The sequence below is a fragment of the Camelus ferus genome, chromosome 6 (assembly GCF_009834535.1).
Source record: "Camelus ferus isolate YT-003-E chromosome 6, BCGSAC_Cfer_1.0, whole genome shotgun sequence".
NCBI lineage: Eukaryota > Metazoa > Chordata > Mammalia > Artiodactyla > Camelidae > Camelus > Camelus ferus.
In genome coordinates this window covers 14,738,778-15,027,135 of record NC_045701.1, presented here as the reverse complement: position 1 = coordinate 15,027,135, position 288,358 = coordinate 14,738,778, and the positions used below count along the sequence as shown (strand labels likewise).

Below are 288,358 nucleotides of genomic sequence, written 5' to 3'. Positions count from 1 at the left end.
ATCTTCTTTTTTTTCTGTTTTAGAATGTTGTTACTCACCCTTTATGCTGGGAGTGGTGTTTGTCACCGAGAAGCCAAGTTTGGCTCACATTTGTTAGGGTGTGAAATAGTGTTGAGGGATTCTACTGGGATTGGATGGCACTAGAAAGGAGCTGGTCACCTTCCCCACCTGTGTGGACCAGCTGCAAGTCCCTTGGGGAGCCTTTGCCCTACCCTGAAGGAGGGGCTGTTTGTGACCCCTCTCTGGCCCCCATTGCATGTGCTGTCCATCCCAGGCCTCAGGGAAGCCAAACAGGAAGTGAACACTATCACATGGGCAACGCCCTGGAATCGCCAGCCAGGGGACAGGGCTCAGCTCTGCACTTGATGGGTGTGCCTATGTGCATGTGTGTGTATATGTGCATGTGTGGGTGCATGTATGTGTTTTCTCACAGCTCCACAAGAACCTGTCAGGTGGAGGACAGGGAAGAAGTGGAGGAAGGATTTAGTCTAGGTCTGGGGAGCCAGGATACCTCTGTCCCGCCTCCTCATTCAACCACAAGGGATTAGCTGAATGACCTCTTCTACTTTGATTCTGTGATGCTCATGAGACCTGCTCTCAGCTAGCTTCCAGTCACTTCATCTGGGCACAGGGCTGTGGGTCTGCTTGGTGGCCTAGCTCCAGAGCCGAGGATGTCAGCCTGACAGTGATCTGCACAGGCAGCTGTCTCTGAGCACAAAGCCACAAGTGCACCAGAGGGGCAGAGGTTAGGGTAGAGAGCTATTAGGGGCAGCTGGGTGAGGTGCGCCAGACCTCACAACTGCCTGCAGGGAAACCCAGAGCAGGCCCAGCAGACCTCCAGGGAGGGCTGGTGGTTGCTCACTGCCTATCTTAGGCAGGCCATCTGGACTCAGCTACACCCTCTCTTTACACTCGTCCCTATAGCCATCACTCTAAGCATCAGCCCTCCTCCTCAGTCTCCCACAGGAACGTGTATGTCTTCTGTTCTTTTTGTCCATTTGTGAAAATGCAAGTACAGTGCTGCCTGAGAATGACATGTGAGTCCCCTCCAGGCCTCAGTGCAACCCCTGGGACCAGGAAGCTCTGCTGTGACACGAAACTGGGTAATAGTGGCTTTGCCTATTGTAACTAAGTTCATGTGCCCCATATTCATATGTCTACTTTGACGAAGTCTCCAGAAATGTCTGAATCCTGTAATTTAGGTTGCAGGAGCTCTGGTGCTGCGATTGGTGTTGGGGGGAAGGCCACTCCTTGGCTTTCACTGTGGAACTATAAGACCTGAACCACTCTCGGCTCCAGGATTGGCCATGGCCCATGCTCTGACTTCAGGAAGATGCTGGACTTCAGACGTATCCAGGGGATAGTCCTTGTGGATATTCCTGAAAATACTTTCCCCAACACTTTAGAGCTTAATTCTCTTACTTATGAATTTGTAACGCTAGTGTCTAGCAGAGTACCAGTAGTAGTAGGAGCGTCGTAAAAGAATGTTGAGTGAATGGGGTTTGGATACCTGGTAAATGTTATGTCATGTTTATCTTAATGTACAGGAGTGTTCAGTCTTTCCTAATGAATAAGCACAGTGGCAAGGCTGGACAGGGTAACTGAAGAGAGCTCGTGTCAGTTTGGAAGTTGGTCTGTACTAGGCTTTACTTGCTCCTCCAATTAAGGGATGGCAGTTTTATATGACTTACTTTCAGCCACCATCAGAAACCCAAACAAGGTGGTCCAGCCCTGAGAGTTCAGAGCAGAATTATGTCCTCAAACTGTTGGTGTCTTAGTCTCCCTGGGTTCTGTCTGAGGAGTCTGTACATAGACCAGGCATCACTTTCTGAGTGGCTGTCCCTCCTGTGAGCAGCCTTGGAAATGGAGTGGCTGCTGTCATTGGACTGTTGGAGCCTCATGGGAATCTGGAATGTCCTCAAGCTGAGAATATTGTTATTAGGAAACATAAGTGTCACCTGCAGAACCCCAAGAGTCAGAGGGAGAGAAGGAGAGCAAATAGGAGCTTGTCTCACTCTGCCCAGGGAATTTCTCTGTCTCTTCAAAAGAAGGAAGCAAAGGCTGACAGTCCCATTTGCCTCTGAAGACATGAGGAAAATCTGCATGGGCTGTACTGCTCAGCGTGAACTGGAAACTCAGCAAATGAGGCACTCAGACTCAGAAATCATCAGACCTTGAAGGGACCCTGGAGAGCATTTCTGTTGACCCCCTCATTTTAGAAGTGTGTTGCTTAATTTCCAAACAGTTGGGGATTTTCTTGTTACCTTTTTTGTTATTGATTCTAGCTTAACTCTGCTATCATCAGAGATTGTACCCTGTAGGGTTTCAGTCCTTTGAATTGTGTTGAGACTTGCTTTATGTTCCCAAGAATGATCAATTTTGTACATGTAAAATTTTGGCACACTTGTGTATCCTGCAGTTGTTGGGTACAACAGTCTTTATGAGTCAATTAGATCAAGTTTGTATATTTTGGTGTTCAAATCTTGGATATTTTTGTCATTTTTTTCCCCCTGCTTGTTCTATCAGTTACCGAGAGGCATGTTAAATCTTCCATTATGACTTCTGGAGTACATATTTCTCTTTAATTCTGTCAAGTTTTGCTTTGTATTTTTCAAGTTGTGCTGTAAGGTACAGTTGAATTTAGAATTGCTATGGCCTCTTGGGGGACTGAATTTTTAGCATTATGAGTTGCTCCTCTTCATCTTTAGTAATGATTTTTGCCTCAAAGTCTGCGTTATCTGGTATTAGTTCAGCTTCACTGTTTTCCTTAGGTTTTTGCTTATGTGATATATCTTTTTCCTTCCTTTACTTCACCTTCCTCTATCTTGATATTTGAAGTATCTTTTATAAGCAGTATAGTTGAGTTTTATGATAATTTCTGTCTTTTGATCGATATATTAGGACTATTTACATTTAATATGATTATTGATACATTGGGGTTAAATTTTATCATTTTACTTTTTAAATTTTCTTTTGTCTCACCTGTTCTATATTCCTTTCCCTCTTTTTCCCCTTTGCCTTCCTTTGGAAAATCAACTACTTTATACATTTTTGTAATTTTTACTGAAATTTAAAAATTTTTATTGAAGTGAAATTCATATAACATAAAATTAACAATTTAAAAATGAGCAATGCAGTGGCATGTAGTACATTCACAGTGTTGTGCAACCACCACATCTATCTAGTTCCAAAATATTCTCATCACCCCAAGAGGAAACCCCATGTCCACTAAGCAGTTCCTCCCCATTTCCCACTCCCCTTGTCCCTGGTAACCACAAATGTATATTTTGTCTCCATGGATTATAGATAAATGAAGTGTATTTATTGTTGAATTTCCTCCTCTACTAGCTTATAATTATACATCCTTTTACTCTTTGTTTAGAGGTTACCTCAGTGATGATAGCACACATCCATGACTTACTAGATTTTACTTTAAGTTAGAACTTTTATAGCTTCCAGGGCAAGGGAAATGTTTAGATACACTGCAGTTTTTGTTTCTTCAACCCTGTGCAGCTGCTGAGAGCAGAAGTTACCTTCCCAAACTCTTAGGTTATTCTTTCTGCTGGGGTTTTTATTCACTCACCCTGAACTACTTATGAATCAGCAAGAATATTGTGGGGAGAAGTGTTGGCAGATTGTTGAACTCACTTCACTTGATTCCCTTCTCTTGGAGATCCTGTCTCCTCAAGGATTGGTTGCCATGGTTTCTCTCCAACACTTTTAAACATGTTTTTCCTTTTGTATTTTGTCTAGCTTTTTGAGATGTTCTCAGTGGTAGGGTCGGTCTGCAACAAGCTACTCTGCCTTTATCAGGGGCAGCAATCTGGCTCTCTCATTGTGTAGCAAGGAAACAGGTCTGGAGGAAGTAAGTGGTTGTCTAGTTTCATAGTGCTGATTAAGGCAGAGCTGGAATTAGAGCTCTGGTCTCCTGATGCCCATTCCAGTGTTTCTACCACAGTACGCTGGGCAGCAAGGTGACCTGAGTCTATCAATCACTCACCCAAGCCATAATTCATTCATTCATCAAATATTCTTCAGGGGCCTGATGTGTGCCAAGCACTGGGAAAAATAAATGTCTCTTTTTTCCTAACTGCTTTTAAGATTTTCTCTTTGTCTTTGTTTTCAGCAGTTTTATGGCATGGCAGATGGGGCTTTCTTTGTATTTACTCTGTGTATAGATGTACATAATTCATACATCATCTTAAATCTGTGGATTGGGGTTTTTCATCAGTTTTGGAAAATTCTCAGCCATTATGTCTTCAAATATTCCTTCTGCTTCATGCTTTTCACCGCTTGTTCGGAGACTTCAATTATATGTGTGTAATACCTTCAAGAATTATACAGCCTTGGTGGAGGGGTCAGAGGTAGGCAAATATATTATTTAAGAAATAGATTTAGCTGCCTGTTGCAGAGACATGGAATAAGAGTTGCTTAAATAAAATGGTTTATTTCTCTGTTAGCTGATATGCTGGAGGTAGGCATTCCAGGTTTGGTGTGGTAGCTGTGCTTCATCAGGTGTTACCCTTATCTGCCAGCACCAAGAGGGCTTACAGTATAACTCGACTCCAGTCAGAAGGATGGAGGTAGTGGGAAAGACGACCATAACCCTTCTTTTCACAGTTTCTCTCTGGAAGTTGTCTACCTCATGTTCTTTCACATCACATTGCATAGAATTTTGTCACTTGGCCACAACTAACTGCAAGGGAGGCTGTGAAATGTCTTTGTTCTGGAAGTTCACTTCTTGGGCTAAAATTTAGGGAATCTACTCTTATGAGACCCTTGGAGACAATTATTGGCCTCTTCCACAACAAGTAATCATGATTCAAGGCAACAGATGCCAAGCTGAGGCCTCAGAGGAAGAAGTTAGAAAAGGTGTCACAAAACAAGTAACATTTGTCTGGGCATTGAAGGATGAATAGGAGTTCACTGAGTGGAAAATGATAAATGGGAACTCCAGATAGGGATACTAGCATAAGCACTGACTCCTGAGAGTAGAGCCCACATATTTTCATCTTTCTAACCCCAGTGCCTGGTACATAATAGGCTACTATATAGATGTTGTAAATAGAATCAATTGTGAGGGCAGAGAGAGAGAAGGAGATTTTTGCTCTAGAGGCTGGAGGCCTAGGGGAATTGAAAAGGCAGTAATAAGTGTCATAATAGGTGTCATATTGTGGAAGTGGGACAGGATTCATGCCATTATAGATATATTGAGATTTAAGGTGAAATTGAGCGTACCAAGTTGAAATTGCTTGATAGGCTGGTGGGAGACAGAAAGGACTGGAGATGTGGGTTTGAGAGCTGTCCTTGGCAGAGTGATAATTGAGATTGTTAGAAGGCTACTTTCTTCTAAGGAGAAAAGATATTGAGGGTTAAAAGTCTCAATTCTTTTAGTTTCCTTTGCTTAAGAAAAATCTCTTCCAACTTCCCAGACTGTCATCTTCCCTGACATCTGAGGGAAAAGAGGTCTGCATTCTAGTGAGTTTGGATCTGAGAAGGGACTACACTGGGGAAAGCAGAACTTGTTTTTAGGCTTCTTCCAAGTTAAGTTTATAGACATTTCAAAGTCTAGGCTGAGATATCATAAGAAGCAGCAGACTGTCTGTCCACCCAAAGACCCCCCAGAAGGGCATTGCCATAGTGGACTGTCCATCACCCAGGTTTAGACTCTGCCTTGTGGGCTTGCACAATGGTCCTCCCCACTGTCTCAACACTGATCAGTCCACTCAGGCTGACAGAGTTTTCAAGACACAGACTCCAAGTCTGAATGTCAATGTGCTGATTGAAAATAAGAAATTGTAACTGCCAGATGAACACCTGTTTAGGCACTCTCTGTCTACAGACGAGGTGCACAAAAGGCAAATGAGAATCACAGTGTCTCTTGATGAGGATGAGAAAGGGAAGAGAGGATTTAGTTACAGGATGTGGGTTTCCTTTAAGGGCACCAGTTTCCAGCAGCCCTACACATCCATCTCTCCAGGAAGGAAATGTCCTTCCAGGTGGAACAGAGCTTGTGAGACCCTGAAGAGTCTCCTTCTCCCAGCACAGAGCTTGGGTGAGCACTGCCAGTAACTACCTCTAGGGATTTCCAGGCTGAACAACTTCCTTCAGATTGAGACAGTCTTTCTTAAACTATCTTGATACCATCAGGTCTTGTTTGGGTGGGAACCAGGCTGCCTAGGGTATCTGCTGTAGGTCAGGTTCTCTGGAAAGCAGACTCTGAGACAGAGACTTATGTGCATTGGGGAGTGTTTTGGGGAAGAACAGGGATGGTGGAGTGAAGGAGGCAGGATTGGGAAGAGGGAGTTGACAAAGGTCAGCCAATCCCATGGGAGGCCTGGAGTGGTCCCTTAGAGTGGTTCTGTATCAAAGTAAGGGGCCCTGGCTTTGTTCCCTGCATCCATCACTGGATGTGGGTCATCTATGGAAGTGGGTCATGACTTTGGATGAGGCAGCTGTCTTCAGCTGAGCACAAGTCCTAGAGGAAAACTCATCTGAGCCATCAGATGCCAACACTCCTGCAGCTAGGGTAATCGATGCCTCAGTCCTACAACTTCAGTCCACACTGTCACTTGTGAATAGGAGCCTTATTCCCAGGGCCTGATTCACAGGGACTGTTGATCCCCATCCAAACCTAGCCATATCAGAGCAGCAGCATGTGAAAGAGAGCCAGACATGGCTGCATGGGATTTCACTCATTTAAAACCTTATTATTAGTTCTTATTGCCTCAGACATCCTCAGGGATGATAGGTCCACATGGTAAAGGGAACATATGGCCATCATATCCGATGATGCGGTCAGAATCTGGATCATTGCCACCCTAGGCGGGTGCCTCCTCTCCCGCCGTGCAGAGGGACTGCTGTCCCTGAGTCCTGAACCTTCCATTCATTCTTCTGTGCCTTTCCTCCTGCAGCTCCCTCTGTCTGGGGAGCTCTCTGTCTAGTCTTCCCTGATGTCTAGCTGATAAGTATCTATTCACCTTTGAGCATCCAGAGTGAATGTCATCTTTTCTTGGAAACCTCCCCAGGACAGATCTTCCCACTGCCGAACAGAATTTCTCTTGTCCTCTCTGGGCCCTCAGAACACCCGTTATCCCTGCCTTAGGCAGCTGTCTGCATAATTGTGGGTCTGCTGGTCTGTCTTCCTCCTGCTGAGCTAAGGCCGGGGACTGGATGTCACCCCATCTGTATCTCTGAGCAGAGAGCCGTACAGACTTGGGAGATGAGCTGAATGGATGAAGGACAGAGCTCTGAAAGTTTGTGAGTCAGGAATGAAGGAGAGCAGGCAGGCTGAAAGAGAAGGCGTGGTGGATCAAAATAGAAGGAGTTCATGTCAGGAAGTCCAGCAGGAAAACTCCTCACCCTTCTTGACCTGATCTGCACCGTTTCACCTGAAACATTCTATAAATAACACCCTCTCCCTGGTCCACAGGGGGTACTGCCCTCATCTGTCTACCCCGTGCCCAGTGAGGTGGCTGAATATAGCAGCAGTCGGTGCCCAGTCAAAATGTGTTGAGTAAATGAGCAAATCCAGAATTCAGGGCTAAAGGCCAGGATTGGGATTTGGCAGTAAGAGGCAAGATTGATTTAAAAATGTCTTGAAAGCTGAAATGATAGGCTTGGATGACAGGCTGTTGTAGCTGGAGAAGAAGGAGGGCACGTGTCCCAGGTGAAGACAGGTTTGAAGCCAGAAGAATCAAGTCAGGTTTTGACGTAAGAGTATGGTCAGCTCACATGGTCCATACAGTCAACTCAAGTCAACAAAGCAGCACTCTGGTTAACAGAAAATGTGGAAATCACGTTGGAGAGCAGAAGAGGGCACAGCACATAGATCAGGTCAGAGCTCCTGTTGTTTGTGGTGCTTCACTTCAGATACTGCAGGATTTTTAAAGATCTTTCAAATACGATGTGCTTCTGATCAGAAATGGCACATAATTTGGTGCTGGCCTGCCCCGAGTGCTCTGGCCTCGCAGTGGCTGTCACATGGCGCCTTCTCTTATTGTTTTCTGTTAAGAAATGTTCACTAGGTGGCAACAGAGACTCACTTGCCTCCCTGCAAAGTGGATGCTTTCTGATAAACTACAAAATTAGCCTCGTATATTCCAGCTCTATAAAAATAAATTCCTGTTTGTATAAAGCCACACAGAGCTTCATTATATAAAACAGTGGAAATTTTATCAAAGATATATATAAAGAGTGGAAAAACCATTCAAAATAGATACACAAACAAACTTAATGACCGTTTTTCTCTAATCAGGCACTATCTTGCCTGACTTTTCCTGAGAAACATGTCACTCAAGGAATTCTAGCAGGCTCTCCTTCAGAGTTCTGTCTGTCTGCCTCAGCTTCTGCTCTAGGATTTTGTGAAACTTATTTCTGCCTTTTCTGAGGTTTGAAAGAAACTGCACTGTTTTTCTCTTTCTTCCTACACAGATTTTCACACAAAACACAGACAGAGCCTTGTTGTAGGGGTTACTTGATTAAGCACTTGAAGGTGGACAGCGTAGGCTGTTTAAGCTTCTTGAACAGAAGTACTGATTTTGTGGAGCTCAGGTGAGCCAGCAAGTTTGCTGATTTCATCTTTCTCCCCCATAAAATGAGGACTATCGTAACATTTCCAATATAAGGTTGTTTGAAGATTGGATAAGAAGAGGACAGGAGACACTCTGAAAATTGCAAATCGGTGTACCAATGTTGTAGATCAATAGATCTCTTTAAAAAAGATGCTGCTCTCAAAGAGAAACTGTTCAGTTAATTTTAAAGAGCATGCTAGTTTTGAGGGTTTCTTTCACAAGTGTGACAATTGTGGCACAATCCACACATTTTCAGTGTGGAGGGCCTGCTCCACCCCTCCTCTGGAGTCTAGAACATGGACCTCAGCTGCCATTCTTTTAGAAGCCAACACGAAGTCCCATGTGCTATCTGCCAGGAAAATGGGCTGAACAGCTGTTTCATTGGGAAGAGGCGGTTATGAAGTTGGAAGTTTCCTGGAGCTGGTCATTGCCATAATTAGAGAACGTTAAATATCAGAAGTTATTTTTCCACTTCTATCTCTGGTGCAAAACAGGAGACATCCTGTCAAACGGGCGGTAACACTTGGTCTGGAGTGCAGAGATGGCCTGGGCTGGATTCCATGTAGCCTGTACTGAGTGCTATGGCAGCACACAGGGTACTCTTCACTGCTGAGGTCGCCACTCAGCTGGAAGTGCAGGAGTCAGGGTGAGATCAGGGAAGAGCTCACAGGGTTGGCCTGATGGCCTGGGTTATGTCTCTGGACTGCACAGGGCTTTTTTCATTTAAAAATTTGAGCTAGCATTTAACAACTAAGAACCTTCATACGTTAAATCTGGATTTCTGGCCTCTCTTAAAAATTGGATGATGAAGCAACATGGATCTTTTTTATTACTAAAGTATAGTTGATTTATAATACTGTGTTATTTTCAAGTGTACAGCAAAGTGATTCATTTATACACACACACATACATATATTCTTTTTTCAGATTCTTCTCCATTATAGGTTACTAGGAGATAATTGAATATAATTCCTTGCGCTATACAGTCAGTCCTTGTTTATCTGTTTTATATATAGTGATGTGTATCTGTTAATCCTAAACTAATTTATCCCCTCCCTTTCCCCTTTGATAACTGTAAATTCACTTTTCTATGTCTGAGTCTGTTATTGTTTTGTAAATATGTTCATTTGTATCATTTTAAAGATTTTCCCTATAAGTGGTATCATATAATATTTGTCTTTCTCTGACTGATTTACTTCATTTAGTGTGATAATCTCTAGATCCATCCATGCTGCTGCAAATGGCAGTATTTCATTCTTTTTTTTAATGACTGAGAAATGTTCCACTGTGTGTATACACACACACATACATACATACATACATACATACATACATACACATATGGACCTTTAGGTTACTTCCATACCTTGGCTATTGTAAATAGCGCTGCTGTGAACATTGGGGACCATGTATCTTTTTGAATTAGAGTTTTTGTCTTTTCTGGATTATGCCCAGACGTGGGATTGCTGGATCATATGCTAACTCTATTTTTAGTTTTTTAAGGTATCTCCATACTGTTCTCCATAGTGGTTGTTCCAATTTATATTTCCACCAACAGTGAAAGAGGATTCTCTTTTCTCCAAGCCCTCTCCAGCATTTATTATCCTCATTGTAGTTTTAATTTGCATTTCTCTAATAGTTAGCAATGTTGAGCATATTTCATGTGCCTGTTGGCCATCTGTATGTCTTCTATGGAGAAATGTCTATTCAGGTCTTCTGCCCAACTTATGATTGGGTTGTTTGTTTTTCTGATATTGAGCTGTATTAGCCGTTTGTATATTTTGGAAATTAAGCCCTTGTCAGTCGCATTGTTGGCCAATATTTTCTTCGAATCTGTAGGTTCCCTTTTTGTTTTATTGATGGTTTTCTTTGCTGTGCAGAAGCTTATAAGTGTGATTAAGTCCTATTTGTTTATTTTTTGCTTTTATTTCTTAGCAAAGTGGATCTTAATTATCACACAGAGGCCACTGATTGGTGCTGAGGGGCAGCTGTTCCTTTAGTGAGGCACAAGGTAGGCGGTTTGCCCCAGTCCCCACCTTTCCCTATTTTATTATCCCCAGGACTGTGCTTCACTCATTTCTGTCACCTTCCTGGCCCCCTTTGGCATGTGAGTTCGCAACCTCGAATATAGACTATGAAAAGGTCTGGGGATTACGCATAGCTGCATTAAATACAATTTTTTTTCCTTTTAAGGGCAATGTGGTGACTGCAGAGCCCAGACCCTAAGTGGATGTGTGGTTATGACTTTTGACAAGCACTGCAAAATCTTCTGTATTTTACCCTTCAGTCTCACTTTCATTCTCACTGTCTCTTCACTTGTATTAACTGGAGCTAATATAGTTAAGACAAGCTGAAGCAGCTTTTTTTTTTTTAAAGAAAGTATTTTATTTATATATTTGTATTTATATATTTATATATATTTGTTCCAAAAGTCAGTGTACTGAGTGTTTTATTTCATTCCATCAAGAGGGGGAAAAAAAAGAGAACTGCTTGAAGCTGCTTTTGGTGTGTGGCCCTAGACCCTAGATTCATTTCCTACCATTGAAAGTTGGTGATTGATAATAGAAAGAAAATCCTCTTCCTCCCACTAAGTAATAAAAGCTTAGAGAACTTATTAACTATTTGAGTATAAACATTTAACTGTATATAAGCAGCAAGCAGAATATATATATGATCAGAAAGAAGAAGTCATTTGCAATAGTGAAAAACAGATAAAATATACTCCAAATAAATTTAATCATATAAATAGATTTATATCAAAAACACATTTAAAATGCTTTATTAAGCCACAACAAAAAAGGAGGATACATGAGGCAGTGGGAAGATAGACTCAGTGGTAGAGCCTGTGCTTCACATGCACCTGGTCCTAGGTTCAATTCCAAGTACCTCTGAATAAATAGATACATAAATAATGTATGAAGTTGTCTGCCACAGTACTTGACAAAAATTAGTCAATAAATGATTTTTTTTAAAAAGAGAATACAAAAGAAGTCTTAAACATTGGAAAGTTCTGCTATGTTTGAGCTTCCATTTATTTGAGAAGACTCAGTATCAAAAGATGTCATCTCCCTAAATTAATTCAGAAGTGTATTATTTACCTGATAAAAATCATATTTTTAAGCATATAAATGGAACCTAATGTCACATGAGAAACAAATAAGCATATTTTTGGAGAGAAAAATTTTGGAAAAGAAAAAGAGTAGGAGAGATACTGGTCATACCAGACACTAAAACATTATAAATCTGTAATAATTAAAAACAATACAGTAAAAATGCATAACTAGATTATTATTACAGACTAGAAAGTCAGGCCAAATACATATGGGAATTTAGTATATGATAAAAAGATGCATCCAATTAGGGAAAAGGTAAATTATTCATATAATAGTGTTCAGTCAGTTAGATCGAAAGAAATTGGATCTCTAACTCGCTTCCTACAACAAGTAAAATTCCAGACGGATCAAATATATAAATGTAAAAAATGAAATAATATAAGTAGTATGTGAAAATGTGAGAAATTTGACTAATAACACCAGAATATCAAAGGGTCCTGTAATAAATCTCTCACACACACACACACACACAAATTGGTAAATTCTACTACATAGAAACAACAAAAAATATTGTGCATAAAAAAGGATGCTCAAACAAAAGTAAAAGACAAAGGGGCAAACACAAAATTGGGAAAATGATTGCAACTTGTGTAACTGATAAAGGGCTATCTTCCAAAACATATTTCTTTCTTTTTTTAAAATTGAAGTACTGTCAGTTATAATGTGTCAATTTCTGGTGTATAGCAGAATGTCCAGTCATGCATATACATATGTATATTTTCATATTTTTTCATTGAAGGTTATTATAAGATATTGAATATAGTTCCCTGTGCTATACAGAAGAAACTTTTTAAAAAATCTATTTTTATATATAGTGGCTAACATTTGTAAATCTCAAACCCCCAAATTTATCCCTTCCAACCCCATTTCCCCAGTAACCATAGATTGTTTACTATGTCTAAGAGTCTGTTTCTGTTTTATAGATGAGTTCAAAGTGTCCTTTTTTTTTTTTTTTCAGATTCCACATATGAGTGATATCATATGGTATTTTTCTTTCTCTTACTTCACTTAGAATGATGATCTCTAGGTCCATCCATGCTGTTGTAAATGGCATTATTTTATTTTTTTATGGCTGAGTAGTATTCCATTGTATAAATATACCATAACTTCTTATCCAGCTATCTGTTGATGGACATTTATGTTGCTTCCATGTTTTGGCTATTGTATGTAGTGCTGCTATGAACATTGGGTGTGTGTATCTTTTCAAATTAGAGTTCCCTCTGGATATATACCCAGAAGTGGGATTGCTGGATCATATAGTAGGTCTATTTTTAGTTTTTTGAGGAATCGCCATAGTGTTTTCCATAATGGCTGCACCAAAGTACATTCTCACCAGCAGTGTAGGAGGGTTCCCTTTTCTCCACACACTCTCCAGCATTTATCATTCATGGACTTTTGAATGATGGCCATTCTGACTGGTGTGAAGTGATACTTCATTATAGTTTTGATATGCATTTCTCTGATAATTATTGATATTGAGCATTTTTCCATGTATGGCCATTTGTATGTCTTAATTGGAGAATTGCTTGTTTAGGTCTTCTGCCCATTTTTGGATTGGGTTGTTTGGGTTTTTTTGTTATTATGTTGTATGAGCTGTTTATATATTCTGGAAATTAAGCCTTTGTCAGTCGCATCATTTGCAAATATTTTCTCCCATTCTGTAGGTTGTCATTTTGTTTTGCTTATGGTTTCCTTTTCTGTGCAAAAGCTTATAAATTTAATTAGGTCCCATTTGTTTATTTTTGCTCTTATTTTTATTGCCTGGGTAGACTGCCCTAGGAGAACATTGCTGAGATTTATGTCAGAGAATGTTTTGCTTATGTTTTCTTCTAGGAGGTTTATCATGTCTTGTCTTATATTTAAGTCTTTAAGCCATTTTGAATTTATTTTCGTATATGGAGTGAGGGAGTGTTCTGACTTCATTGGTTTACATGCTGCTATCTAGCAAAACATATTTCCTTATTCTGTAATTATTTCTTAGTATAAAAAAAACTCCTGTTAGTAGATGTGAAATGGACAAATCATAAAATTGAACACTTTTAAAAAGGAAATACAAATGCTTCAAACATGAAAATATATTCAATTTTAGTCCTTAATAACAGAAATGTGGTTAAAGTTATGATATTTTATTTTTTTAACCTATTGGGTTAGCAAAGATTGTTAAACTAGAAAAACAAGGGACTTTCAAAGATGAAGGCTTGTGAGCTAAGAAAATGGAGTCTATGCTTTTAAGAATTACTCTGTTTGGATTTTGGACTTCCTGAAGAAATGTAGATGTCCGTAAAGTAAGTTGACATGTTAGAGTGTGCAACAATATCACAATAATAATTGCTGTAAGCAAAAATCATCAGTAGATGCTAAAATTATTGCACAAAAGCATGATTGAGATCTAGAGCATTTATATAGTTTCAAAGTATCTCCCTATAAGCTACATATTAATTACAAAGTGTAAAGTAATAACTTTACAGTAGTGAACCCAGATATTCGCCATCCTTTAAGGGAGCCCAACTAGCCACATGTGGAAGATCTGAGGCTCCTCGTGACAGTATGTGATGTATGTGAGTAAAGAAGCCTGATTCAGATGATTCCAGCCTTTAGACTTTTAAGTTTTCCAGCTGAGATCCCCAACATCATAGGGCAGAGACAAGCCATCCCTGATGCTCCTTGTCCAAACTTCTAAACCCCAGAATCCACAAGCATAATTAATGTCTGTTTAATGAGGTTGTGTTTGGGATAATTTCTTATGTAGCCCTAGTACCTGGAACAGGTGGTGTCTGCCAGATTTCTCTACCATAAAGTTACCATTTCCCTCTTGGTAAGTAGTAAATAATTTATAGGGAAATACTTGAGACCATGTAAATATTCGATTCCTCGTCAGACTTTCACCCTCATCAAACTAGTCTTCATGTCCACTGATGATATTCTTTTTTTTTCTTTTTTTAATTGATGATTTTCTAATTCCATTATTCCTTCTATATTTATTAATTAGCATTTTTCTGAAAGTAAGAGCTTCATCTTTACCCCCACTTATGTATGTATGCATGTATCTGTTCTTAACAATGTGATCTCATGGATTCTTATTCAGTGGAATATAATGCATTATTATCATTAATGCTCAAATTGTCCCATATTTGGCCAGTGGAAGTTCATTTGAGCTGATTCTTTGTCATTTTCTCAACTACTCATTGAGCACCTCCTTAGTTTCTATACAGAAGATGTTCCAGTCTCATCTTGTGCTTGAAAAGCTTCAGTCTTGGAATATAAGACTTTTCTCCAAGGAGCCCTGATTTGTTTTTGTGAAGAATGGTATTAAGAAACCAAGACACAGGGAGAGGGTATAGCTCAGTGGTAGAAAGCATGCTTAGCATGTGCAAGGTCCTGGGTTCAATCCCCAAAACCTCCACTAAAAAATAAACAAACAAACCTAGTTACTGCCCCCCCCCCCAAAGAAATCAAGACATAAGTGCTAGGTTTGCTCATTGCTGTTGGGTTTCATTGCCTCTGAGTGCTCTTAGTGGACAGATCTAGAAAATATATTTATCTATTAAAAAACATTTATTTATATTAAAAAGCATGTCTATATATTAAAAACCCTACTTCCAATTCTAATCCATAGCCAGAGAGCTCTCTAATCTTCCCTCTTTCTATGTTTGTAACTATTTTCCCTGATAGTAAGAAAACTAGCTCCTAGTCTCCTTTATATATTTACTCATTTGCTCAAACCTAGGGTACAGAGAAACTATTTTCAGAATTGCTCTTGTGCCACTGAGAAAAGCAGTCTACTATCTGTAGTTCAGCATTTGTTTTCAGTCAGTTTTTAGTCAAAATTTATATAGGGTGAAATGCACATAAGTGTACAGTTTGATATATTTTTGACAAATGAACATATACACACTCCTATTGAGGCATAGAACATTTCCATCACTGCAGAAAGTCCCCTCATGCCCTTCTTTAGTCTATCCTCCCAGGAGTAACCACTCTTCTGATTTTTTTTCACTGTAGATAGCTTTGCCTTTTGTAGAACTTCATATAAATAGATTCATACATTGTTTACTCTTTTATGGCTGGCTTCTCCACTCAGCATAATGTCTATGAAATTCGTCCATCTTCTATCAGTAGTTCATTCCTGTTCATTGCTGAGTAGTATCCATCTTATACCACAGTTCATGTATCCCATTTCCTGGGGGTAGAAATTTGGATTGTGCCGTGTTTTTGATCCTTATGAATAAAACTGCTGAAAATATTCTTATACAATCCTTCTTGTGGGTGTACATTTTCATTTCCCTTGAGCAAACACTTAGGTGCAAAAGTGCAGTAGGTACATGCTTGACTGTGTAAGAAAATAACCTTTCCAAAGTTGGACCATTTTACACTCCCACCAGCAGTTTATGAGAGTTTTAGTTGCTTCACATCTTTGTCTACTTTTAGTATTTTCAATCCTTTTAATTTTAGTCATTCTAGTATTTTTAACTTTTATTTTTTTTTGATTGGCAATGACTTTGTGCATTCTTCTCCTACTTTTAAATCATGGGCATCCCCAAGGCTTGGGTTTTGGCTCACTCTCTGCTCTCCCTCTACTTTGGATTTAGTTCAGGGAGTGGGAGTAGTTGTATAGTTCTTAAGATTTTTGCAATTAAGCTTGAAGAAATGGATCAAAAAGTTCAAGGATGCTCTTTACATTCCTAATTCAGATTTACATAAGCTTTTGTTAATGAGACAAAAATTTTGTAATTACATGTGCATATAATTTACTTGGGTTTGTTCTGTTTTGTAAAGCTGATTTCAATTATAGATATTTATAAAGAAAATGAGTATCTGGCATTGTTTACATGCTAACACTTTCAGAGTTTTTATGAAAATTACACAAGTGGAAAAATGAATTCTCATGAAGATTTTTTAGCAGTCTTTTTATTTTTAGGAAGTAATGAAAACTATTCAAGGCTAGCATCAACATATTGCCAGACTGATAATTGTACTGGGTGTTTTCAAAATACTTTCCTTTGTGCATACTTTAAGTATGGCCACCACATCTCCATACGGTATTATCTGCACTTTATAGTTGGAGAAATGGGGGCCTTAGAGAGGTGAAGCAACTTGCTTAAGGTCTCACAGTTGGTAGCAGATCAGGAATTAAAACCAAGGAGTCTGTGTCATGGCCCATGCTGATTCCATTAGGAACTGCCAGGCCTCCTTGTGAGCCCCATGTGTTCCTTGGCCCTAAAAGCATCTTGTTTCTTTGTTTCAAACAGCACCATGAAATGGCTTGGGGCCAGATCCAGCCAGGGAGAGGGAATGTCTAAATTCAGTTGAGGGTGGGAGTGGTAGACCCCAGAACTTTCAGGAAGGGGCAGAATGTCTCCACTGGCTTCCCCTAGAGAGAGACGCAGCTTCAGCTGAGCATCTGTGGGGAAAGGCATTGTGAACAGGGGTCTCCGACCGACACTTGTTGCAGAAACAGTTGCATGATAGGGGGCTGAAGGAGGCCCTGTTGCATTCCTGGGACTCAGGAATCTCCGTCAGGATGGCCGGGATCTGGGTTGGAATGTTGAGGTGCGCTGAGCCCACCCTCACTCCTGGATGCAGTGACAAAATATCTTCACCTTCTCCTGTCTGCTTCTCTAGTCAGAGAATTTCAGTCATTTCAAGGCAGCCTCTATCCATATTTCAAGGCCTTTCACCTGGGTCCACAATTTCAGTGCCATTTCTCAATTTTCCATAGACCAATGTGTCTGGCAGTATGTTTTCAAGTACTACATTTTTCAGGGATATATCTGTCTTACAGTTGGGATTTGACTGTGCAAAGTAAGACTGCATTGCTAACATACTGATTTTTAAAAAGTTTTTTCATTTCTATCAATTTGTAGCCAAATTCTCATTTGACAACAACTTCTTACGCATCTTAACACAGTTACACTTAGGCCTCATACCTACAAGTCTGGGCAGAGTAGAGCAGAGTCTCTGGCCTGGGGTTTTGATGTGGAGAGAGAAAAAATAGAGATATTGTGGATAAGACTGACAGGCCTGGAGACAGCACAGTATGGGGACACTGGAGCTTAGCTGCCAGACAATGAAGCCAGGAATCAAGAGCTGGGACAGGGAGCAGAGGCAGGGTGCCTGAGGCCCCTTCCTGTCCACTCCTCTTTTGCTTCCTCCCCTGGAGCCAGGGAGATTTGCAGAGCCTGATGTGTTCTCCCTGCAAGGGCTGCGACTTACAGAAACTGCTCCATCACATGCAGCCTGCTTTCTTGCCACAGAACATAGCTTTGTACATTGCCTACTATGATTCACAAGACAGAGCTTTAAAAGGAACCCTATCTCAGTGTTTGTCCTTTCCTGGAAAGTGTTTGGGTTAGATTCATTTCTGTGACCCCAGAGTGGGTATTGGGGAATGTGTCATCCAGAATGAATGGATGTGATCTACTTAGCAGGATTATAATGAATTCATTTGGGATTATTTATTTTCCCCTTCTCTCCACCATAACTGACTGAGGGTTCAGCAGGGTAGGTTTACCAGAGGGTGAGAACCCTGGCAGGCATAACCAGTGGTTGTGATGGTGGACAGCTTTTGTCCTGATCAATTCAGAACACCTGTACCCCCAGCCATGGTCCTCCCTCCAATCATGCAGTACTCTTGGAGCACCAGTACAAGATCTGTGTCTCCTCTGTACCCCAGCTCCAAGAGATCTTGTCTAGAGTAGAGATGGAATATCTTCCCTGGGGTCAAACTTTAAAGGGCAAAGTCTTGCTAAAGCCAGAGGAGATTGCCTTGCTGCAAGTGTCTTCTCAACATGGCCCTGGCCAAGTGGTTTGAAGAATATTTAGCACATCATGTCGATAGTCAGAGATCTAATGGGGTTTACAAATTTTAATTTTCCTTTTCTCTAGTTTCTCAGCCAGGACTGATGCCTCAGGGATGTCAAATCTTGTTAAAATAAGAAAATAGATGGTAGAAAGGGAATTTTTAACTGCCTTAGAATAGCAAATTTTAGCAAAGTCTGGGAGTTAAACAGCAAGGGAAGGCCAAGTTTGGAATATAATGAGAGTCGTTATCCTCACCTGGCCTCAGAAGGCACAGGATTGGAGAATGTTAGTGGAGGCAGCAGCAGAGCAGAGGAGGGATTTAAGGAAAATGTGTGGAACATGGTTGACTTCCCTAAATTTCCCTTCCTTCCCTTCTTTCCTTAGGGAAAAAGGATTCAAAGTTGGCAGTAGAATGTATACATTCCTGTACTACTTGAGTACTTTATCACACATGGGTGCTGGTTTTCTCTAAATAAAAAATAATGCTGCAGCGGTAAGACTCAGAGTGAGTTTTTCTGAGATGGTTTTATTAAATACTGGTGGACAATGCTGGAAAGTCATTTGGCAACATGCTTCAAGAGCCTTGAAACATGCATGCCCCTTTACTCTGTTTTCATTTTTAGGAGTGTATCATAGGAAATAATAATTGCAGAATTTTTAATAGGGAAAATTGAACACATCTTCTTATATATCTAATGACAGGGAAATTCTAAAAAATCAAAATCAGATTAGATACCAAAATGTTAACGTTGGTCATCTCTGGGTGTGGTATAGGATCACAACCCCTAATTAGAGCCTTTAGTGTCAGATGCTCTCATGGACGGAATGTTTGTGTCCCCCCACAGTTCATATGTTGAAGCCTATATGGTATTTGGAGTTGGGGCCTTTGGGAGGTAATTAGGTTTCTGTGAGGTCAGGAGTGTGGAATCCCCATGGGGGTTGGTGCCCTTATAAGAAGAGGAAGAGATACTGGAGCTTCCTCTCTCCACCATACGACAGCACAGTGAGAAAGCAGCTGTCTGCAAACCAGGAAGAGGACTCTGGTCAGGAACAGAATCTGCGGCTCCCCAGCCTCCAGAACTGTGGAAAATGTCTGCTGTTTAAGCCTCTCAGTTCAGTTCCATTCAGTTCCCATCAGTTCAGGTCAAGTTTTCTCACCACATTTTTGGTTTTCAGAGCTCTTGCATTTGCCATTTCTGTGAGGAAAGCACATGCAGGGAAGGCTTCCCCCCAGAGGCAGGGCCTCTGGACTCCCCACTGCTTGTGGCCCAGGAAATAAGGGGGCTCTGAGTCTGTGCTGCAGGCCCTGATGTTTAGGTTTGGAGGAGCAGTGTGAGGGGGTAGGTGTGGAAAGCTTACTTTTGTTTCATGCTTAGAGTTTTCTCTTATATAGATAGTTCTTCTTGCAAAGAGTGTGGGCACCCATCCTAGACTCCCAGCAAACCCCGTAGTTAACATTGTATCAAGGTACATTCTGGGTATTTGCTCAATATAATTGGTTAGTTTTTCCATCAGATCACTATCTGAAAAAGCCAGGTCTCTTGTTTCTTCTATTTTTCTGCATACATGTTGGCACTGGCATCCCTGTTACAGTCTCTTTATTGTCTTTATTCACATTGCCTGATTCCGTTGCCTGGACCACTCCCCTGCTGCATGTATACGTTGTGTCTAAATCCAATTTAGTCTCACTTCCACATTTGTTTTAAGTATATAGATTCCCCAAGCTTCACCTTATTAACTCCTTCTCATTTTAACTTCTGTATTAGAATTATGTCCAGAATAGAGTTCACTTGCTTTCTCTATGGGAAGGTAACTTTGTTGAGCTTACTCATTATGGTTGCTTTGCTAATGCCCATAAAATTAGATGTTTGCTTTGTAGAAATCTGACAGAACTTAGATAACTTTTTTTCTGGTTGAGAAATGTTTCTGTTTCGTAGAAAAGGTATCCTCAAGAGTCATGGTTTTGTTGCTGTGTAGGGCGTTAAGGCTAATCTGTATCTAATTTAGCAGTCTCATTTCCCTGTTTCCTTTATCCCCGACTCTGTCTCATTTTATTGTATTCTCCCTTGAACCAGCTTTTTCATCTTGCCTTTCCTCGTTGATGAATTACGGAAATCTTTTTACACACTGTTCCTTACATATTTATATGAAAATTACATTTTTTGCATTTAAAAAATTAATTGGTACCCCCAAATATGACTGAGATTGAATTTCTCATCACTCTGAAGAGTCATCGAACCTAGATTTATTTGAGTTAGAAAAATGAAGTGAAATTCTTTCTCCTAAGTGTGGTGGTTTAAAGACCAGCTTTAAGGGTAGGAAATCACAGGGCTAGGGAGCAGCCCCTCAATATTGCTTGAGGACAGTGTTTTTAGCTTAAGAGAATAAAATAGACATTGATCTAAAAGTGGATAGGATAGTGTACTACTGTGCAGTACAAATTACAACATTCACTCACTTATTCAGTCATTTTTCTTACCCAGTACACATTTATTGAGCATCAATATTTACTTGACATTGTTCTAGAATCTAGATAAGTGCTGGGAATACTGAAATGACTTAGACAAAGCTCCTGTCCTAAGAAGCACCCAGAGTAATGGGGGAGAAAGAGACATATAGAATCAGTGATGTGAGACTGAAGGTGGATGCACAGAGTGTCATGGGAGCAGCATATAGTGGGTAGAAGCATGGGTATTATGGAGGTGTCCAGAATTACTCCCCACACACCTCAAGAGGTTGCTTAGATTGAGTCTTAAAGTGTGAGTAGGAGTTAAGAGATGAAGTTGAGAAAAGACCATTTTGGGCAGAGGAGCATGGCAAGTATGTATAGAGGTCCTTGTCCCAAGATCATTGGGTGTGAGGCAGGAAGTGGCATGTGCTTCCTAGCAAGCTTTTATTTATGTGACAGTTCATTTCATGCATCCACTTGAATATGTCATGGGATGCCCAGATACCTGGTTAAACATTATTTCTGGGTTTGTCCATGAGGGTGTTTGAGGAAGAGATTAACATTTGATTTTGGTGGACTGGGTAAAGCATTGTGCCCTCCCCAAAGTGGATGGGTATCATCTAATCTGTTTGAGGCCCTTCAGGGACAAAAAGGTGAAGGAATGTTAAATTCTCTTATGTCTGACTGATGAGTTAAGATGTCAGCCTTGCCCTTGAACTGGGACTTAGACCTCTGTGCTCCTGGTTCTTAGGGCTTTAAACTCAGACTAGAATTTCCTGGGTCTCCAGCTTGATGATGGCAGATCATGGGACTTCTCAGCCTTCATAGTTGTGTGAACCAATTCCTTATAATAAATTTCATCCCATTAGTTCTATTTTTCTGGAGAACCCTGATACACAGTTTATGTTCAGAATGTTAATTGATGTTCTCCCTCGCCCTATCCTGAACTCATAATTTTTTTTCACTTCCATCCTAAGAACTTTCTTTCTCTGTTCAAATGGCAATTAGAAAAGTTAGCTCCTTTGAAGGGACAGGGTCCCTTATAGAATCAGAATAGAAGCAGCAGCACATCCTGGTCTCACATTCAAGGTTTTCAGTGTAAGAATACTTCTCAAGCATTGTGTGAGCACATTTCCAACCCCTCAGATTGGCTATCACTTCTGTGGCTTTGGGGAGAACAGGCGGAGTAGAAACACCAGGAAGAGGCCTGAGGAGTTTGTCTTTTCCAGCTCTGTTTCTCTGTTCTGAGAGTCCTTAGGGAGCCAGTTTTACTGAGCAAGTCTAGTTGTCAGTTGAGGGTGGCCAGTGAGGAGGACCCACCAGAGATCGTTGCCTGTGGGACTCCTCTCTGTCCCCCCAAACTTGTCTCAGCTCCTTATTCACACTGGTAGCCCACTCTCCATGGCCCAGAATACTGGTGGACCCACTATATAATAGATAATGGGGCTGTAGATACCCAGGGAGTGAGGTGTTGTGGAAGTGAGAACTCCTGTACCTGGGCAAGATGAGAGGAGGAAGAGCTAGCAGACGTCACTCCTCAAGTGGAACAAAGTAGACTTGCTTCTTTGATGACTGCTATCAATTAATCAGTGTCTAATCCATAAGAGGGTGCTGAGTGTTTCACTTATGTTCAGGCAGTGGTGGCAGGAGGAGGACGGAAGCGGTGCCTCTGAGGATGGCAGTTTGACAGGCTGGAGAACCTGGATTATTCAGGTGTCAGATGTGGTCATGTCAAGTTGACCCCTTAGGTTTTTTATCAGTTAGGAACTGAGTGTGTTTATGTATTAGTTATCCATTACTGTGTAACAAATTTAATATCTTAAAACAAGAGCAAACATTTATTATCTCCCAGTTTATGTGGGTCAGAAGTTCAGGCACAGCTTACGTGATGGTTCTGGCTGGAGGTCTCTGTTGAGATTGCAGTCAGGAGTTCAATAGGGACTTCAGTCATCTGAAGGCTTGATGAGGTAGCGAATCTGATTCTAAGAGTTCATTCACATGGCTAGCAAGTTGATGCTGGCTGTTGGGGGGAGGGCTCAGTTCTTTGCCACATGTCCTTCTCCACAGGGCTGTTTGAATGTCCTCAACACACAGCTGTTGACTTCCCCCAGAGTGAGTGATCCAAGAGAAAGCAAGGCAGAATCCACCATGTCTTTTAGAACCTAGCCTCAGAGGTTACACACCATCATTTCCTCAATATCCTGTTGGTTACACAGATCAGCTCTATCCATTGTGGGAAAGGACTAGACAAGAACACAGATACCAAGAGGTGAGGGTCATTGGAAGCCAGTTCGGAAGCTGGCTGTCACACTATCATAGTAACAGAGGCCTGAAATAACAAGTGATATTTTTATATTTTATGTGGGGTTTTATTTTTCTTCACATAAAATAAATCTGTAGGTGGACATCATCATCCCAGACATCTTATATCTCTCTGCACTCTCATTCTCAGGGTTGCCTCATGGTCCCAAGAGGGCTTCTACAGCTCCTATCATCATGTCTGAGTTCCAGTTAGCAAGAAGGAAGGAGGAAATGCCAAAGGGCCTCCCAGTTGAGTCATTTGCTCTTTTAAGGAGCCTTCCCAAATGTCTCATTCAATAACTTATGCCTATATATCATTGGCCAGAATTTAGTTATGTAGCCATTCTTAACTGAAGGATAGGCTTGGAAACATAGTTTTTTATCTTGGCACATTGCCACCACCTCTCCCCAACCCCCCCCCCCCAATCAGTATAATACTGAAGAAGGAAGGTAGACCGGAAGTGAGGAAGGCTTCTTTTCTATTGTCATACCACTCCCGCCCCTTGTCTAGGGTTTATGACATCATGGGTCCCCTCCTGCTGCCTTTCCGCCCCATCCTTAGGGTCCCTGCTACAGACTTGGCATCCAGTATACTTATATAGCTCTCTAAGTTTATTAGGCTGACTATGGTTTGGTTCTGAGTTGGCAAGGAGGTTGCCTTCTAGAATCTTCCATGGCTTGGCTGCTAAACTGTAGAACCTGGGGACCAGAAGTTACCCCACTTAATTCTCATGACATATCCATGAGATGGTACCATTATCCTCATTCTCCAAAAAAGAAAGGGACCTACAGCTTGAGAGCAAGTCCATGGACTGGGAAGGTCATTTCAGGTGGAGTCCGTGGCAGTAACAAGGAGGTAAAACAAGCAGTTTGTTAAAGGATGTGGTTTGCTTGGCTGGAGTGGAGTAAATGTGTTAAGTAGATTTTACAATAGTCTTTTTTCCCCAGAGTATAATAGATTTATACTGAGCTGTTGTTAAAGATTTTCTCTTGTGCTTTCAGTAAGGGAAATCTGCTGGTCAGACCTGATTGTGCCATAGCCTCATAGAAAAAGGGAGAGACTCGTGAAATGGATTGAAAACTGGCCATGATGATACAGTCATGATGATGTGGTTAATGGATTGGTGAGGCAGCCTTGCTCTTGTTGGGCAGTGGCTTCTGGGCAGGGGCCAACACTGCTTTTTTTTATTAAGATGTGGAATTTGCTCTGTGTGTTGTGTACATGGGAAGTGGAGGAAAGGGCGTTAGGGTGGGAGAGAAACAAAGTTGTATTTCTAGAAGAAATGAATACAGAATTAATGTTTTTAAATTTTTTATTTAACTAAAATAAATGAATTATGTGTAATTGGAAGTGATTCCAGGCCTCAAGGCATTCATGGGGGCACCTTCCCCTCTCTTGGAGTTCTCTCTGGTAGACTAGGTCTCTCTCTCATTGCTTTCCAGGTCCTGGGGGTGTACATCAGAATATCTTTAGATGGGGGAGCTTTGTCAATTTTTTCCACCCCTCCTCCCAATATGATACTCTATGGAGGTCACTTGGAGGTTATTGCCACTGTGTTATGCAAAATTTCCTCAGGTAGGATTCTGACACCAATTCCAATGTCTGTGTTATGCAAAATTTCCTCAGGTAGGATTCTGACACCAATTCCAATGTGTGGGGTTTTTTCCCCCTCAAACCAAGCAATTCTTTGACCCCAGCTGGGTGTCCTATACTCTAACTCAATTCTGACACTGTCTACCTGGAGATAACATCGGATCCCACAGCTTAAAGGCTCAGTTCCACAAGACTGTCCCTTGCCCTCCAGATGCCAAATGTGAGTCCAAGTTGTCACCTGTGATTTGGACTAACCAGCCATAGATCTGAGGTTCTCATGATCCCACATCCTGTTTGATTTATTTGCTAGAGAGTCTTACAGAAATCAGAGTAACACTTTACTTATCAGATTACCAGTTTATTATAAAAGGATATAATTCAGGAATAGCCAGATGGAAGAGATGCATAGGGCAAGGTATGAGGAAGGGCCCAGAGCTTCCATGCTGAGTTTGCCACTCTCCTCAAATCTCCATGTGTTCACCAACAGGGAGGCTTTCTGAACCCCATCCTTTTGGGGTTTTTTGAAAGCTTCATTGCATAGGCATAATTGATTAAATCATTGGCCACTGGTGATTGAGCTCAATGTTCAACCACCTCTCCCCTCCCTGAAAGTCAGGAGTGGGACTGAAAGTTCTAATCCCCTTATCATATGGCTGATTCTCCTGGCAACCAGCCATCATCCTTAAGTGCCATCCAAAAGGCACCTTATTAACATAAACTCAGGTGTGGTTGAAAAGGTTTTATTATAAATATCTACACCTTTATTGTTCTTATCACTTAGGACATTCTAAGAACTTTAGGAACTCTGTGCCAGTTTAGTATAAATCACACCAGGGTATCACCCCAGGGTATTCCACTATGAACCTCTTCATGCATCATCTATAGCCCCACCAAAATCTATTTGACTTCTTTATTCAAAGAATCCACCCTCTTTGTTTCTGGAGTTTTCTCATTAAGGGACTATTGGCATTTTCCAGCCATGCATTGCCATCCAATATGTCTGAAATGGTGGAAAGGAAAGTGCTTGGTATTACTGAGTAAGATTCAGATTAATGCTTTAGAAACATGGGTTGCGGAGGAGGGCTTGGTTCCAGTCCCCAGGTGGCACTGCACCCTGCATCATGGCTGAGCTCAGGGAGGCCTGGCAAGGACACGCCTATGAAACAGATAGCTTCGCCTGTGGTCTTTAACCTCTCTTCTCCTTAGAGAGCCTCCATCTCTGTGAAATCTCTTTCTCATGACTTTGTGGTTAATGAAGCCTGTGTGTTTGGGTTCTGCTCTAGGGCTTATAGAGTTCTGTCTGTCAGAGCCTGCCTTTTCCTCTGGCTTGTGCATCCTTGTCAGGCTGAACGAGCTCTTCCCCTGGGAAGCCCTCCTGATGGCAGCTGGACCCTCTGGTAACTTTCCACACACTCTCCGTCTGTCCTTACCAACCACCCGGTGCCCAAATGCCATTCTTGCCTTAATGTGATTGATTTCTTAATGTGAAATCCCAATTGGGTTCTCTAATAGTCATTATTTCTCTAAGATCCACAGTTATAATCATGTTAGCAAACCTAAAAATTACAATTGTGGAAACAGCAGTTACTAGTTCATACTTGCTCACAGTGTTATAAACCACAGCCATATTCCCACAGTAGTAATAGGGGTTACCATTTATAGAGTGCTTATGATGTTAGGCACTAACATTTTATATTCTTTTGTCGAGTTAACTCTCTGAGGTAGGAGACACTATTTACAGATGGAGAGATGGAGGGTCAGGGAGGTTAAACAAATTACTGAGTGTCACACAGTTGATAAGTGGCAGGGGCAGGGACTGCCTGATTACATGACCAATAATCTCCCACTGCCAGGGCTGCCACACTACATAATGTCTGGTGATGTTGTCTGTGACTAGTTTCTCTCTTCTGAGAAGATGGGAGAATGCCCTAGACTCTTTACATCTGGCATGGTTGTCAGTGGTGGCTGGGAGTCCAGTTAAGATCAGTCTAGGGAAAATTAATGTTAAGACTCCTCCTTATGGGACCCTGAACACCATCGAGACTGGAGCACCTTTTCCCACTGCCATCCTTCTCCTCCTGTTGGCCATTGGGAGAAAGAAAGACAGGGAAGAAGCAATGACCAGGGCCTACTTGTGAATGCAGGTTGGCCATTCTGCCTCCTTTGGCATATTGCTGAAGTTTTTCAACCCCTTCTGGAGGCAAAATCGTGTTTTGTTTTGTGTTGGGGTGGGAGAGAGGGGGACAGCAGTTTGGTCCTTTGATTTCTTGAAGGCACAGGAGGTCATGTCTTTCTCAGCCTCAGAAGCAGCTACCATCTCTCTTGCTTTCCTGTCTGGCTTTGCAGCCACCCTGGGACTAAGGATGGTGCTTAGGCTTTTGAGAAGAAAGTCTGTCCAAATAAGATATGGGTCAACTGGAAGGCATTGTTCCAAGAAAAACTTGCCTGTTCTTTATAGTTTAATATGTATGATCATCCTGGCAACAGTTCTTCTGTCTTTACTGGAGGGAAGAAGAAGGAAGGTTTGTCAGACTTTCTCAAGAAGTAAATTACAGCATGGAATTCTGTTGACCTGTGTTCAGTTCTCTTTTGAAAATTCTAGGCTGTCAAGAGCAGGCAGCTTTTCCAACACAGCTGCATTATTCACAGCAGCAGGACAACAACTCCTCCTGCTGCCCTGCCTATATTGCTTATGGGATTTTGTGTATGTGCATGTTTTTTATTCTATTTTTCCATCTGGTGACTTTTGTTTTCTTCTAAATGGTGCTGTTTAAATGCTTTCCGCAAATGCAGTCTTGAAAATAAACACACTGAATGGATAAGAACAAAAGAAGATCCATTCTCAATGCTGATCACTGTTGAGAGGTTCCCTCAGCTGCAGGAAGATGGGGGCCGAGTGGATGAGTGGATTGTCAGAGTGAAATACCACCCAAAGGTGCTGCTGGGAGTGGAATCCAGTCAGAGCACATGAACAGTGTCCTGACACCTCTTTGTACTGAAGGTCTCACCACCTGGGCGCTCATGATCAACCATGGGCCTTGAAAAATTAGGAGGCTCACCTCCCAGTTGACAATTCTCAAAAGCCCTGGTTGCCTACAGAAACTCCCAATAGAAAGAAGAGTGTAGCTAGATTGTCATTTCATCCCTCGGGGACTTCCCTGTTCACCTCCTTTCCTACATTCCCCAACCACTCCACTATGATCACTGCCTTAGTTTGGGCTCCCCCAGAATCATGTGCTGAGACAAGATTTGAGCACAAGTAACTGATTTGGGAGGGGCCAAAAACCCCAGTAGGAAAATGATACAGGGAAGGAAAGCAGTCAACAAAGGGTACATTCATAGCTCGGCTATTAGAGCAGGCAAACAGAGCTCAGTCCTGAGGGGAGCTCTGGAAAACCGTGTCAGGCACATCCCTCAGAATGCTTCCACTGAGGGTGAGAGAGCTGGGGCATTGATACACCAAATTCAAGGAGCCTGGGTTGAGGGCTACTCCCTGGACTTGTTAATTTTCCACACTTCTGAAACTTCCTTGCATGTGAGTTGAGGATTTTTCCATAATTCTGGACAAAAGGCCCAGGCACATGCATACAGAGACGGGCAATTTGAGGTTGGCTGGAAAGAACTGATCTGAGGAATGTGTCTGGGGCACTGACAGTGTTCTCAACCCACATATGGCTCAAGGTAAGCAACTCCCTCTGAGTCGGAGTGATAGAGCCACATCTGAAGGGTTTCTTCCCATTCATGGTATTTTTTGTTTACCACCATCAAGCTACCCCACATCAGAGCTACGCTCCTTTTCCCCACCAGTGTACCTTCTTGATAATTGCAAATAATTGATTCCTTGCCTTTCCAGATGAAGGTGTCAAGCATTATGGCTTGAAGGCTATGGTAGAAATGGCCACAGGGCCCTGGGCCTCAGCTGCTCTGTGAGAAGCAGCTGTTGCTGACAGCAGGACCTCGGTTGTCATTGGTGGTGACTCCAGGCCTTGCTTCCTCCCCAGGAGTACGCAGCCCGCCAGAGATGTGGCAGACTATGGGACCTGTATCAGTGACACTGCCTTTAGCAGCAGTAACAGAAAACCTTAGTTCAAACTGGTTTAAACAAACAAAAACTTTATTCTATTTCATGAACAGAAAGTTTGAGGTAGAGAGCTCCAGGTTAAGTTCAGTGGTTTTGGTTCTTTTTGTCTCCCAGCTTTGTCATCTTCAGTGTGCTGATCTTGTTTTTGGGTATCTCCCTTCCTTGTAAGTAGGCTGCTGCAGGTCTAGGTCTTACGTACAAATGTACAAATGTACATGCCCCTTATAACCTGCCACCAGGATGTGGAAGCCCAAACCATACCACACAGACACACAGCTGGAAGAGGCCCTGTTTAGATGTTCTGGCCAACAGCGAGCTGATGTCCCAGCTATCAACCAGCACTAACAGCCAGAACGTGAGTGAGGATACCTCCAGATGATTCAGCCTCCCTAGTCATTGAGTTTTCCCATCTGAGGCTCTGGACGCAGTTGGACAGAGACAAGCCATCCCCATGTTATGCTGCCTGTTATTGATCCACAGAAACCAAGAGCATAATACTGTTTTATGTCACTAAGTTTTGGAGTGGTTTTCTGTGTAGCAGTAGGAACTGAAACATCGTTCCTGGTGGCATTTGCGTCAGTCATGAGAGAAATCTGAGGGAAATTAGAGGGGTTTGCACTGTTTGTTATCTGCTGCTGTCCACATCTCAGAGAAGGGCCCAGAATCCACAGGGGAAAGGAAAAGCTGACACCATGCCCTGACACTTGGCTAAGGCCAGGAAGGTTTCTTTCCAAGGATGATGGGTTCTATTATCCTGGAGACACCAAGAGAGGGTTTTCCAAGAAAGGTTTTTAAGATTGGGGCTCATTGGAAGGTCCTTAAAAGATGGTCTCAGAGGTTTCTGAAGACTCCCAGATCCCACTGGCTTTACCCTCAGAATGCGTCAGAATCTGACCACCTCTCACCATCTCCAGTGAGCACTCTGTTCCAATCATTTTTTGTCTGAACTACTGCAGTTGGCTCCTGAGTGATCTCCCTGCTTCTCCCCTGCCCCACTACATTTCATCATCCATGAAGTAGCCAGAGTGTTTTTTTCAAACATGTCAGGTTGTAATTAGTCTGCTCCCCATTTCCCTGAGCATAAAAGGCTTTACTTAATCTGTACCTCCTGCTACTCTTCAACTTGAACTTTGACATGCTTATCCTCTGTGCACTCTGGTCCAGCCAGATGGCCTCCTGTAGTTTCTCAAATATGCCAAGTACCCTTTTACCACAGGGCCTTTGCACTGCTCTTTCCTTCATCCAGAATTTTCTTCACCCCAGATAGTTGCATGGCTTACTATCTCACCTAACTTCAGGTTTTATACAAATGCCCTCTGAATGAGACCTTCTCTGACCACACTAAGTATATGTGCATTACCTTCCTTCCCTAGTTCTCCAAATCGTTTTTCCCTTCTTTGATTTACTCTATAAAATATTTTATCTCTATCTAACATTACTGTGTATTTCACCTATGTTTAGCATCTGACTGCCCCCACTGGAATTTCAGGTCTGTGAGGACAGGGAGTTTTGTCTCTTTCATTCAGCCTTTTAATAGATCCACAAGAAATATTTGTTGAATGCTTAAATTATCTGACCTCTCAGCATCAGTCCTATATTTTCAACTTCTGGCTGAACAGCACCACCTAGAGGTCCTGTTCACACTTCAGACCCACCATTCTATATACACACCCTCACAGCCTAGGTCTAGGATCAGGCCCTCCCTGGGTGCCCTGTGTACTGTGGGATTGGTTATCTTAGCTCAGATTTAAATCCCAGCTTCACGTCACTTCCCAGCAGAAAGAGGAGGTAACCCTGTCCCAACTCATGAAGTTGTCAGAAAGGTGGAAATGCTAAGCCCTCGGGATTATATCTGGCAGAGATCAAATGCTCAGTAAATGCCAGCCATTATTGTGACCACCCTGAGCTACTTTTTCCTCTTACAGGAATACCTTAATTCACCTTTGTGTATGTGGTTAAGAATTGTGAAATATTTACTTTTGCTTTTATAAATTAATGAGAACCTGACTTGTTTAGACTAGGTTATATCTCACCTAGTGCAGATTACAATGCCTCCTTTATGTCCAGGGAGAACAATAGTAATAAATAATGCTCCATTGATCAAAAAACTCAGAGTCATAGCATTTCCTCACTGCATCCTGCATGAGGATCTGCAGGGTCTTCCACTGACGGTAACAGTGAAATAGCTACTATTTATCACATCCTGAGGGCAGAGATGGTGCTAAGAGTTCAACATACATCACCTTACTTAATTTTCACATCCCTGTCCCAACCAGAAAGGTAGGTACCGTGGTCTTATCCACATTTTAAAGAAGCAGAAGTGAAACTTGGGAAATTAAAACTCATCCAGATAAATGGGCAGAGAAAGGAATTAAACCCCAGTCCTTCAAGATCTAGTGTTATGTCTCCAGCTTAGATTTTTTCTTTCTCTTTTGCAGGCCTCTGAGTCACTACGGCAGACTGAGAGGGTGCCCATAGCTCTGGCTTTGCAGAGTCCTGCCCTCCCCCACTGTTAATTGCTTTCAGGCTGGCCAGAGTTCCTTCCAAGGTCCAGCCAGCCTTCGCTCTCTTGCCAACCCTGGGCAGGAAGCAAAGCATAGGCCAAACCTGGAGCTCTGGCCTCACGCCTGCAGCCTGAGGAACACCTGGCCCCTTGCCGGCAGATTTTCAGTAGAGCAAAGACTAGACCCTCTTTAGGAAACCCCAGGGCCACAAATCTGAACCTGTTCTCTTCCTGTGTGTTAGAGGATTAAAAAAAAAAAAGTGAATCATGATTCGCATGCAAACATAAGATGAAAACATATCAAAGAATTTATCTAGAATGGGAGGGCATAGCTCAGTGGTAGAGTGCGTGCTTAGCTTGCCTGAGGTTCTGGATTCAGTCCTCAGTACTTCCACTTAAATAAGTAAATGAGTGAATAAGTGATTGAATGAATGCATAAATGAATGTATAAATAAACCTAATTACCACCCCCTGAAAAAACAAACAAAACAAAAATTTTTAAGGAAAATTTTATCTAACTCACTGATTGAGTGCAATAATAAGATGTTGTAACTGGTCAAAGGAGAAGTCAAAACAACCACAAGTTTCTATAGGGCAATGTTGAAGTAACTTTGTATATGGACTTGAAACTTGCTTTATTATTTTTTGAGGGGTTTCCAGAATTTATTTGCCTGTCTTTAGACAAGAATTCTCTGTAGCACTATCCTTTATTTACAATTTCCAGAGTTGTAAAATAACTCAAAAAGGCAATGAAAGGTACGGAGCCTTCATAGAATGGATAATTTGAGAAGACTCCAGCATCCCTTTGAAAGACTATCCAATAATCTCCTTTGCTTATTCCAAAGTCTTACATTTTTCCTTCCATTTGAATGATTTTTCCTTGGGTCATCTTTATTTCCTGGTTTCTGGGAGAGAGTTTTTCTCTCTGTTGGGAAGCCTTCGATTGTGGGTTTAGGGACTGGGAGGTCTGGGGTTCAGATCTCTAGTCTGCATTTACTAGGCATGTGGCCTCATTGAAATCACTTAACTCGTGAGTCCACCTCTTACAATGGGTGTGAGGATTCAAATGTCCAGGATGCAGATAGAACCAAACCCTTACTGGCTATACTCTGTGCCAGACATGGATCCAAATTCAATGTAGTCAATCTTATCACAACCCTATTTTGCAGATGTGGAAACTGAGGAACTGGAGTTGAAGGCACTGACCCTGGGTCATGCTGCCAGGTCATGTGGTAGAGCTGGGATTCAAACCCAGACAATCTGGCTCTGCTCCCACACTCAACAGCACTCAGGAGATGAAGGTGCCATGGCACTGCTTAGTTTCTCTAATCTGACCAAGTCTCACGTGATTGAGTTGACTGACTACCCTAAGAAGCCATCTATGGAGTTGGTGGTCACACCTGTACTCCCTGGCCACTTTCTACTTCTGTTTGGCCCTCAGGTGGGTGCCCCATGGACCACTGCTTTCCCTGGGACCCACTGCACCAAGCCCCCCCCCCCCAGGTCTGCTTGTGTTGTTGTTTTTGCTTGTATTGAAATCTAATGTAAAACTTGTAGAAAAATGCACAGCTCAATGAATTTTCACAAAGTGAACATTTATGCATAATGGCAGCAGATCAAGAAACAGAACATGACTGACACCCCAGAAACCAGTCTGTGCCCTGTGCTAGTCACTACCCAAAGGGTACCACCATCCTGATGGCTAACACCATAGTGCACCTGCCTCTGATCCTTATGTAGAGGCAACCATATAGTCTTCATTCTTTGGTGTCTGGCTTCTTTCAACATTCTATTCATGAGATTTATTATCCATATTGGATCTAGTTGTACTTTGTTCATTCTCACTGCTGTCTGTATGAAAACACCATTTATTTTCCATTCTATGAATGCTAGACATTTTGGTAGTTTCCAGTTTATGGTTCCATCATATACCTTTTGGCTCAGATTTTTGTGGGGTCTGCTTAGTTTTTCCAAGAAAGGTAGTGAGTTGTTTGGCCAAGACATTCTTAACAGCTGGGTCAGCCTGCTTCTCTGTTGCCACAGTCAGCAATTCTTCTTCTGTTCCTTTTCTTCCTTTAGGTCAAGTGCGCCAGCCCACCCTCAGCCCCTTCCATGTGTGCTGAGCCCTGCTGTATTTTAACACATGTGGTGACCAGCTCCTTGTGTCCATCACTTCCTCCCTTCTTTCCTTCTCTGCCTGCACTGGGAGATGCCCTGGGCAGAGCTTTTATTTCCACCTGTTTCTCTTGCTCCCACAGAGCACAGAGCCTGTCTTCTCAGAGCTATTTTGAGAGTTGCTGTCTCTGCTTCCTCCCCCTTCCCCTCAGGCCTCACTAGTCACTTCTTTACCTGTGAATATGTTTTTTTTTTTTTTTGGAGGGGGTGCTGCAGCTCTCCTTTCCCCAAAGTGCTCCAGTCTCTGACCAGTGCTTCCTGTCAGTAAGGCAGCAGCCCACAGCTCTAAAGGAGCAGGGCAGGTCAAAGACGCATCCAGTGGCTTAGTAAACCCTGACTATCAGTAGAATCTGAGAACCAAGCAAAAAGAACACAAATCTGCTGGCTATAAGGGAGAAAAGAGCAGCCAAGAGATTTGGTGCTGAGCTTCCTCATTACAAGGATGACAAAAGAAACCAGAGACTACAGAGTAACCGCTGTTAAGATAATAAAAGACAAAAACAGATAAAACATGAAAGACAATAATGGTGACATTTATGAAGAACTATCATATTCGTTATTCTGTCTCCTAAACATCTGGCTCAGTGCCTTATGCATAGTAAGTGCTCAATAAATACATACTTTCGGGATCCGTTAATAAAGTAAAATCACTATCAACTGCTGGCTAATACACTGAGTACATACTATGTGACAAGCAAATTCTAATCTGTGCCCCTCATCAACCCCACAGATCGGCTGTATGATTCCCTTCATTTTCAGATGTGGAAACCAAGTATCAGAATAACTTCCCCAAGGTCACAGCTCATCTACTGTCTGGTGATGACTTAAACTCAAGTGCTCTGTCTGGAGCCAGCCAGCTTCATTCAGCGCTAAGGAATCTGAAATGATACAGCAAATGAGCATCTGTAACTATTTTCATTTTACTAGACTGTAAAACCAATCATACTGGCTTTTTACTGCTGATCCCTGGCTGGAAACCAAGGCAGACTGCCCTCCCCTCTGCTAGCAGCTGCCAGACTGCACAGCTGATAAACCTCTTCCATATGTGTCCCCTACTGGCAGATGTGAGGACAACAGGGCTTCCTCCCAGCTTGTAGCAAGAGCATCTCCAGTGAGAGTGAGTGAGGCTTAGGCCCACTGCTTGGCTCTTCTGCTGATCCAGAGGGTGGTGTATTACCCAAACCTCAGACTGGGAGCTGTGTCTGACAAAAAGAAATGCCTAGATTGGTTGCTGTCCTGGCATATCTAGTCTGTGTGATCACTTGACATAGGGAGGAGGCAGCATGGAGGAACGAAAGACCTGTTTGAAAAGCATTGGAGTGAAATTCAGGAGACTTGGGTTTTAGTCCCAGGAGGGCCACCTACCAAAGCATCAGGTACCCACTCTGGATCTGTTTCCCCATTTGCAAAATGAGGCATTAGACCATATGACTCCAATGGCCCTTCAGTCCAAAACTTCACCTGTAAGTCCTTTAATACTTCCCCTCATCAGCTTTCCTTCTCAGACCTCAGGTTCTCATCTCAAATCTCCTCCCCAACCCCCATTCACTGTCTCTGAGCTGCTGACCTGCATCCCCCTGGGGCTGGACAACTTGTTCTGCACCAGGTGTCACCTGTTCTTCCTGATCCTGAGAACAGCCTCAGAACCTTTGCATGAGGTCTCCAGGCTCACAGGAACTGAGAATGGGAATCTTCAGAAAGTAAACTGGGCTGCACTGGTTGGCATTCAGGCCAGCTTGCCTCCCAGCCCCTGGGAGACCAAAATCAGGATGTAGAAAAAGAGAAGCAGCAGAAACCAACAGTTTATTTGGGGATTTGTTGGGTACTGGAGATGGAGTCTGATGTAATAACAAATCTTTGTACACTGTGGTAGTTTACCAAGCATTCTGTGTGTCATGGAAGAACCTTGCAGGGAAGGCGTTTTCTCACCCATGTCTGTATGAGGGAATTGAGGTCCAGAGATCTGCAGTCTCCAGTCACACAGCCCACAACAACAATACTTTGAATATACTTAGAAATAAGAATTTTAAAACCGAATGGCTGGGTGAAGACCCAGGGCCGGGTCACCCACACTTGGCTCAGAGCTCGCCTCATCAGACATCTGCAAGGCTTAAAGAGTCCCACACACTGGTAATTAATCCCAGAGGAAGGTGATCTCAGTGAGGATAGGCCCACTCACCCCTTCTTCCTGATGAGAGCACCCCCTCTCCTCTGGAATGATCGTGCACCTGGGTTTGTTACATAAGCGTAGGTGTCCCCTGGATTAATTACATATCCTAGACTCAGCTGGATCAGGCTTGTCCTGCTATTCTGACTGGCCTGTACTCATCTTCCCTGAACCTCAGTTTCCTCATCTATAAGATGGAGATGGTAATACCCACCATGCAGGCATAGGGAAGAATAAAAACAATGTGTGTGGGAAAATCATTTGACAATGCCCCGCCAAGTGTTAGAACTTGGTAGGGAGGAGGTAGAGGAACTTACTGGCCAGCCCCTTCCTGTCTCCTGTCTCACCTATGCATTTCTTTTTTTTTTCAGTTTTCAGTTTTATCAGGTAGAATTGTTACAATTTGACTGTACATATACAATATATTGCGTGTAAATACATATATACAGTTTATTGCACATATTTTAAAATTTACATGTATGTACTGTTCATTGTTTCTAAGAATATTTAGAGCTTTAGCTTTTTAAACTTACATAGTTATCAAAGGAATAAAGCCAACCACAAAATCGAATTAATTCAAAAGGATACATACACCCCACTATTAGCAGCAACATTATTTATAACTGCCAAGATACGGTAGCATCCTAAGAGCACATCAATAGATGAATGGATAAAGAAGATGCAGCATACATATGTAATGGAATACAACTAACCCATAAAAAAGGATATTTTGCCATTTGCAGCCCTTCATTCACTTTTTTTTTCACTTCAAAAACCAGAATTTTATAACTGGCATAAACATTTCCATTGCATCAAAAACAAAAGAATCACGGAAGTGATGATGGCAGATGCCAAACAGAGGATTTGTGTGTCTGTGTACGGGATCCTTTTTCTTAATTCATTGAGAGGCACAAAGGGACATACACAGTTTGACTTCTTTTAAGAGTTTGCTGTGAGCATCAGAAGGGTGGAGAAGGCGCATGTAACTGATCCCTGTATCAGGAAGAAAGTCCAGGATTCCCAGGAGGGTTATGTAGTGCATTCACTGAGCAGGGTGAGATCCCCTATGGTAGCTTCTGTGAGCATCAGAAGTGCTGTGCCTCTTTGGAATTATACAGCGTGGTATTCACAACCTTGGGGCAAGTGGCTGCTGGCTTTGGGTTTCAGGTGGTCTCTTTATGGAATAGAACTGAGTACAAGGAAGAACAGGGTGCATTTCTTTCCAGAGCCTTATCCTCAGGGTTCCACGGAAATTACAGCCACACAGGGAACTGAATACCTGACCAAACAGGGATGAAGACTACAAGTGCAGGTGCAGAGTATGGCGATAGGGGTCTTGGGTGTGAAGTAGGAGTGTAAAAACCTCATCTGAACAGTGCTTCTGGAATTTAACATGCAACCAAAGTCCTTGGGGAGTGTGTTACAGTACAGATTCGAGTTGGTCCTGAAAGTGCCCGATCTATTATGCTCCCAGGTGCTACTGCTGCTGCTCGGTGGGCTTCACCACCACATACTTTGCTCTCCTTAGATCACCTAGGTCTTCATCAGGAGGACCTGGGGGCCTGTTAAAGATGCAGAATCTCAGGCTCCACCCACATCTATTGAGTTAGGATCCCACACATACTTAGTAAGAAAATCCCCAGATGTTCATTTTGACTCAGATTCAAGTTTAGGAAGCAGTGCTCTAGAAAGTGAGAACTGGCAGTTGTGCCCCAGGGGGTGCAGTGGGTTGAATGATGGGCCCCAAATATGTCCACATCCAAATCTCTGAAACGTGTGAATGGACTTTATTTGGAAAATAAGATGTAATGTGATTAAAGATCTTGATATGAGATCATTCTGGATTACCTGGGTTGGCCCCAATCCAATGATGAGTGTGTTCAGGAGAGAAAGCCAGAGGGAGAAATTTGAGACAGACACAGAGGAGGAGGCAGCATGACTACAGAGGCTGAGATTAGAGTGATGTGGCCACAAGCTAAAGAGGCCAAGAAGACACTGGAGATGTGGGAAAGATTTTCCTATGGAGACTCCTGAGAGAGCAGCGCTGCCCATTCCCTGATGTCAGACTCTGGCCTTCAGAACCATGAAGGAATACATTTCTGATATTTTAAGCCTCCTAGTTTTTGGTAGTTTGTTAGGGTCTTCTTGGGAAGCTGATTCAGGAAGGAAAAGCCACACCTCAGCTACACAAGAGATTGTTGTGGTAAAAGATAGGTGGGTGCCTCAGGTTTACCAGCTGAAAATAAAAGGCCCATTAAACCAATGAATCAGTGATTTCTGCTGAGAGCAATTCAGGAAGGTGACTGGGGATGTAAGAGAAAGAGGAAGGAGAGAACAGAGGTTCAGGAAGAAGGAGGGAAATCTGGGAGGTGGGTTTGCAGAGCATGAAGAAAGAGAAGGACGAAAGCAAACAAACACACAACAGAATTTCTGGGAGAGGACAGCATGCCTGGGACCAGCAGCCAGGGCAGGGTTTCCCTGATCTGAGCCAGGCTGAGGGACACTGCAGAAGGAAAGGGCTAAAAAGAGTATTCCTATGGAAGGAGCCACAAAAGATCTACAGGTAGGAGGGCAGGCTACCAAGGGGAATAGAATGAGATCTAAGAAGGATAACCAAGAATAATTGCTTTGAAATATGACACCATATGCTCTTTTGATTGACTTGGAATCGAGTTAGACTTACATGCATGCATAGAGTTACCTCTGCTGGTAACCAGGGGGCCTCAGATGTGATCTTTAGGCACAAAATACCATATATTTGGGATCCTTGTGATATGGACTGATTATTAAGCTAAGAAGGTCTTGTGTAAGACAGCCCCTTAATACTGTGTGTTACACAAGATCAGCTTTTTGGCTTCCTTTAGAAAATGTTCAAGTGCTCAGCACTTGGCTGTGGAGCTGGTACCAACTCATAGATTTGTGGAATCTCAGTGGCTGAAGGGGGTCCTAAGGTTCATCTAGTGCAAATCCCTTATGAGCAGGAACCCCTTTTCTAGTGGCCATTACAGAGAAGTATCCAGCTCCTCCTGCTTGGCTATGATTCTCTTGTTCTAAATGTGTAGCCAGAGATTGTTCACTGTTTCAGGCTGGTTCAGTGGCATTTAGTGGACTGCAAAGGCCGCATTTTAGGGTATGTACATATGACACCGATTATTCTTTTGACTCTGATAGAACTTGCGTTCCTTATTGGCTCAAAGGTTCTTCCCTCATTCATCCACCAAAAATGTATTGAGTTCAGGCTGTTTGTCAGACATGAGGTGAGTAAAACATAAAGGACTAGAGAAAACATATTGATCAATTCCTTTTGACTCCATAATATAGACAAATCGGTATAACTGGTTTGACCCACCCTTGGCTGGTGGTTGGTCCCAAGTCATTGTTTTTGGGCTCATTCTCATGGTGGAGTGGCTGATCAGAGTAAAGACAGGAGAACAAATTTGTCACTGTTCTGCCACCTGAATTTCTGCCACCCCATTCCCCAATTTTAACACATACACCAATGAAAAATTATAGACACCTGTATTTATGTTTGTTTTTTCAAAGGACCAAATCCCACTTTTAGTTAGTATAGCATTCAGGGAAGATTATGGACTTTGGGATAACTCAGGAGTTTAATTTTCTGGATAAGAGAGCGTGGACAGGTTACTCTTTGAGAACACAGAAGGAAAAATCACCCTCACCTGCATAATTATGGGCAGGGATTTCTCTAAAGTGACAGTTGATTTCTCTTTGCCTGTTTTTGGTTGTTTCTAGAGCACTAAGAGTAGTAAAGTAGCGGGCTGCGTTTGGGGAAGGTGGTAAGCTTGCCAGAGGGGAATTGTTGGTGGCCAGGGAAGGTGTTCATTTCCACTGGGAAGGGAGATGCTAGTGAGCCCAGCCCAGCTCATGGATGACTTTGGTTTTGCTGGCACTGTGTTTTATGAACCTTGAACTTGAAGGCCTTGTAGGTGAGCAATGCTCCTTTTCTCCCACAAGCTCTGCTTAGAGCTGGCCTTTTTGACCTGCCTCATTCCTCTAGACTTTCTGATTGGAGAACCCTTACAACCTAGACACCACTGTATAGGTGGGACCAGCTTCATGTGTGGGTGAAGTAGGTGCTGTCATTTTAGGGGTATCTGGTAGGCAGCACCTCCTCTCCTTTCTCTCCTTCCACAAGCCCTGGTTGCAGATATAGTTCTTTTAGGCAAATCCTTAGAATACGAAAAATTTATGTTGACAGGAAGGAACATATTTTGAGTATTACCTATGCTTTATAACCTAAATAGATAAGCTTAGCAGTTTAAGAGAAAATTTGGGGGAGCAAGTTTTGATAAGAGAACCTGAGACACTGACCATATGTGTTGGGGTTTGTGTGAGGAGGTTTGAGAAACTTTACCAAGCAGGTATCAAAGGAAGACAAATGGATAGAAGGGCAGAATTTATCTGCAAAATGGAAATAATGCCAGCCTCATAGTATTGAGAATTAAATGAAATGATTACCTAAAGGGATTAATACAATGAGGAAGTTACTATTGTTTTCTTGGCTTGAAGGGTGAACACATTTCACAATAAACTGGAATGGGAAAGAGGCAGAAGAGGGAGGCATTCTCAGCTCCTCATCCATCCAAGCTTAACTAGGCTAGAAGAGGAAGCCTATGTGCTTATCCCTGGCTGAGTCTCCTCCATGCCAAACACCTGGCTATTTGGAAAGAATGAGACAAGAGACTGACAGTTTCCTTCATATCTGATATCCATGCCAAAAGAAGAAATTGCATAACAGCTGTCCACCATAATGGGCTTCTTAGCATTTGTCAATTTGGCCAAAATGGAGAGGATTTTATGGCCATCATGAGGTCTGTATTGCCCTCTGTCTGTTTATAGTAAATAACTCTTTTTTTTCCATTCTCAATTTTTTTCATGTAGTGTCACATCTGAAATGAACTGAAATAGGGCAAAATTAGAAATGTGCCTAGTGGTTAGGTAAGAGCTTAATGAAATCTGATAATTTCCTGTTGAGGCAGCTGATGGAATCAACACATCAATATTACCACCTTATGCTAAGTGAAGTTTTACAGCACTTTCCCATGCACTACTTCTCTTGAGAAAGATCCTCCAAACATATGTGGGAAGTGGTTAAGGCAGCTAGAATCATCCAGATTTTATGGATGAAGAAACTGAGATATTCCAGACTCAGATATCTTGGGTAATGAGGTAGGGAATGAACAAGACTTGAAAGTTTACCCAACATCACATGGTGGAGAGCCGGGAACCTGCGTCTAGACTCCTCAGCCTTCCAGCAGTGAGTCCTGCCACAAAGAGGTGAAATGCCAGAGGAGCCAAGACTTTGGGATGAGAAATGGACTAGAACCCAGATCCTTTACTGGCTGAGGGTTTTTTTTTTTCTTTTATGTTTCAGGATTTCCTTCTTTTTAAAGGCTAATATTTCATTACATGTATATACTACATTTTATATATACACTCATCTACTGGTGGACACTTGGGTTGCTTCCACATTTTGGCTATTGTGATTAATGCTGCTATAAACATGAGTATACAAGTATCTGTTCAAATCCCCTTTTTTTCAATTCTTTTGTGTTTATCCCCAGAAGTGGAATTGCTGGATCATATGGTAATTCTATGTTTAATTTTTTAAGCATCACTATACCATGTTCCACAGTTCATTCACTGTTTTTTGACCTGGAAATTAATATCACTTTCCAAAATGATTGCATTCTTTCTTTATTTTTTAATTTTTAATTGAAGTATAGTTGGTTTACAATGTTAATTTGTGGTATACAGCATAGTGATTCAGTTATACATATATATTTATATATATATATATTCCTTTTCATATTCTTTTTCATTATAGGCCATTACAAAGTACTGAATATAGTTCCCTGTGCTATGCAGTAGGACCTTATTTTTTATCTCTTTTATATATAGTAGTTAGTATCTGTAAATCTCGAACTCCCAGTTTAATCCTCCCCACTTTCTTTTCTCCCTTGTAACCATAAGTTTGTTTTCTATGTCTGTGGGTCTGCCTCTCTTTTGTAAATAAGTTCATTTGTGTCCTTTTTTTTTTTTTTAGATTCTACATATAAGTGATATCATATGGTATTTTTCTGTGTCTGACTTACTTCACTTCCATCCATGTTGCTGCAAATGGCACTATTTTATTCTTTTTTTTTGGCAGAGTAGTAGTCTATTGTATATATAGCACAATTTCTTTATCCAGTCATCCATCAATGGACATTTCATTTACTTCCTTGTGTTGGCTATTGTAAATAGTACTTCTATGAACATTGGGGTGCATGTATCTTTTCAAATTGGAGCCCCCTTTGGATATTTGCCCAGGAGCGGGATTGCTGGGTCATAGAGTAAGTCTATTTTCAATTTTTAAAGGAATCTCCATAATGTTTTCCATAATGGCTTCATCAAACTGCATTCCTACCAACAGTGTAGGCAGGTTCCCTTTTCTCCACACCCTCTCCAGCGTTAATTGTTTGTGGACTTTTAAATGATGACCATTCGACTGGTGTGAGGTGTTACATCGTTGTAGTTTGGATTTGCATTTCTCTGATAATTAATGACATTGAGAATTTTTTCATGTACCTATTGGCCATTTGTATGTCTTCATTGGATAAATGTTTAATTCTCCTACCTTTTTGGATTGGGTTGTTTGTTTTTTGTTACTGAGTTGTATGAGCTGTTTATATATTCTGGAAATTAAGCCTTTGTCAGTTGCATTGTTTGCAGATATTTTCTCTCATTCCATAGGTTGTCTTTTGTTTAATTTATGGTTTTCTTTGCTATTAAAAAGCTTGTAAGTTTAATTAGGTCCCATTTGTTTATTTTTGCTTTTATTTTTATTGCTTGAGTGAACTGCCCTAGGAGAACATTGCTATGATTTATATCAGAGAATGCTTTGCCAATGTTCTCTTCTAGGTGGTTTGTGGTGTCGTCTTATGTGTAAGTCTTTGCACCATTTTGAGTTTATTTTTGTGTATGGTGTGAGGGAGTGTTCTAACTTCATTGATTTACATACAGCTGTCCACCTTTCCAGACACTACTTGCCGAAGATACTGTATTTTCTCCATTGTATGTTCTTGCCTCCTTTGTCAATGATTATTTGACTGTAAGTGTGTGGGTTTATATCTGGATTCTATTCTGTCCCATTGATCCATATGTCTGGTTTTGTGCTAATGCCATGCTGTTTTGATTACTGTAGCTCTGTAGTATTGTCAGAAGTCTGAGAGGTTTGTTCCTCCAGCTTCATTCACTTTCTTTACCAGTTTTGGCAATTCTGGGTCTTTTGTGATTCCATATAAATTTTGGGATTATTTGTTCTAGTTCTGTGAAAAATGACCTGGGTAATTCGATAGATATCACATTAGGTCTGTAGATTGCTTTGTGTAGTATAGCCATTTTAACAATATTAATTCTTCCAATTTAAGAGCATGGGATCTCTTTCCATTTCCTTAAATCATCTTTAATTTCCTTACTGTTTTTTTTTTAACATTTTTTATTGATTTATAATCATTTTACAATGTTGTGTCAAATTCGTGTTCAGCACAATTTTTCAGTTATTCATGGACATATACACACTCATTGTCACATTTTTTTCTTTGTGAGTTATCGTAACATTTTGTGTATATTTCCCTGTGCTATACAGTGTAGTCTATTCTACAATTTTGAAATCCCAGTCTATCCCTTCCCACCCTCCACCCCCCTGGTAACCACAAGTCTGTATTCTCTGTCTGTGAGTCTATTTCTGTCCTTTATTTACACTTTGTTTTTGTTTGTTTGTTTGTTTGTTTTTGTTTTTGTTTTTTAGATTCCACATATGAGCGATCTCATATGGTATTTTTCTTTCTCTTTCTGGCTTACTTCACTTAGAATGACATTCTCCAGGAGCATCCACGTTGCTGCAAATGGCATTATGTTGTCGGGTTTTATGGCTGAGTAGTATTCCATTGTATAAATATACCACTTCTTCTTTATCCAGTCACCTGTTGATGGACATTTAGGCTGTTTCCATGTTTTGGCTATTGTAAATAGTGCTGCTATGAACATTGGGGTGCAGGTGTCATCCTGAAGTAGATTTCCTTTTGGATACAAGCCCAGGAATGGGATTCCTGGGTCATATGGTAAGTGTATTCCTAGTCTTTTGAGGAATCTCCACACTGTTTTCCATAGTGGCTGCACCAAACTGCATTCCCACCAGCAGTGTAGGAGGGTTCCCCTTTCTCCACAGCCTCTCCAGCATTTGTCATTTGTGGATTTTTGAATGACGGCCATTCTGACTGGTGTGAGGTGATACCTCATTGTAGTTTTGATTTGCATTTCTCTGATAATTAGTGATATTGAGCATTTTTTCATGTGCTTTTTGATCATTTGTATGTCTTCCTCGGAGAATTGTTTGTTTAGGTCTTCTGCCCATTTTTGGATTGGGTTGTTTATTTTTTTCTTATTGAGTCATATGAGCTGCTTATATATTCTGGAGATCAAGCCTTTGTCGGTTTCACTTGCAAAAATTTTCTCCCATTCCGTAGGTTTTCTTCTTGTTTTATTTCTGGTTTCCTTTGCTGTGCAGAAGCTTGTAAGTTTCATTAGGTCCCATTTGTTTATTCTTGCTTTTATTTCTTCTAGGAGAAAATTTTTTAAATTTATGTCAGATAATGTTTTGCCTATGTTTTCCTCTAGGAGGTTTATTGTATCTTGTCTTATGTTTAAGTCTTTAATCCATTTTGAGTTGATTTTTGTATATGGTGTAAGGGAGTGTTCTAGCTTCATTGTTTTACATGCTGCTGTCCAGTTTTCCCAACACCATTTGCTGAAGAGACTGTCTTTATTCCAATGTATATTCTTGCCTCCTTTGTCAAAGATGAGTTGACCAAAAGTTTGTGGGTTCATTTCTGGGCTCTCTATTCTGTTCCATTGGTCTATATGTCTGTTTTGGTACCAATACCATGCTGTCTTGATGACTGTAGCTCTATAGTATTGTCTGAAGTCTGGGAGAGTTATTCCTCCAGCCTCTTTCTTTCTCTTCAGTAATGCTTTGGCAATTCTAGGTCTTTGATGGTTCCATATGAATTTTATTATGATTTTTTCTAGTTCTGTGAAATACGTCCTGGGTAATTGGATAGGGATTGCATTAAATCTGTAGATTGCCTTGGGCAGTGTGACCATTTTAACAATATTGATTCTTCCAATCCAAGAGCATGGAATATCTTTCCATTTTTTAAAGTCTTCTTTAATTTCCTTCATCAATGGTTTATAGTTTTCTGTGTATAATTCTTTCACCTCCTTGGTTAGATTTATTCCCAGATATTTTATTACTTTGGGTGCTATTTTAAAGGGGATTGTTTCTTTACTTTCTTCTGTTGATTTATCGTTAGTGTAAAGAAATGCAACTGATTTTTGAACATTAATTTTGTAACCTGCTACCTTGCTGAATTCTTCAATCAGCTCTAGTAGCTTTTGTGTGGACCTTTTAGGGTTTTCTATATATAGTAACATGTCATCAGCATATAATGACACTTTTACCTCTTCTTTTCCAATTTGGATCCCTTTTATTTCTTTCTCTTGCCTGACTGCTGTGGCTAGGACTTCCAGGACTATGTTGAATAGGAGTGGTGATAGTGGGCATCCTTGTCTTGTCCCAGATTTTAGTGGGAAGCTTTTGAGTTTTTCACCGTTGAGTACTATGCTGGCTGTAGGTTTGTCATATATAGCTTTTATGATGTTGAGATATGTTCCCTCTATACCCACTTTGGCGAGAGTTTTTATCATAAATGGGTGTTGAATTTTATCAAATGCTTTTTCTGCATCGATTGAGATGATCATGTGGTTTTTGTCCTTTCTCTTGTTGATGTGATGTATTACACTGATTGATTTGTGTATGTTGAACCAGCCTTGTGTCCCTGGGATGAACCCCACTTGGTCATGATGTATAATCTTTTTTATGTGTTGTTGGATTCTATTTGCTAAAATTTTGGTGAGGATTTTGGCGTCTATGTTCATCAGTGATATTGGCCTATAATTCTCTTTTTTTGTAGTGTCTTTGCCTGGTTTTGGTATCAGGGTGATGGTGGCTTCATAGAATGAGTTTGGGAGTATTCCCTCCTTTTCAATCGTCTGGAAGAGTTTGAGAAGGACTGGTATGAGTTCTTCTTTGTATGTTTGGTAGAATTCCCCGGTGAAGCCGTCCGGTCCTGGACTTTTATTTGTAGGGAGGTTTTTAATTGCTATTTCTATTTCCTTTCTAGTGATCGGATTGTTCAAGTGTTCAGATTCTTCTTGATTCAGTTTTGGTGGACAGTATGTTTCCAGAAACTTGTCCGTCTCCTCTAGGTTATCCAGTTTGGTTCCATATAGTTTTTCATAATATTCTCGTATGATATTCTGTATTTCTATTTTGTTTGTTGTAATTTCTCCATTTTCCTTTCTTATTTTGCTAATTTGTGCTCTCTCTTTTTTCTTCTTTGTGAGTTTGGCCAGAGGTTTGTCGATTTTATTTACTTTTTCAAAAAACCAGCTTTTGGTTTGGTTGATTTTTTTCTATGGTCTTGTTAATCTCTATTGTATTTAATTCCTCTCTGATCTTTATTATTTCCTTCCTTCTGCTGCTTTTTGGGGCTTTTTGTTCTTCTTTTTCTAATTCATTCAGGTGGTGGGTTAAATTGTTTATTTGAGATTGTTCTTCTTTTTTGAGGAAGGCCTGTATCGCTATAAACTTCCCTCTTAGCACTGCCGTTGCTGTGTCCCATAGGTTTTGAGTGGTTGTGCTTTCATTATCATTTGTCTCAAGGTATTTTTTAATTTCAGCTTTGATTTCGTCATTGATCAATTGTTTTTTCAATAACATATTGTTTAATCTCCATGCTTTCCTTTTTTTCTCCTTTGTTTCTCTGTTGTTGATTTCCAGTTTCATGGCATTGTGGTCAGTAAAGAGATAATTTCTATCTTCTTAAAATTGTTGAGGTTTCTTTTGTGCCCAAGTACATGATCGATCCTGGAAAATGTTCCATGTGCACTTGAAAAGAATGTATATCCTATTTTTTGGGGGTGTAATGCTCTGAAAATATCCACCAAATCTAGTTTTTCTATTGTAGTATTTAATTTCTCTGTTGCCTTGTTTATTTTCTGTCTGGAAGATCTGTCTAGTGATGTTAATGCAGTGTTAAAATCTCCAACTATGATTGTATTCCCATCAATATCCCCCTTTATCTCTGTTAGTAATTCTTGTATGTACTTAGGTGCTCCTATATTGGGTGCATATATATTAACGAGTGTAATATCCTCATCTTGTATCACTCCTTTAATCATTATAAAATGTCCTTCTTTATCTTTCTTTATGGCCTTTGTTTTAAAGTCTATTTTGTCTGAAATCAGTACTGCAACACCTGCTTTTTTGGCTTTTCCATTTGCATGGAATATCCTTTTCCATCCTTTCACTCTCAATCTATATGTGTCCTTCTCCCTAAAGTGGGTCTCTTATATGCAGCATATTGAAGGTTCTTGCTTTATTATCCAGTCTGCCACTCTGTGTCTTTTGACTGGAGCATTTAGTCCATTAACATTTACAGTAATTAATGATAGATGTGTGTTTATTGCCATTTTGAACTTATCTTTGCAGTTGAATTGGTATATCCTCTTTGTTCCTTTCTTCTTCCTTTTGTGGTTTGGTAATTTTCCTTTGTATTATCATGGATTTTATTTAATTTTTGTGACTCCTTTGTAAATTTTTGGCTTGTGGTTACCCTTTTTTGTAAATCTATCAACCCATTACTATAACTGTTTTTATTAAACTGATAGTAACATGATCTCAAACCCATCCTACTGTTAAAAAAATTTAAAAAGAAAGAAAAAAATATTCTATATTTCCCTGCCTCCCTCTCCCACTCTCAGTGATTTGTATGTCTTCTTTTATAATTTCATGTTTACTTTATTTGTAATTCATGAGTTATCACCTTTCCAGTTGTGTGTTTCTCATTTCTGTAGCATCCTGCTGCTTTTCTATTTAGAATAGCCCTTTCAATATTTCTTTTAGCATGGGTTTAGTGTTGCTAAACTCCTGCAGCTTTTTTTTTGTCTGTGAAACTCTTTATTTCTCCTTCTATCCTCAAGGATAGCCTTGCTGGATAAAGGATCCTAGGCTTCATCTTTTTTTCATTCAGGGCTTTGAATATATCTTGCCACTCCCTTCTGGCCTGTAGTGTTTGTGTAGAGAAACCAGCTGAGAGCCTTATGGGGGTTCCCTTGTAACTTACTCTTTGCTTTTCTCTTGCTGCGTTTAGAATCATTTCTTTATCCTTGACTCTGGCCATCTTGATTATGATATGTCTTGGTGTGGGTCTATTTGGGTTCTTCGTGTTTGGGACCCTCTGAGCTTCCTGTACTTGGATATCTGATTCCTTCTTTAAGTTTGGGAAGTTTTCAGTCATGATTTCTTCAAAAACCTTTTCAATCCCCTTTGATCTTTCTTCTCCTTCTGGGACCCCTATTATGCGAAGATTGGGACGCTTTATATTATCCCATAGGTCCCTTATGCTATTTTCATTATTTTTATTTGCTTCTCTTGTAGTTCTTCTGAATGGGTGCTTTCTATTGCCCTGTCTTCTAGATCCCTAATTCGTTCCTCTGCATTATCTAGTCGGCTTTGCACAGCTATTAGATCATTCCTCATCTCTGTCAATGAGTTTCCCCATTCTACTTGGCTCTTCTTTATAGCTTCAATTTCATTTTTGACATATTTTATATCTCTAAACACTATCTCTTTTAATTCCTTCAGCAATTCGATCACTCCTTTTTTGAAATCTTGATCTAGTAGGCTATCGATGTCTATTTCGTTGATCTTTCTTTCAGGGGATTTCTCTTGTTCTTTTAATTGGGAAAGGTTTTTCTGCTTCTTCATCTTGCTCATACCTCTTTGGCACTGTGGTTTATGGAGAATCAGTTGTGTATTTTGGTCCTTAAGGATTTTATCTATCTGATGCCTATTTAGGAATAGAACTTAGGAAAAAAAGAAAAAAAAAATAAGAGAGGGAGAGAAAGAATTTTAAAAGAAGGGAGAAAGAGGGTTTGAAAACAGTGTATAATGAATAATAGAAGAGTGAGTTGAAGCAGAGTATTAATCGGGTTGAGACGTCCTTTAGAAACCTTTACAAAAAAAGGGGGGGGATGAATAGATGTATTTGAAACCTGTGTCTAATCAATAGCAGGACATCAAAACCCAAGAGAAATAGAAATGAATTAAGAAGTAAATATTAAGAGAGTAATAGAAAATAGGACAGGTAAAAACAGATTTAAAAAAAAAGGGGGGGGGGGTTTGTCAGTGTTCTCCTGGAGTCTGTGTGCTTTTAATGTGAAGTCTTTCTGTCTTCGTCCTGTTTTGGAAGCTCAGCTTGCAGTTTTCAGAGGCCCTCCGTTGGCGCCCTCTTCTGTGCTGCTCCCAGCACCTGTCGGCAAGCTGATCACGCCTCCTCCTAACACTGGGTCAGCTGCAGCTCTCCTCTGCTGTGGGCGGGCGGGTCGCTGCCCCTCCGGATGCCGCAGTCAGATGTTGCAGACTGGCCGGGTAGGAGGGCGGGTCGTGCCCCCTCCCAGCACCTCGGTCAGGGGCGCTGTGTTCCTGCCCGAAAGGTGGGGGGCCACTCTCGCTCTACCTGCACCGCCGGTAGCTCCGCTACTCTGTGCGGCTGCGCGCTCCGCCCTGGTCGGCGCTCCGCGGGTGGGCTCGGGGAAGACCTAGGGACAGCCCTGTCCCTGCTCCGAGCCAAAACCCAGCTCCTTGTTTGTCTTTGTGGAGCAAGTTCTCTGAGGGACCAGGATGGAAGGATCCTATCTGCCCCGGGCTGCAGGCCAGTCTCAGTCTGGCCTTTGAGGCTGCTAAGCCCTTCGGTGTGGATGCAGGTTTCGCCCCCGCCCCCGCCTGGGTGCTCAGCGCGGAGGATATGGCGGCTGTGCCTGAGCCCCGCCTCTCTTTCCCCGAAAACTTTCCGCGGGTTTTCAGAGATGGGGGTGTGCACCCTTCCCCCGAGAGCACATCAACCTTGCTGTTTTATGGAGGGCCCAGGTTGTTCTGCCCTGTGCACCCACAGCCACGGCGCGCAGCCCCTTGCGTTCCCCCGGGGCTGCCTCCGTGCAGCCACTTCCGTCCTCCGCCCTGCTTGTGCAGCCTGGCTGTGCCCGTTTAACTTAGTTCTGTTAGTCAAGGGCTGCTCTGTACAGATCCGAGCTTCGGAGGCTCCCCCTCCGTCCCGCTGGCCTCTCAGTTAGAGAGGGGAGACCCAGCGAGCGAGCGCCAGTCCTCCTTTGTCGCTCCCTCCCCGCGGGACCCGTCCCGCGCTGCTTTGCCTTTTGTTCTTTCTTTTTTCCTTTTCTCCTACCAGATTTTTGGCGTCTTTATCTTTTGAAGAGGGCGATGTTCTGTCGGAGTTCCACAGGTGCTCTGGTTGGCTGAGTGGGTCTGTAGATGTGGGTCTTGGTGTATTTGTGGGAGAGGGTGACCTGCGAGCTTCCTTCTATTCCGCCATCTTCTCCGTCTCTCCAATTTCCTTACTGTTTTATAGTTCTCTGTATATAAGTCTTTCACCTCCTTGGTCAGGTTTATTCCTATCTATTTTTTCTTTTTTGATGCAATTTTAATAGGGATTTTTTTTTTTTTTACTTTCCTTTTCTGATATTTCATTGTTGGTGTAAAGAAATGCAACAGATATCTGTATGTTAATCTTGTATATTGCTACCTCGCTGATTTTATTTACCAGCGGTAGTAGTCTTTGTGTGGAGTCTTTAGGGTTTTCTATATATAGTATCCTGTCATCTGCATATAGTGACAATTTTACCTCTTCTTTCCAATTTGGGTTGCTTTTATTTATTTTTCTTGTCTGATTTCTGTGCTAAGACTTACACTACTATGTTGAATAGAAGTGGGGAGAGTGGGCATCCTTATCTTGTTCCAGATTTTAGCAGGAAGGCTTTCAGCCTTTCACCGTTGAGTATTATGTTGGCCGTGGATTTGTCACATGTGGGTTTTATTATGTTGAGATATCTTTCCTCTGTACACATTTTGGTAAGCGTTTCTATCATGAATGGATGTTGAATTTCATCAGATGCTTTTTCTATATCTATTGAGATGATCATGTGATTTTTGTCCTTTTTGTTGATGTGGTGTATTCCATTGAGTGATTTACATATGTTGAGGGATCCTGATGTCCCTGGGATAAATCCAACTTGATATAATGTACAATCTTTTTACTGTGTTGTTGAATTCAGTTTGCTAGTATTTTATTGAGAATTTTTGCATATATAGTCATCAAAGGTACTGGCCTGTAATTTTCTTCTTTGGTTGTGTCTTTGTCTGGTTTTGGTATCAGGGTGATGATGGCTCCATAGAATGAGTTTGGGAGTGTTCCCTCCTCTTCAGTCCTTTGGAAGAACTTGAGAAAGACTAGTATATGTTCTTCTTTGTATGTTTGAGTTTGGTAGAATTTTCCAGTGAACCCATCTGGTCCTGGACATTTTTTTTTATTTTTTGGAAGGGAGGTTTTTTGTTTTGTTTTTTAAACTGATTCTATTTCACTTCTAGTGATCTGTCTGTTCAAATTATCTGTTTCTTCTTGATTCAATTTTGGTGGCCTGTATGTTTTCAGAAACTTGTCCATTTCTTCTAGGATGTCCAATTTGTTGCCATATAGCTATTCATAGTATTCTCTCATTATTTTTCATATTTCTGTGGTGATGTTGTAATTTCTCCTCTTTCATTTCTTATTCTATTTATTTATGTCCTCTCTCCTTTCTTCTTGGTGATCCTGGCCAGAGGTTTGTCAATTTTGTTTACTCTCTCAAAAGGCCAGCTCTGAGTTTGATTTTTTTCTTTTTTTTTAAAAAAAATCTTTATTTTATCTATTTTGTCCCTGATCATTTTCTTTCTTTCCTTCTGCTAACTTTAGGCTTTGTTTGTTCTTCTTTTCTAATTCTTTTAGGTGGTAGGTTAGGTTATTTATTTGAGATTTTTCTCATTTTTTGAGAAAGCTGGCTGAGTTCTTGAGAGCAAGCCTCCCAAACTCCCTGTTCATCATCTTCTCATTAATACAATGTGGGGCTTCCTGGGTCAGTCATACTGATTTAAGAGTTGACATGAAGCTTAAAATGAGATCACAGATGCTGAAGCATCTGGTACACCTTCTGCCCACTCCTCTGCATGAAGAGGTTTCAGGGTGTCATGATCACCCTATTTACTGAGCATCATTATCATCAGGCCCAAGGCTTATTGAAAGGTTGCCTTATACCAGACATTGTGCTGAGAGTGTCACATAAATTATCCTTTGTAATTTTCATAGCAACTTTATGAGGTAATTAGTATTCTAATTGAATTGATGAGAAAACTGGATATGGAAAGATTAAACAGCTTGAGCAAAGTGTATATTTAAGAAAATGCTGAGCCTAGAGTCAAGGCTTCCCAGCCTCCTTATTTAGAGATTCACAGAGCTGAAAAGAACTTTAAAAATCACCTGTGCCACAGGCTTAACTACAATGTCTCATAACTTAAGAACTTAAAGAGTCTACTAAGTCCAACTGAAAGTACACAAATTCAGTTCAACTTGTTACTTTGACACAGTTAATTTAGCAAGTCTTTCTGCAAGTGCAGGTGAGAGACCCAGTCCTAGAGACCAACAAATACAGGAGATTGAGGAAGGCCCAGCTTGGATTCTTTCTAGTAGGCTAGTGTCACACACTTACTTGAAATATTAGCATCATTAATGGTGAGGGATGCTGTTTAGAAATAAAAAGTGATAGTTTCCAACTGGCATTTCTCAGTGTGTAGGGCCTTTTTGAATGAAACAATTTTCCACTTGGGAGACAGAAAAGTAGAATGTCAATTGAAAGCAGAAAGGAGGTGTCTGGAACATCGAAAGATACGAGACTACAGTTGTCGTCACAATTTGAAAATGATGGAGCCCTCATATGCTTGCATTTCACTGATAATTTATACAGCCTAGTTCTTTGAGAGCTGGTGAAAACAGAATCCACTGCACATTCAGAGTGACAGTTAAGTACTTAACAATCAGGCAAAATTCTGAAGAGAAAACAGGATTTTCAAACATAAGTTCACCAGCCCACTGAAAAGTCACTGATGTTCCAGATTTCTTAGGCCAGGCCTGTACAAACATATGAGGTTTGTCAATACAGGACAAACAAGAGTTTCAAGCTGAATAACTACACAGACAATTTGAATCTGAGAGTGTTTGGTTAGAAAATGCAAGCCAGCAGTTCCCCTCTTCCCATTGTCCCCTTTCCCCCAGCCCACCCCAGTGTTCCCCCAGCATATTTTTCTATCCTCATTAGCTATGTTCAACTATATCCTCCTTCAACTTCACTTTGCTGTATAGATGATGGCCTTGGCTGCATATGTACATGTTAAAGTGCAGTAGATGTTCAAAAGAATTGGATGTGTGAAGTACACTAATCCAGAGTCTGTTTTTCTCCTCTGTGCAGCTCCAGCCAAAGACACAGTAAACTGTAATCATTTATAATCATTGAGTGAATTAATGTGGGTACATTAAGTTAAAAATCCAAGCTTTTCTTTTCACGAGTCTCAGTTATTAAGATGCTTGTCTAGACTTGGCAACAGACATATCCAGGTACACAGGACTATTTCCCCATATGTTTAGATCATATAGATGATCCAGATAATTCCAAGTTCAGATATTTCCTAATTTTTTGTTGAAGTATAGTTGATTTGCAATATTATTTCAGTTTACAGCAAAGTGCAAATATTTTTCTTCTTTACTAATGCCTACCCTTGAATTCTTAGGATACTTGCCTCGCCTTTACTTAGTTTCTGGGTCAGTTAGAAGATCTCTGATCAAGAGTGTTGGTTCATTACTGATCTTGGGAGTAAATACGGTGAATAAAAATGAGGGATGAGCATGGATTCTGAAAGAAAGAAAAGAGCTCCTTCTCTCAGGAGCTTACACTGTCATTCTATACTCACCTCTTGCCCTATTGCCAAACAGCCGGATGAAAAGAATATTCAGGCTGACTCAATGGCAAACATTAACATGTTTTTAAATGAGTTTAATTTTTCAGATTTTAAATGGCCTTCAGTAGACACATTCATATTGGCGCTATGACACACAAAAAAGTAGATTGTGGAAAATCACTCATCTATCTGACTCCCTCTGTAGATCTAATTCCAAGGTGTAAAACTTATCCATGGTTACAGATCTGTAATCAAGAAAGAGAGGGTCAAATGGGAGGGAGGGAGAAGGATAATGGAGTGGGAGCTGTCCTTAGAAGTTTGAATCCACTGGGTTATAGAATCAGATATAGATTCAGAGGACTTCCCCTCCCCCAAATCATTGGTGCTGTGGTAAGACTTAATAGATGCTATTACCTAAAGTAATCTCTTGGTTAGTGCACTCATGGAGCTAAGCAACAACACAAACATAAAAAAAGAATTTTATCTTTATTTGAAACACATCGTGTGACCTTTCTTTCCTACAGCAGATATATGGTCTGGCTGAGACATAAATTGAGCGATTGGTAAAGGAGAGTCTTTGATTTTATGTTTGCCACAAACAAATCACAATTAGATAAATAAGAGTTAATTGAATATAATTCATAGGCAAAATCAAACGCTGAATTTGTAAGTATTTCTCCAAGGGTATGAATGTTGCAGTCCCCAATGCCACTAAAAACCAAATCAAAACCCCTTTATTCACACTAGCATGTGTGTTTGGCTTTAGGTACTCATATGTTGGCCTGGCCTTTGTAATTTACATGAGCATTCCCCCCTGCCGCAGATAGTAAAAAGCTCCTATCTCAAGGTAGTTAGTGTGAAATCAGGCGTAAGTTTTGCGGACGACCTATCTTCCCCAATGCTTTGGATTTCGGTCTTTAAGACTGCAGCTTCTTGCACAAACACTTGGCCTCCATGTTTTCTCTTGCAGTCTGGTTTCTGGTGTAGATAAGCTCAGAAGAGTAGTATCTCCTGGCTTGCTAACAACTCATAGGAGATAAGCCTATAAAACGCTATGAAATGTTCATGTGAGGAGGACCTCTTGGTAAAGATGGTGGTTTCCATGTGGAATACTGTTCAGCAATATTCCAGGGCAGGCATTGATCAACATTCTTTAGTGCTCGAGGGACTTGTCTGAATTTCTTGGGATGAAAATCATTTCCAGTAGGTCCCTGGTCTTGCAGGTCTCATCTGGATGCAAGGATAAGTCATTATTCTTTTGTATCTTTTCAACACACTGGCCTTGCAATGTCTCCACACGGAAGCGTTTCAGAAGCGTGACCAGGGTGACCTTCATCATCACCATGGCGATGTACTTTCCCGCACAGGCCCGGGGCCCAAAGCCAAATGGCTGAAAGTACCTGTAAGGAACCTAGGAAAACAGTCAGACAGTTAGCCAGAGTAGTAAGGCTAGAGCCATGCCTCCCTGTCTGACTCACCCTGAAAACACAGTCAGAACGCTTGGTTTTGGCCTCTTGGCCATACGGCTCCTTCACGGAGAGGAGTGACTAACTCAGAGAAGCCCCTTTGTCCATCCAGTTTGATTCACTCCTTGATAGAGACACAGCCTCGGACAGGAAAATACTCAGCTAGCTCTGTGGGACGTCCACAGCGTCACTACTCTTCTGCCCGTCACGGAGACAAAGATCGTTTTTGTGCCAGGCCATAGAGCCTGGTGACAGGGACAAACGTAGGCAGAGGTGTAGATTCCCTGCCTATTAGTTCCAAGCATCTGCATATTTTTAGTTATACAAATATTTAATGGGATATATTAAATATCTCTGTCTTTCTCATCCCCATTTGGATTTACACAGTGCCTGGCACTTAATAGATCCTCAGTAAGTTTTTTTTTGACCAACTGCCAACGTGCTGCAGGTTGCTCATTTAGAAACAGGATGAATTAGAGAACTGGTTTAATTGAGATCATGTCTCTTCCCCATTGAAAACGGAAAAAGAGGCACAGGGGAACTATCTGGATAATTCAGGTTAAAAAACCTCATTGCCTAAACTTGACATAATGAAGGCAGAATCTCTAGCACACTTCAATTATAGAAAAAGCCCAAGCTGAGGCTCTCCCAGTTCCCAAGCTGGTTTAGAATGGGGCCTACTGCTTGTGGGGCCATTTGGGGAACCAAAGGCAGACTGCAAACACCGAATCTGTTCATCTCATCTGATTTGCAGCTGAAGCACATACGGATTTCGAAGGCTTGGGTGATGCTGCAGCTGAATCTACATGATTCTAAAGTGATCAGTTTAAATGGAAAAGCGGGTTGGTTAGATTAAACAAAATTTGCTGAATTTTAGGCAGATTTAAGGGCCTGAATTTTTCACATTTTGACCTATTGTGTGGCCTCCATGAAGACATTTCCCAGAACTGGAGACCCAGCCTCCTTGGCTTGAGGACAGACATGGTGGCCGTGTTCCAAACTAGGGGAAACATGCTGTCCTGGTGAGGTGGGAAGGGAATGAGTAAACAGAATGAAAAGCACATGGTACAAACACAGAACCAGAGCGGATTTAACAGCTGACATTTTCAAGTGTTTTAAGGAAGGGCTCTTACATTCTTGGCAAAGTTTTCCAGAGTAAATTCATTGGGCTTGGGGAAAAACTCGAGTCTATGCATTCTTCCAATATTCAGGATAATGTTGGTCCCCTTTTTCACCGGGTAGCCATCGATGACATCATCCTCTAAGGCTTTGCGCATGACCAGGTCCACAACAGGCTGGTACCTCATGCTCTCATAAATAAAGTTTTCAACCACTTTCAGTTTTTGCATATCATCAATCCTCATGTCTCTTTCACCTGTGGGAGCAGATAAAAAGGATAAAGGACGTCATGTTAGTTTCAACATGTGATGAGTATTAAAATTCCTGTACTTTCCGCAGAACAGTTTGCTCTTGGTTGAAAAAATTTATATCGTTGATTCTAATGTAAACCAGCAACCTGGGCCAAGTATGTTATGTTTGATCTACAGAATGTCTTACGAAAATTCAGATTTGAAGTCAATTATTTTAACACATGAGTTTTTCAGAGAAAAGTCTGAATTTGTAGAAAAATTTTAAAAACCGGGTAACGTTGGATCCACATTCCCGCCTGGCAACAATGGGCTGAAGTTGAGTGTCTGATGAACCTTTTAGAGGGGCGTCCTCTCTGCAGCATCACGTAGAGCTACCCAGTCTGCTTCAAACATTTATCTGCCTGGCCTCTGTGGTTTGTGAGTTTTGTCTCCTACTCTAAATTCTAGAAGACATTCATGCCTTCTCTAGTCAGAGTGAGACGGTGAGTTTAATCAGGTTCAAAGTAATTTTCTCTTCTGGTGTCCTATGCAGTCATCTGTCAGAACATATCACTGAGAGTCCCTCCTCCCCATCTCATCAAGGACGTGATTTGGTACAGTGGCAAATCCTCTTCTCCCCACTACAGTGAAAGGCATGCCTCTGGAGAATTAACGGACACCCCGGCTGTCTCAGATTGGCCTGACACTGGTCACAGATGCTCAGATGACTCCCAAAGTTGAAAAAGCTTCCAAGCATCCTCAAATGGGGTACCACTTTTGCAGAATCAAAATCAACCCAGGGTCCTGAGGCATCCCTGTCTCCTGTACAACTGTGATATTCAGGAAAGTCTCACTTGGTCAGAGAACTCTTACAGCCCAGCTCCTCACATACTGCTCTCTGTACACTTAAGAGTCTAATGGGCATGTTTATCTGGGATGGGGAGGTAGAGGGAAGATGATGGAGAAGATAACCAAAGGCATTCCTTAGGTTCAGGCTGCTTGAAAGCCAGAAACACTGCCATAAGGGGTAGCCATTTCCCTGGGTGGACCCTCAAAAGCCTTTTGCCTCTGATAGGTAGCAGATCCTTGTGGATGATCCCATTTTTTTTTAAATACAGATAAATTAAACCATATATACATGTTCATGTGGCCAATAAAAAAAGACCTTGAAGAATACACAGCAGAATATTAACAGTGGTTCCCCATGGTTATGGGATGAGACGGGGGAGCAGGGTGGAAGGAATCAGCTGATACTGTTTTCTACTTTACACATCTCTCTATTATTTGAAATTTTTCAACAAGCATTTTTTGATAATTAGGAAAACACAGAAAGACCTATCATTTTGACATATCTGGCATAGTGAAAATGCGACACAATGACTTGCTTTTTTGCTCTCTGGGTGGATTCTAATAAAGATTTTGACCTAAGATTCTTAGGACATAGAAACTGATATTCCGAAAGAATAGTTTTCTAAGCTGTATGATTTATTTGATAAATTTTTACCAACAACAGTCTGGATTTCCTTCATTACTGCCTCTTCAACCTGGGGATGCTTTGCAATGAGAAACAGCATGAAGAATACAGAGACAGACATGGTGTCCGGTGCTGCGATCAGCATTTCCAATATGCACTGGTTCACATTCTCTTTTGTCAGGTCACCACGTCTCTGAACAATTGCAAAGGGGGAGAAACATTGGTAAAGTGAATAAATGTTTCAGAACAGGAGGGGAGGTGGCACTCAAGGATCAACAACCTCAACAGAATGAAATCATAGAAATTACATCTCTAGGATTGAAATGAACATTTTTTGTAACAATCTTCAGCTGAAAGCTGAATAATTCAACCATTTTCTATATGTTTAGTGTTTTTGGACTTCCTGGTTTTTTTATATTTTGTATTGTGCAGACACAGAATAGTTTAAATCTTAAAGGTCAGACCTACCAGGATGTCTAATAGTGGGCTATTTGGGTTGGGCATTATAAAAATAGTAGACCAAGTATTTAAATGCAGAAATATGGAACAATAAACAGGATTGGATTTTTAGACACCTGTACATAGTCATACACATGTTGTTTGGGAATTATGGTTAGTCCAGGTGTGTACCTCGGCAAAAATCAATTCAGTGGCGAAATCCATGCAGTCTTCCAGTTTCTCTGTTGTGGAAATCCTGTGTCTTTTTTCTTCTATCAGAATTTCCATAGCATCTTTCAAATCCTTGCTGGAAATAAAAAGTGAAAATGTAATCTATCGGTAGTCAGTTAGGACATCTAGAAAAATGGATTCATTTGCATTTGTTTAAATAAAATGATCTAATTTAATCGAAGCAATTAGTGCCCATGAATAACTGAATTTATACTTAATTCTTTGCAAATATTCTTAAATTACATATATATTACACTTCAAGTTAAGAAACTAGAGTTAGCCAGGATATGTGAATATTGGTAGCAAAATCAAGGCTATAACATCTAGTTAAGAGTTAAAAACTGGTACCAAAAGGCTAAATCCAATATATTTTTTAAAGTATTGGTATGATAGAGAAAGAAAAATATTATATGATCTCACTTACTGATAGTATCGTAAAAAAAAACAAAAAAGCAAGCTCATAGATACATGGAACAGATTGTTGTTTACCAAGGCACGAAGTAGGGGTTGGGAGCAAAATGAGTGATGGAGAGCACCAAAAGGTACAAACCTGAGTTACAATGAGAAGTCGTGTGGATTTAATGTGCAGTGTGGTGACTACAGTTAATATACTATATTGCATATTTGAAGGTTGCTAAGAAAATAGATCTTAAAAGTTCTCATCAGAAGAAGAATGTTATAACTATACATAGTGACAGATGTTAACTAGACTTATAATAATCATTTTGCAATATATACCAATATCAAATCATTATGTTGTACAATGGAAACTAATGTAATGTTATATGTCTTTTATATCTTAATGAAAAACAAACACTGGCATTATTGCAAGGGTAAGGGGAGAAGAAGACTAAAAAAATCCTCTAGCTCTTTACTGCTCTAGAACATAGGAGATATAAACTAGTTTAGTAATCATTGGCAAATGTTGTATACATAGGGAGTGTTGATGAGCTAATTTTAATGAAATGGAACAGAACCATTATACAGTCTCATGCAAGAAGTTTCTGTGGGCCTGCTGACCATACCAAAGTTAAACTAATGACCAAGTTTAGCTGCTGACCAATAAGACTCTTCAAAACACCAAAAAATCAGACCATAGTGAACACAGGAACCCTTTACCATCTTGGTTCAAGTCACAATAAGCTCTGGTGGAAACTAAGTGAAATGTATAAAGAGCCAAGTGTCCGAATCATCCACCTGATATACATCAACTACTTGAGAAGATATAAATAACATCAAGTTGACATCCGCCCTGGAGGCTAATATTACTAATTTCAAAACATACAGGCAGGATGAAGTTGGGCCTTCAAACAAGTCTGGGAACTTTTAGAGATGGAGAGTTTAAGATGGTCACAAAGACCCGGGGAAGGTACGAACAGAGGGATGGAGAAAGCTAACATATTTAGTGCCTACTATGTGTTATGCTCAGTGCTAATGGCCCTACATATATGGATCTCATTCACCTATATCCCACCCTGGAAGGTAGGATATATTTTATTTTAAATCATTTCCCAAGGTCATTTGGTTACTAAGTAGAGATAGGATGCAAACCAGGTCTGTCTTCCTCTAGATCCCCTGGGCTTTCCACTGGTGGTTAGAGGTGGCAGTGTTTATTGGCTGGCAGCTACACTCTGAAAACACATAGATTATCCTGTAGACTATTGGGCATTTGTCCAGTCTTCTGCTAGACTAGTCTGAGACCACAGTATTTAAGCCATTTAATTACAATCACAGGATCCCTAAGATAAAATACACATAACTAAATATCTCCCACTTTTTATTGAAGTGCATTATGAAAACATTATTTTGTGACTACTGTCAATTCAGGTTGAATTAAGTGAAATTCATTTAGAGGCAACAAAACAATAAAATGATACCATGTTTCCATTTTTCCAGACATGCAAAGAGAATTTTGACAAATAATAATGACAGGTTCAGGTAACCCTTCTCTTCAACACAAACACTGCAGTGTCCCAGTCCCAGAGATGGAGCTCTCAGCCTCCTACGTGAAAAGCTGCCCCAGGACAAAGGCTTCCCTTACTCCGTGGTCTGGCCACATGCTGCCAAATTGCTGTAAGTGTTTCATCAGCAACTTAATCAACAGCTCCCTTGAGGTTCTGGAGAGGAGAAAGCTTGCCGAAGAGCCCAGCAATATCTAAGACACAGCACACACCCGTCCAGTCCCACCGAAAAGTTTTCCAAAGTGTGTTACTTACACAGACTTTTCATACTTCCTGTGTAACCAAGAAAACTTAAAGAAGATGTCTGGTTTGAGAAGGAGAGCTTGCCACGCATCAAAATAACCCTGGATTTTAGGCACGATGGCACTTTCTGGAAAAGACAGAAAAAGAGAAGAGCAGTTGAGCAAAAATGTGAGCCCAAGAAGGTTATGCTGGTCGGAGAAGATGCCGTAGACTCTCCTACCATCTGGGATTCTAAGCAGGGCACGGTTCCACTTTCAGTGGGCGTTTCAGCCACGTGAATGTCACTACACAAATCAACAGTGATTTATTCTGCTTGGCATCTAGATTGGCGAAGTTAACCAAGATTTGCCATTTTCAACTTTGTATTAAGAGATATGCTGGATTCTCACATGCTTCTCCTTGCCTGAGATTCCACCTCCCTCCTGTTTCCCTGACCATGGGAAATAAGAAGGGTCCTAGTAATTATGGCTGTTGTGGCCTTGATTCTGGCACATGAAAAGGAAAAAATCACACCACTGTGCTGTTTATATTTTGGTCCAGTGGGTAGAATTCATCTTGGACTCTTCAAGGCCTTGTTCTGAGTCTTGTGCACAGTCAGCTCTTAAAGGATGTTTTGAAATAAATTGAATACTAGAGAAAAGAAAACCTCTACTGTATTCAAATTATACAAAAGGAAAGGGTATAGACATTTATTTTCAACTGCTAAAGATCAGATATAAGGCAAGGTAATGTATAAATGAGACTTCTGTTAGTCCTGACAGTCTTGCTAGGGGAGTGATATGTCATCATTTTGCAGAGACAAAAACTGCAGTTCATAGAAATGAAGAAGCTTACCCAACACTGCACAGCCAGTGTGGCAGGTAAGCCCTGGGCTGGAGCCTGGTTCTATCTGACCTCAGAGCAATGTCCTTTCCTCTTTGTTGAACTGGGTCTCTCAGGCAAATTGAGAGTTTGACAAGGACCGGAGAGCAGCAGGAATATACACATACACAATCTGTATGAGCTAAGCAAGTTCTTAGCACCAGTGTCTGTGTCCATAAGTTAACAGAGCTGTACAATTCCCTTCATTTGATCCCTCCTAAGAATCAAGGCTAACAGGGAACCGAGGAGCAGGAACTTATATGTAGCTGTCAAGCCTTGGGAGAGATGTGTGTGGAACAGGCAAGCAGGACTTTCAGAGTCTCTGTCTTAAAGCAGATCAGGCAAGAGGCTGTGACTCAAGTCCTCAGAGTGGACAGGGCTCCCAACTTAATGTCAGTCAGATAAGAATTTTAAGACTCTTGTAAGGAATAATTAAACAGCGGGGGAGATGAGGCAAGGAGAGTGGAGAAAGAGGGAGGTCGTATCGCTTGTCTGCTTGTCCCAGTGTGGTCAGTCAGGGAACAGGTGTTAAAGCTCAGCTGGTTTGGACAAGTGAGAACACTGTGCCTGTTCTTAACGCCTATGATGTGCTTCCTCAGATCTGCACGTGGTGCGTGGTCACACTTCCTTTGGGGTAATGTTCAGATGTCCTCTCCACAGAGGCCTTCCTACCACCCTCTCCACAATAGCCTCAGCCTCCCCCAGACCTCCCCTTCACTTTCTAGCACTTTGCCCTGCTTTGTTTTCTCTTCAAGGCACCTGTTATTGCCTCATGTATTACTAGATGGTTACCTGTTTACTGTCCATAACCCCACTGGGATGTAAACTCTTTGAAGGCAAGAACTTTTTGTAGTTCACTGCTCTGTCCCCAGAACCTATGACTGACATAAAATAGACAATCAATAAATATTAGTTGAATGAATGTATGACTGAATGAACCCTGCTAGAAATCAAGTCAGGAGAAATTCCATTCAGCTGACAACAGCAGAATGGAATGAAGGCACACGAGTAATGTTTGTTCTTCTGTTAGCGGTAGAGTTGCATGTATGTATTATAGTATTTGTTTCTGTAATGTAGTGTGGAAAGCAGCTTTTTGATTGAGACATCCTGCCAGAGTTGTTCTAAACGCTAAATGACAAACTTTGTGTGAAGCAACTTTTTGTACTACTTGGCACATAGTAGATACTAAATTAATGGTTCTTATAATTATCATTTCCAGCAGCAGCTGACCTTTATTTTCAGTTAGATAGAGTCAAAGTTCTCACACTTGGTGGCTTCAAAAGAGAGGTGTCTATGTATATTTATGTCCACATGTGTTGCATGTGTTTGTGTGTATATATATGTATGTAGATATCACGCCCAAAAGGGTGGTTGGAAATGGTTAAATACATAGGTTTGGTGATAGGATATATTCATGACCAAAGAAATGATCATGTCTGTTAACTGTGGGTAGAATCGTATTTCCTAGAGCAATGAGGAGTGATAGAAAAGAAATAAGCCCCTAGTATGGATTTTATAATCTTATAACTGAGCAAGGCAGACACACCAGGAAGAAATTTTAGGAATGTTAGAAACAATTAAAGAAGAGCAGGGTACAAAACAGCCTGTGTTGACTTGGGTACATTACCCTTCTCATGCCCTGTTGAATAAAGGGCAGAATGTCAAGTCCCAGGAATGAAAATTTCAGTACCGTCCAGGGGGATCCCCAGGAAGAGCATGTTAGAGGTGTCTAGCATGATGCGCCGCATCAGGGTCAACACGTCCACGTAGCCCATCTCATCGCGGACCTCCTCCAACCTGTCGAGGTGCTTTGTGATGGAATCAGCACAGACTGTCACCATGCGCACCAGGCCAGGGCCGGACAAAGCTGAAGGGTACACATCAGAGACAGAGTGAGCTATCTCCCAACTCCAGGACACACAAAATCAGGCGATGTGGGCTTTTTCTGGTTGAAGATTAATTGCTCAGAAACTTTTATTCAATAATTGGGTGTAAATTGTTATCTTATTTTTTATTCTTCTACATTCTGCTAATTTTCTACTAGCATGTATCACCTTTATGATAAAAAATAAACGAATAAATGAGTAAATAAGTAAATATTTTAAAAACACACTTCAAAGTTACACTTTAGTTCTAACTATGACAAATCATTTGTGAGATTGCAAATAAAGCATTTAGTAATTGTGGTTATAAATCACAAAGCACGGATTTTCCATATTTATTGTATACATTTCCCTCTAAAGAAGGTTTGGATTTGGCCAGGGTGATATTGTACGTTTCAGTGGGTATCAGAATATTGCTACAGAACTATTTAAAGTGTATCTTATCTTTTTTATCTAAGGTACTTCCTGTTTAACTGTAGGTCATATGTGTAAAATGCTAGTCTTAAAAATTTACCAGTCATAACCTTCTCTTAATTTTGGTTTCTTCCCAAGCTATTCCCAGATTTATTGTACACAGTCAATGCTGTAACAGTGAAGCAATTTTTTGTTGGCTTAGCAGTCTTCCTCATAGGACTGGGAACGCTTTCAGGGCAGTGACAACCTATTATATTAGCATTGTACTTTAAGTCCACAGTATGTGGTGTCCCTCTCTTTGGTGTCAAAGAGAGGAATGAATGAATGAGTGAATGAATAGATGAATGAATGAATGAAACCAGGTAGAGGGAACTGGCTGTGATATATCCAGTTGCTCTGCTCATGACCATCTGAGCAACTAAGGGGTCGAGATGGTATGTGGTCTAATATGAGAGTTTAACTCTTGTTTTTAAATAGTTTGTTTATTTAAATTGATATTGTAAAAACATGTAAATCCAATATTTTGATAAGTGTATTTTGAAATGAATTTAGAAGTGATCCTAATGCTTATGTTTTTACTTCTATATTTTAGAATGTACAATAATTTAAGTTAAGAACTAATTCTTTATCCTTAAGAGAATAAAGTTTTATCGAAAATGGCAAAAGTTAAGAAAATGTAAATATTTATACAGAAGGAGGATTAAGTTATATTATGTATGTTAAATAGATTCCATTATTTGTATAATCATGAAGTTTCAAGAGAAAAGTATATGGTATATTTGCAGTACACACACAGACACAGACACACAAACACAACTTCTTCCTTCACATTATCCCCTTTATCTCCTAGGAGGTTATATACTGTTTATGTATCTTCCTTTGTTTCACTAAAACTTGGACTCTAGTAATTCTCTGGCTTTTTTCATCATAGAATTTTTTTTAATTTACCACACTTTTTATCTAGCTCCCTCATAATGATGATGTGCATTGATTTAAGTCCCTGGAATTACCCAGGCTCTTCTTTGTTGCTTCATGGCAGTGAAACTGAAAAAAACTGATCTCAGGCAGGAAATCAAACAAACTTGATGGCTATTTATGAGCTTCTAGGAAGATCTCAAGAGAGTTCAACTCTTAAAATCCTCCTTTTTCTCTTTGTTCAAAGTTTCTTTAAGCTGTTTTTAGGAGTAACCTCTCTTTTTTATATCTTTTTTATTCAGACTTGCTGTTAAAGTCAGAGTCTTTAAACAAAACAAATCAGCTGTGCTACAGAGGCCTCTGAAGGCAGACTTTGCAAAACAGGAAACCTGGTGAGTGGTCCTAGACTGTAACCATTTCTGTGCCTGTATAAAAAGGAAAGTTTTGTTGGCAGCATACTTCCTGATTTTAGGAGGGACTTGGCACATATGAAAGACCAGGATGCTATTTCCAGGTAACTGTCACATCCACAAGTGGGACAAACGGTTTCTTAATTGACTTTGTTAATTTGTTAAGCAGCAATAGGAAACCAAGACAATGGAGTCTATGACAGAATTGTGCTGAGTGTTGGTGATGGGCAGCTCTGCAGTGGGAAGATCACCTCTCTGCTGGGACAGGCATAGCTTTTCACTGTCTCAGCAGCCACATAGGAGGCATCTAGGTTCACTGCCGAGGCTGGCTGGAGAGAAGAGTATCCATGGTGCATGGTCAGACCTACAACCCATCTCGCAACCCAGACCTACAATTCCATCACTGAGACGGTTTCCAGACACTTGTTTGATCTTAATGTCAAAGATTCGTCATGCTTATTCACAAAGGCTTCAATTCCAGCAGCATGTAGTAAAGGAGGAAATCACTAGATAAAGAGGCTTGTGGTCTGGTCCCTGCTCATACATTCCTCGCTATGTTGCCTGGGGTTTAACCAGAAGTTCTCTACAAATATATTTCCTTAAATATAAAACTCAGAGGCTGAATAAGATGATATATACAGGCCTCCCTATTGTCTGTTAAAATATCTGGAATGCCAGCCACAGATACAGCAAACATTGGCTATGTTAAATCAAATAATATGGATGACACATTGAAGCGACCTTAAGTGTATAGTATATAGACTTTAAATATTAAGTATATAGTATGCCAATTCTCCTTCACATTCATCAAATTGTGCATCAAGAAGAACAGAATTTGTGGAGGTTAAATATTTAGGCTCTGGGGTTGTCTCTTAATGTGACCATCTGTGATTGGTGGAAAGTGTGCGAGATACTTAACCTCTGTTTGCCTCAGTTTTCTCATTTGTTAAACACAAGTGATAAGAGTATATACCACTTGGGGTTGTGGTGGGATTAAAGTGTGATCAAGTGCTTAAAACAGTGCCTACTATACAGATAGTACATGTATGATGAATATTAGCTCTTACTATTTCAAACTGAGGCAGCAGAAGTTAAAAATGATTTCAAAAAAGGATTATTCTAAGAGAAAGAGCAGGATGTAGCGAGATAGCTGAGTACCTTTCATAAAGTAGGTCCTAACAGCTTTCCACATGACTGGATTGTTGTTAAATATGATGCCTTTCTCATGCATGCCGATAAACTGCAATCCAAGTTTGCTGCCGAATCGGGAGACGTAGTGATTGTGCTTCATTACGTGGAACACACCTGAGGACCTGCAGAGAAGGCAAACCTCGAGTTTAATTCTTAAATGTCAGTTGAACTCACTGTGAAGTGTTTGTCTACCATGGGGCCTCTGTTAGCAAAAGCATGTTGATCTAAATGAAATGCATAATTTCTAGTATTCAGATTAAATAAGCACTTGTGTTAGCACAAGAACCTCCTTCTCCAGTTCACATATTTCTGCCTACCTGCTTTCTGAGCATCACTTAAGATAGAACACACACTCACACACACACACACGCACACACACACACACACAGTATTTGTTACTTCTTTTTCTTCTCTAACTCCAAGTCACTAAAATACTACCCTGCACTGTGGTCAGAGCTGCAAGGCTTTAAGAAATGAACCCTCTACGCCACCATATACCTGAGAGCATCCATCCCCCACGCAGCCCTTCTCCAGACAGTGTGGCCCCTGCAGAAGTGAGCCTCAGAACTGGGAGTTGCTGGTTAACTGAAGCCTTACCTCTTTAGTGTGGAAACAGCCCTTCTTCCTTGTGCCACCCACCCCCCAGTGTCCCCCAATCAGGCCTGGCCCTCCAATGGGGTATCATTCTGGGATGGAAGGATATCTCCTGGGCTCCTCTGATTTGGGCTTGACTGGGGTGGGCCTAGAAGACTCTCTGTGATGGTGACAGCAGCTCTCTTAGGGCTCTGCATCCATCACGACTCATGAAGGTCTCCAGGGTCACAGAGTTCTCCCAGGACACAGGGCGTGCTGAGCCACTAGATAGCCCTCGATGTGGCAACCCTGCAACCTGGCCTATAGCCCAGGCTTCCTTGAACTTCCTGGGTCCTCTTCCAGTGCCTCCTATCCCCACCCCAGGCCCAGCTTTTAAAGTCTGTGATGGATCTTCGAGGAACTAGGAAAGAGGAGGCAGCCCCTCCCCCCATCTCCTCTGCCAGGACTCTCTTCCTGCCCCCAATCTCCGTCCAATTTGGGCACGATAAGGCAATGAGAGTTACAAAATGTTGTAAAATCCTAGCTGAAGAAGTCATGGGGCCTGCACATGTGAGGAGAATATTATCTTCTTAGGATAGTGGTCCAGAAGTCTTCTGCAGAAGAGTCACTTTGTTCAGAAGATGGTTTATTAAGACTGCTTAGAAGTTAGGCTGTGACATTGGATGGGTAAATGGATCATTGAAATAATTTAATAATTGGGAGGATAAAGGATAAGTGGATAGTTACTGTCTTCAGGATAGAGGTGGGGTGGGTTTATTGGATGGTGGATACAAGCAGCACAGGAGAGGGTAGAGGAGAAAGAGCTGGGATGAACCTATGTGTGTGAGGGTTTAGGGAGGAGAGGACTCCTGGTTCTCTGCTCAGCAAAAGAGGGACTTCGGGAAAAAGAATGTCTGTTGGGAACTCACGAGGTTGAGAATTGGGAGTGGGTGGTATAAACCTTTTCTCATCTACCAAGTGAAAAATGAAGAAATGCTGCAGGTGACTGTATTTCCTGTGGAAAGGGGCTGAGGCTGGAAAAGTTTAGTGCGGGGCCCAGAGAGAAGCAGGCTACGTGGGTGAAGCCTAAGTGGTGTCTGTGACCATATGAGCTTCCTTCAGGAAACTGGAAGTCCAAGTGTCCTGAGTTAATAAGCTACACGGTTAGCCCTCTATGGTGTGTCACATGAAGGGGCCATGAATACTGATGGGATGGGGTTTATCTGAACATAGAGGAGGTAATAAGCAGGACATGTGGTGTTTGTATGTCGATTGTTTCCATAAGTGCCAATCCAGTATCTATATTGTCGGCAAAGAATGGACACAAACTCCACTTGGAGAAGTCAAACCAGATTATCTGAAGGTACAGAGGAAAGTCAGTGCAGTGAGGATACAAGTCAGACAGACCAGGGCAGAAGGAAGTGCAGGCTGCCGCCCCAAAACCCTTAGCCACAGGGTTGTCTGGTTATGATGAGTGAGGGAGGAAAGAAATGTCACCTCTCAGTACCTCCCTCCAAGGTCCAGCCTTTTTATCCATAACCCTCGTAACGTCACCTCTGAGGCATGGGGCCCTCGACCGACCCTGTGCTGTTGAGGAGAAAGGACCAGAGTTTGTGCTCAGGCACAGGCAAGTTCTCATATATCACCCTCTGCCTCTCTGTCCTAACAAAGGTCTAACAAACACATCTTCCAGACTCTTCTACAGGGGAAGATAACCAGCTTTTCAGATTACAGGGTTTAAGCCACAGTATTTTTACGTGGGGACATGGCCAATTGCAAATTCCCCTTAGTAACAGGTAAGCATGGGAGAGTGACTTCTCTCCATACGTGATTCTGCAGCTTCAAAAAATTAGAATAGTTAAAATAGATCCCCCAGAGCTTTCCCACATGGGGATTATCAATTATCCCATATCTCCAAGGCCAGGGTGGGGTTCAGAGACACAGATCACAACAGTAGAAAGCGGCAAAACATTTGAGCAGAGGAATAAAAAGAAAATATGCACTTTATTGCAGGACAGTAAAATAAATTTATAAACACTTTTTGATACTGCAAAGGAGGGAGAATCTGGCTATCTTCTGGCACGTAGGGGCTAGGAGATAGAAGGAATTGCACTGTGCTCGATTGTGCAAATTCCAGATGCATAATGTATTTCTGGGGTTAGCCTTATTTTAGATGCTATTTTTTCTTACTTTGGTGAACTTAATACTGTTGAACTTTTCATGTGTTGATTTTAATTTTGCTTCTTCTCCACTTCACTGAAAGTTTGTTTCTCAACTGCAAATTCTCCTACTGCTGGTGTTTCCAGAACATACAACCCTCTGAGATGGGGACTGGCTACCATAGGCTATGTAACTGGTGCTTACATGGCACGGAATGGACGTCTCCTTACTTGTTTGTCTCTGCAAGTTAACAGTTGGCTCCCAAAAGGAGGACTCTGCCTTCATGAGGTTGTTCAGTGACTGCCTGTGAAAATGCTTTCCCCTGGGAGACACTGGGCCAAAAGAGCTCACCTCTGGCTGAGTAGACTAGCCTGTGGGCTAAGTATTAGCCAAACCCTGACATTTGTGATGGATTCCAAAGTCCTATTTGAACATTAAAAGAGAGCCCCTAAAATGATGGCAGTGCTGAGTAAGGAAAACAGAATTACTATATTAATGAATCATTTATTTTATCTCTTTCAGGAAAAAAAAAACCACCTTATTTTCAAATAAAATGCTCTCTACTAAGTCAAATATACTCTTGATTTAATTCCAGATAATATTCATCAGATTATCTGAATTTTGCACAAATTTTTCCCTTCCTAGTAACTGTAAAAAAAAAAAAAAAAAAAAGTCCGTATTTTTCTATCTGTATTCCACGGTGTTAGTTTGACCAAAAGATAGCCCAAATTTTGTCCTGTATGGAGAAAGATCCTGCTATAGAAAGGACTGAAGTTCTTCATTAAGTTTTCAGGACTCTCACTTTCTTTCCTCCCCCTACCTCATTCTATAATTAACGCAGAAAGTAATTTGTATACTCTTTTATTCACAAAGTTGTATCTACACATTTTAAGCACTTAGGAAACTAGCAGAGTAGTATTTTTCTGTTCTGACCCTAGAGCTCTTGCATATTTCATAAAAGACATTGGCCTGCCCGTTTCTTTGGAGGAATTCCTCAATAATTTAAAAAAGGGAATAAGACACCCCAACTTCACCCAATTAAATGTTAGTTAATAAAGAGCTAATGATTAAAATCAGTGTGTCCTCTAGGGGGCACCACCCTCTCAGTTATTCTGAGGCAGAGGCTCTGGCTTGGCAGAGAACACAGCAGGAAAGCTACAAGGGATACACATGCAGAGGGAAGTGTGACTGGCTGAGGACAAGCAATTTAAAACCTCAAAAATAGGCTGGCCCTGTCTAACCGGAGTAAATCAGGAAAGTGGAGACGAGAAGGTTGGTGAAGAACTAGGGATGCCAGCCCAGAGTACTCTGGGGGCGGACAGCAGAGACCTCCTTCCCACAGTGTGGGCCGGCCTGTACCACCAGGTGAGGGGGATGTTGTATTGATTGACTGACTGGGACAGTGAGGATTTCTCACTGCTGAGCAGAGACCGAGTCCCCAAGCTCAAAGGGACAGTGGGTAGGTTAGATGTCTTGTCCCTGGGGTCATTATTCTTCTTTAAAGGTGACTAAAGTCAAAAGACAGCTCCCAAGATGGCATACTTACTGTCTCTTCAAAACGAAAAGTTGCCAGAAAGTAAGTTCTTGGGTGGTAAGGAGGAAGCCACCCTCCTGTTCTGAGTTTAAAGAACTCACACACTTGTGGCCAGATTCAAGTGTGATGAGTACTAGAAATATGGGGGAGACAATCAATGGAATAATTGGTAGCAAACATTTAAATACACTTGCCTTGCGTAGACCTGTCCTGTGCTCCATCAATCCTACGAACTATTCCCTGTCCTTTGCCCTCTAATATCCTCACTTACCCAGCTTCAATACTGGGGTCATTGCAAGAGAAAAAGAATCCTTATAACAGAGATCTGACGGTGACCACCCTAACCTGATCAAATTTCCTACCAGTTATATGGGACTGCCTTTCCTGGTCTCCTGTTGTGATGCAATAGGAAGTGCCCAGGACTAACAAGAAAGCTTTGTGACAAAACGTTTAACCTGAATCACACTGAGCCTTTTGAACTAGTGTTCAGCTTGTAAGCAATGCAGGGAATCAAGAGTATGTTAAATAACACAATAATGAGACAATGAGCAAAATTTGGAAAGTGGGACATCCTGTAAGACAACAGAGCTCATCTCTTCGGAAGGTCAAGGTCGTGGGGGCAAAACGTAGGAGGACTGCTCTTTCAATTTTCGTGTTCATTTCAACTGTTCTACAAGGGAGGTGGAAAAATATTTAACTGTGAATCATTAGAGTCTCTCCCTTCCACGCATCCTCAATTTCCTTGACCTTCCCCATGCTGTGTTCTAGTTGCCTGGTAAAACCTCAACTCTGGCTAAATCCAACTCTTAGCTCACTGTGTGCTGGCACCTGGCAGCTGAATGGGGCTGGGGAAAAATCCATACGTGCAGAGGTGCGCGCACATACACACAGGCAGGACTCAGTTAAGTTCAAGTGGGCCCTTGGTGCACAAGGCAGTTCTACTACATTTCCTAGTCCATCCAATCTCACCTTTTTGGATAACTATTTTATTCTTCGCCCTCTCTCCACTAAGCTCCATTCCCTCCCCACTCAGCCTCAGCTAAAGACTTTATTTCCTGTGTTACTAAAAAGCATAAGCAACTAGAATCTCTGCACCCTTCAACCACCAGGATCTGTGCCCATGTGTTCAACCTTCCCTCCTGTTACTGTGGATGAACTTCTGTGTCCCTTGTCAAGGCCAGCCCCACTTGTCACGTGGAGCCCCTTCACATCTTCCCTAACACACTCCTTTCTCCTGTATCATCAGTTTTCCTCTGTAATTCATCATTCCCATCAAAACACACGTTATAATATCCTGTATCTTAACAAACAAAAGCTCCTTGGACAGAACGTCCCTTTCAGCTCTGTTCCATTTCTCTGCCTTCCTTACGACAAACTCCTTGGAAGGGTTGTCTGTACCTGCTGCCTCTGATTCTTCTCCCTGGATTCTCCACTAGGGTCAGACTTTTGCCGCTGCCACTTTATTGAAACTGCTCTTGCCAAAGAGACTCATGACCTCCCTGGTGCTAAATACAATGCTCCTGTCTCTGTCCAGTCATGTGACACCATCCGGAAGGTTGACAATTCCATCCTCCCTGACCGCATTCCTCACCTGGCTTTCAGACCATCACACTCTCCTAGTTTTTCTGTTCTCTGTGTGGCTGCCCTTCTCAGCCTCCTTTGCTAGTTTCTGACTACAGTGGAGGGTCTGAAGGCTCAGACCTTCTTTCTTAACCTCCCATTCAACTGTGTCCTCTAGGTGAGTCAAGTCAAAATATCCGAAATAGGATCCTGTTACCTCACCCTCCCAGACTCGCTCCAGACATCTCATCTTCTATATAGCACTTCTCTACCTGCTTATAGTGTGACAACCACCCTGGTTTGTCCAGGAATGTCTCAGCTTTGGCGTTAAAAGTCCCACATCGTGGGACATCCACTAGTCCCAGGCAAAGCAAGACACTTGGTCACCTTACTGATAACATATGTTTTACCTTTTCACCGTTGGTGTGTTAGCAATGTAACAGTATATTTGTCCAGAAGGGTAGGGATTTGGGGCTGGTTTGTTCATGATTACTGATGTACACAAGAAGTTCTCAATAAATATTTGTTTAGTGAATGAATGGAGAGTGAATAATGACTATGATAGGTTAGCATCATCCAGTACTTGGCATATAGTCAGTTCTCAATAAATGCATATTTGCAGAATAACTAATGAATTCACTGTAAATTTATATATAATTAAAACAGACATATAAATAGTATAACCATAATGGTATATAAATTGCTAACAGACTCACAGATATGACCCTAGTTAGCATGTTAAATGCCAAGTCCCCTTGGAATGCATGCTACTTACATTCTTGTTTGATATTCATGACAAACACTAATATATACACACGACCTATAGTGTCTTGCATGACGTCTGTAGACCCTCATTCGTTTAGAGCATCCCTGCCCAGGGAATCGAGCATATTTTATCCACAGATGACCAGGTGGATCTTCCCCCAAAGCTCCCAGTTGCTTCAGCAGAATCCTTCCTGACGTCCCCCCACCTGAAGTTCTGCAGCCCCCACCACTTCAGGACTTAGCTAGTTTGAGAAGTTGGGCCATAATCTCAGCACAGTTGTAATGACTACAGATGTCATATTTTTCAGAAGAGGAAAAATCTGGCAAACTATCCAAAGAAAAAGAAAAAGCTTTGTGAGGTCCAGTGGGGTCTTTTCAAGAAGTACGGGTAGTTCTGGAAGGACCAGAAGAGCAGGCAGGGAAGGAGATGGGGACAAACATGTCCTATTCCTGAGGGGAGCTCAGCCCTTAACAACAAAATTGAGCGGCTCAGAGGCAATTAAGGAGAACACGGAGGCTCCGACCAGAGAAAAGCCTGTGAGGACAGGACAAGGAAGGAGCTGGGGGAGCGGGGAGAGGGGCGGAGTGGGTTGTTGTCCAGGTCCTCAGCGTGAATCAGCACCTGACTCTGTCAGGGTCGCTAAGGTCACGTTCCCGATGAGGACAACAGAGTGGTCAGAAGCCACGGGCACCGTAACGAGATTCCTATTTCAGGAATTGGCTTTGGGGTTCCTGGGAATTTATTTGGTGATCTAAGTATCTAGTGTGTACAAGCAGTTTCTGTTCTGGTCCTCCAGTCCTTCCTCACGTGCTTCCTTCTTCCCTCCAGGTCTGGACTTGCACTCCCACCCCCTGAGCTAGACTTAAGGGTAAGACAGTGAGACAAAACCATTCCAACCTGCTTAGCTATTTTCCCTAACCCCAGGGAAGGGCCCCACTGCCCTGGAAGCATCTTACTTTCTCTTCTCCCTCAAGCTTCGCACGCAGCACACTGGAATCACCTGGGGAGCTGTAGACACTACTGATGCCTGGGTCCCCCCACCCAGAGACTGTAAAAGTTGGGGTGAGGCCCGGGCAGTGGGTGACTTTAATGTGCAGCCAGGGTGAGAAGCACTGCTCTAGGTCCTGAGCTGCAGGCAGTAGCCTTTCGGAGAAATAGCCTGTGGGTCCCTTCACCTGTGTCTGAGGGCAGGGGGTGACAGGGAAGGCAGATACTGACTTGAGGAGGGCTAGAAGGCAGTTTGCGGTGCTGGGGAATGAAAGAGCAGGACCTGTGTCCCAGTCCCCCAAGCCCAGTTATCATCGGTTCTAGGACATTTTGAGACTAGTCAGTTGTAAAAGTGAGTCAAGTATTGATTTTGAAAATGAGAACATACCAAATGCACTCCAGTTTATCTGAGCAGCGCTCAGTAGACCAAGGGAAGTAAAATGAAGGACTAACTCTGCTCTTGTAATTAGAGCAGTGGATCTCCAACTGGAGTGTGCCTCAGAGTCACCTGGGGTGCTTGTGAAAAGAGATCTCTGGGCCTCACCCCCAGACCCTTATTTAGTGAGCCAGGGTGGGACCCAAGTATGGGCGTTTTTCACAAGTTCTCAGGTATGTGGATATTGCTGATGGAGGGACCCCGCTCTTAGAACCACAGCCTTGGACTGTTTCACTATGAACCCAATGAAACAACATTTCCACCTGAGGCTATTTATGTTTAATTGTATAAACGTGGTCTGCCTTAGCGATTCTTTGAAGTTTTACAACGCCCCACCGAGCGAAACAGAGAAAACCCAGGTGGCTATCTAGGCACCGGTTTGGTCGAAAATAGCATTCTGGTAGAGTAAGAAATATTTGGAAGGGTAGCAGATTTTTCTTCCCTGCTCCCCTTTTTCATGTATTTGGTTCAAAGAATTGGGCTTTGAGTTCATCATGGTGTTTTACAAAATGATGTTTGTCATCTTGGCCTGAAAAAAAAACCCAATGTAGTTTCCAGAAATGCTTCACTTACTTTTGGGCGATAGTGTGTATCTGATCAAATAATTCTAATATCAGTAAAAACCTCTTGCTCAGTTTTAGTTTGTGGGTAAATCTTGTCAAGGATTATAAATATAAAAACTCATTAATGTGACAACTTAGAGGTAGCTTTGCTGACAAGCTAGGAAATAGAGCTGAATGTCTAGAACATCTGCTGATGTTTGCTTTCTTTTAAACTGTGCGTTTTCTATGATCATTCAATAAGAAAATGAGTATTTCACAAAAGTAATTCTTCACAGTCAGTGCATATTTGGTTAATCCTCGAGTGAATTCAATCTGCTAAAGTTATCCAGAAAATATAACAGAGCAGGGAGAGTGAGGGGAACATTTTTTCATAGGTAATGTTGTTCCTGGTTTGCATAATGTCACTCACAAGGACACTGGCACCCAGTCACCAATAGGGTAGCAGCATATGAATGGTGCCTTCTTCCACTGACTACCCTTCTAGAGTTTCTCAGTGCCCTGGCATTAGAAACACATTTGGAAATAGATACAGTCAGATTTCTTTGTCTCAGGTTTTTGTTTCTGTTATTGTTCTTTGTTTTAATGGTTATTTTAGGGATAAAACTCAACATCTTAGGAAAGCGAATGAGATGATACCTCTCCCTAAAGTATGTTTTGTCAAAGCCGAATCACGTGCATCTGAGTTTCTATATTCACTGTTCAGGGAGAGTTTGAATAATTTTGCAGCTCTCCAGAATTCTTTATCTGTGTACCTGGGGCTTCAAGCAAAGCCTAATCATTGCACTTGTCTACAATTTCAGATTTTTATCTAGAAATTACTCACCTTCATATAAGTAGTAAAAATATAGAAACAAAGATGGCCAGATATCACAATAAGTTTCTTCTTTAAAAGAGAAAACCCCAGCCTTGATTATAAAATATGTGCCTGATTAGTAACGGACTTACTTGCTGATAATGAGTGTTTCCTCTCCACATATCCAGACTCTCATGAATTCTCCGTACATCTTGTTGTAGTAGTTGGAGGCACTGCCGATCCCCATCCACAGGAACCTGCAGTGGGAAATGAGGGGCCCAATTCCCAGACAATAGCCAGGACCTAGGGAAGTCATCAGATCACAGTCAGTATTTCAGCAACACCAAAAAGACAAACTGCTTGAAGTTACTGCTGTTTCCTGTTGTTGTTATCTAAACGTTCTTTTACATCTTCTGATGTATATAGGTGAATCACACATTTGAAAAACGATTAAAACAACAGCATAAGCTTAACATGAGGATCTGCGGCTCCATGAGTAAAAAACAGTCCAAGGTACGCACCACTCCAGTTACATTTGGTCTCTATCATTTCATTCCGAATCAACTGGAGCAGGTGTCTACTCTTTTCTTGCTGTGTTAAGTGGTGTCCGTGAGTTTCAAATGCAGCTCAGTCAGTCCCTCTAGTAACAAGCATGAAAGCCAGAACAAGTGATGTGTTGACGGATCGATCTGGCTGCCTAGTTTTATCTGAAAACTTTGCGTTTGAAAGTACAAGTCTATGAAATGGGTGGGTTTGAATTAGGTTGTGTTTTGGTGTCATCCTTTTAACTGTGAGGAACATGGTCTGCAAAGATAATGTGCAAACAAAAAGCATTCATTTCTTTTTTTTTTTTTTTCCTCTTTCGAAAAGGATTCCGTTTAAGAAAAGAATCTCAGCTAAATCTCATTAGACCAAATAAAGTTAAGCACTGAGGAATGAGGCAGTGGGTCTGATCAGTGTCCAGACCAGAGTCTGAGTTCAGTGATGTGGTTTTACTGAAGAGCAGTGGCCCTCACACCCTTGCTTATGTAGACGGTGACAGAATTGTGAAGAGCACGAATCCAGTGAACAGCCAGCGAACTTGCTGTTGTTTATATCAGAGAACAAACAGGGTGGCTGATTTTAGTGGTGGTGGTGAAAAGTGAGTCAGAAACTTTTTGGAATGGTTTTAGGAGCTTTATTGTAAAGTTACAACATTTCTATCTCTTACTCCTTTAATTCCATTCTTTCAGTGAAATGGTCATGAAGCCAAACTCACACAACTGACCAGGATAGTACAGTGATGTCACATTATGGACAAGAGTTACGTAATTATCTATGAAATCTGATTTTTTGTGTAAATCATCTAAATTGAAGTTTAGCCCCAAATTTGGCAAAAAGGTTTACTCATAACCTTGCAGTAGCTGGGTAAATGTGGACAAGACTGTCAGAATTTTTTTTTTTTTTTTGTCTTTAAATTTCTTCGTTAATGTCTATAGGACAAAAACAAGGATTTGGGTTCTTTGGGTCAAAAGTTCTTAATCTTAGAATTGTTCTGATAACACTGTATTGTTAGTAAATAACTGACAATATTAAAATAATGTCATTAAGTTCTCAAAAAGAATTAAGCAAGCAGTTTTGATTTTATACATATTTCCTTAAAATGTCATCAGATATACTGACCTCTTATTAACTGAAATATGCAAAATAACAATATACTTTACTAAATATTTATAGCTTAAAACATTGTAGATACTCAATAAATTTTTCCTGAATGAATTTTTGAAGTTAATTAGACATGTGTAAAGGATAAAGTTTTCAATGTTATCCTTATTTAGAGTATTTTAGATGTTATTACATTTTCATAAAAATGGAAAAATATCATTTTATCTCATACATTCAGTCCATGTGAAGTCAAACATCTTTCTATTTGGGAATAGACTTAGTCAACAAACACTTACTTAGCATAAACATATGCTAAGCCCATAAGCAACAAAAACGTATAAATGAAAGGCAGTGCTTTTTATGTTTTATTTAAAAGTTTGGTGCTATATAGGAAGTCTTAGTATTTAGGAACCACAATTCAAATTTCAAATATGACAGTGGAGACCTGTATCTGCTGAAAAGGAGAGATTATACTGAACTCTGCTTAGGTTGGGAACCTGAGTGCTCTAAGCAGAAGAGACGCAGAGTTTGGAGTCCTCAGCGACCAGCCATAGGCAGCCTTACTCATCCAGGAGACACTGAGCCGCTGCTAGGTAAAAACACTAGCTCTAAGTTAGAGACTGGAGATGGTATGATAAGTATAACTAGTGTGATTCTTTCATTTACTTGTATATTTTACACCCTCCAGCTAGAGAGAAGGATGCTCTAGGAGGGGAGAGATTTTGGTAGGCTATTAGGTAAATACTGGTTGCATCCACATTAAGCTGCCTTCTGCTTCTCAGATTCAGGAGTGCTTATCTAGGCATGCGGTGACTGCGGGAGCCTCTTGCACACCCTGAGAGGAGCAGGAAATACTTCACTGCATTTTTCTGCAGGAACAGCCTCCATGAAGCCAACAGCTGGGACTTCCCACCCACTGTGGCATTCCATGCTAGGTATACACCCTAAAGAAACCTGTGCACACAAACGTTCATAGCAGCACTGTTCACAGTAGCCCCTAACTGGAGACACCCCAAATGTTCATCAACAGTAGAATGGACGATTAAACCATGAGATGTTCATGCATACCATATGAACTGCAGCTGCATGCCACAACCTGGATGAATCTTATAGGCATAAAAGTGATCAAAAAAGCAAGATAGAAGAATAGTAATGTAAGATTCTATTGCTAAAACATGTGAAACCAGGCAAAATCAAGGTATATTGTTTGGAATGTGAAATTAGGTGAAAAAAACTATAAAGTAGCAAGAGAGTGATCGTCACAAAATAGATGATTGTTTACTTCTAGAGGTGAGAGAGGGTATGATTGAAAAGGCACCTGAGGAGCTTCTGGGATGCTGCTAACATTTCTTGTGCTGGACTGTGAGGACCCATTTATTTGTGCACTTTTCTGTAAAACAGATTTTTTAATGGGGAAAGGGGGACTTTGTTGCCATGTCCTTTACCCAGTGCCTCCTAGGGATGTGGTGCTCAGGGCAGAGAGAGGTTCTTGGGGAGAGGATGCACGTGTACGTTTGGGCATGGCCCTGTGTCCTTGGGGAAGGGACAGCTGCCAGGTGCCAGGTAACCTGGAATCTTGGGCAGAGATCTTTGAACTGGGGCAGTTTCCCCAAATTGAAGCTTACAAAACCCTCAAGTAGGAGTGACTCTTTTCTCCCCCAGCCATCATAGCCCTCCCTGGCACTAAGTCCTTTGCCTACGTGTGTCATCTTTGCACACTCCTTGGCCCCTTGCCCCCAGCATCAGATATCCTAGGGCCTCTCGGTAAATGGAGGTTGAAGAAGCTTATATCTGAGTCCCAGTTTCATCACTTACTAGCTGTGGACATCTACCCTCTGTAAGTATTAAGTTTCTTCATCTGCAAAATAGGCCTCAGCACACCCACCTCACCAGAATACCAGGAGGTTCACAAGAGAACATGGCTGAAACTGCATGAAACTGCTTTGAAAACTGTAACTTACTTAAGGGCTTTGGCTTATTATACCACCTGTTAATTCTTTGGTTTTCACTGACCTTGAGAATCTCCAACCTATAAAACCAAGAACCCAGAGAGAGACAGTGGTTGGAGGAATCTAGCAAAAGAAATCCGAAAGTATTGGTCAGTAAGAACCATCCAACAAGAACAGTGTCCTGACCTTCCTTTCCCCAGCCAGGAGTCACAGGATCTCAGTCTGGGCCACTAGAGGGCTCTGACCAGACTTCACATTTTCCCAGGGAAAGCATAGAACTAGAAGCTCCCTGGTAGCAAAATGATCATCCACCTGGGGTTTAGGACTTCCTGGTGCCCCCCCCCCCTTCCCAGTTTCCTTCCTGCTGAGGTGCTGGCAAGTGACTTCCCTTCTCTGGTCTTTAGCCCCTCACCTTTGGAAAGAGGAGTTTGAACACAGTTTCTCATACTTATCATAGGGAGTTGCCTGGACAAGGCAGATGCCCTTTCTGGTCTCAGTTTTCCCTTCCCCAGATGAAGGGTTTGGGCTCCTCACTTTGCTCTCAACTCTGACTGCTCAGGAAGATCACTTTGGGAGATTTTTTAAAAATCCACATGAGGACTCACCTCAGGCAGGGTTGAGAACCACAGGACTATGTGCTCTAGAATCCAGACCCAGGACACTTTGCACCAACCCCACACTCCCACTCAGCATCACCCTGTGAAGAGGCCCACCACACGTGAAAGTGTTTAATGACCATGCCTTATCATATGTCCTATTGGATTGTGGTCACATGTCTGCCATGAGGAATTTTCCCAGATAACTAAAATACAGTCTGGTTATTTGTAAGTTAATCTGATAGTGTGGAGTGGTGGGGTTTCTACTGTAATTATCTGGGTAATTATATGATGTTCTACTTTTGATTGATCCACAGAGCTTGTTGAAGTTTCTTTCAGGGTGTGATGGTTCCAAGGGAACTCTAGTGGTCCCATTTTTCTTCCACTGTCCACGTCCCACCCAGCCCTTGTAGTGGCACCAATATTACAACCCAAGAATAAAAGAAAATGAAGAGCGGGATAGAGAAGGACTAAGTTCAAGAAAGGGAGAGGCAGAAGACAGGGATGAGGGAAAGTGGGAGGGAGAAGGAAGGGAGTACAGAAGGCATTCCAGAAATATTTTCACCTTCAGAGCAAAACCGGAGTATATTTGAGTAAAGAGGAAAAAACGCCCTAGAATTTTACCTTGCTCCATCCCTTCTTAAACTTACTTTAAAGGGTACTTGTGTCAATTCTATTTTACTAAAGCAAAGTGCAGACTGAAAGGGAGTATCTAAGATGTTTTTTAATAGTTTATTTAACATGTGCAGATAACTGGCTTAAAAATATTCTCCTGAGTCCTCACTCGCTAACATTGTCATTGTGTTTAGCCATCTCCTCAGCTTTGTTCTTTGTCCTTTTGTAAAATTTCCTTTACCCTCATGGACCAAAAGCCCAAGCAAAAAATCTTAGGTACAGAACTAAATGACTGACTTACCTGGTATTGAGGATGTGTTTTTATAATTCCAAACCAAGAGGAGAAAGCCAGTGAAGCAGCAGGATTGCCATAGCGGCAACAGGCACACCTCCGGACACCGTGCTGGTGATGTTATAATAATGCATTGGGTTCAGCATTTCCAAAACCATCTCGTATTGCTTGATCTCAGGGGAAGCAATTTAAAGTCCTGTGGAAATTAGAGGGCCAGAAAAATTAGAGAACTCCTCAAAACGTACATTTAGGAATCCTGTTGCATCAGAGGATGCTGTACTGTAGAGATGGGTGCTTTGTTTTATAACGTGATTGGACACTTAGACAAGACAAAATTGTGGTTACAAGTCAAAAGAAGCAAGCCCAAGAAAGATCTTTTGGCTTGAAGTGCAGCATTTCTGATCTTGGTAGAGTCTCAGGTTCGTTTAGGTGGTTGGTCTAATAGAACCATATCATCTTGCCCTTGAGTGGGTAGAGTGACTGAAATCCCAATTAAGAGCCAAATTTCTTACCAAAATATATGAAAATTAAGCTCATTCCAGAGGTAGAGTCATTCCGTGACTTAGGCTATCTTTTCCCCCAGAGGGCAAATCAGTTAAAAAGCTAATTCCTCACCCACCTCTTGCTCAAAATTACATCCTCTAAGTAGTAAGCTTGTCTAGTAAGAAGGAAAACATCTAACTTCTCACTATGTTCATCCATTCTTTTTCTGAGTCATTGAGCAACTTTTTGATCTTACCTTACACTCTTTACCATATAGATTGATTTCACCATTTCACTTAGTTCTTATTCTGAGGTTTTCTCTGATTCCTTCACATGGAATATATTTCTCTGTTGTCTCATTTTGCCTAATTCACTGTTTTTATTCTTATGTGATTTGTTGGTTGGTTTTGTTCCCCAATCATGGTGAAGTGACTTGCTTATGAAGGGAATGTTCTATGGGACCCAGTGTTGCACTCCCCTCTGGTCACCCAAGTAGTATGCTTTAGGGGTGCCCCCCTGTGGGCTGCGTGGGTCTACCTGTTGTAGGAGGCTGACTGCTGTGGGAATGGCGATTGACAGGGCTGTGCCCTGGTCAGGTTGGTTGCCAGGTCCTGCCTTGGGCATAGGCTGCCACCTGCAGGTAGGCGGGGCTGGGTCATGAAGTGACTGGCTACAGAGCCCTGGGAAAGGGGGGTCCTTGGGCTAATGCTGGCATAGTGTTGGGCAGAGCTTGACCCTTGGGTGGCGAGCTGTGGGTCCAGGGCTCCCAGAATTGGGTCACTCTGTTGATGGGTGGGGCCACGGTTTGGGAGGACACCAGGCTCTTCCTGGTGGGCAGAGCCAATCCTGACATGGCTGGCTGTGAGGTCTGGGGTGACCCAGAGCAAGCGACAGCCTGCTGGTGAGTGAGCCCAGATCCTGACATGGCTGGCTTGTTGCCCAAGGTGTCTTGGAGCTGGTTTAGGCCTGTTGTTGGGCAAAGCTGAGGCTCAGGGCATTGGGGATGATACTGACCTTCTGGTAGGTGAGGTGGGTCTTGACACATTGGCTGCAGGGTCGTGGTGGTTCTGGGGTTGTTGTCATCCCACTGGTGGGTGGGGCTGGGCCCAGGTATTTCAGGGGCTCATTCCTAACCACAGGTGGGTGAAGCCGAGGTCTGGGGTTTGTACTGGCAAACTGATGAGTAGAGCAGTGTCCAGGTTTCTCTGGCTACAGGGCTGCTATTTCTGGACCTGATGTTGGTCTGTTGGTGGGTAGTGCCAAGACCCAGGGTGTCCTGGGGTTCATGCTGGCCCACTGTTGAGTGCATCAGATACTGACACAGCTGACTACAGGGCCTGCTTGTGGGTGAGACCAGGTCCTAGGCCTAGTGGTGCCTCACTGGTGGGTGGATCTTTGTGTCTGGCTTGGAGATCTGGGGTTTCTATTGTAGGTGCTGGCCTGCCGAAGGGCAGTGCCAGGGCCAAGTGGGTCTCGGGTCTAGTGCCACCCACCGGTGGGCAGGGCTGTGTCCCAGGTTCTCTGGCTGCAGTGCCTTGGGCTTTCAGGAGTTAGTGTCAGCCTGAAGGTGGGTGGGGCCAGGGCTGGAGTCTAACCCCTAGTGGTGAGATCAGGTTTAGGGCTAATGCAGGCCTTCTGGTGGGTGGGCTGAATATGATATCTAGCTTCATGGTACTGGACATACTAGGGATACTGGTGAGTACATCCAGTCCTGGGGCCGCTGGATGTTCAGGTATGCTTTAACAGCTGGCCTGCTGGAGGGTGGGGCATTGTCCCCGCCCAGCTAACTGCCTGGCTTGGGGCTTTCCAAGACTGAAGCAGACTCGCTGGTGGGAGAGGCCAGGTCCGTGGACCAATAATCTAGATGGAGAATTCCACAATGGTAGTTACCGGCACCAGTGTTCTCTTGGTGGAATGCTCTCTCATTAATGACTGCTGCCAACGTCTAAGTCTCTAAGCTCAGTTTGAATTGCCTCCTGCCTCTCTGGGAGGCTCTGCAAGATCAACAAGTAGGTCTGACCCAGGCTTCTTTCAAATTACTGCTTCTGCCCTTGGTCCAGAGCGTGTGAGGTTTTGTGTGCGCCCTTTAGTACTGGAGTCTATTTCCCACAGCCCTCTGTCTCTCCTGAAAGTAGACCCACTGGCCTTAAAGTCATATGTTCTAGGGGCTCATCTTCCTGGTGTACGGTGTCCTGCTGGGGAGCCCAGTGTGAGGCTCAGACCCCTGGCTCATTGAGGAGCACCTCTGCAATTATGATTATCCTCCCCTCAGTGGGTTGCCCACCCTGGGAGATAGGTCTTGACTATACCGCGTCTCTGCCCCTCCTACCTGTCTCGTTGTGGTTCCTTCTTTTTAGCTGTAGTAGTAGAAGGTCCTTTCTGATAATCTTCAGGTCTTTCTCATCAATAGTTGCTCTGTAAATATTTATAATTTTGACTTGCCTATGGGAGGAGGGGAGTTCAGTTTCTTCCAATCAGCTTCTTGGCCACACCCCTCTTCTGATGAGACTGAAGGAATGTTTGCAGTTTCTGTAGGCGTGCCCTTTGTTAATTTCATTATAGGGTCTATGGCTAACAGCACTAAGCAGCCTGAGGGCCTGGGAAGAAAGCAAGAATGTGCAGGGTTGGGGGAAAGGATGGGGCTGGTTGGGCCAGGCATGGTCTTGGAAAGAGAGATGATTTGGCTCTGGGAGGATAGGGGTGCATGCTAGCCACAGGCAGGAGGGAGATAGGAGTAGGAGCCTGGGGTGGCCTGGGGAGGAACAGTGGAAAGAGGTCCTCCGGGAGAGCTGATTCGGGGAGCAAGCTGAAGTCAGAATTAGCCCAACACTGAAGAATGAACAGAAAGTCCAGGAGAGTCCTACTGCTGTCGTTTGTTCCTTACGTATGTTGTACTTATATCCTCAAGTGCTTTTGTTCTTTTAAAGATTTTAAATTATGAGATACAGACACACACATAGATATACACGATTTAGCCAGCCATGGATGCCCTTCCTATTTGCCACATTGACTTTAGATCCCCTGCCTGTCATTTTAGAGAACTAGAACTGAACAACTAAGTCCAAGCCCCCATCCCCCTCTTCTCTCTGCATTAGTGCCCACCCTCCAGAATTCAGCACTCATCCTTGTTGTGCATGGTTTTAAATGTGCCCCCGCTTTGCGGGACCTCTGATGGGAATGTCTGTAATCAGAGCCCTTGGTGCTGCAGAGAGAGCCACAGGTGGAGATGGACATACAGGTTCAAGGCAGATGCTTCTGGGAAGGAGGGGTTGTTCAGGATAAGGAAGTCTTGGGGAGCTCCAAGTGCCTGAGGACAGGTGGAGGAGGCAAAGAGCTCTTCAGGGCTGCAGCTGGGCAGGCTGAGGGCTGCAGAAGAGCTGCAGGTGGTGGGTTGGCAAGGGTGGATTTTCCCAGGGAAGTGCTGGAGACTGGTGTAACCCCTCTCCCAGTGACCTCATGTGTGACCCTTTCCTGTGACCCATAAGCCATCAGAAAAACAACAAAAATAATGAAATGCCCAGAAACCAGTGAAGGTTCTGCAGTGTGCAGGTGCTGGTTGGTGTGGGGGGTGCAGGGGTTGGGAAGGGGTACCATGGGCTTCTGGCTACTCCCCCAGTGCTGGTCTCAGCACCAGAGGATGTGCATCTGGGCTTCTTGCCCTCTTTTTCTGTTTTTCTCAAATGCTGGGACTGAAATGTAGAGAGCAGAGACTTGCACATGTGTGAAGTAATTAGACAGTAATCCAGTAATTCTGTTTCACTGATCCAGTGACACTCACCAACACCACGTCAGGCCCTGGAGAGTATATAGAGTATACCAGATCGATTCTGTCCCCAGGAAGCTCGCAGTCTCTGGGCACCCCGCCTTGGGTCCCAGCCCCATGAGGGGCTGCTGTGGGAGAACAATCCTGGCCAGCCTGGAGGACCACAAAGTGTATCTGGTTCCTGCTGATGGGACAGAGACACGCGACTGCTCTAGGCACCAAGGGGCTTTTAAGCTGAGAGTCAGCAGAAGCGAGGGCAGGAGTGGGTGAAAGGCACGTGGAAAAGGGCATGTGAGACTTGAGCTGGAAAGGAGAAGCTTTGTTGAAGTGATGGCTGACCAGCTCTCCATGGAGTCCCCAACCCTTAGGGGCCTCTGTAGGCTTCTTCATGGCAATGTGGTTGGGGACAACTGCAGGTGTCATCAACCCAAGTAACCAGGAGACCCCATTAATGGGAACTCATGGATTTTACTACTCATTAGCTTCCCCTGCTGACCTACAGTGTCTTAGCAACTATTTCAAGGTTCCCTCTTTCCTCAAAGATTTCTGGACATTCTGTGCCTTTCTGATGTGACCCCAGGCCTCTGCTGACCCCAAATGAGGATCCTCTAGCCCCTCCCCTTCCCTTCCCACTGAATCCCAGTTTACCCATGAGTCAGAGCCCCAGTTTTGTACACCATTAATAAAGTCTTCAGATCCATATCTATTAGGAGATGTAACTAGATGCTGGGATGCTTCACCTCACACCCTGCATGAGAGGTGTCCAAATCTGCATGTGGTCCCAGCTGGAACTCCTGAGACAGAAGACAGGATGAGGGGTGGGGAGGACGCAGTCATGGGTGAGCACCTGCTATGACGCCAGGATCTAGGCCTCTTAGGTGTGTCATCTCATTTCAACCGACCCTGGGGCTACATTCCTATCCTCATTTTTCAAATGGGGACAGTGAGACTCAGTATTTCCATGACAGCACAATTGGCACAGCTGGGAAGCAGCAGAACTGGCCAGATCTGCCTGGCTCCGAAGCTCCTTCCATCACACCTTTTTGTCTTTCTTCTTTCCTCACTTCCCAGAGTTGCAGAGAAGGAAGTAGAGCTGGCAATCTGCACACACAGGTTCTGATCCGAGGCTGGTATTTGGGGAGCTCTCTACCAGGAGAACTTGGTTCTTCTCCTGACTCTCCACAGCCCTTCTCTGGGCCTCAGGCATCCATCTGTAGAATGGGAGTGTCATTCTGTTCATCTCCAAGGTCCCTCTAGTGGTGACGTGACATGCTTTGTGGATCTGCACCCACTCTTCCTCATCAAGGATGAGAGAGCCTAGAAAGATGCCATTCCCAGGCTGGAGTGCCCTGTGCCATGTCTGAGCAGCTGGACCTTGGAGGGGCTTCCTGGGTGGACCCGGGCTGCTTAGAAACCAGCAATAGTGGCTGGAGAGATGAAGAGTCCTGTCTTCAGGTTTTGGGGGCCTTATTTTATATTTAAAGGAGGCATATTTTCTTCTTTTTGTGCTATAACTAGCCAGCTTTACAGTATGAAGTAAAGAAGCAGACAGCAAATAGACAAATGTATATGACATAATTCTGATTGGGAGGAGTGTGGCATAGCTGTTTTCTAGGGAGGCCTGGCTGCCAGCTGTGAGATGGTGGACATGTCACTTCATCACTCTGGGCCTTGGCTTCCTTGTTTGCTCAGGAGTTGCCTGGATTAGGTAGTGGGAGGTCTGGCTTTACTTGGCTTTGTGAATGAAATGGTAAATTTGAGTAGCAGCAGGGCCACTCCATGGGCATGTGATGTCACGTGTGGGTCCTCTACTTAGAAGTGCCCTGTGCTTGGTTTAATGTTCTGCTGTCACTGTGCCACTGTCTTGATTTTAATACCTTTTTTTTTTTTTTTTTTTTTTTTTTTTGAGTAAAGCCCTCACATTTTGACTTTGCTCTGGGTCCCACAGATGGTGAAGCTGGTCCTGGTTTGCATTGCCTGTTCTCTGCTCCAAGGGCCTGGAGCCCTCGACAATTGTGAGGTGGGGATTTCCCCCTGCCCTTCAGATAACCTTTCTGATCCTCTTCTGTCATCTGGGAGCTAAGGCCTCCTGCAGACACTGGGTGCTTCTCCAGGGCCTACATCCTGTCCTCCTGTGTGTGCCCATCTATGGCTCCATCCTCCCGCCCCCACCAGCACCAGCACTTTTTCCTGCTTCTTTTAGTGACCTCAATTCTGTGCCTGCCCATGGTAGGGTCTTAGTGAACATTTGTGGACTAAGTGTTTCACTAAATGTGTGATTGATTAAGCATGGGTGGAATGGCTCAGCCAATGTCCTGGTGCAAGGTGCCCTGGTCTAGGATTGAGTTCTGGGCTCTGCTCACAACACTTCCTGAGCCTCCTTTTCCTGAGGAGCAATAGAGAGGCTTGGGGAGATAGTTGGAGCTCTCCACCAGCACTGCCACTCTGAGACAACACCTCTACAGTAATGTCACCAGGTCCAGCTGACACAGACACCTGTCCTGGAGGAGGTCACCTAATCCGACAGAGTGACCAAAGGCTGAACATGTTCTCTGCTAGACCTCTGGGGCCCCACACTTCATAGAGGAGCAGGATGTAACTCAGGGTTGAGAAGAGAGATTAGGGAGAATATGAATGTGGTGCAGAGATGAAAGCAATTTCCTAAATTCCATCTTGAAATCAATTTTCAACAACAGAGACTTAGGAACACCCCTCTCCCCACAGAGAAATACCGGATTGTGAGAGACAGGAGATGTCTATTCTGTTTTTCAAACATAGCACATGAAAGGTAATATCTTGGCCTCCTGCTCTCAGGGCAAGAAGTTGAGTGGCTGTTCTTCACGGCACCAAGCAGGCTGGGCAGGCTTGATTTTGACTGGCTGTTTGCTTTCAATATTGCCACAGAAAAAAGTTAATCATAAATCTAAGAAAGAAATGGAAAATTTTATTTGACTATTATAACCCAGGAGCCAGTTTCTCCAAGAGCTCTGAGACTTGCTTCAAAGAGGCACCCAGGAGGTTGGTATACATGTGATTTTGGCAAAGGGGCACGAACAGTGAAGCCCTCATCTCAGTGGAAGATTGCCACTTCTCATGAGGAACAAACAGTTTATGGCTTCAGTGCTTTTCTAACTATGGGAAGATGCCAGAAACTGGATGCATATCAATTTCTTTTGAAAATCTCTCTAAAGTCCTGTTCCACCAGTTTTCCCACAGCACAGAGTGCCTCATACTGATCCTCATCCTGAATGCCTCAACTTCAGTGGCTTGATTCTTGTAGAACTGGATGGTGGGCAACATTCTTTATTTTACAGTCCTTTCCCTGTTTTTAGGCCTGAATTTCATCCAAGGGTTGGAAGGCTTTTTGTGATCAGTTTGTCCAAAGGTGCTGGGAATGTTTATCCCCACGTCAGGTGAGGTACTCATTGACGAGGCCACTTATTACTGGGGTAGGCCCTGGTAACAGCGGATAGAAGCCCCTGGACTGCCTGTCTCACGAGTCTGCTGTGGTCCAGGAAATGATTCCCTCCTGTTGCTCCTTCCCATGTCTAGTGTTGATCTTGTAGGATTCCATGTTTGGTCAATACTTTCAAGTCATCTAATCATCATTAATTTTATCTGAGACTCAGTGACACATCTAGTAATGCAAGAAACAATAATCTTGTAAAAGGAGACAAGTAGAAGTAATATAGCTAGTAACATTAATGAGGCCACAAGTAAGTATTTAAGGTAAGAACTTCTGTTAGGTGTCGTGCAGTATCTCCCCAGGTCTTCTGACCTGTGTGGTCTCCACCAAATGCTATATTTAAGGGAAGTGATACATTGGCATTGTGCGTAGAGTTCACCAAAGATGTCTGCACACACAAGGTGAGTAGTGGGTTATCTTGATGCCTGACAGGATTGAGAAAGAGATGTTCTCTTCTAAGAAGCTACCTAGCAGGGTTCAGAGGAGAAAAAATGATCTTCACGGCTAAGCAGGTATTACTGTCATTGGAGAGGTCTGATTAATGCATGATACAGATGCACAATGCACACTAGACAGAAGGAAGGGGCCAAAGGGCAGATAAAAATTTTTATGTTTAAATTTCTCTGGTCTTGCCTTAAAATGTGAATTTTTATTTCATCAACATGAGTGAATTTCCTGTTGAGGTTTTAAAGTGAAGTCAGAAGGCAGTTACCAGGAAAACCATCTCCTTTATTCCAAAGAGGTTGTTCACAGAAATCTTGCTTTAGTATGTCAACTATATCTCCTCATAGGAGGGCCTTGGTCCTGTTCACTCCAGGGAGGGTTCTCAATTCCTTTCATTTCCTTTACTTCTGAAAAATCTCTTCAACCTCCCAACAGTCATCTTCCCTGACATCTGAGGGAAAAGAGGTCTGTTTCCTAGTGAATTTGGTCTGAGACTGGGCTGTACTGGGGAAGGCAGAGCTGTTTCTGGGTTCCCTCTGAATTAAGTTTATAGATATTTCAAAGTCTAGGCTGAGATATCATAAGAAGCAGCAGACTGTCTGTCCACCCAAAGACCCCCTCAGAAGGGCATTGCCATAGTGGACTGTCCATCACCTAGGTTTAGACTCTGCCTTGTGGGCTTGCACAATGGTCCTCCTCACTGTCTCAGCACTGACCAGTTCACTCAGACTGATGGAGTTTTCAGGAGACAGACTCTAAGTCTAGATGTCAATGTGCTGATTGAAAATAAGAAATTGTAACTGCCAGATGAACACCTGTTTAGGCACTCTCTGTCTACAGACGAGGTGCACAGAAAGGTAAATGAGAATCACAGTGTCTCTTGATGAGGATGAGAAAGGGAAGAGAGGATTTAGTTACAGGATGTGGATTTCCTTTAAGGGCACCAGTTTCCAGCAGCCCTACACATCCATCTCTCCAGGAAGGAAATGTCCTTCCAGGTGGAGCAGAGCTTGTGAGACCCTGAAAAGTCTTCTTCTCCCAGCACAGAGCTTGGGTGAGCATTGCCAGTAACTACCTCTATGACGTTTCCATGACTGACCAACTTCCTTCAGCTTGAGACAGTCTTTCTTAAACTATCTTGATACCATCAGGTCTTGTTCGGATGGGAACCAGGCTGCCTAGGGTATCTGCTGTAGGTCAGGTTCTCTGGAAAGCAGACTCTGAGACAGAGACTTATGTGCATTGGGGAGTGTTTTGGGGAAGAACAGGGATGGTGGAGTGAAGGAGGCAGGATTGGGAAGAGGGAGTTGACAAAGGTCAGCCAATCCCATGGGAGGCCTGGAGTGGTCCCTTAGAGTGGTTCTGTATCAAAGTAAGGGGCCCTGGCTTTGTTCCCTGCATCCATCACTGGATGTGGGTCATCTATGGAAGTGGGTCATGACTTTGGATGAGGCAGCTGTCTTCAGCTGAGCACAAGTCCTAGAGGAAAACTCATCTGAGCCATCAGATGCCAACACTCCTGCAGCTAGGGTAATCGATGCCTCAGTCCTACAACTTCAGTCCACACTGTCACTTGTGAATAGGAGCCTTATTCCCAGGGCCTGATTCACAGGGACTGTTGATCCCCATCCAAACCTAGCCATATCAGAGCAGCAGCATGTGAAAGAGAGCCAGACATGGCTGCATGGGATTTCACTCATTTAAAACCTTATTATTAGTTCTTATTGCCTCAGACATCCTCAGGGATGATAGGTCCACATGGTAAAGGGAACATATGGCCATCATATCCGATGATGCGGTCAGAATCTGGATCATTGCCACCCTAGGCGGGTGCCTCCTCTCCCGCCGTGCAGAGGGACTGCTGTCCCTGAGTCCTGAACCTTCCATTCATTCTTCTGAGCCTTTCCTCCTGCAGCTCCCTCTGTCTGGGGAGCTCTCTGTCTAGTCTTCCCTGATGTCTAGCTGATAAGTATCTATTCACCTTTGAGCATCCAGAGTGAATGTCATCTTTTCTTGGAAACCTCCCCAGGACAGATCTTCCCACTGCCGAACAGAGTTTCTCTTGTCCTCTCTGGGCCCTCAGAACACCCATTACTCCTGCCTTAGGCAGCTGTCTGCATAATTGTGGGTTTGCTGGTCTGTCTTCCTCCTGCTGAGCTAAGGCCGGGGACTGGATGTCACCCCATCTGTATCTCTGAGCAGAGAGCCGTACAGACTTGGGAGATGAGCTGAATGGATGAAGGACAGAGCTCTGAAAGTTTGTGAGTCAGGAATGAAGGAGAGCAGGCAGGCTGAAAGAGAAGGCGTGGTGGATCAAAATAGAAGGAGTTCATGTCAGGAAGTCCAGCAGGAAAACTCCTCACCCTTCTTGACCTGATCTGCACCGTTTCACCTGAAACATTCTATAAATAACACCCTCTCCCTGGTCCACAGGGGGTACTGCCCTCATCTGTCTACCCCGTGCCCAGTGAGGTGGCTGAATATAGCAGCAGTCGGTGCCCAGTCAAAATGTGTTGAGTAAATGAGCAAATCCAGAATTCAGGGCTAAAGGCCAGGATTGCGATTTGGCAGTAAGAGGCAAGATTGATTTAAAAATGTCTTGAAAGCTGAAATGATAGGCTTGGATGACAGGCTGTTGTAGCTGGAGAAGAAGGAGGGCATGTGTCCCAGGTGAAGACAGGTTTGAAGCCAGAAGAATCAAGTCAGGGTTTTGATGTAGAGGATGGTCAGCTCACATGGTCCATACAGTCAACTCAAGTCAACAAAGCAGCACTCTGGTTAACAGAAAATATGGAAATCACGTTGGAGAGCAGAAGAGGGCACAGCACATAGATCAGGTCAGAGCTCCTGTTGTTTGTGGTGCTTCACTTCAGATACTGCAGGATTTTTAAAGATCTTTCAAATACTGATGTGCTTCTGATCAGAAATGGCACATAGTTTGGTGCTGGCCTGCTGAGTGCTCTGGTCTCTTAGTGGCTGTCACATGGAGCCTTCTTTTGATGTTTTCCGTTTAGAAATGTTCACTAGGTGGTGACTCACTTGCCTCCCTGCAGAGCACCTGCTTTTTGATAAACTACAAAATTAGCCCTGTATATTTCAACTCTATAAAAATAGAATCCTTTTTATTAAAAACCACACAGAACTTTATTATATAAAGCAGTTTAAAATTTACCAGTTATATATATAAAGAGTGGAAAAATCATTCAGAATAAACATGCAAACAAATATAATGACCATTTTTCTCTAACCAGGCACTATTTAGCCTCACTTTTCCCGAGGAACTCATCACTCAAGTGGTTCTAGCAGGCTTTCAGAGTTTCAGAACTTTCAGAGTTCTGTCTGTCTGCCTCAGTTTCTGTTCCAGGATTTTGTGAAGTTTATTTCTACCTTCTCTGAGGTTTGAAGGAAGCGGCAGTATTTTTCTTTCTTTTCACACAGATTTTCACACGAAATAGGGACAGAGGCTTATGGTGAGGGTTACTTGATTAACCACTTGAAGATGGACAGAGAAGTCTGTTTAAACTGCCTGAACAGACGCAATGATTTTGTGGAGCTCAGGCAAGCCAGCAAACCTTGCTGATCTCGTTTTTCTCACCCATATAATGAGGATTATCATAACATCTCCAACATAGGGTTATTTTAAGATTAGGTAATAAGAGGACAGAAAATAGTCTTTTGCTTTTCTATATAGACCTAGATTCATTTTTTACTATTATGTGTGGTGATTGATATAGAAAGAAATAAAATCCTCTTCCTTCCGTTAAGTGACCTAAACTTAGAGAACTTATGAACTATTTATAAACATTTATGTATAAGCAGTAATCAGTTATAAGACTGGATGGGAGAAAAGAATTTATTTACAATAGTGATGAAACAGATAAAATACTCCCCCAAATAAATATAATCATAAAATAGATGTACATCAAAAGCACATCTAAAATGCTATTTTAAGCCACACCAAAAAGGGGGATACAAAATAAGCCTTGAGCAACAGAAAGGTCTGCTAGGTTTGAACTTCTGTATACTTGAGAAGACTTTGATACTGATACATCAGTATCAAAAGATGTAAAGCCTCCTTAAATTAATCCAGAAATATATTACTTTCCTAATATAACCGACATTTTTATGCATACAAACCAAATCAAAGGTCACAAAAAAAAGAAACAAGCATATTCTTAGAAATACTGTGGGGAAAAAACTAATGTAGATATACTGATCATACTAGGTATTATTTTACGTCTATTATAATTAAAACAACATAGTAAAATTGCATGACTAAATCCTTAATATAGACTAGAAAGTAAGATAAACACATATGGGAGTTTATTACACGATAAGAGTTACGTCAGTTAGGGAAGAGGTAAGTTATTCATTTAATAGTGTTCAGACAACTGGATCATTACATGAAAAAGGAAAGTTGGATCTCTAACTCATTTCTAACACCAAACTGAATTCCAGATAGACAAAATAAAAGAAACATAAAGAATGAGATAATAAAAAATAGTATGTGAAAATATGAGTGATTTGACTAGTAATAGCAGAATGGGAAAGAGTCTGCTAATACACCCACACAGAGACACACACAAATTGGTAAATTCTACTACATAGAAATAACAAAAAATTGTGCATAAAAGATACTCAACCAAAATTACGAGAAAGGGAAACACAAACCTGGAAAAAATGCTTGCAACATGTATAACTGATGAAGGCTGTTTTTCATAATATATTTTCACATATGTATTTCATAATATATTTCTTTATTCCATAGTTATTTCTTTATGTATAAAAAACTGCAAGCAAATATAAAATGGAGAAATAAGAACAAATAGTTAACAAAAATTAAATACAAACAATTCAGACATGAAAAGATGCTTAATTTCAGTATGTAATAATAGAAATGCAGTTCAAGGAATAATGAGGTATCTTTTTTTTTTTAGTAGCCTAGTGGATTAGCAAAGACTGTCAATGTAGAAAAACAAGGGACTTTTTCAAAGGTGAAGCCTTGTAAGCCAAACAAATGGATTCTCTGCTTCCAAGAATTACTCTGTTTTGGTTTTGGACTAATTGAAGAAATGTGTATGTCTGTGAAGTAAACTGGCATGTAAAATTCAGTTTGCAACAATACTGCAATAATAATTATTGCAGGCAAAAATTCTCAGTAGATGCTAAAGTTAGTGGAAGAGTCATGACTGAGATGTAGTGTATTTATACAGTCTCAAACTATCTCCCTATAAGCTACTTACTAATAACAAAGTGAGAAGTTGTAACTGTACCGTAGTTAATACAGGTAGCCACCATCCTGTAGGAAGCCCAAGAGGGTCCAAGGCTCCCAGTGACAGACAACATCAAATACATGATGTACGTGAGTAACAGAGCCTTCAGATAATTCTAGCCTTTCGACTTCAAGTTTTCTAGCTGAAACTCCCAACGTCATGGAGTTCAGACAAGTCATCCCTGATGTTCCTTGTCTAAGTTCCTAAACCCACAATCCATAAGCATAATAAATGGCTGTTTAATAATGGTGAACTTGGGGATAATTTGTTATGTAGCCCTAGCCCCTGAAACAGATGGTGTCTGCCAGATTTCTCTAACATTAAGTTACCATTTTCCCATTTGTAAGAAGTAAATAATTTGTAAGGAAATACTTTGAGACTATCTATATATTCTGTTCCTCATTAAACTGTCATCCTCATCAAACTAGTTTCAGTGTCCAATGATGATTCTCTAATTCCATCATACCTTCTATATTTATTATAGCATTTTTTCCATAAGGAAGAGCTTTATCTGTTCCCCTGCTTAATACATGTATATATGTATTTATGTATGTATATATGTCCTCTCATGGATTCTTATTTTATTTTCTTATTTTACTCAGTGGAATATTATGCATTTTTATTACTGATGCTCAAATTGTGGCAGATTTGGCGAGTGGAGATTACTTTGAGCTGATCCTGGGCCATTTTCCCAGCTACTCATTGAGCATCTCCTTAGTTTCTGGTACAAAGAAATGTTCCAAGCTATTTTGTGCTATTTATGATCCAGTTATGGAATACAAGACTTTCCCTTCAAGGAGCCCAGGCTCATTTTAGTGAAGAATGGTATTTCAAAAGACAAAAGAATGGTATTCCAAGACATAAGTGCTAGATGTGCTCATTACTGTTGGAATGTCAGTACTTCTAAGCATGTTCAGTGGACAGAGCTAGAAAATGTATTTATTGATCTATTTACCTATTAAAAATCAGGAGTTCATACTGATACCTTCAATTCCAATCCATTAACCGGAGAACATTCTTACCTCACACTTTTCCATATCTGTATCTTTTTTCTCTGATAGTAAGAAATCTGGCACTGAGTGCTCAAGCCTTTAATACACAGAAAGTACTTTCAGAATTCCTAACTCATGCCACCAAGGCAGTGAACAGCCTGACATGTCAGGCAGATTGTAGCCTGAGCTTTCTGGAGGAGAAAGTAAGAGTTGAGTGAGCATGTGCTAGACTGAAAGCCCAGAGATAAAGTTTCTTTCTTGTCTTGATGTCCATTAGCTATGTGGCCTTACACAGAGTTCTTAACTTCTAAGTCTTCAACGTTTGTAGCGGGTAGCTCTTTTTGCTCCAGCAATAACATACCATAAATCTATGAGAACAGTAAGAACCATGTAAAGAATTTCTCCTGAATCCTTGAGATATGATTAATTCCTAAAAAGAAAAGATGCGATTGTTTCATCTAAATGAATTTGTCACTTTTATTTCCATGATCTATCACTGCAAGATCTTTTGAAAGGTGTGGGTTGATTACTTCTTTTCTTTCTTTTGTTTTCTTGTGATTAAAAGAGGGAACCTCCTTTGATTGTATTTATGGCCAGTTTTAAATTATCTACGTTCGTATCATAAACAAGTAGAAGCTTTGAGAAGGCATCAGCATTGAGTGTACCTCTTCCTTAGACTGGGTGAAAAGCAGGTTGTGTCATAAGAGCTGTTTCCTGCCCTGCGTGTTAAGTGCTTCTGACCCAAGTCGCCTGATTGGGGAACATGCTCATAAAGGCCTCAGAGAGTGCAGAGCAGGACACATCTCACTGGAAAACATCAATAACCAAATGGAAAACCAAAAATACTCTGACAGGTTGTGAAGATGGGAACTTTAGTGCTGCCATAGCATTGAACTGAAAAGCATTAGGTTGATGCTGTTTGTAGGTATCTGCATCCAGCATTTGTCTTGGAAATGTCCCATCTCTGGTCATGTAAACCAAGTCACAGATGATTCAGCCAAGGAGGCGAATGAAGCCAAGAGGAATAGGGCAAAGACTGATTTGTACCCATGAAGCAGCCAAAGCTCAATCTTAATGGACTCCAGAGAAGACCTAAGCAATGATAGTCCTAAGTTACAATGTTTTTATTAATTTGTGGTTTACAAAAATTTCCTGCCATTATCATTTGTTATTGGCCTCAATTGCAGTAAGAATGGCAGGATGGATTTCTGTGTTTACTATTGCTCAGCCTTTCCACATAGTACAAGCAACACTGGACAAAGAGTCAGTGTCCCTCCATGCTGTTCCCCTACCGACTTATCTGTATATCCGTGGACGAGCCATTAAGGTTCTTTAGGCATCATTTTCCACACTGAGCAGAGTTGGGGTTGGAGACAAGGGCTAACACATATGATGTGTTAATGATCTTAAAAGCTATGCAGCTCTGAGGGTCTTTGAGGCTCTGATTCATTTGAGGGTCTTGATTATAGTCTGACATAATTGGAAGTATAGTTGACTTACAATATTGTGTTAGCTTCAGGTATATAGCGAAATGTTTCAGTTATATATATAGGATTATATCCCTTTATAGGTTATTTCAAGGTATTAAATATAGTTTCCTGTGCAATGCAGTAAATCCTTGCTGCTTACCTATTTTATATATAGTAGCTTGTATCTGTTAATCCCATACTCCTAACTTGTCCCTCCTTCCCTTTGTCTCATCTTTGGTAACCCTAAATTTGTTTTATAGGTGTATAAGTCTGTTTCTGTTTTGTATTTAGATTTATTTGTATTATTTTTTACATTCCACATACAAGTGACATCATAGAGTGTCTGTCCTTTCCATATTCTTTTCCATTATACATCATTACAAGATACTGAATATAGTTATGTGTGCTATACAGTAGATCCTTGTTGTTTATCTATTTTATATATAGTAGTGTGTATATGTTAATCCCAAACTTCTAATTTGTCACCCCCTCCCTTTCCCTTTAGTAACAAGTTTGTTTCGTATGTCTGTGAATCTATTTCTAGTTTGTAAATAAGTTCATTTGTATCATTTTTTTTTTAGATTCCACATCTAAGTAATATCATATGATATCACTTTTCTCTGTCTGACTTACTTTGCTTAGTATGATAATCTCTAGGTCCATCCATGTTGCTACAAATGGCATTATGACATTCTTTTTATGGCTGAGTAATATTCCATCATACATATACAACATCTTTATCCATTTATCTGTCAGTGGACCTTTGGGTTGCTTCCATGTCTTAGCTATTGTAAATAGTGCTGCTTTGAACATTGTGGTGCTTGTATCTTTTCAAATTAGCAGTTTCTCTGGGTATATCTCCAGGAGTGGGATTGATTGCTGGATTATATAGTAACTGTATTTTTAGTTTTTTAAGGAACCTCCATACCGTTCCCCATAGTGGCCACACCAATTTACATTCCCACCAACAGTGTAGGAAAGTTCCTTTTTCTCCATACCCTCTCCAACATTTATTATTTGTTGACTTTTTAATGATGGCCATTATGACTAGTATGAAGTGATAACCTCATTGTGGTTTTGATCTGCATTTCTCTAATAATTTGCAACACTGAACATTTTTTCATATGCCTGTTGGCCATCTATATGTCTTCTTTGGAAAAATGTCTCTTTAGGTCTTGTGCCCATTTTTTTGATTGGGTTGTTGTTGTTGTTTTGACATTAAGTTGTATAAACTGTTTGTATATTTTGGATATTAACCTTTTGTTGGCTGCATCATTTCCAAATATTTTCTTCCATTCCATTGGTTGACTTTTTGTTTTGTTTATGGTTTCCTTTGCTATGCAAAAGCTTTTTAGTTTGATTAGATCTCTCTTTTTTTTTTAACTTTTGCTTTTATTTCTTTTGCCTTGGGAGACTGATCTAAGGAAATATGGCTATGATTTATGTCAGAGAATGTTTTGCCTCTTCTAGGAATTTTATGGTGTTATGTCGTATATTTAGATCTCTAATAAACTATTTGGGATTTACTTTTGTATATGCTGTGAGAGAGTGTTCTAATTTCATTGATTTATATTTATCATAAATAGCTTTTACTATGTTGAGACATGTTCTCTCTATACCCACTTTGGTGAGATTTTTAATCATGATTGGATGTTGAATTTTGTCAGATGATTTTTCTGCATCTATTGAGATGGTCATGTGGTTTTTGTCGTTTCTTTTGTTAGTGTGGTGTATCACAATGATTGATTTTCATATGTTGAACCACAGTTGTGACCCTGGAATGAATGAAACTTAATCATGGTGTATGATGTTTTTTTATGTATTGTTGGATTGGTTTGCTAATATTTTGTTGGGATTTTTGCACCTATTCATCAGTGATACTGGCCCATAATTTTCCTTTTGGGGGTGTGTGTCTTTGTCTGGTTTTGGTATCAGGGGGATGGTGGATTCCTAGATTAATTTGGGTGTATTCTTTCTTCTTCACTCTTTTGGAATATTTTGATAAAGATTGATATAATTTCTCCTCTGTATGTTTGTTAGAAATCCCCAGTGAAGTTTGTTTGCATGCATGCAGGGAGTTGTTTGTTTTTTGTTTGTTTATTTTGGTTTTTTTACAGATTCTGTTTCACTTCTAGTGATTAGTCTGACCAAATTATCTGTTTCTTCTTGACTCAATTGTGGCAGGCTGTATGTTTCTAGAAAATTGCCCATTTCTTCTAGGTTATCCAGTCTGTTGGTATATAACTAATTATAGTATACTGTTAATGAATTTTTATATTTCTGTGGTATCCGTTGTTATTTCTCTTCTTAGCATTTGCTAATTTGGCCAAAATGGAGAGGATTTTATGGCCATCATGAAGTCTGGTTTGCCCTCTGTGAGTTTATGGTAAATTACTCCTTTTTTCTCGTTCTTTATTTTTTTCATGCAGTGCCACATCTGAAATGAACTGAAACAGGGCAAAACTAAAAATGTGCCTAGTGGTTAGGTAATAGCTTAATGAAATCTGATAATTTCCTGTTGAGGCAGCTGATGGAATCGACACATCAATACTACCACCTTACTGCTAAGTGAGGTTTTACAGCACTTTCCCATGCACTACTTCTCTTGAGAAAGATCCTCCAAACATATGTGGGAAGTGGTTAAGGCAGCTAGAATCATCCAGATTTTATGGATGAAGAAACAGATATTCCAGACTCAGATATCTTGGATAATGAGCAAGACTTGAAAGGGTTTACCCAACATGGTGGAGAGCTGCGAACTTGGGACTAGACCCCTCAGCCTTCCAGTAGTGAGTCCTGCCACAAAGAGGTGGCATGCCGGAGGGGTCAAGGCTTTGGGGTGAGAAATGGACTAGAACCCAGCTCCTCTACTGGCTGAGTTCTTGAAGGCAAGTCTCCCAAACTCCCTGGTCATCATCTTCTCGTCAATACAATATGGGGCTTCCTGGGGCAATTACACCCATGTGCAGGAAGCTAAAGATGAGATCACAGATGCTGAAGCATCTGGTACATCTTCTGCTCCCTCCTCTGCATGAAAAGAGTTTTCAAGGTGTCATAATCAGCCCAATTACTGAGCATCATTACCATCAGGCCCAAGGCTTATTGAAAGGTTGCCCTATACCAGACACTGTGCTGAGAGTGTCACATAAATTATCCCTTGTAATTTTCACAGCAACTGTATGAGGTAATTACTATTTTGGTTGAATTGATGAGAAAACTGAGGTATAGAAAGTTTAAAAAAAACATATGTTTAAGAAAATGCTGTTCTGAGATTCAAGGCTTCACTTCTTCCTTATTTATGGAATTGGTGAACTGAAAGGAACTAAAAATCACCTGGGCCACAGGCTCAACTTCCATGTCTCATAACTTGAGAACTTTATTGCAAGAAATGTATTATTAAAAAATTAAAATGTAGTCAGGTTATAGTTAGAATGCTTTTGGTTATAATTAGAATGGTTTCAAATTTATTCTTGACATTCTAGACATTTTTATACTTACACTTACATAATGATTTTCATTTTTCTCATACTTTGAAATGCTTTCTTAATAATAGAAAGAGGTAGGTAGGGCTAATGGGCTGGACTTAATGACCAGGTTGTCTTATCTAAATGCATTCCTTTTGTCATGTTGAGCTGGTGTAAACAGAGTATATCAGTGACTCCCTAGATGGAGGCCAACACCTGCTAAAAGCTGCACTGAGGGAATGAGGGAGTTCATTCAGGAAGCCTTGTCTGAGTTGAGTCATGGAAGGTTCAGCCCTTGACTTCTGTTTGTTAAATAATTCAGCTGAAAGTATCGCACATTCCATTCAGCTTCCTACTTTGACGAAGTTTATTTTAGCAAGTCTTTCTGCAAGTACAAGTGAGAGACTTAGTCCCAGAGCCCAACTAATACAGGAGGTTGAGGAAGGCCCAGCTTGCATTCTTTCCGGTGCGCCAATGCCACACATTTATGTGGAATTTTAGCACCGTGAATGGTGAGGGGTGCTGTTTAGAAATAAAAAGTGACAATTTCCAACTGGCACTTCTCAGTATGTGGGGCTTTTTTGAATGAGATGGTTTTCCACTTGGGAGAAGGGAAAGTAGAATGTCAATTGAAGGCAGAAGGGAGGTGTCTGGAACATCCAAAGATACGAGACTACAGTTGTCACAGTTTAAAATGATGGAGCCCCTAAATGCATGCATTTCACTGATAATTTATACAGCCTAGTTCTTTGAGAGCTGGTGAAAACAGAATCCACTGCACATTCAGAGTGACAATTAAGTACTTAACAATTAGGCAAAATTCTGAAGAGAAAACAGGGTTTTCAAATATAAGTTCACTAGCCCACTGAAAAGTCAATGATACTCCAAATTCTGTAAGCCAAACCTGTACAAACATATGAGGTTTGTCAATACAGGCCAAACAGTGACAAGTTGAACAATTACCCAGATAATTTGTTTCTGGGATAGTGTGCTTAGATCATGCAAACCAGTACTTTCTTTCTCCCCTTGTCCCCAACCCCCACCCCAGTGTTCCCCTAGCAAATTTTTGTGTCTGTGTTATCTATATACAACTATATCCATCTCCATTTCACATTGACTGTATAGATGATGGCCTTGGCTACATATATACACATTAAATACAGCAGATGTTCAGGGGAATTGGATGGGTGAAGTATACTGATCCAAAGTCTGTTTTTTTCTACAGTGGAGCTCCAGTTAGAGACAAAGTAAACTGTTTCTTAATAATCATCAAGTGAATTAATTTGGATACATTAAGTCTAAAATCCTGGCTTTTCTTTCATGGGTCTGAATTATTAGGATGCTCGTCTAGACCTGACTACAGACATCTGAGTACACAGATATATTTCCACATATGTTTAGGTCATACCGATGATCCAGATAGTTCAAGTTTCAAATATTTGCTCCCTTACAATGCCCATCCTTGAATTCTTAGGATACTGGCCTCCTATTTACTTTGTTTCTGGGTCAATTATAGTATCTCTGAGCAAGGGAGTCAATTCAGTGTTGATCTTGAGAGTAAATATGGGGAGTAAGAATGGGAGACGATCATGGGTTCCAAAAGAAAGAAAAGAGCTCCTGCTCTCAGGAGCTTACACCCTCATTCTATACTCAGTTGTTGCTCTATAGCCAAACAGCAGGATGAGAAGAATATTCAGGTTGACTTAATACCAAACATTTACATATTTGTAAATGAGTTTAGTTTTTTAGTTTTTAAATGGCTTTCAGCAGATACATTCTTATGGCAATATGGATATAATACAGGGAAAGTAGTATTTGGAAAATTAACTCATCTATTGGATTCACTGTCCAGAGCTGATTCCAAGGTGTGCATTTTCCCAAGGCTGCATACAGGGATTAAATAAACTAGGTGACTATTAAATCTCTAAAGTAACTGTGAAATCTGAGGTAGGATAAAAAGTGATTGCAGGAGTTCTACCCTAGCCACGTTGTCTACTAATCTGTTGCTCTTGAGGTCATGGAAAGAAAGAGGGGCAATGGGAGGGAGGGAGAAGGATAATGGAACAGGAGGAGCAGTCCTTAGGCATTTTAAACCACTAGGTTGTAGAATCAGATATAGATTCAGAGGACTTCCCCTCCCCTCAATTCGCTGGAGCTGCGGCAAGAGTTACTAGATGCTAAGATGCTATCACCTAAAGTTATCTCTTGGTTACTGCATTCCTGGAGCTAAGCAACAATGCAAACATGAAAAAAGGAATTTTATTTGAATTTAAAATGCATTGTGTGAATTTTCTTCCTACAGCAGATACATGGTCCTAATTGTATTTTACTCTGGCTGTTACTAAGTTACCTTGTATTACCTGAATCTATACCTTTTGTATCAGAAGCAAGTAGCTGAGGAATAGAGAGGTTGGGAAAGGATAGTCTTCGATTTAACTTTTGCCACAGACAAATCCCATGTGAGTAAACGAGAGATAATTGAACAGATCCATAGGAAAAGTCAAATGCTAGGTTTGTAAGAATTTCTCAAAGGATGGATGTTACAGTCCCCAGCCCTGCCGAAAACCAAATCAGAACCCCTTATTCACACTAACAAGTGTGTTTGATCCGAGGTACCCAGATTCCAGCCTGGCTCTTCTAATCAGCATGAGTGCTTCTCCCTTCTCAGGGCAGGGCAGGGCAGTGGAGAAACCACGGGGAGGAGGTCATAAGTTCTGCTGCTGGGTCTTTTCCAAAGCACATTTTGTGGAATTGGGTCTTTAAGGCTGCAGCTTCTTGCACAAACACTTAGGCCTCCATGTTTTCTCTTGCAGTCTGGTTTCTGGTGTAGATAAGCTCAGATGAGATAAGCTCAGATAGGCTTGCTGACAACTCATAGGAAATAAGCCTATAAAACGCTATGAAATGTTCATGTGAGGAGGACCTCTTGGTAAAGATGGTGGTTTCCATGTGGAATACTGTTGAGAAATACTTCAGAGCAGGGACTGACCAACATTCTTCAGTGCTCGAGGGACTTGTCTGAATTTCTTGGGATGAAAATCATTTCCAGTAGGTCCCTGGTCTTGCAGGTCTCATCTGGGTGCAAGGATAAGTCATTTTTCTTTTGTATCTTTTCAACACACTGGCCTTGCAATGTCTCCACACGGAAGCGTTTCAGAAGCGTGACCAGGGTGACCTTCATCATCACCATGGCGATGTACTTTCCCGCACAGGCCCGAGGCCCAAAGCCAAATGGCTGAAAGTACCTGTAAGGAACCTAGGAAAACAGTCAGACAGTTAGCCAGAGTAGTAAGGCTAGAGCCATGCCTCCCTGTCTGACTCACCCTGAAAACACAGTCAGAACGCTTGGTTTTGGCCTCTTGGCCATACGGCTCCTTCACGGAGAGGAGTGACTAACTCAGAGAAGCCCCTTTGTCCATCCAGTTTGATTCACTCCTTGATAGAGACACAGCCTCGGACAGGAAAATACTCAGCTAGCTCTGTGGGACGTCCACAGCGTCACTACTCTTCTGCCCGTCACGGAGACAAAGATCGTTTTTGTGCCAGGCCATAGAGCCTGGTGACAGGGACAAACGTAGGCAGAGGTGTAGATTCCCTGCCTATTAGTTCCAAGCATCTGCATATTTTTAGTTATACAAATATTTAATGGGATATATTAAATATCTCTGTCTTTCTCATCCCCATTTGGATTTACACAGTGCCTGGCACTTAATAGATCCTCAGTAAGTTTTTTTTTGACCAACTGCCAACGTGCTGCAGGTTGCTCATTTAGAAACAGGATGAATTAGAGAACTGGTTTAATTGAGATCATGTCTCTTCCCCATTGAAAACGGAAAAAGAGGCACAGGGGAAGCTATCTGGATAATTCAGGTTAAAAAACCTCATTGCCTAAACTTGACATAATGAAGGCAGAATCTCTAGCACACTTCAATTATAGAAAAAGCCCAAGCTGGTTTAGAATGGGGCCTACTGCTTGTGGGGCCATTTGGGGAACCAAAGGCAGACTGCAAACACCGAATCTGTTCATCTCATCTGATTTGCAGCTGAAGCACATACGGATTTCGAAGGCTTGGGTGATGCTGCAGCTGAATCTACATGATTCTAAAGTGATCAGTTTAAATGGAAAAGCGGGTTGGTTAGATTAAACAAAATTTGCTGAATTTTAGGCAGATTTAAGGGCCTGAATTTTTCACATTTTGACCTATTGTGTGGCCTCCATGAAGACATTTCCCAGAACTGGAGACCCAGCCTCCTTGGCTTGAGGACAGACATGGTGGCCGTGTTCCAAACTAGGGGAAACATGCTGTCCTGGTGAGGTGGGAAGGGAATGAGTAAATAGAATGAAAAGCACATGGTACAAACACAGAACCAGAGCGGATTTAACAGCTGACATTTTCAAGTGTTTTAAGGAAGGGCTCTTACATTCTTGGCAAAGTTTTCCAGAGTAAATTCATTGGGCTTGGGGAAAAACTCGAGTCTATGCATTCTTCCAATATTCAGGATAATGTTGGTCCCCTTTTTCACCGGGTAGCCATCGATGACATCATCCTCTAAGGCTTTGCGCATGACCAGGTCCACAACAGGCTGGTACCTCATGCTCTCATAAATAAAGTTTTCAACCACTTTCAGTTTTTGCATATCATCAATCCTCATGTCTCTTTCACCTGTGGGAGCAGATAAAAAGGATAAAGGACGTCATGTTAGTTTCAACATGTGATGAGTATTAAAATTCCTGTACTTTCCGCAGAACAGTTTGCTCTTGGTTGAAAAAATTTATATCGTTGATTCTAATGTAAACCAGCAACCTGGGCCAAGTATGTTATGTTTGATCTACAGAATGTCTTACGAAAATTCAGATTTGAAGTCAATTATTTTAACACATGAGTTTTTCAGAGAAAAGTCTGAATTTGTAGAAAAATTTTAAAAACCAGGTAACGTTGGATCCACATTCCCGCCTGGCAACAATGGGCTGAAGTTGAGTGTCTGATGAACCTTTTAGAGGGGCGTCCTCTCTGCAGCATCACGTAGAGCTACCCAGTCTGCTTCAAACATTTATCTGCCTGGCCTCTGTGGTTTGTGAGTTTTGTCTCCTACTCTAAATTCTAGAAGACATTCATGCCTTCTCTAGTCAGAGTGAGACGGTGAGTTTAATCAGGTTCAAAGTAATTTTCTCTTCTGGTGTCCTATGCAGTCATCTGTCAGAACATATCACTGAGAGTCCCTCCTCCCCATCTCATCAAGGACGTGATTTGGTACAGTGGCAAATCCTCTTCTCCCCACTACAGTGAAAGGCATGCCTCTGGAGAATTAACGGACACCCCGGCTGTCTCAGATTGGCCTGACACTGGTCACAGATGCTCAGATGACTCCCAAAGTTGAAAAAGCTTCCAAGCATCCTCAAATGGGGTACCACTTTTGCAGAATCAAAATCAACCCAGGGTCCTGAGGCATCCCTGTCTCCTGTACAACTGTGATATTCAGGAAAGTCTCACTTGGTCAGAGAACTCTTACAGCCCAGCTCCTCACATACTGCTCTCTGTACACTTAAGAGTCTAATGGGCATGTTTATCTGGGATGGGGAGGTAGAGGGAAGATGATGGAGAAGATAACCAAAGGCATTCCTTAGGTTCAGGCTGCTTGAAAGCCAGAAACACTGCCATAAGGGGTAGCCATTTCCCTGGGTGGACCCTCAAAAGCCTTTTGCCTCTGATAGGTAGCAGATCCTTGTGGATGATCCCATTTTTTTTTAAATACAGATAAATTAAACCATATATACATGTTCATGTGGCCAATAAAAAAAGACCTTGAAGAATACACAGCAGAATATTAACAGTGGTTCCCCATGGTTATGGGATGAGACGGGGGAGCAGGGTGGAAGGAATCAGCTGATACTGTTTTCTACTTTACACATCTCTCTATTATTTGAAATTTTTCAACAAGCATTTTTTGATAATTAGGAAAACACAGAAAGACCTATCATTTTGACATATCTGGCATAGTGAAAATGCGACACAATGACTTGCTTTTTTGCTCTCTGGGTGGATTCTAATAAAGATTTTGACCTAAGATTCTTAGGACATAGAAACTGATATTCCGAAAGAATAGTTTTCTAAGCTGTATGATTTATTTGATAAATTTTTACCAACAACAGTCTGGATTTCCTTCATTACTGCCTCTTCAACCTGGGGATGCTTTGCAATGAGAAACAGCATGAAGAATACAGAGACAGACATGGTGTCCGGTGCTGCGATCAGCATTTCCAATATGCACTGGTTCACATTCTCTTTTGTCAGGTCACCACGTCTCTGAACAATTGCAAAGGGGGAGAAACATTGGTAAAGTGAATAAATGTTTCAGAACAGGAGGGGAGGTGGCACTCAAGGATCAACAACCTCAACAAAATGAAATCATAGAAATTACATCTCTAGGATTGAAATGAACATTTTTTGTAACAATCTTCAGCTGAAAGCTGAATAATTCAACCATTTTCTATATGTTTAGTGTTTTTGGACTTCCTGGTTTTTTTATGTTTTGTATTGTGCAGACACAGAATAGTTTAAATCTTAAAGGTCAGACCTACCAGGATGTCTAATAGTGGGCTATTTGGGTTGGGCATTATAAAAATAGTAGACCAAGTATTTAAATGCAGAAATATGGAACAATAAACAGGATTGGATTTTTAGACACCTGTACATAGTCATACACATGTTGTTTGGGAATTATGGTTAGTCCAGGTGTGTACCTCGGCAAAAATCAATTCAGTGGCGAAATCCATGCAGTCTTCCAGTTTCTCTGTTGTGGAAATCCTGTGTCTTTTTTCTTCTATCAGAATTTCCATAGCATCTTTCAAATCCTTGCTGGAAATAAAAAGTGAAAATGTAATCTATCGGTAGTCAGTTAGGACATCTAGAAAAATGGATTCATTTGCATTTGTTTAAATAAAATGATCTAATTTAATCGAAGCAATTAGTGCCCATGAATAACTGAATTTATACTTAATTCTTTGCAAATATTCTTAAATTACATATATATTACACTTCAAGTTAAGAAACTAGAGTTAGCCAGGATATGTGAATATTGGTAGCAAAATCAAGGCTATAACATCTAGTTAAGAGTTAAAAACTGGTACCAAAAGGCTAAATCCAATATATTTTTTAAAGTATTGGTATGATAGAGAAAGAAAAATATTATATGATCTCACTTACTGATAGTATCGTAAAAAAAAACAAAAAAGCAAGCTCATAGATACATGGAACAGATTGTTGTTTACCAAGGCACGAAGTAGGGGTTGGGAGCAAAATGAGTGATGGAGAGCACCAAAAGGTACAAACCTGAGTTACAATGAGAAGTCGTGTGGATTTAATGTGCAGTGTGGTGACTACAGTTAATATACTATATTGCATATTTGAAGGTTGCTAAGAAAATAGATCTTAAAAGTTCTCATCAGAAGAAGAATGTTATAACTATACATAGTGACAGATGTTAACTAGACTTATAATAATCATTTTGCAATATATACCAATATCAAATCATTATGTTGTACAATGGAAACTAATGTAATGTTATATGTCTTTTATATCTTAATGGAAAACAAACACTGGCATTATTGCAAGGGTAAGGGGAGAAGAAGACTAAAAAAATCCTCTAGCTCTTTACTGCTCTAGAACATAGGAGATATAAACTAGTTTAGTAATCATTGGCAAATGTTGTATACATAGGGAGTGTTGATGAGCTAATTTTAATGAAATGGAACAGAACCATTATACAGTCTCATGCAAGAAGTTTCTGTGGGCCTGCTGACCATACCAAAGTTAAACTAATGACCAAGTTTAGCTGCTGACCAATAAGACTCTTCAAAACACCAAAAAATCAGACCATAGTGAACACAGGAACCCTTTACCATCTTGGTTCAAGTCACAATAAGCTCTGGTGGAAGCTAAGTGAAATGTATAAAGAGCCAAGTGTCCGAATCATCCACCTGATATACATCAACTACTTGAGAAGATATAAATAACATCAAGTTGACATCCGCCCTGGAGGCTAATATTACTAATTTCAAAACATACAGGCAGGATGAAGTTGGGCCTTCAAACAAGTCTGGGAACTTTTAGAGATGGAGAGTTTAAGATGGTCACAAAGACCCGGGGAAGATACGAACAGAGGGATGGAGAAAGCTAACATATTTAGTGCCTACTATGTGTTATGCTCAGTGCTAATGGCCCTACATATATGGATCTCATTCACCTATATCCCACCCTGGAAGGTAGGATATATTTTACTTTAAATCATTTCCCAAGGTCATTTGGTTACTAAGTAGAGATAGGATGCAAACCAGGTCTGTCTTCCTCTAGATCCCCTGGGCTTTCCACTGGTGGTTAGAGGTGGCAGTGTTTATTGGCTGGCAGCTACACTCTGAAAACACATAGATTATCCTGTAGACTATTGGGCATTTGTCCAGTCTTCTGCTAGACTAGTCTGAGACCACAGTATTTAAGCCATTTAATTACAATCACAGGATCCCTAAGATAAAATACACATAACTAAATATCTCCCACTTTTTATTGAAGTGCATTATGAAAACATTATTTTGTGACTACTGTCAATTCAGGTTGAATTAAGTGAAATTCATTTAGAGGCAACAAAACAATAAAATGATACCATGTTTCCATTTTTCCAGACATGCAAAGAGAATTTTGACAAATAATAATGACAGGTTCAGGTAACCCTTCTCTTCAACACAAACACTGCAGTGTCCCAGTCCCAGAGATGGAGCTCTCAGCCTCCTACGTGAAAAGCTGCCCCAGGACAAAGGCTTCCCTTACTCCGTGGTCTGGCCACATGCTGCCAAATTGCTGTAAGTGTTTCATCAGCAACTTAATCAACAGCTCCCTTGAGGTTCTGGAGAGGAGAAAGCTTGCCGAAGAGCCCAGCAATATCTAAGACACAGCACACACCCGTCCAGTCCCACCGAAAAGTTTTCCAAAGTGTGTTACTTACACAGACTTTTCATACTTCCTGTGTAACCAAGAAAACTTAAAGAAGATGTCTGGTTTGAGAAGGAGAGCTTGCCACGCATCAAAATAACCCTGGATTTTAGGCACGATGGCACTTTCTGGAAAAGACAGAAAAAGAGAAGAGCAGTTGAGCAAAAATGTGAGCCCAAGAAGGTTATGCTGGTCGGAGAAGATGCCGTAGACTCTCCTACCATCTGGGATTCTAAGCAGGGCACGGTTCCACTTTCAGTGGGCGTTTCAGCCACGTGAATGTCACTACACAAATCAACAGTGATTTATTCTGCTTGGCATCTAGATTGGCGAAGTTAACCAAGATTTGCCATTTTCAACTTTGTATTAAGAGATATGCTGGATTCTCACATGCTTCTCCTTGCCTGAGATTCCACCTCCCTCCTGTTTCCCTGACCATGGGAAATAAGAAGGGTCCTAGTAATTATGGCTGTTGTGGCCTTGATTCTGGCACATGAAAAGGAAAAAATCACACCACTGTGCTGTTTATATTTTGGTCCAGTGGGTAGAATTCATCTTGGACTCTTCAAGGCCTTGTTCTGAGTCTCGTGCACAGTCAGCTCTTAAAGGATGTTTTGAAATAAATTGAATACTAGAGAAAAGAAAACCTCTACTGTATTCAAATTATACAAAAGGAAAGGGTATAGACATTTATTTTCAACTGCTAAAGATCAGATATAAGGCAAGGTAATGTATAAATGAGACTTCTGTTAGTCCTGACAGTCTTGCTAGGGGAGTGATATGTCATCATTTTGCAGAGACAAAAACTGCAATTCATAGAAATGAAGAAGCTTACCCAACACTGCACAGCCAGTGTGGCAGGTAAGCCCTGGGCTGGAGCCTGGTTCTATCTGACCTCAGAGCAATGTCCTTTCCTCTTTGTTGAACTGGGTCTCTCAGGCAAATTGAGAGTTTGACAAGGACCGGAGAGCAGCAGGAATATACACATACACAATCTGTATGAGCTAAGCAGGTTCTTAGCACCAGTGTCTGTGTCCATAAGTTAACAGAGCTGTACAATTCCCTTCATTTGATCCCTCCTAAGAATCAAGGCTAACAGGGAACCGAGGAGCAGGAACTTATATGTAGCTGTCAAGCCTTGGGAGAGATGTGTGTGGAACAGGCAAGCAGGACTTTCAGAGTCTCTGTCTTAAAGCAGATCAGGCAAGAGGCTGTGACTCAAGTCCTCAGAGTGGACAGGGCTCCCAACTTAATGTCAGTCAGATAAGAATTTTAAGACTCTTGTAAGGAATAATTAAACAGCGGGGGAGATGAGGCAAGGAGAGTGGAGAAAGAGGGAGGTCGTATCGCTTGTCTGCTTGTCCCAGTGTGGTCAGTCAGGGAACAGGTGTTAAAGCTCAGCTGGTTTGGACAAGTGAGAACACTGTGCCTGTTCTTAACGCCTATGATGTGCTTCCTCAGATCTGCACGTGGTGCGTGGTCACACTTCCTTTGGGGTAATGTTCAGATGTCCTCTCCACAGAGGCCTTCCTACCACCCTCTCCACAATAGCCTCAGCCTCCCCCAGACCTCCCCTTCACTTTCTAGCACTTTGCCCTGCTTTGTTTTCCCTTCAAGGCACCTATTATTGCCTCATGTATTACTAGATGGTTACCTGTTTACTGTCCATAACCCCACTGGGATGTAAACTCTTTGAAGGCAAGAACTTTTTGTAGTTCACTGCTCTGTCCCCAGAACCTATGACTGACATAAAATAGACAATCAATAAATATTAGTTGAATGAATGTATGACTGAATGAACCCTGCTAGAAATCAAGTCAGGAGAAATTCCATTCAGCTGACAACAGCAGAATGGAATGAAGGCACACGAGTAATGTTTGTTCTTCTGTTAGCGGTAGAGTTGCATGTATGTATTATAGTATTTGTTTCTGTAATGTAGTGTGGAAAGCAGCTTTTTGATTGAGACATCCTGCCAGGGTTGTTCTAAACGCTAAATGACAAACTTTGTGTGCAGCAACTTTTTATACTACTTGGCACATAGTAGATACTAAATTAATGTTACTTACCATTATCATTTCCAGCAGCAGCTGCACCTTTATTATCAGTTAGAGTCAAAGTTCTCACACTTGGTGGCTTCAAAAGAGAGGTGTCTATGTATATTTATGTCCACATGTGTTGCATGTGTTTGTGTGTATATATATGTATGTAGATATCACGCCCAAAAGGGTGGTTGGAAATGGTTAAATACATAGGTTTGGTGATAGGATATATTCATGACCAAAGAAATGATCATGTCTGTTAACTGTGGGTAGAATCGTATTTCCTAGAGCAATGAGGAGTGATAGAAAAGAAATAAGCCCCTAGTATGGATTTTATAATCTTATAACTGAGCAAGGCAGACACACCAGGAAGAAATTTTGGAAATAATAGAAGCATTTAAAGAAGAACAGTGTACAAAACAGCCTATCTTTACTTGGATCCATTACCCTTCTCACGCCCTGTTGAATAAAGGGCAGAATGTCAAGTCCCAGGAATGAAAATTTCAGTACCGTCCAGGGGGATCCCCAGGAAGAGCATGTTAGAGGTGTCCAGCATGATGCGCCGCATCAGGGTCAACACGTCCACGTAGCCCATCTCATCGCGGACCTCCTCCAACCTGTCGAGGTGCTTTGTGATGGAATCAGCACAGACTGTCACCATGCGCACCAGGCCAGGGCCGGACAAAGCTGAAGGGTACACATCAGAGACAGCGTGAGCTATCTCTCAACTCCAGGACACACAAAATCAGGCGATGTGGGCTTTTTCTGGTTGAAGATTAATTGCTCAGAAACTTTTATTCAATAATTGGGTGTAAATTGTTATCTTATTTTTTATTCTTTTTGTATATTCTGCTAATTTTCTACTAGCATGTATCACCTTTATGATAAAAAATAAACGAATAAATGAGTAAATAAGTAAATATTTTAAAAACACACTTCAAAGTTACACTTTAGTTCTAACTATGACAAATCATTTGTGAGATTGCAAATAAAGCATTTAGTAATTGTGGTTATAAATCACAAAGCACGGATTTTCCATATTTATTGTATACATTTCCCTCTAAAGAAGGTTTGGATTTGGCCAGGGTGATATTGTACGTTTCAGTGGGTATCAGAATATTGCTACAGAACTATTTAAAGTGTATCTTATCTTTTTTATCTAAAGTACTTTCTGTTTAATTGTAGGTCATATGTGTAAAATGCTAGTCTTAAAAATTTACCAGTCATAACCTTCTCTTAATTTTGGTTTCTTCCCAAGCTATTCCCAGATTTATTGTACACAGTCAATGCTGTAACAGTGAAGCAATTTTTTGTTGGCTTAGCAGTCTTCCTCATAGGACTGGGAACACTTTCAGGGCAGTGACAACCTATTATATTAGCATTGTACTTTAAGTCCACAGTATGTGGTGTCCCTCTCTTTGGTGTCAAAGAGAGGAATGAATGAATGAGTGAATGAATAGATGAATGAATGAATGAAACCAGGTAGAGGGAACTGGCTGTGATATATCCAGTTGCTCTGCTCATGACCATCTGAGCAACTAAGGGGTCGAGATGGTATGTGGTCTAACATGAGAGTTTAACTCTTGTTTTTAAATAGTTTGTTTATTTGAATTGATAGTGTAAAAAATATGTAAGTCCAGTAGTTTCATAAATGTAGTATTTTGAAATGAATTTAGAAGTGATCCTATTGCTTATGTTTTCACTTCTATATTTTAGAATGTACAATAATTTAAATTAAGAACTAATTCTTTATCCTTAAGAGAATAAAGTTTTATCGAAAATGACAAAACTTAAAATGTAAATATTTATACAGAAGAAGGATTAAGATATATTTTGTATGTCAAATTGATTCCATTATTTGTATAATCATGAAGTTTCAAGAGAAAAGTATATGGTATATTTGCAGTACACACACAGACACAGACACACAAACACAACTTCTTCCTTCACATTATCCCCTTTATCTCCTAGGAGGTTATATACTGTTTATGTATCTTCCTTTGTTTCACTAAAACTTGGACTCTAGTAATTCTCTGGCTTTTTTCATCATAGAATTTTTTTTTAATTTACCACACTTTTTATCTAGCTCCCTCATAATGATGATGTGCATTGATTTAAGTCCCTGGAATTACCCAGGCTCTTCTTTGTTGCTTCATGGCAGTGAAACTGATAAAAACTGGTCTCAGGCAGGAAATCAAACAAACTTGATGGCTATTTATGAGCTTCTAGGAAGATCTCAAGAGAGTTTAACTCTTAAAATTCTCCTTTCTCTCTTTGTTTAAAGTTTCTTTAAGCTGTTTTTAGGAGTAACCTCTCTTTTTTATATCTTTTTTATTCAGAGTCTTTAAACAAAACAAATCAGCTGTGCTACAGAGGCCCCTGAAGGCAGACTTTGCAAAACAGGAAACCTGGTGAGTGGTCCTAGACTGTAACCATTTCCGTGCCTGTATAAAAAGGAAAGTTTTGTTGGCAGCATACTTCCTGATTTTAGGAGGGACTTGGCACATATGAAAGACCAGGATGCTATTTCCAGGTGACTGTCACATCGAGAAGTGGGACAAATGATTCCAGTGACTAAAGCCTTTGCATGGACCAGTTGGCTTTAAATATCACTCCCAGGCTGACGTATGATTTGCCTGTACATTCAAGGGCTTAAAGCCACATTTTAAACCTATAAGCAGAATGTAATATCTTTGAAAGAGCCAAGGGCCAAGGAATGTGGGTGGCCTGTAGAAGCTGGAAAAGGCAAGGAAACACTTTCTCTCCAGAGCCTCCAGAAAGGAACACAGCCTTGCCAGTGCCTTGATCTTAGTCCCATGAGACCCATGAGACCCATGAGACCCATGTCAGACTTTTGATCCGTAGAAAGGTTAGGATAATCAATGTGTGGTTTGGGGTCACTACGTCTGTGCCAATTTGTCAAGCAGCAATAGGAAACTACGACAATGGAGTATGTGAGAGAGTTGTGCTGAGTGTTGGTAATGCTCAGCTCTGTAGTGGGAAGATCACCTCTGTGCTGGGACAGGGATAGCTTTTCCCTGTCTTGGCAGCTACACAGGAGGCATCTAGGTTCACTGCCGAGGCTGGCTGAGGGAAGAGTATCCATGGTGCACGGTCAGACCTACAGCCCATCTCGCACCCGATTCTATCACTGACACATTTTCCAGACATGACTATCTTCTTTGATTTTGATGTGAAATATTGGTCATGTTTATTCCCCAAAGGCTTCTATTCCAGCAGCATGTAGTAAAGGGGGAAATCACTAGATAAGGAGGCTTGGGGTCTGGTGTCTGCTGTGTTGCTTGGGGTTAAACCACAAGGTCTCTAGAGATGTATTTCCTTAAGTATAAAACTCATGGGCTGGGTGAGGTGATATATGCAGGCCTTCTTATATATATATATACACATACATAAATATATATATACACACACATAAATATATACTTTATATATATATATATACACACACATACGCACAACGCACACGCTACAACGCACACATACACACACACACACAGAGGCCTTCAGCAAACAGATATTTTGAATCAAATATGTGATTGACACACTAAATTCTGAATTGAAGTGACTTTAGGTATATAGCGCACCATTTCTTTTTCACATCCATGTAACTGCTTTGTGCATCAAAAGGACGCACAGTATTTGAAATGGTTAGATATGTAGGCTTTTGTGGCTTTCTCCTGTACTACGAGTTACTGTTAGCAGAAATTGGGCAATTACTTTACCTCTGTAAGCCTCAGTTTTCTCATTTGTAAAATGTAGGTGATAAGTGTATTTACCACATGGCGTTGCTGTGGGATAAACTATCAAAAGTTTAAAACAGTGCCTACTATACAGATAGTACATGTATAATGAATGTTAGCTGTTATTATTTCAAAACCCTGAAGCAGCAGAAGTTAAAAATTATTTGAAAAATAGCATATTCATAGGCAGATGTGCAGAATGTACCCGGCACCTGAATACCTTTTGTAAAGAAAGGTCGAACAGCTTTCCAGAGGGCTGGATTATTGTTAAATATGATGCCTTTCTCATGCATGCCGATAAACTGCAATCCAAGTTTGCTGCCGAATCGGGAGATGTAGTGACTGTGCTTCATTACGTGAAACATACTTGAGGACCTGCAGAGAAAGCAAGCCTTGGGATTAATTGTGAAGTGTTAGGAGAACTGTGAAGTTTTTGTCTACCAGGTGCCTTTGTTAGCAAAAGCATGTTGATCTAAATGAAATGCATAATTTCTAGTATTCAGATTAAATAAGCACTTGTGTTAGCACAAGAACCTCCTTCTCCAGTTCACATACTTCTGCCTACCTGCTTTCTGAGCATCACTTAAGATAGAACACACACTCACACACACACACACGCACACACACACACACACAGTATTTGTTACTTCTTTTTCTTCTCTAACTCCAAGTCACTAAAATACTACCCTGCACTGTGGTCAGAGCTGCAAGGCTTTAAGAAATGAACCCTCTACGCCACCATATACCTGAGAGCATCCATCCCCCACGCAGCCCTTCTCCAGACAGTGTGGCCCCTGCAGAAGTGAGCCTCAGAACTGGGAGTTGCTGGTTAACTGAAGCCTTACCTCTTTAGTGTGGAAACAGCCCTTCTTCCTTGTGCCACCCACCCCCCAGTGTCCCCCAATCAGGCCTGGCCCTCCAATGGGGTATCATTCTGGGATGGAAGGATATCTCCTGGGCTCCTCTGATTTGGGCTTGACTGGGGTGGGCCTAGAAGACTCTCTGTGATGGTGACAGCAGCTCTCTTAGGGCTCTGCATCCATCACGACTCATGAAGGTCTCCAGGGTCACAGAGTTCTCCCAGGACACAGGGCGTGCTGAGCCACTAGATAGCCCTCGATGTGGCAACCCTGCAACCTGGCCTATAGCCCAGGCTTCCTTGAACTTCCTGGGTCCTCTTCCAGTGCCTCCTATCCCCACCCCAGGCCCAGCTTTTAAAGTCTGTGATGGATCTTCGAGGAACTAGGAAAGAGGAGGCAGCCCCTCCCCCCATCTCCTCTGCCAGGACTCTCTTCCTGCCCCCAATCTCCGTCCAATTTGGGCACGATAAGGCAATGAGAGTTACAAAATGTTGTAAAATCCTAGCTGAAGAAGTCATGGGGCCTGCACATGTGAGGAGAATATTATCTTCTTAGGATAGTGGTCCAGAAGTCTTCTGCAGAAGAGTCACTTTGTTCAGAAGATGGTTTATTAAGACTGCTTAGAAGTTAGGCTGTGACATTGGATGGGTAAATGGATCATTGAAATAATTTAATAATTGGGAGGATAAAGGATAAGTGGATAGTTACTGTCTTCAGGATAGAGGTGGGGTGGGTTTATTGGATGGTGGATACAAGCAGCACAGGAGAGGGTAGAGGAGAAAGAGCTGGGATGAACCTATGTGTGTGAGGGTTTAGGGAGGAGAGGACTCCTGGTTCTCTGCTCAGCAAAAGAGGGACTTCGGGAAAAAGAATGTCTGTTGGGAACTCACGAGGTTGAGAATTGGGAGTGGGTGGTATAAACCTTTTCTCATCTACCAAGTGAAAAATGAAGAAATGCTGCAGGTGACTGTATTTCCTGTGGAAAGGGGCTGAGGCTGGAAAAGTTTAGTGCGGGGCCCAGAGAGAAGCAGGCTACGTGGGTGAAGCCTAAGTGGTGTCTGTGACCATATGAGCTTCCTTCAGGAAACTGGAAGTCCAAGTGTCCTGAGTTAATAAGCTACACGGTTAGCCCTCTATGGTGTGTCACATGAAGGGGCCATGAATACTGATGGGATGGGGTTTATCTGAACATAGAGGAGGTAATAAGCAGGACATGTGGTGTTTGTATGTCGATTGTTTCCAATTGTGCCAATCCAGTATCTATATTGTCGGCAAAGAATGGACACAAACTCCACTTGGAGAAGTCAAACCAGATTATCTGAAGGTACAGAGGAAAGTCAGTGCAGTGAGGATACAAGTCAGACAGACCAGGGCAGAAGGAAGTGCAGGCTGCCGCCCCAAAACCCTTAGCCACAGGGTTGTCTGGTTATGATGAGTGAGGGAGGAAAGAAATGTCACCTCTCAGTACCTCCCTCCAAGGTCCAGCCTTTTTATCCATAACCCTCGTAACGTCACCTCTGAGGCATGGGGCCCTCGACCGACCCTGTGCTGTTGAGGAGAAAGGACCAGAGTTTGTGCTCAGGCACAGGCAAGTTCTCATATATCACCCTCTGCCTCTCTGTCCTAACAAAGGTCTAACAAACACATCTTCCAGACTCTTCTACAGGGGAAGATAACCAGCTTTTCAGATTACAGGGTTTAAGCCACAGTATTTTTACGTGGGGACATGGCCAATTGCAAATTCCCCTTAGTAACAGGTAAGCATGGGAGAGTGACTTCTCTCCATACGTGATTCTGCAGCTTCAAAAAATTAGAATAGTTAAAATAGATCCCCCAGAGCTTTCCCACATGGGGATTATCAATTATCCCATATCTCCAAGGCCAGGGTGGGGTTCAGAGACACAGATCACAACAGTAGAAAGCGGCAAAACATTTGAGCAGAGGAATAAAAAGAAAATATGCACTTTATTGCAGGACAGTAAAATAAATTTATAAACACTTTTTGATACTGCAAAGGAGGGAGAATCTGGCTATCTTCTGGCACGTAGGGGCTAGGAGATAGAAGGAATTGCACTGTGCTCGATTGTGCAAATTCCAGATGCATAATGTATTTCTGGGGTTAGCCTTATTTTAGATGCTATTTTTTCTTACTTTGGTGAACTTAATACTGTTGAACTTTTCATGTGTTGATTTTAATTTTGCTTCTTCTCCACTTCACTGAAAGTTTGTTTCTCAACTGCAAATTCTCCTACTGCTGGTGTTTCCAGAACATACAACCCTCTGAGATGGGGACTGGCTACCATAGGCTATGTAACTGGTGCTTACATGGCACGGAATGGACGTCTCCTTACTTGTTTGTCTCTGCAAGTTAACAGTTGGCTCCCAAAAGGAGGACTCTGCCTTCATGAGGTTGTTCAGTGACTGCCTGTGAAAATGCTTTCCCCTGGGAGACACTGGGCCAAAAGAGCTCACCTCTGGCTGAGTAGACTAGCCTGTGGGCTAAGTATTAGCCAAACCCTGACATTTGTGATGGATTCCAAAGTCCTATTTGAACATTAAAAGAGAGCCCCTAAAATGATGGCAGTGCTGAGTAAGGAAAACAGAATTACTATATTAATGAATCATTTATTTTATCTCTTTCAGGAAAAAAAAAAAAACTTATTTTCAAATAAAATGCTCTCTACTAAGTCAAATATACTCTTGATTTAATTCCAGATAATATTCATCAGATTATCTGAATTTTGCACAAATTTTTCCCTTCCTAGTAACTGTAAAAAAAAAAAAAAAAAAAGTCCGTATTTTTCTATCTGTATTCCACGGTGTTAGTTTGACCAAAAGATAGCCCAAATTTTGTCCTGTATGGAGAAAGATCCTGCTATAGAAAGGACTGAAGTTCTTCATTAAGTTTTCAGGACTCTCACTTTCTTTCCTCCCCCTACCTCATTCTATAATTAACGCAGAAAGTAATTTGTATACTCTTTTATTCACAAAGTTGTATCTACACATTTTAAGCACTTAGGAAACTAGCAGAGTAGTATTTTTCTGTTCTGACCCTAGAGCTCTTGCATATTTCATAAAAGACATTGGCCTGCCCGTTTCTTTGGAGGAATTCCTCAATAATTTAAAAAAGGGAATAAGACACCCCAACTTCACCCAATTAAATGTTAGTTAATAAAGAGCTAATGATTAAAATCAGTGTGTCCTCTAGGGGGCACCACCCTCTCAGTTATTCTGAGGCAGAGGCTCTGGCTTGGCAGAGAACACAGCAGGAAAGCTACAAGGGATACACATGCAGAGGGAAGTGTGACTGGCTGAGGACAAGCAATTTAAAACCTCAAAAATAGGCTGGCCCTGTCTAACCGGAGTAAATCAGGAAAGTGGAGACGAGAAGGTTGGTGAAGAACTAGGGATGCCAGCCCAGAGTACTCTGGGGGCGGACAGCAGAGACCTCCTTCCCACAGTGTGGGCCGGCCTGTACCACCAGGTGAGGGGGATGTTGTATTGATTGACTGACTGGGACAGTGAGGATTTCTCACTGCTGAGCAGAGACCGAGTCCCCAAGCTCAAAGGGACAGTGGGTAGGTTAGATGTCTTGTCCCTGGGGTCATTATTCTTCTTTAAAGGTGACTAAAGTCAAAAGACAGCTCCCAAGATGGCATACTTACTGTCTCTTCAAAACGAAAAGTTGCCAGAAAGTAAGTTCTTGGGTGGTAAGGAGGAAGCCACCCTCCTGTTCTGAGTTTAAAGAACTCACACACTTGTGGCCAGATTCAAGTGTGATGAGTACTAGAAATATGGGGGAGACAATCAATGGAATAATTGGTAGCAAACATTTAAATACACTTGCCTTGCGTAGACCTGTCCTGTGCTCCATCAATCCTACGAACTATTCCCTGTCCTTTGCCCTCTAATATCCTCACTTACCCAGCTTCAATACTGGGGTCATTGCAAGAGAAAAAGAATCCTTATAACAGAGATCTGACGGTGACCACCCTAACCTGATCAAATTTCCTACCAGTTATATGGGACTGCCTTTCCTGGTCTCCTGTTGTGATGCAATAGGAAGTGCCCAGGACTAACAAGAAAGCTTTGTGACAAAACGTTTAACCTGAATCACACTGAGCCTTTTGAACTAGTGTTCAGCTTGTAAGCAATGCAGGGAATCAAGAGTATGTTAAATAACACAATAATGAGACAATGAGCAAAATTTGGAAAGTGGGACATCCTGTAAGACAACAGAGCTCATCTCTTCGGAAGGTCAAGGTCGTGGGGGCAAAACGTAGGAGGACTGCTCTTTCAATTTTCGTGTTCATTTCAACTGTTCTACAAGGGAGGTGGAAAAATATTTAACTGTGAATCATTAGAGTCTCTCCCTTCCACGCATCCTCAATTTCCTTGACCTTCCCCATGCTGTGTTCTAGTTGCCTGGTAAAACCTCAACTCTGGCTAAATCCAACTCTTAGCTCACTGTGTGCTGGCACCTGGCAGCTGAATGGGGCTGGGGAAAAATCCATACGTGCAGAGGTGCGCGCACATACACACAGGCAGGACTCAGTTAAGTTCAAGTGGGCCCTTGGTGCACAAGGCAGTTCTACTACATTTCCTAGTCCATCCAATCTCACCTTTTTGGATAACTATTTTATTCTTCGCCCTCTCTCCACTAAGCTCCATTCCCTCCCCACTCAGCCTCAGCTAAAGACTTTATTTCCTGTGTTACTAAAAAGCATAAGCAACTAGAATCTCTGCACCCTTCAACCACCAGGATCTGTGCCCATGTGTTCAACCTTCCCTCCTGTTACTGTGGATGAACTTCTGTGTCCCTTGTCAAGGCCAGCCCCACTTGTCACGTGGAGCCCCTTCACATCTTCCCTAACACACTCCTTTCTCCTGTATCATCAGTTTTCCTCTGTAATTCATCATTCCCATCAAAACACACGTTATAATATCCTGTATCTTAACAAACAAAAGCTCCTTGGACAGAACGTCCCTTTCAGCTCTGTTCCATTTCTCTGCCTTCCTTACGACAAACTCCTTGGAAGGGTTGTCTGTACCTGCTGCCTCTGATTCTTCTCCCTGGATTCTCCACTAGGGTCAGACTTTTGCCGCTGCCACTTTATTGAAACTGCTCTTGCCAAAGAGACTCATGACCTCCCTGGTGCTAAATACAATGCTCCTGTCTCTGTCCAGTCATGTGACACCATCCGGAAGGTTGACAATTCCATCCTCCCTGACCGCATTCCTCACCTGGCTTTCAGACCATCACACTCTCCTAGTTTTTCTGTTCTCTGTGTGGCTGCCCTTCTCAGCCTCCTTTGCTAGTTTCTGACTACAGTGGAGGGTCTGAAGGCTCAGACCTTCTTTCTTAACCTCCCATTCAACTGTGTCCTCTAGGTGAGTCAAGTCAAAATATCCGAAATAGGATCCTGTTACCTCACCCTCCCAGACTCGCTCCAGACATCTCATCTTCTATATAGCACTTCTCTACCTGCTTATAGTGTGACAACCACCCTGGTTTGTCCAGGAATGTCTCAGCTTTGGCGTTAAAAGTCCCACATCGTGGGACATCCACTAGTCCCAGGCAAAGCAAGACACTTGGTCACCTTACTGATAACATATGTTTTACCTTTTCACCGTTGGTGTGTTAGCAATGTAACAGTATATTTGTCCAGAAGGGTAGGGATTTGGGGCTGGTTTGTCATGATTACTGATGTACACAAGAAGTTCTCAATAAATATTTGTTTAGTGAATGAATGGAGAGTGAATAATGACTATGATAGGTTAGCATCATCCAGTACTTGGCATATAGTCAGTTCTCAATAAATGCATATTTGCAGAATAACTAATGAATTCACTGTAAATTTATATATAATTAAAACAGACATATAAATAGTATAACCATAATGGTATATAAATTGCTAACAGACTCACAGATATGACCCTAGTTAGCATGTTAAATGCCAAGTCCCCTTGGAATGCATGCTACTTACATTCTTGTTTGATATTCATGACAAACACTAATATATACACACGACCTATAGTGTCTTGCATGACGTCTGTAGACCCTCATTCGTTTAGAGCATCCCTGCCCAGGGAATCGAGCATATTTTATCCACAGATGACCAGGTGGATCTTCCCCCAAAGCTCCCAGTTGCTTCAGCAGAATCCTTCCTGACGTCCCCCCACCTGAAGTTCTGCAGCCCCCACCACTTCAGGACTTAGCTAGTTTGAGAAGTTGGGCCATAATCTCAGCACAGTTGTAATGACTACAGATGTCATATTTTTCAGAAGAGGAAAAATCTGGCAAACTATCCAAAGAAAAAGAAAAAGCTTTGTGAGGTCCAGTGGGGTCTTTTCAAGAAGTACGGGTAGTTCTGGAAGGACCAGAAGAGCAGGCAGGGAAGGAGATGGGGACAAACATGTCCTATTCCTGAGGGGAGCTCAGCCCTTAACAACAAAATTGAGCGGCTCAGAGGCAATTAAGGAGAACACGGAGGCTCCGACCAGAGAAAAGCCTGTGAGGACAGGACAAGGAAGGAGCTGGGGGAGCGGGGAGAGGGGCGGAGTGGGTTGTTGTCCAGGTCCTCAGCGTGAATCAGCACCTGACTCTGTCAGGGTCGCTAAGGTCACGTTCCCGATGAGGACAACAGAGTGGTCAGAAGCCACGGGCACCGTAACGAGATTCCTATTTCAGGAATTGGCTTTGGGGTTCCTGGGAATTTATTTGGTGATCTAAGTATCTAGTGTGTACAAGCAGTTTCTGTTCTGGTCCTCCAGTCCTTCCTCACGTGCTTCCTTCTTCCCTCCAGGTCTGGACTTGCACTCCCACCCCCTGAGCTAGACTTAAGGGTAAGACAGTGAGACAAAACCATTCCAACCTGCTTAGCTATTTTCCCTAACCCCAGGGAAGGGCCCCACTGCCCTGGAAGCATCTTACTTTCTCTTCTCCCTCAAGCTTCGCACGCAGCACACTGGAATCACCTGGGGAGCTGTAGACACTACTGATGCCTGGGTCCCCCCACCCAGAGACTGTAAAAGTTGGGGTGAGGCCCGGGCAGTGGGTGACTTTAATGTGCAGCCAGGGTGAGAAGCACTGCTCTAGGTCCTGAGCTGCAGGCAGTAGCCTTTCGGAGAAATAGCCCTGTGGGTCCCTTCACCTGTGTCTGAGGGCAGGGGGTGACAGGGAAGGCAGATACTGACTTGAGGAGGGCTAGAAGGCAGTTTGCGGTGCTGGGGAATGAAAGAGCAGGACCTGTGTCCCAGTCCCCCAAGCCCAGTTATCATCGGTTCTAGGACATTTTGAGACTAGTCAGTTGTAAAAGTGAGTCAAGTATTGATTTTGAAAATGAGAACATACCAAATGCACTCCAGTTTATCTGAGCAGCGCTCAGTAGACCAAGGGAAGTAAAATGAAGGACTAACTCTGCTCTTGTAATTAGAGCAGTGGATCTCCAACTGGAGTGTGCCTCAGAGTCACCTGGGGTGCTTGTGAAAAGAGATCTCTGGGCCTCACCCCCAGACCCTTATTTAGTGAGCCAGGGTGGGACCCAAGTATGGGCGTTTTTCACAAGTTCTCAGGTATGTGGATATTGCTGATGGAGGGACCCCGCTCTTAGAACCACAGCCTTGGACTGTTTCACTATGAACCCAATGAAACAACATTTCCACCTGAGGCTATTTATGTTTAATTGTATAAACGTGGTCTGCCTTAGCTATTCTTTGAAGTTTTACAACGCCACACCGAGCGAAACAGAGAAAACCCAGGTGGCTATCTAGGCACCGGTTTGGTCGAAAATAGCATTCTGGTAGAGTAAGAAATATTTGGAAGGGTAGCAGATTTTTCTTCCCTGCTCCCCTTTTTCATGTATTTGGTTCAAAGAATTGGGCTTTGAGTTCATCATGGTGTTTTACAAAATGATGTTTGTCATCTTGGCCTGAAAAAAAACCCAATGTAGTTTCCAGAAATGCTTCACTTACTTTTGGGCGATAGTGTGTATCTGATCAAATAATTCTAATATCAGTAAAAACCTCTTGCTCAGTTTTAGTTTGTGGGTAAATCTTGTCAAGGATTATAAATATAAAAACTCATTAATGTGACAACTTAGAGGTAGCTTTGCTGACAAGCTAGGAAATAGAGCTGAATGTCTAGAACATCTGCTGATGTTTGCTTTCTTTTAAACTGTGCGTTTTCTATGATCATTCAATAAGAAAATGAGTATTTCACAAAAGTAATTCTTCACAGTCAGTGCATATTTGGTTAATCCTCGAGTGAATTCAATCTGCTAAAGTTATCCAGAAAATATAACAGAGCAGGGAGAGTGAGGGGAACATTTTTTCATAGGTAATGTTGTTCCTGGTTTGCATAATGTCACTCACAAGGACACTGGCACCCAGTCACCAATAGGGTAGCAGCATATGAATGGTGCCTTCTTCCACTGACTACCCTTCTAGAGTTTCTCAGTGCCCTGGCATTAGAAACACATTTGGAAATAGATACAGTCAGATTTCTTTGTCTCAGGTTTTTGTTTCTGTTATTGTTCTTTGTTTTAATGGTTATTTTAGGGATAAAACTCAACATCTTAGGAAAGCGAATGAGATGATACCTCTCCCTAAAGTATGTTTTGTCAAAGCCGAATCACGTGCATCTGAGTTTCTATATTCACTGTTCAGGGAGAGTTTGAATAATTTTGCAGCTCTCCAGAATTCTTTATCTGTGTACCTGGGGCTTCAAGCAAAGCCTAATCATTGCACTTGTCTACAATTTCAGATTTTTATCTAGAAATTACTCACCTTCATATAAGTAGTAAAAATATAGAAACAAAGATGGCCAGATATCACAATAAGTTTCTTCTTTAAAAGAGAAAACCCCAGCCTTGATTATAAAATATGTGCCTGATTAGTAACGGACTTACTTGCTGATAATGAGTGTTTCCTCTCCACATATCCAGACTCTCATGAATTCTCCGTACATCTTGTTGTAGTAGTTGGAGGCACTGCCGATCCCCATCCACAGGAACCTGCAGTGGGAAATGAGGGGCCCAATTCCCAGACAATAGCCAGGACCTAGGGAAGTCATCAGATCACAGTCAGTATTTCAGCAACACCAAAAAGACAAACTGCTTGAAGTTACTGCTGTTTCCTGTTGTTGTTATCTAAACGTTCTTTTACATCTTCTGATGTATATAGGTGAATCACACATTTGAAAAACGATTAAAACAACAGCATAAGCTTAACATGAGGATCTGCGGCTCCATGAGTAAAAAACAGTCCAAGGTACGCACCACTCCAGTTACATTTGGTCTCTATCATTTCATTCCGAATCAACTGGAGCAGGTGTCTACTCTTTTCTTGCTGTGTTAAGTGGTGTCCGTGAGTTTCAAATGCAGCTCAGTCAGTCCCTCTAGTAACAAGCATGAAAGCCAGAACAAGTGATGTGTTGACGGATCGATCTGGCTGCCTAGTTTTATCTGAAAACTTTGCGTTTGAAAGTACAAGTCTATGAAATGGGTGGGTTTGAATTAGGTTGTGTTTTGGTGTCATCCTTTTAACTGTGAGGAACATGGTCTGCAAAGATAATGTGCAAACAAAAAGCATTCATTTCTTTTTTTTTTTTTTCCTCTTTCGAAAAGGATTCCGTTTAAGAAAAGAATCTCAGCTAAATCTCACTAGACCAAATAAAGTTAAGCACTGAGGAATGAGGCAGTGGGTCTGATCAGTGTCCAGACCAGAGTCTGAGTTCAGTGATGTGGTTTTACTGAAGAGCAGTGGCCCTCACACCCTTGCTTATGTAGACGGTGACAGAATTGTGAAGAGCACGAATCCAGTGAACAGCCAGCGAACTTGCTGTTGTTTATATCAGAGAACAAACAGGGTGGCTGATTTTAGTGGTGGTGGTGAAAAGTGAGTCAGAAACTTTTTGGAATGGTTTTAGGAGCTTTATTGTAAAGTTACAACATTTCTATCTCTTACTCCTTTAATTCCATTCTTTCAGTGAAATGGTCATGAAGCCAAACTCACACAACTGACCAGGATAGTACTGTGATGTCACATTATGGACAAGAGTTACGTAATTATCTATGAAATCTGATTTTTTGTGTAAATCATCTAAATTGAAGTTTAGCCCCAAATTTGGCAAAAAGGTTTACTCATAACCTTGCAGTAGCTGGGTAAATGTGGACAAGACTGTCAGAATTTTTTTTTTTTTTTTGTCTTTAAATTTCTTCGTTAATGTCTATAGGACAAAAACAAGGATTTGGGTTCTTTGGGTCAAAAGTTCTTAATCTTAGAATTGTTCTGATAACACTGTATTGTTAGTAAATAACTGACAATATTAAAATAATGTCATTAAGTTCTCAAAAAGAATTAAGCAAGCAGTTTTGATTTTATACATATTTCCTTAAAATGTCATCAGATATACTGACCTCTTATTAACTGAAATATGCAAAATAACAATATACTTTACTAAATATTTATAGCTTAAAACATTGTAGATACTCAATAAATTTTTCCTGAATGAATTTTTGAAGTTAATTAGACATGTGTAAAGGATAAAGTTTTCAATGTTATCCTTATTTAGAGTATTTTAGATGTTATTACATTTTCATAAAAATGGAAAAATATCATTTTATCTCATACATTCAGTCCATGTGAAGTCAAACATCTTTCTATTTGGGAATAGACTTAGTCAACAAACACTTACTTAGCATAAACATATGCTAAGCCCATAAGCAACAAAAACGTATAAATGAAAGGCAGTGCTTTTTATGTTTTATTTAAAAGTTTGGTGCTATATAGGAAGTCTTAGTATTTAGGAACCACAATTCAAATTTCAAATATGACAGTGGAGACCTGTATCTGCTGAAAAGGAGAGATTATACTGAACTCTGCTTAGGTTGGGAACCTGAGTGCTCTAAGCAGAAGAGACGCAGAGTTTGGAGTCCTCAGCGACCAGCCATAGGCAGCCTTACTCATCCAGGAGACACTGAGCCGCTGCTAGGTAAAAACACTAGCTCTAAGTTAGAGACTGGAGATGGTATGATAAGTATAACTAGTGTGATTCTTTCATTTACTTGTATATTTTACACCCTCCAGCTAGAGAGAAGGATGCTCTAGGAGGGGAGAGATTTTGGTAGGCTATTAGGTAAATACTGGTTGCATCCACATTAAGCTGCCTTCTGCTTCTCAGATTCAGGAGTGCTTATCTAGGCATGCGGTGACTGCGGGAGCCTCTTGCACACCCTGAGAGGAGCAGGAAATACTTCACTGCATTTTTCTGCAGGAACAGCCTCCATGAAGCCAACAGCTGGGACTTCCCACCCACTGTGGCATTCCATGCTAGGTATACACCCTAAAGAAACCTGTGCACACAAACGTTCATAGCAGCACTGTTCACAGTAGCCCCTAACTGGAGACACCCCAAATGTTCATCAACAGTAGAATGGACGATTAAACCATGAGATGTTCATGCATACCATATGAACTGCAGCTGCATGCCACAACCTGGATGAATCTTATAGGCATAAAAGTGATCAAAAAAGCAAGATAGAAGAATAGTAATGTAAGATTCTATTGCTAAAACATGTGAAACCAGGCAAAATCAAGGTATATTGTTTGGAATGTGAAATTAGGTGAAAAAAACTATAAAGTAGCAAGAGAGTGATCGTCACAAAATAGATGATTGTTTACTTCTAGAGGTGAGAGAGGGTATGATTGAAAAGGCACCTGAGGAGCTTCTGGGATGCTGCTAACATTTCTTGTGCTGGACTGTGAGGACCCATTTATTTGTGCACTTTTCTGTAAAACAGATTTTTTAATGGGGAAAGGGGGACTTTGTTGCCATGTCCTTTACCCAGTGCCTCCTAGGGATGTGGTGCTCAGGGCAGAGAGAGGTTCTTGGGGAGAGGATGCACGTGTACGTTTGGGCATGGCCCTGTGTCCTTGGGGAAGGGACAGCTGCCAGGTGCCAGGTAACCTGGAATCTTGGGCAGAGATCTTTGAACTGGGGCAGTTTCCCCAAATTGAAGCTTACAAAACCCTCAAGTAGGAGTGACTCTTTTCTCCCCCAGCCATCATAGCCCTCCCTGGCACTAAGTCCTTTGCCTACGTGTGTCATCTTTGCACACTCCTTGGCCCCTTGCCCCCAGCATCAGATATCCTAGGGCCTCTCGGTAAATGGAGGTTGAAGAAGCTTATATCTGAGTCCCAGTTTCATCACTTACTAGCTGTGGACATCTACCCTCTGTAAGTATTAAGTTTCTTCATCTGCAAAATAGGCCTCAGCACACCCACCTCACCAGAATACCAGGAGGTTCACAAGAGAACATGGCTGAAACTGCATGAAACTGCTTTGAAAACTGTAACTTACTTAAGGGCTTTGGCTTATTATACCACCTGTTAATTCTTTGGTTTTCACTGACCTTGAGAATCTCCAACCTATAAAACCAAGAACCCAGAGAGAGACAGTGGTTGGAGGAATCTAGCAAAAGAAATCCGAAAGTATTGGTCAGTAAGAACCATCCAACAAGAACAGTGTCCTGACCTTCCTTTCCCCAGCCAGGAGTCACAGGATCTCAGTCTGGGCCACTAGAGGGCTCTGACCAGACTTCACATTTTCCCAGGGAAAGCATAGAACTAGAAGCTCCCTGGTAGCAAAATGATCATCCACCTGGGGTTTAGGACTTCCTGGTGCCCCCCCCCCCCTTCCCAGTTTCCTTCCTGCTGAGGTGCTGGCAAGTGATTTCCCTTCTCTGGTCTTTAGCCCCTCACCTTTGGAAAGAGGAGTTTGAACACAGTTTCTCATACTTATCATAGGGAGTTGCCTGGACAAGGCAGATGCCCTTTCTGGTCTCAGTTTTCCCTTCCCCAGATGAAGGGTTTGGGCTCCTCACTTTGCTCTCAACTCTGACTGCTCAGGAAGATCACTTTGGGAGATTTTTTAAAAATCCACATGAGGACTCACCTCAGGCAGGGTTGAGAACCACAGGACTATGTGCTCTAGAATCCAGACCCAGGACACTTTGCACCAACCCCACACTCCCACTCAGCATCACCCTGTGAAGAGGCCCACCACACGTGAAAGTGTTTAATGACCATGCCTTATCATATGTCCTATTGGATTGTGGTCACATGTCTGCCATGAGGAATTTTCCCAGATAACTAAAATACAGTCTGGTTATTTGTAAGTTAATCTGATAGTGTGGAGTGGTGGGGTTTCTACTGTAATTATCTGGGTAATTATATGATGTTCTACTTTTGATTGATCCACAGAGCTTGTTGAAGTTTCTTTCAGGGTGTGATGGTTCCAAGGGAACTCTAGTGGTCCCATTTTTCTTCCACTGTCCACGTCCCACCCAGCCCTTGTAGTGGCACCAATATTACAACCCAAGAATAAAAGAAAATGAAGAGCGGGATAGAGAAGGACTAAGTTCAAGAAAGGGAGAGGCAGAAGACAGGGATGAGGGAAAGTGGGAGGGAGAAGGAAGGGAGTACAGAAGGCATTCCAGAAATATTTTCACCTTCAGAGCAAAACCGGAGTATATTTGAGTAAAGAGGAAAAAACGCCCTAGAATTTTACCTTGCTCCATCCCTTCTTAAACTTACTTTAAAGGGTACTTGTGTCAATTCTATTTTACTAAAGCAAAGTGCAGACTGAAAGGGAGTATCTAAGATGTTTTTTAATAGTTTATTTAACATGTGCAGATAACTGGCTTAAAAATATTCTCCTGAGTCCTCACTCGCTAACATTGTCATTGTGTTTAGCCATCTCCTCAGCTTTGTTCTTTGTCCTTTTATAAAATTTCCTTTACCCTCATGGACCAAAAGCCCAAGCAAAAAATCTTAGGTACAGAACTAAATGACTGACTTACCTGGTATTGAGGATGTGTCCTCATAATTCCAAACCAAGAGGAGAAAGCCAGTGAGCAGCAGGATTGCCATAGCGGCAACAGGCACACCTTCAGACACCATGCTGGTGATGTTATAATAATGTATTGGGTTCAGCATTTCCAAAACCATCTCGTGTTGCTTGATCTCAGGGGAAGCAATTTAAAGTCCTGTGGAAATCAGAGGGCCAGAAAAATTAGAGAACTCCTCAAAACGTACATTTAGGACTCCTATTGCTTCAGAGGATGCTGTACTGTAGAGATGGGTGCTTTGTTTTATAATGTGATTGGACACTTAGACAAGACAAATTTGTGATTAGAAGTCAAAACAAGCAAGCCCAAGAAAGATCTTTTGGCTTGAAGTGCAGCATTTCTGACCTTGGTAGAGTCTCAGGTTCGTTTAGACGCTTAGTTTGATAGAAGCTTATCATCTTGCCCTTGAGTGGGTAGAGTGACTGAAATCCCAATTAACAGCCAAATTTCTTACCAAAATACATGAAAATGAAGCTCCTTCCAGAGGTGGAGTCATCCCGTGTTTTCATCAGCAGATTTTTTTAGGCAATATTTTTCTCTTGAAGCCAAATTAATGAAAAAAAAAAATTCCCCAACACCCTTCCTTGCTCAAAATTACTTCCCCAGAGAGTGAGCTTCTCCAGCAAGAAGGTGTTTCTTGTGCCTCATTGAGGCATTCTCAGAGCCTCTCCTAAAGTTGTATATTGAAATGAGTGTGACTCACTCAGGAAAGTCTTTCTATTGCCTTGATCAGTTAAAATCTCTTGCACCTTGGGCTGGAGGAAGCAGTACACATGGGGCCAGCTTCAGAGTTAGTACGAATGGGGAAGCAGGAAGAGAGGAGAAGACAGACATAGTAGATGCCAGAAATAGGCTCAGGTGTCACTCAGCAACCAAACTCCCCATAGCAGCTAATCTCTTGTGCCAGACAGTTTTCAGTTTGATTTACTGGTTCTGTTGTATTTTTCTTCCTGTTTTAAAAATTTTTTTGTTGAGTTATAGTCAGTTTACGATGTTGTGTTAATTTCCAGTGTAGAGCACAGTTTTTCAGTTATACATGAACATGCATATATTCGCTGTCACATTCTTTTCACCACAAGATGTTGTATACATTTCCCTGTGCTATACAGTATAATCTTGTTCATCTATTCTATATATACCTGTCAGAATCTACAAATTTCGAACTCCTAGTCTGTCCCTTCCCACCTGCCTCACCCCTGGCAACCACAAGTTTGTATTCTATGTCTATGAATCTGTTTCTGTTTTGTATTTATGTTCATTTGTCTTTTTCTTTTCTTTTCTTTTTTTAGATTCCACATATGAGCAATCTCCTATGGTATTTTTCTTTCTCTTTCTGGCTTACTTCACTTAGAATGACATTCTCCAGGGACATCCATGTTGCTGCAAATGGCGTTATGTTGTCGGTTTTTATGGCTGAATAGTATTCCATTGTATAAACATACCACCTCTTCTTTATCCAGTCATCTGTCATGGACATTTAGGCTGTTTCCATGTCTTGGCTATTGTAAATAGTGCTGCTAGGAACATTGGGGTGCAGGTGTCTTTTAGAAGTAGGGTTCCTTCCGGATGTATGCCCAGGAGTGGGATTCCTGGGTCATATCGTAGGTCTATTCCTAGTCTTTTGAGGAATCTCCATACTGTTTTCCACAGTGGCTGTACTAAACTGCATTCCCACCAGCAGTGTAGAAGGGTTCCCCTTTCTCCACAGCCTCTCCAGCATTTGTCATTTGGGGATTTTTGAATGATGGCCATTCTGACTCGTGTGAGGTGATACCTCATTGTAGTTTTGATTTGCATTTCTTTGATAATTAGTGATATTGAGCATTTTTTCATGTGCCTATTTATCATTCAGATATCTTCATTGGAGAATTCCTTGTTTAGGTTCTGCCCATGTTTGGATTGGGTTGTTTGTCTTTTTCTTATTAAGTCATATGAGCTGCTTGTATATTCTGGAGATCAAGCATTTGTCAATTTCATCTTTTGCAAAAATTTTCTCCCATTTTGTAGGTTGTCGTTTTGTTTTGCTTATGGTTTCCTTTGCTGTGCAAAACCTTGTAAGTTTCATTGGGTCCCATTTGTTTATTCTTGCTTTTATTTCTATTGCTTGAGTAGACTGCCCTAGGAGAACATTGCTGAGATGTATGTGACATAATGTTTTGCCTATGTTTTCTTCTAGGAGGTTTATCATATCTTGTCTTATGTTTAGGTCTTTGATCCATTTTGAGTTTAATTTTGTGTATGGTGTAAGGGGAGTGTTCTAGCTTCATTGATTTACATGTTGCTGTCCAGTTTTCCCAACACCATTGTTGAAGAGACTGTCTTTATTCCATTCTTGCCTCCTTTGTTGAAGATTAGTTGACCAAAAGTTTGTGGGTTCATTTCTGGGCTCTCTATTCTGTTCCATTGGTCTATATGTTTGTTTTTGTCCCAATACCAAGCTGTTTTGATTACTGTAGCTCTGTAGTATTGTCTGAAGTCTGGGAGAGTTATTCCTCCAGCCTCTTTCTTTTTCTTCAGTAATGCTTTGGCAATTCTAGGTCTTTTGTGATTCCAAATAAATTTTATTATGATTTGTTCTAGTTCTGTGAAATATGTCCTGAGTAATTGGATAGGGATTGCATTAAATCTGTAGATTGCCTTGGGCAGTGTGACCATTTTAACAATATTGATTCTTCCAATCCAGGAGCATGGGATATCTTTCCATTTTTTTAAAGTTGTCTTTAATTTCCTTACTCAATGTTTTATAGTTCTCCATGTATAAGTCTTTCCCCTCCTTGGTTAGATTTATTCCTAGGTAGTTTATTACTTTGGGTGCTATTTTAAATGGGATTGTTTCTTTACTTTCTTTTCCTGTTGATTCATCGTTAGTGTAAAGAAATGCAACTGATTTTTGTATGTTAATCTTGTAACCTACTACCTTGCTGAATTTTGCGATTGGTTCTAGTAGTTTTTGTGTAGAACTTTTAGAGTTTTCTATATATAGTATCATGTCATCTGCATATAGTGACACTTTTACCTCTTCTTTTCCAATTTGGATCCCTTTTATTTCTCTCTCTTGCCTAATTGCTGTGGCTAGGACTTCGAAGACTATGTTGAATTGTATTTTTTTTCTTTTCCTTTTTTCTCTTTAAGTTCTTTTTTCTGTTTTATTGGGATATAATTGACATAAAGGAGTGTTTAAGGTTAAAGTGATACAACATAATGATTTTATGTACATACATAATAAAGTGACTATCACAATAAGTTTAGTGAACATCCATCATCTCATATGTATACAACATTAAAGAAATAGAAAAAAAAGTATTTCTTCCTTGTGATGAGAACACTAAGGATTTGCTCTCTTAACAATTTTCATGTATATGATACAGCAGTGTTAATTATCTTTATTATGTTGTACATTACATCCCTAGTACTTATTTATCTTATAACTGGAAGTTTGTACCTTTTGACTGCCTTCTAAATTCTCCATCCTCCTACTCCCTGCCTATGGTAATCGTAAGTTTGATCTTCTTTTGTATAGGTTTGTTTGTTTGCTTTTGAGGTATAATTGACCCACAGCACTATGTTGGTTCCAGGGACAAAACATAGTGATTCAGTGTTTATGTAGATTTCAAAATGATCGCCAGAGTAAGTCTAGGTGCTATCTGTCACCATACAAAGATATTATGTAGTTATTATGTTCTCCACACTGTACATCTCATACCTATGACTCATTTATTTTGTGACTGAACATTTATACCTCTTCATCTCCTTCACATATTTCTCCCCTTCTCCCCAACTCCTTCCCTCTGGCAATCACCTGTTTGTTCTCTGTATTTATGACTTTGTTTCTGTTTAGTTTTGTTTGTTCATTTGTTTTAGTTTTTAGGTTTTGCATGTAAGGGAAATGATGCAGTATTTGTTTTCCTCTCTCAGACTATTTCACTTAGCAAAATACCTTCTAGGTCCATCCATGTTGTCACAAATGGTAATATTTCACTCTCTTTATGGCCCCGTAATATTCCATGTCTTTTTATCTATTTATTTGTTGATGGTCACTTAGGTTGCTTTCATATCTTGGCTATTGTAAATAATGCAGCAATAAACATAGGAGTGCATATATCTCTTTTAATTACTGTGTTCATTTTCTTTCATAAATATTTGGAAGTAGAATGGAAAAAATGTCTATTCAGGTCCTTTGCCCAGTTTTTAAATTGGGTTGTCTGTTTTTTTGGTATTGGATTGTAAGAGTTATCTGCATATTTTGGATAGTAACCCCTTGTTGGATATATTGTTTGAAAATGTCTTCTCCCATTCAATAGGCGGTCTTTTTATTTTGTTAATAGTTTCTTTCAGTATAAAAAATACTTTTTTGTGGTAGTCTTATTTGTGTTTGTTTTTGTTTCCCTTGTCTAAGGAGACTTATCTCAAAAAATACTGCTAACACCAGTGTCAAAGATCTTATTGCCTATGTTTTCTTCTCTAAGTTCTTTGGTTTCAGGTCTTACTTTTAAGTCTCTAATGTATTTTGAATTTATTTTTTTGTGTGGTGTGAGAAAGTAGTCCTCTTTGATTCTTTTACATGTAGCTGTCCAGTTTTCTCAATACGATTTATCAAAGAGTCTGTCTTTTCCCCATTGCCTCCTTTTTTGTAGATTAATTGCCCATATGAGTGTGAGTTCATTTCTGCACTCTGTTATGTTCCAATGATCTATGTGTCTGTTTTTGTGCCAGTACTGTAACTGTTTTGATGACTATAGTTTTGCAGTATAGTTTGAAATCAGGAAATGTGATACCTCCTGTTTTGTTCTTAAGATAGTCTTGGCTATTTGGGTTCATTTTTGTTTCCATACAGATTTTAGAATTATTTGTTCTAGTTCTTGAAGAATGTCATGGATATTTAGATAGGGATTGCATTGTACCTGTAGATTGCCTTGGATAGTGTGGTCATTTTAATAACATTAATTCTTCCAGTCCATGAACACATTATATCTTCCATCTGTTTGTGTCATCTTCAGTTTCTTTCATCTGTGTCTTATAGTTTTCTGAGTACAGATCTTTTACTTCCTTAGATTTATTCCCAGATATTTTATTCTTTTTGATGTGATTGTAAATGAAATTTTAAAAAATTTCTCATTCTGTTTGTTTTTAGTGTATAAAAATGCAACAGATTTCTATATATTAATTTTAAATCCTGCAACTTTATCAAATTCATTGTAGTTTTTTAGTGGTGTCTTTAGGATTTTCTATGTATAATATATCATCTGCAAACAGTGGCAGTTTTATCCCTTCCATTCAAATGTAGGTTTTTAAAAATTTCTTTTTCTACTCTGATTGCTGTGGCTGGGACTTCCAATACTATGTTGAATAAAAGTGGTGAGAGTGAGTATCCTTCCTTGTTCCCAGTCTTAAAGGAGAATATTTCAGCTTTTCAACATTGAGTATGATGTTAGCTATGGGCTTGTCATATATGGCCTTTATTATGTTGAGTTATGTTCCTTCTGTTTTCACTTTGTTGAGAGTTTTTATCATAAGTGAATATTGAATTTTGTCAAAAGATTTTCTGCATCTACTGAGATGATCATATGATTTTTATTCTTCAGTTTGTTAATATAGTATATCACTAGGATTGATTTGCATATATGGAACCATCCTTTCATCCCTAAGATAAATCCCACTTGATCATGGTATGTGATCCATTTAATGTATTGTTGAATTTGACTTGCCAATATTTTGTTGAGGGTTTTTTGCACCTATGTTCATTGATGATATTGGCCTGTAATTTTTTTTTTTGTATTATCTTTGTTTACTTTTGGTATCAGTGTGATGTTGGCCTCGTAGAATGAGTTTTGAAGTGTTCCATCCTCTGAAAAATTTTGGAATAGTTTGAGAAGAATAGGTGTTAATTATCTTTGGTTATATTCTACTATGTTTGGTAGAATTAATCTATGAAGCCATCTGGTCCGGGACTTTTGTTCTTTGGGAGTTTTTTTTATTGCTGATTCAGTTTCATTAATGATAATTGATATGTTCATATTTTCTGTTTCCTCCTGATCCATCCTTGGGAGATTGTACATTTCTAGGAATTTGTCAATTTCTTCTAGGTTGCCCATTTTATTGGCATATAATGGTTGGTAGTGATCTCTTATGATCCTATGTATTTCTGTAGTGTCAGTTATAACCTCTTTTTAATTTATGATTTTATTGATTTGGGCTCTCTTTTTTCTTGATGAGTCTGGCTAAAGTCATATCAATTTTGTTTATTTTTTCAAAGAACCAGCTTTTAGTTTCATTAATCTTTTATCTTTCTTTTTTAGACTCTATTTCATTTATTTCTACTCTAATTTTTATGACTTCTTTCCTTCTACTAACTTTGAGTTTTGTTTGTTCTTCTTTTTCTAGTTTCTTTAAGTGGAAGGTTAGGTTGTTTATTCAAGATTTTTCTTGTTTCCTGAGATAGGCTTATATTACTGTAAACTTCCCTCTTACAGCTGTTTTGCAGTGTCCCATAGATTTTGGATCATTGTGTTTTCATTTTCATTTGTCTCCAGGTATTTTTTTTTATTTCCTTCTTGATTTCTTCAAGGTCTCATTGGTTGTTTGGTAGCGTATTATTTAGCTTCCATGTGTTTGGATTTTTCAGTTTTTTTCTTGTAGTTGATTTGTAGTGTCATACTTTTTGATCAGAAATGATGCAGGCTTTCATTTCAATATTCTTAAATTTACTGAGACTTCTTTTGTAGCCTAGGATGTGATCTATCATAGATAATTATCCACATTTTCTAGAAAAGAGTGTGTATTCTGCTGCTTTTTGATGGACTATTCTGTATATATCTATTAAGTTCATCTGGTACAATGTGTCATTTAAGGCCAGTGTTTCATTATTGATGTTCTGTCTGGATGATCTGTCCATTTATGTAAGTAGAGTGTTAAAGTCCACTACTATTACTATGTTACTGTCAATTTCTCCCTTTATATTTGTTCATATTTGCTGTATGTATTAAGGTGCTCCCATGTTGGCTACATATATACTTATTATTGTTATGACTTCTTGTTGGATTGATCTCTTGATCATTATGTAATGTCCTCCTTTGTCTCTTGTTACAGTCTTTGTTTTAAAGCCTATTTTGTGTGATCTAAGTACTGCTATCCTGGCTTTCTTTTCCTTCCTCATTTGCATGAAATACCTTTTTCCATCCTCTCACTTTCAGTCTGTGTGTGTCTTCAGATCTGAAATTAATTTCTTGTAGGCAGCATATATAGAAGTCTTGTTTTGTATCCATTCAGCCATTCTGTGTCTTTTGATTGGAGCAATTAGTCCATTTACATTTAAAGTAATTATTTATAGACATGTACTTATTGCCATTTTGTTAATTGTTTTTGGTTTATGAGGGAGGGATTTGTTCCTTCTTTTGTTCTCTTCCCTTGTGATTTGATGACTATTTTTAGTGTTATGTTTCCTGTGTGTATCTATTATAGATTTTTGATTTGTCTGCTAGTGCTGATGCTGGGGCTTAGGGAGTGCTGGGGCTGGTGTTGGCTGACTGGTGAGTTCACTAGATCCTTACACAGTTGGCTTCAGGGCCTTGGTGGACCCAAGGCTGTGTCCATCCACTGATGGGTACATCTATGCCCCAGGGGGTCCTAGGGCTTGTGTTCACATACCAGTGGGTTAGGCCAGGTCCTGAGGTTACTACCAACTCACCAGTGGGCAGAGCTGGGTTCTAGAGTATCTTGCTGTGGGGCCTGGAAGTTCTGGAGTTAGTGTCCACCTGCTGGTGGGTGGTGCCAGGGGATCCTAGGTATAGTGTTGACCCACTGGTTGGTAGAGATGGGTCCCAGCATCTCTGGCTGCAGGGCCTCAGGGGTCCTGGAGTTGATGTTGGCCTATAGACCTATAGATGGGCAGGGCCAGGGCCAGGGCCCAGGGGATCCCAGGCTTGGCACCTCTCTGATAGGTGAAGCTGGGTCCAGGGTAGTGACCCCCCCCCCCCATTGGTGAGTGGGGCCAAGTACCAGGGTGGCTGGAGGCTCAAGGGTTCCTAGGCAGCCATCCTCCTGGTGGGTGGGACTGTGTCCCTAATCAGCTAGCTACCTAGCTTGGGAGGTTCTAGGACTGATGTCAACTGGCTGGTAGGGATGAGCCAGGTCCTGGCACTAACAAACTAGAGGGAGGTTTCCAAAATGGCACTTAACAGCACCAGTGTCCTTGTGGTAGGATGAACTCTATGTCCCAAGGTGGGGTTCAGTTGCCTCCTGCCTCTCCAGGAGGCTTTCCAAGATCAGTAGTGGGTCTGATCCAGGCTCCTTTCAAATTACTCTTTCTGCCTCCTAGAGTCCTGGAGCATGTGAGATTTTGTGTGCATCCTTTAAGAGTAGAGTCACTATTTCTCTTAGTCCTCTGGTCTCCAGAAAATAAACCCTACTAGCCTTCAAAGCCAAATGTTCTAGAGGCTCATCTTCCCAGTGTGGGACCCCAAGGCTTGGGAGTCCAACATGGGACCCAGATCCCTTGTTTCTTGGGAAGAACCTCTGTAGTTCTAACTATTCTCTATTGGTGGGTCACCTGCCTGTTGATATGGGTCTTGACTATAGTGCATATCTGCCCTTCCTACCTGTCTTATTATGATTCCTTCTTTATATCTTGAGTTGTAAAGACCTTTTCTGATAGCCTTCAGGTCACTTTCATGGATAGTTGCTCTATAAATAATTACAATTTTGGAGTGAATGCTCCTGGAATGAGGTGAGTTCAGGGTCTTCTTACTCCACCATCTTGGCCACTCCCCTCTGTGGTGCTTTTTAAGAAGGTTTTCCAATACCTGAAATCTCAGAAGAGAGTTTCAGGGATGGTGGTTTGTTGAAGAGACCTTGATTGAATAAACTTGTATAATGAGAAAAGAGCAACCATTCAGTGCAGTTCCTGGTGCCTGAGTGCTCCAAGGATTATATTCCTTCAGAAAGTTCCCTAAGTTTCCAAGACTTGCAGTGGCTGTGAAACAGACTTTGACTGGGTTTTATCTAGTAATAAAATTCTAGACTCTTAACCAGGACTTCTAGTTGGATTTCAGGGGCTCTGTGAACTCCCTGAAATGCTGCGCAAAATGCTGTATCTGCTCAATTGCACTTTTATAGGGGAAGGAAGCCATAACTTTCATCAGATTCCAAAAGATTATATTTCTCCCCGAGCTATGAGAGATCTTAGGTATCCAATAAAATACCAATTTCTGGCAACTACAGAAATTTCACGACATAGTTGAATCATTCAGTTGCTGATTCATTCTATCGATTCATCCTATTACTCCACCATTTAATCACTAATGGTTAAGTGCAAGGCACTAAAACTGCCTACACATATTTTGAGCAGTATTTTTTCTTTTTTAATATACGTAAGTTGAGTCTGAAAAGTTAGCAATGTGTCTCTTATCATCTGGTTCTTTTCTTAATGAGTAGCTTCTTTGAACAGGTTGAATTTTTAGATTTTTAATCTCCAAGGTAGAATTTTACATAATTCTGAGTAAGCTCCTTATGATTTTCTGACAGCCAGGACCCTCAAGTTTTCTGTTTATATTGATGAAACTTGAAACCAGTGTTAAAAGCATAAGTAAAGAACGTGGTTGTGGCAAAAAAAAAAAAAAAAATGTCCCAGAGGAAGTGATGCTGGCAAAAACTTCACATTTAAGAAACTCTCAGAGATATTTCACAATACTGAAAGCACAAAGTATAAAATATTGAAAGCGGATGCAAATTTCAAAGGAGGATGACAATTCACCAAGGCATAGAAAAGATGCTCCCTCAGTGTCATAAGTTATACAAAGAGAAGGTAGAATGCTCTTGATGAGTTTTTTAACACAGAAAACACTTTAAGAATTGTAATGTTTCTAATGTTTTAAATTGCAGTATATTAAAATACTGGTTTCACTATTTTTTCATTTCCATATGCACTTAAAACCTAAGAGCATTTTTAACGTTTCAGCAAAATTTTTAAAGGTCACAGTACAGTTGTATTTCTTTTTCTTGATTTTTAAGATTACCTCGCATAGTTTCAGTTTTCATGGTCATTTTTACTGTCCTGCACTACTGTGAAAAATTAGTATTGCCTGTGTGTCTAAAGTTTTGGTGGGGAAAAGCAGCCTAGTTTCTCATCTTCCTCAAAAGTATGTCATAAAGATACCCAAAAGAGCACTATTTAAAGATCCAAAAGGATGAGAATTTTTTGAACACTTACAAAGCATCTGCTCTATGTAAGATATTGTTTCCAGCACTTTACAAATATTAAGCCATTCATCCTCACAATAACCCTGTGAGCTAAGTATATGGTACCCATTTTACAGATGAGGAAACTGAGGTGTGGTTAAGTATTTTGCCATAAGGCACCCAGCTTGTTTGTTGCTGAGCTGGGATTAGAATCCACATAGTCTGTCTCCAGAGCCCATGCTCTGAACCTTGCCATTTTTTGCCTATTATGGGATTCATTCGGTCTCTACATTCAGGGACCTTTCAACCGTTGATATGTTCATTCCCAGGCTATTCAGAATGAGTCCCTTTAAAGGAGTAAGATTTGCAGACCTCTGAATGCCACAGCTGGAGAGACTCTTAAAGATTCCTCTTTGCACATTGGTTTTCCTGTTCAGTAGAACATTCCAATGGGCCACATAGATAGATTGAAAAGAGCCCTTTGAGTTGTGGTACAGAAATGTAGGACGGTCCCTGAACTTTATAGAGGCTACTTATATGTCCCCTGTGCAAGGAATACCCTCCTCTCACTCCCAAACATACATATACACACATATGGCCCTAAAGTGCCATGGGCCTTTGAAAGCCATCTCAAATGCCTGGCTCTCCACGTATTTGTTTGCAGAGTAGTCTCCACTCTTCAGTCACTGGGGCATCCCATGCTGGGCTTGGCACCAAGCTGGGGCTTTGGCCTTCTGATAAACCAGGCTTCTGCTCCCGTGCTGCATGGAACTGCAGGTATCCTGACTAATACATTAATGCCCCACAACCTCAGGGTAAGGAAATGGCAGTCCTACACCCAGAGTCCCTAGTCTGAGCCAGGGCAAAGTCCTCTGGGGACACAGCAAAGCCTGGGTGTCCCAGTGCTTTAAGGTCAGGATGCACTCTGGGCCTCACAGTGCCAGAAGAGGCCCCCAGATGCCCTGGTACAAGCCCTGACCCTCTGCAGGGTGGGGAGGCAGGCACTAGCCTTGCAGAACTGCTGCCTGGCATAGCCAGACCCTACCAAATCCTACCTTGCAACATGGAGATGACCTGTCCAGCAAGAAGAAGACCCAGCCACCCAGGGTTTGAGGGCTGGGTGCCAAGCCTGACCTCCTTCTCATTCTCTCTAGTACACCTGGTCCGTCTCTCTTTCATGCCCCTACTCCCAGAGAAACATGACCCAGCCACCTTAGTTCTCCCTGCTGCACTTTCTGATTTGGGTCCACAGATTGGGGGCTTCCTGCTGGGGCTCTTGCAAGGAGCAAGATAGATGTGACCTCAGCCTCCAGGGGCTGACAGACAGGGTCTTGACAGAGGGGTTACAGACCTTTATTGAATGGTTCCTCAAGTGAGTAAGAACATCCAGTTGGGGGCAGGGAGGCCTGTGGCTGCAGATTGTTCTGTCTCAGAAAGGGGCTGTAGAATGGAACAGGTGGCCTGGGAGAAATGGGAGCAGGGGGAAGGTGAGCATGATGCTAAGCAGGAAGGATCAGGAAGGAATAGGAAGAAGGCTTGTGACCTGGGGCCCAGAGAGAGAGGGGCAGTGTGGGGTGCACGGGGGCTGGAGATGGTGATAGGGCACACCTGTGCAAAGCCTTGTAGGTGCATTAAAAAGGTTGGAATTTTTCCTAAGAGAAATGAGAAGCCACTGAAGGGCTTTAAGCAAGTGATCAACAAAATCATATCTGCATTTTGAAAATCTAAATCACTCTGGCTGCAGTGGGAAGAAAATGACAGGGGGAGGGATATTAGAGGGGGTGAAGAGAGACCAGCTGGGAGGCTTCCATAGTTTTTCAGGTAAGAGAGAGAGGTACCGTGGTCTTAGGATGTGGAAACGGAGACAGGTTGGACAAGTTCATGAGATAGTTGGTGGTTAAGTTGGCATGACTGTCATGTTTTAAATCCAAGTGTTATAAGGAGAGAGGAAAGGGGTTAAGCATGTCTCCCGAATTTCCAGACTGTGTACCTAGAGGGACGGTGTGCCATTCTCTGAGTTAGGCCCAGTTTTGAGGTGTGGAGGGTTCTTTTAGATTTTAGAAATTTTGAGTTTGAGAAATTGCTGGAACACCCTAGTGGTGATTATGGTCTGTGACTCGGGGGAGAGTTCTGAGCTGATATATGGGCTGTGGAGTCTGTATAGGCTGAGAAGGGTGTCTTAAGGGACACCAGCATTTGATGACGGACTGGAGCAGGATAAATCTTATAAGTCTGCACAGAAGGCAAGTGAGGATTGGCCCAAGAGCTGGCAGGAGACTAGAAGAGGCTCATCATGGCTAAGTGCCAGCATTTTTGATAAACAAGGAGGCATGGCTGGGATGCTACAATTAGGGAGACAGAGAGGAAGGAGGAAGCTGGAGAATGTCCAAAAGTCATGAGTTTCCAAAACCCGGTTTTTTCTTTAAAAAAAAAAAGGTTTTTAACTGTTGTTACTGCTGTTTTACAAGAGGAACAAACAACCTGGATGTGGTGAAGAGTATGGACAAGACCTGATGGCTGCAGCATCAGTTTCACTCTCACCTGGGATATTTCACCAAGAGTTCTATGTGCATTAGGGCTCAATCATAACAATCACCTACTGGGAAAAGTTCAATATATTATACCACCATTTTAAAGTTGAGGAAACTGAGCCTCAGCATGTCAAAGCAAGTTGTAAAGTGGGAGGTGAGCACCAACCTGTGGGGGCTGAAAAGTCCATGCTCTTAACCCAAACTACACTTTCTGCTTCCTCTCACTACATGCCTGGTTCCCTTCCTGGCTGCTATGATACCAGCTTTTCCTTGTTTTCCTTCTACACCTCTGGACTCTTCCTCTCTTCTTTTCGGGCTAGCTTCTTTTTCTTCCAAATAAGCAACCCATGCCTACAGTTACCATTTCCTTTATACCCATTTCCTCTTTACTCCTGGCTTCTGCTTAAACTACACTCATAGCACCAGTCCCTCAACGGTTACATACGACCTTCCTACAGCCTAATTCATTCCTTTCTCCCTTCCCTCTTTGTTCTGATCTCCCTCTATGACTTTGGACCCATTTGGCATTCCTCCTTCTTGTATCTGTTTGCCTGTTGCCGTTGTGATAGGCTTTTCCTTCTCTTCCATGGCTCCTTATTCTTCTGGACCTGTTCCTAGCTCCCCTGAAGTCCCTGAACCCCGAGCATTTCCCAGCCTAAGTGCTTAGCGCTCTGCTTCATACTTCTTTCAAGAACTCATTTTTCCTGACTTCTGTTCTTGCTGCTGTGTAAGTGCCCCACCCTCTACATACATACAATTCCCTTCTTAGCCTCGTCCTCTTTCCTTAACTCCATATCTGATGCCTCAAGTGCCTAGTTAACATCAGCACTTAGATGTCTCACCACCACTCCACACTTAAATCTAAACCCAAATCCACTGACTTCCTGCTAACCTCCTTCCATTCTAGTCTTCTTATACATCATTTTCCCAGTCATTCGAGCTCAAAATCTTGGGTTTCTTTTACATACTCCTTCCCCTTACTTTTCTACCCTTATCTGCCCCCTATCCTAGCCTAAACATGTTGTCACAAAGTTTTAAGGATAGTTCTTTAGGATTCCCTAAAAATGTCTTGTCCCTGACTCAAGCATACTTACCTGAATTTCCTTTACCTTCACGCCCATATCTTAATATTTATAGTGGACCTTAACCCTACCCTCTGCTCCATCAATGATCAAAGCATATACTCAGTGGTCAGTTAGTTGAAGGCAAATCCATATCTGCCCTCTAGATTTTTGCCAAAAATTACCTTGAATTCTCTAATATTAAATTGTTTTCGAAAGCCTCTATTGGGAAAAAAATCTATTGGGGATTTCTGGCGGACCCTCATTCCACTCTTGACAGTACCAAGATCTGATGCCTTCAAGGGCTACATAGGTGACACAGTTATGGAGATAGGTGCACTTGTAGTTCATTAGAGAGCCCAGGACTCCTCTCAAAGTATCAGGCATGATGCCAAACAAAACATCTCTCCATGGACCCAACCCAGACTACAGCCTTTACTAAATATCTGAATCAAGTGCCACAACCTTTACGGAGCTGCACACTTGGACCTGGTGTGTGAGTCTTTTTTTTGTAGCTTCCTTTGCCTAGTTACTCTCTAGTGCTAGGCCTTAAGCTGACTGTGAGTGACTTTATAAATCAGCCATACACAGTTGATTGCTTCATCTAAAGAGATGTTAAGGACATAAAATCATTCATTTTTGTCCTTCTGAGTTAGATGCATTTAAGTTTTCTTAAATCTCTTACTAAATAAAATGAGGCGTTAATTCTTAAAAGTCATATCCCTCCTGTTTCCTCTCTTAGAAGATGAGTTCCTCAAGGTGGGGGATCTGGGTCTATTTCCTTCTCTACTGTTCCCCACTCCTAGAATCCAGGCCTCTGCATATGCTTGCTGCAAACCTGTTGCCTGAGTTTGCATTGTTTCCACCTTTGTCTAGATTTTATTCCCCATTGTAAGCTCTCCAGGGCCCTTCCTCTCAGACCTTCCCTTTTAGCTCATCCTGCACACTGCTGCCAGATTGTTTTCCAACTCAGTTTTCATTATATCAACCCACTACTAAAAAGATAAATCCTTTTTTGCTTCCACTGCAAGACATCTTGCTTATACTTATTTCTTGGCTCTCTCTACCCACACACTGACTCTCTCACTGAACTGCAGACATCCTACCTGGGAGTTCTCGTGTCTCCCCAGTGTCCCCCCAGCTCAGCTAGTTCTGCCCCACGAGCCTCCCAGGAGGGGTCTGCTTCCTCTCTCTCCTTCCCTGAGCCTGCTCTTACCTAGTATAAATACTCCTCCTCCTTTCCTTTTGACATGAGTCCTGGGATACTCTTGCTTTTGACTGTCAAGTCACTCCATAACTCAAGAGTCATGAAAGCTTTCATTAAAAAAAACCAAAAAACATTTATTAAGGACTCTGAGAAAGGTGCTACATTCAGACATGAGAGGAAAAGTAAAATTCTGAGGAAGGTTCTGTAAGCCAGGATGTGATGTGAGGACCGCAGGTCTCTAGGATGACAATCAGAACTGCCCATGAACTTCTACATCGAGGAAACACAGGGTATCAGAGCTGGGGAAAAAAAAACCAACCCAGAGATTGTCCAATAGAACAGTTCTTTCCTCTGAAAACTGAACACACCACATAAGATCCAGGGAAGTAGGGTCACTTGCCAATAGTCACTTGAAAGTGGAAAAGGTTTACCATGTACATATTCTGTGATCTGATTTCCATGCCCTCGTATTGGGGTCATGACACTTGCAGTTTAGTCAGTTTTCCCAGCAAGATTCCAGGTGAGTCCCTGGGACTTTCTTGTTCTGGGGCAGGAGAGATCATAGAAACAAACAAGGGAAACTCAGAGGGATAAACATTGTGTAGCTGGCCTTCCCCTTTAGGGCGCCCCTGGGAGATCTCCTCAGACACTTAGCATTCCAAACATGTAGGGAAGACTACTGACAGTGCATAAAAGGCCAAGACTCCCTCTCTGGTAAGTGCACAGGCTGCCAAAACCCACATTTCACATGAGTACACAGACCCAAAGCTCTTGGGCATCAGGCAGGGCTGAGGCTTTCTTACTCATCTTTGAGGTCCCATGACTTCAGTACATGTTTGTGGAAATGCTCCTTTCTTTGCAATAGCTTACTGGCCAACTACCAGCCGGCCTGGCTGCCCTTTTACCTCAGCTTTCATCTGTGCCCCTCTGAGGGTGCCCTCTTGTCCTTCAGATGCCTAATCCATTGTCTTCCCAATGGGCTGTACCTGATATCCTCTCCCAGGAGAGTTTTTTTAAAAGTATAGTCAGCAGTGACAACCTGAAAAGCCTTCAAGATCTTGACTATTAAAGGACTTTCAGGCCATGAGACAAAGGGGGTGCATCAAGGTACTAGAACCCTCCATGAGGCCTTGAGAGCCCACTGTACAGGAGATACATGATACCCAAGCCACACTCTTTCCCACTAGCAGGCTGAGCCTATGTCACAGAGGAGGCATCGTTCCCATAGCAGCAGTCATTTCTCTAAGAGGTTTTCCACCGCTTTACTTTTCAACTCAATTTTGTAAGACCTGACATGTTTTCTGACCTCAGAGGGTATCAGTAGTGGGATTTATCAGTCCAGTTTTGGCTTTTAACCTGAGGTGGGAAAAGGCAGAAGTGACAGTATCACAGGAGCAGAATTTTGTGGTGAGGGGCCTGAGTTCAAGTCTCAGCTCTGTGAGTAACCAGCCCTGTAACCTTCTTCACTTCCCCAGCCTCCCTGAGCCCAAGCTGAGGAAGTGAACTCTTTCCACCCCAGGACACTGGGGTGAGGGTTAAAGTGAAATCTCCAGAGCCAGGCACCAGTGGTGCTGGCTGTCATTCTTCAAGCCTTAAAACCTCTCTGGCACATGGAATTGTGTGACTCCCTGACTCTGGAAGAAATAGTGGAAAGTCCTCAAGTGGGGCTGCTTAGGGCAGCCCTGATCGCACCAGCCAAAAGATTCAGAGCCATACCTGAGCCTTGGTATCCAAGATTTACTACACCGAGGTCCCAAGTGGCCTTACTGTGGCTCATCTACCTGGATGTGGTGAGTTGTAAGGGCAGCAACAAACCCACCTCTTGCACAGAAACCCCAGCTGCCTCTGCAGTGGGTTGCCTGTCATCATCACCACAGCAGAATCTCCTCCAAGGCAAAGCCTCACATCTCTCTCCTCTCTGAGACCCCTAAGGAGGCTATCACAAGTGCCTGTACCTAGTAAGTGCTCAGTAAATACTGAAGTGGATGAACGAACAGCTGGTAGGATAAGCATTTTAGGCCTGAGGTCATCAAAAAATGATGCATTCACATGTTTCCCTTAACCTATCTCTGATTCTAAATGCCAAATTCCAGCAATGAAATGGCCCACAGCCATCACCCAAATAGTCAGATAACAGCAGCAATACTGGCCTTTCCTTCTGAGCTTATCTGTTGTTTAGTGAACAAACTGTGAGGCCACAGAGATGGCCTAGAGCAGACTAATCTCTGGCGAGGGAGCCACTGGCTGACCCCAACTGCTTGGGTTACTTAACCCCTCTGGACTACCTTTCCTTATCTATAAAATAAGAGGATTGGGCCACATGACCTCTTCTAGCTGTGTGTCTGATGCTCAGCATTCTCCTTTATCTTAGCTTTCCCTCATGGACAGCCCTCCCCAATGCCTTTGCCCTCTTCATCTTCCTTGGTTCTCTCCTTCTGCACCATTGCCTTAGGCCAGACTGTGGCACCTGTAGGCTTAGGTACTGAGCTGATCTGGGATGTCAAGGAATCTGCGGTGCAAATGGCCAGGTTTGGCCATCTTCTCTAGCTCTTCTCATTTCCTTAGAGCTCCAGACTCATTCTGAGACTCTAATGAGAGCTGTGGAAACACACTCAGTAATCAGTATGCTTTGAATACAGTACTGGGTTCTGGATCCCCTGAGGCCCATGCACAGACTTCAAATTAACAACTCCTGGCTCAAGTTTCTTTATCCACCTGCCACCTTAGGTTCCCAACGTCCCAGAGGCTTTTTCCAGATCAGAACCACCTTCACTGACCAGAAGAGTATGATTTCCAGGTTATAAATGAGTGAAATTTCTTTTGGGTATTTAACTTTTCACCTGGACCCCAAATCTACAGGTAAAGTCTTGATGATAACATGATAGATTGTGCAGCCAGTGGAACCACTGAAAGAAAAAAGAGTGGGGGCATGTCTGATCTCCCAAATCCCATGTGTGGCCTACTTCACACTGGCACTGTCCATGGCTGCCCTTAGCCTCAGCGGGCATCAAGGCTCACGAGTCATCTGTGCTCCCACCATGGAGGAGCCCATCTCATGGAGAGCACATGCACGTGCAGACTACTGTGTCCACTCCAAAAATTTAATGTCTGCAACATCCCAGCCAGTGTTCTGGGCTCTAGGAATATAGCAACAAACAAAATGAGGTCCCTACTCTCAAGGAGTTAATTTGGACAAAACAGAGTCACCCATGTTACTAATAATGTAAGTCAAAATACAGGTGTTCAGAGGCATAAACAACTGTAGGTGAGATAAAGCGTGTTGAAGCCTTCCCAGAGTATCTATATCGAGCACATAGTAAGAGTTCAATAAATGGCATTACTATTATTAGCCTTCAGTCTCCAACAAGAGCATAGGTAACAAGGGACAGTCCTGACAAGAGCAGAGCCTCTGGACTGAAGTAGTGTCCTCCAGGGTCACTGAAGAAAGGTGTGCTCATGGGCAGGTCATTGTACATCTCTTGGGTACTCTGAAGGGCCAGGGAGTGGGGTAGTCTCTGAGCTCACTTGGTGGTCTGGAGGTCAGCAATTCTGTGACCCGGTGTCATGGAGTAACTGGAGAGGATATGAGAGATACTGAGGTGAGCTGAACAGAACTGTGAAATACTCGGTGCTTGCCTTCAAGACCCCTCCTCACCCACAGTTCCTTTTCCATGTTACTCCCCTACACTTCCTTCCACCCACTTCCTTCTCCCAAGTCAGAGGAAATCATCTCACCAAAATAGTTAGTCTCCAGGGGCTAATACTTCAGCTTGTTCTCTTTCCTAGGGTATTCTCAGTTTAACATGCAGTTCCATGGAGGGCAAAAAGACATGTGTGGTACTCTCTCCATTCTGTGGGAGCCTGCAGGCTAGGAGGAGGAAAAACTAATGAGCATGGTACTGTCGACAAGCACAAAGAGATATTAGCATAGAGATGTGGCCAGACGAGCCTTCATGGGGAAGGTGAGACTTGTTCTGAGCCTTGGAATGTGGTTGGGTTTTGATGGTGAGGCTTTGGCAATGCTTGAAAGTAGAAATGAGAAAGGTGGTGGGAGATAATGAGACAGAAGGAGCTGGATTCTTGTTGAGAAGCATTAACATCCACTGGTGGAACCGTAAGTAGGGGAGGAGATGAGGGAGGATACAGGAGAGGCATTGCTCTCTTACTTGACTCCCTGGTTTCTGATTGGCTTACATACTCTTATGCTAGGAAACCAGCATACGTGCACTCCTCTACAAGGAAACTAGAGGAAGTTTTGAGAAAATAGAAAATTCTACTAGCTAAAGTATCTGTGTGCAAGCTGATAATAATAGAGGCAGGCAGGCATCTTCAGAACTAATTTATGAGCCTTGCAAGAATATTTTAAATTCACATCTAATTTAACTTTGATCTTGTCAGCAAGAACTAAGTTTGATCAACTTTTCCACCACACTTGGCTTCAATGTCCTTTTACTGCTTCCCAAATCAAGTCTAGCTTCAGTGGATGAAGAACTGGCCCCATTGAGTTATCTGTATGTGACTTTTATTTTAAAAAGTAGAAACTACTGAGAATTCGGAAAGTTCTCTTTGATTCTAGAATATTCTTGGCTAATATTTCTTTGAACATTGCTTTCCCTCCATTCTCACTATTCTGGCTTCCTAGATCACCAGTGAGACAAATAATGGGTCTTATGGATTCATCCTTCATGTTTTCTACCTGCTCTTTTCATATTTCCCATCTCTTTTATCTCTGTGCCACATTCTAAGAGAATTCCTTGACTGAATTTTCAAGCCAGCACTTCAACTGTTATCTATTTGGCTTTTCAGTCCATTCATTCAGATTTTTATTTCAAAAATCAAAGTATTAGTGTCCATTATCTGCTCATTTTTTATGGATGCAATATCTGCTGGTGTATCTGAGGCTATTAATTCAACATATTCTAGAGTCCTGTTTTGAATGATCACTAAATCTCTTTCCTTAGGTATAAACTCTTCTATTTATTTGTAGTTGTGTAACAAACTCCTTTCTATGGTGTTGTCATTCATCAAATGTTTGGCGAGTCTTAGTTATGTGCTCATTTTTTGTGGCTGAAATTCCTTGTTAGTCAGCTGACTAAGGAAGGACCAAGGACCCCGCCGGAGGGAATAGAGGCACACAGAAACACAAACACATAAAAATGGCTTCTCAGAGAATGGGTGGAACAGAGAACATGGGGGATTTTGGCCAGGCATGAGAATTCTAATAAAATAATCAAAATTTCTACAAGGCAGGGTAAATGTTCAAAGAGGCAGTGAATGACTCTTTAATAAGTGAACAAGACAATTTGAAAAAGGCTCCAAATGGAACTTGGAAGTTAGATGTAATCAGCATTGTTACAGTTTTCATGACACACTGTATTTTTAATGTAATTGTATCATAGCAGGAAATAATTCACTTCACAGCTCTGCCCATACTGTACGACTTGGGGCAAGTTACTACATCCCTCTGAGCCTTCAGTTTCCTTGCCAGTAAAATGAAAATAATAGAGCCTTCCTTGCCTTGAGATAATGTTGGTGAAAACTATTTATGTAAACCATGGCAGGCATGATTTTGCTAGAGGCTCCTTCTAACTCTCCTGGACTTTAGGAGCAAAGCAGAAATGAACCATCCAGTGATCCTTGAAGAGGTGAGAGAGAAGCATCTCCAGCCTCATATAAGCACTCCAGGGGTCCCTGTAAGGTCCTGAACAGCCATCGCAACTGCACCAGCCACATTCTCCCAAATACTCCACTCCTTTACTGAGGGCCTTCTGTGCTGGGTACCCTACCAGGTGGATGGGCACATGAGGAACATGGCCAACAGGCCCTGTCCTAGACCTCATGACCCAGTAGCAGTAGAGGCAGGCCTTGAAATACTAAGTATAAAAATAAGATGGAGTTTATCAAAGGGAGCACTTTCGGTCCTATGGGAGTATATAACAAAAAACTTCTTCCAGATCCCCCAGATGAGATCAGGTGCCCTCTTAAGCAGAGGCTTAAGATGGTAGGTGTTTACCAGAGAGAGAGATAAGAGTGTGTACAAAGATTCTGATGGTTAAGAAGACACTGTTCTTACCAAAAGTGGGAAATCTCCCTCTTTCCAAATTATGCAGGCATTATTCCAGTGATTGGGAGCAGACATTATTTGTGCTGAAGGTCTCTGGAAGAGCTGGACTGTAAATTCTCACATGGTTTCTTGACCTGTCAGGGAGTGAAGTGGGGAACCAGACCCATGTACAGGTGGGCTCCCCTGAATTGATTTCCACCGTATCTCATTAATCCACTCAGGACATGGGACACAAAAAGGAATCCCTGTCTCCATAAAAACTCAAAGTAACTCAAAGGAATCTTTACTTAACAGAATATTTGAGAGTAGATTTCATTTTCAGTTTGTATGTTGGCAAGTGGTGGGGAGGGGGACATTCTGGTGTTCCCACTCCTCAGGACTGGCATCAACATCGCTGTTGAAAGTTTGGAAGCCATTAACCCTCTGGATGGAAACCGTCTCTAAGGCCCAAGTTTAGTTGAGACAAAAGTGACTTGCCTGCTATTGATGCCAAGTTATACATAAAAGCTGTTATCAGTGGTCCTAAGAAATCAACCAGGGGATACAGAAGAACTTGAACTTACTAGAACAGGATGTAGGTAATGAGATTACTTCTGGATAAGCACCCTGGAGGTTACAGGTTCTGTAAGGATGGATGAGTAATGTGTTTGCTGAAGAGCTCTTTCTATACTCAGCCTGGTGCTATAGGAAGCAGTCATTTTCTTACACTGTAGGAACCATCCTCCTGAAAATTAGGGCCCCAGAAATGATAAAGTTGCCCAAATAGTTCAGCTGAATTCTGAGTATCATTCTCCAGTTTTATGGGAGCCCTAGCTTTGCTCCCATGGAACCCTGGGTATTCAGAGGTTAATGTTTTCCACCAATAGGTAGTTTATGGGTAAGGCAGTGCTTCTGTATCACCAGGGCAGAATTGGAAGTGGGCATTCCTGAGAGAAAGGTTTCTGTACAGCTTATCAATGAAGAGCATCAGGTCTAAAGATACTGCTTCCCACCCCAACCCCATCCCTGGGAATATCAAAATGGGAAAAAGAAAGATTAAATCTGCTGGCCGCTTAGCTATATAATCCATAGGTCTTATGAAAACTACACAAGATTCTATTTACTACTAAACCTAGGGAAGATTTAATAACCTGTATTTACAAAGCTCCTATTTCTATAAACATCAGAGGGCAGCCAATGGTTCTTCAGCTCAAGTCTGTGACCTACGGGTTTGGGAATTGATGTATACATGGAAAGAAGATGAACACCTTGACAACCCACCTTGTAAGTCCAGCAGGTGAGGCGTGGCAGGAAGGGCCACCCCAAATCATTCTGAACTCACCTCTAAACATTCTGATCCAGTAAAGGTCATAGGCTTTGGCTTATATGGTAGATCCCCAATATACCATTTAATGGACCTATAACCTTTGGTTGGGCAAGTTACTTAACCTCCCTGAGCCTCAGGTCCCATAGCTGTGTAACAGAGGTAGCACCCACCACCCATAGTGAGGATGAGGATTTTATAGTTCATTTCCTTAAAGTGCTGGGTACAAGGGCTAACACCTATTTATTCCTCAACCATTGAAAGCTAACCTAAGCAGTAAAATGAACACCTTCCAAAAGACAAAGATGTCAAGAAGGAGAAAAATATTTCACTAAGAACTGTTTTTTGAAGAAAGAGGTATAAGCGGTGGGCGGTGTGTGGAGAATCATGGATTGGTTTACCCATGACAGTCCCAGTTCATGCCTATTTTCCCAGCACCATTATTAATAGCACCCCCTTTACTCTCAAAAGTTCTCCCTTTGAATAATAAACTTTATGGCCACCTTAATTTTATGTGAGTTTCAAGTGCGCTTTCAGCAGCAGCCACTTCTTTCTTTCTGTCTGCGCCATCAAAACTACGGTGGTTGCAGCTATTAATCATTATAATGGCTACCTTTTATAGAATGCTAAGCTTTATTATATCTAAACCTCACAACCAGTCCCATTAAGATTTTATTCATATATCCATTTTACAGGTGTGGCTTAAAGAGATTAAGTAAATTGCCCAAGAGTATAGCTTTCACCAAGTGTAGAACTTGGGGTGATAGCCTTAACTTACTATACTTTGGGGCAGGCCTCTGTGTACCTTTCAGTCTGGAGCACGGCAGAGTAGGTGGTGACTCTTAAGAATGAAGAGAGCCTCTCTGAACTTTTTTCTTAGTAATAATATTGGTCTCTGACCTCCAGGGCCTGGAAAGGGTACAGCTCAAAGGACTGTTTGCTCTTGACTTGTTAACCAGTAGAAACTTTGCCTCCAGGCTGTGGTGTAGGGAATCCAAGCAGGCCTTGATTTCTTGGACCCTGTGCTCCATTACCTGAGCCCAGGGCATGAGATCAGTCCTACATGGCACCATTTCATTGCCATATTTTCCTCAGAGTATTATTCCAAAGTGCCCAACCATGAAAAAACAGCAGCAACACGTGAAGGTCAAGTCCTCTTTCTCTGACCTTTCCTGGTGTCTTTTAGAGTATATTAACTCTCAATTTATGGATTCTAATACTACTTGTGGATCCCAAGAGGCATTTTCCTTGTGCATATGTGATACACAAGCATGTGTGATCGTAATATTAACTAACACTTACTGAGTACTTACTGTGTGCCAGGCACTGTTCTAAGCACTTTGTAGGTAATAATCTCATTTAATCTGTAGATCAAGTCTAGGAGGTAGCTACTATCAATGATGAAGTCCAGAATCTAGCAGCAGCTTACCCAAATTCACTTAGTACTGAGTGGTAGAACAGGGCTCAGATCCAGGCTATACGGCTCAGAAGCATGCTCTTATCCCCTCTGCTGCCCCTTGCTTTCTTCTCTCTCCTCTCCTTTGTACTAGGTAGCTAACATTTCACAATCTACCTATTTCCAAAGGACTGGAGGCTCCTCAAGCAGACATTAGATAGGCATCTAGGACCATGCCAGGGGATGGGACTATGTATCCCTCCTTTTCGCTAGGACTGCATGCTTTCCAAATCACTGTCTCTTCTTTGCAAAGCTTTCCAGGTCTCCCCAGCCTACCATCACCTCTCTCACCTTGGCTTTCCTTTATTTCCCACAACCGTAGTCAGCTCTTGGTATACATCTTTGGCGACATTTTTAGCATGTCTTTATCCTAATGTAACCCAGGTGCTTTTAAGCATGTGGCTTGACTCACACGTTAGACTGTAAACTATCTCTCCTCCAGCCCTCTCCCAGTTGGACCCCTATTAGTCTATGCAGCACATTTGTGTGATATAGTAAAAAGCCTTTGCCTCTGGGAGGATAAACTTTGGAAAAGGTACCCCTTCAGTGGAATTTGGACTGGATTCCAGGTCCTCCTGCCCCCGGTACCCTACACTCCTCCTCCACTCCATCCTCCACCATCTTCCACCCCATGCCAGTCTCCCTATGTCTGACAAAAGGGCTAAAAAGGAGGTGAACATCTGTTAGCTGCATGTAATTTTAAGGTAGGGCCTATTGAAATTGTTACAGAGATTTACAAAAACATTTAAAATATAAATCTGATTTATTCAGTTAGAAGAGTTTAAATCCCCCCCAAAAAAGAGAGCCAGCTTAAATGGATGACTGAATGTCCAAGGAACCAAAGTTGGCTGCAGCAAATGCTGCTCGAAACAAATCCAACAAAAGCTTGAGAAAGTGGGAAAGTCTTAGGAAGCTATGGGTTAAATACCCCCACCTCCACCCACCACCACTATTTACAAACCATGGCAATTTAGGAAAATCACAAAATCTCTCTCCCAGTCCCAGATTTTGCATCTGTAAAATGGGGCTAATGATGCCTGCCTTCCCACCATTCAGAGGATGATGTGATCATTAGAGGAGACAGTGAGTAGTGAAAACACCTAGAGAATCATGGTAGGCAGAGTTAGGATTTAGGATCACTATCACCAGGAACTTCTGTCAAGTAATCACCAAAGCAAAAAAAAAAAAAAAAAAAAAAAATATATATATATATATATATATATATATATATATATATTGCATGAAAAAAATGGTGCATGCATTTCAAAAGCATCAGTTTCTGGCAAACATTTAAGTTTAGGAATAATTGAAGATAGCTGCAGTATTTTGGCTACAAGCAAGAAAAGATGGCATAAGGAAAGAACCCAAGAGAGACCATCTTGTGTCCAATTCCTCCATTTCAAGGAGGATTTTAGGGAATGAATTGCATATAGCTTCTTTTGATTCTAAGACAACCAGCTTCTTTGCTAAGGGAGACTTCAAAAGGCTTTCTTGTAGAGTTGCCACAGGTTTAGGGTGGGCAGCAGGGTTATCAGGAGAAACCAGGAATGGTAGAACAGTCCTCCAAATGGAAGAGTGCTAAGCGTTGGAACTGTTCTTACTAAATCACTTTAAAAATGAATCAAAACAGGGAGTAATTGTGCAGGCACTAGGGTTGCAGCAGATTGGAAAACTCTTTAGCGGTGGAGAGAAATGCCAGACAGATGGGGAAAAACTATGGGAGTCCAGGAAAAGTGAGCAGAGACTAGGCCGAGGGCTTTTGGTGTGGGTAAAGGCAGGCGATGCATTGCATGCGGAAAATGACCCAAATTATGTTAATGATTTATTCAGTCATTAACTTTTCTAGAACACTGAACTCCAACCAAGTACAAAGCATCGTATTAAGATTCTAGTATGGGTAGGTGGAGGGTTGGGAGGGGTGCAGGTAGGACACTAAGAAAATACTGTCTCTGCCTTTAAGAAGCTTTTGATACAGCTGAGGAGAAAGACACAAATAAAAGTAGCAAGGTTTTATGTGATAAACACCACAGGAAAAGAGTATGCAAATTATGGAAGTGAAAGCATAGGGATTGATGCTGATCAGAGGAGGAAGATGGGAATCAGGAGCTGTCTCCCAAAGAGGCAGTCTTTCTGGTCTTGTGGCATCATTAGGATTCTGCTGGAATTAGATGGCAGAGTGCTCTTGGTGATGGCATAGTTGTGTATTCAGATGTATTTTGAGTATTTTCACAGAAGGCATTGGTCCTAAAGGGCTATTCAAGCCCTAGTGAATGTTGGGAATGTTTAGGAGAGTGTTAAATGTGAAGAGGTCTGTGTGAGCCAATCCTCATCATAAATAAGTTAAACCATGTTGTTATCTGCATCCAGTGTGGCTAAAAATGTCTGGCACCCTTTAAAAGGCTGTTATTGCTAAAGTGTGCACATACAGATAACTTACAAAGAGGTTAATGGGAACCAACTGAGCTGGAGTGTGGTTACCCTGGGTTTTCAGGATACAAGAGTCATTTAGAAGCTCAGAGGTGGTGTCTCAGGCTATTCTGGAACTAAAAGATTGTCTACTCCAAAACCAAAGGAAGGAGCAGGCCAGGCTCATCCAAGACCTTTTTATAAACCTTATCAGATAAATGAGTAATAAGTATTATTAACATGCCCTACCAGTTTTTTTTTTTTAAATAAAGATGAGAAGATGCTTTTGGTTAACTGTAAGTCAAGGACATAAAGATAGTAAGTATGTTTTTTTCAATTTATTATTTGGTTTTTTAAGTTGTTTTAGTTGAAAATAGTTATTTCATCACAGATGGCACAGTGCTTTGATACAGTCCACACATGAGCACTTGTGTTATATACAACTGGCAGGAATATCAACCATTGAACAAAATGCTGTGGGGGTTAAGGGGAGGCACAGAGTCATTCTTCCTGGAGTTATCAAGGAGCGCTTTATAGAGATCATGATGGAGGAAGAGGATTCCAAGGAGTTAAGTGTGAGGGCCAGTCCTTCCAGGGAGACAGAGCAGCATGTACCTGGGGGCCCACTGCAGAGGACGATGGGTAAAATACTGGAGTCCTCTGAATTTCGGCAATCTGTCACTGCCCACCACCCCAGCTTCATATTCAGTTGTCATTTTCTCTACGAAGTTCTCCCTCTTCCTTCCTATTCTGTGTCACCCATGAGATAAGGGCTTTTGTCAGCTCTCCCTGGGAACAGAATTATATGAATGCCCCTGCCCCTATTCTCTCCTTCCACTAACTCTTCCTCCTTACTGCTGACAGCTTTTCCAAAATCTAGAGCTCACCATGTCACTCCTCTACTGAAAAACTTGAAGACTCCCTTACCCATCAATGTTCATTTTTATTAATATGGGATTTTCCCATTTTTGGCAAAAGAAAATATCTGGATTTCCTATTCTGCAGTAAAGAAAGGATAATTTTAACTTAAATCTGGGAGAAAAGACTTCAGTGACAAGTTCTGACTATTACACAATCCCATGAGGGCAAATATTTGCTTCCTCTTTTGGAAGGAAAGAGCATGGAGGAGCATGGGCCATCAAGTAGAACTCTGCGTTGTCACTTGGTCACTTTTCTGGAGGCTGGCCCAATGGATTATGGGAGAAGGGGATAAAGAAGACACCACCCACCCCCATGGAGCTTATAGTTCCAGGAGAAGGAACAGTACACAGATAATCATCCAAATAAGTACTTAATTACAGTTCTGTGATAGAAAAGGTAAGAGTTCAGGAAAGATTAAGCCAAGCTAGATAGAGGTAGACTTAAGGCCTCGGGAAAAGTTGAAATTGCCAGTGGAGAGTATGGTATGAGAACTCCCAAAGAACTCAAGAATTTAGAATTTGGAGGAGGAGGAACAGGCAAAAGATCCTAAGAACAGTCAGAAGGTATAAAGAAGACCAAAAAAGTATTTTTATCACCAAAGCCAAGAGGAAGAAAGTTTAACCGCATTGAATGCTCCTGAGAGGTCAAGTCTGATTAAGGTGGAAAATTCATATTGGGTAAAGCAAAAAGGCTATTGGTGGCCCCAGCAAGAGCAGTTGCTGCAAGGTGGTCAAGTGGGAAGCCAGAATGGAAAGGAGAAAAGGAGAAAGAGGCAGTGTCTGTACATATCTCTTAAATTACAAGCTTGGCTGTGAATGAAGAGTAGACAGAACAGTAGGTGAGAGCTTGAGTGATGTGTGGAGTTAAGGGAAGTTGTGTTTGCTTGACTTTATTTGTAATGGAGAATTCTAGCATGTATTTGAGTGCTAAAGGGAAGAATCCAGGTGTGAGGAAGAGGTTAAATATTTGGGAAGGAGAAGGTATACCTACTGGAACAGGATACTTGCACCTTAGGAGAGGATGAGATCTGGTGCACATGTGGAGGGACTGGCCTTGGTTGAAGGAGGGACATGCCCTCCCTTGTACTATATGTGGGAGGAGAGGGCAGGTGCAAATGCAGTCCATCAGTTTTCTCTGCCAAGCTTCTGTCTGGGAGTAAAGGGGTTGGAAGCATAAAGCTCTGAGAGGAAGAAATGAAATGTGATTGTGAAAGTGGCAGAAGCTTCTAGAAAAGCATGGTAAAACTGCTAAGCAGTGTTGAGGACCCTAACAAGGTTGGAGAACATGAAGTTGGAGCCACACCCAAATGTGCCATATTCTCCAGTCACACTGATCTGCTCAGACACAGGCATAAATAAGTCCTAGGGGCTTTGCCAGGCAAGGACCATCAAGAGGGACACGACAGATTTAGTAATATTTTTAGGACACTGTGGGAAGAACTATGCCCTCTAAGCTAGATACAAAAGGAAGTAAAGATAGGAGGATGTTCATGGGCAGAGAGAAAGTGGAGGGACCACAGGCTTGGAGATTTCATTGAGGCTGGAAAATAGTGAAGGAACTTGAGCAAATGAGCTGGAAGGTTGTGGTGAGAAAATGACATTTCAGAGGACGTGCAGTTTCTGATGATGTCAAGGTCCCAGCTGCACCCCTGGGAGTGTGCTGAAGTGGAGGGAGAAGGCTGTTGAAGGTGCATTCGTCAGGGAACTCTGCAGGCAGGGTGTTGCTTATATCAGCCATAAGGACATTTAGCTGCTGAGGATGATGGGGTGGAGAGGAAGACACGGAGAAAGAGGCTAAGCCTTCAGTGACTAGAGGAGTCAGTGTGAACCTTAAGGAGCTTACAGTATTTTAGAAGGAAAAGGGGAGCAATGGTCCAGAAGCACCACGCTGGAAGACCAACCCCAGCTCCCAACACTGAATCAGGGGATGTATGATAGAAAACACATCTTCTTCTTGTAAGGGCAGACAGGGTCAGCCCAAGTTCAGGGGAGAGATGGAGTTGGAAAGATCACTGGGGAAGAAGAAGAGTTTGGTGGAGCCTGGGGAAGTAGGGAATGGGAGCTGGAATGGGGGGAGGGCAGGCAGAAAGCAGTAGCAGTTCCTGGAATAGCAAGAAGACTTGGTGACAGCTGTAGCATGTATCTCGGTGAAGTCTGGGGATACTTAATACTCTCAAATGAGTTCAGCGGCATCAGCTTTGGATACTTTGTAGAGGGCAAAGCCACCCAAATTATGACAGGCATGGTTTACAGATCATGGTTTCTGAAGCCCTTTATGTCACTTTAAAGTGCACAGATAAATTACACAAAACAGATGTAGCATTGGTCCACCAGCTTTACAGAAAAACACGTAAGTAATCAGACATCTGAGCCAATGAAATTTTTTTGTGTATTAAGTCCTATTTTATCTGCCTTTCCAGTCCCTTCCCCTGCCATTTGCCCAACACCCCACCCAGCTGTACCAAACCAATCCTAACTTCCCAGGCACACCGCCCCGATTCTGGCCTCTGAGATTTTGTGTGTATACTTCTCCAGTATAACACCTGGGCTGGAGGCAGGTTAGCTAGTGTTACCTGGTTAGCCTTTATTCCTTCTCCTCATTAAATCAGCTGAGCATTTTTCATCGCCTCAGGGAAGCAGAGTACAGAGGGAAGGAAACGCTTTCCGGGCTTGTGGGTTTCAAAAATCCAGGCTCTATAGCGGTAGGCAGGACTGGCCACAGTGGCGGCTTTGGGAAAAGAAATGTGGGATAAGAGCAATGCTTCTTACTCCCTCCTCCCACAGAGAGATGAAATCTTCTCAGGCTGGTGGGAGGAGGAGAGACAGAAGAGGACAGTTGAGAGATGGGGCGAGTTGCCCCGATAAAGATGCCCTAGGATCTTGCTTCTTCCCCAGGCTCTGCAGGAAGCAAGGCACAGACTGCTTTGCTCCTGTGCTCCCCTCTCCTAGTGGGAGTTTGTCATTAACCCACCCAGCCTGCTAGCTTGTCTCATTTTGGCTTACATTATGCTTTAAATTTGCTTTCACTAACATTATTTAAAGTTTCGAATATCTTAAATTTTAAAAGTCCACATTTCAGGCCTCTTCAAGGAAAATGCAGAAGATCGGCCCACACTGGACCCACATTCCCTGTGGCAACAATCTGCTGTCCCTTTCAACAGGGCAGGTGCTACCCAACTCCCTTTGATTATTACCCTCTGACCGATGCCCACCAGGCCTTTGTGGCTGTAGAGCCTCAGATCCCCGATGCCCAGGGAGCTGAGTGCCAAGCTACAGACTAGCAATTAGGACCAGTCTTGACAAATCGAGTTATAGCCTCAGAGACAAAGCAAATCTACTTTCCCCAACACTGAGAAAGTAGCTGGTTTCCTTGGTGGAAAGCTACAGTAACCCTCTGCTCACTCCTCAAGTTTGCCCAGATTCAGCAGAGGAAAGACTTATCTTTCACCTTGCAAAAGACTCAGACACGACCCTTCTCTGCCAGGTTCAAAGAATATGTGATAACACTCTCACAGGTCACATTACCAGCACAAGGATTTCCTCTCATTAAAAGGGCATTTGCACATCTGCTGACAGAGCAGGGCAAATGTTGGCACAGCCTGAGAGGTTAAACTATACACCCAAGGTCTCACAGCTAATTAGTGACAGAGTTTAGAACTCAGGCCTCCTCTTTTCCCAGCCAGTGCCCTTGAAGATTAGACTGTTTCATTCTGCCTCAGAAGCCCTTCCTTTCTCATGCAAATAGAAATACTTCTGCCAGTTCTTTCTCCAACCACAGAGTCAAGGATGAGGCCACAGTTTTGATCACACCTCGACTCAATCAAATTTTCCAAGTTTATTTTTACTTCTAAACTATGGGTTTAACAGATTTTTAGAGCGTGTTTTCTAAAAAGAGCTTATATTTGCTCTTGCCCTTTTAGAATAAGCTTTCTAAAGCTGACCTGAACTGTGTGGAGACAGCCAGAAGGCAAAGAACCGACAAAGCAAAGAGATACCACTAATCTCCAATGGGCCTCAGCACATGAAGATTTTCTAGGTCTGTTCTTCCCTTTTGCTCTTTTGTTGCAGCTGGATCATTGTCTGACTAGGAGCATTCATTCTGGAGGGAAAGGCAAGGTATTGAGTGAGCTTGATGCATTTTACTACTCTCTCTATGGACTTGGCTGTTGTCATGGTTACTTTTTTCAAAACACCGAGTTGGGACTTTCACCCTTATTCCACAATGGAGAGGAAATCAAAGAACAGGGTGGTCAGCATCCAGGGGAATCTTATGAGAACAGGACTTTCCTTGCTTCTACCCCAATATGCTTCCTACTCTGGAGGGCAAGCCTGCCCTATGTTCCAGACTTTTCATTACAACGCTTGGATCTCTATCACTCCTAGGCAGGCTGAATTGAGCCACATTTTTCCCCTGAGGGTGGTGGAAATCTCTTAGGGACAAAATCAGCCCCATGCCTGTATTGGTGGCGATCCAGAGTTGGAGTGCCTGGGCAGGTGGATCTGGAAGGAGCTGGGTGACGATCTCAAGCAGGCGGCTCCGCAGCCAGCACCAACAGAATTTGCATGGCCCAGTGCAAAATGAAAATATGGAGCCCCTTATTCAAACAGCAGGGGTGAAAAAGCCTTTTCCTTTCTTCTGTGGTCTTTCCACCTGTCATGGTGTTTCAAATTTGCCATTTAACGTTGTGCTCCCACAGGCACAAGGATACTTACGGGGCAAATGCAGACCCCTCACAGGTGCCCCGGGGCCCCACCCTGTGACTCAGCCCCCTGACTGTGCGCCAGTCCCATTTCTCCCCACATCTGTGCCCAGCAGTGCTCACTGGGCAGGATGGAGGAGGAGCAGGCAGTCTAAAACTTGAAAAACTGCAGGAGGTGAGACCCTGTGTGAGCCAAGGGTCCAAGTTCCTGGCACATCCACTGTCCCATTGGACTTTGCTTACAAAACACAAATTCAAAGATAAAATTGTTAAGAATCAATATGGTGGCTGCAGATCATTAAACAGCAAGCACGGCTCCTTCTGAGAGCTGGGCCCTATGTGACTCCAGTGGCTGATTGCCCAGGCAGCTGGCAGGCCTGCTCCTGTGTCAGAGGGAAGGGTCCTCCCTCTGCAGACCTCAGCCTAGCAGGCAGGAAGCACTCAAGGGAGCTTTAACTCGACAGCTGGTCAGCACTAGGCATTGTTCTTTCCTCCACTCCCTCTCCCAGCCTAGGAGAAAGGCAGATACTCAATAGACAAATAGGAAAACAAAGTACCAGACTTACTCCTCCCTATGTTTCTTCTAGGACACTGTTCAAATCTTTCTACTGTGTAGGTGGGATTGCATTAGTTACACCAGCCCTCATCTCCCTCCATCTCTTTAAAACCATTTTTGTTGAGGCATAATTGACATACACTAAACCTCAAATATTTAAAGCATACAATTTTATGAGTTTTATTTCATATGTATAATTGAAACCATCACCAAAATCAAGATAACATTTTCATCACCCTCTTGTAATCCATCCCTCCTCCACCCCATTCCCAGACAACTACTAATCTGCTTTCTGTCACTATTGATTAGTTTACACTTTCTAGAATTTTATCTCAGTGTAATCATACAGTCTGTATTCTTTTTTGTCTGGCTTCTTTCAGTCAGCATGTGAATTTTGAGACTCCTTCACGTGATTGTTAATATCAACAGTTAGTTCCTTAATATTGCTGAGTGGTATTCTATTGTAGTTAAGCCATAGCTTTTCCATTCATTTATCAATGATCATTCAGGTTGTTTCCCAGTTTTTTTGGCTATTCAAATAACACTACTATGAACACTAGAATACAAAAATGGAATAGCTGTGTTGTATGGTAAGTATATGTGTAACTTTTTAAGAAACTGCCAAATTATCTTTCAAAGAAACCGTTCCAGTTGCTCCACATTCTCACCAACACTTGGTGTGGTCAGTCTTTTAATTTTAGCCATTCTAGAAGTATCTGATTGTGGTCTTAATTTGCATTTCCCTAATTACTAATAATTTTGAGCTTTTTGAAGTGAGCATACTGGCCATTCATTTATCTTCTCTTGTGAGGTGTCTGGTCAAATATTTGCCCTATTTTTTAAAATTGGTTTGTTTGTCTTAATGAATTTTAAGAGGTTTTTAAAAAAACATATTCTGGATTCAAGTTTTTTGTCTAGTATATGTGTTCCAAATATTTTCTCCCAGTCTGTGGTCTGCTTTATTTTCTTAGTATCGATTGAAGATCAGAAGTTTTTAATTTTTGATGAAGTCCAAGTATCAATTTTTCTTCTATAGTTCATGCTTTTTCATGTGTTCTGAGGAAACTTTGCCATGTCAAGGTCGCAAAGATTTTTCTCTTGTTTTCTTCTAAAATTTTAATAGTTTTAGGTGTTACATTTAGGTCTGTGATTCATTTTGAGTTAACTTTGTGTATGGTGTGAGGTAAGGGTTGATGCCTACCCCTCACCCCCACCCAATGTGGATATCCATTTGATCCAGCACCATTTGTTGAAAAAACTCTTCTTTTCCCATTGAATTGCCTTGGTACCTTGGTTTAAAATTGGCAATATGTTTCTGGACTCTCTGTTCTATTCCATTGATCTATGTTTATTTTTTGCCAATACCAAACTGTTTTGATTACTGTAGCTTTATAGAAAGTATTGAAACGTGAAGGTAAGGTTGGTAAATTGGAAGAGAAGTTCTCCAACTTTGTTCTCTTTAAAAACTACTTTGTATAGTGGCTATGGAGGTGTGCTGTTCAGATCTTCAAAAGAACCTAGTATTGGGAGCATAGTTGATGGCTCCACCCTGTGGATTCACTGTTCACAGAAAGGCCATCTTTTTCTTGGTAGCTCCCAGCCAATGACTAAGTATGGTAAGGGTACTAGTGATAGCCCATTCTAGCCAATGCAGGACTATTCCAATGGGCAATCTTTTCTTGGGGATGCCCCTTTCCTGACTAAAACTCTCAGAACTACATTGTAGTCTGAAGCCCTTTCCCAATTCTTCCTCCCCTCTCTCCTTTCATAGGTGTTAGACCTGCATTGGGATCTGATAGTTTCCTTGTCTACTTCTGCTCTCTCCCCTTTTATCCTTCCTTGTCATTTTCCTCTATAAATCTCTTGCATATTTAAATCCAGTCTTGCTGCCTGCTTCTCAGAATTCCCAAACTTTGGTTATCCAAGGTCTTTTGCATTTCTATATAAATTTTAGAAATCAGCTTGTGAAATTCTACAAAACAAACAAACAAACAAACAAAAAGGCCTGCTGGAATTTTAATTGACAGTTTATTGACTCTACAGAACAATTTAGGCAGAATTGCCACCTTCACAGTATTATCTTTTATCACAAATCTGATATATCTCACCGTTTATTAGGTCTTTTTCAATTTCTCTCAGCAATATTTTGTGCTTTTCAATGTAGAGGTCTGAGACATCTTTTGTTGGATTTATTCCTAAATATTTCTATGGCTTTTGGTACTACTGTATTGAAATTGTTTTTAAATTTTTATTTTTCAGTTGATTGCTAATAGTGTATAAGAATACAATTGAATTTTGTATGTTAACCTAGTATCCTGAAACCTTGTTAAATTCATTGCTAGTCTCAGTAGTTTTGTCTCAGATGCCCTTACCTTTCTAAACAAAATTTTCATGGGACTCTTGTGCTCTGGTAAGAGTCAGGTGTGGGTAGCTGAAGCTTCAGCCTTTGCCTCCTCAGAACCTCCTTGCCCCTGACACCTTTGAAAACAGCTTCTGAAAATTTCTCAAGAGCTCCGAGACTCCAAGTAACACAGTGAAACAACCCATTGTCCTAGCAGAGATGATATTTACTGAGTACAGTTTGCCCATGTGTTATAGGCATTTTATCTAATTTTAGTCTTTAAAAGAAAAAAAACACCTTGTGAGATAAAAAAAATCAGTTCCATTTTAAAGATGGAGAAATAGAGGTTAAATCTACTTGATAGTGTCTCACAGTTGGTTTCTGTCTGAGGAAGGATTAAAGTCCATCTGTCTGACCCCAAAGTTCATGCTTTCTCCTCCCCAGCCTGACCCAGGCAGACAGCTAGATTTCAAAACGGATTTCTGCTGAAGGCCAAGATTTTGGACTGACTAATTCTGCACTCACTCAGCACATGGGCTGGCAGGTCAGGAGGCCTGACTGGGCTCTGGTATTCTACCCCAATGGCACCTACCATTCAGTCTGGCTTACCAACTTCCTGTTCTACCCACACTGCTTTTTGAGGGTACCAGTGACTTCTCTATCACCAGTCTGATGAATTGTTTGTTCAAAAGACTAAGAAATTTTCACTTCTCTGCTGCCTTTGCAGAGAACATCTTCTTGAAACAGACTTCTTTTGGTTCTCTTCTAAAGTCTCTGGTCTCAAATCTTTATCTGTCTTGTCCTGATTCCTTGTTGTGAGACCTCTTCTCATTAATCACCCAGGGTAACCCAGTCTTTGGACTCAGGTCTCCTGTTTTGTCCCTCTCCATGTTTATTCTTGGAGACACTCTTTCAAACACTTGTAGGAGCAAGACCCCTTCTCATCAGGTCTGCCAGTTGCCTAAAGACACAGTCACCAGGCTTCTTGGGTATTCCAGAATACCCCTATGGTCCCCATAAAACCATTAAAATATCTTGGAAATTCTAATAGTTTATCATCTAAGTGATGTTTTCCAGGTTGCCTCCTCCCCCACCTTTCTCTACTTGCAGAAGAGCACAAATTCTTAGACTCAGTATGTTTTGATTTATACTTTGGGTAACACATTTAACATTTCCGAGGAAATGTCCCCACTTGGATAAGCACATTTATAGTATCTAAACCATTTTGAAAAACAACCTCACTAGGTAGTTAATTCCTAAGTTTCTCTTACTTCTAGGGATACCACCGTTCTCTTTGTTTTCCATCTTCCTTCCCTTCTTTCATCTAGTCATCAAGCCTCGCCCATTGTTTGCTCTGAACTCGTCTATGCTTTATCCTCTGCAGTTATTGCCCAGACCAGGGCCTCATCTGTTCACTCCTGATGAGTTCAAGATTTTAAAAGACTGATCTTCTGGTCAGTAGTATCCCTCAGTCAGGGTCAGTGATACACAGGACAAAACTCTTTTCCTCTGGAATTATTTGTCACAGGTGTCCACAATCTAGTGACATTCAAAAACCAGGAGCCAGCATCAGAAGACCCTTATTGATTCCCCATTTTCTATTCACTTAATTCAAACTCCTCTATCTGATCCTTAAGGTTTTCTACCAGCGTCCTAAATCACCAAGTTCATTGTTCATATTATTCCTCAGTATGGAACTCCTTCAGCCAAAAGAGGAAACCCAAGTTTGCTGGCCTTTTTTTTTTAATGTGACCTGATCAATCTCTCCTCCATGCTTTTCACCCATTTTATTCTACATGTCGTGAATGCCAACTTTCTGTTAATCTTCAATTTCCCGTCTCAGTGTAGACCCTAGCCCTATATTTTCCTATTCTAGGATTTCTTCTTTAACCCTTTTCAACCTTCAAGATATGTGTTCTAGAGTAAATATTTTAGAATTTACTTAGCAAGTATCTTATTTGCTGTTAAACTAGCTCTGATGAGCAGAAGTTCCCACATTAACTGGAAATGAATATCACTAGGCGTTAGCTTATTCAAGACAAGGACCATGTCTTATTTAACTTTATATCACCAGTATCTAGTCCAGTGCCAGGGACATACTTTAAGCCAAGTAAATATATATTGAATAAATAATCACCACTTTATGGTGTTGGGCCCTTTGGCAGGTTCCTTAAATGCAGAAGAATTTCAGCGTCCTAATCTGGAAAACAGTGTTCAGAATATTAGTATTATAGATTACGAACATTAAATAGGAAAACCTGCATAAAGGTCCTAGCACAGAACTTAGCACAGAAAGCTCAATTCATGTGAGTTCACACCTTCCTGTTAAGTTTTTAGAATTGTCATCAGAATTATTCCCATAGTTACTGCTGCATATCAGGGTATTGGGTATTTATGTAGGAGCCTCTTCTGGGATAGTACCAAATTCAGTGGGGGTCCAACAGGAGAAAAATCCACAAGGACTACTGCTTACAATACCTTTGTATATCAGTTTTTGTGTGGGGCCTTGCTGTGACAGTTCTGGCATGCAGATATATGCTGGTTTATCTTTTTAGGGGATTCCATAAATGCATCATCTGTTTGGACACTAGGCTTCATAACGGTAGGGGCCATTTTTCCAGCCCCTTCCTTACTTTCCATACAGAAGAGAAATTTTATGATCACAGTTGAACAGCCTTGGGACACGTCAATGTGTTCCCTGCAATACTGAACTCTATGTATTTATATCCAGCAGGGAGAATGAAAATTATTAATCCTGCACTGTTAAATCACTTTCATAGATTTAGTAATTTTCATACTTTTGGAGTGGCAATAGTTCCTAAACTGAACTGTGCCCTCAGTTTTTCTATCTGTAAAGTATGGGCAAGAGTTTGTACTCTTACTTCCTCTTAGCATTAACAATTATAATGATACAGAAGGAAAGAGCACTGGACTGGGAGTCAAGAGAACTGAGCTCTATCCCTTGCTTTCACTAGCTGCACAGACCTTGGGCAAATCACTTTGGCTTGGTTCCCTCATCTCTGAAATGAGAAGTCTAAATTAAGCAATCTCTGAGTCAGCTCCCAGATTAAGAATGATACGTTTTTAAAGACGTGAAATAAATGGTCCTCTTCTACCGAGAGTTGCTAGATGCGAGGAGACTTTCTGCACACTTTATAGAGAGGGGGATTTGGCCTGTGCTATCCATGGTAGGTATGTGGTATCTATGCTCTGACCATATGTGTCTTAGCACCACACACCACACAGGAACTCATAGAGGGTGGGCATTTCTGATTGGAGACAAGAGCGCTAGGGAAGAGGAGGCATGGGGATCACTTGGATACTTTTGCACAAAGATGATTATTATGTTTTGTACAAAAATAGAGCCTGTTACCAAGCATTTTCAAATTTCCTAAGCTGCCCAACAGCCCTCTGATTTCTGGTTGGAGGGATTACCCATGGGTTCACCCCAGCAGAGAGGGACTGGAAAAAGAAATGGGAGGTTTCCTATTACACCTGTTAGAGAGCTAATCCCTCCTCTGGGGATGGACTCAAGTGTAGCAGGTGAAGAACTGCCCTTGGTATTCACTTGATGATCATGCCAAGTTCAAGACAGATCACCTCCAACCCCAAGCCTCTCTGGATCCATATCACACCTTAGGATCTGTATGTACCTATATATACCACCATATTTCCCAGTTGTAGGAAAAGAGCCACAGGGTTTCCAGTCAACAGACTTGAGTTGAGGTCCACCAACAAACTGTTGGGCTTTGGGCAGGACTCTTCAGGTCTTTGAGCTGACTGATGTTAAGAATCAAAGGAGATGGGGATATGTAAGGTGCTTTGTTCCAGAGTTAGTCATAGCTGCCTTGGCCCCTGCTCCTTTACAAAAGCTCCTCCCCAAATACTGTTTTGGGGAAGTTTTGTTAAATTAGCTCTCTAAGACTAATCCCTTTGTCAGGGATATTTGAAGAGGGGGCAACAACATAACCCAGAGGCTTTAGAACCAGAGTGGACAGGGCACTGCAGTCCTTCAATTTTGAAGCAATGTCCTCAGGAGAAAGCTCTACTTTCTATAGCACCATCTCACCCACCCCCGACTCCACCCACACCTGGGTTCCCTTCCCAGCCACCTGAAATTGGTGGCATGTCACTTGGCCTGCTTCCTCTCTACCTGTGCAGTCCCTCACTGTTGTGATCCAGGGGATGCCCCCCAGTTAGCCCTGCCTCAGGCTCTGTTCTCACAGAAAGGCTACCTCAAAGAGTCCTGTCCCACTTGGGATGTGCATCATGGCAAAGAATGGTGACATGCCCCGTGGCCACCACTGCCACAGCCCAGCTGAGTGCCCCCTTCCAATTCATAGCCTTTGACAGCCATCGAAAATGTGGGATCTAAGTGGTTTCAGTGATAGATTAAAGAGCCTCTCCTGTGAAAAGATGCCTAAATCTTCGCTGCCAGCTCACCTACTCAGAACTTTTGCATTACTAAGACCAGAGAGACTATTTGAAGGTCTGTGTAAAGTGGTCGCTTGTGCCACTGTGGCACAAGGAAAGCGCACTGGCTGAGGAATCTGGGTGTAAACCCCAACTTTGCCATTCACTGTTTAGGTAACATTTCGGCAAACTGCTGAACCTGGTTTACTCATAGGCCAAACAGAGATGCCGATGCCTTTGCACAGTTGTGAGGATTAAACAGAGCTGCACATTGTAAAGTACCCAGCCCACAGGGGCTGCTCTGAAGGTTTTTTCTTGCTTCTCTCTCACCAGAGAAAGACCATATTATCTCAAGTATGACTGACTCATTGAAGAGGGTTAAAATTTTTTCCGTTAAAAGGCCAATCACTTTTCTGCCTGATCATTTCAATTCAGGTATTAAGCTGTCCAAAGTAAACAGATTAGTTTGCAGCGAGGATCTCCCACAAAGCAGAACTGTTTGGCAGTCGGTCTGCCACCTATTACCCTCCGCCACCCCATCCCCCGACCCCCAGTCCAATCCCAGCCTAAGGGTCAAAGGAAAAGAGCCATCAAGTTTTGTCTGTGATTTTTAGACACCAAATAAGGATTATGAGAGAAATTTCTCATTCATGAAACTAAAACTATCCTTTTTCCTGGGAAGCCCTCACTAACGGAGAGGTTCATTTGATTTCCTGGTTTATGATTTATATTGAGATCATTTGTGTCTATGTGTGTGTTTCAGAAGTAACTAATCCAGTATAGCAGAATGAGTTGGCTTAGTCTGTAGTGGCCAGTCTGTTCTAAGTATTTCATTGATTATCTCAAATCCGGTAATTGTTTGTCCATTTGGTCAGAGGACTCATTAAGACAGCCAAAATGACAAGCTCTACAGGGCCATGGGTCCCCTTTGTTTCCTTATGCATAGATAAAACATAGAGGACTTTACCTTCAAAGAACATAGTGACTGGATTTGAAAAATCTTAAAGAACCACTGCAAAAACTTAGCTACTATTTGCAACATAAATGTTACCATCTGCTTTTTTTAGTTTTCATTCATATTTAGTAGGCTATGTTACACTTAAAAGTGAAAATATATCCAGACACACCAACACCATTAATGTCTTATTGTTATTTATCTAATTTCCTTAACTTAAAGCTGCAGACAAGTTTCTACAGTAATGACAAGACTGTAAATATGAGTACGTTATATCTTTAGTTCTAAAGGACAAAGCTATATGTTTTTGTGCTTTCATAGTACATTGCTTTAAAAAAAAAAGATTTCTGCAATTCATTTGAAAATACCTGTTACTAACTTTCAAAGTAATCACAAGAAGGAATTCTTTCTGCCCGAAATTGGTAGCAGTGACAGAAATACAAGTCATAGCAGCTTTTTAAATCAAGTGTAATCATATTGGGCTGATAAGGAGCCCTGTCTTAACAGAGTAATTGTAGGTTTCAAATTTTCTGGGACCATCTTGATTTTGAATTGGGTACAACAATGCCCTGACCCATTGTCAACTCTGTATTAAGACTAAGTATTCCATTTTCTGATTCCAAAAAGATGTCAGTATACAGTTCAATTTAAAGATAAGCGGCACACACAGTTCTTATAAAAAACGAAAGTATCACTGTCCTAACTTATCTTTCTTGAAACTGCAGTTTTCTGAAGTCTGTTTGCTTAGATCTATGATATCTCTGTAATGTTTCCAAGTTCAACGAGGAAGATTTTTATTTCACCCTCACAAAATATCTCCTTATCCCCTTTGACTACCCTAAGTGGGTTTATCGTTACACAGTCTTTAATTTAAGGGGTTCAGATAAAAAAACAACTGTTCCTCATCTCCAACTCCAATTTTCTAGAAAGACATTTAAGTCTTCAACTCCTGGGTACCTGAAAAAAGCAAACAAGGTACAGATGGCTGGAATTTCTCCTCTTAGCATTGGAATGAATCTTTTCTTATAGCAATGAAAACAAATAGAAAAATGCTTAATTTTGTGCTGTGAATGAGAAAAAAGAAAAAAACAGTCCTTGAATATTTGCAACAAAAGACCATCACTTGCTACTGGAATTGACGCTGGATTGAAAAGCTGAAGTTTGGAAGTAAAATAATTTTGCTACTCTCTAAATATTTTAGTAGCTTAAAAGTACACTGAAAAAGAAAATACACATATTCCCCTAGCAGTGCACACCACTCGAGGTAATATTTGCACACTCTTATTTTGCCATAGTGTAGATTTTCTCCCTTCAAATGAAAACCTACATAAATAAACTCTGAAAAGAACAGATTGTTCCCCTCTTTCATCCTCATGTAAATAAAATATTCTGAGTGAACTGTTTCCTGATTACAAAATTTATGTCCAAGTTGTTTTTTAAAAAAATCAAGAAGCAATTATTTAATAGAACACATTCTATTAAAAGTTAACCAAGACCAACTAATAAGACTTTTAAAAAATGAACATATTTCAAAGAATTTTGTTCTCTTCAATAGTTGCATGAGTTTTTTTTTCTTTTTTTTTTTTTCAGGAAAATGTGCAAATATCAAGGTTACCTGGGTCTGCTGGTCACTTCTAGTTTTTGGACTCTTGAAGATGGTGAGTTTTGCCAATGATGCGCGGCTGTTTAAGAACCGGGTAGCTTTTCTGGCAATCACTCTTTGTGTGCCATCTTTTATAAAGGTGCTTCTTGTTGCTAAGTGATCAGTTGCTTAGAGACCAAATCATTTTAAAAAAAATATATATGTCAGGGGCCAACATAAAATTATAACCAAATTTTGTCATTTCAGCTTGCCCTCCGAATGTTTGGCTTTTGTAATAGATCGTAACGTACCAAGAGAAGCCAGTTACTAATCACAAATAGAAAACGGACCATGAGGAGGAGAAAAGATCTGTGCGTACACTTCCGTGACAGACAATAATGCCGCCGAGTCCCTGGGAGGGAGTGACATCTTCACGGGGCTCTCTGCTGAAACTTTGACTCCTCGTGGGGGTCTGAGGCATGTGCTAGGAAATGTGGATTTACCTACACGCATGTACCTGTCCCATGCAAACAAGTGCAATTTGGAGTATGAAGACCTAGGAAGTGTGAAGCTACTTTTGTCTTTTCCAAAGGAAAATTAAGAGGAAAACGCTACACGTAGGAAAATATTAAGTCAGATCTGAAGTGATCTTTGCCTTTAGCTAGATGTTTGTATGTGTGAATGACTGCCACTGCTTCGGGTCCAGGTGTGTATGTGCCAGGAGATGGGGGTTTGCCTACAAAGCAATTATTATCTTCTTCCCTGTGCTCAGGTATAGCCTTAACCAGGAGACAGCAGTCAAAACTATTGGTTAAGCAGGAAAGGCTTGGCCTTGGGGGTCTTTCTCTCCCCGCTCCTGGTGACTTAGCTCATTGATACCCTCCCCTCAAATTAACTGTTACTTAAGTATTACCCCTCCCAGGGGCAGGAATATATTTTTAAATGAAAGACTCTTATATTTCCTCAAGGTTCAAACGAATGACAGCATTCCAAGCTTCTTAATGGGTAAGATAGGTGATGGTTGGGAGCAAAATTAAGCGAGACACAACCCTTCACTGTGTAACACCAACCACAGCTCCCTCCTCCATCTCTTTCCCTACCTCCTCCATTCTTCATAGGTCTCTTTGGTCCCATCTTAGGTGAGAAGATAGCAAGCAAATACGTGGTCAAATAGTGCAGTTAAAAATCAAGCTAAGAGGTAAAAAGAGTACTTAGGATCTTACACAGTTTTTCCTTTACTAGCTTCCAAAGTGCTTGCCATTAGAGAAGACTTCTTGCCTTTAGCTTGATTGGTAAAGGACACACTGTGCAGGAGGTGGAGCCAGGGCTAGAGGCCGGGCTGGAAGCGTTGGGTGGGATGACAAGAGATCTGGTTCTCATTCACTCTCTAGCTCTGGTCACTGTCAGATTTGCATCATCTCATCACTCATTTACAAAATAGATGAAAGACCCACAACCAGTTTGAATTTATTCAGAGATACATGGCAGTTTAAAAAAAATTTACAGCCTGTGCAAATGGGATGGGGCCAATGTTTAGCAGAAATTCATTACAAGAGGAGATGAAACACTGACTTTCTCCAAGCCAAGCTATGAGCCAAATGAACACATGGCATTTGAGTGCCAGAGAACAAACTCAGGTAAGCGCCAAGCAAGCATTTTCTCTTAAAATCTCCTCCTCCTTTTCCAATCCCCCCCCCCCAATTTTTCTTTATTGCCTTTTTTTTTTTTTTTTTTTTGAGAAAGAAATGGAAGCAGAAAGGAAAGGGATCCAAGACAGAAGAATTACAGGTAGAAAAAAGCCAGAGAAATTAAAATTTCCAAATACGAGGTCGGTACTTAGGAAATGCTAGTTGACTAAAAGAGGAGGCCAAGGGGGAAAGAGGCCATGAACTCGACTGTATGTTTCTTGAGGCAAAAAGCACCTTATACTTTCTTTCCCCAATTCCAAGTACTTTGTACAGGGCTTTTGCATTTTGAACACAAATGCTCTTGTCAAATTCTGAGTCAAAGGAGGGGAAAAAAAGCAGAAAGGGTGGGCCTGAAGGGATTGCACTACTCCTTGGCCCTGTATCCCATGTGCCCGATTGCCTCCCAAGCCATGTGCTCTGCAGACATTTGTATTTTAGACCTCAATCTAAAAATAAAATTACCTGCCCTTTTTATCCATCCGTCCAGCTCTCTCTACTCCTTTGGTTCCAGTTTGGCTCTCCCCACCGTTGTGGCCATTTACTTTGGATTCTTAATTTCTACCTCTGGGGCATGAGGTTCCACATCTACCTTTTGGCTACCTCTTGCCTATCAGGAGGTAACTCAGGCACCATTCAGGATACCAATCCTTGGTAGACTTCAGGCTTTCACCTGCCTGGGTGGAGGTAGGGAAATGCAATGGTCTATGAAGGACCCACTCAGTTGTCAACACTGTGTGGCTGAAGGAAACAGGCTTGGATCCATGGGGGCTCTGCCTATGAATGTCCCAAATTAAAGCTTTGAAAGAAGATTTTTCACATGAATGAAACTGTTTGCACCAAGGAATGTGATCTGGTGCCATTTTGGGTCCTGGAGTACAGCAGACCACTTGTCCACAGGTACCTGGACCACAGAGCCCCCACAACCTGATCCCACAACTGCTGGACAGCTGCTCAGTCCACGCAAGCTCCATCTCCCAATCTCAGGAATGGAGGAGCAGCTAGGAACCCAGAAGTGTAGGCTCCTGCCTCCAGACCAGGAGATGGTACACTTAGAGACATCAAGCCCCAAGGCACCCTCTGCAGAAGTGGTTGTCACTGTAGGTGCCTTTCACTGGGGAAAGCAGTGTCCTTTGATGCCACTCCCAACTGAGCACCCAAAGATCCATCTATTGCCTACTGTCCAACTGCTGTAACTCCCCCAGGACTTGCTTCTCTTGGCCGAACACCCAAGATACCTTTTCTATAAGGTTCACACCTTAGCTAAGAAGTAGGAATTGTCTACTCCTATCCTGGGAAGGTTCCAGTGTAGTGGCCTGCAACTCTGTTCTTATTTCTCCAGGAAACTCCTCAGAAGAGGCCAAATGGCCTAGGAGCATGACCTGCTAGATAAGAATGGAGGTTGCTTCAAGTGTTTGAGGTCCTCTCTAGAAGGACTTCTGCATGTAGCCTAGAGCAGCTAGTAGAAGCTTGACTGCTACCATGCAAGACTGCTTTTTCCTAGCAGTTTTACCTTGCTGGGTGCCATTGTGCTGGTCAGAAAGCTACTCTTAGAAGCCAGGGCACCAGAGGGCACCAGAGGAGGGTCTGCCCTGGAAAAGTCACCTCCAGCAACCCAGCCCAGCAGCTGATATTAAAGAGTAGGGTTTGGGCAGTGGAGAGCAGCAAAGCACAACCACCTCCAGTTGAACTTCAGGGCAACTTTGGGAGTTGTGAGGTGAAGGGTCAGAGGGTCTGCTCTCCTGGGGACAGCTGCTCATCCTGGCCAGGGGTACTGCAACCAAGCTTGCCCTTGGGCTGATTGCCTCTCTGGACTTAAAAATTTTGTCACAATCCACAGAGATTTCTGGCATGCTAAGACCTGAGATACGGAGGGCTGGGTCAATAATGAGCAGACCTTAGGACTTGTGCTTATAGCTGCCTTCCCTGATCACAACTCCTCCTGGTCTCGCCGCCTCCTTGCAGTGATAAAGGCCTTAAGACATCACATTTCATCCTCCCGTTTTCAGCACATCATCACAGCGCTACTCAGCAAAAGTTCCTCTAAACACCTTGCTCCGCATCCAGATTGTATCCCAGAACTTGTGGGGGCACGCCCACCAGTTCTCCAATAATTACCTAAAGAGCAAGGCCAGACAAGTGTATTACTTGGGTGCTCAGGAAAGATTTGCCCTTGGACCCAGCACCAATGATGGGCCTGATCCAACTATTCAGGTAATGTACCTGCCTTGCTAGAACACCCCTTCTCTCCCCTCCCTCTCCCTCTCCCTCTCCACCCTGGCACAGAAAATATGGCTTCCGCCCATACCACTGTCCCAATGCTCTGGTCACACCAACACTCTGGCAGCCAGCCTGCCATTGGGAGAGCTACAGCATCCCCCTTCCAGGAAGCCCTCCAAGACACCTTGCTCTGACATGTTGAAGACCACAGTGAAGAGCCCACCAACTACCCCTGGGCTCCAGAGCAGGCACGTGTGTCCAACTCTTCTTGTAAGTTACCAGACATTCAAGGCAGCGAGCTCTTGGACTACAATTTGTGTGATAATTAACATAACGAAAGAGCAGAGCCTAATAAACAGCACCATACAGTCCAATTTCACTGCTTTTCTTAGAGAAAGAACCATGATGTTCTTCTCATAGATTGTCTGGCCCTAGTTGACCCTCTTCACAGCTGGTAATTTACCTCTGGTCACTGCCTCTGACAACATTCAGGCATTCATTGTACCCATCTGTTGAGTAGTTTTCTGAGTGAGCAAAGGATGGGGAGAGGGATGGGAAACAAGAGAAGGATATGCTGTGGTGGGGGAAATGTAGAAGCAAACCAAAGCCAAGTGTCCTCTTGAACCTCACAAGGTGCGTACATTACTGTCCACACTGAAAAAATTCCACAGTAACCTACTAACTCTGGAATCTCCTAATCCTCAAGAGAAAAATGGGAGATAATTACTAATTGCAACACAATTATAAACCAACAATATTTTTAGCAAAGTACAGTTAAACTGAGCAAAATTCTTACAAGTCAAAACTAGTCTCTATTCTCCTCTTTCTCTTGTCTGACTCACCCCTGAGTCCATCTATTCCTGTCTCCCTCCTCTACCTATACATCCCTTCAAGCCACCTCTCATCTGTAGGTAAGCACCCTCCCTCCCACCTTGTCTGTATACACCACTGCTGGGACAGACACACATCTTGAAATGCGGTGGGCTAAGATCAAGGTCAAAAAGCACTAAACTAAACTGCTCTGTCTTCAGGCATGTTTTGTTGGGTTTTCTCCCTGCCTTTAAGATTGATTCCTGTCTGAACCACAATCTTCAACCAGCAGGGTACAAAGTACTTCTTTATTTCACTCTGCACATAGCATTTCGAAGCCAAGTGTAAGTGTGCCTTAGCCGCCAGGCATGTCCAAAGCCCACTGTGTAAGGGCACCAGTCCTTCAATAGCTTAAAGGGAAACCTCAAAAGAACAAATGTTCTCCTGCTGTATGTGCTCCTGGCACCAGTCCCCTCCTCCCCATTCAGGGCTTCCCAACTTATTTTCATCCTGCAGGAGGTTTGTTGATCTGTAAGCATGGAGCAGGCATCCAGTGGAAGGGTTGATAAAAATCACCCAGAAGGAAATGAAAGGCAAGGAATCCACGCACAGGAGATACACTGGCCTACATGCAAGAGGTCGACACTTCACACCCGTGACATCTTGAAGGAGGTAAGCAGTGGCAGATTCAGAATACACCTCTAGCCTTTAGAAGGGACAGAAGGTGCTGCTCCAGTCTTGCTAAGGCTGGCTCCAGCAGAAAAAGCTTTCAGTTCATCCTCCCTATCATGTTCATCCGTGGGGCGGCATTGATAGAGCACAGGGACAACATGAGTGGGGTTTTGCCACCACATGTTCCTCCTACACATAAATCATCTAGATGACACTCACTCCGAACGAAAAATACCTCTAGGAATGAGCTAGAAAATTGGATCAGTCTTTCCTTACTTGCCTCTCCTGTTTTTCCCAGTCCCCTAGACCAACCCTAATCAAAATATAGAGAATTACAATGTTTAAGGAAAGAACCCAGCCTTTTAAGCCAAGAGAGAGTGGCTAACAGCTGCCGTGAGCTTAACATGATTGTTTCCAAGAGGCGCTGCTAAAGCAATGTGAACCTTGGTGCAAATCAGGGAAGGTCAGTTTTGAAGCAACCAGGAACTTGAGCCCACTTCAACTTAGGGCTTTTTATAATGCTGCTTCCGTGAGGGTGTTGTGAGCCTTCTCAGGTTCTTGGGCAGCTGTGGCTCAGACTTTGGTACCGCGGCTCTGCAGAAGGTCCCAGTTCCCACAGCTGCCCCCGCAGACTCCTCCTCCTCTCCTCGGCCCAAACACCTCTGCCCTAACTCTGCCCCAGCAGGTCTCCACCCTGCTCTCAAATGGCACCCCTCCTCCAAAGGGTCAGTTAAAACCCCCAAAGTGATTATTAAGCTGACTCCTGATTCTCCTCAATGATGCAGGGCTAAAACTGAAAGGAAACAAAAGCACCACCTTCTGGACATCCAACCCAAAGTAAGTCCAGGTCGCCAACCGATTTTATTGGCAACTGATAGGAAACTCTGGCTGTGTGCATCTTGGAGGTGGGGCATGAATTGAAGGTGCAATGTTAAGTTCAGTGCCTCAGTGAAATGATCCATGGGTGACTAGATTTGAGATATATATATATATATATATATATATATATATATATATATATATATATACGTGCTAAAGAGTATTATTGGAGTAAAATGTAGTAATAAAAATCTGTTTTCATATACTGATTTAGAAGCACCATGGATTTGACAAATCATCTCAAGGCTCTGGAGTCTGTTTTTCCTTAGCCTATCTCCCTTAAAAGTTCATTAACTTCTCAAGAGTAAGGACCATGTCTTACTCATATTCCTGTCCCTAGAGTCCTGATGCCTGTAGCCCTCAATAGTTGGGCAGTGAGTTTTGAAAGAATGAAACTGTTTACCCTTTGCCTTAAGTCCCCATCCGCTACCTTCCGTGGGTGTCCTCGCATCCTGACAGCGGAGCTGCCTGAGCTCTCGATCCTGCCGCATTCCCAGACCTGTCATGTCTTGATACAGGGATTCTTATTCAAGCAGCCACAGCTCTCCCACTGTCCAAAGTGTGGTACCAACTGGCTTCCCACTCCCAGTTGTCTAGTTTGGGCTTTGGTGCCCTGGAGCTGACCCCCAACTTTCCACAGTTGCTACTCAAGTCAAGATTCTCTACCATCTCGTACTCCTTGGGATTCCTCTGCTGAAACCTGGACTCTTGCACCTCAGGCTTCACTGCTGGGTATGGGGTTCATCTCTGATCCCCTTTCCTTGTTCTGGGTGAACTGTCCAGTAAGCTCTCCAGCTGCACCTCCTTACCCTGTGCACGCTCCTGTGGCCCCTACAGAGACAGCATTCACTTACCCCCCGTCTTGCTCCTCTGCACTTACTCTCCTCTCACCCTCCATCCCCCTTCCTTCCTGGGAACAGAAGCCCTGATCTGAATCTTTGGCCCAACAGCCCATTCCCTATTAAACTCAGACTATTCTCAATGGTGACAGCCTCCTCTCTGCCCTCAGTCTGGTTTCTGCTTTGCCCCTCTGATGGGACGCTCCCACCTCCATTTCCTGAACCCCTGGTACTGACCAGTTGTTTAAATCAAAGACAGGGGATTGCTGTGCCCTGTGTCCTCCCCTCCCAGCCAGCGCACCACTTAGCATATGGTCACAGCTAGTAAGAGGGCCCTGCCATCTCCCAGCCTTTCTTGGCAACCTTGAACACAACAAAGGGATCTGCAATATGGTGGTAACCCCCACCCCCACCCCCTACACACACACACACACACACACACACACACTTGACTCCAGCTTCTTGCCCTGTCAACTAAGCAGGGAGGGGTTGTTCTGAAATGAGTTTATTGCTTTAGAACTAGGGTTTGGGGTTAGTTACATTCTTCGTGGAAGGAGGGGTGGGGGTTCAGGTCTCTGATGAGATATGCTGAACTGTCTGGGGACAGTCCCACTTTCCATGGTGTTTTACTCATTTCAGTGGAGGTAATTTACTTTGTGCATTACTAAAGATACAAATCCTTACATTTTAAAAGCTTTGTTATACTTTATACCTATTTCCAAAAACATTTTAAAAGAATTCCTTCTCAAATCGTGAATCTGGGGAAAGGGGGCCCCTAGATGAGTAGGTGACTGGGCCGCTGCTATCCCGGCCCAGTTCTGGGCATGGAGCCTCTCAGGAGACCCTACACCTGACTTTTGCCCCAGGTTTCATATGCCAAGAGTCCTGCTCTCATCAACAGGGACATGAACTTGGCTCTGCTTGTCATCATCCTTGGTTCCTGCCCAGTTGAGGCTGCAAACCACCCTCCTACCTTTTATTTGGGTGGGTGCTTTGGGGCCTTCTGCCATGCTCACATGGCAGGTTTACCTGCAGAGCGCTCAGCTGCCCACTGTGCCCCCTTTCCTCTACACTCCCCTCAGACACTCAGGATCCCTGATCATCCTCTCCCCAGCCCTTGCCAGAAAGCTTTCCTGAGTCATTCATCTCTTCTTGTAAATGGAGGGTAACCCTGGCACCTACTCTAGAGCTATTTGCACTTTAAGCCTTTTTCCAGTGAATCAAGGAATAAAACCTTGCCCCACTGAAAGAATTTAGCATTAACCCTTGGGAGCTGGAGAAGTTTGGGAGAGGCTCTCTTCCAGTGCCCCAATATCCTATACAATGCTCCTGCTACCAGACCCAGCAAAGGCTGTGAAATCAAGCATAAACAGCCCGCACATTCCTCCACCATGCCCCTGGCCCCACTACCTAACTTCAGGCCCACCACTGAGTGAGTGGAAGGTGGACAGCAGATGTGAAACTGAAGTTAAGTTAAAGACCCACCTTTTGAAGGCCATCTTCCCTGGCAGGTCCCAGCCTGCATGAGCCCACATTCCCCTAACTCCTCAGAGCTTCTATGTATTTCACATTCCTGCTCAGTTTCCCAGGAACTGCCTGGGAATGAGGCAATGTGTTTCTCTTTGCACAATGCCTGGCACATAGTAAGCACTCAGTAAATACTAGCTATTAGTAATAAGAATAATAAATCCAGGATGGGAACTATGGGATGGTTGCATCGAGGCTGCTAGGAGTATTCGTGGACCGCGGTGGTGGTGGGCAGCTAAATTCTTAGCACGTAGTGGACTATTCATTTAATGTTTCTGATCCAGAGGGAGTTTCAATTCTTTAAAGTATTTTGGCTAAATGACAAGGATAAGAGTCCCTTATTATACCTAAATCTCCAGGAGAGTTGAAAAAAAGATTTTCTGTGGACTGGCTGAACATCCTGCTCAATACCTAAGATGGAGGTTTATGACAAAACTAGTCTTCTGTCTCAGCTGTGAGGATTCCGACTGGTCAAGTGACTTTCATAGGACCCACCTACTTTCTATGGAAGGAGGCAGGTCTAGTAAGATGTATGAAAAGTGTAAAACCAATTAACCAAGCAAGATTCTTGTCTAAAGCCAGGGAACAGAAAGATAAACTGCTGAGGTTCTGTCTCTAGAGTCCAGAATTAATCTTGCTGCCTTAAGCCCAGGTTCACAGCACTATTTTCTTCCCTTCTCATCCGCTGTCATGTTGCTCTGCCCATAGAGGTTGGAATTTTGCCTCCATTTCCTGAGACTCTCTGGATTTTCCTCTGGTCCTCTTGCACTGCCTTGACTTCTAGCCTGGAGCACAGGTTTGCTCCCTTGCCCAGGACTTGCCATGCCCCTGCCCTGAGGGCAAGAGCACAGCACCTAGGTGCAGGTGAAGCCCCCACTTCACTTTGAGCATTGCAAAGACCCAAAAGCATTGCCCCCAAGCTCTAGATTCGATAAAATTGGGTAGAACGCTGGCTACCCTCCCCACCAGATGACAGATTCTGTGTCACTTTGGTCCCATCATGCCTTATGACTGAGCCAGCCTAAGTTCGACAGAAAACTAGGTTGGAAGCAGATTATTTAAGACCTTAAAAGTGAAGGTATGGAATAGGGGTGGAGGCACTGCAGGTGCTTAAGCAGGGAATCCATATGATCAGAACTGTGCTTCAGGCAGTGGTGGTGGGCAGCGTGGATTGTGTAGGCAGAACCTGAAGGCAGAGAGACTGGTTACATGGACCCAGATAACTTGTGTGCAGTGAAAGGCTGGAAAGGAGGGGACCAATGTGAGAGATGGTTCAGAAGAACTGACATGGATTTGGAAAGTGTAGAGGAAGGAAAAGTACATTATTACATTAAACAACCAGACAATTGCAAAACCATCTTTTGAATGCTGTCTTCCCTGGCTGGCCCACAATCTCCTGGCTCCTCAGAGTTTCTGTTTTCTTGAGATTCCCACTCAGTTTCCCAGGAACCACCTGAGAATGAGGCAAGGCCACGTTAGAGGGGAAATGTTCATGCTAATAAGAAATGGGCAAAGGGACCAACATTTAGCAAGTGCTTATTGTGAACGAGCATTGGTGGCATTCATGGAACACGAGAAAAAAGGACCTTGCCTCAAAGAGCACAGGCCAGAATTCCAGCCTAGGGGCGTGACCCCAAGTCCTTGCCCTTTTTGCACTGCAGTTTCTCTAGAGAAGTAAGAAACAGCAACAAATCAGAGGAGGAAGATAACAACTTTGAACATGTCCAGGCTCTGGAAGGACAGATGGCAGTTCAGTCAGCAGTTAGAAATGTTGGCATGGAAATCTGAAAATAGATCAGGACCAGAAGAAACCAATCTGAACATCAGTCACATGGACATTATAATGGAAACTCCAGGATACATCAAATCTTCGACAAAGAAATGGAGATCGGGAAAGAAAGCTCCGACTAGAACCCTGAGGGACACCCTCAGCTTACGAACTTAATGAAGAAGCAGAAAAGAAGCCATGAGAGTAGAATGAAAACCAGGAGAGGGTCATTCAACTGGAGTCCAAGGAAGGCAGTGTGAAAACAGGAAAGAGAAGCCATCAGCTTAGAACACTTTATACTGACAAATAGATTGGGGGAAAAAAACCCACAAGAAAAGGCCAGAAGCTTTAGCAGTTAGGAACGCACTAGTGCTCTCCCATCAGTCAGACTCAGTCAGATGGCGGGCAGGGGAGCTTAACAGCAGCAAATGTGGACTCTTCTTTCAAGAAATTTGGCAGTAAAAGAGGAAAGAACTGGAAAAGGTTGGGTAGGGGTGGAAGATCCTTCTTCGGACCAGGATTGCACAGACTTAATCACTCAATTTGTATTCCCTGTGATGCTCAAAGAGAGAAATGATCCTCAACTAGATTATTTATTGGTCCCAGACAGACCATACTGTAGTAGCAACAGTTTTATAATACCTCCCTTTCAACCCCAACTCCCTGGTGGGAGTAACTTTGCAACCATCACTGGCTTTAAAGGAATAAATCTGTAATATGCTGCTAGATTCTTGGCGATCACCTCACCCAGCCTTTCGCTGCACACAGCAGCAGGAATGGATCAAACTGGCATGGGGCCTTGTAGATCCAAAAATCTATAGAAAGTTTTGAGCATTTTCAAAACTGGCCAATCATATCCAACTTCTGCAGATTTAGTCTGTTCCTTGACATTCCCCCTTTCTTCAGCCTTTGAATTGGGAAAGGGGCTGTCCAGAGGAACAGTGTTAAAAGCCAACGGGGAAAGGTCCCTTCAGTTAGGGCCACAGGTGCAGGGGCCGCATGAGCATGAAATCCAGCTCCTGCTTCCTTGCCGAGTTTTGTGTCCACCCAGATGGGACACCTTTTTCTAAATTGCACAAAGGAGTGTAGGCTAGTGGGGGCTTGCTTATACACTTAGGTTGGGAGGAGGTTGGGGTCCTTCTGCATGAGTGGAGAGCAGCTCTCTCCTCAAGAGAAGGAATTCCTTCCTGATGAGGGCCCTCTAGCCTAGTCCCCAGTGACCAGACTCTGACTCTCTGCCCAGCCTAGAGAGAGGCTGAGATTGCTGGGGCAGAGTGCTCCATGGGCCACAGTGGGCTTGGGGAGAAAGGTGGGCTTCTGGGGGAGCACTGGATAAAATAGAGGAAAGGGCCAAGATGATCTGCTGAGTTGTGGGAACAAGCCTGTGTTCGGTGCCTGCTTCAAAATAGTGTCAATACAGAATTTGTGCAAATTATTTTCAACACAAAATTAGCAAGTCTGAGCTGTCACCCTCCTCTTTCATGAGCCAGCTGAGGCCAGACTGTAAGAGGTTAAATCATATGGAAACCCTTATTTTTAAAATGGAGCTACATTTAGTCAAGAACCACTTATGCAGGATATGTCTTCTGCCATTTACCAGAGAAAATGTGCTTTAATTCCTTGATGCCAAAGAATGTCTGACACATTGTATAATGAAACTAGAATAATTGAGCTACTTGTTCATTACAAAGCTCTCCAGCTGAATACCCTAAATTCTTCAGTGGCTGAGTGGGCTTCCATTGAATTAACAACGTTCTTTTAAAAAAAATTATTTTGAGGTAGGACACAATATTTACAATAGAATTTTTTGTGAAGCACTACCAGACGCTTTTTACTCCAGGAAGGATTGCATATTTTTCTTTGTTGATAATGCCAGGGTGATTCAGAAGGACAAGTGAAACGTTAGCCAAAGTGTTACACAGAAGTCCAGACGAGCTTCACTCTGGCCGTCTTTCTCTCTGTTCTCTCAGATCCCTCAGGGATCTCCCTTGACATTTCCCTAACCTACTGCCCCTCTCTCATGGAGTTCCTGCCAATTGCCTTGCCTCCAGGTAACTGAAACACCAATTTCCCTTCGTGAGCTGGGGAGCCCCATAAAGGCAGAGGCCATGTTGCATTAGCATCCCTGCTGTCAAAAGCAGGAAGCAGAGTACATCATGCCTAGGAGGCTCTCAGGAAGGCACTCATGTTGGGTGTAGAGACCTGGGGTTAGGTGAGAATCTGTAAAATAAGAACAGATAAACCAAGTCCAAACTCAGAAAGACTGATGCTCCCTCCTTCCCGAGGGACATGACCAGTGCAGTCTCCACATCTTCTCATTTCCTGGGAAGATTACATGGATTGCCAGCCAGCTGAGTCAGGGCTGTCATGTCACATTCAGGCTGGCTTTGGGAAAGCTGGCCGTACGTCAATCACAAAGTTCTGGCAGCAGAGAAGTTTGGGGAGTGGAGAGAAGAGTGAGAAAAGAGAGAAGGGACACAGTGAAAACAAGGCAGGCGGAAGCACGTTTCCAGGAGCAGGGAAGTGTTTTAAAGATCACAGACCAGTTGAGTTTGAGGACAACTAAGGAAAGGCCCCCGGGTTTCAGGAAGTTGCTTCTTGATTTTTCAATTATTTCCAAAGAGGCAAGGCAGGAGCTGGCTGGTAGGGAGGAGAGAGGGGCTGAGCTGGGGGTAAGGGTGGAGGTGGGGCAAGACAAAGACCACACATTTCCAGAGCAGCTAGGTGGGCGGATTAAAGCTGGGGGCATCTATGTCGGATAGGCTGGGGAGGGAGTGGATGCTGGGGTTTTGTTTTAGTGGCAACCCTCTGGGCAGCAGCTATGACAAAAGAAGCCTCGAGAGAAAGAATCCGAGTAGTAGAGGGAAAGTACATTCTTCTCCGAGGGAGGAAATAGAAAAGAACGGCTGTAGATTTGATACTCTTCTGTGAATCTCCCTGTCCCAAGTTAAGATGGCAACCCGGGGTGACGGGATGGAGACCTCAGTCACTTCTTTGTAATATGGGCTGGTCAGTGGAAACAGCAAATGAGCAGTGATGTGGAGCCATTGACCATCAAAGGACACTGTCACCTCTCAGCTGGTGATCCCCAGGGTCATTCCATGGACCGGTGTCCTTCTCTGGTAAACTTCTCACTGCAGTACGGACAATGAGGTTGTTTTCTCATAGAGCTAAATTCAATGTAAAGGACTTTCCTTTATGCTGAGATTATAATCTTCACTTTTTTTGTTACTAAAATGTTCTTTGCTGAACGTGAAACAATGATAGTAGCTCAGAGTTTGGGTTTTCCCCTCAATGTCTTTATACAGCCAAAGAAAAAAATACTGTTCCTTGTGGGTACCCCCTCTGCCACCACCACCCTTTATTTTTCATACTTCTGTTTGTAAAATAAATTCTTAGGAATAATTGTTCTCAACCTTATGTTTATATACCTCTAAAATACAGTACAGTTATTTTACATGAAGTATTTCAGAGCACACGAGGAAAGATGTTTTGGGCTTGGTCTCTCTGGCCAGGATTTACCACTGCATGCCCATGCACCAGTTGCACCGTGAATTGTTTCCTGCAGGGCCCACCTTGGAGATGAGCAGGAAGTCCAGTCTTTTCAATTCAACTACTTCCAAAAGGATCGAGCGACAGCCCTTGTGCACACCCACTGCGGAGACACCCTTGAACAGGTATGTAGTAGGGACAGGGCTCATGCAGCCCTGGGACCCCAGAACTTTAGACCTGGAGGGAACTTTAGAGTTTGTCTTGTCATCTAGTCTGGATTATTCTGCCTGAGACCCTTTTTAAGGGAGCACATTTGCCCACGGTCACACAATTCACTAGCGACAGAGCCAAGACAAGAGAGAGGCCCAGTCTCCAGACCCCCAGCCGGCCCTCTACCATCTCCGCCTGTTCCTAGCTCAGAATTATGGCAACCCCCTTTCCCAACAGGCGAGACACAAGCCAAACAACATCAGCCTCGGCCCAACATACGAGGCCTGTCAGGTGGTATGTGGAGTAGAGCGCCGTTTTCTCCTTTGTGACAACGGCTGTTTGCCCCAAATGCATAATGCCTTCCTAATTGTGTGACTCAGAGCTGCTGCTGCTGCTGCAGCCCCCACCCCCTCCCAGAGGGGCTTCTCTCCTAACGGCCCAGGGTTCAGTCCGTAGTCCACCTCAGCCTCCACGATTTCAACAAGGCTTTCCTGCAAACGCCCCCATTGCCCTGCTCCCTCCCCGACTTTCCTACCCAGTGCCCACCCCCATGAGTGGCATCTTGCCTCTCATGAACCAAACTGGCTGAGAGTTCTGATTCTACTGATTGGCATAAAAATTCTCATAGTAGGCTGAAAGATCAGGAATTGCAAACAAGAACACCTCCAGGGCTGGCAGAGACCTAGCAGAGTCACCTCCTGCTGTGGCTATACGGGCCATTGTGGACATGGTGCCACAGGAACATTAGAACGGAGGAGGATTTAGGCCACTCTGAGCAATGGGGGAAGACCCAGGAAAGCTTCACAGAGAAGATATTTGAGCTGGGCCTTGAAGAATGAGTTAGAGGCAGAGAGAGGACCTTCCAAATCCAGCTCCCTGCCCCTTGTCATATACCCGACCCTGGAGAGCAAAGCAGCAGCTACAGAGGACACTAGGGTTAAGAGCCAGGGAGGACCCGCCAGCTGGGGCACAGCTACTGTTCGGGGTCGTGTAGAGCCCAATGGTCCTTCCTTGCTGATTTGGGCTCTGCCCCAGCTGATATAATAAGGTCATCTGTCCGCTAACTGTAAGCTGAGACTTTATGCTTAAATGCCATTCAAGTTACTTCATATTTTGGCTTATTTAGTTCACTTTTTTAGATTTTGTAGAATAAAGTTTTATTGAGCCCATGCCACGAAAAATTAAGTGTAATCAGTTAATATTTTAGCTGTCACAATGGCAAGTTTGACAAGTTAGACTGACATCTCACTACCATTTTTGCCCTTGGGTAATGATGTAACCACTTCATGGTGCATGGTAATATGGTTAAGTTTAGTTGGAGATACGTTGTGAGCATGTGTATCATGGAAATTAACATAAAGGAACCCAGAAACAGATTCTTTGTGGAAAGAGCATTCGTGTAGGAATCAGGAAGTCTTGGCTTCTCGCCCCAGCTCAGCTCCTGGTACTAAGTATCTCATCTCTAACTTCCACCCACTTTACTTTCTTATCTGCAGGAGGGAAGCAGTTGCCTAGGGTGGGGAAAGATGGAATAGATGGTTTCTAAGGACTCTTCCAGCTCTGCCATTTCTATGACAAAACCCAAGGGAGTTCTTTCTCAAACACTGGTTCAGAATGTTCCCTTCCATGCCTATCAATCTTGTGTAATATTTGCTCCTGAAACCCCGAATCCTTGCTTTCTCAGGAACTCTTACCATTAGTAGTTGGCTGACTCAAAAATTGCTCAACTGCGAATGCTCATTGTCCCACTTTAGCTGTTGCTGAGAAAGAGCCAGTGGGGCTGGGGAAAGTGAGCAAAGGAGCTGGATCTGGGGCAGAGAATCACCCCTGGGATAATGGATCACTGCTTTTCTTCAAAGTAGACAATGAGGCCTGAGCTGACTGCAGATGTGAGCTTGCTCACACGGTTAGCAGGAGCTGGGAAGGGAGGTGGTGGGAGCCAGGCCCCCACCTGCCAGCTCTGGGCAGGTTTCTTGGAACCAACATGGGCATTTCTGGCTCCCTCAATCTATCCTTCTCAGAAAGCTCCACACATAGGCGAGCGGCCTTCTACCAAAACAGAGGATCCTTCCTCCCATGCCCTCCGTGGACTCCTTTCCATTATGGGTGTTATCTTCTGTCTGGTGGTGCCTGGGCTTCTTGCCATCGCCAGGGCTTCCTTTTGATCCCTGGTTTACACGGCTTTCTGTTGAGCAAATAAACACACACTCATCCCCACCCTCAACAAAACAAAGTCGATTCATTCACAGGAACTGCTACCCAGCTAACAGATGTTCTGGCCACCTTGCCCTGCAGCCAGACATGCTGCTGACCCCAAAAGTGAAAGGCTCTGTCACCCATTCTCATCCCCTAGTCGGCCAGTTGCTATCCAGGATTATACAAGAATTTTGATATTTGTCTTTCCTCCCCTACTCCTGCCTCCACAGCTCTTAGTGGCTCTTAAGACAGAGCTGTTCCCAATGTGGCCTTTGATCAGGTCAGCTGGAGCCTGGAAAAGACGGGCCATGTGGTCAGGGTTGCCTTGCCACAGCTACTCACATCCTCCATCTGCAGACCTGACTGTGCCTTTGGAATGGCAAGGCCATGAGGAGCCCTTTGGGGCACCTCCCCACCCAGAGAGAGAGCAGTGAGAAGCCCCTCTGTAGGAGTGTAATGGCCAACAAGTGCTGCCTTTCTGGCTTGTCCTGACTTTGGGGCTCGGCAGTCTTCCTTTCACTTGTAGTTTATGGCCTCTCAGGAGAGACAAGACCTTCACTAACATACTCCTCAGCTTTTAGAGTTTAGGGTGGCGCCCAACCAAATGGTCCGGGAGCCCAGGGGAGGGAACGTTGACTTCCAACAGGACACTCATGTAAAGTTCTATGGAGGTGGTGACTTTTGAACTGAGCCAGGGGAGAGGGGATTTCACTGGACAGAGAAATGGAGCTGGGAGGGCCGTCATTTCTGCAGCTGTCTCTGTGTGAAGGCAGGAGAACGCAGAGCCAATCTGAGCAGCAGGGAGAGTGGAGAGGCAGCCAATGGGGCAGGACAGACCATACTGCCACAAATGCGCTCCTCCAGTTGGTCAGCCAGCCCACTGGGAGCCCTAAGGCACCAGGAGTCCTGAACCCAGTTTAAGTAATACTCTTTAGACCCTTTTCTTCACAGAAACGCAGAGAGAGGATTTTGAGGGGGAAGTGACCCCTCAAGAGTCCTTAAAAGGCAACACCATGATCTCAATTCAACTTACTCCTTGTCTAAGGCTTCTCTGGAATCGTTCCAACAAATGTTTGGGATCTTCCAACATTTTTCTACATAAGTTACTGAGTGCTCTATGTCTACCCCAAACTGCAGCTAACAAGAAGGATTGCAAGGAGCCTATTAATTTGTCAATTAGAGGTAAAACTGTCTAGAAATCACTTTGGTGCTTTTCAAAGTCATCTCCAGGGGGCAATAGAAAGAGGTTTGAGTCACTTGTGACAGCATTGAGTGAAACTGACCCCTTGCTCCCCTGCCAATAGTCAAGGCAGAGAGTTTGAGGAATAAGACCCTAAAGGGCCTGCTCTCACCATACCTGCCAGGCCTGGAGCTCTAGAACTTCCTGTGCCAGAGGCCTGCGGAGTCCGAGCAGGACCACCACCAGCTTCTCCTCTAGCTCTAGCCCTACACTGGGAACCAGCTCCTGCTGCTTTTCACCCCTACAAGGAACAGCCTTTCCTCCAAATTATACCCCTCTTCTGCACCTTTTTAGTGTATCAAATGATCAGTTAATGCAATAAAAATATAATAAGAAGGACATTCCCTTTAAGAAAACCATCACCCCGAGAAACAGAAAACAATAGTAGGGAACAAACTGAATAGGACACCAATAGGATTAAAGGCCAACAAAGTGTGATCAAAGAAACAGCAAGAGGGGGAAGAGGCAAAGAGAAGTGAACAGAAAGCTAAGAAAAGAAATCACCTCCCCAAGGAAGATAACACAGTCGGACCAGGGGGAGGTAGGGGTGGGTGTCAGAAAAGAAATGAGATCCAAAAGGAGCTGTCACATTAAGGGTTAAAGAGGGACTTTGCTTGGGCTTGGAACAGGCATTGGAAAACTATACTTTGGAGGCAACCTACAAGGCAGACACTGGAAATACTGAGATTGAGTTCAGAGGCTGAAAGAATACTGATGTGGGGAAATCCCCAAAGGTAGTTTCTCACCCTGCACTTGGCCACATTGCCCCTTATGGTTTGCCTGTCTCTGCAGTATTCTATGGTAATTCTTGCCCCATAAGGGCAGACATTGAGCATACACCTGTGAGGGCAAAAAGCTTCTTTTCCAAATTAGATCAGTTTAGCCTTTCTGGTCTTGAGTAGACCAGAGGCAGAATTCACCTCGGCCAAGGCTCCTCTCGCTGAGCTAGGGATATAAAAGGTCAAGCAGAGAATGAGTGTCCCTTTCCCACTCCTGAGGATTCTCAGGGTCAGGGCCAGAGGCCTGCATGCTGACCCTACTCTGGCTGACTGACCATGCCTGCCTGCCTGCCTGCCTGCCTGCCTGCCTGCCTGCCTGCCTTCCTTCCTTCCTTCCTTTCTTCCTTCTGGCCATCCAAGACATGCTACCGCTCTCTCAGGCCTGTCTTCTGCTATTCATCCTTTGATTGACTAGACCCGATTTATCTGCGAGTTTTTTTTCCATAAAGAATCATGGGTTACTGTGTCTTTCCAAGGCTAGGGTTACTGCTGGCTAAATTCATCCCATCAGGAATGACTAGAATCCTGGGGAAATACTGGTTATGTTTGGGTTTAAAATCAGAAGTCCAAAGGGTGTGATGCCACCAAAGATTAAGCAAAAATTGTTCTTGAAAGTCATACAAATATTTTTAAGAGTAAGATTTGGGTAATGATTTCTCTGCCAGAGAAAAATTTTCACAAGATCCTTTCTACAATCTCCACAAAACGGTTGAGCTACAATTCCGAAACAGCAACAAAGGGGAAATGGGGAACTGGATTCAATATTTAAAGTGTAAACTTCTTAAGTATGTCCCCCACTTTTGTCTTTGTATTATGCTGTTGCCTCTTCTTGACCATTTCTTTTGTTCACATCAAGCAAATCATTTCCTTCTCCTCCCCACCCCATGTTCAGCTCCAGTCCTCTTCTTCCTCACGTCTGTCTGCCTACAGACTCTTCAAAACATGTGCCCATACTTTGTCTGCTGGCAGACATGAACTAAACATGGACCTGACACTCACAAATTCAAGTGCACAGTCCTGAGCATATTCACTCTTTGAGGTCCCATCTCCCTTTCCACTGTGAAGCATCATTGCTCACTTGAGGGCAATCATTGGTGGAGTGACCTTGCATAGGACCAAAAGTGCATCACTGTCTCCCCTTCCAAATCACAGACTCATAGAATAATGGGGTTGAGTGTCAGCCTAACCACCCTTAGAGGGCATTTGTCATTCCAACCCTGAGTTCTCAACTTTTAATCATTACTCTCTATAAAAAATAGCCTATTTTCATCTGGGTGATATTGGACAAAATGTTAAAGCAGGCCAAGAGTCATCCTTGGTTTCCTCTTACTAGAGAATATGCCCAGAGTTCCTTGGCCTCTTTCTCACCTTTCTCCAGCTGTATCCCCCCTACAGGTCACAGTCTTGGACTGACGGTATCCGTCCCCATAACTAGCACCACCTCCAATCTCTGCCTGTGGAAAGTTCCCTCTCATCCTCCTAGGTCCAGCTCAAATGCGACCTCCTCTGGTAGGCCTTCCTGGATACTGGATATCCAGCCTGCATCTTTCTCTCTTCTAAATCCCCATGACCCTTGGAATTGCCTTTGCTATGGTACTTGGGACTTTCTACCATTGGACAGTCAGCTCCTTGAGGGCAAGATCCATGTCTGATTCATCTCTGGGTCCCCTGCAGGGCTGAGCTCAGTAAACCCCTCCCAGGCATGCAGAAAGGGCTAAGGAAGGAGTGAGGCTCAAACCATGGCCCAGTGTGCTTTGCCAGTAGGCTGGGAGAAACTTAGGCCTGGAGTCTACCTCTTCCTAGGGCTAGTCAATCCCCTTTCTTCCCCTTCTCACTCCCAACCCATTGCTAAAGGACCTCTCTCTTTCAGTCTTTAGCCAACTGTCATGCAGGATAGAATCCACTGGGAAGGCTTCAGCTGTTAACAGCTTAGAATGTTGCTGCTCCCAGAAGTCTTTGCACTGAATTGGGGTTGGGGAGGGAGGTACAGGGAGGGGTGAAGAAGGTAAGGGTGCAAGCCTTCACTCCCCAATGACATGTACTCATGTTAGAGGATTTAAATATGACAGGCTGGGGAGAGAGGAATTGAGGGGGTTGAGAGGGCTGTTTCTTGACAACCCTTCAATCATATAGCCCCTTAGTATTCTGAGCTACTTTCCTTCTCTTTATGCCTGTGCCCCCTTTAAAAAGATACATGTCCTGGCAATAGTAGCCCTTAACTAAATAGTAACCATTCTTATTATTGTCACTAATAAATCAAAAACATAAACAACACAAACGTAAAAACACACAGAGCCCACCCTAAACACTGTGAGTGCTTGGAGGTGCTAAGTAGGACATGTAGATGGATTTTGTTAGGCAGAGTTTCTGAAAGAAAGACTTTTTAAAGCATCTGCCTACCTGGTGGTGGAAACCAGGTTTTGTGTGCACAGAGAATGGCCAATGACTAGAGAGAGGGCCATTCTAGAAGACTGACAAGGGGAGTTGGTTAGATGGCAGGAGGCAGTAGGAGGGGAGAGAGGAGCCACGTTGAAGGGAGACATGATGATGAATTCAACTTTGAGTTGCGGTTTTGGGTGCTGGTGGGTTATTAAGAAGAAATGTCCCCTGAAGGTCCCAGGCTGAGAATGGAGAGGTGAGGCCTAAGGTCACAGGTGAGAATGGATCTTGCAAAGCAGCAGATATGAGGGAAAGGGCAGATGCAGGATGCAGCGGGGTGTCCAAATGGAAAAGTTTGGGGAGTGTGACGATATAGTAGGAGGAGCAGAGCTTCCAGCCCTTCTAAGCTCACCAACTGCAGCAGCAAAGTCTGGAAATATAAGGCCAGGGAAGAAAATATAAGTTAGAGAAGGAGGTCATTAGAAACCTGAAGTGTGCTCTTAAAGGCAGCCTTGTTTAAAATAAATATTGACATTGTCTTTAGTTAGTAATTTCAGAAATTAACATCGTTATTATTTTTCTGGGTTTGGGAGATATACTGAGGGCTCAATCAATGTTGAGTTGAAGTTCCCACTTGGCCCTCTCCCTGGTGCTGGATTTGCACAAATGCATCCCTTGTCTCAGGGGTATTGTGGAAACCATTGCTTTCTCCCTGTTCATCTCCCTTTAACTGCCAGCCAGGCAGTAAATCTTGTCAAATAAAATCACCTTGACGTGATTTGTGCCTCTCCTCCACCCACTATCACTAAGCTAATTGCTGCAAAATCTTAAAGGGAGACAGTAGTCCTTTCCATGAATAAAACTCTCTCTCAATGTTTTTTGAACCCAACTCTTGTTAACAGTGGTTTTCAGTGGACAGTGAGATTATGAGGAATGTTTATTTTCTTTATATTTTTTGCATTTTCCAAATATTACTTTGATAGTTAATTTTGTTTTGAAGGAAGAAAAGTATATTGGACATGATTGGAGTTATCACTCTTAGAATGTCTTCTAAGAGACTCCCTGTAAGCCATGAAGTTCTGAGTGACATGAAAATACATCTGTATCTCTTTTAAGAAAAAATTTTCAGCTTAATAGTCAAGGCTGAAATTTATTTTTTGAAAGATTTATGAGCATAAACTCTACAAGGTAAGCTTTAGGATTGCATTTCAAAATAGTTTGCTACCCTCCCACATGGCTGCTTCTCTTCCTTTCAATATAGAACATCACCCATGAATATCAGCTCCTTAATGCGTTATAAGAAAATGTGATTTTGGAAGATTCCTTAGAGTAGAATTATAAGGGCATGATCTATGTCATATGACTAGGAAAAACTCAGCTAGCAGGGAAGAATAGAGAAAACACATGGTTAGGATTGGCTCAAAACCAAATTCAGCCACAGGAGGGGACACATGCATTGATTCACCAGGCACACTGGAGAGGGGACTATGAGAGAGGAGCTGGGGTGTGAGGAGCCAGAGAGGAAAGCCATGGGGCCACATGGAGAGAAAGGCCCGGGAATGATAGAGTTATCTGGGACCTTTTCTGCTGAAATGTTAAATGCAAGACTGAGCCCATGGACCTAGTACATGAGGAAGATGGACGTGGTAGGTGGTCCCCAAGATTCCAGCCCCCTGGTGCACATGCACATATAATCCCTCACCCCTGGAGAATGAGCAGGACTTATGAATATGATGTAATTTCACTCTTGTGATTTATTTAACAGAAGGGATCTTGTAAACGAAATCAATGACCCTAATCAGTAGACTGTCAGTTAATTACAAGGAAGATCATTCTAGGTGGGCCTGAACTAATCAACTGAATCCTTTGAAAGAGTCCAGGCCTTCCCAGAAGTCAGAATGTTTTCAAAGCAGCAGAGATGCTCTTCTGTTGGCTTTCAGAAACAATCTACTGTGTTGTAGAGAGGACCACAGACAAGAAACAGCAGGTGGCCTCTAGGAACTGGAACTGAATTTTGCTAACAAGCAGTGAGCTTGGAAGAGAACCCTAAGCCTCAGATGAGACTGCATCCCCGGCCAACACATTGATTTCAGTCTGAGCAGAGGACGCAGCTAACCCATACGTGGACTCGAGAGTCACATGAGATAAATTTATGTTGTTTTAAGCCACTGAGTTCGTGGTAGTTTATTACATAGGAATAGAAAACTAATACAGTTGGTAAGGAGGGTGCAAATGTTGAGGACGGAGAAGGATGTAAGATCTGGGGTCCTGTGAGAAGCTTGGAAGCAAGAGAGTCATTCTGTGAGAGATGCTGAAGTATGCAATGAAACAGAGAAGACTTGCACTCCTCTTAAGGATTCCCACCTTAGGGTAGGGATTAAATTCATGTCTTGCTCAGGTGAGTGGTGCTGGCTGCAGGTCTGTGAGTTCTCCTGCCCAACAAGAGATTGGTGTACAGAAGGAAATCCAGAGGTGAGATCTACACCCTGGGTTTCAGTCAAAGGCAAATACTTCACTTTGGTCCCATAAAACTCGGAAAGCTTATTCCCTGAAATTTAGTTGTTTCCTAGAACTTTCTTTCATGTTGTTTGCTTGCTACCAAAGGCACAAAAACAAGCTCTCCCATTTTGTGGTGAATTTTCAATTCTTTCAGAATATTGAAAAAATAAAAGCACAGCCAGTTAATTTTTCCAGAAGAGCCAGTATTTGGTTTTTCTTTCTTCTTCTTTTTAAAAAAATTTGGAAAGGGTCACACCAGTTTCTTTTGAACTGGTGAATCACTTCAATGTTTGAATCATTTTAAAGGTTTCAGAGGGACTATTTCCTTTATATTGGAAATAATTAAAGGTTATATAATATGCACAGGAAGGATAAATAGCTTTAAAAAGACAACCCTCCATCTCTTTCTCTTCTACCATCTCAAGGGTCCTAAGTCTCCTATAAGAACAATAAAACATTTTTAGTTAAAAAGTTATCTTCATATGAAATTTCAAAGTTCTAGTAGATTGTGCAATAGAATTTTAAGTGCCCATTTTGTGAGAAAAGTATGGCACAGTGCTGCTGTCACCTCCACACCTGGAAACAAATTACAGGCATAACAATACAGGATGATTGTATGTGGTGTGAGGAGTCCAGACAAAGGTGTAATTGCAGAGGAGAGGAAATTGCCTAGAGACCAGGTGACCAGCCTTGAGCCTATCTTTGAAGGAAGGGCAATCTCTCATCAGTGATGAGGACTGAAAAGGGGAGGGCTGGTATGGGGCAGGAAAAATGCAGGAAGATTGGAGGGATCTAGGCATATTTGTGTAGCAATAAATAAACTAGTTGTGTCGAAGGTGGAATTCACAGCAGGAAGCAGAGATATTTGGAAAAGCAAGCAGCTGTGGAAGGTTTTGATTACTGAGTCTAGATCTTTCCTATATGCAATGGAAAGCCATTAAGGTCTTTTGGACCTAGCAAAAGCAAATGTTTTATGAAGATCCATGGTTGGTTGTGTTTGTCTGGATTGGTGGTAGGGAACCTATTGGGATTTTATGGTGAAAGTGATGAGGACCCAGCCAAGGCAGAGGTAAGGAGAGGAAGAGATGGCATTCAAAATATAATACACAAAATAATCAAAAGGATGTGGTGCCTCTCTAGGGAATCTGTTGACGTCATAAGCCTTCAAAGGTTTTGGCTGGGACTCTGTTTGGTGGGGACAAGTGGTCTCAGGCAACCTTCCTTTCTCTTTGCAGAGAAATATAATCATATGTGGGCTCACTGTAACATTTTTACAGAGTTAGCTCATGACTAATTGAGAACTTCAGAGATTAAAAATTAGTCACATCTGGAACAGAGCATTGTAATGGTGTGAATGGCTGCTTGCTCTGGGGCAAGTGTGAGCCAACTTTTAAAGATGCTCTGTGGGTGCAAATTGATGCAAGAAACACTGCTCAAGCCCTAAGGTTCCACAGGCTTCCACATATCTTCTTACTTGGCTCCCTGCTAAGCTGCCAGATTCTGGGTTGCTTCAGTTTCCTCCTTGAGAAATATGTGTAATTAGCCTTAATGCTAGTCTCATTTTCACCCCTGCCATTTGACATCATTGCTGCCTCCACTCTTCAGCAATCATCAAACTGTGCAGTTACCCACTGCCTTGTACCTGGATTCCAGTGAAATGAAGAAGATGGAGACACTCAGAGTAAGAGCTAATTATCTATTGAGTACCTACAGTATACCAGGTCCTCTGCTAGAAACTAGCAGAATGTAAAGTGCTTAGCCTGGTGCCTAGTACAGCTGGGGCTCAGTCAGTGGTCATTTCCTTGCTCCTTCCTATTAAATTAGAAAGAGGGCATGAGATGGTGAGAGAAAAGGAGCCAGAAGGGAGACTGACAAGGAGAATCCCTGTCTGGTCTGAAATGAAACATGCAAGTTCCCCCAACCCTCCTGGAGCAAGAGGAGAAGCTGTCCTTCACTGACCACTTAGGAAGGAGGGAAGCCTTCCACCTCAAAGCTCCCAGCTCCCCTCTGAGCCAGGGCCAGCACTGAGGCTTGGGGGGAACTTGGAGGGGAGGAGTGACCCCACTACTCTGCTGCTTCTGGTCCCCACCAAGCCATCAGTCCTCTATCCTCAAATCACCCTTCTGGTCAGAGGAAAGTGTCTTAGAAAATGATCCCTCCATTTCCTTAGCTTTTCTTCCTTTGTCTTAGGGTCAGTTTCTGAATTTTTTTTTTAAGATGGGGGGGTTAACACTTGCTTGAATTATGCTCCAAGGAGATCTAGGTCTGAGAGCCTGGGCTCTGGCTTCCTAGTGGACTTCTTCCTCTCTTGTGAACCCCCAGATCCCACTGTCAGGAGCAGGGTCTCTTTTCCCCAAAATTCTCCTCAGAATGATCCACTTGTCAGACCACTAAGTGTGAAATGGTAACATATTCAGAACCCAAAATCTTAGATGCTGGTGCAGTGGAGAAAAGAGAACCCACACTCAGGAGACCTGGTTTTAGTGCATGTTTTCCTGTTCAGACTTCGAGAAAATCATGTCACCCACTAAGTCTTAGTCTCCTTGTCTACCATCTAGGAGTCACAAAGCTTATCAAAAAGGCTTGCTGGATTGTGGTGAGGATGGCAAGATAATTGATGCACAGCACAGCCTTGCTGATATATGGCACCTACTTGTGCTAGTTAAATGACCGATCTTATTCTTCTGCCTCCTTTTTATCTCCTTTCCCAGAATCAACATTCCGGCCTTTCTTTGATGTAGAAAGAGATGGTAAGTGCTTTCAAAGAGAAATGGTAGCCAAGGTCAACTGAAGGAGATAGTTCACCTTCCTTATGAAGATTTATCTCCTTGGCAGATGGCCTCAGATTCTCCTACTCTTATTTTTTTAATACCAGATTCTATCGCTTTTCCACTTCAAGTGCTACTCTGGATGCTTTTAAATGTCTTCATTTCCCTTTTGAGTTCTGATTAACCCCAAACCAGACGATGTTCTCTACGACTATAGTAGGCAAAAAGATTGTTATTCAGAATAATCTTGGCATGTTGTAGAGTTCACAAAATTAAAAGTCGTACTTTTTATACAGTTTGGTAGAAGTGTTTTGTGGTTGTTTCCCCCTCAGAGGAGAGAGGCAATTAAAGATGTTTTCTAGAAAGGCAAAGCCTCAGAACAAGGCTGGGAAATGCTCTCTGGCAATGTGTTGTGGTTTGGTGTGCACAGGAGACCCTGAGAAAGATTTCAAGCTTGGGTCTTTCCTAAATTTCTAGTCCAAATTCCTGTTATTGTAATGGACTGTGAGCTCCTTGAGGACAGGGACCATGTTTTAGCCATTTTTGTATCCCCAGGATAAAGCACATAGGGGCATGCAATATATTGTTGCTGAGTGAACATTTATATCAAAGATCTATGCAAATAAGGCAGCAGACTTGGAGTCATAGAGTTCTGGGACCTGGTAACACCAGACCAGGGAATATCAGATTCCTGGATACGTGTTCTATCAGTGGACTCCTGCTAGTAAGACTCAGGGGAGCACCAACCAAAAGAAAAGGATTCCAAGTGTGTTGCTGGACTTCTGGTTCCAACCAAATGGAGGAGGTATATTGCATTCTGTCTCTCCCACGGATTACAACTAAACACTCTGAACAACAAACAAAATAAAACAAAACAAAAGCAATTAACTGAGGACTCTGAAAAGTAAATAAAAGGAGGAAGACTGGGGAGAGAAATGAAAACATGAAGTATGATCAATATGGTAGCAGCAAGTTTCCTGGAATTTTTATCCCGGTTGTGACCTGTCCATGACTTCTGTACAGAGTCATGAAACTGTATAGCAGTCATAGACAGCAACAACTCCAAAAAAACAGCCCATTTTTCTGGCCAAATGACCTGGAAAAGGAGACCCTGCAAGCCAAGAGAATGTGGAGAAAATCCTGTTCTTTTTTTCTCTTAGCTCATCCTCAAGGCTAGATGCATCCCTAAAACTGCACTGCCACCACCATGCTAGCAGCTCAGGTGCCTAAAATCGCTGAGAGAAAACCTGTACCTCTGGATAGAAGAACTCAGAAAAGTTCACACATAACCCTGTTATGTAAAAACTACGAGGGTAATACTCTTTTTTTTAAAAACCTCTTGTCAGGTCCTGAGGGAAGGACCAGTGGCATAAAACTGTGACATCATCAGTGGCTACAACTATGAGAACGATCCCCATCTTTCTAGGCAGAAGACCAAGAAAAGGGGCCCCTGGGAGCTAAAGAATGTGAAGGAATTCTTGCACACAAAAGAGTGGGAAAATGGGATTCCATGTATGAATTAACACAAGTCCTGGGCTTGCCTACAAGGTATACATGGCACAAACATACCCACACAGCACAGCAAAGACTTTGAAAGCTGAACTGACGGTGAAAGTACTACCTACAGAAGGTGAGACAGAACTTGCAGTCTGAACTTCACTGGTTTGTTTGCACGCTTAAACAAAACAAAAAATCAACAGGCTCTGATTTCAGCAGGACCGAGTCTCTTAACATATCATACCAAATGTCCAGGTTATAATCTAAAATTACCTAACATGATAAGAAGCAGAAAAATCTGACCAATTATCAAGGGAAAAGACAAGACAATGTTGGAACTGCTGGAAAAAAAGATTTTTGAAGCAGCTATTATAACCGTCCTTCATTATGTAAAGGTAAACAATCTTGAAATGAATGGAAAGATAGAACTCAGTAAAGAAACAAAAAACTACTTTAAAAAAAAAGAGAGCCAAATGGAAATTTTAGAATTGAGATGTACAATATCTGAAATAAAAAATTCACCAAATGCGCTTAATAGCAGAATGCAAATGACAGAAGAGTCGGTAGACTGAAAGATTAATAGAAATTATCCAATCTGAGGAACAGAGAGACAATGTTTGAAAAATAATGAATAGAGCCTTAGGGATTTGTGGGAATGATATCAGATGGTCTGACATTCATGTCATTGGAGAAGAGAAAAAGATTGGTATAAAAAAATTGGAAAAGCTAATAGTTAAAGATTTCCCAAATTTGGTGAAAAACATAAATTTATGGACTCAAGTAGTAGGCTCTGTAAATACCAAATAGAATGAACTCAAAGAAAACTGAACTGAATATCCCACTCCTTCCTCTCATCTTACCCAGCAGTGGCCTCCTCCTCACCTGCCTGGACCCTGAAGACATCTGTTTCTGACCCTCGGGTGAGGGAGGAGCACATGAACATGAGTCAGACACCTGGAGATTAATCCTGGCTCACTGAGTCAAGTGTGAGACCCAGTGAAAACTATTCCCCTGCCTAGGCCTCAGTTCTTCATCTGGAGAATCTCAGGGTTGATCTGCATGGTCTTCTAACTTGCCTTCCAGCTCTAAGATATCACCCATTATCCATTCCTAAGTATAGTTTTTCTATTTAAAAATTACAACATTTATTAAAGCCTAATGCTATGAAACAAGAGACCATTTTCCTGCCAAGAGTCTCATCACCTTTTGTAATGGTGCAAGTGACTGAAATGGGGAAGCTCACAGAACAGAACCAAAAATGGAGTCTCATAGCAACCAGAATGGAGGTCAGCTTTCCCCAGCAGTTTCCTACAGAGCTCTTCAAGCGCTAAGGGAAACCTGGGATTCATTGCAAAGGAAAGGAAGCTCTGCAGAAAACTTTCACTCCCAATAAATGTATTTCCAGTTTCATCATATTTTTCAGATGATAAAGAATGGAATGGAATGCCCCCATTGCCTCACATTCCTAGTGTGATGTCAAGTCTGTTGGAAGGCATGAATTCCCCTATGTCTGTAAACACAATAACTACCATTTGTATAGCATCTTACAGTTAACAGAGCAGTTCTTGTTTCATCCTCCCAACCACCATCCTCTGAGGGAGGTGGGAGCAATCACCTCCTGTTTGCTCAGAGAAAAGTCTGAGAGAGGTTGAGAATTTTACCCCAGACCATCCAGCACTGAACTGGAGAAAGCACCAACTGTTCTGGCATCCAATTCCGTCCTCTTTTCCCACCACCAAGAACCAGAGGCCCTGGGCAATGCCAAAGCCAAGCTGTGAGCTACAGCTACTGGGCACAGGGCCAGTTTACCCCACTTTAGGAGGGCAGGCTGTAGTAGATTAGATCCTCTCGGCTCATTCCTCCCAAGAGGAACACAGTGTTGAGAGTTGGCTCCGAGACGCTCTGGCCCTTTCCCGTTCCCTCATCTGCCCCTAGCCAGGCTGCTTGGCTGGGGAGGCTCTCTGGTCTCAGACACAGAAAGTTCTCTATCCCCACACCCTCCATTTGATGACTCTTTTGAAAATGTCTTCCCTCCCCTCCCTCCAGCCACCTGTGAATGTGCTCGCCCTCAAGTCAAGTAGGCTTGGGGATTGGTGGTGGTTTCTTCAGGTTTTACCACTGAGAGACCTTGAAGGGCTTTGCTGCATGGCCCCCATGTCTGCTTCCACTCGGCTCTGCTCTCCATCAGGGAATTACTGTCCCCTCCCATGCCTGAACATTCATTCAGCCTCCACACTGCATTGATGTGCCCACAGGTCATCTTTTCCTCCCTGCAAGAGCCATTTTCAGCTCATTTATTCACACACTGTCCCTTCATTTTCAAGAAAAATACAAAGTAGTCTCTTTGAGTGTGATAATTCTGAGTCATTGCATACTGTCATCATTTCAGAACAAAAAGAAGTCAAAAGGTGGGTGGATTCATTTCATCTGGCAAAGGAATAGGCCTTCTCTTCTTTGTTTTACCCTTAATGACTCATTCAACCTGAATCAAAGCTGAGCAGTTTTGGCCTTGGAACAGGAATCTGGAGGGTAAAGGGAACAGAGTGTAGGCATCACATAAGCTGGGGCCGTGGGCCCAAACCCCAGGAACCATGTCCATGTGGCATGAAGTGGGCAGAAAAGACTGTGAAAATAGAGGGGTAGAATGGTGCCATGTAAAGCCCTTGCTCATCTCTGGACCTAGTTCTTTCCTCTATAAAAACTGCTAAAGGCTTACACAAGAGTAACTTTGGAAAGGACAGGGACACGTGATAGCACTATGACTATTTCCCTGAATCACTGCACTTTCCTACCTGGGCATTGGAGCCTTGGTTTGGGAAAGGAGGTTTGACCCTCACCTGGCTTAGGTACCTAGAAAGGTGGAGAGAGGAGGCTTTGCTGTCAGACTGACTTAGGTCTGGGTCCCACCTCTGCCACTTCCTGACTCTGTGACCTTGGGACAAGTACTTAATCTCTCTGAGTCTCAGTGTTCTCATTTGTAAAAAGGGAATGGTAATTCCCTCTTTTTGAGGTAGTATCCTCTTTGTGAAGATAAAATGTAACATCTGCAAAGTGCCTAGCATGATGCCTGCTGAAATCATTATTATCTCCCTGACTCACATACAGGATGTGTAGAACAGTGGACAGTTTGGCTTGGTGGTCTTGGATAGTCATTTAATCTTCCTCAGTTTCTTCTTTGGTAAAATGGAATAACATGCTTGGCGAGAGGGTTGTGAACACTAGAAATGATGGTGTAAAGAGCCCAGCACAGCTCCAGTGCACTGTGGATCCTTAACTGGTGCTACTGATCAATTAGCGGTTATAATGATTTACCTTAGAGGTTGCTGTCGGGGCCAAATGCCCCTAAAAAGGGGTCCCTGGGAAGGTTGCAGCAGCCCTTAAATCAAAGCCAGTGTCAGAGACTGGAGACCAACGTAGGAACACCAGTGGGATTTGAGCCAGAGAAGGTGGGACCAGGGTGCCATCAGCTGGGACCAGTACCCAGAAGTGGGGGCAGAGTGCTCAGACAGCACATGGCTCCTGGAAGGAGACTTGCCCCCCACCCCCACCCAAGGGCCGGAGAGGCTACTCCACACACCCAATTTTTGCAGCTGTGTCTACCACAGTTTGGGGCTCAAGAAGTCTTACTAATGGGTCCACAGGCCTCACTCACAATGCAGGTGGCCAGGCAGGGTTCTGCAGGGGCCTAGAACTAGTGAAGCAACACCCTGGGACAACAGCTCTCATCAGAGGGACCTGAGTCACTGCAAAAGACCTACAAGCATAAGCAATCCTTTGGGGGAAGGAGGACCTTTTGTCTTTTTCCTGGTGGAAGCTGGGATCTCAGGTTTTGGTCATGCTGAGATGTCTAGTGGTCCATAGACCCCTTGAGGTTCCAACACAAGTGGCCTTGGGATACATGAAGAACTCTATACCACTCTGAAAGAGCAATGAGATTTATCTCCCCAGTCCCTCCCTTCATTAAAAGTTTTAATTGCATCCACTGGAGAACCAGCTGTTTTTGGCTCTCCCAGGAAAACCACAACCAAACCACCGGCTAAAACCACTCCATGCTCTGCCTCAGTACTCCTACCTGCTTTATTGTTCAGCCTGGAATGTCCTCTCCATTCACCAAAGTCTTACCCATACACAAGGCCCAGCACCAGTCCCAACACTTCCAGGAAGCCCTCTAACACCTTTCTAGCCCATGACAGTTACCCCTTCCTTAAAACCTATGGTCATGCCAGCATTTTCTTTCTAGATAGCTCTGATTCCATGGCTTTGTTTGTTAGCATCTCTCTTTGTTATTTTACCTTTTTTTGATTATGAATGTTAGTTTCCTCTGTCTTTCTAGTTTCTTACTTCCAACTAGTCACCAAAGACTGTTGGTTGTGCCACTCAGAAATATCTCAAATCCATCAGCTTCTCTCTACTTCTTGGCCATTTTCTAGTTCAGGCCACCATCACTGCAACAGCCTCCTACATGGCTCCCTGCATCTGAACCTGCCCCTCCAATCCATTCTCCACTCTGAGGCTAGAGGACTCTTTCTACAATACAGATCTGCCTCAAGCACTTTACCCTACTGGCCTTGAGATAAAATATAAACTCTCCAACAGGCCTTTCAAACTCCTTCATTTACTGGTCCCTGCCCACTTTTGCAGTCACATTTCTCAACATTCCCCACCACTGACACTGAGGCCTGTCCCACCCTGGTCATGATGAAGCCCTCTCAGCTCCTCACACACTCCTTTGGATATTCTGTCTGGGACAGTCTTCCTTCCCACTCTCCATGCCCACGCACAGCACTCCCTTGGCCTGCACACCCCCAGTCTTCAGGTCTCCACTTCAGTGTTATCTCACCCACTAAGCCTCAACCCTTCCCCCAACATCCCAGTCCAGGTGACATACCTGGAGTACCTTGTCCCCCCCACATCATGGCACTTTTATCCCATTTTGTAATTGCCTGTTTTACTGGTCTCTGTCCTCCACTAGATGATGAGCAGTTTCAGAGCAGGAGCCATGCCTGCACAGTTTACTGTTCTATCACCAGTGCTGGGCCCAGTGTCTACCTTTAGTAGACTCTCAAGAAATAATTTTATAATGAATGAAGGAAAAGAAGAATGAATTTGTACATCCGAATCTTCAAGGACAGCAACCATTTCTTATGCTGCTCTTTTAGAATCTCGCTCAGGACCCTATGCGTTCTAGATACAAAGGAAAGGAGGTCATTATTTACTGTGAGTAAAATAGTCCTGTTATTTAAATAGCATGCTCCCCTATTTCTTGATGTTTCCCTCTCTCCAGACTGAAGGCTTTTTGAACTGCACACTAGCAAGAATACGGCTGATAACACAGTGACCTATATCTGCCTACAGGGGTCCCCAGCCAAGACTGGGAGGTTCACAGAATTCAAGGCCTCTGGAACCTGAATGGGCTGTTCCTCGAGGAGGAGCAGAAGAGGCCTTGATAAGTGTCCAGAAACTCACTTCTAGTCCTGCTCCTTCATTAGTCAGATATGGGATGATGGGCAAATCACTTAGCTTCTCTGGAGTTCAGTTTCCTCATTGGTAAAATGTGGTAAGGGGGAAGGGCCAATAATGTGTCTTCACTTACAGCTATGAGTTATCATTCTATGAGAAAACATGTTACGACATTACCACCAGAGGTGAAGAAGAATCAAGTTGTTTCCAACCTAAAGATCAGGACACCTGTACCACTTCAAACAATGTAAGTGTTTTGTAATCATAATCCCATCCATTATATGAGGCTTTAAATTTGGTAGTGAGTTTTCGTAATTTTTTTTCTTTTGATAACTGTGGCAGAGGCAACCATATAGGTATGTCAGTATCCCTTCCCCTCTTATTCCCTATTAATCATCAGAAATTGCAAAATGCTCAGTTAAAAACTATTCCCCAGCCTCCCTTACAGCTGGAATGACCATGTGACTAAGTTCTAGCCAATAAGATATGAGCAGAAGTCACGTGTAGCACCCAGGAAGCCTCCCTAAAGGGAGAGAAGACACTTTTGGCACTCTTTCTCCTCTCCTTCCTGCTAGCTGAATGAGAATAAGATGTCTGGAGCTTGGCAGCCATCGTGGACCATGAGGTGATGTGCTAAGAATGGTAGGGCAGCAAGACAGAAGGAGTGTGGGTCCCTGATACCTGGAGCCACCATCCCAGCCCTGGGCCACTTCTGTCGGACCTCTTTGCCATGAGAAACAAATAATTTCTGTCTTGTTTAAACTACTATTACTTTCATTTTCCTGTCACAAATAAACAAACCTAATCCTAATTGATAAAATAGTCATCTACTTTATACAAGACCTTGTGCTAAATGCTGTAGGGGATTCAAAGGTATATAAGATTTAGACACACAAGACCTGGATAGGAAGGTTCTATCTGGGTCTGAAGGAAAGGCTAAGAAAGGTTTGGCTTGGCAGGGCCATGAGGGAATTATGGGAGATGAGGCCAGGGACTATGATGAAAAGGGTTTGAATACCACGCTAATGAGGTTGGATTTGATCTTGTGACGGACAAACAGAGCAGACAACCTTGCCCCAATTTGCAAATGAAGAAGTCCATGCCTAGGTTACAGGACTTGTCCAAGGTTGCCCAGCCAGAGAGTGACAGAGCCAATCTCAATTCTCTTAACACTTGGTCCAGTGTCATCCCGCACTTCTGTTCTGCTTTTGAAAGAATCTGAGGCAGAAAGAGTAGGAATGGTGGTTTTACACTCTGATACAGTCGGGGAACTGGACTGGGCACCCTTCCAGTTGCCCCCAAACTTCTGAGAAGAAGCTTTGGGAATTACCAGAAGTCTAGGATCCAGCCCTACCTTTAAGTTGGAGGACCCTTCCTGGGCCCCCTACTTAGCCACCCCCATGAGACTGCAGTGGCCAGGGTGCTCCTTGCTATGTAGTAGGTACCCAAGGGTCAGGCACAGTGCTGGATGCTCTATGCACATCATCTAGTTTACTGACCTCAACAGCGTAACAAAGTTATAATACCTATCCCTATTTTACAGATGAAGATGAAGAAACAGAGGATCAGAGAAATGAAGCCAAAGTTGCTCAGTTCATGGAAAAGTTAAGGTAAAAGGCCACGTTTGTTCATTTCCGTAGACCTGTTCTAATACTCACATTCTAACATCTTCCCATTCCCTGCCAAACCAAGGAACAGTTTCCTATTGCTGCTCAGTCTCCAAGGACTTACCTCGTTTGATGGGTTGACCGGTGCCAAGGGTCTCCTGCCAGATTCAAACCCTGCTCATTCCACCTGCAGTCAGGAGCCAGCATCTCATCCAGGAATCACATCACCCATGCTCTGCACATGACCCCATGCAGGTGAGGGATCTCCTGTGGAGAGAGCGGACCCACGGATGCCTGGACCTCTGTGACCTAAGGCCTCCCAAGACTCTTAATTTTGGCTGGTCATGGGGCAGGGATATCAGAGTCCTCCCATTGTAGGTTCTAGAGGTCATAGATTCCAGTGAGTTGTTTCATGGGATCAGGGACGCTCTGTTCTTTGTGTCCTTTCTGTGGCTGTCATGGTTAGAATGCATTTGTTCTGATTTGCACTGACATTCATTCAATAAACAACTGGTCATTGGAACTGAATCTCCTATCATTGCCAGCATTTAGAAAGTTGAGTTTCATTTTGCTGGTCATCTAGTGTGTATCTTTCCAGTAATGTGGTATGTCCAGTGTTCCAAAATGAACCACATATTCCCCTAAGCTGACTATACTGGTTTTCTTCTGGAAATTTCAGAGGAAGCACCCTGAGATGTAGCCTGCAGAGCTAAAGGTGATGGGTGGACCTTGGTCCCTCTGCATTCATTGCCCAAATACAAGGGGCCAGGCACTTTGCCAGGCTTTGCCCTGGGCCATCACCAGTCCACCCTGTTCTTGTCTTGCACAACCTCCCTTCCCTTTGGCCAGTCTCTGTTTCTTTCCGAGCTCAGCCTAAGATTCTCACCCCCACACCCTCTCCCCTAATCAGACTGAAGATGGAATATGTTCACCTTATTTTATTATAACTAGATATATGAGGCTTAGCCTAAGGCTATTAGTTTTTAATGGCTAATAGAATATTCATCCATTTCCTTATAAACACTGTAATCAACATTCCTATTCTCTGATGCACCACTCAAAGTATCTAAAATCAGACATGAAAGAGTAATATAAATTTACTCATAACCAAGTTTTCTGAAGATACAAGCAGATCCTGTCAGATGCAGAAGCACACGCAGTTCCCACAAAGACTTTCACGCATTGTAGCATGTCAGAATATCTCACCAGAGCTATTCGTTACACCTTGTAGACATTCTTACAAACAGTTTTTACACAATCCTCATAACCCACCATTGTCACCAATAAGTGATGGCAATTTAAGTGGATGGAGCATTACTAAAGGCTCATTGCTTCATTGGCTATAGCAGTTTCATAAAAATCATGCCCTAAGTGTTTCATATACAGCAGTACATTGCATTTATACATCCTCCTAGGAAGAATAAGCAGCTGGTGGGCACAAAAGGATTTTGAAATCCTGTACCACACCATACACGTACTAGCTGTCCTTCTAGACAGACAACAAAAGATGTTGGCCAAAATCAGGCTAGGTTCCAGACCCAGTTTACCTCTTAATAGTTGTGTGATCTAATAGGTCAACACTCTCTGAACCTCAGGTTTTTCATCCGTAAAATGGAAATGATAATAATGCCTGCCCTACTGTGAGGTTCAAACGAGATTAGGGATGAGAAATCCTTTCTAGGCCACAAAGCAACAATCATACGTTACCCATTTTTTCACGCATGTTTACTCTTAATCTTCACAATGCTAGGAGTGAGACACTGTCTTCCCCTTTTACGGACACAGAGACTCAAGTGACTAAGCACTGGAGGGCCTTAAGTCCAAGCCTCGATCCCCCCTGTCCAGTGCCATTTCCCCACTGTGCGATGGCCCAGCCCATAGCCCCCCCCCCCCCCATCACTGCTGCGTGCCGGGAGCAAATCAGCTGTCAAGAGCACACTCTGCCCTTTCTGCCGAGGTGCCTGACTGGGCTCAGCCCAGTTCAAGATGCTGACAAACTTCAGGCCTGGTGCCTGAAAGAAAGAAGTTTTTCAAGAATATAAGGTGTGTTTGAACATGTGACAGTTGATATATACAGAATAGAGATTTTTGCTTTCATTATCCTTTTCACAGTGGTTGCTGGCGTGAACTTTTGAGAAAGTGCCGAATATCTGTAAGAACATATATCTGCCTCATAGGGAGATTCTATAGAATTCAATTCTATTATTTAAAATAGTTTTTCTGCCAACCAGCCCCTGCCTGAAGCTTGACACAGCAACTAGACTGATAATCTACAGCTATCTTAAGACAACTTTGTCAACCACTTTGATTTTAAATCCCATTCTTTTGACTATTTTAAAGATTATATGTTCCAAGGTATCCTTCTAAAAACTTAGGTTTTATGTACTTACAATTTTTTCTGCAATAGATAATTCTAATGGTTAAATTTGACCCCTTTGACAGAAAAGAGATCATTGGATCCCTAAGGGTCAAGGAGGAGTTTATTGCAAAGGGCTTGGGGGAGTTTTGAAGAACTCTTCCACACTTTGATTATGGTGGTGATTGCATTTGTCAAATTTTGGGGTCAGTTTTATTGGATGTAAATTCTGCTTCAGTAAACATGACTTTTAAAATTAAAAAAAAAAAAAAAAAAGCCACACTCCAGGCAGAGGGGGACCAAGGAAGCCCTACCTCTGGCCCCTGCTGCCCGACTACCCCCAATACAACTGTGTTTGCCAAGCATCTGTGGAGTTCCTGCCTTCACCCCAGCCCTGGGCCGAGAAAGCACTCGGCAAAGCACAGGGGATTCAACAGCACTGTCCTGAAGAGGCTCGTCATCTGGCTGAGGGAAGAACTCAGAGACACGCATAAGCAACGGTCCAGCACAAAATAGCGCATGGTCAGGGGCCAAGTGAGTGGGAAAGACAGATGGACATTCCCAGAGGCTCTGTTTGTGGACCCTGGCAATTCCTAAAGGTCTCTATGGCCCCCAAAAGCCTGTGAACTATATGGAAAGAAATGCTGTTTAGAAAAGAGACCTGACACACGAAGTTCCTGCGAGCAGCAGCCCACTCAGGGAGCACGCTCCTCGGCGTGTGAGAGGTGGGAAGCGGGAAGGTAGCCCCCACCCCCATCCTTGGGGCCCTCCCATCTCTGGCTGCCGGGGCTGCTTCCTGGACATGAGGTGGACTGAGTGGGGAGCCGCAAGCACCTTCCCGCCTCCTTGCTTGGGTGGGTGGGGGGTGCTCATCCATGAGTTGCACAGGCTCTGGCCTCTTCAGAGGAAGGTGGCCTTATTGCCAGGCCGGTGTTCTTCCCCTGATCTCTTGCTGAGAACAGGTGAAGCCTTTCCATGAGCTGTGAAACCCCTTACCTGATCTGGAGGCACAAAGGGAAAATTAATATAGAGAGCTACTTTAAATGCCTCCCTTGTTTTGTTTAGTGTACTTGCAGAAGGGAACTGCTTTGGCGGTTAGAAAGAAGTTTGATATAAGAGTTTGTTGCTGCTGCTGCTGTTCACCACCCAAACAGGAAAAACAAACGGGCAATACTCAAAGGTCAGTAATACCACTGAATCGCTTTAAAATGTATCCTAGACTCCCATCATTTGTCACGTTTTTAAATTTCTGGAAGAGTAGAGAAGTCTCTGAGGAGAATTTGTCGTAATCTAATTCTTGACAAGATGTTTTCCACCTTCCCTCCCCAAACTCCCTCATCAGGGTTTTGCAAGTACATTTGATTGCAACTCACCGTCTGGCCTTCGGCAAGCCCCTAATGACAGTACCCCTAACTTCCCCTCCTGCTCTGCAGCCCCTTTCAGTTCCGTGGGTCCAGAACCAGTGATCCCATTAAGATACAATGCAGTTCCTAGAATTATAGGTCTGCAGGGAACACAACCTGCTTCTGGCCCAGCTGTTCCTAAACAGCTGCTTACACAGAGGTTTGAGACTTTCAAGTCTCAGTAATAGCTCCAAGGAATTCAGTGTTTTCTTCTGTACCAAATCCCTCCTGGAACCACAAGCTCCCTGGACAGGTCTTAGCTGACCCAGTAAAAGGAAGGAAATTGAGCTTCTGCGCCCCTCCCAAGCTTGCTCTTCCAGTGACCTCCTGGACCGCTTTCTCTGGACCCCTCTCCATACCCCAACTGCCCCAAGAGTCCAGGCCCTTTGGTGGCCCGCCATACCTGGCCTTCTCCAGGCCTCTCCTCCCCTGCCTGCTGAGAGGCTCCTTCTGTAGGGGCTACACTCAGGTAGGATGGAGCCAACTGACTAACTCACACTCAGGCTTAATGCTTCCTCAAGAATGAAAATCCAGATGTCCCATAGGAGAAGAAAGCCATAACATTTCCACAGAAATTAACTTTAAAGAGTGGAACTTGAGGCATCAAAGATGAACCAAGAGAGGGAGATGTTTTGTTGCATGGGAGCCTTCCAACGCCAAATTTTTGGATTTGGGTTTGGCTCTATTCTGTCTTTAAAAACTGTGTGCTCTTGGGAAATTTATTTAAGCATTCTGAAATCTGATTTTTATGACTATAAAGTGGCTCTGGAGCGTCTGACCCACCACTACGAGATCATGTGAAAGTGCTTGAAAACTAAAGTTCAGCACTGACTGGCATGTCCACCCCCCACCCCCCCACCGCCCCCGCAGATCGTCTGGAAGCAGCCCCTCTCTAAGTCAGCTGTATCTTAGCTCCACCACTCAGAAGCCCTGCAGAGAAGATGCAGGAGGGAGAGAAAGATGCTCATGTTTTCACTTCCAGCCTTCCCCACCCTTCATCCTCTCCCCACTGCCTAATCACTGCAGGGATTCCCAATGTTTGTGTGTGTGTGTGTGTGTGTGTGTGTGTGTGTGTGTGTGTCTGTGTCTGTGTCTGTGTCTGTGTGTCTGTGTGTGGATTCCTACCCCATCCCACCAACTAAGAAAACACTCCAAATCTCTGAAACCCACAGGCTGAATTTCACCATGGTCAGGGTTTCTGACACTGTAACGGAACAGCAAGAGACTGGCGTGCAGTGTGGAAGGGAGGAGGGTCTGTAGTGGATAAAACTAGGGGACGTGAGGGTTTTGCTTTTTTTTAAACCTACAGAAAAATATAGCCCCTATGACACTATCCACAGCATCTTTCAGCCCCCTCAAAGACTGGGCAGCACAATGACAAGCTTGGTGCTATTTTAAAATCAGGCAGCCCATGCAGTGGGGCTATTCCTACATTCTCCTCAGTCAGAGGTCAGCCCTCCAGTCCCCAACACAATGGGAACTCTCCTTATTTAAATGTAAACATTTCTTGTCTTCTCCAACAATCAATATTGATAAAATCATAAACACTATGCTGGCAATTATTTTAGCTGTTTCTGGTTACCACTAGGCTCGTATGATGACAATGTGCTCCCATTTATGTTTGAAAATCGTTCTAAAAATGCTCACAGAAATAAGAGTGAATAAAACAAAGCCAATTCCTAGGACATGAATCTTGTAAAGAGAGGGACCATCATGTTTAAATAAACCCTAGTCTGAAATTAAGTAGTGCATGCTGGGTGACAGGGTCACACACTGATCAGAGCTGGGCAGAACCTTCTCCCAATCCAGCTCACTGCTGGTTGAGAATGAAACCGAAGTAAAATAATAGAAACAAAAAGGTAATTATGAGCTAAAAAGAGAAAAGGCAAATTCAAAGCTGTTTTAAAACTAAACACTGATTTAAATCCAACTAACAAACAAACAAAAGGAAATTAAATGAGAAAAAGCATACATAGAAAATGCAAATTTCAGATAGGCCGAGTAAATGTTAACTGGAAATCCATTACAGCTGTCCCCTGATCTGGAGTTTTTATTGTCAGCCATACAGATCATAGTGGGTCATAATTCTGAGGAGACAGTGATTGGGAAAACAAAGGTCATAAGCAAACAGTAACAAAACGCCAGGGCTTGTCTTTGTCACAAATTGAAGTCAGAAGTGGAGATGCAGCCTCATTTTTTGGTGAAAATGACCAGGAAGAATAAACAGAGAAATAAAACAGTTCTTTCTCTTCTTCCCACAAAAGGGAATAAAATACCAGTAACGAGAAAAACAAAGTAATTGAGAGAATTCCTGAGTCCAGATAAACTGTCCCAGTTTGATTGGGGTGGGTGCCCAAACCAGGCTGCTCCAGGGCAAGGCCCTTATAGTGGTTCTGAACAGCAGGCTGAGGACAGATGCCCTGTGGGTGCTTATGGCTGGCAGGGTACAGAGGTTGTAAAGACAGGAGACTGGGAAGAAAGTTTCCCTTGTAAGAACTTTTACCCTAAAGATATTCACCTCCTCCACCATCTGCTTTCTCTGCTCCATCCTCTTAGGCTAACAGTATGACACTAAACCATGGAGCTTGTCTCTCATTCTTATCCAACAAGTAATTAGAAGAATTCCTGAGTGCCCCCAAATTCTCCCGGTTTGATTAGGGTAGTTGTCCAAGTCAGGTTGCTATGGAGCAAGGACCTGTTTTACTGAGCACTGTCAGCCCAATCCATAATTTACCTAGAACCTCCCAGCCACGGCTTCCAAGAGACCAGAGGCAAAGCTCTTCTAGGAAAATGAAGGAAGAGAAGTGCATCTGCAGTATTTAAGTCAAATATCCAGAACTCCTGGAGAACAAGGAATGAGACTATGGCAAAACTAATAGGAACATGACATGGATCTCACAGTAAAAGAATTATTGCTGGGACAATTCTCAATTACAATAAAATGTACAAAGTGGCTCAAGTTTAAATATTATACATTCCAGGACCTAGACTTTCACTCAGTTTTTTTTTTAAATCAGAATTATCTAAAGGCATGCAAAGTATCTAAAGAAAGGAACAATGTACATATGACATAGTATTGTCTTTCAAACTCAAAAATAGTAAGTTGTAAAACAAGATAGAGTTGTAGCCCGTCCTCAAGCCCATTGGCCATAAATACAGAATACTGAACCTGGAAGAAGTCTTAATAGGAGACCCAGGTCTAGGGTGATAATATCATCTGACAAAATGAGGCACGGGGCCTTGGGAAGGGCCAGTGTAATGAGGGGCTTTAAAGCTTAAGCATCTTTAGCTTAAGGTTCATACCTCTGCCAATGTATCACTATGTAATTCCTTTAAGTAGTTGTTTATTGCCGTTCATTGACTTACAGACTTTTAACCTGAAAATATGAACCGCCTTGTCCGTGGCCATGCAGCTAGCTTGTGGAAAAGTCAGGGATCAAGCCAGTCTTTTAAATCCAAATCCAGAGCTGTGTTCCCTGTACCCCACTACATCTCCAGCTACTTTGTATTCAACCCTAATCATCTGAAAGTGGCTCAGATGTTTGGTTCCAGGTAGTCAATAAAAGGTCTTAATTATCTGGCATCTTGAAAGAATAAACACTCCTAACATTTAGAAGTAAAGTAACGTAGGACTTAGTCCAGCCCTAAAGGAAGCTGGCGGGTGATACATGGTGCCATATGTCACGCTGGTGACAGCCCAGATCTCTCCTGCTTGGGCTCATTGCTAGTCTCCATTCCTTCCAGAATCAGGTGCCAGAGCTAATTAAATTCTGATTAAAGCCCAAGGCACCACCAGGGGTTTAGCTGGTGAGCTGGCTGGTTAGAAAGAACAAAACAGCTCCTTCTATTTGATTTTCAGACACCGGGATTAAGTTAGTAGAGCTATCCAGTATTCCTTCCACATGATGCATCTATTCATTCACTCACTCATTCATTCATTCATTCGACATTCTTAACGAGCACCTTAGGACATAGGACACATCCATCTCTCCCCTTTAGGAACTTACAGTCCATTTGAGGAAATAGGAAATGAACTCATGAAAAGAAGTTAAGATGGAGCAAGTGTAGGCATATCAGGGGAGGGGAGAGAGAGGTTCTTTGAAGTGGAGCCTATTCAGGCAACCTTCATGGAAGAGGCAGAACCTATAAGCTCCCGGGAGGAACTAAGCAGGGAGCCTCTTGATCCTTCCATCCCTTAGTTAAAGAAAGAAATATCTCAGTGACACTAAGGAATAGGACACATCAACCGTTTTCCTAGGGATTAGTTAATTTCTGAAGTTACCCCAAAGTGGAAGAAAGTTATTGGGGACCCAGTTTCCTCACTGTACACAGGCCCCACTGTACATGGGCTTGAGACTGACAGAGAAGCATTTCTTCAGAGACACTGGTTCACTTGCAGTAATGGATCTCAGCCACATTAGACCCAGTGCTCTTCCTCATAACAAATCATTTGTAACTGTCCCTCTGTTACGCTCAAATGAAAACCACAGATAATACAGTCTGCCTACACACAAAATTTCCCAAGATCTATAATTTCAAAAAAATTCAAAATAATGTACTCGCTTCATTGTAATCCAGAAACAAAGAAAAGCAATTTTATAGTAAAATAATAAGTATGTCAATACTTGAAAAAATGTGTACACAATTACAATGGAAGAGCTAATGAGTAGTTAGATGTCTGCACCTACATGCAGAAAGATCATAGATGCAATAGGTGCGAGTGCTCACAGATTCACATGTGTTTTAAGGGCCACTCACCTACTGTGCTTGGCATTGCCATTCATAATATGATTTTCCAGAATGGTGCACAACCCTCAGTAAAGTTCTGAACAAAATGTACCACCTTCACTCAATTTTGCCCTCTTGAAGAATGCAGTGTATGTTAAAACTGCAAAAAGTCCTTTGCATTTTTATATAAAATAGAGTTGGATCCTAGACCAAGATAATTATGAACAGGATTTTCACAGATGTGAACATCCAGTGGGATGTTTGGAAGTCCCCACAAGGACTGTCTTGTACTGACTACTGTAGAACATGTGACATTTCTGCCTGTGTCCACTGAGTGCCAGTAGCACCCACACTACATCATTGTGACAAATGCTTCCAGAATTTCCCAAAACACCTCTTAGGAGGTGGAACCACCCTCTCTGGGAAGCCTAAGATAGAGGGCAGGGGTGTGTGTATGTGCGGTGGGGGTGTGGGGGTCTTCCAACAGCTGGAGGTAGGGGTCATCTGCTCACTCTGCTGCTTTCTGTGATGGTTAATTTTATGTGTCAGCTTGACTGGGTCATAGGGTGCCCAGCCACCTGGTCAAACATTATTCTGGGCATTTCTATGAGTGTGTTTTTGGATGAGATTAACATTTAAACCAGTAGGCTGGGTAAAGCAGATTGCTCTCCCTAATGTGGATAGGTCTCGTCCAATCAGTTAAAGGCCTGAATGACAGAGCAAAATTCTGACCCTCCCTTAAGGAAGAGAGGATTCCTCCTGCCTGACTGCCTTCAAACTGGGGAACTGGCTTTTTCCTGCCTTAGGTCTCAAACTGAAACACTGGCTCTTCCTGAGTCTTGGGCCTGCCAGCATTCAGACTGGCACCACACCATCAGGTCTCCTGGGTCTCCAGCTTGCCAACACCCTGCACATCTGCCAGCCTCCATAATCATGTGAGTCAGCTCCTTACAATAAATCTGTATGTGTGTGTATACACAGACTATTTCTATATGTTATCTATACTTTTCTATGTATACATCTCTGAAGAGCCCTAACACACTCCCACACAAGTCTAAGCTATGTCCTTGCCTGGCCAGCCTCCGGCCTTCTGGTCCTCATTCCATCATAGCCCTTAGTCCACCTAAAACCACCTGAAGCACTGGATCAGGAGGCTCCAGCTCTAGCACACAAGACCCCACCCCAGACTCAACATGAACTAGGCAGTGGCAAACAGGAAGGGGAGCGGGTCCCAAGAAGGCAACTTTTAAAATTGATTGGCCCCTAGGACTTTGGCCCCTTTTCAGCATCTGCTTGGACATTCAGGCTTGAAGCTTCTTGTAAAACAGGGAGGACCTTTTGGGGAAGATGTGTGCGTTAGTAGTACTCCCCAAGAAATGTAACAGGCAGGTCAAAAAGGCCAGGGCCAAAGGCAGGAAGCATTTTACAAGGTAAGCAGATTTAGAGAACCCCCTTCAAACACCACCTGAGATGGAGAAAGTTTCTCAAGGGAGAGGATGCTCCCTTGAGAAACTGGACAGAAGGGATGACAGTCTGAAACTGTGATTACTTCCCCTTCAGTGAGTGAGTCGTGTGGTCAGGAAAGGGGCCCCAGAAAGGAACTGTAGCAAACGTATTTCATTTTATCAGGCATTCACTCACCCATTCAAAGATGTACTGAATGTCTCCTGCATGCCAGGCACGCATTAAGTTCTGAGAATATAGTGATGAGCAAGATGTAGACCTGCACTTAAGGAGCTCACAACTGGCAAGATAGAAAGGCAATTATAAAATGATGGGATGTACACCAGGATAGGTAAACACAGTTGAAGAGGGAGCACATAGTTAGGGCAGCCTACTCTCTCAAGGAGGTGCATCAGGGGTGAGGAAGGATCCCCAAAGGCAATACCAGAAGTGAGGGGTTTTTTTAATGAAGTAGAGTTGACGTGCAAAATTATGTTACTTTCAGGTGTAAAACATAGTGATTGAGTATTTTCCTACATTACAAGATGATCACCATTATGAGTGTAGTTCCCATCTATCACCATACAAGTCATTACAGTACTGTGGACTGTGTTCCCTATGCTGTATGTTACAACCCGATGACTGGCTTTATAACTGTGAGACTGTAGCTCTTTATCTCCTTTACCTATTTTGCCCATTCCTTCACCCTCTCCCCTCTGACAACCACTAGTTTGTTTTCCGTATCTATGAGTCTGTTTATGTTTTATAATGTTTGTTGTTTTGTTTTGTAGATTCCACATACAAGTGATATCATATGGTACTTGTCTTTCTCTCTCGGACTTATTTCACTTAGCATAATTTTTAAGAATGGATTTAAGTTAGGCAGATAGAGAGGGGAAGAATGGCACAAGAGGCATAGAGATGCACACTGCAATGGCATGGAGCAGGGAAGGAGCGAGTGCCTCCCGGAAGCTAGAAGAAGGAACATAACGTGAGAAAAAGGCCGGAGAGAATAGGCAGGGGTCAGATCATGGAGGGCCCTGTGTGAGTAATGCCAGCAAGCCTGGTTTTCACTCTGAACATAATAGGAAGCCATTAAGATATTTTAAGCAAGGAAGTGACGTGATCAGATTTGTGTCATAAACCTATCACTTCCAGTGAAGAATCAATTTAGGTGTATAAATTAGTTAACTGGAAGCAGGAGCAGCACTAGGGAAGGTGCTGCATAATCTGGTTGAGGTGTGATGGGAACCCAAATTAAGGCACAGGGCAGGGAGAAAGGAAGGAATATAAAGAATATCAAGTGGATAAAGGATTTGTAGACACACACACACACACACGATCAATATGAAAAAAATCTGGCTATTACTAATAAAACAATAAAAAATAAAATGATATGGTACTTCCTTCCATCAACTTGATAAGAGTTTTTGTTTTGTTTTTAGGGAATACAGGAGCAGAAGACTTGGGAAAAGTTTGGATGTGTTGAGTTTGAAGTCCCTGTGGGCATCCACGTGGAGCCACACCATTGGTAGTTGGCCCTGTGGGTCAAGAGCTCAGAAGAGAGGCCTCGGCTACAGACACAGTTTGGGAGTCATCCATGGTAAGTGGTGGCCAGAAGCTCTGTAAGTCAGTGAAACCACCATGAGAGAGTCTACAGAGAGAGGCTGTAAGGCAAAACCTAAGAGAATACTGGCAATCGAAGTGAAAAGAGGTTGAAGAGCAGGTGAAGGAGGCTGAGAAGGGATGGTCAGAGAAACGAGAGGAAAACTATAGGAAAGTAATGTCTTGGAAGCCAAGGGAGGAAGGAGTGTCAAGGAGGAGGGAGTGATGAAGAGCACCGAAGGTTGCAGAGAGATCAAACAAGACTGACTTTTAGCTGAGAAGTATTCCTTGTATTTAGCAAGCAAGTTATCAGTGACTTGTTCTTTTATTTTTTTAACCCAATGTTTATTACTTATTTCATCCCTCCCCCCATTTCCTTTGTACTGATTAGTTAGCTCAAGTTGGTATTCAGTTCTTTTATTTTCCTTGTTAATTTGGGAGCTCTGCTCTTCTACCAGCTGCTTCCTCTTTTTTGTCACACATAGTCGGACCCATACTTTCCTTTCGTTATATGAAGTGTCCAACTATTTCCTCCAGATTCTCTATTCTCCTGCTGTTCCTCCTCTGCAGGATGAAATCTTTAGAATGCTTTCACTTCCCACTCTCACACAGCAACATGAGACCTGTGGAAAACTTCTACTTCCCCTCTTTCTTCTTTAGTACTTTTAGTTCCAGGCTATTATTAACATTTCCCCTTGAAATATGTCTCTTCTATTTTGAGCACTACTATTACACATTCCTAAATGGTCTGTGATTATCCATCCAAATGTAACTAATTATACATCGTACAGATCCTTGCTCATCACTGTTTTTTTTCCTTTTCATCCTTCCCCCATCCTGAAGACTTTAAGCTGATTCATTCGTTGTTTGGTTAGAGCTTTTCTTAACATCTTTTTCTCTGATGAAAAATGTGAATAACATGTCCTCTGAATCCTTGCATATCCTCAAATATATTTCTATCACTCTAACAGGGGAGTAAGATCTTGCTACAGAATTCTTGGTACACAGTATTTTTTTTCTGGTAATCTTCACGTAATTCATTTCAGTCTTCTCTGCTTCAAGTGTTATAGAAGAGAAAGTTGATGCCCCCATGACACTTTTTTCTCTGTAAGTAACTTGTACTTTCTTTCTGGAAGATTATAAGATTTTCTTTTTTATCCTTAGACTTCAGGAATTTACCAAGCTATGACTCATTTGTCTTGCCCAGAACTCGCTGAAACCTTCCAATCAGCAGACTCAGACCTTTTATTTAGCTTGTAATTTTGCTTCCTGTTATTTAAGTACTACTTCTTTTCCATCTACTTAATTTGTCTGCAGATCTTATGCTCTGGTTTCAGAAAGTCTTTTTGTGCTCTACTGCAATCAGATTTACATCCTAATCTTATTAGTTTTAAAGTTAACACTGTTCTCTCTTGGCTTGGTTTCATGCAGACCACTTCTAGGTGTATTGCTGGACGCCTTAGATATTATGGTAGTATTCTCCTTTGTCTGCTCCCTGGGCTTAGTGCCAGCCACTAGGGTGCCTTAACAGGGAGTAGACCCGCAAGTGGTGGGTATTAGTCCCCTTATCAAGGCCCCAGGAGGAAGACTCTCATTTCCCAGTTTTCTCACATCTCCTAGTCTCAGGAATAGAGATAATATAAACTCAGTGCACCCGTACGATTCCTCTCCCTGTCATCCAGCCAGGTCCTGTAGCCAAGATACCTACTAGAGCCAGAAACTGGTGACTTCTTATGATCATAGAAGAAGAGGCAGTTTAGAGATCAGATGCTTACACACCTAGCTTTAAGAAAGCAGCATAATTCCATTCGGTAAGTCATCTCAAAGTGATAGCAGCAAGCTGGCAGAGTAGAAAGACCTGGGCCCTCCTTCTCTCTACAAACATACCAATTCGGCAACGATTCATGGGAAAATGCCCTCAGTGAGAAATCCAGAAACCAACTAAACGTCTCATGCACCCCAGGCAAACATTAAGTCAGACTTGCTGAACCTAATAGGGGAAGTCAGGACACCCTTTTGCCAAAAGTGTTACCCCCAGCACAGCTCCGATGATCAAGAAGAGTAACCCAAGCTCCCAGTTTCTCCCAGGGAAGAAAAGAGTTGTTTCACTTGTCCAGTACCCCAACTTTTCTGAGGGGGCTTCCCAAAGAACTAGCTCTGTCCTGCCAGTCTTGGAGCTCTGATGGGTCTAACACAGTCTAGCCACATAGGGGAGAACAGAGACAGCAGTGTGAACTGGTAAATACTATGGCTTCTCCCCTCTACTCAGCACAGAGTGAACAGACAAAAACCATTGCTGCCTGCTTCTTCTTGGCAAGGGAGAGGGTTGACTCAGGCTTCCAACACCACTACTTTGTGTGTGGGGGGTGTCCTTAAAGGACTGACTTCTGCCTTGCTTGTCTTGGAATGCTGATATGACCTGGCAAAATCTATCCACCTTGGGGCTAGTGAGAACAGAGACAGAAGTTTGGGCTGGGAGTCACCACAGTGACTCTTTCATGGTTCAGCACAGATCAAGTAGATTATTAAAAAAGAGAAAAACAGTTCCTAGATTCTCCCTGAGGATGGGAAAAGTTGGAAAGAGTGTCCAGTGACCCTGGGGACTGCAAAAAACAAAGGAAGTGGGTTGGGTTAGCATGAAAGACTGAGAGGTCTTCAGAATAGCTAACCAGGCTGATTGGTGGGGGTCTTCTCCTGTACAAGGCCAATCTGTGAAGACTGGGAGAGGGGGCTGCTTTGTTGAATGTACAGACACTAACACAGAGAGTCAAGGAAAATAAAAAATCAGGCAAAGATGTGCTGAACAAAAAAACAAGATAAATCTTCAGAAAACTACCCTAATGAAATGGAGTTACATGATCTACATGACAGAGAATTCAAAATAACTGTCATAAAGATGCTCACTGGGGTCAAGAGAACCATGAATGAACAAAATGATAATTTCAACAAAGAGAAAATATAAAAAAGGACCAAACAGAAATCATGGAGCTGAAGAACATAATAACAAAACTGAAAAATTTACTAGAGTTCAACAACTGACTAGATTAAACAGAAGCAAGGATCAGTGAACTCAAAGACAAGTCATTGAAAATAATTCAGTCAGTGGGGCAGAAAGAATAAGAAAGAATGAAAAAGAGTGTAGACAGCTTTAGGGACTTGTGGGACATTATGGAGTAGACCAATATATTTATTGTGAGAATCCCAGAAAGAGAAAAGAGAGGACAAGAAAGCTTATTCAAAGAAATAATGGCTGAACACTTCTCAAATATGGGGAACAAAATGGACATGCAGACCTAAGAAGCCCAAAGAACACCAAATAAGATGAACCACAAAAAAACCCACACTGAAACATATTATAATCAAATTGTCAAAAATCAAAGACAGAGAGAATTTTGAAAGCAGCAAGAGAAAAGCAACTTGTCACATACAAGGGAGCTACCGTAAAACAATTGGTGATTTCTCAGCAGAAACATTGCAGGCCAGAAGGGATGGTATGATATATTCAAAGTGCTCAGAGGAAAAACTGCCAACCAAAAATGCTGCAGCTGAGAAAACTGTCCTTCAAAAATGAAGGGAAGATAAAGAATTTCCAGACAAACAAAAGCTGGGGGAGTTCATCACCACTAGACCACCTCACAAGAAATGCTAAAGGGAGTTCTACAAGTTGAAATAAAAAGCACACTAAATAGCAACATAATAGCATAAGAAAGTATGAACATTTTGGTAAAGGTAAATATCTATGCAAATACAGAATTCTGTATTACTGGAATGGTGGTGGGTAAATCATTTTTAATCCTCACATAGATGTTAAAAGACAAAAGTATTGAAAATAAGTATAACTAAAAATATGTTAAAAGATACACAATATGAATAGACATTGTGACAAGAGTAACAAGTTTGGGGAGCAGGAGAAGTTTAAGTGTAGAGTTTCTGTATGTGATTGAATTTAAGTTATCAGCTTAAAAACAGACTTATAACTATGAGATGTTTCATGTAAGTCCCAAGGTAACCAGAGACACAAAAAATACCTAAAGAAGTTATACAAAAGAAAAGGAAAAAGGAATCAAGGCATATCAATACAAAAAAAAAATTAACAAAATACAAAGTAAGAGAGCAAGAGAGGAAGAGACGGACAAAAGAAAACACTTAACAAAATGGCCATAGTAAATCCTTCCCTACAAATAATTACTTTAAACATAAATGGATTAACTCCTCAATCAAAAGACATAGAATAGCTAGATGAATAAGAAAACAAGACCAACTATATGCATTCTACAAGAAACTGAGCTTAGATTTAAGGACATACATAATGTGAAAGTAAAGAGGTTGAAAAAGATATTTCATACAAATGGTAACCAAAAGAGAGCAGAGGTGGCTATGCTTAATATCAGACAAAATAAACTTTAAGGCAAAAAGTGTTACAAGAGACAAAGAAGGATTTTATATGAAGATAAAAGGGTCATTCTACCAGAAAGATATAAGAATATATATACATATATATGCACCCAACATTAGAGCACTTCAACATACAAGTAAACATCAACAGAACTGAAGGAAGAAATAGACAGCAATAGAATAATTAGTAGACTATTTCAATACCCCACTTTCAATAATGGATAAGACATTCAGACAGAAGATTGATAAGAAAACTTGGGGCGTGAACAACACTATAGACAAAATGAACCTAACAGATACAGAACGTTCTGCCCAACAGCAGCAGAACACACATTCTTCTCAAGTACACATGGAACTTTCTCCAGAGTAGACCACTTACTAGCTCACAAAACAAGTCTTAACAAATTTCAGATTGAAATCATACCAGTTATCTTTTCTGACCACAATGGAATGAAACTTCAATTCAGTACCAGAAGGAAAACTGGAAAATTCACAAATGTGTGCAGATTAAACAACACACTCTTGAACAACAATTAGCACAAAAAAGAAATCAAAACTGAAATTAGAAAAATACCTCAAGACCAACAAAACCAAAAACACAACATATCAAAACATATGCAAAAGCAGTACTAAGAGGGAAGTTTATTGAAATAAATGCCTACACTAAAAATGAGGAAAGATCTCAAATAAACAACCTAACTTTACACCTCAAGAAAAAGACAGAACAAACGAAAGCCAAAGTTAGCAAAAGAATGAAAATAACAAAGATTAGAAAGAAATAAATGGGATATATAAATCAATAGGAAAAAAAATGAAACTGAAAGTTGTTTCTTTGAAAAGATAAAATTGATAAACCTTAGCTAGACTAAGGAAAAAAAGGAAGAAGACTCAAATAATTAAAAATAATAATGAAAGAGGAGACATTACCACCAAGCCATAGAAGTAAAAGGATCATAAAAGATTCATAATAAGACTCATCATAAAAGATGCAAACAATCGTACACCAGCAAATTGGATGACCTAGAAGAAATTGTAAGTTTCCATAAACATACAATCTACCAAGACTGAATCATGAGGATATAGAAAATATGAACAGACCTGCAACTAGTATAGAGATTGAATTAATAATCAAAAACCTCCCAACAAAGAAAAGCCTAGGACCAGATAACTTTACTGGTAATTCTGTCAAACATTTAAAGTAGTATTAATGCCAGTCTTTCTCAAACTCTTCAAAAAGATTGAAAAGAAAGGAACACTTCCATACTAAATGTATAAGGCCAGCATTACCCTGATACTAAAGGCAGCCAAAGACCACAAAAAACAAAAACAAAAAACTGCAGGCCAATATCTCTGGTAAATATACATGCAAAAGTTCTCAACAAAAAATTCTAGCAAACTGAATCCAACAGCACATTAAAAGATTCATACACCGTGACCTAGTGAAATTTATCTCTGGGTTGCAAAGATGTTTCAACGTATGAAAATCAATTAATGTGATCAACCACATTAACAGAATAAAGGACAAAAATCTCATGATTGTTGCAATAGATGCCAAAAAATGTTTGACACATTTAACATTCTTTTATGATAAAACCTCTCAACAAATTAGGAATAGCATAAAAGTACCTCAGCATAACAAAGACCATATATAAGATGCCTACAGCTAACATCATGCTCAGTGATGAAGAACTGAAGCTTTTCCTCTAAGATCAGGAATAAAGCAAGGATGCCTACTTTCATCACTTTTACTCGACATAGTACTGGAAGTCCTAGCCAGAGCAAATAAGTAAGAAAAGAAATAAAAGGCATCCAAATTAGAAAGAAAGAAGTAAAATTGTCCTGTTTACAGACAACATGATCTTATAAATGGAAGACCCTAAAGATTCTATAAAAACTGTTAGAACCAATAAACAAGTCAGTAAAGTTACAAGATACAAAATCAATATACAAAAATCAGTTGTGTTTCTATACACTAACAACAAACTATCTGAAAAAGAAATTAGAAAAAGTCCCTTCACAATAGCACCCAAAAGAATGAAATACTTATGAATAAATTTAACTAAAAAAGTAAAAAGACTTCTATACTGAAAACTACAAAACACTGGTGAAAGAAATCAAAGAAAATATACATATACACGAATGGAAAGACAATTTGTGGCCATGGATTAGAACACTTAATATTGTTAAAATGTCCATACTACCCAAAGTCGTCTACAGATTCCATCCCTATCAAATCCCTATCAAAATCCCAATGGCAATTTTTGCAGAAATAGGAAAAATAATTCTAAAATTCATATGAACCAGCAAAAGACATGAATAACCAAATCAATCTAGAGAAATAGGAACAAAGCTGGAGGCATCACATTTCCTCCATATATTTCAACATATATTACAAGGCTATAGTAATCAAAAGAGTATAGGACTGGCATAAAAACAGACATATAGACATGGATCAGAATAGAGAACCCAGAAAAAAATTCATGCGTACATAATCAACTGGTCTTTGACAAGGGTGCTGAGAATACACAACGGGAAAAAAATAGTCTCTTCAATACATGGTGCTGAGAAAACTGGGTATGAATATAAATAAGAATGAAATTGGACCGTTAGCCTATACTCTATACAAAAATCAGCTCAAAATGGATTAAAGACTTAAATGTAAGACCTGGAACTGTAACTCCTAGAATAAAACATAGTGGAAAATCTTCATAACATTGGTCTTGGTAATGGTTTCATGGATCTAACACAAAAAGCACAGGCAACAGAAACAAAAATAGACAGGCAAGGCTGCATCAAACTAAAAAGCATCTCTGCACAGCAGAGGAAACAGCATAGTAAAAGGCAACATATGGCATGGGAGAAAAGATTTGCAAACATATATCTGATAAGTGGTTAATCTGCAAAATATATAAGGAACTCCTACAACTCAATAGCACAAAAAATAATAATCCAATTAAAGAAATGGACTAAGGAAGGACTTGAATAGATATTTCTCCAAAGAATACATACAAATGGTCAACCTTTGTTGTATATGGCCAATAGGGATATGAAAAAATGCTCATCACTAATCATCATGAAAATACAAATCTAAACCATAATGAGATACTACTTCACACTAGATAGAATGGCTATTACAAGAAACCAAAATTCAACAGTGATGGTAGGATGTTGAGAAAATTGAACCTTTTGTACACTGTTGGTAGGACTGTAAAATGGTTCAGCTTACATGAGAAACAGTATGAAGTTTCCTCAGAAAGTTAAAAATAGAACTGTCAAATGATCCAGCAATCCCACTTTTGGGTATTTATCCAAAGAATTAAAATCAGGATCTCAAGGAGTTTTCTGTACTCCCATGTTCACTGTAGCACTATTCACAATAGCTAAGATGTGGAAACAACCTAAATGTCCATCAACAAATGAATGGATAAAGAAAACGTGTTATATGCATACAATGGAACATCATACAGCCTTAAAAGAGAAAGAAATTCTGCAATATGAGACAACATGGATGAAACTTGAGGACATTATGCTAAGTGAAAAAAAAGGCGGTCATGGAAGATAAATACTGCATGATTTCACTTATGTGAGGTATCTAAAATAGTCAAATTCATAGAATCAAAGAGTGGAATGGAAGCCAGGGCCTGGGAGGAAGAGGGCATGGAAAGCTACTAATCAAAAGACATAATATTTTTGTTAAGCAAGAAGAATACAACCTAGAGGTCTGCTGTACAACACTGTATTAATAGTCAACAATACTGTATCTCATACTTTTAAAAAAAAGTAATATAAGTAGATCTCACGTTAAGTGTTTTTACCACAATAAAATAAAATGTTTTAAAAAGAAAGAAGATAAAGTGACACACAAGAATAATTCATTCCTAATTGTTTTGTTAGATTGTGGGAAAAAAAGAAAGAAAAAAAGAGGAAAAAAAGAAAGGGATAGGAGAGATACAGCCCAATATCACAGCTATGCACATTTAAAAAAAACAAAAAAAGAAGAAGAAGAAATCATCTCAGTCAGGGTCTGTAGTCTGACCTGCACTCCCCCTGACTGGGGGCAGTCCTCCAGTGACTGGCTTCAGTTCCCTGGCTCTGCAGATGGAGCGCCATCTTCTCCAGACTTGATATTGGCAGGAATCCCTTTTGGTCCCTCCCACTTAGCCTCTGGAGAGATGAAGCATATTTAGTTTTGCTTGTCACTTTGGCTTCTGACTCCAGGAATGAAAGGTCTTGGGCTCTCAGATCCCTAGTTCACCTTCCTTTCAGGTTCGCTATTCATCTCTGAGATGCAGAGATGACGGTTCCGCTACGTAGTCTCCAGGAAATCATCCTCTGACATCATTGCTCTCTGTGAACCCTCCATAAAATGCTAGACTTGGGACTGGCTTCCTCTCCCTTGTGAAGCTCACACATTCTAGCATTCAGTGCTTGCCCCGCCTTTGTTTTTAAGCCTTGGAGCCAAGTGCCGCTCTAAGCCCTTTTCCATTTCATCAAACTGAATCCTTTCCCTGCCTTATTTTTCCACTTTCTGTCCATCATCTTGAGCATTCCTGATTAGCCCAAGATATGGGCCAAGAAGTCTCCCACATTTGATAAGAATAAGTGCTGGGGAGGATTCAACAGGATGATCTTGGATAAGTCCCTTACCCTACCTGAGCCTCACTCTTCCATCTGTGAAAGGGTTGTAAGACTTACCCTGCTGACTTCACAGGCTTATTATGGAGCTCAAATGACATGAGAAAATACTTTGAAAACCAAAGTGCTCTGCACATGTAAAGCTTTGTTTTATCCTTTCCAAAACAGCGGTTCAAGTTTCTTAAGTGGGGCTTTGCAGTATTAACTTACTTCGATGGAGTTAGCCATTTCAAAACCACTCGTGGAGCTTCTCTTCATATTTTCCTTCAGCTTTTCAAAACAATCACATTTTTATTTACTGAAAGGCCATAACACAGGTGAAAAAAAAAAAAAAGACCTCTCTACAGTCTGACAAGGTTATAATTTAAAGTCTACTGCTGGAATTTGCAGACCTGTCTCTGACACTAATCAGCTGGTTGATGTAGTAGACATGGAGACGTGCCCGCGTCAAGGAAGGACTTGCTGCAGGGAGTGAGGTCAAGGTGTGCCTTGGCTTCAAGAGCTGCCTGGCCCAAGGCCACACGCTCCCTGGGGCAGCCCGCATCTGCCCCATGACTAAGAGAGAGTAGGGCGAAAGCCCAGTCATTCTGGCCTGACCTGGGACACTGATTGGCAATACTCAGTCCAGAGCTTCCCAGTGGGAGGGCCCAGGCTTGGCAGGACCACACTGAGTTGAACCTCTTCTTCTGCCCAATCCTGCTTCCTCTCTCTGTCCTTCACAGGTGCTGATCCCTGATCAATATCTTGCACTTCAAATTCCATCTCAGCATCTTTCCCAGGCAGCCCAACCTGTGACAGTTGGCTACTATGTACTAAAAAGGGCAGGATAGGGTCGGGTAGGGAGGGGTATGTTTACAGCAAACAAAGGAGACAAAGAAAGCACAGCAAAGGTAGAGGGGAAATTTGAAATCGCATTTCTGTACAACCTCAGACAGCTCCATGTCTGCTGGATTAGGGTGCTGAAAGATCTGAGAAATTATAACTATGATAGGCGGAACTCTGTTGCTACCTGCTCAACTTAGACCAAAATCTCATACGGAAAGCAATATCATCTAGTCTTATTCTCAGCCCTAGAGATAACCTGGTTTGGTCTCTCAGCCTGAAGCACCAAAGGCTGACTTCTCAGAAAATACAAGTATCTGTCGGCTATTATACAAAAACCCAAGCTGGTGTCAAGATTAGCCAAATCATCTAAATGTTGGTCACGAGTCTATTTTTCAACTCCCTTTAAATGGGCAGTGAAAGAGAAAGTGGCATTTTTCTAGAACTCAGTATTTTCTTATTTCATTTGGAAAGGTGGGTCTAAAGGCTGAGATTTAGCCTGGTGGAGGTCAAAGATCATATACAATTTCTGTAGTGACAGGAGCCACTGCAAATCCTGCAATAAAAGGTAATCTTTGAAAATGAAAATTATCATCTGTCGTCCACCAACCCAACTTGAGTGTGCATGCGTGGACACACACACACATACTTAAAATGCTCACTGGCTTCCCATTCCTCTTACAGTAAAGACCCCAGCCCTATGAGGTCCCATCCACAGAGTCTGGGTCTCCAGTCTCATTTCACTCCCTTCCCTCCTTTCTTACAGTCCTTTCTATGCTGCAGCCACACTTGCCTTCTTCTGGTTCCTCAAATTAACCATGGTACGTCCTGCCATAGGGCCTCACACTTGCTGTCCCCTCTGCCTGCAGTTCTCCACCCACACTGTCACCTAGTTAATGACTACTCATCTTCAGATTCCAACTCAAGCACCAGCAGTTCCTCTGGGAAGCCTTGCCTGATCCCACACTCCATATCTAGGACAGGTTCCTCAGTGATATAGTCTCACAGAATCACATTCTTTTTTTTTTTTTTTTCTTTTTTTAGGGGCCTATCTCATTGTCTCATTTCGAATTATACCCTCACATCTGTGACTACTTAGTTAATCTCTGTCTCCTGACTTAGACTGTAGGCTTCAGGAAGGCAGGAATGGTGTCTGGTTTTGCTCTCCATCTTATTCCTAGCCCGTCACACAGTTCCTGGCAGATAGTAAGCACCCAGTCTGTTGAATAAATGGATAAATGGATGGATGGATGGATGGATGGATGGGCAAGGAAAATGAGAGAATTTCTAATTTTGGTCAGGTGACTTGAAGTTTCTTGGAGTTAAAATGTAGAAATGGGGAGTTAAACCCGGAGGCAGTTGGGCAGATGTACGTGCTGGCAATTATTAGAGAAACTTTCTCCCTAACCAGTGGCAAAGGGGAAGGGCAGGGGTGGAGAGGCAGCAAAGCATCATCAAAAGTCACAGCATAGCTGCCAACCTTTGGACCAAAATACCCAAGTGCCAGGCCTTAGAGTAAATGAAAATTATTCACTTCACAATCAGGTGGAAATGCCATGGAGTTAAAGTTGGAGTATATTCTTGAATTAGATTTTATTCTCCAGGGCCCTAAAGTTAACCAGCTGGAATCATTTTTTAAGGACCATTCTATTTAACCTTTGGAGATGAAGCATCTGCCTTTTAATGGAAAAACCTACCTTTCATTGTGAAGATAGCACATGCTGTTCTTGGCTTCTTTGGCCTCCAGAAAAGAAAACTCAGATATCGCCCTATGTCCTCATTGTATCTTTTTTAAAATACTTTATTTATTATTGTATTATTAATTATTTAAAAAAAGTTTTGGTGGTGGGAAGGGAGGAGGTAATTAGGTTTATTTATTTTTAGAGGAGATACTGAGGATTAAACCCAGGACCTTGCTACCACTTGAGCTATACCCTCTACCCCACACTGTATCTTGAGCTCCCTATGTCAAAAAAACAGGCCAGATTAATAGCTAACTTTATTATCTAATAGTAAGTAGAATGTACCAGCTCATCCAGAGAATCCTAGGCAGGACAGCCTACATAGATGTATCTGCCTCTCAAAAAGTCTCAGGAGGCTTAGGAAGCCAGAGATTGAAGGGCCCCACATAACCAACTGTATTCAAAGCCACTGTATTCAGACGAGAGGCCATGTTTACCACCCACACAAAGTTCTGTTCCTGAAAAAAACATCAACAATCAATATCAAATATTCCTATTTGGCACAAGCCCCTGCTGTGAGGGACACAGTGAAGAGAGGTCTCTTCCTTAAGCATACTATAACTCAACTAAAGAACTAAGATCTGGAAGAACTAAGAAGCTGGTCAACAGCACAGGGCACAGTAGTGTATGAGTGTCAGCACGTTGAGACAGCCCATAGCCAATTGCACTGAAGTCCATTGAACCTTTACTATATGTGAAGTGCTTTACATGTATTTGATCAGTCAGTCTCCTCTGAGAAGTTGGGTAATGTACCCAGTCACACTGTTAAAAAGTAGTTTCAGGCTTAGGTCCATCTGATTCCAAAGGCCTTGCTCATTACCTCCTAGTCCCTGGGGCTTGCAGACTTCAGGGAGTGAGAAAGCTTGAGGCTGGCATGGAAGGCAAGGCTTGATGAAGAAGAGGGCTCAGAGCTAGACCTTAAACAGGGGCAACTCTGAGACAGACCAGAGAAAGAGAAAGGCAGATGTATAGGAGAGGTTATCAAGAAAGGACAGAGGAGAAAGGAGACAGAGAACAGAGCAAAGCCAGCCTCTCGGATACAGCTGTTTGGGGATGAAGGAGAATGGGTGAAGATAACTGCCTTGTACACCATAGCAACATGCCCCACCCTTCTTGTTCCTTGTAAAATACCATATTCTTACACAGAAAGACTTGGAGAGGGAATTACAAAAATAGTCAAGTGGAAGGAAATCTGGCTTTTCCTTTGCCCTCTTTCTGCCCCTCTCTTGGCCTCAGGGCAGTATCTCAAGCACTCCACCCATCCAGCGCACTGTGCATACCACAGCCTTTTGAGTCCTGTATCCCAAGAGGGGCAGCATCCTGGCCTGAGGTTGTCAGATAAAGCCTGGCTGGTTCCAAGAGGAACTGGAACTTCGCTCCTTCTACTGGCTGTGGGCTTTGAACCAGAGGGAATGGAGAGGTGTGTATCAGGTTCCACTCACTCTCCTGACCACTGGACAGGCAGCCTTCCAGGGAAGATGGGGCCAGTTCTGCAGCATAAGCAGAGTTGCATTCTGAAGCCCTACCACCACTATGCACACATCGTTTCACACAGACATGCCCTCACTAAGCAGCCTTTCCTTCATTAATCTGTTCATTCGCTCATTCAACAAGTAATTACTGAGTGGCTATTTCAAGCCAGGGACTGTGCTAGATGTTGAGAGAGACAGGGCTACACAAGATGTGACCCCTTCCCTCAGGAGCTGGAGACTCTGTTGTTAATGGTGGGCATTGGTGGCAGGAGGTCAGGCAATAATAACTGTAATGAATATTAGGATAAAGAGAAGCTCAGGAAGCTCCATTGAACTCCAACTGCTCAAACCACAAGCTTCTTGTCTTGTTCATTTCTGTACCTCCAACACCCATTACTCTGCCCAACTGTTCAGTAAATTTTAGTGAATTAAATGAAGATCTTACTGGGGCTGACCTCCAACTCTTCTCTCTCTGTAGCTTCTCCCCATCAGTCTTAAGCCTGACAGTTGGCATCCTAAGCCTAGCTGAAAAGACGTGAGGATATATGGCAATTCTTCAATAGGTCATAGTAAGTTATAGTTGGGAGGAACTAGATGACATTGTCTGGGTCACCTCCATCCCCTCCCAGATATCATGTCCCCATAGTTGAGGTCCTTCATAAACCACTTGGACCTTCATGCTTTCTTGATTCCTCATCCTGGGTGCTCTTTTAAGAATATGCAAATTGGTCAATATCCCAATTAAAAGTCAGGAATCCAGACATTGACATAGAACCCTGACAGCTCCAGCTGGCTCAATGGCAGGGAGCCACCTCCTCCTTTGAGATCATGGGATGTGGAAACGAAATCTTGGCTTCTAGTTGGATCTTCCCACACCACTTCCCTGGGGCCCCAGGAAGGCAGAGCCATCACAGAGAAAGCTGAGAAAGATAGGGAGTGAAGAGATCCTCTGAGGAGACTGAGAAGTGACTCTGCATTGGAACAGTGGTCCTTGAGGCACAGCAAGCATATGCAAAAAAGGAGGGGGTGTGAAGGGGTAGCCAGGAGGTGTGAGGCAAATGCCCCCTCCAGTAAGACAGGCTAAGTAAGGTCCAGAAGGGGCCTGGCCAGAGTTCCAACCCTTCAGCCAGAAAGCACCTCAGAATCAGTCCAGAGTGGTCCTGGGACATGCTCAGAGCCCCCCCCCCCCCCCCCCAGCTTGTAGCAACAGGATAGGGTTAGAACCAGGTCTCCTGATGTCCACTCTGGAGTTTTATTTTTCTCATCACTCTGCTGCCTTCCAGATATGGATCTCATGGAAGAGTTCTTGGCCTGTCACATCCTAAAAAATTTTCCTTCATAGATGCTTGCCAGACAGGGCTGGGTTTTTCTGATTCTGATGGATGGCTCCTTTAATCCTCCAATGCCAGCTGTTTCCCTTTCTCTGTCCACCTGCCTGGGAAAGATCGAGTGGGGTCTTCAGTGGCCACATAAGGCCTTGTGACTGCAAGGAGGAATGATAGGCAGCCTGGGACCCAGCCCAGAGCAAACCTCCCAGGGACAGTGGGCACACGCCTTGGCATCTGGGCATGCTGATCCTTTTCTCCAGAGAGGGCAGTGTCGGGGGAGGAAGGGGTGGAATCCAGCCACTTCTCAGGCCCTAAGAATTCCTGCTCTCCCCCTCAGTCTGCTGACCCTTGTTCTGCTCGTCTGGGCCACAGCAATGCCCACGGGCAAGGCGGGAGGTGGGGGATGGGAATGGAGCGAGAAGCCGGTTTGCTGGTATGCTTGGCCGGGCACTGGGAGCGTGAGCCCTGCCCGCCCCTCCTCCGCGGGCTGTCGCCACTTGCTTCGCTCCCCCTCTCCGCCCGCCTGTCCCTCCGGGCTGCTCAGGCGCCACCACTACTGTCCCCAACCCGCCCTGCCAGTCAGGCCAAAGGGCGGCGTGACTCACGGCGCTGCCACCAGCCCACGGCTTGCCCACGGCGTATAAAGGCTTCCCCGGGCGGGAGGCGGCCGAGCCCTACCCGACCCGAGGTGTGCAGAGAGAACATGGCACGAGACGGGGAGCGAGGCCCCCGGGGCGCGGGCTGGGGGATGCGCGGAGCCCTGGCTGCCGTGGCGCTGCTCTCGGCACTCAATGCTGCGGGCACGGTGTTCGCGCTGTGCCAGTGGCGCGAGCTGAGCGTGGCGCTGAGGACGCTGGAGGCGCAGCGGGGCCGGGAGCAGCGCGAGGACAGCGCCCTGAGCGCCTTCCTTGCGGAGTTGAGTCGCGCACCGCGTCGAGCGCCCGCGCCACCCCCGGACCCCGGGAGCGCCGCGCGCAACAAGCGTAGCCACCGCGGGGAGCCCTCGCAGCACATCCGCGCCGAGAGCCACGACATGCTGATGATGATGACCTACTCCATGGTGCCGGTAGGCGGGGGCTGGACTCCCTGTGGCGCCCCCGCCAGGATGGGCAGCCGACAGTGCAGGGAGAGAGCCCCGAACGTCCACTCCTTCCCTCGCCAGACGGCGAGGTGCCATGGGGAGAGGCCCTGGGTATGAGTCCAGCTGGGGAGGTCACCTTGGCAAGCACCTTAGCCCTCTAGGGTCAGTTTCTTCATCTGCTAAGTGGGGGAGGGGTGAAGGGGTAAGTCTTCCACCTCTGACGTCGTTCATCTGCAGATAAATGAGGGGAGTAGGCAGTGTTTTTTAAGAGCCTGCTTCCTAACTTTGGACACAAGTTTTCACCTCCTGGTGTGACAGGAGCCACAGCGATCCCTGGTCTCTGTGCGATTGGTAGGGGCCCCCTAAGAACACAGAGGTAACATTGCTGAAAGAGCACAGGCTTCTTCAGTAAACGGACTCTTTCCCTGGCATAATCTAGTAGTCTGGCTTTTCATATGGCCTCAGCCCAGCCCCAGGAGACTGCCGACCTAAAGTTTCGGTGTAAGTAAAGACAGTCAGCCCTAATTTTAACAATCCCCGGATTTTTTTTTTTGCGGAGGAAGTTACTCGAATCTAAACCGGTTACAAATGGGAGAAATCAGCATAGAGCAATTTTCTTGAAGTGCAGTGTCAAAGCTGAGGTTCTTCCTTCCGGCTCCAAGAAGTCTGTGTAACTCTAGAAAATGTCAATGTATTTTCTCACAGGCATGTGCGTCTGGGGAGAGTCCATAGCTTTTCAATAGATTTTCAAAGGAACTTCATTGTACTCCCCCCACCCCCAAAAATTTAAGAAACACTGCTCTAAAGGACGTCTTCAAAGCAAAGGCTCAAAAATCTTTTTTCTAGTTTTGACTTTCTCTGCTTTTGCTGATTTTAACTCAGTAACTATCTAAACAATTACATTTACATCACATTATAGTTGCCTATTCCATTTCATTATCCATTACAACCACCATGGACTTATTTCACTTTAAAATTACAAAGATTTCAGTTCCATCACCTCTAGTCAAGTGTGAGCCGTATACTTCAGGATCCTAGGTTCTGGAAGATAAATCCACTAATCCTGTTACCATAGAAGCTTTTAACTATCTTACACGAGCTGAAGTGCTTTTGAAACTACGTGGAAGTACTACACATTTCAAACACATATTTTGAGAAAGATCACATTTTTCATCCCTGGATTCATTTTTTATCCACGTTATGATTTAAAAATCTGAGCCAAAGCTAAAATTTCAAAAAGACTTAATGTAAAATGTAGAAATCTTAGGGGAATTCACTCTTTCTCTTGGCTCTCCACCACGCATGTTGAGGGGGTTTTGAAGCCCTCCAAGAGGGATGCATCTGAGCAACAATGTTTTATATTTTTAATCCTGCTTTTACAGTAGAGGCTTGTGTATCCAAATTGCAACCTGTTCAGTAACTAACTCAAGAGAACGCAACAGAGGCTCATTTCTGTGTCAATCTGAAAGCTAGATTTAACTACCACCACCTGCTCTGTTGCAGGTCAAAGAGCAGAAACATTACATTCATCAGGCTGAGAAGCATTTGTAGATTATCCCCAACTCAACCCCACTTGAAGCTGACCGTCATCAGGAAGGCATGCAGATTCTGATTCAGAAGGTCTAAGTTGGGGCCTGAGATTCTGCATTCGTAACAAGCTCGCACTGACATCAGTGTTACTGGTCTGAGAACCACTTTGAATTGCACTATTCTAGAGCAGTGGTTACACTGCTATATTCAGACTAATTTCAGCATTTCAAAAAGTCTTCCAAAATGGCTCATTTACCAAAGATGAGCCTTTTCAAGCCAACCAATACTTCAAAGTTCTGTGCTTTTGGCTGAAAGTACATCAACTCAGCATGGTAATTCTGGTTAGCACATTCTGACCAGAAACTGGTTGGCAGCTGAAATTTTGTTAAAAGGGCAACATAACTAATTATTACTTAAGTACAGTTAGTTTGGTACAGCCAAACACATTAAATCTTTCAGTGTAAGTGGGTACTTTAGAGAAAAGTTAACAAAAGAAAGCCCAGGTACCGCTGAATTAGACCACTAGTGGAAACCCATCTGCCAGGAGCTCCTGCAGGTGATGCTGCTTCTTTTTAGTCTCCACTCCCTCCCCACCCTTCTTCTCACTCCTTCTCCCATCAGCTGCGCTCTCTCATCTCATTCTTCAAGTCTCACCCTTACGGACGTCCTGGTAGCTTTAGCCTACTGCCTGAGATCTCGGGTTGAGCACCCGGTAGGAAGAAAGTTTTACTTCTCACCATGTGCATCTTAACACGCTCTACATGGATTGAAGATTTACATTTAAAAAGTGAAACTCTAAAACTGCTAGAAGAAAATACGAGTAAATTCATTTTTAATCTTGAAATGGGGAATACCTTTCTTTTAAACTCTAACTCAAAAGCCAGTTGCAAACAATAAATAAGTGAATTTAACCACATTTTAAAAACCCACAGAACCACAGCAAAACTTCTGCATGGCAAATAACAAAAAAAACCCAAACATACCATAAATAAAGGCAAAAGATAAATGACAAACTGCAAAGAAATAATTGCAGCTCATGTCATAGGTAAAGGGCTAATCTTCTGAATATATATAGCACTCCTAGTAGTTGATTTAAAAAAAAATTTAATAGGGAAATCTGCAACAGAAATAGGAATCTGACAGGAATATGGAATGGAGAGTTCTCAGGGAAAAAATTACAAATTTTTCTTAAACATGTAGGAGAAGAACCCTTGGTTTAAAAATGCAAATTGCAACTGCTCTGAAATAATTTTCACCTGTCAGAATGACAAAACTTTGAAAGTTTGACAACATCCTGTTGCAGAAGCTGGAGGGAAATAGACACACTCTTGCATTGCTGTTTGGAGTACAAAATGGTACAACCTAAATTTAAGGCAATTTGGGAATGCCCTGAAAGACTACCACTACATTTACCCTCTGACCCAGTAATCTCTTTTGTGGGAATTTGTCCTGCATAACAGACTGTATCACCTATGAAATGACATATGCACATATAGTCATTCATTGCAGAGTGTTTGTAAAAGCAAAAGACTATTAACAACCCATGTCCATCAGTACAGGACTAGTTAGGTAAACTGACCTACACACCCACTAAGATACCAGATAAAACAAGAATGAGTGAATTCTTTATGTATGGCTGTTAGAACAATCCCCAGGATATATTTTAAGTGATAAAAACGAGTCACAGAAAAACATACATTGTATTACCTTGCATAAGGAAGAAGGGGGAAAAAAATAAGTGAAACTAACAAAAGTGCTTACTTAGGGAGGGTGGGTATAAGGTGGAAATTAGCCTTTCCCTGCATAGCTTTGTATCTTATTTTGACTTTTGAACCATGTGATTGCGTTACTCTTATTGTATGGAAAGGCCATAAGCACAAGGTTACATGGCAGCTGCCACCAGGCTAGGGGGCCGTAGGGCACAGGCGGGACTGTGCCAGCCTGAGGTTCGTGCGTTCTTTCTGAAGGGGAGGCTTTTGCTGATGGTTGCTGCACAAGAACGAGAACCCTGTGCCTGATTGTTTGATTTTGTCAAGAGAAGTAAAAAAAAACCTGACTTTTTATGTGAAATTTCTTGGCTTTTAAGTATTGACAAAAATTCCGCCAAAATGCTTTTTAATTGGCTAGCAGTGTGTTGGCCAAACAACACTCACATTATGAGAGGCCACGCTAGGACTTCCAAGCTTAGTTTGCAGCAAGCTTCTCATAATCATGAGTGGTTTCGAACCAAAAATAGCTTTACTTAGTTCTACCACAACCCCGCCCCGCTGATTTTCCCAGCCAATTCTGAAAAGACAGTATTATTTGTGCCATTGTTATCAATGTTGGTTAAGTGGAGATGGTCTTCTGCTGTTGGTTTGGTTTGGGTTTCATTTTGTTTGTTTTTGGCTGTTTCTAAACATCCAACTCCACCTTCCATGGCTGGAGATTTGCTGTCACTGTGGCTTTTCAGAAGCATGTGCTCCGATTCTGAGGGTCCTTCTCGAGGAGATTCCAGTTATGTTAAGCAATAATGTGCTGTAGCAAACAGAGCTGATGTCATGATGACTGCTGCGAGGCACTTGTATGGATCTATACATTATCTTGCTTACAGGGGACAAAAATCACGTTACTTGTAGTCACAGCTCCTGTTTGCATGGATGCTGTATTTCCTTGAAGGCCCTAAATGGGCTCTGACCGGGGTCACCAGCCTTTCCCACCCCTTGGACTGGGTCACTTCCATCATGTAAAAGCTGAGGATTTAGACCAGGGGTCAACAAAATGTGGCCTAAGTTCAAATCAAGCCTGCTACTCGTTTTGTGTAGCTCATGACATGGCAGTTTTTTACATTTATAAATGGTTAGGGGGAAAGCCACAAGAAGAATAATGTTTAATGACATGTGAACATTATAAGAAATTCAAGTTTCAGTAACCATAAATTAAGTTTATTAGAACACAACCATTCCCACTTGTTCATGTGTTGTCTCTGGCTGCTTTCACATGGCAACCACAGAAGTGAGTAGCTGTAACGGAGACCATATGGCTCACAAAGCCTAAAATATTTTGTCTTGTCCTTTACAGAAAAAGCTGGCTGGCCCCTCATTTAGACAGTGACCCATGAGAACGGAGGGAATACTAGGGGTTGTTCCTTTGGAGAGCCCAGGCACTAAATTAGCATTGTTCTAGCGTTAGATTAACCCTGGGGTTTAAGACCTCCCCCAAGGAGGCAGGGTCCAGGGCAGAGTTGACCTGAGAATGTAGTTTCACCCTGGAGGGAGGCTGTAGAGCTGAGCGGGCCTTCAAGCATTGTTCCTTCTGGGCTGACTTCCTAAGTCAAGAGAAGTCAGTGTTGGGACAGCTTTTAACTCCCCATTTATCCCCACATCTAGGTCTTGTTTCACATTCCGTCTGTTCTCTTCAGCTGAAGGGAAGAGACTTACACCCCATTAGGTCCTGCAGTATGGAGTGGGCCTTGCTGAGAGTTCAGAGGTTTGATACAGCAGAACAAAAAAAGACAGGGCAGCCAAAGTAATAAACCCCCATGCAGAGCCTGGGAGGTGGGTTTCCATACCTTCCTCGTAGCAGCATGTGCTTGTGGGCACTTGGGATGTCACACCTGATGCTGTGGGGTTAGTCTGCATGTCAGAAGTCATTTCCAGGTATAATGAAGAGAGAACTTGAAGCCACATCTCTGCTGAGACTGCATCTGGTGTTGGTACTGGGAACACACCCATATACCTAACGTGTGTGTCGAGTCACAATGGTATGTGAGGAAGACCAGAGAGAGGTGGCCCCTTAGCTACACCCTTCAGACACTTTCTTCACTGACACATATTTTGTAAACATGCAAATGAAACATTCAGTGTAGATGTACAGTTGTCATGATTCTCTAAGTACTTCTGTAAGAAACAAGTGGTTCAAGACTGAGCATCTGGACCCATGAGAACAAGGAAATTGTGTTGACCACATGAATGGCATTAAACTGTCTGGACCTGCTCTCAGATCCTGGAGCTATCAGAAAGCTCCTAGTCTCTTTTTAGCCAAAGCAGCAGAGATGAGGGCAGTGAGACAAGTCTGCTGAGCCTTTGCAGTCTGAACAGGATGGACCTTCTCATTGTCCAGTCTCATCTTTATCTGCTTTTCCCTGCCTTTCTTTCAGCCTTCACTGCCATATACCAGGGATAAAATGGATACTTCCCTTTGGAACTCAAAACCATGTGCCCCCCTGGAAAAGTACCACTCCACTCTGGGGAGACAGCAGAACCCCCCAGATCTGCCTGTCATTCTGCACCACTGCCTACTAGACCACAGGCTGAGAGATCCTTGGGTGGAGGACCTTTTCTGGGTGAGGTCCAAAACAACTCAGTTCATGGGTCTCCCAGTGCCGAGGGGCTGTTCATCTTCCCTGGTGCCCTTGTCTTACAGTCTCTCTTTGACTGGCCCAGGCTCACCTCCACGTGGTTCTGCTGCCACCTTCAGCCATTGTGTGTCTGCCCTTAAGTTGAGTGACCTGGAATTCCTTCTTCATGGTTAAGTTCCCAGCCAAATTCTCTCTCCTTTATTTCTCTCTCCTTGATACTTCCCTGAGGTATGTTGTGCTGATGAGTGGTATGGACCCAGGAGTCAGATGGATTCACATCCTGGGGCCATCTCTTGGTAGCTGGGTGACTTTGGGCAAGTCTTTTAACTTGTCCAAGCCTGAGTTTCCTCCTCTGTAAGGTTGAGATCACAGTATGCATCCCTCAGGGTTGTTAAGAGGCTTAAGAGGAGTGATATAGGTAAAGTACAGCACCTGGTATATTCAGGATTCCAGTAAGTGTTCATTGTTGCTGTTACAGAAATTGATCACTGTTACTTTATCATTAGCCCTCCTTGCCCCATGCTCTCAGCATCTTGTTTCTGGGTTACTATCTCAGTTCCTTCAGAACGCCAAGTTGTCTGTTCATACATGCTTTTATCAGCTGCTGTTTAAGGGTAATATTTGGCCTCTTGGAGCCTAGATTGGCATCACACCAACCTAAATCATCTTGTCATTGAAAACAAAACAAAATTAGCCTTGATATGACCACAGGGCTTCTTCAGCAATTCTGGCTTTCCTGGGACCTCACCCCTTCTTCATGGCCACTGATGACCCACTAAGAGAGAGTCATCTTCACCCACTTTCTGACTGGCGTAGCTGTTTTTCACTTCTCTTGATTCCTACTGGTGGCAGTCCTAGAAGAAGTTTTGAATACTTTCATTTAGAAAACTGAAAAAATGTGAGTGGAAGGTAGGAAAAAAAAAAAAAAAGAGTGAAAGAGCAAAAAACTTTTAAGAAGAGAGAGCAGTTTACTTCCTAGGGGTCTCAGGTTCTCCAGGGTGTGGGTACCTATGTGTCAACCATCAAGACAGTCTTTAGATCTGATAAAACATACTTATCCGGGAGGAAGAAAAAAAGACATTTTTCCTCTACATTCCTCAAACTCTCCTTCCCTTCCCCCTACCAAAAAAATCCTTGGCTTAATCTAGTTGACATTCAAGCTTAATTTACATTCATTTTATCTACAGACTAAAGGCCATGTGGTGTAAAACAAGCGGAAGCTTTTAGGTTGTGATTCTGATACAAAGGGAGCATTTTTCAGCCCATCAGTTGCTCTTTTTATGTAGCAATTTTGGTTTTAACAGCTCGGTATTTTAAGTAGATGTAATTTACTCCTAGTTTAACTAAAGTTCAAGACATAATTTTCTTTACTGAAAGGTAGAGTTAAAACAACAAGGCCAACTAAAGATCATTTAAAATGCTATTTGCAAAATTTATTCTGAATGCAATAGATAGAGTAACCCCTTCAATCCTGCCACTCAGAAAGTTTCTTGCACTCATCAAAGTGCTGGGAACGTTGGAGACCCTGCCTGGGCTGTATGTGAAAACTGTGAAGTACTTGGAAATGCGATGTGGATAACTGTACCCAAACTAAAGTGATCAACTAGCAACTGCAGAATTATCCCCCGGTTTTTCAGTACCTTAGTGGATTAGTATTGGAGTCTGGAATTCTTTTCACTCAAAGATGGAAAATGTCCTCTCCCTCTAGGCAACACTTGAGGACCCATGGAGTCAATCCCTCTGAACAGGGACACCTTTAGAGAAAAATCCTTTACAGTGAGAAGAGAGAAAATTGATCCTTACTAAAGTGATAAAGAAAGGTTTCATGGAGGTGACAGACCTTGGAGTGGGTGATGCAGAGTTGGTGAGATCTGAGCAGGCAAGGAGGGCAAATCATTCCAAGTGCAGGTCGTAACTTAAGCCAATGTCTAGGGGCTGGAACAAGCATGGTACAAGACTGGAAGAGCAAGAAGCTTCCTGCACTGGGGAGTTTGGGCCGTGGAAAGGGAACTAGGGTTGGCTAGGTTAGAGATAGACTAGAATTTCCACTTTTGAGAAGTTGAGAATGAATCTGATGGGCAATTTGGAGAAATTTAGACCCTTTTCCAGGGTTCAGTCATAAAGAAAGTGGTTTTATAGGATGGGTCTGGTGGTGCAATGCAGCAGAGACTGCAGAGGAGAGAGACAGAGACAAGAAGAAAGTTAGGAAGTTACTGTATTAGTTCAGGCAAGAAACGATTCTGTCTGGCTAAGGTGGTGGCATCAGAAATGGGGAAGAAGATATATATCCTAGAAATACCAAGAAATAAGAATGAATTGAACTTGGTAACTAATTGGATACAAGAAAGAGAAAAGGGCCACCTGATCCAGATCCACCTACTACTCAGAAGGATGGTGGCATCATGGGCAGAGTTGAGGAAACACTAAAGTGGGTTAGTTTAGAAGTGAGGATGTTGAATTTGCTTTGAGACTGAATGCAAAATGAAAAGAGAGGAAAAAGAGGGAGGAAAACCAAGGAATGAAAGAGTATTCTGGGAAAGGGAAATCAGGGAATTTCCTGCTTCCAAGAAATCTATCTTCCCCATGAAAGAGGTCTTTACAAGTCTAAAAAGTAAAAGGCAGACCCCAAAGCCTTTATAATGAGCACTGGAATCACACTATGTTTACTCCTCATTCCCCAATTAGCTGTGTGACCTTTAACGGGTCACTCAACCTCTCTGTGTCTCAGTTTCCTCATCCATAAAAAGGCAATGATGGCAGTATCTATCTTAGTTGTCAACATAAGGATTCAACTCAATAATCCATGTGAAGTCTTTAGCATGGTGCCTGGACTCAATATGTCTTAGCTTGTTGTTACTGATATTTAGTATTTTTCAAATCCCTCCTTTCTGTACCTCAGGGAATAGTGAAGCCTTGTAATTAACAAAAAAAGATTAAATCAATAAAACTTGCCAAAGAAAGGACAGATTCTAGGAATACTCCAACATTTAGAATCTTGTGTGATCAGGGAAATACACAGACCTCTAGAAAGAATGTTTCCCAGATAGTCATTTTTCTGGTTCATGGATCATACACACACACACACACACACACACACACACACACACACACACACACACATATTTGGATATTGGATTTAGGGAAGTTAATCATACTAAACATAATTTGCAAATATTTTTATTTTTATTCATGTCCGTTGTGAACTCATGCATTCATTCTTTCACTGACCAAATCTTTTTGAACCCATAGCATAGCATGTTTGTCAAACCATCAGTCCCATCCAGCCGTGTTCTGATGCTAACAGGCATCAGTTGTTGTTTTGTGGTTGAGCATCTCACCCCAAGGTCCTCCTCCAGATATTTTCTGGCCAACCACTTGAAGCTGTTCCCTGTGCAGAGGGAGGAGGGGGCTGAGCAGGGAGTAGGTTGACAAAATATGTTCACAAATGTTTTTGCTATGTACAAAGAATGCCAAAGGGCAGAGTTTGGGATAATGGACTAATTCTTTGTCTATTAGCCCAACAATGGACAAGTTACTTAGCTATGGTTTATGTATACTTTTCTGACTATAAGCTGAAGAGTGCTTAGATAAAAATAAAAAGTTATCTGAAGATGCTTGTTGAAGGGAACAATATGAGCACAAAATATTGTTATTAACTGTTCTGAAAGATTATTCCCTCAGTACTCCTGCTTCAGAAAACTCCATTAGAGGCCTGGGGGAGACAAGTGACTCTTAGCTCGCTTCAAAACACTCATTGCTTGCACCCCTAACCTCTTCTACACTTATTAGCACTTATTGTCTGTATCACACAACTAAAACTTTGTTTGTGTACAGTTTTGGTCTCTAATTTGTCACCTTTAGTCACTTTATCTGTGTAAATATATCTTACGGCTCCTTGCAGTGAGGTATTTGATGAATAACTTGTGGACAAGGACTGTCACCTGCCGTATCAGTAAACAAAGGATGTTGCAGCATCAAGCCCAACAGTGCACCCTGAGGGGATTCAGGATGGAGAAAAACAGGATACTGACCCTATGGTTAAGGTGTATATCAAAGGACTTTTGCATCTTCCCACACATAGAAAAGCACTAAATTCATTATCTTGAGATGTCTGGTTTTTCTTGAATTAGCAATAATCTTTTGATGTTTGACTACCTGGGTTTTGTTTGTTTGTTTGTTCGTTTGTTTTTGCAAAAACTCCTGTATATACTGGCTCCTCCCTTACCTCTTTAGAACAGTCCTTCAGAGCTATCTGAGAGGCTATATCCTAGGCTTAAGTCCTCAGTAAATCCACGGAATAATCCTCAATTTTTAGGTTGTGTGTTTTTTTTCAGCTGATAACCTCTTCACTTACTAATGCATCCACAACTCCACAAGGACAAATATAGACTGAGGTATCTTCCAGTTTCTGAATCTAGTTTCTTGCCATACTAACAGTTTTGGAGGTGGGTCCTAGAGTAGTTTTTAAAGTCCTCCCTGGAAATTCATGCTATCCATCAAATAGGAGTTAGTGTCAGGGACTGGTGAGACTGATTTACAGGCCTTCTCTACCCGTCAGAGGTTCATTCATTCATTCATTCATTCAGCATGTCATGACTGAGCACCTACTATGTCCCACGCACTACTGTGGATGCACAAGAAACAGTATGAACAAACCGCACAAATCCCCATCCTCTTGGAGTTTATGTTTGGAGGGAGGGGGCAGGCAAGAACCAAAGTAAATAAATCATCTACAGTATTAGAATGTGATAAGTGCCATGGAGAACAATGAGACAGGGTTGAGGATTAGGGAGCAGGAAGAGGAAGATGCAATTGGAAGTCCTGTGGGTGGGGAAGCCCTCACTGAGAAGGTGATATTTGAGCAAAAACTTGAAGGAGGTGAGGGAGTGAGCCATGTGGATCTCTTAGGAAGGGCTTTCAGGCAGAGGGAACAGAAAGTGCAAAGACCCTGAGTGGGAGAGTGTCCAGAGAGCTCACAGAACAGCAAGAAGACTAGAGCAGAACAAGTGGGAGAGGGCAGAAAGAAGGAGGTCAGAGAGATAACTGGGGGAAGGAGGGACAAGAGGACCATTTCATGTAAGGCCTTGCAGGCTGTTGTAAGGACACTGACCTTTTTGGGGAGTCTTTGGAGGATTCTAGGCAATGGAGTGATATGACCCAACCTACCTTTTTGAAGAATCACTGTGATGAGACTAGACTGTGTGTGGGGAGGGTGGACAGTGGTAGCAGGGAGGCCATTTATTTAGCTGTTGCAATAATCCAGGGGAAAGAAGACAGGGTCTGAGGCCAGGGTGGTAGCAGTAGAGAGGATAAGTGGAGAGTGTCCGTATATGTCTGACAGCCAGGCTGAAGGAATTTGCTGACAGCTTGAATATGAGGTATGAGGGGGGGAAATAAAGAGTTAAATGACTTCAAGGGTTGTGGCCAAGCAGTGGAAAGATAGAATTGCCATTAATTGAGATAGAAGAACTGCAGATGGAACAAATTTAAGGGGAATATCAGGAGTTCCATTGTGGGCATGTTAACCCTGAGATTTCCATTAGATGTCCAAGCGACGAAGGTCAAAGAGGCAGCTGCATACCAGAGTCTGGAGGGGTCCTGGTTAGAGATGTACCCAGGAAATAGTGGAGATGCTGAGCATGACAATACTTACTACCTGAACACAGAGAGGCTCAAACCAAGAGTCTGTCTGCTCCTCCCTAAATCCAGATTATTTTATTTAAAGGTGTTTTATAAACAACCAAATAAAATGAATCATATTGCAAGCTTTTTGCACCTAGAGTGTTTGTCTTACCTTTATAAACACAGGACTTGACTTATCGAGTATTTGCTAATGAATAAATAAGTACTTCTAAATCAGTTAGAAATATCTTGGAAAGAAGTTTAAAAGAAATTTTTTAGTGACTAAGTAAAATGTAAGTCAGTATAACAAATGGTTAAGTGCCTGATCTGGGCAGTGTGGGTGCAATCTTTGGGTTATAGGGAAAAATAAGAAAGGAGTCCCCAAGGAATGTATAGGCTAGTGAGAGGAAAATGACAAATCCTCAAACACTTATGACACAAAGCAAGGGATAACAGGATCCTAAGAGAAGTAAGAATAACATCTCACTTGGGCAATCAGGAACGGTTTCAAGAAAGAGGTATCATCTGAGCTGAGCTGGGCAGGACTTCAGAAGGAGAGGGAAGGTAAGGAAGCTCTTGAACAGCAGGTGGTTCATTTTAGCTGGAGCATAAATAATATAGGTAGTCATGAAAATGTCTGAAAAGTCTTTACTTTCATTCTTAAAAATTATTTTGCATATACAGTTGAAAATGTTTTCTTTCCAGTACTTGAAACATGTCACCCCACTATCTTCTCACTTGCTTGTTTGCAATGAGAAGCCTGCTGTTCTCAGTCTTATTCCTCTCTATGGATTGTCTTTTCTTCCTCTGGCCGCCCCTGAGATTTACCCTTCACTGCATATTTTAAGCAGTTTTGTCCTTTTCTTCATGTTTCTTTTGCTTGTGTTTTGTTGAGCTTGTTGGAAATGCGAGTTAATAGTTCTCATTAAAATTGGGAAATTTTTCTGCTGTTATTTCTTCAAATATTTTTCTGCCCACCCTGCCAGCCAAGGATTCTAATTACACATAGATTGGGCCATTTAAATTTGTTCCATGGCTCACTGATGATCTGTTTGCGTTTTAAGTCTTTTTTCTCCATATGCTTCATTTTGGCTAGTTTCTATTGCTGTGTCTTCAAATTGACTAATCTTTCTTCTGCTCTTACTCCCATTCCGTGTACATTTCATTTCATTTCATTCATTCATTTCACACCATGGAAGGGGTGCAGCTGTTTGATTATGGTGAGGATGAATTTTTTACATTCGTTTATTGGTGATTTGAAATTTTCTCATTGTGTGAGATTTGTTCATTCATGTTTTAGCTCATTTTTAATTAGGACTTTAAAATCTTTTCCTTACTAATTTACAAATACCCCTTATGTAGGATAGTTATTTGCTTTTTGTATATTACATATGTTGCAGTATTTTTCCCTTAATAATGATTATAACATTTATTGAGAACCTAAAACTTGCCAGGGACTATGCTAAGAGTTTTAGGTATGTATGTCAAAAAGGTTCTTATGAAGTGGCCACTATTGTTATCATCATTATTATTCCCAATTTACAGACAGGTCACTGAGGCTTAGAGAAGTAAAGCATCCTGTTCAAGGTCACAGAGCCAGTGAGTGAAGGAATTGACACTTAGGTCAGACCTAGCCGTGTCTGCCTCCAAAATCCATGCTCTTCACACCACACCTTTCAGCCCTGTGCATTTTTGGGGTGTCCCCAGTGTGAGTGAATGTCACATTGGACTGTTCCCCACCCCAGATTCCAGCTGAAAGTTATTTTGCCAGAGACATCGGGTGAGGACGTTTGCTGGAACTGCTCCTTCCAACTGGGGTTGTTGAGGAGGCCTGAGCCCAAGCTGAGCTGCTTCAACATCTGTGACTCCCCAGCCTTCGCATGCAAGAGGGCTGGCCATGGCTGTGGGTGGACTCCAAACCATGACTTGTTAGTTATTTGTCCAGCATTTTATTAGAGAATCTGGGCAATGACTGAGGCAGGGTGAGAAGGAGGGCAAAGGGAAGCTGCACTGTCTCCAGCAATTCAGAACCTACTCAGCAAAATCCATGCCTTAGGGACAAGTCGTCTGAGACCCTGCTCCTCAGAGGGCAGGCTGGCTCTGCCCTATCCTGTTCCTTTTAGCAGAGCAGCAGGGGCTGGTGATAGCACGTTTTCCCCAAGGCAGTGCACTTTCACTGATGTTTGAGATGCCTTTTCATTCAGCACCCCAGCCTCTGCCTGGCTGACCCAGCCCTAACCAGCCCTGGGTGCAGAGCTCATGTAGGTGCCTCTGCTCAAGACAGTGTGAAAGGTATGCAGTATTCCCTCCAGACCAGGGGCACATCAATGATTTCTGGTTTTGCAGTGATGTCGATGTGGGTGGGGGTGGACAGTCATATCTCAGGGACCCTAATAGGATAACCCCAGCATCTCCATGCCCCTGTTTTTCTAGGGATTAGTGGAGTATTTGCCAAAACAAAGTTATCCTAAGCAAGTAGGCACAGAGAGAAGGAGGGAACCATGTACTAGATGTTCAGTTTCCCATAAACTGCTGCTCAAAAAGGAATAGTGTCTTTGGTTGAAGAGCACATTGCCCTCCCAGTTGAGTGAGTAATCAGTAATGAAGTATTTATTGAGTATCTACTATGTGCTCAATGCCACACTAATGCTGGGGAAGGGACCAGATGAGTAAACGGGGCGTACAGGGAAAGGATGAAACAGTCCCCACCATAAGAGCGCACCTGGGTGAGGAGCCAGAGTGATGCGTGAAAGAATGTGCCAACAGGCAGCCACGTGGTGATGCTGCTGGGCTGTAAAGGGGCAGTCGGTCACATGGAGGTCTTTGGGGAAGGTGGATTTATCTGGGCTCTCAGGATCCCAGACAGGATGAACTGACAGGAGCACTCAGCCCCCAGGCCATTGATGCTGGATGGCCTGGGTTTTCCTCATCTGTGCTGACAAATGCCTGGACCTTTGGCTGATCTTCCTGTGGGGCTGTAGGAAGAAGGCTGTGCCCCAGGATTTCATCCCCACACAAGGCACAGCCCACCTTCCTGTGGGGGATTGCAGATGGTCATCACCACGTCTTGATCCCAGTGTGAGTTCCTGCCTTTCACAGGGATGAGTCCAGGGTAGCTGACCCCAGCTTCAGACCCCAGGAGGGAGTCCTCCAACACCTGTGGGCTAACCTTCTAGCAGCTGGGCCACCACATTCAAAGCCCTGTCTCTTCAGTCCGAGGAATCTCAAGTCAATCACAGGCTAATTTTCGTCTCCCTGGAGCAGTTTCTAAAGAATCATTTGCATGCACATAATAACATCAATTTGCGTAATTATGGAGAGTCATTAAGGGTATTCAGTTGTCTAAGAAAAATGGAATTTAAGTTACAGAATAGGTCAAATCTGAAAGATGGCTTGGAATTTAAAGTGTTCCCCCCAGCAAACCAGAACCTGTAGTTGGGGAACTTTAGAGAAGCCATGACAGGACACATTATTTTAGCAAGTTGCTGATGACTGGCAGGTTGGCTCTCTTACTTTTTCATGAATCAGTCCTGAGAGTAAAGGTGAGAGGAAGGGAGCTAAAGAGGGTGGCCAGCCAACCACCTGAGGTTTTGTGTTCTGGTGAGCGGTGGCAGCCTATCGCATTTAGCTCTATTCATTCTGATGAAGAAGAAACACTTTTGATTAAGCCTTTCACTTTGGCACAGAAGAGATTTCTTGCAATTGACGCATATTCAACTAGTAAAAAGCTAATCTCGTATTCATATTCAGAGTAAACTAAGGCCAAAATTTGCATTTCCTATTGAATTTCAGACAACTCCTTTTGCAAAGCCTAAGCAGTATGAAAAAGTAGATATGGGGGAAAATAGGGTTCAGCTCTTGAAGCCATTTGGGGGAGACTGGGCCAGCTGCTTCACTTGCTTTCTCTGGACCTCAGCTTTCTCACCCCTCCTCCCCTGACTCTAGGTCTCTGGGTGTCCCTTCCCACCTCCGCCCCCCCCCCGACCCCCCTCCTCCCCCGCCCATGGGAGCAGAGTTTGAAATCATCTGGTCCAGCCCCTCATTTTACGGATAAGTAACAACCCCACCACAAACCCAGAGAAGCTCCATTTTATTTGTTTTATATTTGGGGGTTTGGCAAAAGAAAAATCTTATAATTGACTAATGAATAATTTGAAAATCACCAGACTAGATGACTATTCTAGTTCATTCTATGTTCATTTGTCTAGAAGCAACAGTTATTTGGGTTCCCAGGGAAAGCTGGGTCATTAGACCCATTTTTTGGAGTCGCATAATGCTTGCACACTCTCTTCTGTCTCTTTGACTTGCTAAAAACACAGGAAAGTAAAATCGCCCATAATCCCAACATATCTTTAAATGATATAAACCAAGAAGTGAAAAATCCACTTTTTATCTCCTAGCCTCAGTCTCCAAGAGAAAAAAATCTCAGTAAATTGGTTCCTGACCCTCCCAATTTTTCTCTGTGCTTGTTCAGACATATCTAGATATTCTTTGTCAACCAAAAAGTTATATTGTGTTATGTGGCTTGGGCTGTATCTTGCTTTTATCACTTTGTGAAGGAAAAGCTGGGCTGGTCTAACAAGATAACTCACAGGTCTAGGAATGTAAAGGAGAGGCTGGGCTGGTCTAACAAGATAACTCACAAATCTAAGTATTGGAATACTGATCTGAGTTCAGCTAGACTAACTTGTAAGTCTAGGTTAATTAGTGTTGGTTTGCTGTTCATGTCTTTTTGCAAGCCAGCTGGGTTTTCAAAGATACATATCTGGCTTTGGAATGTTGGTTTGCTGCCTCCCCGCCTCCACTTTTGTGATGATAATGCTGCTAAATCTGTTCCATGCCTATTGGCCGAATACCCCAAGCTTGTACTTTACCCTATAAAACCTCATGAGCACGTCTTGGAGGTGCTCAGAGCTTCGGAGCAGAAGACCCTCTGAGCCCGCCGGCGTAATACATCTGAGTACTCCAACCCTCCGAGTGGTGCTTGTTTCTTGACTGGCCTGTCGTTTCCGTAACAACTTAACAGTCTGCCAAGGCCGTCCTTCCAGATTGATACACATAGGTCTACCTCACTCTTTTTCATTTGCTTAACAAGTGCCTAACTGATGAACATTTAGGTTGTTTGCATGCTTTTACCATTTCAAACAATACTGCAAAGAGCAGTCTTGTCCAGATATCCTTGTATAATCTTCCTACAAGTCAGTTTTCCAATTCCCGGCATTTCTTTCTCTTAGAGGTTGCCAAATTATGTCCCACCTATTTTCAGTTTGAATTAAAGCCAGCTCAAGCCATCTGATGCCAGATTAGCAAGAGGTTTATTATTCTTCTCTAGGGATCCCTTCCTTGTCCATGAATTGCCGAAGCTCCATGAGTTATGCTAGTCCCGAGAGAAAACTGGAAGGTCTGGTCAGGCCACTAATGGGACGCATTCTGACTGTCTTCTCTCCCATCACCGCCGTGCACTGTCAAGGCTGGAAACAAGCCCCCATGCAGTGTGATCTGTCCTTGAGCATTGCTGCATCAGTCTTCTCACTGGAGATGCCCCTGATGCCCCACAGTGTTTCTTTGGGGAAGATGACTCCATCTCCTCAGCAACGTGCTGACAGGGGTGCGCTAAGCCCACGCTCTCAGTTCTTCATGTTAACATCCAGGGTGGCCGCTGTTGTTTCCACAGAATGTGTCCTCCTTGTGTCCCAGTGTGGCTGGGTTGGGAGGGACCTCCTACCGCCACTATGGACCTTATCCTGCACCTCACCCGCCATCTTCTCAACACCACTGGATTCTCACATCTCAGACCCAGGTTAGCAATTCGTTGTCGCCTTTTCTCAAGGCAGGCCCTCCCTGGAGACCACTGACGTACTTTCCTACTTGAACCCCGTCTCCCCAGTGGAAAAGTTCTAGGTCTGGACCCAGGCACTGCTCTATGCACGTGGAGGGGATACAGACAAAACAGCAAGTTCTTGTGCTCTCAAAACGCTTCTATACTTTGGGGAGCAGGGGCAAGTAATAAACAAATGCTTACATAAGCAACATAAAAGTTCTGCAAAGACAAAAGGCCAGGTGAGGTTATGGGGTGTGGCTGCTAGGGCTACTTTCAGATGGGGAGTCAAGGAAAGCCTTCCTGATGAAGTAATATTTGAGCTGAGGCCTTAGTGGAGATGTGGGCACAGCATACAAGGCATGGCAAAGACCCGTGATGACGGCCGGTGTGACTGGAGCCGAGAGATGGGGAGAGTGGTGGGAGGTGGCCTCTAGAGGGACAGGGCCACTTCCTGGGTGGGTCCTCCTGACACCCCCAGGACAATGAGCTCTAAGGCCTCTTCCAACTTCACCGTTTTCAAATCTTAAATCAGAATTTAGGAAGTCCTTTATGCCAAATGTGACTCCAGAATTTGACAAGCGAGATTCTGTGACTTTCGATTTTGAATTTTCTTGTTTTCATCCAAACTCTTTATTACTATTACCAGAAGAAAAAAAAAGTTTCTGATTTTCTTATGGCCACACTTCTTCATACTATGATACAATCTAACTTAGCCCAAGTTTGTGAAGAGAATATTCCTGAGTGAAGATGAACACAGTTTACTGGTAAATGTCTAAATTGACATTTGCATATAAATGAAGCCAAAAGGTCAGGAAGGGAGAACTCCCTCTTCATCATTTTTCACAGAAGCTGTGCCAACCCCAGACCAGTGCTGAGTGTAAAAGAGAAAGGTTAATTTTCCCTATTGATGCTTCTGTTGTTTCCAACTACTTCTGCCGTGATTCCTCCAGGCAACAAATGAAGCATTGTGAAGTCTTTAATGGTCCTCTCAGTGGACAATTATACTTTTTTTTTTACGATGATAAATTGTGTAGTGCAGCTGATTACATTCATTTATGAAAGTGACTAAAAGCAGTGAATCAAAATTTCTTCTGTCTGGTTATGTTAAGATAACCATCAGAGCCATAATAGAAGGTGCAGTAGACCTGGAATCAGGAAACCTGGAGTTGAGCCTGGCTCTGCAGTGAGCAAGCTGTGTGACCTTGAGTGAGTGACATCACCTGGCTAAGCCTCTCTGTCCTTATCTGTACAAAAGGGAGAGTCCCGCTGCCCAGTATACTTCAGCTCGGGGAGCCGTTGGGTCTGGGAGGGGAGGCTGAATTACAGGGACGATGTTCCAAGCACCTGGGATGTTTCAAGGCACTTGTTTAGCTGGAGGTGGTTTATACTATACGTGTTCATTGTATTATTCATCTTTAGACTGTTGACACACGTTTCATACTTTGGTGGTATGTAGGATACATTTCAGAATAAATTTCTAAAGCGGTCAATAAGTACCTGCTGATAAACCTGACAAAAAGTGAATACAGTACTCTGGATCTCCTGGCAAACAATAAACCTAGGTAGAAGACAAAACAATTTTCCCTTCCAATCAAAACATATTCTTACTGAAAAGAGCTGAATTGAGAGAGTAATCAGTGGAAATTTTGAATAAAACAAAAGGGCATATCATGCTTAGTACAGCTCCTTCCCACCCTGGTTCTCCACTCCCCCCATTTGAGGTTTTTCAGGTTTCTCTCCAGAAATAGTCTAGAAAGACAGAGAATCTTGAAAGCAGCCAGAGAGAAGCATATAGAAGCATTTTGGTGTCCACTACTTTTTTATATAAATGAAAGCACGTTACACATGCTGCTCTGTCCATGGTAATTTTTTTCATTTATCGTGGAATATCAGCTTTATGGATTTAAATTTAGTCTTTTTTGTGCTATTTCATTGTATGGACACGCTACATTTTATCTAACAAGACCTCGCTGAAAAATATTTAGGTTGTTTCTAGTTTGTGTTCTTACCCACATTTCTGTAGCAACCATCTTTGTACTTAATCTTCTCACACATGTATGAGTGTTTCTGGAGAATAAATCTCAAAGTGTAACAGATGGAACAAAACATAGATCCATTTAGACTTTAGTAAATATTGTCAAAATGGCCTCCAAAGAAACCCTATCTTTCTACCCTTCTATCAACAGACACGAGAGCGCTACTTTCCTGACACCCTGGTGAAATGTGCTGTTATTCTTTTTATTTACAAACCTAAGAGCTAAAAGTAATATTTCATGATTTGATTTACTTTTTTTAACAATAAATGAAGATAAGGCACTCTTTTTTTTTTTTTTTTCCTCCAAACTTCCTGTTTGAGTCCATTGCCCATTTTCCTTTTGGTTTTTTGTTCCTTTGCTTTGTAACAGCTCTTTATATACAAGCCCTTTGCAATTATTTTTCTAAGTTTGTGTTTCTCCTTTGTTGTTGCCTGTAGTATTTTACCTCTTGCAGAAATTTTTAATTATTAGAATTTATCACATTCTTTCCGTATACAGTATAGGGGTTGTTTCTTTCTTAGAAATGTCTTTCCTACTCTAGAGCCATTATAAATATTTTCCCCACAGTTTCCTTCAGTATTTTCACTGGTTTGTTTTTAACTTTTAAATTTTTGATCAGTGTTGCTTAATTAATTTTTTTAGTGTAAGGAGTGAAGTAGGAACCCAGCTTTTTGGTTTTTCCCTGGATGTCCATCCAGTTGTCTCAACTTCATTTCTCAACTAATAAGTTTTCTTCCCACAGTTTTGAAATGCCACATTATTTGGGTTTAAAAATAGCACTGTCTGTAAACTGAAAGTTCTTGGGTAGATTAGCTAAGTCATTTCTGGCCTATTCAAGGAGCCATCAAAACAGTAGCATAAAAGAGTGTCCTTATCAGATGCCAGGCCCAGTTATAAGTGTATTTCATATTTTTGCTCGTTTAATCCACATAGCCATGCTATAAGTAAGACTGGTACTATTAGCTCCATTTACAGACAAGGACACTACAGCAGAGAAGTTAAGTAATTTCCCCAAGGTCACACTGCTTGTGCATGGCAAAGCCATGATTTGAACACCAGCAGTTTGACTTTAGGACTCAAGCTTCTATCCACACTCTCTACCTCTTCCACGAAATAGGAAACACTTTTGTGTGCCCTTCCTAAATGCCAGACATTGTTCTAAGAACTTCACATATAATAACTTACGCTTCACAACAATCCTAAGATGTACATCTTCCAGAGAAGGAGGAATTTTGCCCTACCTTTAGAGCAGCAAAGAATCAGAAAAGTGTTTGAATCAGGGCTGACCCGATCAGATTTGGGTTTTGTGACGCTCATTAGGAGCAGCGTGGAGAATGGGTGGGGGAAGGAGTGTAGACTGGTGTGTGGGAACCAGGTGTCCGGCTGGTACCACGATGCAGTGACCGTCCACCGCAGGTGTCATCCAGCGTGAGTAGGCAGTGTCCATGTGGCTTGAGAATCACTGACTAGAGGCAGTTTCCACATGCCAGGCGTGGTGCTGCCTCAGCCCTCAAGGGCAGGTACTTAGATCATCTACATTTTCAGAGGAAACCAAAGGGTTGAATGGTTTAGGACTTCACTTGTACTCACCCAGCTCGTAAGTGCTTGCTTCTAAGCACTAAGTTCACCAGCCCTCCTTATTCAGACACAGAGATTAAGCCCTTCAGACTTGGGGTGCTGGCTTGGATTTGGGCTTGGTGATTCCTTCCCCATCCTCTGCCTTCTCAGAGTTTGATAAAAATCGAGGAGATTCTGTTGATGATGTTGATAGATGTATTGTTTATATTAAAAGAATAGCTCTTTTAAAGGTTTCTTTTCAGTTTTAGGTTAACTTTTCCTCAGACTTCTGCATATTCTCCAGAAGTCATTCTGTGAACTTTTACAGTTGCTTTTATAATTGCTGTAAAGGGGAAGTTTCAGGGTCCACTACCTCCTGCACTGCTGTTAACCGCCCTCTCTCCCCGCAGATCCGAGTGATGGTGGACCTGTGCAACAGCACCAGGGGTATCTGCCTGACAGGTAAGCTGGCCCCGCGCTGGCCGCAAGCAGCTCACACGGGAAACACGTGGGCTGGCCAAGGGATCAGGGACAAAATAAACACCTAGGAACACTTTAGATTGTAAAAATACATGTTGATTTACTTTTACCAGCTGTTTCTAATGGGCTGAAAATCAATTGTAATGTAATTATGAAAAATAGTATTTTCAGCATTGCTATAGAAATAGAGCCATAAAAAATAACCAGGTCTTGGGTAATTAGAAATATGTGCTCCCTTGAACTGAGGCCATAGCTGTTTTCCTTATTCCCATTAGTTTTTTAAAAGGGATAAGAAAGGAAGAAGGGAAGGAAGGAAGGAAGGCAGGCAGGCAGGCCTTGCTAAGTAGTAGGGATCTCTTACCAGAAGTAATTCTTTCCCTACATCCTGCATATAGCTTGAATGGGAAGCTCTAGACGCAAACTCCTCATTAGTCAAGAAGACATTTTTTATGAGAAGTGCTCTGTGTGGTGCCTGCTGTGCTGGGTGGGACTGAAGGCTGGTCACACTCTACCCTACTCCACTCAATGAATCCTGAGCAAATAAGAAGGAGGGAATTAACCTTGAGGCACCTCAAGCTTTGGGATCTGAAATGGTTGATGGGGGAGGGGGGGCGAGGAAGAGGGGAGTGGTTTTGATGTGGTTATACCAGAGACCTGATTCCCATCTGCAGGGAGGGACGCCTGCCTCCTGCCTTCAGAAGCTCACAGGGGGAACACGGGTACTGGCCAAAGGGCTAGGGACACAATAAACACCTATGAACACTTTAGGTTATAAACATACACATTGGTTTACTGTTACCAGATGTTTTTAATAGGACTGAAAATCAACTCTAATATAATTATGAAAAATAATATTTTCAGTATTGTCATAGTAGTATGGCCATGGAGAGTAACTAGGTCTTAGGTAATTAGAAATGCATGCTCCCTTGAACGGAGGCCAATCACCCAATTCATTGCCCCACCCCTCCACTCCCACCAGGCACTAACCCGGCCCAAGATTGGGCCTGCGGTGCCTGATTCCAGACACTGCATTTCCTGCCTCTTTGGAGGGGGTGTAACATTCCGAGGAAGCAGAGGGAAATTATTTTTGCATTAAACGTCTATTATGGAGAGGCTCAGATCAAAATGGCAGAGTACAAAAAGCCTGAGCTCACTTCTTCCCACGGACACACCAAAACTACAACTACCTGTAGAAAGACTATGTCTAAGAATGGCATGAGGACTAGCAGAGCAGATTTTCTACAACTAAGGATATAAAGAAAAGGACACATTGAGACTGGTAGGAGGGGCAGAGACACAGCTGAGTCAGAACCTACACCCCCAGTGCAGCAACCCAGAAGCAGGAGGGATGTCACAACTGCAGGGGTCCCCCCAGAGGAGCGAGGGGCCTGAGCCCCACATCAGGCCTCTCGCCTGGGGCACCTGCACAGGGAAGCTGAGCCCACATGACACCTGGCTTTGAAAACCAGTGGAGCTGACATCCAGCTGAGCTGGAGGGCTATGGGAAACCAAGACTCAGCTCCTGAAGGGCTTGCACACAAACTCCCTAGCTCTGACTCCCAGCACAGAGGCAGAGCTTGAAAAGTGCTTAGTCATCTGAGAAGGAGACTCATTGACTCATTTTAGGGCGTTTGCTAGAGGAGCAGGGATCTGAGGATCTTTCTCTAGGGATGGAAGTGCTGACAGATAGCATTTCATCTTCACTCCCCACCTAGCTGGCTCGGCAATGGCAGGCACCATTTCCATCACTCTCCATCAGCCTTACTAACACTGTGTGCCCCACCCTGAGGACCACTCCATCAGGCCCCTCCAAAGTGGCTCCCACTCCAGGGGGCCAGCCCCACCCACCAATATGCCTGCAGTGGTCATGGCCCAACCACAACAGGAGGGTGGACACAGCCTACACGGGATTCCCCTGGGGCATCTGGCTCTGGTGACTGGGAGTGGATTGTAGCACTGAGCCCCACAGGATACCTTCCACTCTTTCAAGACCAGGAGATGTAGCTGACATACCTAATACATAGAAACAAACACAGAGAGGCAAAATGAAGAGACAAAGGAATATCTTCCAAATGGAAAAAAAAAGACAAAACATCAGAAAAGGAACTAAATTAAAGAGAAATAAGCAATTAACAAGATAAAAAGTTCAAAGTATAAACATGTCCACTGACTCCAGAGAACAATGGATTAACTTAGTGAGAACTTCAACAAAGAGAGAAAAAATATAAAAAAGAACTAATCAGAACTGAAGAATACAATAACTGAAATGAAAAATACACTAGAGGGAATCAACAGCAGATTAGAGGATGCAGAACAGATCAGTGATCTGGAAGACAGGGTAGTGGAAATCACCTAATCAGAGCAGCAAAAAGAAAAAGGAATTTTTAAAAAATGAGATAGTTTAAGGGACCTCTGGGTCAAGTGCACTAACATTTGCATTACAGGTGTCCCAGAAGAGTAAGAAGAGAGAGAAAGGGACAGAAAACCCACGTAAAGAAATAATGCCTGGAAACTTCCCTAACTGGGCAAAGGAAACAGACATCCAAGTCCAGGAAGCAGAGAGATGCCCCCAAAAGATAAACCCAAAGAGGCCCACAACAAGAGACATTATAGTTAAAATGTCAAAAGTTAAAGATAGAGAGAGAATCTTAAAAGCATCAAGAAAAAATTAGTTATGTACAAGGGAACCCCCACGAGATTATCAGATGATTTTTCAGCAGAAACTTTGCAAGCCAGAAGGGAGTTGCACCATATATTGTAAATACTACAAGGAAAAAAATTACAACCAAAAATAGTTTACCCAGCAAGGTTATCACTCAGAATTGAAGGAGATGTAGAGTTTCCCAGACAAGCAAAAGCTTTTAAAGGAGTTCATTACCACTGGACAGGCCTTATAAGAAATGTTAAAGGGTCTTTATGATTATTTTTTTATTGAAGTATAGTCAGTTTATATTGTTGTATTAATTCCTGGTGTACAGCATAGTGATTCAGTTATACACACACACACATATATATTCCTTTTCATATTCTTTTTCATTGTAGGATTTTGTAAGATACTGAATATAGATTCCTGTGCTATATAGTAGGACCTTATTGTTCATCTATTTTATATATAGTATCTACAAATCTCAGACTCCCAATTTATCCCTCCACCCTCCCCTTCCCCCCCTGGTAACCATAAGTTTGTTTTCAATGTCTGTGAGTCTATCTCTGTTTTGTAAATAAGTTCTGTTTTTAAGATTCCACATATAAGTGATATCACATGGTATTTTTCTTTCCCTTTCTGGCTTATTTCACTTAGTATGATGATCTCCAGTTCCATCTATGTTGCTGAAAATGGCATTATTTTATTCTTTTTTATGGCTGAGTAGTATTCCAGTGTGTGTGTGTGTGTGTGTGTGTATTACATCTCTATCCAGTCATTTGTTGATGGACATTTATATTGCTTCCATGTCTTGGCTATTGTAAATAGTGCTGCTATGAACATTGGGGTTTTTTCCAGATATATGCCCAGAAGTGGGATTGCTGGATAATAAGGTAAGACTGTTTTCAGTTCTTTAAGGAATCTCCATACTGTTTTCCATAATGGCTGCACCAAACTACATTCCCACCAACAATGTAGGAGGGTTCCCTTTTCTCCACACCCTCTCCAGCATTTATCATTTGTGGACTTTTTAACTGATGGGCATTCTGACTGGTGTGAGGTGATACCTCATTGTAGGTTTGATTTGCATTTCTCTGATAATTAGCTCAATGCGCACTTGAAGAGAATGTATGTTTTGGTGTTTTGGGATGTAATGTCCTCAAAATATCAATTAAGTCTAACTGTTCTATTGTGTCATTTAGCAACTCCATTGCCTTACTGATTTTCTGTCTGGAAGATCCATCCAATGATGTTAGTAGTGTGTTAAAGTCTCCTACTATTACTGTATTCAAAGGGACTTCTTCAAATGAAAAAGAAAAGGCCATAACTAGAAATTAGAAAGTTATGAAAAAAAAAATCATTGGTAAAGGCAAACACATAGGAAAGGTAGAGGATCAACCACCTATAAAGATAGTATTAAGGTTAAAAGGAAGAAGTAGTAAAAAAAAAATTATGTCTAATTAAGTGATACACAAATAAAAAGATGTAAAATGTGACGTCAGAAACATAAAATGAAGGGAGGAGACATAAAACTGTAGTACTTTTAGAATGCACTCAAACTTAAGTGACCTTCAACTTAAAATAGACTGCTATTTACATAAATTGTTACATATGAACCTCTAACTAAGGAGGTAAAAGATCTATAGCTGGAAAACTACAAGACACTGATGAAAGAAACTGAAGATGACACAAACAGATCGAAAGATACACTGTACTCATGGATTGAAAGAATAAATAAAATGACCATACTACCCAAGGCAATCTACAGAGTCAATGTAATCCCTATCAAAATGCCAATGGCATTTTTCACAGAACTGAAACAAATAATCCTAAAATTTGCATGGAACCACAAATAACCCCAAATAGCAAAACAATCTTAAGAAAGAAGAGCAAAGGACTCTGTGATTTGAAACTATATTACAAAGATACAGTAATCAAAACTGTAGGGTTCTGGCACAGAAACAGACGACATAGATCCATGGAACAGAATAGAGAGGCTGGAAATAAACTCATGCTTACACAGGCAATTAATTTTTGACAGGAGCCAAGAACAGAAGTGGAGAAAAGACAGTCTCTTAAATAAATGATGTTGGGGAAGCTGGACAGCCCCACACACAGGATCCAAACAGGACCACTTTCTTACACTATATGCAAAAATAAACTCAAGATGGATTAATGACTTAAATATAAGACCTGAATCCATAAAACTCCTAAAAGAAAACACAGGCAGTATACTCTATGACATCAGTCTTAGCAATATTTTTTTTAGCTCTGTCTTCACAGGCAAGGGCAACAAAAGCAAAAATAAACAAATGGGACTACATCAAGCTTTTTAAAGCTTTTGCACAATGAAGGAAACTGAACAAAAAGGCAACCAAACAAATGGGAGAAGATATTTGCCAATGATATATTTGATAAGGGGTTAATATGCAAAATATATAAAGAACTCAACTCAACTCAAAAAACAAACAATTCAATTAAAAAAATGGGCAGAGGACATTTTTCCAAGGAAGACATACAGGTGACCAACAGACACATGAAAAGATGCTCAACATCACTAATTGTCAGGGAAATGCAAATCAAAACCACAGTGAGATCACCTCACTCCTCTGTCAGAATGGCTATTATCAAAAAGACAACTAAAAACGTGTGTCAAAAAGATAGAGAGAAGGGAAGCCTCATGCGTACTGTTGGTGGGAATGTAAATTGGTGCAGCCACTGTGGAAAACAGTATGTAGGTTCCTCAAAAAGTTAAAAATAGAACTACTATATGGTCCAGAAATTCCACTTCTGGGTATTTATTTGAAAAAAATAAAAAACTAATTAGAAAATAATATATGCACCCCTATGTTCATTGCAGCATTATTACAGCAGCCAAAATATGGAAGCAACCTAAATGCCCATCGATAGATGAATGGATAAAGAAGATACACACACACACACACAATAGAGTATAATGGAGTACTATTCATCCCTTAAAAAGAATGAAATCTTGCCATTTATGACAACATGGATGGACCTAGAGGGTATAATGCTAACTGAAATAAGTCTGACAGAGAAAGACAAATATTCTATTTCACTTATATGTGGAATCCAAAAAACAAAACAAATGAACAAACATAACAAAACAAACAGGATTATGGATACAGAGACCAAATGGGTGGTTGCCAGAGGGGAGAGGGGTTGGGGGATAAGTGAAATACATGAGGGAGATTAAGGGGTGCAAACTTCCAGTTATAAAATACATAAGTCATAGGGATGTAATGTTCAGCACAGGGAATATAGTATTATTGCAGTAACTTTATATGGTGACAGATGGTTACTAGACTTACCATGGTGACCAATTTGTAATGTATATAAGTGTTGAAGCACTATGTAGTACGCCTGAAACTAATATAATATTGTACGTCAACTCTACTTTAACTAAAAAAAGAAAAAAAGAAAAAAATCTATTATGAAGTAAATGCACAGCTCTCACGGACTTTAAAGATAACCACAAGACTTTGAAGCCATCTGAAGCTTTTATTGGGTCTCCTCAGTCTATGACCCCAGGCTCTGGGGAGGCCCCAGTCACTTCACAGAGCTACACTGGTGGAGGCTGAGAAACTGTGCACAGTGCACACGGAGTTATAAGAAACCTCTTCTGGATTATTCTCCCCAGTACCTCTCCTTACCTGCCATGCATCAGGAAGTCTGTGTGAGTTGGCTGAGTGACTAAACCTGTGATTTATGTAGGTGGTTAATGGGGATGATGGACTGGTAAGAAAGATGCTTCCCAGAGGAACCCCAAGTCCAAGTCTGACTCTTGTTCATTTAGTTTAGCCTCAGAGAGAAAATCTGTAATCCTGTGGCTTCTTGGAAAATGCTAATTGAATTACTTAAGTCACACTTTGGCCCTCACATAAAATTAAATACCTTCTGAACAGCTTGGTCCTTTATTCTGAAATCCTTGTGGCTTAATAAGCACTTTTCTTCCATCTCTGGAAGTCCTTTTTCAGCGTTCCCATGTGTGACAGTAATGAGCGCTGGAGAAATGCTCAAATGGATGGAATTACAGGCACAAAAGCCCTTTTGAGAGGCACAGGAAAAACCTCTTCCTTTTTTATTTTTATAGTGATAGAATGAGAGCAGGGCTGTTCAGTGAATGCGGGCTGGAGCCATTGAGAGCACTTAGGGAAGATTGGCGGGATCGCATCTGTGCTGGAGACGAGTTGAGGAGGTTATTCTTTGGCACCTCAAAATGCTTTTCAAAAGCCAGCACCTTCTTCTTTCATGCCAGTTTGAAATTGGGCCTCCTTTTACACAGAAAGCTCTTCAATTAAAACTTAGATGTGAAAAGTACAAGTTGCAAAGCGAGGTGGTGCCTTGGAATAGACCAGACTGCCGAGATTGGGGGCGGGGAGCACAGGACCCAGGACTGAACTGGGCAACTTTAGTGGGAGGAGCAGAGAGCCTGGGTCCAGAGCCCCCAGAAAATGCCCTCAGGAAGGGTTTCCAGGGCAGACCCTGGGCTTGAGGTCTGAGAACAAGATCTAGCTTTACACTGGATTCATCTTTGAAAAGGCAGGTGTTTGTGACTTGAGGCTAGTCCAGATGTGACCATGAAACCCTATTCTGGTTCCTTTTCCAGGACTTGGGTGTGGCTGTTATGGGGACAAGGATAGATGCTGTGTCATTTTGTGCAGCCTGTGACATCTCAGGTGAATAGTGGGGGCAGTTCACTAGCTAGAGGAGTTAGGGGGTTTTGCTAGTGCAGAATTTGTCAAACAACATGGTTTTCTGGATGCGTCTTACCCCTGAGCCCAGATGGCCTTGGGACCCCAGAGGCATCTTCTGGAAGAGCAGGTATCTTGAAGAAGGCAGCTTCTTTGGTAATTCTTCACTTCTAGTGGCCTCCACATACAGGCTTGTTGGAAAATCTCTAAACCATCATATTGCTAAACTGCTTGTTGGGACAGAGGTGCTTCCAATCCGCAGTGCCCATTCTCCTGGCAGCCAAGTCACTCCAGCCCCCTGATAGCACTCCTTATCCTACACCCAGGCAGGCATTAGTAATGGATCACAGTTACTGCCGAGCATGGCCTCAGGTCTCAGGTCATTCTTTTCTAGTGTTGCAAAAAGTTGTACTAATTGATTAGAACTGGCACTTGAAATAAAACCTATTTGCCATCCCTACTCTTTCTTAAGGTTGCATGACCATAATCCAAAGTTGATGTGCACCAAATAAATGAGATTGGACCAAAGCTGCAGCTTAATGGGGTCATGTAAGGAAAGACAGATACCTTTCCACGTCAGGTGCCCTAGGACTGGCAGAATAGCTGGCAGCAGGGGTGGTTGCAGAGGGTGTACCAGCATACAAAGGGTGGGAACCGAGACCCCAAAGGTACAGCCCGTGCCACCCTTGGTAAACAGATGGACAGGCCATTCTCAGGAGCAGCTCGTGCAGCTGATGATGTTTTCACTCGACTGGCCTCACTGAGCAGACTAGCTGGTTGTTTAGGGTAGGTGGATTCAGGCTGTGGGTGTGAGAGCTCAGATCCTCCCAGGTGGTCCCTTAAGGAGCGCCAGGCATGCCTGCCTCCCAAGGGAAAGGGAGTTCCACACCCACTTTGACCAGAGCTCCTGTCTAGCCCTGAAGCTGTGGCTGACATGAATCCAAGCCCCAGGGAGTCCTTGCTGAGAGTAGGCGCAGAAGAAAATCAGGATACAGACCTCAGAGGTGCTCCAGGCCTGGTGGTATCAGGTTTATGAAGTTTCATCTTTTACTAGCTCTTTCTATGGTAGCAGAACCAGACTGGATTTTTTGGCTTCTTTTTTTTTTTTTTTTCCCCTCTTGCAGCAAAAACTTAGGAAATGTGTAGCTGTTTCCCCTGTGGTCATTATTGGGCTAAGCAGGTAACTTGGGTCAGGCAACACCAGTTCTGACACCATCCCAGGGTAAAAGAGGGGCTACTAAAAGGAGATTAGAGATAACGCATCTTCTCCTGTGATTTGGAATGGCTGTGGCAGGAGGAGTCGAGGGTCAGGTTTTCTAGAGGCCTGTAGCGTTAGCCACTGGCCAGTGTCTGCCCTTGAAGTCAGGAAAAGAGATTTACATTTTTTATCATTCCCCGTAACTATGATGCTTGTACTTCCTGTCTTGCCCCTCACAGGCCCGGGGGTCTCAGCCACCCTGTGACTCAGGAATGCAGCGCACACACCCAGCCCTAGCCCTCCCTGCACTTGTGCCTGGGCCCTGCCAGCGTGGAAGGGATCACAGGGGCAGGGATCACAGGGGCAGGCAGGGGGAAAGCCATCCTGGGGAGGCGGGGGCGCGGTAGGAGGCGGGACCACGTATGAACCAGGCCTCAGAGCCTCTGGGGCATGCCCCACTGTCCCGTTGGATTCCACTTACAAAACACGAATTCAAAGGTAAAACGGCCAAGAACTTCCAGACAACCACCGCAGAGCATTTGCACCCAAGCAGGAGCCCCTTCTAGCGTGGGCCGTGTAGAAGTGCACTGGTAGCAGGCACAGGAAACAGCCCTGCGCAGTGTTAACGTGAACGCGGCTGCCCGCGTGTGTTCCCAGAGGGTCTGTGATTCCAGAAGTGGAGAAGGCTCAGGAGTGGAAAAAACGTCCTGAAAGACAGTTTTCTAAATGGCCAGTTGGCGCACATTATTTGACATTTGACTTCATGATAATGATGCATACTGGGGGCTTCTTCCAGGTGTAAAGGCCTTGGGCAGCGCCACTGGCATCCCGGGCACACTGGGACAGAGGTCCCCCATCACGGTAGCGCCCTGCTCATGAGCTCGTTGAAACTGCCGTTCTTTCTCTTCTGAAATTCTCTTCACAGTGAGCTTCAGGGTATGGGACCTGCTGAATTCCCTCCTCCGCCTTCTGATCACTCTTTCTTTCCTGGTGCTTCTTCCATCACCTGCCTCCCTCCAGCTGGGGTGTGTCCCCCTCTCTACATCCCTAAATTTGGCTCAGACATTTCACTCTCACCTCAAGGCTAGTAGCTCCCAAGCTTTCTAGGGTCAGAAACCCCTTACAGGACCTGCTTACTGATGCTGAGTGATTCTTCTCCCCGAAAATTTTCCGTTTGAGTTGGGGGTACCTGGGACCATCTGCATCCCAGTCACCTGTGGTGCTTGGTAAAAATGCAGGTTGCTGGGTCTCACTCTGAATCCAAACTGAATCAATCTTCAGATGGGGCCCAGGTATCTGCATTTTCACAAGAATTCTAGTTGATTCTATGGATTCAAATAACTAAGAACTGTAGCCATGGGGTGTCAGTGGACCTCAGGTTAATGTCAGGAAACCCTAGTCTAAACACTTCATCATAGTGACAACCTTGGCCATGACTAATGTGTCCTAAGCATACAGCTCCAGCCAGGACCTCTCTCCAATAACCTCACTGCCTGGAAATGGTTATTGGACCCAGGCAAACGTGCGCCATCTGGTGGTAAACTGACCACATTGACTGCAGGCTACACTGACCCTAGAAAACGTGTGCCGTTTTCAGCAAATCTTTTTGCCCAAGGTAGGACTGTATGTATTGAAAGCATACTTTCCAGCACTTATTCTTCCAAAAGGCTTCGTATTTGTCAAATAGTTTTATCGGTATCCAGGCTCCCAGTCATTTGAGAGGACTCCTCTTTTGCCTCCTATCCAGTCATGGAGTCCTGCCCATTCTTCTGCTGAAATACCTCTTGAATTTCTAGCTCTACTGTCACCAACCACTTTTATCCACAACCTTGTCCCAAACTTTAACTGCAAGAGATCCTCTGGGTATTTTCTCCCTGCACCCCTTTCTCTCTCTCTCCCTCACATCTCATTACCTAGTTCCATTTTCCATCTACAGAGATCATCTCAAATCACACTGACTTAGTGTCAACCTCCTGCTTAACGTTCTGTACTGTCGCTCCTCTCTGCCTCGCAGACACTGTCTACACCTCTCCACTTGGCCTTCAAGTGCTGCTGCCTCATACCCTCTGCCAAGTACTTCCACCTCATCTCTACATGCTCCAGCTTGGTCCGTCTCCTCCTTTCTTTCACCCTGAATCATGCGGGCTCCCACCCTGTACCTCTGCTCCAGCTGAGAAATTTGAGATCAGGTAACAGATACCTCTCTTAGTGTATAATTACCTAAGGATCTAAGGGGTTCAGATGAATCATTTACACATAAGCTAACAAAACAGTTTTACTTCTACATCTGTGTGAGATGCCCAGCCTTGCCTCTCAGCCGTCTCAGGCCTGTGGTGTCTTCAGAGCCACAGACAGACTGTGTGGGCCCAGATTTCCCCGGTATCCCTGTAGGGGTTTGCTTCTCAGCTCCTCCCTCCTTATCTCATTGTGGTTTCAAAGTATCTGTGTGCCCCAGATAGGTTGTAAACACAACAAACACAAAGACATAGATGTCTACTTGTTGGTAGATTTGGGTGCACATAGTAAGTGCTCAGTAAATGGTGGTTTTCTGTAAAGTCACAAGCTTGGATTTTTAGAAAGACCTTCCCACTCCAATGTTGGTGGTTGTTACGTGTGGTCTGGAGAAACAAAAGACCCCCAGTGGCTCATGTTACAACTTCACTGACTCGTCTGAGTGCTTAAATAGGATAATTGACACAAAGACTCTATCTGTAGAAGTAAAACTGTTTTGTTAGCTTTTGTGTAAATGATGCATCTGAACCCCTTAGATCCTTGGGTAATTATACACTAAGAGAGGTATCTGTTACCTGATCTCAAATTTCTCAGGCTATTTCATGCAACAAAATAGAGATCCAGGGAACCAGATTCTGCTTATATGTCCCCTGGGCAGCCTCGAGACGACAAATTGGCTGGATAAGAGCACCTGGGACTGCTCTCAGGACAGCCAGCTCTCAGTCCTGCAAAGACAGCACTTCCATCTGCTGCCACTTACCTGTGCCAGAGCTGCACTAGGGCCTGCCTGCAATGTCACCAAACCTCATTTAAATCTGTTGATTGCTTGAAAGATGGCTGATTTGTGAATCTATACTGAAGCCATTTAGAAATTATTCTTGGTCCATTGGAACTTAAGCAAAAGTGGTTTTGATTGGCAAATAGTTCTTTGCTGAATTGTTTTTAAGGATCTTTGGGCAAATATGCTGAGTTCTAAATAAAAGGCACAGGGCGGTTCCGTAGGGCCCGTGGATGATTAGCACATTTTAAGATGGGAAGGTGCTCTTTGTTTTGGGGATTGTGATGCTGGCTTCATTTTCTTCCATCTGTGGTTTACCATTAATTTTTTTTTTTTTTCTGTTGTAGGACCACCTGGCCCACCAGGTAAGAGCCCGTGGATTTTCCTGATTCTTGGGGAGGATATGGGTGGCTGGCTCTGCAGGATTTCTCAGAAGGGACTGAGGGAGGAGGGGGAGGAGTCTGGAGGTGGCCTTCACTATGACCATGACCCCCTCCTTCTCTCTACCCCCGTGACCAGCTCTCCCATCCTCTCCCACTTGAGAATCTGCCACCACCATTCCCCACCTGTCACTGCTTCCGGAGAGGGTAGGGAAGGTGGAGAAGGAAAGGAAGAAGCAGAAGTCCTCGAAAAGGCATCAATGCTAATTGTCCAGTATCACTGGCTAAACGAAATCACATTCACTTCAGTGAATATTTTTGAAATTTTCCTGTTTCCCATATTTTGATATAGGACCTCCAGGAACTGGTGGGTTACCAGGATACAATGGATCAGATGGACTGCCTGGTCCCCAGGGCCCAAAAGGCGAAAAAGGAGCAAATGGAAAAAGAGGAAAAATGGGTATTTTGACAGTCTTCTAATTAATTGCCTTGTTTTTTGTCTCCATTTTTTTTTTAATTGAACTATAGTTGGCTAGAATGTGTCAATCTCTGGTGTACAGCATATTGTCCATACATATCCATGATGGCCTTTTGGATGAGCCAGAGCCAGTACAGTGGGGACAGCACAGCGTCTGGGCACGCAGAGCTGGCTAACTCTGGCCTGGAAGCTGCTGTGTTCTGGGGTGGCAAAGGCCTTCTCTGTGATCCCATCCTGATGAAGGTTTATATCCACCTAAAGAAGCAGTCTGCCTGGGAACTGATGTCTGCTTCTCTGCTTGCTCTGACGCAGACAGAGAGATGGAGGGGCAGGAGTGGGCATCCCCGGGGAGGAGCACTGCCTGGGCTGTGATGGCTGTATGTGCTGATGCCCCAAGTTCTTTCAAGGGTGACTTCCTGCCCTGCCATCTCACTAACTCGTCCTGCCCAGCAAATTGTTGTGTTTGAAGATCAGTTGGCTAATGTTGACCCTAGGGTTTGCTGGCTGGTGGAATAGCTAGAATGATTGGAGGAGAGAGGCAGCATCCAGGCCTCCTCGAGGCTGGCTCAGGTCATGCAGTCAAGGTCTCCTGTCCAGGGGCCACAGGACAATTACAGAGATGTGGCTGGCATGTCCAAGGGACTTTCTGTCCCCTGCTATAAGCAGCGGCATTGTCACCACCCAAGCAAAGGCTTGGAAGCGCCAAGATATCGGTTGTGTCAGAGAGCAGTGAGAGGCAGGGGCTCATGCAGGGCCTGGCAGGCGGCTGGGGGCTGGAGCGGGGCAAGTTCTGAGGGGCTCTGAGCACCAGTCCTGGGGAGTCCATGGAGAAGGCCAGGCAGAGTCACCTGAAGAAAGCTGGTGTGTGGCACAGTGGAGGCTCAAAAGCAGGGGTAGAGACCCCTCAGGAGACTTCAAGGGAGGCCCAGCTCTTAGCCACTGCAGAAGGTGGAGGCGCCACCCACCGTCTTGTTTACTTTGAACCTCTTATTTCTGTTGCCCCAACTCATCTGGCAGGCCCCAGGCTAGAAGTAGTACTAGAACACTCTTCCAGACAACACAGTAACCCCTTCCAGCATCTCTGCTCTTATTCCCATAAACAATTTAAGTGAGAGCCAGTGGAGAGAAAGAAAATTGTTGAGGGGCTCTGCCACTTGGCAGAAGCCTACATGCCTGTGTTCCCAGGGACAGCCTCTGTGAAAATGGTCCTACACGGCCCATGTCAGCTCAGTCCCCAGAAAGCCAGCAATTATAGCCTGAATTGTGGAGCAGGATGGACCCTCACATGTTGGATAATAATTATAATTATAAATGAACACCAGCATCAAATAACGATGGCCATCAGCATGCAGACACTTGGTTTACCCCAAAAGATGCCAGAAATGTGATCCAGTCCTGAGGATTCAGTAATGAGTATGACGAGGGCCAACTATAGGGGAAGGGGACAACCACGCAGCACTGGGCGTGGGGCAAGTGAGAAAGGGATGGTTTCCAAAGAGGTTTGAGACAGACCCCTGGCTGCGAGGAGATGTACTTAGCAGGCAGCACACAAGCCAGGGAATACAAAAAAGAAAAGCTCATTTATTTCTGTAAGACATATTCATGTGGCAGGTACCATGCTAGATGGTAGAGATCCAGAAATGAAAGAGCTAACACAGTCTCTGCCTTCGTGAGGCTGACATTCTAGTCTGGGCAGATTGACAATAAACAAGATATGTAAGCAGAATATACTGACTGTTAGTTACACGGTGCTAAGTGCTAAAGAGAAAAACCAGAGTGAGGGGAGGGGCTGAGAAGGGTGTGGGGCTGGGGAGCGCCTGGAGATTGGGAGGCCAGGTGAGGCTGCCTAAGAAGGCACCTTTGACCAAACACCTGGAGCAGGGGTGCGCCCAACGAGAGGGTTCCAGAGGAGTCTGTGTGCCAGCGGAAGCTGAAGAGCAACGGTGAAGCCAGGACGATGGACAGAGAGGCTGAGACGTGATTGTGGCCAAGCTGAGACCAGAGCAGCAACAAGGCCAAACCAGGTTGGCCCTGGGCATTTTAAGAACTGAGGTTGGCCCTGGCAGCTGTGCTGAGGGAGGCTGCAGGAGGGAAGGGAGGAGGCCTGAAGCAGGAGACAGCCGCGGAGGAATGGGAAGGTGCCGGATTCTGTTTATGGGTAAAGGCTGGCCAAATCCTTCACTTCCTGGAGATCCCACAGGAGCTGTGGCAAAGACACAGACCCTCCTGTAGCCATCTCCCAGTGAAGGGGCCTCCTGGGATCAGCAACATTAGAACAAGAAGCCTCCACTAAGGTTGAGAACAGAACTTGAGTCACCAAGGGTCCCAGCCAGGCCCCAGTGGGGAAGGGGAAGACCAGCTACCATCCTAGATGTATAAAGGCAAAGGTTATTTGAAAAGCCTGGCTCTCTGGATAGGTTGTTGGAAGCCCTGCTCAGCCGTGGGCCAGCTCAGATTCTAGCCTGGACCATGAGACTCCAGAGCAAGGCCTGTGCTGTCTCTGTCACCCTGCCAAAGCCCCAGGGCTGTGCTTTCCCTCCCCTGCCTCCTTCCTGAGCCCAGGATGGGTTCCCATCCCACCCAGCAATCAGTGTAATTGCCGGGAATGGGAGGATGGACCAGAGCTGGCAGGGCCACAGAGGGGAAATGAGTGAGAGCAGTGAGAAGCCACAGAGGGGTTTCTGCGGCTGCTGCATGGAGGACACACTGGAGCCGGCACACAAGTGGAGACAGGAGACAGTTCAGAAGCTACCAAATGTGCAGGCGAAAGGGATGGCAGGCGGGGTTGTGGAAAGGCCGATGGAGCTGAGTGCCATTTTGGGGTGAATCAGCAGTCCCTGGTGGGAAGCAGATATAAGGACGAGGGGGAGGGAAGCACCAAGACTGACTCCAAGGTCTTTGTCCTGCCTGACTGCTTGTCCCTGAAGTGGGGAGCCCCAGACAGACTTAGTTCCAGGGAGACAGTCATGTCTCAGCATGGGATGGGCTGAGCTTGAGATGCCTTTAGATGTCCAGGAGGAGATGTCAGGGGGCTTTGGAGATGCAGGTCTGTAGTAGGAGACCCCAGGGCTGGAGGTGTACACAGGGCGTCACCCGAGGCAATGGGCTTTTGGGCCAGGGCGTGGTCCACTGGGGAGTGAGCCACCAGGAGAGGAGAGCCTGGGCCGAGCCCTGAGAATTGACAGCATATGGTGACCAAGTAGAAGGGGATGAGCCAGCAAAGGAGGCCAAGGACAGACTGAGCTGCCGGAGGAACACCAGGAGAGTGTGGGAACGTTCGGCAGCATTTACTGGGCAGGTTCCAAAGTGCTAGCGGGGAAACAAAATGGATGCAGCCCCTGTCCTGGAACTTCCCGTCTTTGATGGGGAGGCTGACATAAATAGTCAGCAGTCACACACCTGTCATCACAAAGTGAGACACAGGTTCAAAGGAGAGAACAGGGTGTTTGAGGTGTTGTGCAGAGAGGGAGGGTTGGCAGGTGACGTCTGGGGTCAGACCTGAAGGGTGAGGGTGAGGCAGAGGGTGGCCCGGGTGGAGAGAGCACGCCTGTAAAGGCCAGGCCAGTGCAGTGGGGGCCGGAGCGCGACGAGGCGAGGCGGGAGGCCGGGGCCAGGCCCTTCCAGAGCCTTCAGGTTAGTGGTTTGGGCCTCCCTGTCAGCCGCAGGGTCTCGCACAGGATGTGACCTGCTGGGCCAGGGTGGTGGCCATGGAGAAGGATGGGCCGATGTTTCAGCTGAGAGTTCTGGGATCATTAGCGGTTTGCCAGGCAGGGGTGGGAGAGGGGAGGAGTGGGAGCGCATTCCAGAAAGAGGGAACAACCAGTGCTGTTTCCAAAAAGGGAGAGAAGGGACAGGACTCGGTTAGGCCGGACTGTGCCCTCTAGCAGTGAGCCTCTGAACAAAACAGTAAAAGCTGACATTTACTGTTGGGCATCTGCCAATTCCTCTCCTGCACTGACCCTCACTTAGTCTTCACAGCAACCTTAAGGAGATGGATATTTTTGTTAACGTATTTTTTCCAGATGAAGAAGCCTTATCTTTCTGCTTCCCAGATAGGACAGGCCCACCCTGGCCCCGGGGCCTTTGCACTGCTGTACTTCTTCCCTTCCTGTGACTCGTTCTTCCCATGGTGCTGATCGCAGCTCATATATCACCTCTTCTTCCAGATCATCCCTGACCTCTGTGACCCGGCCTCATTGACTCTGTCACATTCCCCGTTCCCTTCCAAAACATATATCCTTCCCTGAAATTTTCTCCGTGGGTTGTTTCTTGATGTGTTGATGGTCTGACTCCCTAGGGAGAACGTGAGGTCAGTGAGAACCTGGCCATGTCTGTCTTGCTTAGTCCCGACCTCCCGAGCCTGGAACACCCAGCACAGGAGGGCAATCAAGACACTGTAAACTAACGGAAACAACTTGTCCAACATCCAAAAGCTAATAAGTGGAGGAGGTGGGACTTGGGTCAGGTCTGACTCCTGGACTCCTGCTCTTAAACATGACTACACTAAACTCCCCGACTTGAGGGGTCTGGGCCTGAGCTGTGAGAGCCATGTTCCTGGAGGTGCCACACAGCAGGAGAGGGCAGGAAACCTGGGCCTGGAGAGTGATGCTGTTACTTGTCGAAGGATGCTGCTGAGCCCGATGCTGAGTCTTTCCGGAGTGGGGGAGGGTGACAGCCCTTCAGAAGGCCCACACGACACGTGTGAAAACTCACAGTTCAATGAGTGATGACCTGCCAGGCAGACAGAACCGTCCCTGCTCCCTAGGCAGACGGGAGATGCAAAAGGACTTCTGGGAGTACCTGCCTCAAGCCCGGACTGGCTCTGAGGCCCTGGGCAGGTCACTCCATCACTGGACTTGGTCTCCTCATCTGCCCGCTGAGGAGATGGGGTTCCAACCCCTCTAACATAGTTTCCAGTTTTTAACGAGCCTGCTGTAGGGTTTGTCTGTGAGGGAGAGACTAGGTCTTGTATATCCAGTTGTTTGGCACAGCTCCCAGCCAGCCCCAGCTGAGACTCAGTAAATAATGGGTGAATGAAGAATGAATGAATGAATGACAAAAATAGAATATAGTTTCCATCTATAGGGGTTTATAGTCCAGTTGAAAGAGAAGATGTGGTTTATACACAGCATGAGTCAATAACTGGTTGTTCCAATATGAAGATGCTTTATCCTACATGGCAGGGGATGCTGCCAGAAGAAAAATCTGGACTTTCCTGTGCAGATAGTGAACATATAGGACCCTGTGTAGAGAATGGGTTGTACAATAGAGCCAGGTGTAGAGGACAAGGGAGAGACGTGGATTCAGCCTCTTGGAAGTAAGCAGAGAGAAGGGGAGGACAGAAAGGCCACGCCCAGAGGAACTGCCAGTGAGGCTGGTCCTGGGTACCCCAGGGGACCCAGGCAAGGCTGGGGTGGGGCCAGGGCCTTCAGCTCTCAGTCTGCAGGAGCCACCACGGGCTCTTGAGAAGAGTAACCTGATGAAATCAGAGTGTAGTGCTCTAGACCAACAGGAGACTGAAATATCAAGAGAGCCTTCAGTTTCTGACCTTAGGAATGCTAAGAGCAAGCGTGGAGCAGCACAGAGCAAGAGCCTGAAAGCTTGGTTTTGTTCCTGGCTCTTCCACTTACCAGCTGTTACTTAATCACTCTGTGCCACAGTTACCTTATCTGTAAAATGGGAGCAATAATAGTATTGACCGCACAGTGTCCTTAGGAAGATTAATTACTATAAAGATAAAGCACTTAGAATAGAGCAAGTGCTATATTAGTGTTAGATATTACTGTTTTGTTGTTCTAAGAATGGGGAAGGAAATCTGAGTGGAAATGCCTACATTTATTGGAAAACACCGACTTAGATTTGGAGAGAAAAACTGGACCTAAAGTAGACTTGAAATGTCAATTGTGCAACTAGCAGCTCACGAAGTTTGACATTCTGCACCCCAAAATGAAGCAGTTTCTTTCTCTCCATCTGCCTCTCGCTTTCTCACTGAAGAGTTAATGCTTCAGTGTCTTCTCTAAAAGTCGAGTCCCCATAAAAACAGAAATAAATACCCTCCTCCTGATTCATCCCAGACCTGGGTTTTGTGCAACACCCTCCGGCTCCCTTTCCTCCACCTCAGTCAGTGACAGATGGCCCTGCCAAAAATACGATGTCCTCCCTCACCTCCTGCAGTGAAGATGACGGCGTTGACCCCAGCTAATCACACAACCCCAAACTTGAAAGCTGGGAAAATGGCCTGTTTGGAGTGGGCGCCACTGGAGAAGGGAAACAGAAGAGAGCCACATCAAGTGCACGAGCCTGGTGAGCAGAATCTGGCCTTTCTTCTCGGGCAGAATGTGCTGACTCCAGGCCGGCCAGGAGTCATGGGACGAATCATGCCAGGGTCCCGGGCACACCGTGCACGGCCGAGTCAGGACGACATGGAAGGTGCCACACTCGGGTCCTCTGATGCTGATTTTGATGAGGTGGGGGTGTACTTCTGATGCACAGCAGCCAGTGCCTGGCCAACCAAGATGAGGAAAAACTTTGTCGAAGATAGCAAAGACTGCAGGGAGACTAAACGTCCCCCACCCTTTCTTAATAAAAGCTGGAAAATGAGAGTTAAAATACATCCGTCAGCAAAAGTCCTCAGTGTCTTGAGCTCTACATCCTGCCCCTTTGCGGGCTGCAGTATAGCGGCTGCATTACAGAATGAACGTTTTCCAATTTCACACCTGGCCTTTTTGAAGGGAGAAAAAAAGGCATAAGAGAAAGGGATAAAAGGAAAGAAGGAGAATCAAATGATGATGTGGAAAGGCTCTTTGTAACTAGAGTAAATGCCTGAAAAAGAAAACCCTGAAGTAACTAGCAGGTACCGTTTCCCTGAGCGTTGCTGAATGTGGGGCATGCGACACCTTTAGAAGGGCCCAGTTATACTTGGTGCCTTGTGCTGGCTGGACTCCATGGCAACGTCCTCGTCTTTTGTGTCCTTCAGATAATGCACCAGATTGCCTATTTAAAACACTGACAAAAGAATGTCCTCTCATGCAGAGGTCCCTGATGAAGGGCTCTCCTTCAGTGAGTGAACCACTTTCCAGCAAGGTGTCCTGATGACTGTGGGTGGGGAGGACCCACGGCGACAGGACTGCAGTGCTGTCATGAGCCTTGCCCCACCTGAGAGGCACTCCTTGCCCCTGTGTGACTGGATTCACGGCAGAGCCAGCGCCCACCGTGGAGGGGTTCCACTGTTCTTCCTCACATCCTTGTCCACGTGTCCCCAGCTACTCCATCAGCGCAACACGCCCAAGGTCACCCCTGGAAGAGGCAGGGAACCCAGGGCCTCTGACCTCCATCAGCAGTTGAACTGCATGGTTTTTGCTGAAATTTTTTATTTTTTTAACAGTTGGCTAAAACCTAGCAAACGTTTTTTTGTTCCCTACATTTTCTAACAGTGATCAGCACTTTAAGATTCTTTCCTACACTGCTGTCTTCCCTGGGATAGTCTGTGTAGGGTCCCTTGAATATGGAAGAGCAGAATCCATTCTGAATATGTGTCACTCCCTTGGCGTAGAGGACAGGTGCTAAGCGCTCCAGGTGTATGTTTTAGGGAGTAATTGCCTTTGATGACCGTGCAGAGTGTTCCAGCAGCCTCTGTGGTGTGCTGTGATATAATAAACTTCCCGTTGCTGAAGGAGCTTGAGAAGAGCCAGTTGGGTGGTGGAGAGAGGCTTTCAGAGCTGGATGGGAGGTTAATCTAAACGACCTCTAAGGTGCCTTCCAACCAAGACGTCTGTGATTCTCTTGGGACAGTTACATTGGAACCCTGTGGGGCTGGTAGGAAGTTTGGGCTGGGGTTCAAATTTTGTTTTAAAGCTGAAGGGAGGACAGTTGCGGTGCCAGAAGGATGACAATTTGAAAATGGGGATGGGCCATGCTGATGGGGCAGGGGAGAGGGGTGAATGGGCAGTCTCTCAGCTGTACCTTAGCTCGAACCTGAAAGAAGGGGCATGGGACTGGCAGGATAATTAGAAAAATCAATGGACCCTGAGCCCTCTTGGTCTATGGAGGTTGAGAGGAAGTAAAGTTTTGCCCTAAAACACGCCTCTGGCTCTTCCTTGTTGCCTGAAATCTCTACCACTTTGAACAATCTCTCTATTGAGCAATATCTCCAGGAGGCTCTTGTCAAAATGAGCAAATGGCCCCCACAATAGGGTATCTTGTTAACTGACCCATATCTGGCAAGACCTTTGCACAATATTAGGCAATCACTTTCCGCCTCAGGGCCACCGTGTCCCTAGGTGCTCACAAGTTCTAGTAGCTTTTTTATAGATGTTCTTCATAAACTGCCCATGTCATCTGCAAATGAAGACGATTTCAATTCATTCTTTCCTATCTGTTTGCCTTTGTTTCTTTTTCCTTCGCTTCATAGCAGTGGCTAGGACCTTCAGTACAGTGTAGTCAAAAAAAAGTGACGAGAGTATGTACCCTTGTCTTATTCCTGATCTTAGGGGGAAAGCGTTTAGCCTTCTGTCATTAAGAATGACGTTAGCTGTAGGTATTTTCATAGAAGCCCCTTTTCAGATTGAGGCAGTTTCCGTCTGTTCCTAGGTTGATGAGAATTTTCCTTAAGAATAAGTGTTGAAATTTATCAAATGTCTTTTCTGCATCCATCAAGATGATCATGTGGGTTTTTTTCTTTCTTAAACTGTTCATAGGCTGCATTGCATTGACTAGCTGATTCAAATTCGGGACTATTCTGGTAGGCAGTTAAACTAGCTACTGCTCATCTCAGTCCTTCTGAAGCTTACTTCTAAGCTTTGTTGCAATGGCTCCACAGCAGCCTGGACTCTTGGGCTAATACAGCCTCACTCCTGAGACAGGACTTTCCAAGGACTCTCTCCCACACCTCACCACATTCTGAGAGCACTCTGCCTTGACCGGTGGGAATGAGATCCCCGCCCTGTGCAAGCTCTGAGAGCTGAGCAACAAACGGCTCTCTGTTCATCCTTTTCCCTGCCGTGTAGCATTTCTCCCTGCAGAGACGACTGTTCAGCCAAAGACTCAAGGAAGCCTCTCTCAAGTCTGCCAGCTCTCCTTCTACACAACTACCTCCTCTCCCGTATCCTGTCTCACGAACTCCAGCCACCTCTGCCTCCCCAAACTCTAGTTTTTGTCTCCTCACCTCAGCGAAATTGCTGGGCTTTGTTTGTGTACCCCCACCCTGTGCTGCTGTCTGGAAACTGCCTGCCAGCAGTGAGCCCCGGCAGTCACGTTGTGCACATAGTTTGCTTCCTTTCTCCCAGGGATCAGAACGCTGTTCTGCCCTTAGCCCAAGCTGAGATGAGTCACTGCGTAGATCTGGCCTCTTCCTCACTGTGTCTGGTGGCAGGACTGCAGCTCCCATAGGGGTGCCTCCTCTGAGCAGAGACACATTTCATTCATTACGTTTGGTTCACACCAGCACCATCCCTCGTAATGTAATGCTTGTCCTAAAGCAACTTCACCTGTTTTGCTATTTTGATTAAAAGTATTTTGCCTTGAAATGTCAGAGAAAAGGGTCTGGGAGATGGAATTAAGATGTGTGCTGCTCACTTAGCAGCACTGGTTGTAGCCCCTCTAGGCCTTAGTTCCAACTTCTGTAAAATGAGAATAAGGGTAACTGACCAGCCTACCGCTCCAATATGTTGTGAGGAATACACCAAATGACACAGGTGACCACACCCAGCCTCACAGTGCGGGACGACCCCCGCTCCCTGCAGGGTGGGGGCGGGGCGGGGCGCAGACTCTGCTAAGGCCTTACCTTGTCTCTGCTCTTGCCGTGATTGGCCCTCTCATGGTTGACTCCTCTTTCAACCTGTTGGCCCAGCCAGATGTCTCTAAACAAATTCAACAGAACCACCTAGAATGACTATTCTTTCATGAATTTATACCACACTGCTGGCCTAAAATGGTTATGAAGTGTGATGGATTTGGTTTCTGAATTTGCTCCACCTTTACGAAGTACAATATGAGAAAGTAGAGATCCAGAATTCCCTGCACAACAAGCTAATAAGTCTTTTTTCCCTCAGGGCCACCTGGAGCCACAGGAACTCCAGGGGAAAAGGGAGACCCTGGTGAGCTGGGCATGCCTGGAAACGAGGGACCAGCAGGGCAGAAGGGGGACAAAGGGGACAAAGGGGACGTATCCAACGATGTGCTCACCACAGGTAAGGGGCTGCTGCTCGGGCTCTGTCACAGGGTGAATTCGCCCAGAAATGGCTCCGGTTTTTAGTACAAAGGCTCCTCCATGTCTTCTCTGCTTGTCTGCCTTCTGTGCCCATCGGTTTCGCCACATGTTTTAGAGTTCTGTGCTTGCAACAAGAAGAAAACTGCATGTAACCCCGATGTTGGCGAGACCAAATCTGATATCTAAGCAAAAGTAGCTTAGATAGTTCTAAGGTCTAAGTGTCATGGTTGGATGGAATTAGGATGAAGGAAGCTTCCTTTTTCCAAAGAGCTATTAAATCCAGCACAATATAGAAAAGGACAAGTAAGCAAGCAATTTCAGATCCCTCCGAGGACAGCAGACAGAAAGCACAGGCATTTTCTTCCGTCGAGGTAGGGTCACCCTCAGGCCCTTATCCTAAAACTTTTGACATGGAATTGAGGCAGATATGGTTGCTGATCTTTTTCTGGTTTCCAGCCCAGGTTAAAAGCAGATAGTTGGTGTCTATGGGGGAGGAGGTGGGGGCTCAGCATACCTCAGAAAGACAATTACATGGTGGAGAGAGTAGATGCTGGCTGATAGCTATGGAGGAGGAAGAGGCAGAAGAATTTTAAAAGCATAGTGCCTTGGAGACCATTTATATCATAAAAACGTTACTATCCTATTAATTTATTCAATAAGCAGTTTTTGAATATCAGAGGACACCATGTATGAATTAGGGGCTTTGCCAGTAGCTGGAAATAGGAATATAGAAATGAGTAAGACATGACATCTGTCCTCAAAAAGCTAGGATGATGGATGCTCAGAATAATGACCCTGAATCAGTTGCCCCTCCAGCCATCCAAAATTGAGTGCCTCCTATTTGCCAGGCACTGTGCTAAGACCAAAGCAGCAAGGAAAGATCAAATTAGGTTTAGCATCCTTTGTTCCACAAGCAGGAACGCTGCTGTGCAAAATACATACAATTTAAGAAGTGTTTTGACAAGATCACATTTATGTGACTATGCTCTGAAAATATAAGATCATGTTATACTTAGTTATGGGAGAATTCTACACATCCAGAACACCACACTCCCCCAGACCACCAAACACGTGAGGGTGACCACAAACCATTCAGGAAAGCGACATCTCGGAGTGAACACCCATTGCAGAGGCCAGGCCAGAGCTGAGTGTGTCCCCTGGCTGGAAAGCAGAGAAGGAATAGGAGGGCTGGATTGTGTCTGCCCTGCCTAGAGATCTCTGCCCCTTCCGGCGTGGGCTTCGACCCACCCCTAGCCTCTGTGAGCCCTGCTTGCCCATTCTAAAGTGACTAAAAGTCTTGTTTGGTGCGGCTGAGAAGAGACAGATAAAGAGATCTTAGATCACCAGTCATCCCAGGAAGGGAGGGTAGAACCAAAGGGTCGAACATCCCAGCCTAGCAGCATCTTTATGAAAGTTTCCGGAACCAGTGGCCCCTGCAAAGGGCTGCCCCCACACCAGCCACCTGAAGCTAGAGGTGTGAAGGGATTCCACCTGCTGATGTGTAGGGAGTTCAACTGTCAGAGCACTCACACCGATGAGCCAAGCGGAGTCTCACAGGGCAGGACAGGGAGTATGAGCCTTCATCTGGAAATGAAGAAACAGACTCAGAGGGTTAAGCTGCCTGCCCAAGGTCACAAAGCTGGACGGGAGCCCCTGATTTCTTCTGCTCTGCAGAGCAGTGCTTCTCACACCTGCAAGCATCTTAGGAGGCTTTAAAAAATACAGATGACTGGCTTCCCCCCACATTTCGATCTAACTGATGTGGGGTGGGACCCAAGCATTAGAATTGTATCTGAGCTCCTTGGAGGATTCTGGTAAGCAGTCAGCATTGAGCTCTACCAACATGGGACAGGCTCCACTCCACCGGTGACTTGGGGCAAAGCACTGGACCCCCTGAGACTCGGGTCATTGAGGGGCTACTCACACTATCTCACAGAGTGGTCGGGAGGAATGCTGGGGAGGAGATGTGGAAAGTCCCTCCCACAGATCCTGGCCCGTGGTTGGAACTCGAGCCCTACTATGGGCCCTCCCTCTGAGCGCGAGGACAGCGAGCTTGGGAAGGGGACTCAGCGATTCCCTGGGGGTGATCGCTGGCCTCTCCCCCACCTTGTGTGAAACCCATCTCTGCTTGTAGCTCTTTAATCAATTCCCCCTCCCCTTCTTCTCTCTCTCTTTCTCCAGGCGCCAAAGGTGATCAAGGCCCACCTGGCCCACCAGGCCCACCTGGGCCCCCAGGCCCTCCAGGTCCCCCAGGGCCCCCTGGAAGCAGAAGATCCAAAGGCCCTCGGCAACCAAACATGTTCAACGGCCAGTGCCCAGGTCACCCACCCCTGCCCCGGGGACCCACCTCTTCAGTTAATGATCCCAAACTCTCTGGATTCACCACCAGATATTTTTTTAAATAGAAGGAGATTTTGCCTGGAGCGAGTGTTCCCTTTGACACACACTCCTGGGAGGCCCAAGCAGTCAGCCTGGGGATGAGGACTGGTGGCAGGTTTAGAATGGGGCCTCCCAGCCTTCCCCATCTGTCTTACTTACCACCAGTCACTCTTCCTTGCCAGGTCCACCATCCCTGGAGGGATGCCAGGGAGACAGAGGCACCGGGGGCACTGGATTGGCTAACTCCCACACACACACCCCAGTACCACCATCCCCACCACTAACATCTGAGTGCTAACAGTGTTCCAGGCACAGCGCTAAGTGTTTAGTTCATTTAATTCTACAACAGTCCTATAACATAGGAGTCACATTGTTACCAATTTACCAGATCAAAACTGAAACCCCAGGGAGCTACACAGCCTGCCCAATGGGGTCACTTAGTGGATGAGTGACAAGAGCTAGGATTCAAACCCAGGTCTGCCTGCCTGTAAAGTCCCTGCTTAGGGCATCTTCTTTTTCCGGAGATGGAAATTCACACTTTGAGAATAAGCCAGCCGAGGGCAGGTGGCCACAGTGTTGAAAGCTAACTGGAAATCAAGGGCCATATTAATGGGAAACTGGAACTTCTCCCCACAGTGGTGGCCAGGGACTTGTTCACCTAACTTAGGCCGTGAGAAGACACAGCTTGATGCCTTTCTTCCCGCATCAGAGAATAGGGTCCTGACTAGAGTTTCTTTCTCAGTTGCTGTGGATTTCACTGCCACTTTCCTAAACAATCTTTAGTTCTGTTTGTTGCACTGTCCTTTCTGGAAGACATTTTGGGGGCACACACTCAGCTGTCAGAATGGGTAAATCTGAGCTTTCAAAGGTATCGCCCCCCTACCCCACTCCCAGTAAATAGAGCGTGACTATCATCCTGCCCAGCAGGACATTAAATCACAGGGGAGCTGCTCCTTCTCTGGGTTCAGCGCCCCCCTCCATTTGCATCAGCCCTCGGTTCAGCTCCCCAGACTGTGAGCGGGGCCTGGGCCTGAGAGAAGGGGAGGTCTGACCCCACTTTGGCAGAATTCTAGTTTGCCAGAGGCTCTTTCCGCCAGTGAACGAGACTGCGGGGGGCTGGAGAGGTGCTCTCCTCCGCCTAGCCTGTCCACTGAGGCTGGTCTGCAGAGGTCGGGCCCCAGAGTTGTGAAAACTGCTTTAAATGAGAGGCCAGTGTCTTCCACGCTGCCTCCTAGAAATGAGTCCTCGTTGCCAGGCATCCTGCATCTGGACTTGGCCTCTCTCCTGCTCAGAGTCCATTTCTTCAACCTCCCCTCCTGCCTCCACAGCTTTAGAAGCAGAACACAAATTAATGAGGATCTTTTCCTCAGAACAGGAGGGTCTCTCTGTCCCTTTCTTGTGTGAACCCCAAGCCCCTAGTGGAAACTCCAGGTGAAACTCAGGGCAGCAGTGTTGCACATGGGGGATCTAACAGACCTCTTCGGGCGATGGAGGACTTCAGAGACACAGGCTCGTCCAGCTACAAGATTAGAGGCACCGGAGGGTCCTTCTCCCTTATCGTACTGATAAAGAAACCCTTCTAGTTTGTTCTGGGAGTTTCCCTAGTGACCGTGGAGATGCTTCTTTTTATCTAGCAACTGCAAGGTGATTTGAAACCCTCAGAATTTGTCCAGGGAAGTGAGCCTCACCTTTCCCAGAAAGCCTGATCCCCAGGAGGGGGGTCCTTCCCCCCGAGCCAGCCCACCCCCTCTCACTGGCCATGTTCCTCCTTTCTGTCTCCTGTCCTGCTTCTGCCACCCCAAGCCACCTCTCCACCAAAGGTCTGAACTAAACACTGAGGAGAACGGTGACAAGCCAAGGCGGGTGAATTCTAACTCAGGTCTAGCCTCAAGCCAGCAGGGAATCAGGCAGCCCTCAACGACCTGGGTCCCACAGGCCTTCAAGCAGAGAGACAGGTGGGAAATGGCAGGGAGGGGCTCAAACATCTCTGGGCCTGGCTGCCTCTAGGCTCCTTCTCTGAGATTCTGCTCCAGTGGACCACCCCATCATGAGGCTGCTCCCTCACTTCTCCCTGTCAGTTTCCCTGAAAGTGAAAATCTCTCCAGAAAAAATACAAACTGTGCTGGTGATCCCATCTGCTCAGAGAGGCCAGGAACGTGCCCGTAAGCCTCTCTTTCCCCCAGGTTGCTGAGGACTTGGATGGCTGACCCCGGCAACTTTTTCCTTTGACTGACATCCTCTTTAGGTCGTACTACCTTAGCAGCTGTGGTCATGGAACTCTTTCTGGGAATTCACCAAGCAGGGGGAAGAAACTGAGAGTGTGTGATGTTGCTTAAAAGCAACAACTTACATCCCTATTGTAAGGGATGCTCCTGGGCCTGGAGTCTGGAGTGAGGTGGGGGAAAGCACCAGTTTATGAAGTTAGACAAGTCTCACTGTGCCAGCTGCATTTGCTCTGATGACTGTTGTTTCTTAGGTGAGACGTGTGCGATACCTAACGATGATTCCTTGGTTGGAAAAGCTGGTGAGAAAGTCAGTGAACACCCACAAGCAGGTACAGAGACAAAGCGTCCTGTTTTGAAATTCAGAAACCACATTCCTTTAAGTCATAATTGGTGGGTGAGAAACGTTCTCTTCTTCCAGTAGAATCCACGATCAAGTCCATTGGAAATCCAACACAGGTGTTAAAAGTTAAAGAGACCTTTGGGACTTGGATCAGAGAGTCTGCTAACAAGAGTGATGAACGGATCTGGGTGACTGAACATTTTTCAGGTGCTTTCACTTGGCAGATGACCCCTATCTGTGTTGTCATTGTGTCTTCCATCTGTTACCTCCCTTCAAGCTTATCCCCCTTGTGTGTCTGAAATCCCTGCTAATGGACGTAACAGAATTGCTCTTCATTTTAGAAAGCCCAAATGAGTAGGCGGAATACTTATCTCAGTTGAGCACACTGGTGACAAGCCTTGCAGTTCAGGTGACAGGGACATGACCAGGGCACCCCTCTGTGTGGCTTATCCAATTTTTGGCAAAGTATCCAGAAGGAAACAAAAGAGCGTTACGACTGATGGCTTCATAAACCCCAAAACCATGATCTGGAAGAAATGTCAGAGGCCCATTCTTTTTGCATGGGCTATCTTTTCCCTTTAAGGGGAGTACTTTAAGCAGCTGTCTCAGATGTCTGTGGGGAGATAGCCCAGGGGAGGGGGTAAGGGCCATCTGGCAGGTCTGCTGCATCAGAGCACAAGCCTAGTCATGCTGCCCCAGAGGGAGGTGGTCAGGGATTGCCCACAGTGGGAGCAGTGGCCCCATTCCAGGAGAGGCCAAGCCGTACCCACTGGTCAGAGCAGTAACTGGTATACGGGGCTTCATCAAGGCTCACTTGTCAGCGAGTGGTAACTGCCCAGGTGACCAGCTGAGGATTCTGTGGCTCAAAAGGAAAAAGGAAGTTGGTGAGTCAGCATGGCTGCCATGGGGGGCAGGAGGTGCCGGCACAAATGCCCAGTGTTTGCTCTTCCTGATTTCTGCCTAGGTCAGTTTGAGAGAAAATTCTATGGGAGGGGGTGATACTGTTTTCCTGGGAGGAGCAAAACCAACTCCGTGGCTACGATGTTCAAAGGACAGTTCAGGAATACATAGAAGAGAATTGACCTTTGAGTTTGGGAGTTTGGGACTCTTGAAGCAAGGACCCTTACAGGACATCTCACTCTCAACTTCCCTCCTTTTACCTTCCTCACCTGACTCACTGCCAAGCTCTGATTGCCTCTCCCTGGCTTCCTTCCTGCAGGCATCAGGGTGAAGGAATTCGAAGACCAGCCCTCACTGCTGAACGGCAGTTACACACTCATCCACCTCCCGTATTATTTCCACGGCTGCGGGCACACGGTCCACAACAACTCTCTCTACTACCACAAAGGAGGCTCCAACACCATCGTGAGGTGAGTCACTCAGGGTCCCAGCCGCCCTCCTCCCTGCCCCTGCAGCACCTTCCCATGCATCCCAGCCGGCACCTGCTGTGTGGCGTTTTAGTTACCCTTCGGTTACTTAGCGGAAGGGACTGTGGTTCCACCAACTTTCTGTCCCCAGGGCCTGGCACACAGCCCAAGGGCAGTCAGGGTTTGCTGGACCACAGGCCATGCCGAGTGACCCCATATCTGCATTTATGGCTGGTCTGGACCCAAGAGTAGCCAGAGCCAGAGAGAAGTAAGCCTCCCAGCTTATCTTTATCTAGGCCTGCTGTTACATGGGGTGCTGGGAGGGGAGTTCAGGGCTGAATGAGCCCCAGAGGAGGATTGGCCACCCTAAGAAAGAGTGGCCTCTAATGACACTAAGCTTGCATGAGGCACTGGTTAGGAGACCCGGGCCGGGGCTCTACTCCAGCCCAGGCCAAAGGCTGGAGGAGAAGGAGAGGCAGCCTAGAATTAGACCCTGTTTTGCTGGGAGAGACAAGCCTTATCCAGGAATGTAGCTGGAGGTGCCAGGACCGGAAAGGGACTCAATGGGAGTCCTGAATCCCGGGCATTCGGAGTAAGGAGAACCCCGAGAGCTGAGATGGGCGAGCGGGGCTGTCTCTAGCCCTCACTCGTCTTTAGGTTCTTTTCCAGCTTGCTTCAGAGTTTCTTAAGGGTTCGTTACGCTCCGGTGCATTCCTGCTGCTTCATACCCTTTGCGTTTCTTCTGTGTCTCAATGGCGCCCTCTAGTGCTTTTCTTCTCTCAAGTCCCTGAATTTTCATTCCTGCAATGGACTCAGAATCCACTTTGGTAATCCATCTAAATTTGGAGTCTGCCAAATCAGATAGCCTCAGGGGGGCTGAGGGCCATGGGGTCCCATGCCATCGCTTCTTTGATCCAGTCACTTACCAGACAAGACAAATGACTTTACAGCCATGACTTAGCTACTTTGCTTCTCAGCTCCTGACTTCCTTCATGGAGACTGCTGTGAAATTTTTGTCTGAAAACTCCAGCTTAGAGTAAAGGAAGAACCCCCAAACTTGGAGGTCAGAAGCCTGAGTTTAAACTCTGGCTCTGCCACTTCTCTGTATTCCTGGGCCAGTCACGTCTTTTCTCATTCATAAAATGAAAGCAGTGGACTAGTTCCTCCTTTTAAGGCCCCTTGAAGCTTTGAGAGGGCATTTCAGGAGGTCAGCAAACACCTGAGGATTCAGAAGGATAAGGAATTTTACTGAGGTCGCACTTAGATGTAGTCACCGTCCTTTACACCCCTGCTGCCCATAGCACTGGAGCAGGACCAGGAGAATGGGCGTGACCTGGGAACCCACTAGAAATGCAGACTCCCAGGCCCCACCCCAATATAATGGAGGAGCCTGAAGAACCACCCTTATCCACTGAAAATGGTGACTCACACCTACTTTTTTACACATTTCAGATTTGAATTTGGCAAAGAAACATCCCAAACTCTGAAGCTTGAAAACGCCTTATATTTTGATCGAAAATACCTCTTTGCAAATTCCAAGACATACTTCAATTTAGCTGTAGATGAAAAGGGCCTTTGGATTATCTATGCTTCCAGCGTGGATGGCTCGAGCATCCTTGTAGCACAGCTGGACGAGAGGACCTTCTCTGTGGTGCAGCACGTCAACACCACGTACCCCAAATCCAAGGCCGGCAATGCCTTCATTGCCCAAGGGATCCTCTATGTCACGGACACCAAAGATATGAGGATAACATTTGCTTTTGATTTGTTAGGAGGGAAACAGATCAATGCCAATTTCAATTTAAGAACTTCCCAGTCTGTTCTTGCCATGTTATCATACAATATGAGAGACCAGCATTTATACTCGTGGGAAGATGGCCATTTAATGCTTTATCCCATACAGTTTTTGTCAGCTACATTAAACCAGTGATGGGATACATTCTCTTCCCTTCAGTAAATTTCAGATGTTCTCTGGCACCATTTATACCCCAACAGGAAACTTGCCTTTAAGAATAGCCAGGTAACTTACTTGTCATAATGTCATGACATGGGTGTTTATGTGATTAGTGACCACCCCCTCCTTTAAATTCAGATTCTGTAGGGGAAAATAACAGATTGGAAATCAAAATGGCTGAGATTGGGTGATTCTTTCATAAACTAGCTGAGCAAGTGCTCTCTCCCTCTCTGGGTCTTGTTTCCCCCACTGTTAATATGAAATGGCTGGCTAAGATGATTGGGTAAGTTCTCCGCTACCTGGAGGGAATCCTGTGATTCTTAGCTGTTGCTGCTCTCCCAACTTTTATCTGTTTGGTTTTTCCTGGCTTTTAGCCACAGGCTGAGTTGATCATTCCGATTGCTTGAGTATTGAATTCCTTAGTGCTGACTTAACATTTAGTGCCTTGGAAGCTGCGCTGGCCCTTTAAGGCTATTGAGGTCCCTTATTATCCCTAATTTATTCTGTTTCTCTGCATCTGCACAGGCCACCTCAGCGCCAGAATGGCCATTATCCTCAGCTCCTGATTATCACTCCTAGATTAGCAAAAACCGACAACAGCTAGATGCTTGTGCTTCCCAGCAAAATAGAACAGGCCCTTCCAGGCTCCTCTCAATTTCTGATCATGCTGATTGGCAGCTGTGGGTCGTCAAGAGCAACCCCTCAGGTCTCGCGGGCTTCTTCCGCCATGGCTCCGGACCTGCTGTCAAGAGTACCCTGTAGACTGTGAGTGGGCATTACTCTGGCGAGAACTTTGAGAAGCGCTTTGCCGTTTTCAGAGAGGCACCATCTGTACAGAACATGGAGGAGCAAACTGTGGCCCTCGGGCCAAAGCCAGCCCATTGCCTGTTTTTGTAAATCAAGTTTTATTCAACACAGTCACGGGCATTTGGTTGTGTATTACAGTGTGGGACTACTGCTCTCCACTGGCGGATTTGTCAGCTGTCCACCCTCACTGAGTACTGTATGTGTGGGGGAGAGCTTCTGAAGCTGTCCCACTGGGGCCAAGTTGATTCTCAGTGGCCGTGAGTCCTGGTTTTATACTTTATTAATAGAAGCATTTTAAACGTAAAGGATATACAGATTTAAATATTTAAATCTCCCCAACCCCCTGAATAAACCTAGGCAGCTATTAGGGAATTTATTGTTGTGTTCTCAAAATCATGAGTATTTGAAACTTTGCCCCCCAACTTTTTAATTAGATTGGTTATGTCATTGTCATCACAGCTTTTAAAAAATAGTCTTTTCAGATTCATGCTTTGTAACAAAGTAAAATAGAATTTCATGTTTGAGATCAATGTGTCTAATGAATGCTAGTTAGTCTTCTTTTAAAAGTATTTAAAAATACGCATTGCTGTTTCTGGACCCAGGGGACCTGAATATGAGTATAATTTCATAGTGATAGTGGTAATAGGAATACATACAACAGTAATTGTATATATGGTAGCAACCAAAAGAAGTTAGTTATTGAATTAGCCCATATTGCTTTTAGAAAAAAAGCTTTAGAAACCTCAGTTCTTAATATTTGAGCTATCTTGGCTCCCTTAATTATTGATAAGGAACCTTACACTTACTATTAGAGAAACTCATACTGGAATTTTTCTTTGTTTTGTTTTGCTATGGCAGAGTAATATAAGGACAACTGAGTTTGACTAACAAACAAAAATTAGTAATTTCCAAATATGGTTGAAAAAATTTCTTTACTAAGTGAAAAGAATTAAGATTTTACTCATTCTTTCCTGCAAACAGTGCTTGATTAAAAAAAGATTTGTGGTCACTGCTAATTAGAATATACCACCTAATGTTTTTAAGTCAAGATATCATTTTAGCAGTTTACATTATCACTTATAACCAGTTACTTAGAGGCACTTTCCAAATATCTGCACTTTTGATGTTAGAATCAAACCAGATAATTCTCTAACTCTTCTCTAAAGTAGATAGCTTCCCACCAGAAAGTAAATAAAACCACCCCTTCCAGCCTCAAAGGTGAGTGGACCCTATTTCAAAGCATTTTCTTTGAAACTGATCATGTGTCCTGCTGAAGCCATGTGGGTGATTACGGTCTCAGCGTATCACTAAGCACAGGTGTTATGACAGAGAAAGAGGTCTGGGGGTAGGGAGGATTTAAAATGAGGAGTTCTGATCTTAGGCACCTCCGCAGTCTTACTACCTTCCAACATGGCAAGGTGAAAAATCAAACGAGACACCAAAATTCTTGAAGAACCAGGTATCATTTTCCAACTGCACATGCTACATTTTGGCTGTGACTGTCTGATAGCAAAACACCTGAAGGAGAAGGTCATGATAGGGCTTTCTAGTTTTCATCCAGCTGCTGTGAGCTGGCATATCACACCATTAAAAGCCATAATTTCCAGTTTGTAACCACAGACTCTGAACTTTTTTTTTTTCGGAGGAGTTTCCAGGGAGTGAACCCAGGACCTCATGCATGCTAAGCATGTCCTCTACCACTGAGCTATACCCTCCCCTGATTCTGAACTATTCTGAACAAATGAATCATGGTGAATGTCTCTTTTGGGGTTGTAATTTAATGTTAATTAGTCAATAAAGATAATCATTGCTGAACACAATCACATGCTGAAACAAGTGTACTGTTATTTTTACCTGTTGTTAATTTATGTGTAACATTTCAAAGGAAAAATAACAGCCCCAAACCAATACTGTGGTAGAATATTTGTTGCTCCTCTGTTCAGACTCTCAGTTGGCTAGCTCCAGATGAATACTGGAAAAGTCATTGATATGGACTATGTTTTCTCTATAGGAAAACATGAAAAATGTAAAACTAGTAACGAAAACTAGATACTTATAGACGTAATGCAATGAAAATTTGCTAATTTATTGGCATAGGAATGACAACTAAAAAGGTCATGACATTTTGGG

General features: G+C 43.0%; 3 protein-coding genes and 2 long non-coding RNA genes across 5 annotated transcripts; 3 read left to right on the top strand and 2 right to left on the bottom strand.

The window, feature by feature from the left end:
- Positions 1–54,875: 54,875 nt before the first annotated feature.
- LOC102519005 (aromatase) lies at positions 54,876–81,184 on the bottom strand. Its single transcript, XM_006181316.3, is given in 10 exon segments — positions 54,876–55,133; positions 56,322–56,563; positions 58,042–58,204; positions 58,642–58,756; positions 60,897–61,011; positions 63,436–63,612; positions 66,526–66,680; positions 76,083–76,233; positions 81,036–81,087; positions 81,089–81,184. Coding segments are annotated over 10 exon segments (1,524 nt in total).
- LOC116664108 lies at positions 65,258–174,339 on the top strand. Its single transcript, XR_004320448.1, has 4 exons — positions 65,258–65,349; positions 113,743–113,814; positions 171,611–171,678; positions 171,870–174,339. It is a non-coding gene; the product is annotated as an uncharacterized LOC116664108 (long non-coding RNA).
- On the bottom strand, positions 102,328–206,611 carry LOC116664105 (aromatase). The gene is made up of 10 exons (XM_032481203.1): positions 206,254–206,611; positions 129,887–130,072; positions 124,934–125,084; positions 115,385–115,539; positions 111,914–112,090; positions 109,378–109,492; positions 107,123–107,237; positions 106,523–106,685; positions 104,803–105,044; positions 102,328–103,636 (listed from the first exon to the last, which is right to left on the bottom strand). The coding sequence occupies exons 2-10, from the start codon at positions 130,032–130,034 to the stop codon at positions 103,379–103,381; spliced, it is 1,524 nt and encodes a 507-aa protein (XP_032337094.1). The 5' UTR covers positions 130,035–130,072; positions 206,254–206,611; the 3' UTR covers positions 102,328–103,378.
- Positions 204,655–217,786, top strand: LOC116664109. Its single transcript, XR_004320449.1, has 5 exons — positions 204,655–204,769; positions 206,066–206,132; positions 209,551–209,665; positions 215,423–215,551; positions 217,505–217,786. It is a non-coding gene; the product is annotated as an uncharacterized LOC116664109 (long non-coding RNA).
- A 14,666-nt stretch (positions 217,787–232,452) lies between these two features.
- On the top strand, positions 232,453–288,061 carry GLDN (gliomedin). The gene is made up of 10 exons (XM_032481201.1): positions 232,453–233,124; positions 254,455–254,506; positions 266,439–266,456; positions 266,824–266,931; positions 276,999–277,136; positions 279,338–279,475; positions 282,012–282,089; positions 282,182–282,307; positions 283,320–283,470; positions 284,920–288,061. The coding sequence occupies exons 1-10, from the start codon at positions 232,462–232,464 to the stop codon at positions 285,395–285,397; spliced, it is 1,950 nt and encodes a 649-aa protein (XP_032337092.1). The 5' UTR covers positions 232,453–232,461; the 3' UTR covers positions 285,398–288,061.
- Positions 288,062–288,358: the final 297 nt, after the last annotated feature.

Excerpts from the sequence above, each read along its gene's own strand:
- LOC116664105 (XM_032481203.1), bottom strand. The coding sequence starts at position 130,034 with ATGGTTTTGGAAATGCTGAACCCAATACATTATTATAACATCACCAGC. Across the intron at positions 112,091-115,384 it reads TCGACCTTTCTTTACAAAAG|CTTTGTCCGGCCCTGGCCTG; the intron begins GTATTCAGGTGC and ends TGTACCCTTCAG. Across the intron at positions 105,045-106,522 it reads GGAAATCCAGACTGTTGTTG|GTGAAAGAGACATGAGGATT; the intron begins GTAAAAATTTAT and ends CTGCTCCCACAG.
- GLDN (XM_032481201.1), top strand. The coding sequence starts at position 232,462 with ATGGGAATGGAGCGAGAAGCCGGTTTGCTGGTATGCTTGGCCGGGCAC. Across the intron at positions 233,125-254,454 it reads TGACCTACTCCATGGTGCCG|ATCCGAGTGATGGTGGACCT; the intron begins GTAGGCGGGGGC and ends CTCTCCCCGCAG. Across the intron at positions 283,471-284,919 it reads GGCTCCAACACCATCGTGAG|ATTTGAATTTGGCAAAGAAA; the intron begins GTGAGTCACTCA and ends TACACATTTCAG.